Here is a 283154-nt window from a genome sequence, read left to right on the forward strand (position 1 = left end):
AGGCATAAATAATTGAAGGAGCATTATCTGGAGTTAATTCTACTATAAGTTAACTCAAAATCCAGGTCAAGCCATTTTGCCTGGGTTATGAGAAGTGACAATTTATGGCAAGGCTGGGGATGGAGGCATGTGGCAGAATTTCTTAGAAATTATGCCATAGATAAAATGGAATCTTTCTTACACCTTCTAAATTTATTTGTGAAATTGGTAGCAGCAAGATACAATCTGTGCTGCATATATTTAAAACCTTTTTCTGTTATCAGCCACCGTGGGACAAATCCAACACCTTTTAAAGCTACAAGTTAAAAGTTCTTTATCAACTCTGGTGTAGTAACTTAGCTGAAGAGGGAAAACACAATTCTTCCTAAAGGAGGTAAAGGGCTGCCAGATTGCAGCCTGTGGAAAACTCAGGGGGGGACAGGGAACTGCATCTCCTGGGGACACAGTGGCACTACCTGTAACATCAGCTGAGCAGAGAAAGGGGTTTTGCAATAAGAACTAGGAAATTGCCATACAAAATAGAGTGAATAGGGCTTCAAAATTAAGACATGATGAAAACTACATCCTGCAAAAATTGTGCCTTGAAGTCCTGCTAACTCTGTCTCCTGTATGAAAGACCAGTCACGTACCTGGGCTGAAATAGGACCATATGACATCATCCTCATCCTTATCTGGAGTTTCTGCCTTTATATCATACCCTTCTGTGCCAAATTTCCAGCAGGCCTCTAAAAAGAATTGCAAACAAATAGATAATAAATCTTTCTTATCTCTGACTTGGAGAAAATGTGCAGCAAGCAGCTGGCTGGAGCAACACTGCCTGTTGCCTCAGCCAATTCAATTTCCATTCTTCAAGTCTTGTAGAAACCACAGGCCACCAAGTGTGATTTGGGACCTGCTGACATTTCTTGCTCTACCAAAAGATCTCATTTTGCAGCACACTAGGGGGAAAATCTGCACAATTTGCAGCCATTTTGCATTTAAAGGTTTCTTGGTGTCGAAGTCAAGGACATCACTCGGTTCACTTTGCACAAAGAAATGTGGAGCCAACAGGAGTCTGGGAGCACAAGCAGAGAGGGAAAAGCTGCAGGAGTTAACAAAAAAATGGATCAAATGGGAAAGAAAGGAATTAGCATGGCTGGAAGCCCAGGTTCCCTCTAAGAAAAAATGTTTTCGCCTCCCAAATGGTGAAAAATGGCAGGAAAAATTCTGCAGAGCCTCTTCCCACTCCTCAATCCCATGGGAAGGTCTTCACTACTAGGAAAAGATGGCTTTACCTCCTGTCCACAAGCTCTGAGACTGCACCCACATCTCCCTTAAGGCCAAAGTAGTCCTGAGTCTCCCCTGGTCACTGCCTCTGCTCAAGAAAAAGGGAGGGGAGAGGGCAGCTGTGATCCCCCCTTTGCTGCAAGGAAGCCCATGTTCAGCCTCTCAAGGCGACACAGAAATGAAGCTGTCACCTAAATATCCTTAACAAGATCTTGTTCCAACACGGGAAAATGTGGAATGAAGCTGTCACCTAAATATCCTTAACAAGATCTTGATCCAACACAGGAAAATGTGGAGAGAGGGGGCTTGAAATCACAGCCCCGGCAGGAAACACACACAGGATCTGTAGATGCATGGGAGGGCTCAGAGGCACAACACCAGCCGTGGTGTCCCAGCCCTGGAGATGGATCCCACGCACACTCCTCCTGATCCACCCTCTTGCAACAAAACCTAACCAACCTCTTCATGAAAAGATCACTTTGTGACTCATTTTGGTCCAAAAAGATATTTCAAGCATCACTTTTCCCCTCACCTCCCCCCAGCTGAACACGCTGCTGAGGTTCCCGGTAACAACTGGTCTTTCCAAGAGAAAGTATTTTAACAACAAGGACATGGGGCAGACTTGGGTTGGCACACCCTACTGGCAAACATGGGGAAGAGGCTTCTGAAAGACCACGAAGAAACGAAGAAGCGTGTCTTAGCTTGAGAGATCCAAACAAAACCAAAGGATGTCCTGAGAACACGGGTGAGAGATTCTTGGCAGGGCAGAAGAAGAAAGGGAAGATTTTCATGGGGCATAGTGTGTGCAAAAGTGTTCAGGCACGATGCAAACTGTACGAAAAGTGCCTGCTCTGACCAACACGGCTTCAAAAGGACGGAGCTCAGCACTTAACTCGCAGCAACGCGGGGACCACAGCATCTTGCATATCCACCCTTGCCCCTTGGCCTGGTGGCTGGGCCTCCACAACAGCCCTGTTGGCCATGAGTATGGCTTTACCCCATGGCAGCCCTCCGGAGGGGTTGCCTTTGGTTTACCTTTGCTTCCCAAGCATCTCCAGGTTTGTTGTCAAAAGGAGGCGAGATAATTAAATATAATACATGGTTTAAAACATACAACTCCAGCCCCACAGCCACTTATTCTCCTTTTCTGTCTCATTTCTCCGCCCTCTGAGGTGTCTCTTTTTGCACTCAAGCTCACATTTCTGAGTTTTTCCAGTTTCCTAAGATGGGATAATTTCCAAACTGTTCTGGTTCGGAGTGGTACCCTGACCTGCCCCACTTTGAGGCCATGTTTTCTGTTCATGTCAAGATTCCAGTCGCTATCCCTCTCTTCCTGGGGCCTATGCAAAGTTTCCATGTATTATATTGGAATTATGCCACCTTCTTGATGGTTGATGAGGAACCACAGAGTAACAACCCCCTGTAATTATACGTGACCTGAAATCTAAGCCAGGGACAAACACGTGTTCATTCTGTGACTCCTGAACACCTAAAGGTGTCATCACCAATGCCATGGTGTGGCAATTCCCACATAACACTTGTCAGCCACCACTTACTGTGACCTCCAAAAGCCCTGGCTGCGTGGTCTATTCCTGCCCTGCACTTCTGAAGATTCCCAAGAAATGCAAATCATCTACTACCCTGCCCCATGAAATAATTTCACCTTATGATCTTAGAGAGTATGAAAGAAAACTGGATTTCAAAGCTCCAGTTCATTCACCATCATGACCTCTTCCACAAATGCAGGCTCACACCTGCTCATTCACCCCCCAGAGTATGCTGCAAGAAAGTATCCACCAGCTAAGGATGTCCTAGAAGGAGGAAAACCTTAGCTGTCAATCTCCTTGAGAAGTTTCAGACGTGGACAGCTGGAGCAGGCAGCTGCCAGGACATGGCTCGGCAGCTGTGAGAAGGTTTCACTGCCTGGGGGCTGACCAGCCCATGTCACTGAAGGGTCCTTCACCCGTGGCTGACCTGGGAGGAGGACCACAGGGCGTGCAGAGGTCAGAATCGGTGTCTGATTCCCCTTCTGCAATGTAAGGTCTGATTTTGGCCACGGCTGCATAGCAACCGTTGTTAAGGATGTCCAAATTCTCTTTGGACTGGGAGATGCTAAAGCCACTGAAAGAGCGCTCCAGTTCCTCGTGGTCTACTGAGGGGATGGAGATGGACGTGTCGCTGTCTCTCATGGCACTCTCGTGGTGTTTGGTTGTAATGTCTTCATTCCTCAGGTACTCGGCGCTCGCCCGGTGCCCACCGCTGTAGGCAGACAAGGAACGCTCGTGGGAGGGCGGCGGTGGGATGCGCACCAGCGAGCCGGGGTCTCCAACGGGCGAGGAACCGTGGCTTTGCCTCTGGTAGACCTGCTGCTGGCATGACGTTGAGGGCGGGCAGGAGTTGGTCGGGGCTGGTGGGGCAGAGAAGTTCTTCTGACCCATGGAGCTGGTGGACCTGATGATCTTGATGATGCAGCCGTTCTTGTCAATGTGCTCCCTGCTGTCTTCGGGGCTGTGGTAGGGAGGTGCTGGGTCTGGTTCTTTGGACCCAAAATAAGCCTCCGTCTCTGTTGGTGGGATTCCCATCCGCTGCATGTAAATGTTCACCAGGAAGTCCAGTTTCTTCTCCATTGACTGAACCTGCAAAACACCACAGTTCCAGTGATAACACGATGTGTTGGCTGAAGCAAGTTAACATCCTGAGTACAAGGCACTTCCAGCCCATCTAGGGGCAAGTGTGGTCCTGGTCTTCATAGATAATGTCTGTCTACACTGACCAACAGCAAACTGAAACTTTTAGTAAACATTTAATTGTCCTATTCTGAAAAAAAAACAACCCTTGGTTTCCTATCTTTTTTATGGGGTTTAACTTAAGGTCCTGTAGTATTTTTGACATGCATGAAGTTCCAGGAAAGCTGGACCCCTCACATTCTTCCAGTGGTTTCTATCTCCTTACTGCATTTGGCACTTGCCTGGGCTTGGGTGGCCACAGGGGTTCTTGAGTCTTATCCTCTAGGAAGATTTTCACCCTTGGTGAGGCCAGCAGCTACAGTAGCCAGGCTCATGGACTCATTTAAAACATGTCCAGTATGGTGGCAAAGAAACCTATGTGTCATTTCCAAAAATAATGTAGATTTTTGGTAGACTCACCAAAAAAGGAAGTCTTTATGTCACAGACTCCAAAGTGCCTGTTTTGAAAGAAGTACTTGGGCTTCTAAGACACTTAGTAGCCTTTCATAACATCCACCTTGCTTCTTTTTCAAAATAATCTTAGGTTTTACTACTTTTTTTTCTTTCCCAAAGTGGAACTGGGGAAAAATAAGGCAAGAAACCACCCCCCACCCCCAATGTCTGCAACACCTTCTGGTAGGAGCCCCCTTCTGCCCCAATATACCTGTTTTTCAACTTTTCCAAGCCTGCCCATCATGCTGGGGTCTTCAGGCAGCTCCCCCTCTGCCGGCCCTTTGGTTCGATCCTTGTCAGTCATGGAAGATCCTCTCCCAACGATCTGGTCAACTCTACCAGAGTCAGAAAATTCCCCCCCACCCGCCCCCAGAAAAGGACCTGGAGTCAGTTGGAGGCAGCAGGCGAGGAAGGCTCCGCTTGTCGCGCCTCCAGGGGACAAAGCAACAGCCTCTCTCCCAACTAACACTACAAATTACTCACAGACACGCAGTGGCACTGAAGTGTTAATTCAGATGCAAAATTCAGAGCAGGATTAGCAGAGTTTGAAATTATCCATTTCTGTTTACACGGATAAAACCTGGCACATTATGCACAGTAAATTTACCCGCTGCAAAGTATTGTCTTTAACTGGTTTTCTTCCAAATCCATTAACTTGTTATTTGTAGTGAGAAATTATTAATTTGGGGAAGACCAAGTTTTCTGTCTAGCATGTCAGTGGGATTTTTTTCAGTCCTTGCAGCAGTTTCCTCTTTTCGATGCAAACGTAAGTGTGTAATTCTCACGTCCATGAAAAGGAGCCATTTGCCCTAAGATCCAGGCAAACAGTTTTAGTGGAATTCCATCAAGGCTGAATTTGCTCCTAACTCAACCAAACCTTACTAAATTGTCTTTATCTCAATGCTACAGCAATTCACACCTCTGCTATTAGATGGTCTCCAAGGGCTCCAAGCTGGTAACAGCAGAGGACACTCCCGCCAAATCAGCAGCTAAAGCTTCTAGGTGTGTTTGACACAGAGTTTTTTACACAGGTTACATTTGCAACTCCTCCTTCCAAGCCCAGAAACACCTGGGCTGATCCACAGCTCCATCTGCAGAGGGAGGACACAGAGCCAGTTTGGAAGCTTGGAATCAATTGTATTTGAGGCATTAAACTATAAATTTTCTAGAGAGCCAAGTCTGGAGCTTCTTGATCCCTCAAAAGACAAGGGATTCACTCAGTTTTGGAACAGCTTCTTAAAATGGCAGCCCAGTTCATAACCTAATTCTACAGCAGGCAAATTTTACTCTTGCATAATGCACCAAAAGTAAGGGTGGCAGGGGGGAAAGAAGGGTTAATTCATCTGCCTGAAACCAAGTTGAGGTATCTCGAGTGGAAAACTCAAAATGCTTCTTACGCAGTTCTGCCAGGTGGGCCATGGGTCCATGCACCAGGAGGAGGAAAAGGAAGGAGCTGAACACAGACAGACAAGGGAAAATGAACAAAGAAAAACAAAGGAAAGGAATGAGACGTGAGGCTGTTTCCAACACAAGAGCCATCTGTTTTCTCTTTGTTTGACAGGGACTTGATATGTATGTTGACTGCTGACATTCAGGGACAGATATTGGTGGGTATGGATCAGTGTGGCTCCCTTGGCTTATATTAGAGCAACAGCAGCTTGCAGCACCAGAAGATCTGGCTCAAGGAAATGAAGTGGATGAACACATCACACCAAAGACAGAAAATACAAGCCAGCAATTGTTTTGGAGTTTATCTTTGATCCCAGAAGATACTTCATTTGGGCAGGGATGCAACAGAATACCGTTCTGCTTTAAAAGTCATGTTTGATCCTTTGCTTAGAAATACAAGCACAGGAGTACAAGGAGCACCAAGTGCCAGAATTACAAGTGTGAGGAATATGCATGCCTTATTTCTCTCTTGTAATGGGAGAAGCAAATTATTGACATGTACAGGAACTCCCAACAAAGGAAGCAATTACTGACATGACATACAGCACAAGAAATCCTACAACAATGTTGTTACCATGTAAGCAAAGAGGTATGAAATTGGATACCTCGGGCTACCTTGGTTTGGAATCACAAGTCAAGGCGTAGTACAGCCACTGTACGAACTCCTCTCCTGTATGCACAAGCAAGTAGACCAGTAAAATAATGGACATGCAGTTAAGGAGGCCCCAAGTCTAAATGCTACTGAATACTGCAGAAGGCTGAGAACAGTCAGGGTGCTCTGTCCTCATGCCCCATCTAGCACTAACACTGAAATGTGACCACTAATGGAAACGAGACATCCTTCAACAGTTGCTGAGGAGGGCAGGGAGGCAGGACAGACTGTAACACAGGGGAAAACTGAACATCGCCATGCTACAGTGTCACAACAGCAGAGATAGTCTTGTGCAACCCTCCTTCTAATCTTGCAGAAATTGAGGAAGGACTTGTGTGCTCTCTTCCAGGTCCTTAAGAGAAAAGCTATTCATTAAATGAACCTCACATGACCCATGTGAAGCACAGGAGGCCAGCTGGCACTTCACAAGTGCAGTGATCACTAGTAGCATATAGAAAAGCATTGACTTCCTACATCACCTTCAGGCTGGACATGCCTGTAGACCTGCTGTGATTTAAAAGCAGGACTGAATCCCACAAAACATCCAGAAGCCTTTGCCCATATATCATTGACAGCACAGCCCAGGAGAATTCCTGCTTGATTCACTCCCTTTGTTTCTATATTTTAACATAATCCTGACACCTGAGGTGGTCATCTTCCACAGCTCTGAGAAACCAGAGCACCAGACCTCGCCTTGGAGGCAGGGTCTGCACAGAGGATGGTGCAGTGGGCAGCTGTGGCCCACTGACTTCAGGGGAGAGAAGGGAGAAGAAGGTGAACCAAGTCCTTTTCTCTGTATGGGAGAAATCACTCTCGAGGTGTCTCACCTCTGAGCTTCCCAAGGCATAAATCAGATCAAGGGAGAGTGCTTCTCAGCACTGTAAGCACACACTCACACTCTCAGCCTTATCTGAAAAAAGAGAAGAGATGAATTTCCTTAGGAACTTCCAAACCACCTGCACCTAGCTGAGCACCACAAAGAGCAGAAGGTTCTTTTAGCCATGAAAAAAGAATGTGGGGTTTTGTCCAAATTGGGCAGCAAAGTTCAAAAGATGAAGAAGACAGAACATATTCTGTTTGCAAGCAGAGGGAGATAGTATGTGTTCCTACAGCATGACAAGAGACCACAAATCTTCTGAGATGCCCAATCTCTTCTGTACATCCCATGGGGAGCCTTGTGCCTGCACAAGTGCAGAGGGAAGAAATCAGCCAAGGCTATGGAAGAGTCAGCCCCGTGTATTTCCCTTTGTGGCAGAAGAAGATTCAGAGATTTCCAAGGCTGGCTGACAAACTGTGCCATCTGCTGTCCTCCAAAGGCTCTGCTGCAGCTTAGTTTTGGAGGGAGAAAGAAAGGGGGTTGCTCTTTAAAGTGAACTTTGGTATCTTTGCTTCTTTCTAATCATACAAAAATAAAAAAAGAAAAAGAAAAAAAGAAAAAGAAAAAGCAAAGTCTTGCATCAGCCAGTGCAGGTTTTCTCATGCTTCATTATGTTTCATGCTAACAGTGCATGCAAAGAGGTGTAATATGTCACCCTCAGGCCAGAAGCAGACATCAAAAGGTCAAATGGCTCAAATGAGATAAAAATGAAGTGTTTGGGAATATATATTCAATTCTTGGTGGGTTTTTTTTCCTTAAGTCTTAAAATTTTTTGTACACTATCCAGGCACTGAAGCCAAACCCCCTTCATCCTGTAACAGGACTGGCTACTTAACCTCTTCATTTGGAAAAAAAAGTTTGTTCTAGGCATATTTTGACCAATATCTGTTGTCTAAAAGTTACAGCTGAAGTTACACCTGTTCTATGTTAAATCAGGTGACAAGGGGAATTTAATCCAGATTGTCTGTGTGTACAGCAGGGACCAAACACCTTCAGCCAAACCACAGCCATGGACATCCCTGGTCTCTAGCCAACTTTGCTGGACTAGTTTTGGGCCTCATCATTTGACATGAAGGAGAAATGGGGAAAATGCTTTTTCGAGAGCATCTTTTTTTCCAAGCATAAAGCTTGGGGCTTCTGGAAAATTCTCTTATATTTTTTAATCTTTGAGCTAGCTAAGTGGGAAAAGATAAGATTTCAATACTTCTTTTGCTGACATTCCTGTAGTGACGATTAGTCAGACTAGCTTAAATAAAGACCAGAGATTTGTCATGTATTAGCTGTTAGGGAGGGCAAATATATTCAGGAAAAAACAAATAGATCCGAGGCTAAGCTTGCTGCATTTAAAAATCACCTACTATTTGTGCATTGTGCATGGAAAAGTGACTTCTGGCAAATATTTACACCTGCTCTGGGTTCCAGTGGTCTCAATATAAAGTGAAATCAGAGCTCAGCTCATGGCCCTGCTGACTGCCCCTCAGAATGCCCTAAAATGGCACTTCACTGCAAATACATTCCTCATGGCATCAGCTTCATCTACAGTTTTACCTAAAGAGAGAACTTGATAAAAGCAATGAGAAAAAAACCCTTGCTGCATGACTGGGGGCTGGGTTTGATGCCTGCTCTTCCTTTGGCTTGCAAAATCTGGATTTATTTTTTTCATAAGAGTGCCATGGCTGCAATATTTTAATACATTTTTTTCCTCTGTGGTCAGTTAGAGTAGCACCAGCAAGAAAAATAGACCACTGATTTCATTGGGTATGAAACACTTCATTCTTACTTTGCCCAGAGAAGTAAACTCATTTCATAGTGCAAAGAGTTGCAAAATGGCTCCTTCACTTGTGTGTGGAGTGTTTAATCATTTAAAAAGCAGATTCTTCTGTTTACATTGGCTTCATGGGTAAATATTTCACCTTTTACATTTGATGTCAGTCTTACAAAAGATGAGATTTTAAGGAGAAAAAAATGTTGCTTTCTAACACCTCAAAGACTGCAAGTAGAAAACACAGCAGCTGAAGGAACTGATGGGTATTGATGAGTGCATGGACGTCCCTTTTGTGTTCCTTTGGTTTGCCTAGTGTGAAAGCTCATTTCTGCAGGTCAATCAGAGCACACCCAGAGTAGCAAGCCCTCCTGTGCCATGATTTAGCAAGCTGCATTGCTCAGTGATAAATGCTCAGTCATATAACTGGCATGAAAGGGGTTTGACCTTAAGCATATGAAAAATCCAGAGAAAGCAGCATTTTGGTGAGTCCTAACCTAGGCGAGTATTGGGGAGACTCTTTGGAAGAATACATGGGTCCTTTGGTTGGATACTTCTTATGCCGGGGAGTTGAAGGGGGTGGGGGACCCACAATCATATCTATCCTGGCAAAGTAAATAAGAAAAAAAGACACCAGCAAAATGCATAATGAAGCAACACGTAGAGAAAAGTAGGTCAGAAAAAGTTGCAGAAAGAAACAACTGAAAAACAGAACGACAGAGAGAGAGAGAGAATTTGAACATATATTCTGCTGGAAACCAAAGGTGCTTTCCTACCACCTGGCTGTCGGTGAAAACCAGTCTTGCCCACCCTGAGGTAAGACTCGGAAATTTGCACCACTAAACATCATGAGGAGATCCCCCCTGCCCCTTGTATAATAAGCCCCATGCTTTACCCTCTGGAATATACTTTCATAAATGTAGCAATAGCCCACTGAGGTGGTTGGATATGAAAAAAACATGATTATTCTCCTTCCAGTTCCAGTGTTAGATAACACACCCCCAGCTAGCCCAGAAAGCACGAGCTGGAGTCGGCAGGATACGCTGGGGATTGTATAACTGCATGAATGGGAGACATCCGTGGTTGGCAAGGTGTCAGGATGAGACACGAGACAGTGCAAACACAACACTGAAAAGAGCACATTGCAGACACAGTGAGAGAGGCATTAATGATTAAAGAGGAAAGTGCATGTAAACACCCCAGAAATTAGCTGGAATGCCACTTTAATCCACCAAAGCCCTGCCTATGGGGGGTCAAAACCAGCCCTGCTGAGCTGAAGGGAGAGAAAAACGTCTGCTCTCCTCTGAGTGCCCTGTGACAACCTCCCCGGGCCCCACTCTATGGATGCTCTGTGCTTCTAGCCCCCGTTGGTCATGTCCCAACACTGGCCTTGGCCATCCCAGACACGCACCTCATCTCCATGGTGCCCCTTCCAGTTGTACTGGGACAGGGACCAGCCATGGGATTCTTGGTACCCATCTGACTATGATGGTGAGGGCTTCAAAAGACAGCCCCAAGGGGATTTGCTCCTGTCACCATCACTGATCTCCTGCTTGGTAGAGAGAGTGAAAACTCCTGGTCCTCCTGACTTCCCTGCAAGGGGGTGGATGGGAGCCCTAGACTAGTCCAGCCTCAGCAACTTCAGACTCGTGGTCCAATGGCTACAGCTAAAAAGGAAAATTCAGTTTGGTATTTGAACGCTGCAATTCATCACCCCAAACATCCCAAAAAAACCAGTCAACCACACCATATTTTCTTTGCAACACATCACCTTGAGGGACTGGCAATGGAAGACATGGGCAGCTGGTGAGGCAATGGCTGCACCAGCTCAGGCTGTTGAAAACTCCAGTGTCCCACCTGGAGGCAGTGGAGATGACAACCCCAATGGCTCACCACCCACTGTGGGAGGCAGCCTGGAGGCCTCACATTCCAAGTTATTAAAGTTAGGAAGTATAAATCCCCTCCTCCTTCTCTTTTCTCTCCAGATTCAGCTACAATTCTTGGATCTATAATTACTGAATTCGTGCTCAGTGCGGGTGAGAGGCTCAAGGAGAGGAAATTCTCCAGAATATTTTAGTCTCCTTTGCAAAGGAGAATTTCACTTCTGGCTGCATGTCTGGAAATGGGAAACACAGTGTGCAGTAACACTGAGAAAGTTACTTCTACTGCTTGAACATCAAAAATAGCAGAGTTAAAATTGTCTCTGAGAGCTTGATGGGAGAAAAGAGATTCTTCTTCTACCTAAACCAATTTCTTATTCCATTGCTGGGGTTCATATCAGGTGTTTGCACATTCAAGTACCTTCTTTTTTGTACATTTGCTGACTCTACACCTAGATGGGTTTGGAATGTAAGGAAAATTCCTCCAGCAGCTTCCAGAGGAAGCTGGGCTGCCACAGCCATGAAGGCAAATACTTTAATTCTTCAAGTGTAAAAGTAAATGGTAAATTATTTTGTCTGGAGATAGCCTGTGGTCAAGCCCTGCCTCCATTCTGGGTGTCCCATGAGCTCAGCAAAACTGGGGCCACTTCTGCTGAGCTGACACTGCTGAGGGGTGTTGGGGGTCTGGTTTTCAGTGTGGGACATCAGAGCTGAGGGAAGAGGGGTCAGACAAAAAGGTTTCGCTCAGATCCTCTTCTCAGGGGACCAAATTCATCTGGGATGAGCACAGCAGAAAATTAAATTTTAAATGCTCTTCTTGGTTCTAATTGTCCCCTTTTCTTCCCTGATTAAAACTAACTCACCTCCCCCCAGAATTTGAAGAGACTGAAATGCAGCTCAGCTAAATCCACCTCCATGTATTTTTAGCAGACTGTACCACCCAAGGAGAGATTCCTCCTGCACCAGCTCAGCATCCCAACATTGGGATGAAGCAGAAAGCTACCAAGCTGGCCACATTTGCCTTAAGACTGGAGCACCAAACCTTTGCTGTCCTGCCAGGAGAAGCACAGAGACACCTGCCTTACCTATGGGACATAAAATAGTGATAGAAACTCCCAGAGTAAGGCCTGGAGGAGGATGAGCCATGTTTTATGTGTGTATTATGTCCTGGGAGGGGAGCAGTAAGGCAGTTTTAGGGGCATAACCTCACCATTTACAGTCCCTGTCCTGATCATTCCTGTAGGCTCCAGCCATAAGCATTGATGTTTTCCTTGAGGATTTCTCTTAGGAAGAAAAGAATAAGTTGCAGCTGCAAAGGCAAGTGTCTCTCTCCTGGCAATACCTCCATGATGGATAAATAACAGTGAAAAAATGAAGAAAAGAGAGGGGTCTCTTGCCTGGCCTGAAGGTTTTTAATCCGGGAGAGCATGTCCAGGTGCCCAGCAGAATACTGCTCGATGACATCCATCACGTCGTAGGGCCGAAGGCTCTCCTTAAACTTGCGCTTGGAGACAAGGAATCTCATAATGCTGCAGGAGATGGAGAGGAAAGGCAAAGTAGAGCCCCTGGGCTGCAGCCTGACCCGTTTAACAGCAGATAAAAACCACCGCACGGAGATGCTTTGGGAATAAAATGGAATAAATCACAACCCTGCGGGTTTGGGAAAGGATGTGGCAATAGGAGAGGGGAAGGGGGTGGTGGGGGCTGGTGGCTGAAGCCCTGTCTGCAACAGGGGGTCCCCAGTGTCCCTTGGACTATCAGCTGTGCAAGTGTCCTCTCTGCACAGCTCTTAGAAAAGTCAACATTAAATCTCAAAGCTGCTGAGAGTGATCATTTGGCTGCATCCCTGCAGGAGATATTCCTGTTTCTCCATTTATTCCTTCGCTCAGCAGAAATTGCCTTTTCTGGCAGCATTTTCTGTAAAGGAGGGCAGGCCACCCAGGGGAAAACAGCCTGCAGCAAAGACACTTTGGCATTTGCCACCTCTGAATGGATTTTAAATTTCTTTTCTAGTATTTATTTTTCCAGACTGCTTTCTCCCTCCCCCTCTCTTACCACACTGCCCTGATGCTGACTTTCAGTCCCGGCGTCAAATCTTCCGTCACAAACTCGCAGTTGCAGCTTTTGTTATCATCGGGAATGTCTTCTCCAGGGAGGCTTGCTTCTGGGAGTGGGAGAGGGAGGAATAAAGACAACATGTTACTACTTCCCATGCTGGTACCCCCATGAGGAAAGGTGAGTTGAATGGCAAAGAGAAACCCTAGGAAGCACCAGAGGTGTCTTTGCTGAGCTTCCCAATGGAAGCATTTCCCAAGGTGTGTTCAGGTGACATCCAGCAATGCCAACTGCAGCTTGCATCCACCAAGAGATGCCTGCCTCTCCCTCCTTTCCCCATCCCTAGATAGATAAACTATCATCATGGGTGTCAGCAGGGCTTTTCTTCTCTTTGATTGTACTCCTGCATCTGAGCTAAAGCACTGAAAGGGAAAGGAGACCTAGTTGAGTACCCTGGCTTGCAGCTCTGCCCTTGTGAGGCAGGGAGGGAGAGGCCAGCTGAGGATTTGGGGGCAGCCACAGCACCCCAAGCCCTCACCTTCCGAGTTTTGCCGCGAGGCTGCTCCCTTGATGCGAAAAGCTTGGCGGGCTCGGCTGCGGTCTCCGAAGCTCCAGCTCTTGGGCACTTTGCTTGGGCTGTCCTCGATGCTCTGGTCAGCGCTGGGGGACCTCCGGATGCCCTGAGCCTGTGGAGAGCCTTTCCCTTTGGTGCCAGCACCGCGGGGACTGGAGAAGACACGATCTTTCAAACTGACCTTCTGACTGTTCAGAGAAACACGTTGAAACAAAGACAAAAAGGAGACAGCAGGAGGAGTCATTCTGGAAACCACGCAGTCCTTCCCCACCAGCCATTAGAAACCAAGAGCACTTCCAAGCAGCAGTGAGATGTCGTTTTGCTGTTGGCTTTTTTTTTTTTCTTTAAAAAAAATAAAATCGTTTTTTTGGGTTTGTTTTTGTTTTTTAAAGAAAGCATTGTAGGAATGTTTCCACCATGAGTGAAATGGGAATGATTCTTAAGAGAGAGAAAATGAGGACTTAAACAGAAGCCCCTCATGGGATGCCAGGGCTGGTGGGACAGAATGACGGTCAACAATGAGGTTATGATTCCTTAAATCACTGATCAGCTCTGATCATGAGTGAGGAAGCTTTTCTTTCACAACTGCCTTCCAAAACCCTGTATCTGATAAGAAAATACCACTTAAAAAAAAAAAAAAAAAAAAAAAAAAAAGCCTTTATCAGAAACTTTTACCTTTCTTGGAAACACTTCACTTCTGGCACTCAGATCTGTCTTTTCCCCTCATTCAGCTCCCATTTTTCCTCCTTCCTAAAACATGAACTGCCCCTTTTATATCTTCCAAAGTGTTCCTCTTTTTCTACTCACTTATTTATATACTTAAATCCTAACACTTTAAAGTGCAGGACATTGGTATCCTATTAAGATTCAATCTAAAAGCTGGCTAAGCTTTTCCATATAAAAGCTTCTGCAGGTTGGCTCTGGAGATCATGGACACGCGAAGAAGAATTTTACATCTCCAGACTATAGCATTTTATTGCTATTTTCTATTAAAATCCCATTCCTTTAAAATTGTTTAATTACAGTTTGAAAAGATCTCTCCAGAAACGGAGATGATCTCATTGAGAAATAGTCTGATGACCACCTGGCTTGAATTATTTTCCAAATTCTGAAATGTGTAAGTAAAAATGTTCACCCAAATGAAGATGATGGATTTTCACGAGAAAATTGCAAACCAAAAAGATTTTGGGAATCTTTCTGAAAGGGCAAACTAAATAGAGACAGCATTAGGGAAACCAAACTGCAAATAGATTTGGATAATCTGATATTTCCTGAATGGCAACTGATTATTAGAATATGCTAATAAGGGTTAGATGACCAGTGCAAGGCACTTGCACAGGTAGCTAATATTTTATACAAAGGCAAATCAGAACTGAGCAAACCCATGGATCTAATTCCCAATAATCTGTACCACTTATCATCTGGCTGCCAATGCTCTGACTCAGTTTGCAGGGAGAAGATTGCAGGAATTTTGATTTTCATATCAGATTTCCAGGTTACCAACCAAAGACCTGGTTTTTTTTTCTGTCTCTCAGCAACGCCACCTCAAAACTCGGAGCCAAGCAGTCCTCCTTTGCCTTCAAAACTGGCACGAGGTTCTTCAGTCAGGATTTAGCTGCTGGTATTTAAAGCAAAGCAAAACTCAGCTCCCTTTTCCCGGCCGTGCCAGCTGTCCTGTGCCGACGGGCTCAGCCATTCCCGTTTGGCAGTGATGATGTGACTCCAAGACACACAGTGAGCAGATTTGTCGAGTAAGAAGGTGCTATTTTTACAAAGTCACTTTCCATTGCAAGACACTGAACATTTACAGGGAGGGAAAGGTGCTGAGGTGGCATTTCCCACAGCTGCGCAGCATGATCCCAGGAGGCACCACCCTGGAACAGGGAGTGCAGCTCCTGGCTGCTGAGCAGGGTTATCACAGGCCTTGGCTGGGCAGCAGTTTCATACTGAATAATACACTGGAGAGAAAATAAAATTTGTTCCTGATCCAAGTTAGAAAAGGCAGAATTAATCCAACTAAAGATGCATTTTTAATTCAGACAAGTACCGGGGATGCCGCTTCCAATGTGCTGCCCACCCGCAGGGCTTGTCTGAAAACCATGGGATCAACAGATGTTCAGCAGAGCTGAAAATCAGATCAGGGGTACAAATCCAGACATGAACCTAGGAATGAGCATATGCCTAAATACCTTCCTGGATGCAAGCCTTAATCACTAATGCTACCAAAATCATTGTAGATAATGAGCCAAATAGTTAAAAGCAATTCTCATTCTGTGTTTCTTGGATTAGAAACCAGATTTAAATTTTGTCATTTAGCCCCAAACAGGCCAACAGGATTCTTAATTTTTTTTTGTTAACTCTACAAAATAATATTCCTGGAATCAACTGCATTCCAGGAGTACTTATATTTTGAACTACCTGGTCATTTTTAAAAATAAAAATCGATCAGCAACACATCAGTTTTCAGAATTCAAAGCAATCTCTTTGTGCCTCATCCTCTGGAGTGTTGCTCCCATCATCACTCTCAGCAGTGAAAGCAGTTTCCTATCACTGAGTAAAGCAGAGCCCTCTCTTTGGGGTTCCTTTTCTATTCCCACAATATATCTGCTGAAAATGTTTGCAAGAATCACAACAGGAAAAAGAAAAAAAATAAAAAGGAAAGCACTGAACTCAGTGAGGAACGTGAGCTCAAAGTTTCAAGCCTGGCAGGATGAGGTGCAATGCTTTTACACATTAAGAAATCACCCAGAAATCTGATGAATCATTAAGATCTGGGTGGGTTTTTTCCCTGAGTAAAAACACCTGTTGTAACTTCTTTGTTCCAACATAGATGACATGAGACAACATGAACAGTTAATTGCAGTTTCCCTTTTGACATGCAGTTCTCTCATTGGAAATGACACCTGGAATCACATGCAAGTACAATCCCTGCAGAGGAGGATGCTGTTGGGGTCTGCAGGAGCTGGTAGAAGAGTCCAAAAGAAATATAGACACGTACAGAGATACACGTTGTCAGCTAATCCAAGATCATGTTCTCATTCAACCAGAAAGTCATGCAGGGTGATGCTGTCTTGGAGGAGTGGTATTGAGATGTCACTCAAGCAGACGGCAAATGAGCCTCAGGTGGGTGGAAAGTGTCTGTGCTGGTGACATGAAGGTGGTGAAGCAGTGACCCAGCCACACACCATGACAGGAACTGAAGCTCACAACCGTGATAGCTCAGGGCAGTGTGAGCAAGGGGCAGGCACCCTGCTCATGCCAGGGCCAAGGGAAGGGAAAGAAAACTGTGGCTTTGCAAGCAGAGACAAAGACTGTGGGAAGCTGTAACAGCACAATAGGTTGTGCTTTAGTCCCTGGGTCTTCATAACCATCTATTCAATCGGCATCTATTAAAAACATTCAATAAAAAACCTTATGTTTCCAGGCTGCCCTTGGGGAAGGTTTCCCAAACTTTCAGCTTTTGACTTCAATTTAACAAGTGACAGAAACGGAGGTGAACTTTTTCTCTGCTGTCAGTCAAAAAAAAACAAGAGCCCATGTTGGACTAACACTTCAGGACTGATCCAAGGTCTCAGAGCTGACTAATGCTCACAGCATTAGTGGGCTTTGCATTTAGGTTCATTTAAGTCCAAGAGCCCAGAAATCAGCAGCAAAACACATGAAGATTAACCTTTAAATGTGCTGCCATCAGCCTCTTTAGGATGCCAGGGACTGGAGCTCCTGTTTTAAAACCTTTGGTTGAGGTTCATTCCACAGCCCTCTATAGTATTAAATCAGCACTCACAAAAAAATTGGTTCATCACACTAGCAGTAATTTTGGATCAAAAGTATCATCTGTAACTTCCTTTCATTGATTTTTTAACAACTCCTGACCAATTGTTCATTTTCTGCTTTCATTCTGCAGGCAGCAAACCTCAGCCAAGCTGAGCTGGAATCAGATCCAGCTCTGCATACAAACTCAAACAGAGCCAGTGCTCCTTCTTCTGAAAAGCTATGGCCAGGGCAAAGAGGTTCTCTCCTGCTGGGAAATGAGGTTGGTTTTTAATCCAGAGTTTGTACTGAGCTCATGGCACGTCATAACACCTCGTTAAAACCAGACAAGAGTGCCAGGAGTGAACAACAGCCTCTGTGGCTGTCACTGGGCTCCAGTCTGGTTGCAGGTGTGCATGAGGCAGAAACCAGTTCCTGGAGACATGAAAGAAAACACGTCTGTGTGTGCAACACCTGCCATGACTAGGGAGGACCAGGCTCAAGCCTGGTTTGCCTTTAGTGATTTCAGAAAACCCACTGCAAAGGTGAACTCAGCCCAGGGAATGGAGTTTTGGGAAGCACAGCAACCTGAGCACAAGGAAAGCAAAAGGTCAGCCAATGTCAGGGTGAGCAAACCCTCTTCCTTGTCCACAGCTATGGTGTTAGACCTGAGCTGAAGGGAGTCACTGAAATCACCACAGGAAAGGTCAGAGTCACACCATCCCCGCAGCCACCACATTGATCCAGCTGAGCACGGGGCCTCAGGTGAGTGAAGGGAAGTGAAGGGACACTGGAGCCAGACACGTCTTCTTAACCTTGGCCCTTAGGATTCTGCAGCACTGCTGTTGCACCCTCCCCCCTCTCTTCCTAACAGAGCTTTCCACCCTCCCCATACTGATGTCAAGAGCTGTCAAACTCCACATCACACACCCCCTGCATCTTCTAGAAGCCTCTGCTTTTTGCCAGCCCAACTGTTTTGCATTTCAGGAGCAAAGCAGAATAGCTGGATTGCACCTTCAAGCTGGCTCATTACTCCTCAATAAGGCTTATGAGATATTTCACACCCAGACCCACAGACCAGTTAAGAGCTTTGCAAACACCTTTCCCTCACTGGCCTGCCTGCCATTTCTTCTCACTGTCAGGTCTCTGTGGTGCCTTCATTTCTGTGGGGAAATGGCAGGAAAATCTCTTACAAAGCAGAATACGATTGACCTGATAATCTAGCTTGATACAGTTACATTACTGTCTAAAAATGCATGCATTATTACATCTATTGACTAGAGATCATTGGTTTGGTACATTAAGCAACCACGGCTTCCTAAAGAGTTTCCTATTAATTTAACTATATTGAATTTTTAATCATTGCCTCATTGTTCACTGTTTTTTTGCTACATGCATCCTAGATAAAGGCTTTTATCACTCAGCTTTAGATGCATCAAAATGCTGGCATCTGCCCCTAAGAGTTTGTGCAAGGTGGTAATTGCAGGTAGGTAACCCAAGAGTCCAGGAAAACAAGACAGTTGAATTCTTTTTATGTCCCTTCAAGGTTAACCTATAGTTTTACTATAGCACTGTGTTTAAAACACTACATTCAGGATGGATGCAGGTAACAAAGATGCTCTTGTAGCCAATCCAAAGTTCAAGATTGCTTTTTGACTGGAAGAATCACAGTCTGTAATCGTCCTCAGGGTCTCCAATGGATCAGAAGATCTTGAGAGAACTTGTTTCATCTTCCCTTTCCCTTGTAGAACTCAAGATGGAGGAGATGAAATGAGGACCACAGAGGGAAGGAACTCAGATGAAAATAGAAAAAAATTACACTGGTTTTACCAATTAAAAACTCATGCCTAGGAAGACATGCAAGGAAGATGTTAAGATCAGAGTGGCTGATTTTCCGGAAAACAGAACTGGACACGGACAGGTGAGAGGACAGTATTACAGACACCACTGCTTGTGTTAATCTCTGCCAAAACCAAACTCAATGCTGAGAAAGGCGACCTCTAGAGAGGAGTCCCTGTTTGCACTACACCTCCACCTCCAAGGATACAACCACCTCACCTGGCAAATGGGAACACTACAGAAGTCATGATGATGATTTTTTTTCAGCTAGATTAATGACCAAATCTCTGCCATTTGAAAATGTATTGAAATACTGCCTGTGCAACTGATGATCACCCCATATTTAAACCAATCCTCTCAAGAACAAACTACAAGGAAGGCCACCATACCATCAAAACTCAGGCTCAGGCTGTTTTTCCAGGTACAGAGGATTTCCTACCATGGAGAACTTCTTATGAAGCTAGATCGTGCACCCTTCCTTTTTGTTACCCATTCAGAGATGGGATTTACCACGCTACTTCTGAGATTCTGGCACACGCATGTCTCAGGCACCAAGTCCTGGCTTCTAGACTGACAGATAGTAAAAACAGCCAGCGGGGAAAAAAGAATAACAAGAAAAGAAAAGATACAGATTGGAACAACTGATGGAGAAAATTTGAGATACATATACTTTTTAAACTTTGTTTTGTTGGCTTTCTGAGGGAGACAGAGACTGGTGATTTTGAGAATTGAAACGGACTCCAAAAAATGAGCATGCAGAAACCCCAGTTCACAAGCATGCGGCATCGCCAGTGCCCTGCCCCTCCTGGGCTGCCCCTGCCTGCCTGGGGGCACCAAGCTGGGGGGCTTCTCCTGCCAGCATTCACAGCATGCAACCTCTGGGCATTGGTAACTCAAGAAGGTGCAGGTTTGCTGCTGAGAAGCAGCAAGCATCTGGGGAAGAGACTCTTCCAGTGCAGGAGAGGAAGTAGACATAGTTACCCATAACTACAATGAGATGTATCTGTGTACCCTTACAGCCTTGGGTGCACTGAGGGATGCTCACTGGGAATCATCTGAAGCCTCCTAACAATTGTCAACTTGATGAAAAAGATGGAAACACTGCTTGTATAAAACCCTCTGCACTAGCTACCTGTTCCCCACGGGATCCAGAAACAGAACCATTCACAACGCCAACACTAAAGGGGGACCCATATCCCCTCTGTCTGGTGAGACAGGCTGAGATTAGTCCTTCTCTAGCTGCATAGTAGAGGTGCTAGATAGGCAAGCAGTGGCTTCCAAAGGCCACAAGACCAGGAGAGATCAATTTGGAGTGTTCAGAGAGCCAAAGGAAGGGTGATCAAGCAGAGGTAGGAAGCTGGTATTTCTCATGCTACTTACTTGATGTTGCTGTTCAGTGCAATTCAATTTGCAAGAATTCCCTAGACCTTGAGGAGGGGGGGAGCAACAGGTAGGAAGAGGGCTTCTTGTAAAAAATAATTTATTTATTTTTTTAATTTTCCACCATTTGTTAAACTTCAGTTCCCAGCCTCCTTCCTTGCTGAGCAGACACTGGCTTGCTAGCCCAGACCAAATTCCCCATCCTCATCTCTTTGATTCCCGTGTTCTGCACCATCAGCAGACACGGAAGCCTCTAATTTCTGAGCAGGCAATGGGGAGGCTCTTTCACCTTTTCATTTTTTTACTCATCTAGTACCTCTATTAAGCAGAGAAGTGATCAGAACAGGTGGTAGCAGGGCAGAGGGAGAATGAGCCGTGCAGCTTTTGATTAGTTCCGTGCGACGCATTTCCCGTGGTACCTAGAGTTTCCTGAGCAGCATCCACATAGTGACTCTCTGCACGGTTTGCTTTTACTGGAAATGAGGGGAGAGTGAAAATTAGACCTGGAAGCAAACGCCAGACAGGAAACTTTTGATTACTGACTCTAGGTTCAAAAGACAGGTGTTTTGAGGGCCGGGTTCATGACAGGATTTTTCTCTTTGAGCATTAAGTGGAGAAAAAAAACAACAACCCACAAACACTTAAAAAATCAAGAGGGTTTCTGAATTTGTCTCACTGTGGTCAATAACTGTCATTATCAGAAACGACAAGTCCTGCTTTGAGTTGGTGGCATCACTTCATCTAGAACTGGGTCCTTCAGGAATATTTTTTCATCTGCATTGGAAATAAAAAGTAATTTTTTCTTCCTCTAAACAGATAAAGGGGCTTTTTAAAATTTATTTTCTAAGCCATGGAGAGCTAAAAACTTGTTTTCCCAACAACATCCAAAAGGTCAGATTTCTTTTTTTTAAAAAAAAAAAAACAAAAACAAAAAACCAACCCAAACCAACTCTAACCTCATAAAGTGAGCTAGTTAATCTGTGAATGATTTGTACTTTTCTTACAGCAAGCAGCATTATATTAAGCCTGGCATTAAAAAAAAAAAGTGTGGTGCAGTCTCTTAGGGGAAGGGGTCTGAACATCTGTGTTTAAGCATTTGGTTTTTATAACACTTTTTATACAGGCCCTACCACATCTGGGGAGTTCCTGGCTTTGCTCAGGCACCACCACAGCTCCCGTGAGCCCATCCCCAGTTGCTGCCCAGGCTCTGCCCTGCCAGGATGTGGCCACCACGACCAGGGTCCTCCACGCCATGGAGCAGCCCTCGACCTGTGGAAGGGTAATGATGTGGCCCCCTTCATCCCACCAGCGGCCGTCACTTGCCAAGTTCATGGACAGACAGAAAAAGGTTGGTGGGCACAAAAAACCCAACCTCGTTTTACACTCGAACTCGGCAGCTGGAGGAGCTCATGGGCACACAGAGAAGGGAGTTGTAGGAACTTGTAGCATCCTGTGCAAGCTCAGCCAATACCACCCTCTCCATCCCAGGGACTCCTCAGGTACCCACAATGGGATACTTCATCCCCAGGGACTGGTGGTATTACTGGGGCTGTTCTGGAGCTGGGGTTTCAGTATTGCAGCATGGGAGGGGCATGTTCAGCATGCAGGGCCTCAGAGGGACATGGGGGTCACTCTCCTCTGCAGTCCCTACAGAGAGATGCAGTCCCTGCTGTGCAAATAATCTGCTCCCCTAAAGGCAACTGATTATTTCCAGATTACTGTTGGTCTCAGCATGAGTCTCTGACACCAGTTTAGTGGGTGAGAAGCTCAAACGCCAACCTAGGCTCACATGGCCCAGCAGGCTCCTGGCCTGACATTGGGTTCCACGGGCAGTGGCAATTAGTGGTGCCTTGGACAGTCTAAGCTGGATGAGCAGGGGCCCACTGAGTCCACCATAGGCATCCTCCAGTGCATACAAAAGCCTTAATCACACCCTGAGCAGCAGTATTAATGTGGTGTGGAGCTCAGACAGACAGATACATACACGGATATCGAGAGATAGATGCACAGATATACGTACACATTACAAGGAGGCCCAGGTCAGTATTCATTCAAGATATTGGCCAAGGTCTTGTTAACTTCAGTAGGGTCAAGAACAAACCACCACTTCCAAAGTGGTTCCTCTCATTGCCTACAGGACTGAACTCATGCTGGACAAAGCAATCTGAGTTTTAGCTTCCCAGTTCCCTAGAATCATTCAGTTTCTTTTTCTCTGATATTAATGTATTATTATGATTGCTTGGTTTAAAAATATTTCGCTTTTCACCCAATTATATTTTGGAAAATACAAGAGGAAGAAATGTGGTCACGGATGCCTTCAGATGTTGATCAAACCATCTGCAGCACACATTTCATGTAGGAGCCTCCACGGTCCCAGCTAACCATACGTTTGTCTTTTTGACATTACAATCAGAAGACAAAATAAACAGAGATGAGATGCCACAGCAAATTTCCAGCCTGATTAACCAGTAACCAAACCCTGTTGCCACTCTGGTTTGTTGCTTATCTGTAGCAGGAGGGGGGAGAAAAGCCCCAAGACAGAGCAGCCCTCCCCATCTGGGATTAGGAAGCAGAGAAGACCCATATTTGGACCCCTTGTGAGAGCAGCATGGTTTTTGAGGCATCATGGGGGCTAACCAACCAGCCTGGAGAAGGGCAGGTGGCCATTTCTCCTGGCCAAGGCAGATGGCAGGGTGGACAGAGAGCCTAAAGCAATGGACAACAGAGGAGACTCTGGAAGCAGCTTTTTAAAAAAGGAAAGATAATAAAAATAAAAAGGGCAAAGAGGTATGTAGCATGTAGGAAAAGGCCAGCATCTCTTCTGCTTATCACAGCCTGGACTTTATGTCATGGGGAGGTGAGCTCTTGTCCCCCCAAGCAGGCCAGCACACAGCTACTGGCTCTTGGTCAGGGATGGACAGAGACAAGCTTGGGGTGAAAAGCAAAACAGAAGCAACAGAGAAAGGGCACAATCTGTCTCTCAGAACTGCTGTTCCATTTTACACCAAGACCAAAAGCCACCTGAGCAATTCCAGGTGACCCCAAGCCTGAACCACACTAAACCCATCAGCCCCCTATGTTGTCCCACCCCAGGCAGCAGCTCTCCCAGTATCATCTTGGCAGAGATCAGTGCAGCTACAGCAGCACTGGAGCTGGAGGGCAGGATCTGGCAGCCACTGGGATGCTCCCTGCCCCTGCAAGGCTGGGCTGGCACAGCCCCTTCCCACAGGCCCTGCCAGCACCCCTTCTCTAACTTCAAACACATTCAGGTGCAAAACAGTGACAAAGCTGTTTCTGCTTTGTTTGCTGTAAGGACTTAGTGGTGAATGAATTATGGGAAGAGGGATACAGGAAATCAGCCATTCCCTACAGATAAATACAATGGGAGGAAGATCCAGCTGTCCCCAGATGAGGACTGTGCTTCCTTACATCCATGGAAGTGGGAAGTGGTAAATCCTTTGCCAGCTGTAGCAATAAAAGCATGGTGCTGGGGTCTGCTACAAGAGACAATTCATCCTGAGGAGATTCTCACATGAAACAGCAGTGACAGACCACGGCTGGATGATTAACCATTGAGTGGGCTGAGAAACAGGATGAGTTTTCTTTTCTAGGGGCAGGATGACACACTGAGCATCACTGGGAGGCTGCTGGAAATCAAAGTGGGTGGGAGATTTGGGACATGAATGTAAAAGATCTAAAGAGTTATTTGGAAAAAAACAGGTGATTTGGGGCCACCTGAACATAGGGACCATTGTGCAAAATTCCTTCCAGAGGTCTGAGATATTACCAGATGGGCAAGGGCAATGGGAGCAGAGAGAATTGATAGTGCCCTAAATAAACACAGAAGGCAAAAGCTTTGCTTCTGCAATGGCAGCTGAACTAAGCAATGCAGCAAGGACTCTGATGCCATATCCACAGCAGCTCCAGACCCTCAGGTTCAGCACTCCTGGGTTCAGGTTTAGCATCTTAGGGCAACAAACCCACCAGTGTCACAGGAGACAGATCCACTACAAGAGCAGGAAAGCAGCATTTGGAAATCATCTTGATGAAGGAGCTATATATAGTAATAAATACTCTGGAAAAGGGCAGTGAAAGGCTATTTTTCCTTCTTTCTGTGACATAAGATTAAGAAAGCAATAAACAGGGAAAAACCTGCAACATCTATGGAGAAAAACATCCAACCTAGTGTTTTAATTTGTGAAAATGAACCCTGCAAGACAGGACTGAGATTCAAAAGGAAATAACACTTATTCCTCAGAAATAAAATTAGTGCCTCCAATTGCAGGGACGATGGCTGGTGTGACCCTAGAAGAGACTATCAGTCCTCAGATTTCCTCAGCTATGGAGCTGATGGGGTTGAATAGAGATTTCACTTCATTGCACAGTCACATGCTGGTGAGAAACATGTTTTTTTACCCTTTGATGCATCCAAAAGGATGATGCAGGATACAATGTTGACCTGAAGCCACATGCGGGTGGCCAAGACTTCAGCCTTTGTCTGCTCCCAGGGAGCATCTCCCATGTAGTGCTCTCTGCTTTATAAAGCTGGATGGAGGCTGCCTTTGCTCTCACTGTACAGGCTGAGACCTTATGTAGGGAAAAAAAATTCTGGAGAGATGAAACATGATCTTGGTGATTTCTTCATTTGGCAGGAAAATAGATGAAGTGCTACAGAAGTTCTGCTTGCAAAGAAAAGATCAAATGAAAGACAGAAAAAAGAGTAAGGGGAAAAAAAGGAAGGAAGAATGAATTTTTCCTTCCTTTAGTCAGCACCATATCTACCCAGATATCTTTGGTTGGATTTTATGCCAGAGAAAAATTAGTTTATGACCTCTTACGAGCCAGAAGGCACAGCAGAGATTTACATCTGCAAAATGCCAGGCTCTAGTTTTACTTCTGAAATCCATTTTCAGTGTTTAAAATATTTAGGCTGTAAGCTGTGTTTTGAGATAGGAGATGGAAGATCTGAAAGCCAAATAGATGATCTCCACAGATCATCAGTTTTTCATCTTGCCTCCCAAGGGGGGGGGGGGGGGGAAATATATATATATATATATATATATTCAGTCCTAAAACTACTTAACTTCGTAAAAGAACTGGAAAAACATAGGAAAAAACAATCTCAGAATTTAATACTTCTAAGGATATGGAAAGTACGTTAGAAGTATCTCAAATACCAGCCCTGTTGCTTTCCCTGGGAAGTGTGAAGAGAGAAAAGCTGTCCCATAGATTTATGGCTGGCCTTGGAAGGTGCTCACCACGTCTCAGAGGGTACCCAGCCGAGCACGCTCTGCAGGGTGGGCTGGAGGCATCAGGGGAGGACTGAGCAGGGACAGAGCTTCATCCAGAGCTTGTGAGGCCAAGGGGGACAGGGTGGAGAAAGGGTGTCTCTGCCATGCCACGCTGTGCCTGTCAGAGAGCCCTCCTGTGTCCCACGGAGCAGCAGGTCCACGCGGCCCTGGGCAGTGCCCTGCAGCAGGAGGAGCTCAGGAGAAGTTGCTGACTTGGTGACATTCGTGTTTCCATGTCCCCTCTGCCTTGGCACGGCGTTGGGTGATGGAGACGTAGGCAAAGCATCACCTGCCCATCAGCACTCCCTGAGCCTGCCTTAGACTGTTCCAGCTACAACTCCAGCAACAAAAGCAAATAAAGCAGCACAAACCAAAGCCCTTCCATCACCCCAGAGAAGGGTCTGCCAGCTCTGCCCACCACTTTCTATCCCCCTCCCAGCCTCACTAACCTCACAGCTACAGCCCGAGGCAGACTGGAGGATATGATTTAAGGTCCAGCTTTACACGTAGATACATTGGACTGCCACAGCACAGAAAAAGCACGTGAATACCTAGAATGCTTCCCTGGAGGGTGCCACGACATGGTACACACACACACGTACACAGACCTACAGGTAATGCATGGGGATGGCAGGTGGGCGGCGATACAGACCTTGGCGATGGCTCGGGCTGCTGCTCTTTCCTTTAAACAGAAGCAATAGTACATTAGCATGGTGTCAGGTGGCAAGAGATGTTGCTGCTTCACTGTTAAAACAGAACGAAAGGACAATACCAAACAATACAACTAAGTGGAAGTTGTGGACAGAAGAAAGGGAGAGGAGCACTTAATTCCTGGAGTTTCTGGCCCGGACAGAAGATCACTGGAGACTCACACCACCTCAGAGAAGACACACACAATGCACAGGGTTGAAGAGTTTATCCCAACTCATCCTTGTGCCTATGCATGACTGACACACCTGATGGTTGTGTGATTTGTGTGAGCACAGGAGGACTTCTGTGGGCTCAGGGAGCAGCTCCCTTTCTTTGGAAATGCACCACCCCGGGTTGTTTCTGCACATAAGGAAGGATTTGAAGGACTCTCCTGATTCTGGTGTACTTGATTTCCCTTCCTGGCCTATGGGACAGAGCTAATGTCAGACCTCTGCCTCCACACCCCAGTGCTAACACATGGTGCTGGGAGGGGACATGGGTGGGAAGGAGGACAGACCCTGCCTCAACATCCTGACACCCCAGGTGAGGCTTCTGCCTCCAAAGCCTTTGGCAGCTTCTTTGTCAATGGCTGCACAGAGGGAGTGGAAAGCCATAATTTTGGGATGTGGTTTCCTACTGAGATCCCAAACCACTTGATCACCCTGAAAATTCCTTGATTTTGAGGACAAAGTGAATCAAACACCTGCAGAAGGGTAGGTGTAACTCCACAAGCCAAGCTAACGCCACACTGAAGAACTTCTCACCTTCACTGACCAGGCATCTTGGTGGCATTTCACTCTAGCAATGAGGAAAACCAGCTTTCCCTTCAACTAAGGATTCTCAGGCTCTTCCCACTGGGAAGTTGCTTTTACTGGGGGGCCCTGAGGCAGCCTGGCCCCTGCAGCCCCACAAGGCAGGGAGCAGACTGTTCCATAGCAGATGAGGGTCTGCCTCCTGTAACATCAGACAGTCTAAGGGACAAACCAGACTGGGAGAAGACCTGGGCAGGAGGAGCTAGATTTGCTCTGAGCAAGATGCTGCACCAGCCCTGGACCTGCCTCCCCCCAGCAGTGACTGCTGAGATCTACACAGACCCCCACTCCTCTCCCTCAGTCTGAAGAGGGTTAAAAAAAGCCCCTCTGCTCCTCAGACAAGCTCGGAAGCCCAGCCTCAGCCACTAGCTCAAATGCTCACATTGTCAACTTTGCAGATGTGGGGTCTACAGATCTCTGCTCTCTGCAGAGACCCCCTGCCCAGGGCAGGTCCCATCCCATGTCTCCCCAGTTGGTCCCGATGCCCACCAGCACAGCCAGCTTCTCCTCTCCATCCCTCCTGGGGTCTGCACACCTCCCATCCACCAAACAGGGCAGGTTCACCTGCTGAAGAAACCCTGAATGGCCCCTCCCAAGCACACATCTGAGCTGCAGGACTCCTGGTCCTCTGGGCCAAACACATACACCTCACCACAGAAAATTTAGCAACATTTTCTCACTGCTACAACTTTGCCTGCTCTCAGGGGAGGAGAGGGGAGGCTGGAGGGAACAGAGAATGAATTGACACATCCTGGGCCTGGGTCTCCTCTGAGGGTGGTGAAGAGCAGAAAGGTCAGAGGAAAACCAGGAACAATACCTTGATGAGACCCTTTGAAAACACTAGTGCACTTTCAGCCAAGCACTGTAACGTTACTCCAGAGCCAAGTTAGGCTGAAGAAACTCATGTATAGCAAAGGGGAGGGGGATGGGGAGGAGGTCACTGTATGACCCATGGGGAGCCAGCTGCCAAAACCTCTCAAATCTTCAAAGTTGTCCATAATCAAAAGGCAGGCAGGAAAAAAAAAAAAAAAAAAAAAAGGAAAGGAAAAGGTTACAAAGTGTGTGCTTTCCCAGCTCTCTTAACTCTGCTGCTAACCTGAATGTCAGTCCTGATTTGCTCTTCAGGTTCCTCAGGAGCTCCAGCTGGTTCAGAGGAGGGATGAGTCTAGAGGGAGAAAATAAAGAGAATTAATAGTCAGGCAGAGCTGATTTCAGAGCCTCCTGTCTCAGAAACCTCCCCCACTGCCCCATCCTTTCAACTACAACCAGCTTTGTGCCACCAACTGCAACTGGGGGACAGCACAGAAAGGGTGGAGAGGGGTTGGGCTACTTCCAACAGTGTCCTAAGGCAGAGCAGAGGGTGGAGAGAAATAGTGACATCAAAAGAGAGAGAGAAACTTGTCTGCACCACCAGATTTGGAACCTCCCAGAACACAGGTGGCTGCCAGGGTCTCTGAGCAGCACGACAGGGTTTTGGCAGAAGACGCTTCACCACCTGCAGTCTAGCAGTTGGTATTGCTTCCCCTGGAGGTCAATGCTTTGGCTGTGGAGAGAAGCTCCAGTTTCAGAGGCAAATGTGAAAACTCAGCTCTGCTGCTCTTGGGAATGTGGAGGTATTGGAAGGAGCAGCTTATGGGGCAGGGAAAACAAGGACCTAAGGATAGGAGCATCCCAGGAGAAACAGCAGAGCACTCTAGGATCAGGTTTAACAGATTTCCTACTGCCCATGTCAGGTTTTGCCCCTGGCTGAGGCAAAAATCAAGTCTCATTGCCTTCTGGATCAGGAAGGAACCATGAGTTTTCCTTCCTTTCTCAGGAAGAGTGAAAATCTGACATTAGAAATCCTGGTTTATAATTCAAAAACCTCAACAATCCCCCTGTTATGTGCTAAAAGCCACCAAATTAGCTCCCATGTCCACTTTTACTTTCTTCCATCAGCCCCAGAGACTGGGCCTTGCTCCATAAATATTTAACCTTGATATTCAGAGGTTTTCAACTGAGAAAGATGACAGCTGGAGGTGTCAGGAAGGACGGAAAATGCTGAACGTGGTTGGGAAGAGCAGCATCTCCTTAAGAGCACACTTAGGGACCCTGTGTCTGGGGTCAAGGCCAACAGGGCTCAACCCAGGGATTACTGCAACTCCTTTCCAGGCCACCAGTGTGCCCTTGTCAAGCTGTGGAAGTGCCACATGCCATCACTATGCCCCTAGGGCGGGAGGTCAGCACAGCAGGCACCTCTGGTTATGCTTGTCACAAACAAGAGGGACAATGTGTCACTGCAGGGATGAAGGCAAGGACAAGGGCTGCTGGTGGGCTGGGAACAGGCTGCCTGCAGCTGCCTGTGTTGGGAGCCTCAGCAAAAAAAAAAAAAAAAAAAGCCACAACCCCAAGGCAACATCTACTTATTTATGGATTTGCTGGAAAGTGAGCCATGGAGGTTTTAATGAAAGCTAGAAAGACCTTCTCAAACCATCCCAAAACTGTATCTTAGAACTGGAAAGAAAAGGGTGCAAGTGCTTGCAAACTGGTCTTGGCTGAGGTGCTGTAAGAAATGGGGCTGTTGTTAACACTGAAATAAAGGCAGAGCGATTTATGCCCACATTTTTCAGCCATTATGAGACCAATAACTTAACAGTTTTACTCTAACTGAAAAAGCACAAAACTCATCTGCAAAAACACAGTTATTCAGCAGAGCAGATTTCATGTCCACGAGCTGGAGGCAATCAAAATTTTCCAATCCTAAGTATGGAGAAAAGAATTTTAAAAGCCCTGAAAATTTTGGCACAGCTCCCTGGTCCCTCTCTGTCTGCTTCCATCCAGAGATGAGCACCTCCTGATCTGATGAATTAATGCTCCTCTGCACTCGAGGTGGCAGGAAGGAGCTGACCTTGGTGCTTAGGAGCGGCACAAGAGTGCTGGGCTGTCACCTCTCTTCAAACCCGCTGTAGGGTTTTTTGCAGATTCATTCCAAGATGGGAGAAGTTGGTGCATAAAATCAAGCACAAAGCAGACTCAGCAGTTAACGGTGCAAAACCACTCTGTGGGCAGTTATCTTCTCAGGGAAGTCCATACCCAGGAGTACACAAGACAACAGCCCCACTTTCTTCAGTTGGGATCACAACTTCAGAGCTCCCACCGATGCAGATCTTAGGGCTGAAGAGCTCATTAGCTCACTGGACTGAAGGATTCAGGACCCCAAAGGAGCTCCTTCCTTTGTATTAGCCCATAACACCAGGTCTACATCATGCTCCAAGGGGCAACCTCTTGGGCCACCACAGCTGCTGCCATGCAAAGGTCAAGACACCAGCATATCCAGAAATTCACCATTTCTGTGGTAGGGTGATGTGCCCAGCACACATGGCAGAAAAAACCCCATTGCTTTACTGGAACAATAATTATTAAAAATGGGTGTAAAATCATCCTTGTACTTGACCTGAAACTCAGCCTGACCTGAACTCTCAGCCTAACCTGGTATGACAAGAGCAGCTGGAGGAACAGCTACTGCATTACACTGTTTCAACAGAACCTCCAGACTCTGCAGAGCTCTTTAGCTGCGCTTTGCTATAAGATGCTGACTGGAGGGCACCCTGCACCAGTGCATGTGCCCAGGGGACAGGTGCTACAGGTGCCACTGTGTCCTCCAGAGATGTAGAGAAAGGACCTTTGGCTGGGGCATCTCATGATTTCTCTCTCTCCTCCTGGTTCATGTGTCACTGGTTAGCCAGGGAAGCATGTTTTGGTTAAAGGGGAGTTAGGTGAGAAGATCTGCACACCACAGGAACACACAGAGCTCATGCTACCTTCCACAGCAACACTTGATCACCGGCTGGTGCAGGTGACCCAGCAGTACCTACAACTGCTTCCCATCACCCAGGACAGCCAGACACCACAATAACTCCAGTGCCAGCTCTCCCATCCAAAGAGAAGGCAAATTTGCTATTCCTGGTAGCATAGAAAACATTCAAGCATCTGGGGACAGAAGGGATGTCATGCCTCTGGCCAGGACATCATCAAAACCACACAAGATGAGGAGCACACAAGAGGGGTGGGAGCACAGACACACACACCACGATGCACAGAGACCACGATGGATTCTTGAACAGCCCCAGAATGAGAGATTAGGAAGAGGGTGATAAGGAGATGGATGCTGGAATGGGATGAGGACTTAAATGAGTCTCCATGCTGTGTTAGATTTCCCATGAGGAGCCAATTATTACCCTAACCATGACTTTATGTCTCCAGCCTAAGCTATTTTTCATAACTAAGAACATTTATGAAACTAATAAAATGTTTTATTATAAGAAATGGGGTGGAAGTGGCACATTCCTATTTCACTTCCAGCAGTAGAAAAATGTCTGATTCTCAAACCAAACTGTTGTTCAGGACAGCAGGAAAATACATTCATAATTTTATACTTGCAATTCATTGATGTAATTTGCTGTAAATTAAGCATGCTAAGTGCTAAGTGTGATTTACTGAGGCTGTAAAACTTGCATCTGTGAGAACTGGAACCAGGTTTGGAAATTAGGCACTAAATCACATCAGCTCTAACAGCATTAATGTATCTAGTGAGGATTTAAACTGCTCTAAGAACAGAACTTGGCTCACTGGAAATGCAAGCAATTTATTCCCCATCTTAAAATATTGACTTGACTACACCTTCAGATCCCACCTCATATAAAATATGCTTGGGATTTAAGATCTGCTGTTGTCTGCAGAACCTGAGATAATATTATTTATAATAAATCTTAGCCAGCCATGTATAGGTTTTTTCTATTTGAACTGATCCCAAAGGCTAAGGTCCAGACTAAATAACTGGGGTTGATAACTGCTGGGCTCTAGGTCAGTCTTGGAAGAAAAAAAAAAATGAAACTGAAAAGTCCTGCTGAGGATGGATCACTCCTTTTCCAAAAATCAGACTGGGGGAAACCCTGGATCATCATTTCAGAAAATTTGTCAAACGTAGTGTTACCTGGTGGGCACAGCTCCTACAGCATGGAGTGAGAGAAGTGGTACAAGGAAGGATGGGAAAAGAGGGCTGGAGAGAGAAGAACATGCAGAAGTGATGGCAGAGGGAAAATGGAAGCGTGAACAGGGAAGTTTTCTGGTCAAGCATCGTATGAATTGCAGGAGGCTGGTAAGACCATCAAGAAATCATCCTTAAAGAAGCAAGCTTATCAAGCACTCTCCCATTCTCCCTCCTTAAATTGTCATTTTGGCCAAGAGTTTCCCAACACTTGTGAGCACCAATAGCTAAGCTGGACATGGAGGGGCATGGGCTCAGCCTGGGCAGCAGGGTGGGGAGCCTGCTTTGGGCTTTCACTTATGCCTTTGAAAAACCCAACCTTCAGAGGTTTTTGGTGGTGGGGTTTTTGTTGCTTTGTTGTTGTTGTTTTAAATTGAAAGCTTTGTATGTTACAGTCCCAAACGAAGAACAAGGAGTGACAATGACATAGAGTTTCAGAGTCACATGCACTTCATACCTGGAGGCACCGTACGTTTGCGTTTGCGTGCTTTTCAAGTGTTTTCACCAAAGAAAACCAAAGGGATAAGAGAAAGAAAAAAAACAGGGGGAAAGGTGGGGTGGAGGAAAGGGGAAAAGAAACAGAATAAAGAAAATTAGCATGTGAACAAATTGTATCCCCAGGAGCAGATGCTCTGTGACCATGAGCACGGGAGCATGGGCTTAGCTCACTCCCACTGCAGCCGGCTCAGAAACCAGCGTGTGCCCATGTCACCCTTGGGGACAGGCAGCTGGCACCTTGCTCTGAAACAAACTGGCACCAAAGAGCAGGGGAAATGTGGGGGCCTCTGAGACACCTTCCTGAGACATCCACAGCCCTCGGTCCCATCAGCCAGGGGCTCCTCAGACTGAGCATGATGTGCTGATAGCTCTTTTTAAAGACCAAGGCATGAACAGAGATGAGATCATGGTCTTGTTCTAGGGTGACAATAAAGAGAAGACTTTTTTTTTTTCCTGTAAATCCAGTGGCTGATGCATATAACAGATTACAATGTCCAGGCACACTGAGCTAAGCATGCATGACAAGCCCAAACCACACCTGCATGTACAGGAGCCTCATGCAAATTTCAGATTTGGTTCTACCACATTTTTAATTTAAAGATTAAAATCTGAGATTCTCTCAGAGGCCACCACATTTTCTCCCAAACAAGTGAGACAAGCTCTACTGCAGTGATTGCAGTGATGTTCTGGAGACACGTGAACTCCTCCAAGGCACATGTGACCAATTTCTCACACCAAGCAGCCAGTCTTTTTGGAAGTGCCTTGGGAAGCCAGGTGAGCCCAAGTCACGGGGCTATGAGCAATAAGCAGCTCAATGTTGAGCAGAAAGGGTGCCAAGGCCATGGTGACTGCACATCACCCCCAGGCACCCAGGAGGGAGACAGGGATATTGTGTTCCTCCAACCCACTTCCTAACCACTTGTGTGGCTGCACCAGCACAGGGCTGCCAGCATCTGTTAGCTAAGTGGGTAGACAAGGAGAGATGGACAGTGTGAGTAATGGAAGCTGCAGCCAGAACATACAGTTACCCCCTTTTTGTAATATATATATATATTTTTAACCAATTACTGCATCCAAATATATTCAAAAGAGGTTCACTGCTTTCTTGGTGAAAAATTCAGTTTGACTAACAGCTGTACCCCCTAGAGCACCCACAGCACACTGTCCCAGGTGATGCTCACCTGGCCTGTGCACAGCCAGGAGCTGGGATTTAAGGGTGAGGCTGGGAGAGCAGAAAGCCTTGCTCAGGGAAGCCCAGGGTGATGCTACTGCTCAGGGCGGGTGCTGGGAGCAGCACCCACAGCATGAGCCAACAAAACTGCTACGACCCTTTATCCTGCCTTTTTACTCAAGATATCTGGGCTTCTCATTAAACTGCATTTTTTTTCCCCCTTTCTGCTCCCCAAAGTTTACATCAAGCCTCTTCTGGAGATCTTTAGTTTTCTCTGTGCATTAGGTCCATGGGAAACACATGATTCATTAGCAAGTAATTACCCCAGTACATCCTCATGCAAAAGGGTGTCACTGTATGGCTGGCTGGGTGGAAAGTTGAGTCTTTCCAACAGCAGTAAAACCTGACAAAGTCCACTGAAACCAGCCCCCAACTTTCTGCCTTTTGCAGCGGACTTTGGAACAGGCTCTGGTCCTCTTCCTCTCCAGTAGCTGATCTCAGCTGTTGCCACAAATACACAGCCAGAAGGTCAAATACTGGGAGGGGAAGCTCTGATGTGGGGAGGGTTTAATGCTATTGGAAGACAGTTTTGCTTTGTTTTGTTGGGTTGTTGGTTTGGGCTGGTTTTTTTAAACAAAATCTTGAAGTCAGTTCATAAATCTCTAGGGAAAATGCAACAGATCAGACACACGCTGAGAAGAAATTAAAGGAAAACTTACTGGCCACAACAATGTGACTTCCAACAGGTTTTTAAGATGGTTTAACACGCTGGCTGCTGTGTTTCAAATACAGGCTAATGCTTACCCTAGGAAATGTATCCAGATTGTCCTCCCAAGGGCTAAAAGGCACTAACAACAAGGGAAAACACAATGGGATTCACACCTACAGCAGCACAACCTGGTGCTGAACCACAGCCCTGCTTGGGAGCAGGGAGACAGGCACAAGGAGCCCCATAACACCCAAAGCCCCATGAAGCTACAGGAATATCTACCCAACATGTCCAACTCCTGTACAAATCCAGTGAGATCAGGCTGGCCCCAAAGAACACACCAGAAAGGGATGCCCAGCCCTGCCTGTGATGCTGTGCAGTGTAAAATCCACTGCAAGGCTTTGCATTTCAGCTTCCAGGGGAGCCTCCTCCTCAATGCCACCAACCCAGAGAGTGACTCGGGGGATGCAGCCATCCCCCATGTCCCAGAGGGCAGTGAGGCATGGCAGGGGACTTTGTCCCCCTCTCTCCAAGAGGCTCCAAATCCCAAAGGGCTGTGAATTCCCACAGCCCTGCTCTAGCCTGTGTTGTTTCAGCTGAAAAAAAAAGATGCCTGGGTAAAGTAACAAGTTCCCTCTCCTTAAAGCAAGCCAGGTGGAAGCTGCACACACACCACGGTGCTTCATCAGCATCACCCATCATGGCTCCACCAACAGATCATGATGGATAAATGAAATGTAAGAAGTGGGGAAATACTCACTGAATCCTGGTTTGGTTTTCCTCCTCTTAGGAGGAAAAAAAAAAAAAAGAAAAGGAGACCCAAGGCAAACGCACCTGGGGACATGGGAGGGACAGAAATTTGCCAAAAGGCAGAAGGACCATTAGAAACCAGCTGGAGCAGCAGAAGAGCCACAGCAAGGGCACAAGGAGGGTGGCATTTACCTACAGTCCAGGACAGCTTGGGAGGGAGGTCTTCACACCCCGGCACAGCAACTGTCACAACATAATGCAACTACCAGCAGACGTGGAGAAATAAAGGTGAAAAGAGCATGTACACAGACAGACATGAAAAGAAAAAAAAAATAACAGGGAAATTAAAATCAAGCCAAAAAGAAAAATGAAAAAAAATAAACCAAAGAAAAAAACCAACACAACTCCAAAAGAAAAAAAAAAAGCATATACCAGCCCTTAAGAGCTCTTGAAATCAACTTTTTCAACCTAAAAGAAAGTAAATAAATACATAAACTATATATCCAGATAACAAAAATTGATATGGAGACAGTGGCATCATGAAGGTGGCAGTTGAAGAGGGAGGCTGAGAAGGTACCTGTACATGGGGACGGTGACGGTGCGTTCGTAGTACTGCCAGGTGGAGTGCAGGTCTGTCCGGGACAGGTTGGTGGCATAAAACCTCCAGGCAGCCTGTGGAGGAGAGATGGGGAGTGGTGGAGACAGGTACAGGCAGCATTACCCTCAGCTTTATAAACTCACTAATAGAGTGCTCCTCTGTTTCCTGTGGGCTGGATCCAACATTTTGCCTTTTTCTTGGCTTGATACAGGACATTTTGGGTGGTACCATGAGACACTTCTGACCATGACAGCCCAGCTGTGGGTACCAGGGACTCACTGGCAGGGTGAGGTCAGGGATCAAATGGGTGTTGTTGCACATTAGGGAGTTAGAACATTTGCAGAGCAAGGATCAGGGGAATGTCAAATGACTAATTCCAAATCACTAAGGCCAGCCTTCTGCACAGGCTTCTGTTATTGTGAAGAAAATGCCCCCAATTGTAACTTTATATCAGTATAAATATTCTCTTTGGGAGAAACAAAAAAAAAGTTGGGTGAAAAACAGACTGTCCTAATGCATTTGTCTTGCTGGGCTGGATTTCATTCCTTTTCTCCCCCTGATTGCCTACCACATATGCTGTTTTCCCATGGTTGATTTCCTGGCATTTATTCCCAGGCAAGACCAGTCACCAGCTGCTGTCTCACACCTCACACACACAGCCTCATTTTTCACCTGCCTGTCTCCTCCCCTACTTCTAAAAGTCTGTTAAACCCTCCAAAATCAGGGCAATGCAACCCCCAAGGCTCCCTGGACATGGTCCTCACCTGGATCAGACCCGCTGCTGGGTTTCTCCTCTTCTCAAAGTGTTTTTGTCGATGTTGCTCTTGAACCTTCAGAGCAAACCCTGAACCTAAGATGCCCTGGGGAAGAGAACAAAGATTTGCAGTTAGCAAAGTGTTAGTTAAGTTTTCACTAAAAAGTTTCAACAAACATTCCCTCCAGTGGTTTGACTTATTTTTTTTGCTTGAAACAGGGAAAGGAAGGAGAAGCCTCCATCCAAGGCAGCCCTGGCAGCCATGCTCCCAAAGAAAGAGCAGCAGAATTTGCTGGTGCTCACTGGAATTACTGCTTTTACCAAAATCTACCTTTAGCCAGCTGATAAAGTGCAATCTAACCCCTCTGTGCTGACACTCAGCAAATTATCCCATAGGAGAAAATCATATCCATGAAACACTGAAATACACTGCAAAAGGGATGGCGATAATTGCTGAAATGCTGCGATCACCCCTAGGAACAGCCCTTTGCAGGAAAATCATGGTTTCACTTTCACAAACATCTGTACAGAGCCAGATCTGAAGTTTCCATCCATTTGCTCACACACACAGTGCCTGAGCTGTGGATATTTGAACAGGGTTTGCTCTCTCCTCCCTCTTTTTTTGACCCAAGAGCCACAGAGAAGTTGCAGTAGGGTTGTCTCTGTGTGGTCATAGCTGTTGCATTGCCACCAGCTCCAGGAGCTGGGGACAAAGCGTGGCTGAGTTCAGCCCTCCCCAGCATCAGGCTTCAGCCCCCACTTACAGCTGGGAGGGCAAAGAAGGAGACACCAATGAGGGTGAACGTTGCTGCCAGCAGCCGCCCGTTCCAGGTCTGTGGGTACTTGTCCCCGTAGCCGATGGTGGTGAGAGTGATCTGCAGGGAGGAGAATCCACACAGTGCCTGGTCAGACAGCCTGACAACTAAAAGATCACAGCCAAAATTCTCTCAGCACTGGGGGGGTGTATGTGGGACCAGGTTAAGATGCAGCTGGGGTACCCAGGAGAACCTCAGGTACTTGGGATTGAAAGCTCGGTGGGGAGCAGTGATGCCCTGAGGCTGGGACAGGCTCCCTGCTGGGTTTTCACACCAGTTGGGAGCATTTTCATGCCTTGAGCTGACACAGAGAGAGCTGCCATCTGGTGCAGAGGCTTGTGGCAGCTCAGAGCCTCCCCTGGGAGATAGGGTTGTCTCTTCAGCAGGGGAAGCAAACCAGCACAGTCCCCCCAAGCCCCCTTTTGGCATCTCAGGAAGCAGGCAGGGCTGTTGGCATGCATAAAGAGCTGACACTCTGTTTATTGCTGACCCTCCCAGCAGTGCCTATTAGCTGGTCTCCCTTCCTATTTAAAACCAGCATATTATATTAGTCTGACAGGATGAATTATGGCTGCTTCATACAACCTAATTTAGGGATGTTTATTCCCCTCTTCAGTATCATTGCAATGTCCCTAGAGTGCTGGCGAGCTGCTGCCTGCATTCTGGGGAAGGAGTTGAGAGATTTGTTGCAGACAAAGAATCCCCTGAACTCCCAAATAGCTGGAAAAGACATTGTCTCACTTCTGGCCATGCACATCACTAGTGGGAAGCGTTGTGTATCCCCCGAGGCTTCCAAGAGCATTTGGAGAGCCTGGGAGTGGCAGGGTGAGGCAAGGAGAGTTGGTCTGAGTAGGAATTCTGAGATTTCTCCCCGATGGACCCCAACGGTCCATGTGCCGAGTGGAAAGTTGTCCTTGTCCCTCTCTATGGAGGGAGCTGACCCTGGGGACCAGAGCAGACACCATGCTGATGTGGCTTTGGAAACCTCACAAGTTCAACTTGGAATAAAATCACTTTTACACAAATGGAAGAATGATCCCAAAGCATTGTTTAATTGGACCCACTAATAGCCCTATCAATTAGATGCCATTTGGGCAAAGCATTTAGAAAATGCATCCACATGGGTATTCCTTACTGAAACAAAGTCAAAGCAATGCTCTCTCCATAATCACTGCAAAGTTGGTTTACAATTTTTTTCTAATTTATCATCACAATGACAAGAATTGGATCTGCTAAGATCAGACCAAGGGATGAGTTTCTGAACCTGAAATTTGATTTAGTTTGTCCATCTCTTAACATCCACCTGTACTGAATCTGTGAGTTGGACAATGACTAAAATCTGTCTATTTCAATGAAGCTCAGAATTTACTCTGATCTTCTCAGTGGCAAAACAGTCCAGTGCACCTCCACATCCTGACATGGGGAGAGATGATCCTCTGCCAAAGGCTCCCTCAACCCGGGAAGCAGGAGGGATAAATAAATTTGCACATGGTTCTCCCACAACTGAGCTCTCCTCTGGGTCACCACTGCTTCCTCATTGTTTATTTTCTAGTTATGTCAAATTTGGCTTTGTTCTTATTTTTCTGTCCCTGCTTCTTCCCTTTGTTGGAACAGAGGAGCTGCTTGATCAGCTGATTCCTTCCCAAGCCTGTGACTGAGATTTGATCAAATCTGGGATTTTCTTTACATGCTTTGCAATCAAGGCCAAGCAAGTGCTGCAGTGTCGGAGCAGAAGAACAATAATGCAAGAAGATTAGAATGTCATTAATTCGCTTTGTTAATTGAGTAATCCAATAATTCACAAGCACACACACAGCAAACTGAAAGTACTGCCCTTTCCTCCTTTGTCAGCAAAGATGTGAGAGGGGAATACTTTCAGCCCTGAAGTCTTTCTGGCACTTAGACCCTATCAATTTTACAAAATTTATTCCAGCATGTTTAAAAGCACGTTGCCCAAGTATGATTTTAAATAATTAAAAGGCAAAATGCTGATCAAAGCACCCCATAGGGTGGGGTCTTTATCAGACCTGCCTTTAGTGTCACGACAGAGCTAAATCCCATGATTGAGAGCACGTCAGTTCCAATTTTCCCTGCTGTTCCAGCTAAATCAAGAAATGTGATCCCCCAACATTTTCTACGGGACTAATTTAAGAAAAAAGAGCTAAATGGAGCAGCCTGAAGCCTTTTAATAAAAATGTTAACTAAGCACTCCATAAGTCGATTTCTCACATAAGTGATAGAAGATGGAGGGTTGATGGACATTTTATTTTAATAACCAGCAGCTGTTCTAGAATTACTTACCAGACCCCACCAGAGTGCATCTGCGTATGTATCAAAGTGCTCATTTTCTCCTTTCTCGGCCAAGTACACCAGGAAAGAGGCCAGAATGAGGCACAGGAAGCCAATATACCAGGCAGTAATCAGCTCCTGCAAGATCATTAAGGGATGGAAGAGAATAATTGCAGTCCTGGTGCTCATCTCCAAAAGCTGAGTTACTTGCTTGTGGTTGGATCTGAATTTCCTTGCATTTGTTTAGGTTTTGGGGCTTCAGTTGGAGATCAGAAGTGCCACTTTTTGAGGTGGGACCATGTATTGGTGGTGGCACTGCCACACACACAGGGTGATCCCCATCATCTAAACACACACAGCAAAAGGAGGAGCGTTAGTAGCTCTGCTATTTCAAGATGTGGAACTGAGGCTAAAAAAATTATATTTCTCCAGTTCACACATGGAACTGGGGTTAAAACTGATATGGGAATCCCCAGATCTCTGGAGACTCTGCTTAGGACAGGTCCCTTTCCACTAACTAGGGAGAAGCTACAAAGCTGGGGTCTGGATACGATACCCCCCAATATCAGGGAAGTTTTAATTCAAAATTCACAGGAATTTTTTTTTTTTAATTGAAGTTAATTCAAGGGTGGAACAGATTGATCCATGAATTCCCTATGAGTTTTACCTACTTCTGGACAAACCAGCTAAGCTTTTCAGGGGAAAAAGTGCAGAAAACAGGATAAATGTTACATTCAAAAATTCAGTAGCAGGAAACAAACAGTTATCAGCTTTTCCCAGCCAAAGAAAGGCCACGGTGCCTCACACCAGGGATTGGTTCTGCAACTAGTCTGTGAGCTCCCATGGGACAGAGGAACCCAGCACAGTAATCGTGCTCACAGGATGTGCTTCTGGAAGCACATCCACTTTGAAGAGTGAATCCTAGACAGCAAGCTCACAGCAACATCTGTGCTTAATGAGGCTGCTGGCTAATTGCTGACTCTCTGAAACAAGCTGTATCAGTGTGCAGGTGGTCGCTATGTTCAAGATATTCCTTGCAAACTCTTAAACATGCCTCTTTGTTCTCTTCTACTGGTTGGGAAGCTCCATCAGACCTTGTGTCTCTGATATTGCATTGCTACCTGTGTTTTTCTGCGGTGGCTTGTCAACCTCCCCACTTCTGGGAGATGTTTAGAGTGGAGAACTGAACCAGAGCTATGTCTCTGGTGGGGAGAAACATGAGGAGTGACCCAATATTCTTACTTGGAGTTTGCTCACCTTACTGTGTGCATAAACCACAGAGCCCAGGAGCTTCCAGGTGCCACCCCGCCGGTCCATGCGGATCATGCGCAGGATCTGCAGGAACCTCAAACTCCTGAGTGCTGAGGTGGCAAAGACGTTTCCTTGGGACCCCGCTGCCAGCACGGCAATGGATGCGATCAACACCATGATGTCTGCACAGACAGAGGGCATGAAAAGCTGAAGAAACGCTGCTGAACCCCTCCCAAATGGGACAGCACACCTACTGCCACCAGCAGCAGAAGGCTCTGTGAGAAAGGGGTCTTGGATCAGTTGTACCTTCTGCTGGAAGGACATGGCAGAAATCAACCTGGGTGAAAAGAGCCACTACACACCTTCTGGAAACATCCTACTCTCTTTTTCTGTGCTCAGCCTTCCCATAGAAAATGTGTCAAATACTGCAAAGCCTGAGTTCTGATATGATTCGGTGTTAACACAGCTAAACTGGATTAAATCCTTGCAAAATACATGCCCCTTTCTAATCAGCTGCAGCTGCCTGTCACCCAGAGCTCTCCAGAGGTGCAGATGCCCCCATCTGAGTTGGGAATGAACATCTAGAGACCCACCAGAGCAATCCTAGGTTGCTCAGATGTAGAAAAGGCCCAAAAAAAGCACCTTGCTCTACATGTCACAGACTCAAAGATCCCATGAACCTTCCTCTTCCCTGGTTCCTATGCAAACGGTACGAGTGCTTTTCTGCAGAATGAGCTAAAATCCTGCATCCAACCATTGCCAGTGCCTGGACATTCGAAAGCAGGCTCCACAGTGAATGGCCCAGCCCCTGCTCACTCCCTACCCCGTTAAAAATAACTCCTGTGCACAGATGGCCCCTCTCACAAGAGGATCGCCGAGTACTTTGCGAACAAGGATTAATTAAGTCTCATAACTCCCTTGTGAGGCAGCTCAGTAGCACCAGGGAAGACAAAGCAAGACACAGCTTCAATGTGAGCAGTTTAGGGTTGAGGTTGGACACAGGATCTCAGCTCTTATACCCAGCTTTTTCCTGAGCTAAAGGAGCTAAACTTCCTTTCTGTGGCTGTGGGTGGCTGTCACAGTGCACAGGGACTGCTCCCAGGTCTGCAGAGAACAGGGTGGACCTCATGCAGAACAGCAAAAACCACATCCATGAATTAGGACTTCTGCCTTTGCACTCTTCCCCTTCTCAAGGTGACCATGAAGCAGCTGAAGATCATCCCAGAAAATGCATACAAGAAACCACAGCACTGTGCAAGGAAGAGCTTGTGATGGCCACTGTGGGCTGGGACATGCCAGGCAGGAGGGCAGCTCTTACCGATGACACAGAATGGCTTGCGGGCAAATTTCAACCTTCCCCTCCAGCCCCGGTAGCGGCAGCAGCAGCCAGCTGCCCAGATCCTCACAAAGTATTCCACTCCAAACACCACGATGGTGACGATTTCCTGGGAGGGAGACAAAGCAATTAGTCAGGAGAGAAAGGAGATGGAGAGCACGTTCCAAAAGCAACTATAAACCCATGTCCTCAGCTCTGCACACCTCAGAAATGACAGAGTGGTCTGCACTACTCAGTGGAGAGCCCAGGCTGGGAAGATTGTCAGAGCCTCCTTGTGGCTTCTCTCATCCTCCCCTGGGGTGGTGAGAGGTGCTGCACATCATAACTGCAAACTAGAGTCTGACATCTTCTCATACAGTGTTTTTTCCCCCATCGAGGGCTGAGAAGTACCTGCTGATCTCCCCACCACCAGTCTCCAGGACCTGACTAGGTTAACACTGAACAGCTCGGAGAAGAGCAGAGGTGGAAATCACTGGCTGCTCCATCCTAGGACTCCTCAAAGGCAATGAGCTTTTACCCTAGGAAACTGGAGTGGCTGGCTGGGTGCTGGGCTGCCTGGTGGAGTTCCTCTATCCCTTGCTGCCAAGCAAGCCCACCAACGCCACACATGGCAGCTCTTCCCATCACATCCAAACACCCCACTCATTTCCCTCCCAGCTCTTCCCACGTCTCAAACCTGACGAAGCCCTAATCAGCCTGCAGTGCCTTTTGGTGTCGATGTAGGGCAGGGACTGGGACAGAAGCAGAGGGACAAAAGGAAAGGACATGTGTGAATCCAGCAGCCCCGTGATGGGACAGCACCTGCAGGATCTCTGCCAGCTCCCAAAGGGCAGAAGCCACATTGTCAGTGAGAGGGATGCTGGGCTGTTTCAGGACCAAAGCTCTGCAGGTTGATGTCAGATCAGATAGTTCCAGGGATGCTCTAGTGTGAGAGAGGTGGCAGCTACAGAGGCTGCTCCCTGCACAGAGCATCCACAGCTTTGAGTGCTGGGAGCTGCTGGACATCAAACTGCTTTGCTGTTGGGATCAGTCTCACTACTGTGTTTTGCAATTGAAGGTAAATGCAGAAAAAAGTCTAGAAAGAAGGGTTTTAAAGGATCCTTACAAATATTTTTAGTTTATTCTGATACAGATTCCTCCTTTTCCCACTTTCCTTATTCCTTACCTGCAGGTCCCCACAGTCTCTTTTTCATAAGCAACAACTTAAATTCCTGCTTTTGTGTGTTTTTGATTCTGTTGTAACATTTCACTGATAGCCTCATCTGCAATCCCCCACTTACCAGGATGTAAAGGGCCCCTTCTGAGCTGTTCTGGTACTCATCAATGGTTGAAAAGACAGACAGCACCAGGCAGGAGAAAACTAGTAGAAAACTATATAACAAAAATAAAGAATAAAGAGAGGGAATATCAGTCTTCAGAGCAGGAGTTTTTCCCATCTGTGCCAGCCTAAGACATTTTGGGTGGATTTAATGTTCCCTTTTCAGGCAGGTACTCCAGATTAACACTCCACCACCTGAGAAGGCTGACTGCTTCCTGGATTTGTTGTAGCATCACTAGGAGGCTGATGCTTTTCTGTGGTCAGACATGGGACACAGCAGGGGTTTGATCCAGTCCAGGGTTGGATCTAGATCATCTTTAAGGTCCCTTCCAACCCAAACCAGCCTGGGATTCTATAGTCTTGGCACTCTGAGTAGCATAGTACACAGCCAGGGCCACCCTGCCATGGGGGAGGCAGCTGAGCTGGCCTCTTCATCCCAGCCCTGTAAAGACAAGAAGGAGCCCCATCCTGCCCAGAGCTTGGAGGACCCAGCTCTGATATCAGCTCACTAGGCCTCTCATTTATCATGAAAATAAGGGATTCCAAAAGCCCCCTTCCAGGGGGCACCCGGCTCTCACTAAGATCTGCTTCTTTGGGCTGTCCCAAAGGAAGCACCACACCAGCCTGTCCCCATCAGACCTGCCCACTCTGTGCTTTTCGGGAATGCTGGATGCACCAGGACAAACCAAAAGGCACAAAATGAATGACAGGAACTTGACTCTCTTCTGAGCACCCGAGAGCACAGCAACAGTGTCCTGGCACCTGCCCATGGAGGGAGCAGGTTTCCACCAGCCCACGGTGCCCACTGCTTGCTCAAACAAAAGGAGGGGAATTAATTTATTAAAGATCGATTTACTGATACAATAAAGTAGGCCAGGGCAGGGAGAAACTAAAAGCTGCATTCTGTAAAAGCATTAAATAATTCATCTGTCTGGCTTTGTCTCACATTCCTCCAAACAGCATATTGAATATTTATAAGGTTCAGTTCAGCTGGTGGGGGCTGCTTCTTTTCCTTGTATAAATGAAAGGATTTTCACACCACTGGGTCATGCCTGTGGCTTTGCAATGACCATTAATGTCACAGTAACAAGTAAAAATAGGGGAATTTGCAGTATTTATTTGAACCACAGGCTGAAACATCCCTGTCTGCTGGAAGTAAGGGACCTTCAGAGCCATCTCAGCCCAGGCTGAGCTTTGTCAGCAAGATGAATTCAGCTCAGACAAGAAGAGGACAATTACCTGATTTCTAACTGCACATTTCATCTTCTCACACTGGATCTGATAACCAGAGACTCAGAGTAAAAAAAACAACAATCATAACCAACCAAAAAAAAACCCACAAAAAAACCCCAAAAACCCACCCCTTGCAATTCCACTCATGTCCCTGTATGTCTTCCAAGTCTCACTTCAAATTTTCCTTCCCCAAGCTGGTCTCTTAAAATCCTTGCCATAAAAATGCCAACCACAACCTCCCTGCAGCCAAACAGACTCCATCCATCCCTACATCCTTCAGACCCCCTATGGAGACGGGGTGGAAGGAGAAAGCTGAGAGGTCTGTCCACATCAGAGATGATGTGTGTCCCCTGAGCTCCCAAGGAGGGAAGGCAGCAGGGAACCGGAAGGCTGACTCTACTTTAATTCCACCTAATCTACCCAGACAGTGCAGGCAAGGGCTCCAAATAATGGATAACTTGGGAAAGGGAAGTAGGCCAATAAATAGTGTAGAGGTTGGGATGAATCTAATTTTTTTAAGCTACATGGCTAATCAAAGCAAATTATGTCTGCAGCCTGACTCTGGTTAATGTTAATGTGCAATAAGGAACATTAACTATGTCCTGTCTAATGATTTTTACATTAAAGATGCCAATTCTGCTTAGAGCTCTGGAGAAGACAATATCCTCCTCCCGAGCAGACAGAAGCTGTGTCCTACAGGATGCATGGCTGGAGCCAGCACCAGCCTCTCCCAAGCCCAGGATGCAAAGGGCAGAGTGTGGTTTTGAACCATTCCTTGATGGCACAGAGGAAGTTGGAGCCATAGGAGAAGGACACCTTGTGTCACTGCATCTTCTCATCCACCACCCATTCCAACAGGCATCTCCCTGCACATTCTGCCACTTTGGGATCCCTTTAGGCTCAGCCAAGACTCAGCTGTGCAAATCTGACTGCTGCTAATACTACTAAATCCAAAGTCATCCAAAGTCTGGCTTTACATCCAAAGGTTATGTTGACTTAGGGCACCTGTGCAAACTTCTTATTACAATTCATAAATCCCAGCATAAAATCTGCATATCCACATGTCATACCCACTGTGCTTCATGTTAACGACGGGAAGAGCAACACCTGAACTCCTCCTTGAAAAAAAATACTCAAAATTACTTGCAATAGGAAAGATTGTCCTTTTCTTCTCTCTTTGGCTCAACAAAAACACATAATGGAATAATCATAAAGCTTTTCAGGTTAATCATCTAATTTGCCTTCCAAAAGAAATTTCTTTGGAATCTACACAGCCATTTACATAAAAATTTAAAAAGGCCTTTAAATTTATTCCTGAAGTAGTTGTATTAAAACAACACTCACTGACACGTGAAAACATGGGGCTTCCTCTGATTGAGCAACAGTGGAATAGTTAGCAGCTGGATTTCTGGATGCAATGGAGATGGATAAAACCAAAGGAGGTGGCACCAGCTTGTAATGAGCCACTGTGCTTGTCACACACTTCATTGGCTTTCCCTTGAATTGGGAAAGAGAATTAATTATTTGCTTAATTAGAGTAAAGCTGGAACGGAAGGAGTATTTTACTACAGGCATTTGAGCTACACAATGGAAAACAACTTAAAATACTTAAAAATTACTTTGGCAGTGTAAACAAGGTATTGATGTGTGCTAAAATAAAACCAAAATGCCTGTGGATGATCCACCTGTAGTCCCAGCAGCCCCTTTGCTGTTGTCTCTGGAGAACACCAGCTTTCAGGTATCTCAAGCTTCAATGTAAATCAAAGTCATGAAAATGCAGCAGCGACAATAAATCAAGATGCAAGGATATCCAAGGTGGAAAAACATCCATACCCAGGAGATTGGCAAAGGCCTTTTAACACTCAGAGCCTCATAATCAGAACAGAACTATGTGCAGCTCAATTTAAAACTCCAGTGAATCGGAAGCAAAACCGGTAATTCCAGGGGTAAAGACTCAGTCCTATTGCACCTACTCTTAGCCAGGAGCACCCATCATCTTTATTCATGTACACAATCCTGCTGTGATCTGCAACCCAGCTACTCATTCACAAGGCTAAACAGAAGGATAAGTGCCTCACTCTGGGTTTCCACATCCCTCAGTATCAACCGAAACCTTCTCCCAAGGCAACTTCTGTCACTAGTGGATCTGAAAATAGAAGCAGGGAGTCCTGCCTTTCTGTCCTGTGCCTTTACAAATGCTCTCCTTTCCCAGAATAGCTCCTGATGGAGTCTCATTCCCTGCAGGTTTGACCATGCCCAGTGCTGGAATGACACGCTGCAATGACAGCAACAATCAAGTCACCAAACCACCTCCTCTTCGCCTGCGTTTCCTCTATTTGGGCAGCACATTTCTCAGTTAGAAAAAAAAGCAAGCAGGATATGGGCTCACATGTTTTCTCCTTCAACATCCACCATTTTGGAAATAATTTTCCACCCCTTTCCCACTTGCTTATAATGGAGTCAGGGAGCAAAAACAACATCATCTGCCCTGAGTACCCAGGGCCAGAGTCCTGACCTGAACCCAGGAACTGCAACAATTTGAGGAGAAACAGGTTTTGCATGATTGATCTTGCCCCTAGTCTAGCAAAGGATTGTGTATCTCCACACTTACAAGTAAGAGTGAGCTTAAGAGCTTTTCTGTATTGAAGCCTCAAAGAAGAAATACTGTCTGTAAATCACAAGAAACAGAGATGAACATTAGAAGTGGGAAAGGGCAGCAATTTTAGGGAATGGGTGGGTTGTTTGTTTTTTACAGGCTGACTCTACTCATTCAACTTACTCAACTCAGAAGGAAAATCTTAATAATGATCACTGCACACAAAATTCTAGATCAAACGTTCCTCTTTGTCTTCACCTGACGTGAATCCCTGGGAAATGCTTGTCTGCATATTCTCCTGGCCCTGCAAATGCAGCCACAGAGGAGCCAGATGTCTAGAGGAGAACTCAAATTATTAACCCAGCCTGTGCACCTGCCAGAAGAATCTCTTTTCTGCTGCGATTTTAGGACTTCCAGGCTGAGGTTTTTCTTTTAAAAACTTGATGGGGAGAAATATATCCCTGCAGCTGCAGAGAAACAGTTCACAGCAGAGAATCCTAAAGACCACAGTGCAGTTACAGCACATTAGGAGGTAAATTAAGAGTATAAAATATTGGACATTTGAGTAATTCTTAAAACATCTGAGCAGGCATTTACTCAGAGCACATTCATTGATTTTAATGTGAGGGCAAGTTGCTGTCTCATGCAATACCCATACTATTCAGATGGAAATCTGAGCACTGCCTCTGTTCCATCCCACAGGGTATTCCCCCAAAAGAGTCTCTGCTTCCTCCCTACTTCTGAGAAATCATTATTCATGAGTACAGGAATACAAGCCTTCCTAATCTCACCTTTACCTGTATATGAAGATCAAATTATTTATGTTTCTTAAGGGCAATGCCCTGCCTAAAGAAATTAAATTGCAGAAGCCAAGGGCCGTGCTGCACGGTTGGAGGAATAAGAAAATCATCTTGCTGTGATCAAGCTTCTTTGACTGACCCGAGCAAGTCCCTTGACCTAACTTAACTCAGCTCCAAAACTGGGTTAAAAGCAAGATGTCCCTGTAAAATGTAATGCTGCATCTCATCTAAACATTCCTCGAGGGAATGGGATATACAGAAATAGGCTCTGGTCTAATTGCAGATAGGAAGATTGTCTCTGAATGTGCAGGGCTGGTTCCCGCTGCAGACAGGAATAGCAGCTGGTTTTGCAGAGGTCTGTCCCAGAATCAGCAATTCAGCTGGAGCCAGAGGTTTCCTGCCTAAGAAGGACAAGTTGTCCCTCTGAGCTCCTTCAGCTCCACTTCTCCATCTCTGACTTTGCACTCGTTTTACAGCACCAGGAATTACAGACCCCTAAAAGGAGCATCCTCCCTTGAGAGCACCCGCAGGGACCTGCTAACACTGGGCACAACCCAGCTCAGCCCCAGCTCCATGGCTCAAAATCCTTCTGTTGGCTTTAGAAAATCTGACTCCCTGTACCTCAGCCCATGGATTTTACTTCTGTAAAGGCAGGACCCCAGATTTGTGCTCCCAGGCTCCCTCCCAGCTATCAGCAAAGGACATCTAAGAATTGGGTCCATCCCCAGCTTTGTGCCTCCATAATGAGAAGACAAGAACTTGGCTGCCAAGAGCCAGACCCTACAGGATAACACCAAAGCATAAAATGCAAGTGTTACCCAATCCACTGCTGATTTCATTTGCTCATCAGTTTGTGTAATTAACCAAGTCCTAGGGAGGGAAAAAAAAAAAGAAAAAAAAAAAAAGAAGTAGTATTTGCAAAGTGCCCATATAATAAGTCTTTGAGTTGGTAATTTTGCCATCTGTTTAATTTTATTTCTTTTGTCCCAGCTAGACACTAGGAGGGAGCTCAGAGCCAAGAAGCTGGAGAGGTGGTCTACAGCCTTTTAATTTTAGTCTCCTGAAGACAATGACCCCCAAGTTGGGTAAAAAATGCCCATATACCAGGGAGTGCTGCAATCAGCAGGACCACATTCCCTCTCTGCAGCTCTCCCCCACTCACACTGGTGCAAATCAGGAATAATCCACAATAGCTGAGGGGCTGCACTGCCAAAAAAGCAGGTCCACCTCAGCCAGGTCCAGATCTTGTGATGACCAAGAGACACAGAAAAATGCAGGATTAGCTCCAACAACAAGAAATAAAAGGCCAGTGGCCAGTTTTGGAGCTCTGAATCCCTTCCCCACAGCTGTAGGACATCATGCTCCTCCACAGCAAAGGTGGCAGATACTGGCCCTAGTGCTTTTCATGTCCTTGAAGCTGCTCCTGTTGGAATGGGAATGTTTTCACTGGAGCAGCATCATGAGTATGTAGACAAGCAAGTCTGGAGGGGCTGCTCAGGGAGAAGGGATGCAAAACAAGTCCAGACCTCCAGAGAGCTCAGGCTTTAAAAGGCATCACTCTTCAGCCCTAAAAAAATTGCTGAAACAGCCAGTTATGCTACAGGGAGGGGAGAGTACCACTACAGCTGCCAGTCAAGCTCTGTGTAACTTCACCACTAACAACTATTTTGGGTCCTCCAGGAGCTGCAACTCAGCATTCAAAGTCCTTTTCCATCAATCTCCTCTCTACAGCAGTGAAGTTTCCCTGAGCTGCAGCCAGATTTGCCCCAGCCAAGCTGCTCTCCAGGAGTGATGGGGAGACCCTCCTGCCACCACCATGTCAGTGTCTCTCTCATTTACAGCAGAGACCGGCCAGCTCATGACACTTAACCCTGGCAAACTACAGTCTGCCAGGGCCCAGCCTCTCCTTCCACCTGACTGACTAATCCCCAGTGCCAACAGGCAATTAATCACTATTATCTCTTGTTTATTCTCCAGTATAACTCAAACACAAATGAACAGCCAGGTGTGGATGGGGGAAAAGGAGAGGGTAGCTCAGCCCCCAGTACCAGGGAAACAGGGAGCTCCCCATCATCCAGAGCCCTTTCCAGGGGGCTTGGCTGCCCAGAGAGGAGGGGAAAGCAATGCTCCTGCTGGAAGAAATTAAAAGCAACCACAGTTAGGATTGACTCTTAATTTAAAGCCTTCCAGGCAGGGCAGCTTTGGGGTCTCATTGCAATCAGGGCTGAAAGCCAGTGTGTGCAGACCAGGGACTTCTGGCTCAGCTGAGTACTTGGAAAGGAGGCACTGCCTCATCCAGAGCTCCCCAGACACCTCTATCAGTGGAAGAGGGGAGGAATGGTGCATGTCCCCACCAGTCTCTGCAGTGCAGCAGTTTTTGCAGGCCAACACCACAATTTAATCACATTTAAGGCCACCCATCCCAGCCAGTTCCCAAGCCCTATCTCTGACCCTTGCTGCTATGAACTGGCTGGGCATAGGCAGCTGAGGACCAGCCCCAGCATCACTGGAGTGCAGGAATGAACCTCTATAGTTAAGCTGGTTCCTAAGGCAGTGAGCCTCATGCCATCACTGTGTGGCTGCCTCAGTGTCCCTACCTATTATTTGGACCTGATGGCCAATCTGCATCAAATCTGCCTGAGCACAAGGAGCCCGTGATGAGCAGCAACGAGGAGAACACCCTTGCTTTGCCCCTTGGAGGAGGTTGCTGTGTGAGCTCAGTGGGGCCAGCACATATCAGCAAGCCTGGGAGAGCCACGAGCTGGCAGAAACCAACTCCCCCAAGTTCTCCTGCTCAGTAAATGACAGGCTTGTTCTCTCTCTTTATTTCCCTGTGCCAGTAAACACAACAATAAATAGCAAGCTGCAGGAGGCAGATGATTGTGTGGTGAAAGGTAGAAAACATCTAAAAATGATTTAAAGCAGGGAGGAGAATAGGAAGAGAGGGCTGCGGATTATGTTCTGAGGAGGAGGAGCCGTTAGGCTGGTGAGAGGCAGCAGAAGCAGGGAAGGTTTTCCTGCCCACCCTGCAGCTCAATGCTCAGGTCCTTTGTGCAATTCCCTCTTTGCCAAGGTCCCCAGACCCAGCTCTGCCATGGGACCCCACCGGCTCCAGCCCTGGGATGGGACAGGAGCAAGCCCAGCACTGCAGGGGCTGGACCCACAGTCTTTTAAGGCTCCCAAGTAGCAGGGACTCTGGGCACGGACACAGGAAAGCTGAAGCGAGATGATCTAGTTGCCATTTCAACACACCGGTAAATCAAAGCCGATGGAAGCCATATGCTCTGCTGGGAAGCATCCATCTCGTTGCCAGGGAAACATCCTTCCTGTTTAAAATGGCAGGCAAAGACTTGCAAAAACCTGCTTTTAACCCCCTTTTCTCAGGCATGATCCAAGTCCCCCAGCTGTTCCCCCAGCCCTGCGGCATCACACTGTACTGCTTGGAGAGCTGTCACAGCCCAACTCAGGGGTGGGAGAAGGGGACAGTGCCTCTCTCACTGGGTCCAAGGAAATCAGACCCAGGCTGACAGCACTGTGACCCTGCTGCCACAGTTCCCAGCTTTCTTTCAAGCCAGTTTCCATGGTTTATTCCCTGGGAAACACAGGAAATCACCTGCCTGGGTCACCTCAAGCAGCTCTGCTCGGGGATGCTGCATGTGCCCCGCTGTGGGGCAAGACTCTTCTAGAGCAAGAAAATAACCAACAAGCAGGAACATGGTCTGGATTACTGCTGCTCAAATCCAGCCCCTTCAAAGGTATCTCCTGATGTCTTAAAAGCAGTGAGCAAAGAAACTGACCTTGGAAATGATAGCAATCTGCAAGCAGAGCTTCAGGCTCACAGAGACAACAACGCACCCATGGCTGAGCTCAGCAGCTGGCTGGGGTCTGCAGCTGGCCTGGGTCTCCCCCTCCACATCTGCACCTTCTTCTTGCTCCCTCTGACCTGAATGTGCAATCACTGCCCAGAAACGTGGCAAAAGCCTTGGCCAGGTGATGGAGGGGATGGCAATGGGAGGGGTCAGTAAGGGCCTCCCCAGAGCACAGTCTGTAACCCAACACCACAGAACTCACAGCAGCAAACGCCCTCCCAGCCTATTCCTGCTGATGAACTCGCTTGCAATTTTGTTTTGGACAGAAGATACAGACCAGCAGCCACACGGGTACTGGGACAGAAAGCCTGGCATCCTCTTGCAAAGATGTTACTTCTCTTTTTACTCCCAGCTTCAGCATAATTATTTTTCTTTGCCCCTTTTTTTTAACTCTTCTCATTTGTTGTAAATCCCACAAGCAGATGAAGCCAATTGTTAAAGTACAGAAACAGAGTTTTTTCTATTCCGTTAAGTAGCTCTGCTCTACCAACCTTGCAATGGAGATCAGAGCCAATATTTAATAATTCAAAGAGCAGGAAAGCCTGACGGGACAAGGATGTACACTGAAGACTCCTTGTCTGTATAGGAAGTAGTTATTCCTGCTGGAGGAGGGAGAGGCTGGGGTTACAGCACAGAGAGCAGGGGTGCTGGATTATGCCACAGACATCCCTTGTCACAGAATTCCTCCAAACCTCAGCTCCCAGTCTGAAGAACAAGGATAATTATTCCCCCCAGCACACCGAGGCACAGCTGAGGTTAAGCCCATGTATAGCTCAAGATATGCCCATGATCCTCAGCAACCAATAAATCCTTTTACAGTAGAAGAAATCCTGGCACAAAACCACTGCACAGCACACCAGCACCCAGGGCTCGCGTGGACCAGAGCCAATGGCAGCATCTGAAGAGAGAGCACAAAACCACCCAGGAGCAATGTCCTCCAGTATGTGGCAACAGGGCATGCCCAGCACCACAGCCAAGGTGTTACTCCTCCCCTATATGACATCCCAAAGCAGTTTCTACAGTCCTAAAGCCCTTTCCCAGCCGCTCCCTTGGCTCTAAACCCGGGTGGCAGCAGCCGGTGCGGAGCCTGCGAGCAGACGCCGCAGCACGAATTCTCCATCAGAGCATCCTGCTCCTGCCAGAGCTGGGAAGGAGTCACCTTCACTTGGTGGCATCGTAGCAAGATCTCCCCAGTGACTCGTCAGCCGGCTCCAAGATATTCTCAGGCTGCCTGGGAATTATGTCACCAGGCACTGTAAGTATCAAATGGCCCCTTTATGATCCTGCGTGCTCCTTCCTACGTCCTCCTTGGCTCAGAGCCTCACGACTGATCTGTGCTGCGTGTTGAGGACAACGACAGAGAAAAAGCAATGAATGGATAATAGCCAGGTAGTATTTTGAGTGACAGCACCATCAGCCTGCTGCTAGACTGAAGCAGGAGCAGCTCTCCATCCTGGTTGTGTAACCCAGCCTCACAGGATGTTCCCCACAAAGCACAGGCCCTTTCCCTGCAGTCCCATGGGGGCCACATTCTGCATTCATGAAAGGATGCTCAGAGTCCAGCTTCCTCTCCTGCACATTTTTTCAGTCTTTCCTACAAACAACAAGGAGCAAGAGGGAGAAGGAGAGAGGAAGGGGAATAAAGGTTTAATTAATCTTCATTTAATTTCTGCTGTGCTTTTAGCAAATGAAAAATAAGTAAGGCACCCCCTGGGCTGTGTTGCCTCCCTGGGCTGCTCTGCCAGCCCTGGTGTTTCACATCTGGGATGCACATCCCACTGGCAGGAATGTCATGGCAGGGCCAGGCTTGGCTCCAGCCAGTCTTCCCAACTCACATCCCACAGGGATGTGGCTACAGGGTAGATGGGCCTCCCCAGCCACAGACAGGACCAGCAATCCATTAGCTTAATGAATTTCTCTGGGGTTTTAATAGCCATTTGCTCCCATGTGGAGAGGGGCCAGAAGAACAAGGCTAGGTGGGACTGGAACTCATTTTTGAGGATCAGCTCATCTTGCTGCAGGGAGCTGGGGCTTGGGCAGGTGCTCAACACCCTGCATGCCCCAACAGCAGGCTGGTTTGTAAAGAGGGGCAGCAGAAATAGCAAATTTGATGGAGGTGCTCCCCAGGCGCCCAAGTTCTTCATATGGGTGGGTCAAGGCCAGGCAACGTGAAGCCCTGTCCTGCTAGCAGGTCTCCCAGATCTGGCTATTGCAAAACACAGATGGACACTCGAGGTTGGGCTGTCTCACCTACTTGTAGGTGTCTGCATCCCCATCTCCTGGTGCAAGTAGTGGGACAGGCACCTTTAGAGTCCCATTCACTTGTCTCATTCAGGCACTTTCATTACCTTTCCTTGTACTCCCAACATTATTTTCCCCCTACTAAGGCAGTGTAAGGCATCACCAACTTAAAACCAGGCTTCAGACTTACATGGTGCTACTGATTCACAACCTAAGCTTCAGCAGCTCTGTGCCATTTAGCATGACTTGATATGCTCTCACCACCCACCAATATGCATTGAGGGGTGCAGGCTCAGGGCATAGAGGGACAGCCCAGAGAAGGGTTAGAATTATATCTGATTTCTGCTGCAGGAAAGAAAAACATCACCAGCAACAAAAAGTCAGTGTTGAAATTCTTCCTACCCCTCATTAGTTGGCATTGCAAGACAAGCTGATAAATAAGATTAAAAACATCTAGATGTTAAAGGGAAAAACACAGACAAGAAGAAAAATTCAGAGCAAAATTCCATGGCCACACATCATGCCTGACAAAGTACAAAGACCTCAGGAAATCCTCCTTTTCTCTAGGTCTTTTTCCTTCCCTACAGGAATAGTCATAGCTAAGAAAAAGACAACCACAGTGATGTGCACCCAGCAGCCACAAGGACCAAACCACGAGGCGACATTAACAAAGTTCTCTTAGTGCTGATGTGGATTAAGTGCATCAGCCCCTCAGGCTACACAGACAGAGCCCTCATGAAGTGCCAGCAATTTAGTTCAAGCCATAATGACATGAGGACTTGTCCCTCTGGCTCAGGGTGATGTTTAATTGGGTGTGAAGTTGGCTTTTGGATGAACGTTGCCACTAGCATGTTGGCTCCTTTGCAGCTCTCTGGAGAGCTGTCAGGTGAGGGGCTCTCCTTGCACCCCCAAGCTCATACGCAGCGTGGCAGATCCTGCCAGGCCACCAAGCAAGCACAAGATGTGCCTGAAAAGTCACCCCCTGGAGAAATAAGTCAAATTCCTCCAAACTTGGCAGCTGCTGCACTGACAACGTCTCAGAGGAGCTCATATCCATTTGCCCTTGACATCTCCGGACCCTGCTCTGATACCAACAGGGAATTACCACCACTGGGAAATAGCTCATCTCTCCTAAAGAGAAATCCCACCAACCAAAAACCCAACAGCATCAGCAAATCAACCTCAGGGGAGAAAAAGAGACACAAATCACACTCTCTCCTTGGACACGAGCCACCACAGAGCAAGAGTTACTCCTGGATGTGGACCTGCAGTACGTTGTGTCCCAACAAGCTGTCCTAGCAGCCACACAACCCCAAAATGGACAAATGTCCCATGCAAATTCCTACCCGTGCTCTAAGCAGCCATGCTCCTTCAGCCAGGAGAGATGGGATCAGCAGCATGAATCTTCCAAGCCATGGAGCCAGTTTGAGGGTTGGTTTTGCTGCTCATTCAAGCCCAGAGTCTTTATATAGAGTCAGGGCAGGATCCAAAAGCGGAAGAGACACCCACTCCCAGGGAGTGTAACACACACTGAAATAAATAGCTCCTGCCGAAGGAGATGACTCAGGAATCTCACTAGTCCTTACAGTACAAATCATTGCTAATCAACCTCTGGAAACTTGGAGGAAGGCCCAGTGAGAGGTTAACTGGACAAGACACGGCATTTCCAGCCTTGGCAGACAGAGGAAGGATGAATAAACACATTATTAAATGATTATCCGATGTTGAACCAATGGCTACCCCAGCCTGAGCCCTTTGCCCAGCCAACCTGCAAGAGCAGTGAATGGTCCTATTTACTGGGGAGGGGTCTTGTTTTCCACTGCCCCTCCTGGAAGTATTCAGGCTTAACCACCACACAGCTTGAAGTGGTGGGAGGCAACACAGCCTCACTCCCTGCTTGTCCCACTATAACACAGACGTGTATCTCCTTTGGTCTCCTCTTGAGTGCAGGATGGAGTGCCCTGACATCCCTTGTTGCATCCTTCAGATCAGGCAATGAACCTCTGAGCAAGAAGAAACTCAATTAATGGCCACTTCGAGACTCTGAGTTGTGTGAAAGCCTGTAAATACGTGGGGGGAAAAGCCTCCCAGGGCTGTCATTTTGCTGTCACATACAACACTCCAACAGTGAGAAAGCCAATAAGCTCAACTCACAGCCCTCTGCCTGCTGCACTGGCAACAAACAGCAAGATCAAAGTGCCCCAGTACCCATGATCCAAGTCCCAGGAAAGATGTGCCCTCACCCTTCCAGCCCAAAGTTAACCCTCCTGAGCTCCTCAGGCTGCAGGATTTCCCATTAAGATAAACTGGCTCATCTGCTGTAACCAAAACCAACCCCACTTTCAAAAATCCCAGGAGCATGAACAGAAACCAACCCACCAATTCAAATAAGCAGCCAGGCAAACACTCAGAAAGTGGAGCAAAGGAACATTTTCCAGCAGTCCCCTGACAGCTGCTTCACTCCTTTCTGTCTTGTCTGCTCAGCACCATCAGTCCTGACAGCAGGGGCTGGATCTTTTTGGCTGGATGTGGAGAACAGAAGCTTGTAGACTTCTGTTTCCATTTGGGATGCTTGCACAGGGCTGTAATATTAATGGAGGATTGTTTTCCCCTTGGTACTCTTTTTAATTATTATTTATTTAAAGTTTTTCTTTTTCTTTTGCCTTGCACCTAAGTTTTTCCAGCTGTATCAAAGCAAAGTTGCAACAAGCACACACAGCATGTAGCCAGACACAAGCTACTGTGTTCACACAAGAGAAGAGGTGTAGGTGAGTCACCTTTGAGCCAGGGTTTCTTCTGGGTGTCTTTTTTTCCAGGGCATCACAATAACTTCCTAGCAAGTGACAGAGTCTCTGTGGCAGCTGCATGGGGTTGGCCTGCCCTGCTCATCCATCACAGTCATGACACCAGCTCAGATATTGCCCCAGCCATATTTTGCTTTGCCACTGTCACCTCCCTGGGCTGGCAGAGCTCTAAAGGAGACAGGACTTCCCAGCACATCAGGGTTTGTTTGCATATGAGGCATTTGGGAATCCCTAGGAAAGATGCTCCAGAAGGAAAAAATTTCTCTTTCTTACAATCTTGTCCTGGAGAGACCACGTGCCAGTCCCCATGGACTGCTGGGATCCTCAGATGGAGAGCAGCTGCCTCCTAACTCAACCAGAGACAGTTGTTTCCTCTGACCTTGCCTGGTCTCTTATCTGTTTGCCCTGTCCCACTCTCCCAAGGGATGCATTCAAAAAGGAACATCTCTAAATGAAGACTAACCACTGGGCATTTCCCTCCAAAAGCCTAAACAATTGTAGCTGCCTGAGAACTATAATCAGTATTAATAAGGCTTGACCACCTTCTGATTTCCCCTGGGTCTTGGGTTGCAGGTCCATGAGTTGATGAGGGTTTGCTCTAAAAGTTTTTTCTCAAAACTGTTTCTCAGAGGTGGCTGGTTAAATGTGGATCTCAGCCCCTGGTCATCCTGTTTCAACGTGGATCAGCCCCATCTTTCATCTTGACCTTATCTAGCAGGGTGTCCACAGAGTACTTCTGGCTCTGAACATCCCAGTTCCTACAGGCTGTGGCAAGAGGTGGGAGATGCCTCAATTCAGACCACACCACAGCAATCTTGCTCTACAATGTGGTTCCTTTTTGACCCTAAAAGCCATTGCATTATTCTGCAGCAACATCTAAGTGCTGAAGATCTCGTCTCTTCCATGCATCCCCAACAGGAACAGGCTCACGTTTGCCTGAGAAGCACAGCACAGGCACAGTGCAGCCCTTTGTAGGAGCCACTCTCCATCTTTCTCAGCTCTCCTGTGTCTTCTCTACAGGAGATTACAAGGCAGGAAGAGGGGCTGGCACTTCTTCCTGCCACCACAGTTTAAAGAGGGATCTGTCCCTCAAGAACTAAGAAACCAACTATGTATTTGGGCTCCCTTAAAAGGGATTATGCAGGGCCAAGTGTTTGCTGTTTAAAGCCCAGAAGCCAAATACCAAGCTTAGGCTCTTTTATCGTGGTTTAGCCCCACTGATGTCTGACAGGCAAACCTCACCCTGCCTCACCAAACCAATCCCAGAGTCTCACCCTGCTGAGATCCCCTCCCTTCACTGCAATATTGAAAAAAAAAAATAATAGTCAAGAAGTGTGATTTTTGCTAACCACAGCTCTGTAAGCAATGCCCACCCCCCCTTCAGCATGGGATTGGAGGCTTGCTTTGGGGGTTATTCCCTCTGAGGATGAATTAAGCCATAGGAAGACCTATCGGGTTGAGGAGTGCTGCAGCACAAAAAGGAGGTCATCTGGAGGAGCAGCTTGTTTTTCATTCCCTTAATGTCAGTGTGGGGTGAACATGACACATTACAGCGACTGAAATCAGGTTGCTCCCACCAAGCTCTGACTAAGCAGCTGGAAAGGAGCTCGTGAGGCATCACTCCATAGAGATCTCCCCAGTCCCCAGGACAGACACAACCACATGGCTGAGAGCATCACCACTGGAGCTTAAAGCCCAACAACTCCATTAAACTGAACACTTAGAAGAGATCTGTATTGTCCCCTTCATCCCACATACTCCATGGGACGTGGGGAGGAGAACCCAAGATGTGCATGTGTGGATGGGCTGAGTTTGGTGTCATTGTACCTGGCAGCAACATCCCTGACTGCGGGTGAGGGCTTGCCACAAATCATGGGATAGTCAAGGTTGGGAGGGACCTTAAAGATCCTTAGGTTCCAACCTCCCTGCTCTGAGCAGGGACACCTCCCACAGGACCAGGCTGCACAAGCCTCATCCAACCTGCCCTTGAACACCTCCAGGGAGGGGGCAGCCACAGCCTCCCTGGGCAACCTATTCCAGCACCTTCCTGCCCTCATGGTGAAGAATTTCTTCCTAATCTCTAACCTAAATCTACTCTGTTTAAAAGCTCATCTCAGTGCTTGGAGATGGATAAATCTGTCAGACGAAATTCACCCCTAATTAGCAAATACCATAAAACAGGTATAAAAAAGTGGACAACACAAGAGCTGCCTGAAAACCCAACCCAGGCAGCAGAAAAACAGCTGGGAGCTCCCAGAGGTGGTTAACTCAGATGCCAAAAAATTACCTGGAAATGGATCTCTATAAAACAACCATGTTTTCCTCAGTCCCTGAAGAGTGAAAGGAGTCATAAAAGGGGCCACCTCTGCACCAAGAAACTCTGGACCATTGGGGAAGAAACTGCATCAACTCTCCATCCTGCCACCATGGCAGCCGTGGCCATGCCAGGATGCAGGCAGTGCAGAGAGGAGACACCCTGGAGAGAGAGAGAGAGGGGCCTTCTGGCTGGGTTAAAAGGGAAGAACAAATGGGATGGGGATGGCATAAGGAAATTTTAATAGAATTAGACAAGGAGGAAACGTTCTTCCTTATTATAATTTAAGCCTGTGCACTTACTTAATTAACTGAATGCATGGTGCACAGAATGTGGGTAAAAAATGCACCCAAACTATTTTTAACACAGTTAAAAAGATGCATGGAGGTCGTCAGTTCAAAGTAGAAAATGCAAGAATTACGTTGTCCCTGGGCACGTAGCTTTAAAAGTCTCTGAACACAGGCTGCTTTCCTGCTACTGCCCCAATCCAATCCCCACCTCTGCAGCTCAGAGGCCAAATATGAGCAGCTCACCCTGGGAATCAGTAAATGCCTCCAGACATCCCTGGGGGGCCCAGTGCAAGCACCTTGCTTAGGCTGGCACAGAACAGTGAGCCCTCCTGAAATAAGTGGCAGGTAGGGACAAAAATCACTTCCAACTATCACAGCCCCTCAAACTCAGCACCCGTGAGCACAGTTATGATGACCAAGGTAAGAAGACTAGAAGAAAAAAATATTTAAGTTATTGGACAAAATAAAGTGGAAGAATTTTGGGAGGAAGGAAGGAAGACGCCTCCCTGTGCAGAGAACTATCTCCAGATGCTGCTGCATCACTCCAAAAGCCTGGTCTGATATTTAGGCACAGCTCAACTTTTTGAGTTTCAGCCCAACCTTGAATAGAGTGAGGCCACGTGCTGCATTGCTGAGGCTCTGTAAAAAAGGGGAAAAAATAATAATAAAAAAAAAAGGGCAGAAATAGAGAAGATGCTAAGAGAAATACTGGGAGAAGATGAGAGACAGAGGAGTCTCAGGCCTCCAGAAGTCAGAGTCCCCTTCAAACCATCCTAAAAAATGGGTTTCAGAGGCTCAGTTGTGCAAAAGATACATAATATGTATGATCTGTATAGACACACAGCTACTCATCAGCAAGTCAACCAGTTGTGCCAGTGTAGGAAGAGCTATTAAGTATAAAAATGAATCATAACACAGAAATATGAAATAGTGCTTTTGTTCACAGAGGTAATAGTGCTTCTACAGAGGCAACATCTGAGATGAGACCATATTAATGAGTTTGGGGCTGTGGGGTGAGAGTTGCTCTGAATTTCCCTGGTTTCTTATGCATTAAGTGTTGTGAAGTGGAATGAGTGATGACTGGAAGAAGAGGTGGGGAAAGAAATGAGATTGATTTGATCTAGGATGCAGAACTGGAAACAAATGCAACTCGAAGAGGCATCTCAAGGCAGTGCATCCATCACCTGCTGCAACACCAGCCTGGGAGATGGGCCTCTGCAGGTAGGCATTTCTCAGAGATACCTCTCATATTTATTAGAACATGTCCATGCTGGAAGAGTCTCTACAGTTCATGTCTTGGCACTTGGGTGCAGAGAGGCTGCCCGGGCAGCACAGCAGTCCCAGAGCAGCTCCACATCTAGAAACATAGTGAGGATTATAAGCATCTCTACAAGCTAAAAAACCAACCCTGCAGGGTCACAAACTCATTCCCACTGGAAATCATTCCTAAATCTTCATGCAAGAAAGTCCCAGTAAGCAGCAGGAGCAGAGAAATGTGGGGGGTGCTGAGTGGTGCACAGCCTGAGACAGCAGCAGGACAGGGCTCCCCCAGCCACAGTCTCCCTCGGGACTCCCCTTCCTGCAGAACAAGAGCTAAAGGTGTTTTTGTGCTCAAGACTTTGGCACAAGGTAGGGTTTTGGGCATGAGGAAACAGTGTGACCCCAATAGAATGAGCAGGACACTGCACTGACCATCAGGGGTGGCTCCAGCTCTTGCATACAAACTTTATGACCTTGAGCCAGGCTCTTTCTTCTCCCTTATCTTTCAATAAGCATCCACTAAGCTTTTATCTGTGCTGCCTGTCTGGATTAGAGACTTCTAGGTACAGAACCCCAAGACCACCCCCCTCCTTGTCCCATTCAAACACTTACAGACCTGGCCCAGGTCATGCCAGGCTCACCAGGGCAGCAAAGGGAGACAGCTGATACATCCCAGCTTATCCCAGTGACTTTGTGTGATGTTTACCATATTCTTCAGCTCTTTGAATAATACATTAGCAAACTGTCAAGGCTAAACTGATCACACTTATAGTTCAGGAGACTGGAGTCCATATAGCCTTCCAATACACTGTAAAAAAAAATACTTAAATGACTGCAGCTTCACAGACATTGGTGCAATTACCACCTCAGCCCTGAATTCCACTTCCGTTTCCTGACTGGTGAGTGAATGGGGAATCAGAGGATTGTTTTGCAACCCTTCCATCTCCTGGCTGCTTGGGTATCTGCCCCAAGGTGAGCCAGGGAGGCCACCCAGCTCCCAGCACACCCCAGGCTGATGGTTTTTAATTAGAGGGCACGGCTCCACGTGGTGCCTCAGCAGGTACAAATGGAGTCATGAGCCCAGGAGAAGTGCAGCTGCTTGGGCTGGGAGGGAGGCAGCTACATGGGAAGTGCAGAAGGGCATCCCAGCCTGGCATCCAGCACCTGACACTGGGGGGAAAGGGCACACACAAGCTCCCTGCTCCATGAGGATAACTGGTTGCTCAAGGAAATATCACCAAAGAGAGCCAAACAGGTCAGAAGACAGAGCAGCTGAAGAAGCCTAAGATGTTTATAAAGCCCTCACAGCCTTTCCACCGCTGTCACCCCAGTGTCCCCAAGCTGGGGCCTCACCTGCATTTAATAGCATACAGTGCATGTCACACACAACAGCCCCTCATCCCTGGTACAGACACAAGCCAGTACCCAGCTCACTAAAGCCCTCAACATGATTCTGAAGGATTTTGCAAAGCAAACCAACAACAACTCCAGAGGATGCTCAGGAGTCCCAATGCTGGACTTCACACTCATCATCAGCACCACAACTGAGCTCCACAGATGCTTCATCTTCTCATTTCCCTGGGGAAAAGGGCTCCCTGCAAGGATCCCAACTTGCTGCAGTGCACAGCAAAGCTCCCCCTTCCACCCTGACTCCAACTGGACTCAACAGCACCTCTCTGGAAGGCCTCAATGTACAAAATGGCTGAGGACCAGCAAGCCCATCCCAACACCTTATCTGAGAAGAGTGAAACAGCAAAAGGATGGAGAAAACCCTCCCAAAAAATCACAACAAACCAACAAAATACAAAAGGCCCAAACAACCCTCTTGCCAGCACTGCTGGAGGCCCCAGCCATGATGAAAAACCTGCAAACCAAAGAAATAAAACATTGGTGCCATGTGAATGAGCACCCCAGCCTGAACCCAGGCCTGCAGAAGAGCCTGTTGGGACTGTGGAAAGTCCCAGAGGGAAGGGAGTTGCAGTAACACAATAATTTATCTTGACCCTCCCTTTGCAATCCTCTAAACAACGGGAAGTCACCAGCCTTCCCTCTGCAGCAACGCCTTCAGATCTGGGCATCATTCTGCTAAGGAGCAGGTCAGATGTGCCCATTGCTGGCGAAAAATTCGGGGTGGCAGAGGGGAAATGTGCACCCTGGCACTGCTCCTTTGTTTACCGCTCCATCGCTGTGCAGTCAGGAAGCCCCAGACACTGATTAGCATTTCTTTCTAGACACATCTTCAATCCAGCCACTTCCCACAGGGGGACAAGAAATACCTCCAGAAAACCTAATGCAGAGCCACAAAACCCACCCCAGCCCCGAGCCCTCCGTAGCCGATGGGGCGGGGGGAGAAGGAGCGCTGGTGGGGGGGGAGGAGGGAAGGAGAGACAGTGCCTGTGCAGAGCTTTTTTGTTCCTCTCCTCACAGCATTGCTATGGTGATTTCAAGCAAGACGGAGGAGCAGTCCCTACCCATCACTCCCGCTCCCTGCACCGACCGCATGAGCAGCCCCTTCCCCCGCAAGCAGGGGGGGGGACAGGGGAGCCGGTGCATTGCACCTCCCCGGGGGAGCCGCCACCCCCCAGCTCTGCAGGGGCAGCTTCTCCATCCTCCTCACTGCCTTCACCACCGCCCCCCGCCCGGCATCACACACCCCCTCCCGGGCACAGCGTGCCCAGCACCTTGCCCTCTGCACCGGGCACCGGCTGGGGCAGGGCAAGGGATGCAGCTGCAGCCCGGCTGCTCCGGGGGGACATGAGGAGTTGGGGCTCAACACCCCCCCGGGTCTCCCCAGCCAGCCCTGGCACCCGGCATCCCCTCCCTGCACCCGCTCTGCAGCTGGAGCATCCCTCCTCTTCGCCATGCATTTCTTGGGGGAGGGTGGGAGAGGAGGGGGGCAGCTCCAGATCGGGTCGGGAAGGGGGGTCCTCTCCCATCGGCTTTGCCCCCCACCCTTTTACTCACACGTATGCGTGGTAAATGAAAGCCCAGCCCCGCGGTCTCTCCAGCACATTGTAGAGAAAATTCTGCAGCTTGCGGTAAAAAGCATTCCTTTTGGGGGGCTTCCCGCTGCCCGAGACCCCGGAGCGGGGCTTGCTGAGGATGCTGCCCCGTTTGCTGCTCTCAGAGCCGGCGATGAGGAGCGCTCCGTCCCGGCTGGAGTCCGGGGCTCCGGGGTCCAGCCCCACGAAGCCCACCTTGAGCTTCTTCTCAGCGGCGGGTCCCGGGTAAACGCCTCCGTTGCGGGATTTCTGCACCATGGTGGCGGCCGGGGATGGGGGGGGAAGGGGGAGCCGGGGGCGGCGGGGGCTCTGCGGGGGGCTCCGCCCGCGCTCCCCGCCGCTGCTCCGCGCCCGGCGCAGGCGAAGCCGCAGGAGCCGGCAGGGATCGGCTCCGCCAGCACCGCCCGCCGCCCGCCCCCTTAACTCTTGGCCTCCCTCACCGTCCCCCTAGAGTGTCAGGCTCTCGCACTGCTCCCCCCATCCCGCAAAATCCGGGGTTGCCGCTCTCTTCCCAAAACAACACAAAAAAGCAGGCTCTGGGTGCTCTCCCCAGAAGATCGGGATTTGGCATCATAGAATCCCAGAGGGGTTTGGGCTGGAAGGGACCTTAAAGATCATCTAGTTCCAAGCTTTTCTGCATGCCCTCTTCAGGTACTGGAAGGCTGCTGTAAGATCTCTGCCACCACCACCCAAATGAAGGCTCCAGCAACCCCCCCAGGGCAGGCTCCAGCATCCTCCAAAATCAAGGTCTGACTTTTTTCCCCTACCCCCAAGCCAGGGGCCAGTGTCCCCTCCCAAATCCAGGCTCTGGCATTCCCCCACCAAACCACCATGAGACCCCATGAGAAGGGGGATGCCTATCCTTGGTTCCACTGGCCATGGGCACAGACAGTGCCAGAGGCTCACAGGAACAACCCAAGTCCATGTCCAAACTCCACATGCCTACTTGGTCACTAGACCTGCTCAATCTCACCACAAGTCCCCTTGTGGAAGTGCAAACTTCCTCTTTGTCAACACTTCCCCAAGGTCCAACCTGCCCTCCTAAGATTTAGAAGCCCAAATTCTGCTTACTTCACACACTGATACTCCATAATGTGGTAACCAAGCTGAACAGAAACCAAGCTCCAAGCATAGGAAGCCCTTCTCCAGGTGTGCTGACCCAAATCAGCTCTCTAACCTGTTGGTTATGGTCCAGCATTACCATTTTCCCCCATACTAGCTTCTTCCCCAATAAGTATTTCCTCCTGACACACCTTCCCAAGACTCAGAAGACACACAGGATGCAGAAGCCTCAGATAAGGCAAAAGGTACCTGCCCCACACCATTTTCTTCCGTGGAAAAGTCATTGCAGTGCAATGGAAAGATCTGCAACCAAAGAAAATCAAGCCCAGGACCATTGACTGCTACTGCAGCTAATTTTCTATCCCTTAATGCCCCACAGGCCATGGATGGTCTCTGAACTGCACACTTTGGGGTGTGCAGTGTAAGCAAACAAGGCTTTTTGTATGTAAGCAAAGGTGCAAGCTCCCCTGAGCTGTTCCTTCCACCACAAAGTACCTTGCCATGCTTGGTTATTGGGAAGCCATAAAAATGGTTGCCCAAAGCCTCACAGCCAGAAGCCACACAGGGCTGTGTTTCAGTTCCCTCTCCCCTGAGGGGCAGCAACTGGAAAACCAATCCTGCCCCTCAGTATTAGTGAGAGACTTTTCCTGAACTTCATATTTAAATGAGAAAAATCGACACGACCTTCCAGAGAGTGTTTCCCAGATCCTGGCTTTTTAATCCTCTCCTTATGCCTCAGAAGAATCCCAGCAACAGCTACTGGACAAGAGGAGCACTGAAACCAAAACTGCTGCCACTTACTCTCCAAATCCTACCATGTATGTTGAAAGAAGCCCCAGCATGGAGCAGCCCCTAATTTTGATGAGCAGCATGTTTCCTGTGACCCATATTCCCTCCAACACGTGGCTAAAAGAGAAGCCATCTCTGCAAAGCAGGCAGGCAACCAAAGCTGGGTTAAAGAATGGAAAACAGATCTGCAAGTATGTCAGTGAATAAATTACTCAATTCAGCAAGGGGCCATTCTATTCATTATTTGTGAACACTTCTAAGATCGTTAGTGTTCTTTAATAGGGTGGCCAATTACAAATGTGCCTGGAACTAATGGACAAAGTGCATTATTATAGATTCAGCAACACAGTCCAAAAGCAGGAAATATCCCCCCCTCCACCAAAAAGGCAACAAACAGAGGAAGCAATTTTCAATTAACCAATTCAAGAATACTAATAGCCTGTCAGCCCTAACAAGGAATCTAAATTCACGGCACTCCTCTTTCTCTAATTAGTTGGTCATCTGCAGTGTCTCATTGCAGCACAGCTTTGGGTATCTCTGAGACCATCAAAAACCAGGAGAGGGCCAAGGGAGGGGATGGGTTTTCATCCTTCCCAAATCATGGATGGGCTGAAGAAAGAGTGCAATTGTAGCAGCTTATTCTTTTGCTCGGAAGGGAGGTAAAACCTCCGAGACAAGCAAGTCCTTGTGAGCAAGTGGCACCAAGAATGGTCCACTTGTATAAACAGAACAGTCTTGGGGGGTGGAAAAGGCCTGAAGTGTGGATTAAGATCTACTCCAGCCTTGCCCCTTCACTCTTCTCACCATTTCATGGGTTGGCCCTGCAAGCTGTAGTTAAGTGATCAGAAGCAGCTTGGCTGCTGGGAGAAGACTTTGCCTCGGGGGCCAGGAGATCAGGTCTAAGGTCACTTCACCAAATCATGCTGAGCCCCTGAGCACATGACTCCCCACTTTCCTCCCCAGCAGCTCCTAGGAGGGCTCCTTGATGCTCCCTTGATCCTGTTTGCACCGTGCCTGGAAAGCTGCAGCCCTGAGAAGAGAAACCATCTCCTGGGAGCTACTGGAATATAAACACTGCTGGAGCAGTGATGTCCTGCCATGGAGACTGCAGCAGGTAATTTGGAAGATGAAGTCGGTTGTGCTGCTGCTTCTGCTGGGGGATGGAAGGAAAGACAGAACCACTAACACTGCAAATTAATGAGGTATATAAAAGCAGTACTGAGAAGGTGCTTTTATCTGATCCAAGGACATTATGTCTCCACAAACAAACAGAATTACTGAGTCAGTTCTTTGCTTTCAACACTACTGATGGCTTTAAAACATGAATACCATGGCAGAGAGCTGACACCCTGAAGGTAAGATGAAATATACCAAGCTGTGTTAAGATCCATAAAGTCCATGCTCTGTCCCTTGGCAATTTCCAAGACATAGTAAGAAATGACTGGTGTGAAATATGTAGAATGACCCCAGGGGTTTATTTCTGCTTGAAACACTGAACCAGAGCCCTTTCTCCCTGCCCACCAGCTGGTGGTTTCTGTGAACTGTGCTACCCCAAGCTTGGGGTTTGTCACTCACAGCTTTCTTGTAGAGCTATTTTCAAAACCTCAAGCAGATGGCTTCATCTCCCCTTGTACAGAAGGCTACAAAATCCCAGCACAACTAACGTGCCAAGAACAAAGCCATGAACAGCTTGGGCTTACTGTACCCTATGTCCACCCATCTCCCTTCTCTGCTTCAGCTACCCCTCTCCTCTCACCATCCAATCCTCTTCTCTGAGCTGCAAACTGCCCCCAAGAACCCATCTTTCTGGATTAGACAGGAGTCTTTGCTGCTTGGCTAACAGGGACTCCTTCCAACATATGCCAAACGATTTTTGGTTTTGAAACCAGGAGCCCTGACCCAAGAGAGAGCTTGGTTTATAAAAGGAACTCAACCTGGAAGGTGATGTTTCTCCAGCACTAACGTCTGAGCTCACAGGAGAAAGCTGAGCATGACAAGGGATATCTTCTTCTGGCTAGAACATAAGGCAATGCTCACCCAGTGATGGGGAGATGTGGGCACAGCTGCAGAGGATTTGTAGGGTTGTGGAGAAGGAATTGTTTAGAGGAGTGCATGGTTATCTGAAGGGAATTTGCTTTTCAGTGCTGTTATTTGAGTCATAAGAAAATGGGGCTTTGGTGAGAAACAGAAATTGGCTAAACAAGGTTAAATTAGATTGAAGACCCATGCCCTTTTATGGGATCAAGAAAAGGACTAAAAGCACATTTTAAATTTGGAGCTGCTAAGGGCACAGGACTAATGGCAAGTGACGCAGTGTTATCTCATTGATCTGAAAATCCTTCCTGGGGTCTGCAGCCTCCTGCTGCCACCAGAAGGGATGGCCACTCCAGCCCTTGGAGCTGTGGCAACCAAGACCAGATACAAAAACACTGATGTGGAAAGACCACCTTGAGGACAAGAAAGTTTCAAACTGAGCACTGTGCAAAAAGCAAAGGCCTTTATTGGCATCACAGCATCAGAGAATCACCACTGATTTTTTTTTATGAGCTTAAAATGAAGATGCACCAGATGGCTGTCCAGTTTCAATCAAATCTGACAGTCATCAGCCTCAACATTTATTAAGTTTGTGTCAATTTTTAGGAAAACTAGAAGCTTAGAGAGGCAGAGGCTCCCTAATGCCAAAGAGGATCCTGAAGCATAATCTCATCTCTATTAGACACCAGAGAAGCTGCCTATGAGGAGACCACCCCTCCCAGCCATGAAGATGCTTCAATCACAGTTTACTACCAACAAATTGATGATAATTGAAGCTATAGTAGTAGCTAGAAAGGTTGGACCAGATGATTCTTGAGGTCCTTTCCAATCTGACAGAGACATTTTATATTACATATTTACTGGGTGCAAGATTTCCACACCGCCACCCATCTTTCCCTCCTGTTCTTAGACAGCACCAACCTCCTTAGAAGTTGCTGCAGCAAAACTCAGGACAAATCATTTCTTACAAGATTGGGCTGAGCTGGAAGTGTTTGTCTGCATGACCAGAAATCTCCCCAAATTACACCGAATTAACCTGGAGACACACAAACTCCTTTCTCAGCTACAAAGCGTTTCTCCTTTCTAAGAGAGATTAAAAAAGCTGAGGTCTAAATATTCATTTGTGCTGTGGAGTCCTGAGTGTAAAGAAAACTAGTCACTGGAAGGAGCAGTTACTTGACTGGGCACATAGAAGGAGACACAAGAGGGAAAAAACAAAGTTAGGGTGAATTCTGTTGAGTTAAACTGGTTACACTCAGAGCACCCATAGAGCTGAAAACAAGCCTGTTGGTCACACAGAGACCAGCACCCACCCCCATGCCCCTGGCACCTTTGGACCAGTCTGCTTCTGCCCCATTCAGCCTCCTTCCCAGGCAAATTCCTCACCAACCAGGTCTCCTTCCCCATCTCTGCTCTTCACACCCCACTCATCAGTCTCCAGCTCTGGATCTTGCCCTACCCTCCTTTGAGACCACATGCAATTCCTTTTCTTCATTTATACTGTTACCTTGAAGGTATTTTTAGCCTGTGACCACGTTGCCCTAAGCCTGCCTTTCCCAGACTCCATAAATTTAGCTGTCTTAGTCATTCCTTATGTGTCCCAGCACTCATGTCATTCCTCCTGACCTCCTTGGTTTTCTGCCTTCTCCAACATTCACAAGGACCAAAGCCCCACAACTCAAATCGCTGTCACCAGTATCCTCTTAGACCTCCTTCCCCAAGACAAGGCTGCTCCAGAACCTCCTCCCTCTAACCCTAGGGCCACCACAAGCTCCTTGGAAGTGACCCCTCAGAGGTGAGGACCGACTTAGAAGGCTTCCTTCCCATCAGCAGCTCCCTTCCAGTTTCTCCAAACAAGCACTTTGCTTTTCACAACATACAGCTTCATAGCAATAAAACTGACCTGGTTTTGTGTGGGTGCTCTTCCAGTCTTGTCAGGTCTCGGGAGCTTAGGGTCCAGCTCAGGAATGACTCTGCTTCCAGTAAAGCACCTCCCAGCATGATAACTGCAGCCTGGTTGGGACTTGTTCCCACAAAGCCCACTAGGTGCTTTGTTCCCATTCAAGCACCTGTCTCCCACCAACCTCAAAGCTGAATTGAAACCTGCAGGAATATTTAGGGACTGGATATTGTCATCAGAAAGAAAAAGCCCATACTGAAATAGCTACCAACTCTGACACATCTGCCTTAGCCAAGAGAGGAGCTGTGCAGGAGCACACAGGCTTGCTCAGTGCTTTATTCTGCTGTAGGTGGAGTAGTGGGAAGCCAACTAAATATATAGGCTCCAAATGGTCCCAGGTGTCTTGGGTTAGGAGGGGAGGGACCTTCCACAGCTGCATTCCACCCCACCTTGGTAGGCTGCTGTGAGAAAAAAAGTGGGTTTAGGGAATGGGGCAGAAGTTGATGGGGCAAGAGGTGGGGGTTCCAGCTCTTTTGGTGTAACAGCACCTGGGGAGCTGTATATTATTTCCCTAAAATACTGACAAGCTTTAAGGCTAATTATTTTAACTTGTCATTATTGTAAGAGAGATTTAAAAAAATCCCTTCCAGATGTCAAACTCTGCTTTCCCTGTTTTTTTGTGTGTACCTTTTTTTTCTTTCCAAAAACATTCAAGAGGGAAGACAGTTGTTGGTGTTAATCAAGAGAGTTGATTTTTGACCCATATTTTCGGTTAAAAGTTTTCTGTTGGGAAATTGCCAGGCAGACCTGGCTGCCTCCATGGTCCTGCCTCTGTCACAGCACCCAGTGTGTCATACACAAAGAACAACTATGGAAGTAACTATATTCATAGTTTCTCTGCACCATGAGCTTTTGCTGCAGGCTTGCTTCAGTCCTTCAGCCTGGACACCTGGGAAATCAAGAGAGCATGAAGAGGCAAGGGTTTATGATTTATTTATCTTTCACCTGAGGTCCCAAGGAAAGCGTGTGTATGTGCATCTGCCTCTCTCTTCCCTCCTTCAACAACTGCAGAGTTTATGGGCAATTGTTATCTTCATCCACTAAAAGCAAGGGGGACTTTTCAGATTGTTACAAGTGAAAAAACATGATCAGAGGGAGGACAGAAACCCTGAAGTCTCCCCACTGAGGGAGATGGTGTTGCATGCACACAGCTATTGCACATCAGAGAACTCACTCATGAGTTTCCGAAACACAAATCCACAGTAAACTGGACCCCCTGGTTCTTCTCCTTGTGAAACTGCTTCTTGGAGGTTCCTTTTGGATCCCAAGTGGGGATCTCTGGGGAGGCAGCAAGCCTCTGCTGAACATCTCTGTGCCTGAGTATTTGCCAAGGCAGGCAGGACCAAGCCAGGACAGGCTCCCCCGGGCACAGCCCGTGCTGTGTCTGCAGGATGACATTTCCTCCCTTCCAGCCTGATTTTTATGCAGCCCCTGTTTTGTTCTTGCAACTTTGTCTCTCACACAGAGGTCCAAAGGATGTTCCTGTCCTCTGGGCATCTGAGCGCTCTGGCTGTGCCTTCAAAATGTCTCGCTCAGCATCTCTGTGTGCTCTCCTGTGTGGTGGGAAGAGCAGGGGGGGCTGCTGAGAAACCAGCTGTGTTGGCAGCCTGACAGCAAGCAGTCAGCTGGCAGGGGCTCAGCTGCTCAGGCCACCCTGCGAGAGGGACCTCACCTCCACCTGAAGATGTGGTTCAGCCTCAGACACTCCTCCCTGTGCCCTACCCCCCTGCACATTTCCCCTGGTCCCCGTGGAGATCTACGGCCGCAGGTGTCCTGAGGCACCAAAGTGCATTGAGCTGCTGCTGCACGTAACCCTCGCAGCAATCGCTCTGATGGGAGCTGCTCAGAGCATCCAAGAGGCTGGAGCAGCTCCATTAATCACAGCCACTTCCTGCCTGGCACGGGCTGCCCTGGCTTTGTCACCATGGCCCTTGAGGTCTGTGCCAGGGAAAAATATATCCACTCGGTGTCCTTGGAGTTGGTGCACATTGGAGAGGACCTTCCCCTCATGCTGATGTGTGAGCAGCGGCAGGGGTTGGCCCGGGCAACCACCCCCCTGTACGCCCACTCCACACCAAAACATGGGCTCAGAAACCTGCAGCCTTTGCTGGGTAGGATATAACATGATATCACAGACACAATACTTGGGGATCACCCTCCATCCTTTCCCCTTCTGTCACCAGCAGGACCCACTTGTGTGATGTCCCCCGGTGATGCTGGTGTGCAGGGGGCTGGAAGTGCACCTTGGCCTCCCTGGCAGCTGGTGGCATCAGCTTCCAGGGTAGCAGGAACGTGCTGGAAGGTCACTTGGTCTTCTCCCATAGTGGAAAACACATCAGATGTCATGGCTTTTGAGTCAACATGAGACAGGCAGGACCTCACTGCCCACGGTGGGTTAAGGTTCAGCAGAGCATCCTGGGAGACTGGTGGCAGATGAAGGGATCCAGCAGCTTACTGGGAATGTGGTGCCTGTGCTGGGATGCTGCAGGGACCTGTCCAGGCAGAGCAGGGGCTGCAGCTGATACTTTAACTCGCCTCCAAGCACAGAAGGGCAGTGGGTGGCTCAAATTCACCCAGCTCAGCATCTGCAGCAAAGATTCCACTTGCAGTCTTGCAAAAGCCTTATAAATTTTTTAGAGCAGCCCAGAGTGCCTGCTGAGTAGGCCAATCAGCTCCAGTGGACTGAGGAAACTTCATTTAAATTATTAATGGTGCACAGCCAGACACGAGGCCTGTGGGGTAGAGGTGGGAAAAGAGAAGTTACTCATTCCTCCTTCTTCAGTGGGTGCCACGAGCACAGCCAGCACCAGAATGGGGCTGGGCAGAGGTGTCTACTCACACCTTGGAAGATTGTCCCATTCATGGGTCTTCCCTTCTCCATCAGGAAACCCCAAAGAGGCATCAGTGCTGTTCTATGTTCAGGGTATGCTGGGGTCTTGGAGATGACGTCCCTTCAGCAAACTGGACTCTGGTCCACATCCAGCCCCTCGTGCCTCCCTCTCTTTCCCTCTTCCCAGATCCATTGGTTTCTCAAACACCCTCTTGAAGAGCTGATGGACTCTTCAAGAGCAAGCCAGCCCAGGTGCTCTTTGACTTTCCTGTAGCCTCTAGTGATTTCCCCCCCACGAGCTTTAAATTTCAGGTAATGCAATAACATTTGCAAACTCTGGTCTTCACAGAAACAGCAATAAGCACTTTGCAGGTCCCAAGGCTCTACCCTTCACTTCGCTGCGGACACGCTGTCTGCCAGGGCCAGGCTTTGCAGAGGTGGGATGTGGGGCTGGATTTCCTCTCCTTGGCAGCTGATCCAGAAGGACTTTGTCCCTCTTTCCACGAGATGGCATCGCTGAGACTGCTGAGGAGGGGAAGCATCTACACAGCGCCTGCGGGGAGGGCAGTGCTGAAAAACACCTCCAAAAAGACCCAAAAGTTTGCTAGGAAAAAATGTCTCCGAGTTCTTGGCTGTGAGTTCCCAGCACACCTGATCATGATGGGGAGGAACTGGAGGAGGAATCAGGTTTTTAAAGGCCTCTCACCAGCACAGCCCTACATACCACCTGCCACGGGCCACGCAACACCCACCTGTTTTCTCATGGTGTTGATGGCTCTCAAAATGACAAGTTCACTGCAAGGTTTGCTGAAAGCCATCTGTGGCCCACTTCAGGGTGAGGTTAGGTTGCTCATCATTTTGATAGAACCCCAAAATGGGTCACCCACCTCAAACAAAACATTGGCCCCAGTCGTGGGGAACTTGCTTGCCTGCAAGTCCTGTGGGGGTCAAGCAATGATTTGCACAGGGTGGGTCACTGATCCAATCCCAAAACCCAACTCCACAATGAGACTTCAGACCCAAGGCTGGGGTGGAAGCAGGTCATGGCTTCATTGGATTTTGATTTCACATCCCAGAAATTCAGCATACTTGATTTTCTTTTTTGAACCTCGTGCTTTGGAGTGGGTCTAAATGAAAATATTTCTGTTCATTCTGTGTCTCTACTGAGCCTGACCCAAACCTCCCAAAACAGGGGATGCTGCAGCTGCAAACTTCTCACTTCAGGGCCTGCATCTTCTGTCTGATCCTGCAGGTTACCCCGGCTACCAATAGCACTGAAATGAGGCTGAAAATTTGGACCTGCTGTGAGCAGGTTTGAGTCAATTCCTCTGGGTATTATGTTTTTCCTTTTCTGCAGCTTCTCCACTAATTATCACCCCACTTGTGCATCTCTCCCAGAGCATCTTTCACGGCTCCCCTGGTGTATTTCTATGGAAATGTAGCTGTAGTTTTGTTACAGTTGTTTTAAAAATAGCTACAGAGGACCAAGGGCAGACTTTAAGCCTGTTCTTCTCTGCTTCTTACCTGATCCCAAGGTTGTCCTCACTCCTGCTGTGCCAGGGACTGACTTCTGTTGGGAACCAGAGGGCTGGAGGTTCCTGCACAGCGCAGGAGGGATGTTCCCACAGGAGTTCAGTTCCTGATGCTTTTAAGGATGGAGGGAAAACATGCACATGATGATGTTCTCCTGCCTTGCTTAGAAATACCCAGGAAGGGGCACAAGTCTGCTGTGCTGACTCAAGGACAACATGTCTCTGGAAATGCAGGAGCTGGGAAGATGGGATTAAACTGACAGTGGGAAATAAGCCTTTCCCTGCAGCTGAGCTGTGCCTGGAGGGATCCCCACATCCCCTTCCAATTTGTGGCAGGCCAAGGACACGGCATGTCATAGAGCCCAGAAGCTGCAAAGACCTTGGACATCAATTTCTACAGAGGAAGCTGGTGGCTGTGGGGGTGTGAGGAGGGGCAAGGAGCCTGGGTGGCCTGTGCACACCCAGTTTTGGGGAAGGTGGCTCAATGAGTTGGTACGTGTCTGTCTGCTGTCCCACCAGCTCATGCATGAGGACAGCAGTGGGGAGCAGGTGGTGATGGCTTCACACAATGCTCTGTAATTCAGCTCCACTTCAGCTCCTTGAGGCTCTGCCTGGGGACACTAAGGGCTGCAGATTGTCAGATGTTAATTAGGATCATTAAGGGCTTCTGCAAGACAAACAGTAATGATCCTTGTTCCTCTGGAGCTCTCCTGGGAAGGGCTTCCTGTGGTGCTGTCCTTCACAGAGCCCACTCGTGGCATCTGCTCCCAGCACTGTGGCTTCTCCTAAAAGCCAAGTCTTGAGCACAGACAATCTCAGGACGCCTCAGCATTCTCCTAACCCCACCTTCAGGGAGGAAATGTCCCTTGGAAGTATGCCCAGAAGCACTCTTCCACCTCCTCCCTCCACCTCCCTGCCCCACCATACCACCTCCCACTCCTCCCCACGCTCGGTGCTCCCACCGTTCCCCCCTCAGAGTTCCTGGCTGGGGCATTTTGCTCATTCCCAGCCACCAGGCAACCACAACCCTTCAGACGTCCCATCTGACACAGGGCGGAGTGGGGAGAGGCCCACACCTCACCCTAGGCTGCAAGTTTGCAATGGGAGCCAAGACATTACCCTGGGTGAAGACCCTGAGTTTTAGGTCTTCTTGGGAGTCCTGAGTCCTGTCTGGGCTCTAGTATAGGGCTTGGTCAGGGAGAAATGCTCCTGTCATGTTATTTGGAAAGGGCTGGAGGATTTGTTGTGTGTGAGACAAGGATGTGTGAGGAGAGAAGGCAGCCCTGGCCACTTCTCCCAAGATTATGGGGTGTTTTAAGGAATGAAAGCAATGCTGCCAGCCCTCCAAGGAGGCTGGGGGGGTATTTTCCCTCTTGAAATGGTGCAATTTTAGGGGTTGGCTTAGGGTTATTTTGCATGGAAAAAATTGCAATAAAGGTCCTGATAATTGATATTAGAGGGTTAAGCAGCTTAAGGAGAGTATCAAAACTGCTGTTTTGCTGGGGGCATCAGCCCAAGCACCTGCACCAGTCAAGGAGCAAGAGCTGGAGAAGGGCTGGGTGCTGGGTGACACCCTGACTATGGGTGCCAAGCTCTCCTCTCCCTCCAGATTTCCACCCCAGCCCTGCCTGTGCCCATCCCCACCACCTGCTCCAAGTGGGACTACAGGAAATTCACCAAACCCAGCCCCTCAGAGTGACAGACACACACACAGAGCTCCACACCTTTCGGGTTGGTTGGTTTGGGTTGGGTGTTTTGTTTGTTTGTTTGTTTGTTTTGGGTCAGTTTGGTTGGCTGTTGTTTGTTGTTTTTTTTCCCACTGTGGATGTTGTACCAGTTTTATTGGTAAAATTAACATGAAGCCTCACAAACGCTGGAACATGCTTTTCCTTTTAAAGAATTTCCACTGGACCTTAATGGTGAGCATCCAGTCGTTGACATATAAACTCTTACAAGCTGATGTGCACACATGCGCCCGGGGGAGACGGTGGCAGCGTCCTGGTGTCAGGGATGGTTTCTGCGCGATGCACTGGGAGCCCACGATTCATTTTCCAGCCTTCTGGGCCTTCTGGGCAGACTTGGTGACTTTCCCAGCCCCACCACTTTTCTTCTCCACATTCTTGATGACGCCCACGGCCACGGTCTGCCGCATGTCACGGACAGCGAAGCGGCCTGTGGGGAAGAGAGATGGGGATGTGAGGGTAACGTGGCCACCTCGCCCTCCCTGGGATGTGAAATCAAAATCAAATGAAGCCATGACCTGCCTCCACCCCAGCCCTGGGTTTGAAGACTCATTGTGGAGCTCTGTTTTGGGATCAGATCCATCACCCACCCTGTGCATATCATTGCCTGACCCCACAGGGCTTGCAGGCACACTGGGGATGATGCTTCCCGAGGACTGAGATCTTCTGGGTGATGATGGGATCAACACGCACCACATATGGTGCCATGTATTACCCCTGTTCTTGCAGCAGGTTCCTGCAGGAATAACCCCTGAGCCACCAACAACTGTTTGATCACCAAGCTAGCCTGATGCTCCTCTCTGTTCCAATGACTATTTATTAAATTTAAATCCCATCTGCTCTCTGCAAGCTCCCAGCATTGCTAAAGCTTCCAGATGTGTCAGATCATCCAAGGAAAGCATGACATTCCTCTGTATTAAAAGGTGTCCTCTGCTGAGCAAACTTCCCTTTCTTCTCTGACTACTTGTGTTATAGAGCAGGGACGGGGAAGCTGAAAAATATTTCTGCTTTCAGAAACTATCAGGAAGTTGAAGGAAAGACCCTGCTGCTCCCAGAGGGAAAACCCAGCCCTGCCTTTGGAAAGAGCCACCCTGCTCAGCAGAAGGCCTGTCCCACCCCATCAGCCCTAACAAAGTTTGTGCATCAGATTTTGCAGCCCCAGCATGTAGGGGAGCAGCAAAACATGCCCAGCTCCCTCCCCAGTCTAACTGGTGGGGGCTACTGGGAGAGGCTAAGCACGTCTGGTGTGAGCTCTGCACCCTCAGAGCCTTCATGCTCTTCCACAGGAGACCTCCAAAGAGCCCTTCCCTTACCGAGGGGTGGGTACTGGGAGAAGCTCTCCACACACATCGGCTTGCCAGGGATCATCTCCACGATGGCTGCATCACCCGATTTCAGGGACTTGGGGTTGTCCTCCAGCTTCTTGCCGGAGCGCCGGTCGATCTTCTCCTTCAGCTCGGCGAACTTGCAGGCGATGTGTGCGGTGTGGCAGTCGATGACGGGCGAGTAGCCAGCGCTGATCTGGCCGGGGTGGTTCAGGATGATCACCTGGGGGACAGAGCAGTGTCAGGGCAAGGCTGGGAGCCAGAGGATGGTGACAAACCAGGAGTGCTGGCACCACCAGCTCTGCTGACCTGAGATGTGAACTGTGCTGCCTCCTGCGGAGGGTCCGACTTGCTGTCCCCGCAGACGTTCCCGCGGCGGATGTCCTTGACCGAAACGTTCTTCACGTTGAAGCCAACGTTGTCCCCGGGCAGAGCCTCACTCAGGGCCTCATGGTGCATCTCCACGGACTTCACCTCAGTGGTGATGTTCACGGGTGCAAAGGTGACCACCATGCCGGGCCTCAGGATGCCAGTCTCCACCCGGCCCACGGGGACTGTCCCAATCCCTGCCGAGACAAGGACAGAGTAGAACAAAATGTGATCTGCTTGGCATATCCCTGGGCCAGCCTGGCTGCAGAAAAAGATTTCTCCAGTGGTTTTCACCCTTTTTACCCTCCAAAAAACAGGTTTTAGCTGCAAGATCAATATTAGTGTCCTCAAAAATACCAGGAGTTCATCCACTCTACCCAATGTTTTGTAAAACAGGAGTAACAACAGAATCAAAAGGCCCCGAGCAACCCATGTGCCCTAGAAGCTTTTTGCAGCAGCTGTGATACCTCCTTCGTGGAGGACTGGCATGTCACAGTGTGCAACAACAATGTTCCACCTCCCTGGTTGCTACACCATGACACGAAGCCCAGCTGTGCCAGGGAACAAGGGTGGCTAATTAAAGAAGGGGACTTTTTACACCCTGTGTCACAGGAGCCCCCAGGAAAACTCACAATTGGAGTCAGGTGAAGAAGGATTAAGAGAAACAACATTGAAAAGAGGTTGAGGAGGTTGGCTGTACCCATCTGCTCCTCCCTATCCACCCTGTTGCCTCCACCTTCCTCTGTCCCACCATGTCTCTACTCTCTAAGCACCTGCCTCATGGTGAAACCAGATCTTGTAGCTGAGCTAGGGGAGGACACAGACCTGCTCACCACCTTTCATCCCCCTGGCAAAAAAAAGACTGCATTAAAAAGCCTCCTAAACTCCACGTTCAATCCCTGCCTGGTTTCTGCAGCACACACATCTTTGGAAAAGTGTGGAAAAGGGCTGGAAATGGCTGTGCCTGCCTGATCTGGCAGCGGGGGAGTCAGCAGGGCTGCTTGCTGCTGCCAACAGGTCAGAGAGCTCACGGGGTATTTATAGCTCAGAAAAGTGTCCCCGTCACTGCTCCAGAGGAAGGGTGACACAGCGGCTGACGCGCTCCCTACATGGTCCAGCTCGGCAGACAGAGGTGCTGGTGATGGACACCAGCATTTGGGAAGCTTGGGCAGACCATGGCCAAGCCACCACACAGAGCTTCACCAGTGGCCCTCCCCACTGGTCTGGTCCCTCATCTGGGCCCCAGCACGTTTTTGCTGCCTCCACCTTGCCCTGCCAGCCGTGACCTCTGGGACAGCCAAATTTGCAGCTGTTTTGGCATCTGGTGTCCCCTGGGGAGAGCTCACAAACCTGCTGCTCCTCTCCAGGCTGTGGGCACCTTCAGCAATGTCACCCTCCAGCCCCAGACAGCCCAGTCTCCAATGGGGTCTTTGCCCTGGAGATAACACTCTTCTCCCCAACATCTGAGTCTGATCCCTCCAGTTTCCTAGTACCTGGAAATGTCATTCCCTAATTCCCATGGAAGGAAGACTGGTAAAAGCACAGGGCAGAGGGAGAGTGGCAAAGCTTTTGCTCACCTCCAATCTTGTAGACATCCTGGAGGGGCAGGCGCAGGGGTTTATCTGTGGGGCGGGTGGGGGGCAGGATGGTGTCCAGGGCCTCCAAGAGGGACACCCCACTGGCGTTGCCTTCCTTGCGCTCCACCTTCCAGCCTTTGAACCAAGGCATCTGGAAAGAGAGCAGCAACAACATGCACTGAGTGTGCCCGTCCTCAGCACCCAAAGGTGATCCCAGAGAGACATATCACTCGGAAAAACTTCATGGAGTCAGTCCAATCATGTCTTGGCTTTACCTGGGGACTGGGAAGTTATTTTCACTCCACCATCCCTGCAGGCTTATCTGTACCTCTTTGCTCACAATCTGTCCCCTCTCTCCTAGAAATATGATAAACACCCATGAACAGCACAAAAAGGATGGAAGTGGTTAAATTCAGCAAACTCCCAGTCCCCGTTCCCAACACTAACCCATGGACATTGCCTCCCCATGCCAGCTGCCTGGATCCCACCCTCCAGCAATGATGGCACTGGGACCACAGGGTCTCCAGCCAAATCCAAGCTACAAAGCACCAAATCTTCAGTCCTGGGAACCAAGTTTCTTCAAGGTGAACCCCAGATAGACCCTTCTCCCCAGTCCCTCCTTTTATCACTCTTCCAGGGTTTGGTTTTTAAACCCTGGCTTGAGAGGATGGTGGAAACCTGGCACTTGTACTAGGGCAGCATCATTTCTCCCAGATGCTCTGTGCTCCTGCCCTAAATTGAACCTTTGAAGCTAAAATTGGCTGAAAAAGAAGCAGAGGGGTAGGGAAATGTGCTCTGCAGAGGCCACGGTTTGATGCAGGGAACGACAGTGCTCTTGGGGTGATGCTGCACATCTGGAAGTTGTAGCAATGCCTGCGGCTTGTTGGCAAGAAAAATTCAGTCCTGGGTCTGAAACAACCCTGATACAACAAACAGAGATGAGGGTCTGCAAGGTCATTCTCATTCCTCTGCACAGAGAGGTTAAGGCAATATTTTCCCACTCAGATGTGAATCTGTGCCCCAGCTCCACCACACACCTTATGGACATGGTTTTTCCCTTCAGCACCAACATCAGTGGCACCGTGCCTTAGGGCTGGGGGTGAAATGGGACTCCCAAAGTGCCCCTGGTTTCACAGCTAGTCTCGGAGGACACAGCTATGCCAGGCCTGGTTTCCCATCCTGCATCTGCACTGCTTTTGGGAAGGAGCAAGGGAAAGAGCTGGGTCCAGCCAGGGAATTCAGCCTGCACCAAACGCCTGCAGGTCCCCCTCCCTCAGAGGGTCACGTCTGACACTGACAGCTCCCCTTGGTGACAGTGGCAGGAGGAGCTCAGGGATGCTTTTGCAGAGGGATCCTTCCCAGGGCTGTGCAGCTCTGGCCAGGCAGCTGGTCCCAGCGCCAGGATAACAGCTCAGCGGAACGATAAATCCAGCCGGCAAATCCCTCCCTTGGTGATGGGGCTGCATGTGATGAGCAGGATGACTCAGCCCTCCCCTCCACCCATGCCAGCAGCTGCTCCCACTGCCACCTGCCCCCAGCTCTGCCTGCCAGGGCAACAGCCACCACATGCCCCCAGCTCCTGTCCCTCTGCCTCTGCATGGCTTGGGCACATGAAGGAATGGCAACCTCTGCTCCATGGTGCCTGGCTGTAGGAGCCATCCCTTTTCCTTTCCATGCTGACTGCTCCCATCCCAATCAGACAAACTTTGACACCTACTGGGAGCAAATCCACTCTGAGGAACCTCAGCATGGTCCCAGAGGGAGAATCATCCATAAAAACCTTCTCTGTGCTGCCTCCTAGGGCTGCCCAAGTAAAACCTCTCTTATGTATTCCCCAGATCTGTTTCCCAAAGAGCAATTCTTATTCCACCAATCCTGTGGCAAAAGCAGGACCTGACCAGCCCCAATGCCAGACAGGCTGAATTGCAGGCTCAGATCCCCAGAAATGAAAGCTGAGCTCCAACCCTTCTGCACCCCAGGTGCATTTCACAGAGCAGTCACTGTTCCCTGATTTTACTCAGCCTGTGAGCATCCCAACATCCCACCCCACAAACCCCAACCCTGAGGCTGCAGCCTCCACCAGGCCACCACCAGATTGGGTGTGTTTGGGTTGCAGCATCCCATGGGGTGAAAGTCTCCCAGACCACTTCTGGCCCAGTTCTGTCAGCTGCAGCATCAGAAATCTGGCTTCACCTAAAGCCCCATTTGCCAAGAAGCTCTCAAATGTTAAACCTTGATGCAAGCAAAGCCCAGATGTCATTTTCTGTGGTTGGCCTTGGGCTGCTGTGCAACAGGGACGTGGGCTGGAGTCTCCCACGTGGAGCAGGCTCCACCTGATGCGTCACCACATCTCCCTTTGCCCAGAGGTGACAGGAGCTGCAGGGATGTCAGAGCTGTAATGCCCACTTCCTGATGAGTCCCCTGACAGACAGAGGAGTCACTTGAGAGCCTTGTACCTCAGTGAAACCCCGCCAGGAATTACGAGGGATAAAAAGCAGAGCTTTTTCAGGTGAGGCATGAGGAGAGAGGTATCTAAGCTGGCTTCCTGCTTGAGCTGTCCTAGATGGGGTGCAACATCGAAAAGAGGACTCTGTCCCAAACCAATGTCCTGGAAAAGGCAGGATGGGAACCTTCTGGGAGCCACAGCATGGGGAGGACCCTGAAGCAGCTCCAGCAAAGCTCATGCTGATGCAGACCTCTGGCCAGGCTTTCTGGGACAGCTCCTGGGAATCCACCCTGGAGGCAGCTACCTCCTTAAGGCAGAGGGGTGAGTTACTTCAGCCCCTGCTCTCTCTCGGGCATCATGTTGAGAACATGCTCTGAGAGCCATCCAGAGGAAGGAGGCCAGCAAGCTCCATCTTACTCTGGGTCTCCTCCCTGCAGACTATTAATAGGAAAATTGTTTGGGATCATCTTCCCAGCCCAGCAGCTGCTGACATTTGGAGCCTGCCTGATTTGAGACACCCAGGAACTATGTGGCCAGGCTTGGCATGGCCGTGATTGACCTTTTCCCAGCTCTTCTCCACAGGGGACAGGAATCTCCCAAGCACCCCAAAAATTCCTTCCTTCCAAGCTAGACTCAAGCAAGTGGCCTTTCCCATGCAAGGCTGTGAACTGAGATCCATGACAGTGTGAGCACTCCTCTAACTCAGGCTTGCAATCCTTGACCTCCCTCACTTGCTGCTGTACCCATACATTGCCTCCCTCATCTCAGAGCCCTCCCCATAAGCCACAGGTGATGTCCTACAGCCCCCTTAAGCATCAAGTTTCCCATCGGTTTCACAAGAGATTGCAGAGGAGCTTCTGGTCTGAGCAACTTCCTCAAGGTCACCCAGAAGCCAGCAGGAGAGCAGGGACCTTCCTCTGGCCAGAACTTTCCAACTCATCATTTCTTTAGAAGTCTAAAACTGTGACAGCTTTTTTTCCTGAAAAAAACACTGTCAGAGTAACAACTGGTTTGGGCAGACTGCTGGCTAAGAAGCTCCCATCTTTCTTCAATCTCTTCTTTATCCCCTGCTGTCATACAAAATAATGGCAAGGGCTCACACAGAGCACCCTGCCATTGTGTCCCCAACCATCTTCATCACCAACACACAGAAGAAGAGGCATTGTAAACATCAGCTGGGCAAAGAGCAGCCTCAAATGGATGCTCTAGAAAACCATGGTTTTGGCATGGGAATCCTGGTACCTCCTCAAGATAAAGTCACCTTAAGAAATGAGATCCCAGCACTGGAACCAGAGGTGCAACCACCACAGTGGTATCTGGCACTGATGGGGAAGGGTACCCAACACGTGGGACCTGTTCCAAGCCTGCAACCAGATGATGCTATTTGCCTTAGAAAGCAGTGCCCTAAGACACACACATGATGTTCCTGCTGGGAGTGACAATTGCTGCCAATGGCTCTAATGTCATCATGGGTCTGACAATGAGAAACCTTTAAATCACCAGGATCATCTCCTGAAGATGCTCATGTTTAGCTGCTGGGGTGCCTGGCCATGGTACAGCAGCCAGAGTGCCCATCAACAGTGGGCCCATTCATCCTGGCTGGGCACAAGCAGAGCTACGTGACAAACACATTTATGCTGGCAACACAGGCCCTCACGCACAACGGGGCATGGGATGTTTTCCGAGCACAGAGGTCAGCTTTGGCATGGATCACGATAGTCAAGGTGTGGGAGGAAAAGTCTCAGACTTACATTGGGAGAGGGCTCCAGCATGTTGTCTCCATGCCAGCCCGAGATGGGCACGAAGGGGACTGTGGCTGGGTTGTAGCCGATCTTCTTGATGTAGGCGCTGACCTCCTTGACGATCTCATCATAGCGTTTCTCGCTGTAGGGGGGCTCTGTGGAATCCATCTTGTTGATGCCCACAATGAGCTGCTTCACCCCCAGGGTGTAAGCCAGCAGGGCGTGCTCACGAGTCTGCCCATTCTTGGAGATGCCAGCTTCAAATTCACCCACACCAGCCGCAACGATCAGGACGGCGCAGTCAGCCTGGGGGGAGGGAGATCAGGAATGGGTTCTGCTCCCAGAGAGCTCTGCTCCTGGAGACACCCCTGAGAGCTCTGAATAAGTCCAAGGTGAACACTACTCATGCCTTGGGCAAAATTCATGCTATCCATAACCCTGCTGATCTACCTCCAAACTGAGCTAACCAGTTTATTTCAGACTTACCAACTGTGCATTGTTTTTGCCACATGGGTTGGAAACCAGAGCGGGTCCCTCCGTGTTGCATAAGTCTAACCAGGACCTCTTCTTGGTCACCCAGGGACGCTCATCCTAGGTCTTAGCTAAAAACCTACTGAACTCTTGTAAATTCTCTCCCTGGGTGATGGATGAGACTGCAGCCACGCAAACTGTGTTCCTTGGACTACTTCTGTACCCAGAACCCACAGCAGAAGCTGCCTGGGTTTGATGGAAAGCCATGCCCAGCCCAACTGGCATCACCATGGAATCTCACTGGGCATGCAGTGAGGCTCATCTAGCACTCATCAACCACAGTGAGATGCCAGATGTCTCATACTGCTGTGAGGGAAAGCTGCTCTATCCTGGAAGAGACCATGGAGTTCAGCAACGTGATGTGGTTTAAGCAGAAAAGATCCATGGAGTCTCCTTCACCAATAAAACATAAAGGACTGTTGGAAGTTTCTTGAATAACTCAGTTGGCTGAGCCTAAAAGAACGTGGGAGACATTCTCTACCCAAAGGTCTGTAGGTCATAGCATCCCACTTCCCAGAGTGGCCATATTCACTCCCACCTCCTCCAAGTAGGGGAAATGGGGTAGAGAAACCACCTCTCTGTGCCCAAGGAGACCCTTTCTCCTAGACACCCATGGAAGTTCAGGATGGGTCACCTGGTGCTAGGCAGCCTCTTACATGGACTCTGCTCAATGGCACTTGATGTCTGCTGTCTCAATTACTCACCTCCAAAATGACTCCGACAACACTTACATGACCCTGGGTTCATCAGCAAGCCTCAGCCTCCCACCTCTAGCAGACCCCCACCCCCTGGCCACCATTTCTCACCTGGGAGGTCCCAGTGATCATGTTCTTGATGAAGTCCCTGTGTCCAGGTGCATCAATGATGGTGATGTAGTACTTGGTGGTCTCAAACTTCCACAGGGAGATGTCAATGGTGATGCCACGCTCTCGCTCAGCCTTCAGCTTGTCCAGCACCCAGGCGTATTTGAAGGACCCCTTCCCCATCTGGCCAACACAAAGTCAAAAGCTGGTGAGAAACCTAAGATCATGGCAGTGGTGCCAGTAACCCACCCTCCAGGGCAAATCCCAGGCTCAGGTAGGCAGAGGGTTGAGCTGCAAACATGGAAGGCAAGATTCCTTAATTTCAATGGCAATGATCCATTTACTAATAAGTGGAGGTGAAAGGAGATAGAGTTCTCAACAGATTCCTCAACAGGATGGAGGTGATACTGGCAGAAGAGCTGTGAAGTAAATTTTTGAGTGGGGCTGGATGGGCAGAAACTTGAGCTGGTGACCCATGAGGTCTCCTCCATGAAATGCCATGGTCCTGCTTTGTTGTTGGGAAATCCTGGTGCTGCAGAATTACACAGTAACAGTGGAAAGCTGCTTATTTTGCATTTCATTGTGTTAATCAAACTGTGAGACAGCTGGTTAGAGGGAAAGGGTGTTGTCACGTGAGTGAGCCCACAGCTGACAGGGGTGCAGGAGGGGAATGGGTTAAAAGAAAATGAAACACAAGATGGTTGCTATGAGCAGAATAAAAATGTGATCGATTTTTGCCACAGAGTGTGTGAATTCACATGAAGAGCTGCAGCCAGACCAACTGTCGTTGCCAAATGGCCAAAATCTCAGCCAACATCATAATGCATAAAACCAGGCTGGGTGAGATCAGCTGCAGTCAGTCCCTGTCCGGTGATAAAGCACAGTCCTTGGTAAAACCATGATGTCACTTCTGATTCACTTTCTCCTCTGGGTCGGTGGCCTTTGACATCTTGCCACCAAGGAGAGCTGGACTTCCCCCCCAGCCCAGCAGGGAGGTGGTGCACCCAGTCTGAGCTGGGATGCTGGCACCATGGAGATGGGGCAGGACAGACCTCTCCTCGCTGACCACACCACGTGCTGGGCAGGCTGGGGAGCCCAGCCAAGGCAAAGGGTTAATTGGCATCGATCATCAGCTCTTGGCCTCAGATGTGAGGCTTTCTGCCTTTTTTTTTTTTTTTTTTTTAAGATGGAAAATGTAATTTAGGTCATTTACAGATGATTTAATGGGCTCTAACTGCTGTGGAAGAGCAGAGATTTGATACCCACTCACAACTATCCATCCTTCCCAGCGTTCTCTGCAACCACAGTTTCTCCTGGAGTATCAACGCTTAAAATTAATTCTGGGCAATTATAAATCACTTGTCCAGAGGGAAGTGCTTCGTGACAGCAGACAGCAAATGCTTCAGTAATGGTCCTTGCCAAGGAGGCTAATGCAGCATCACTTCTGAACCTGCCCTGCCTGGGGTCTGCTCTGTCAGCCCTGGTCTGGTTTGCACTCCAGCCCTGTGCTGGGGAAGCACAAGGAATGAACAGTGCCAGCCCATTTATGTAAGAGCTGAGGGCTGCGATGACTTTGCAGCTTGCTCTGGAGGATTATGGGCAAAATCCTAAAGCCAGGGGTGAGCCTCCCCCTCCTAGAAGGGGATGCCAGGTCGAGAGGGTGATGCCCCATCCCTGGGAAGCTGTGAGCTCTGGTGCCTGCAGGAAGGGCAGTCAGGGGGTAGAAAAATCCAGAATCAAATATCTGCTCCTAAGCATCCTCCTGGCATTGGGCTTAGTGAGAGGGCAGAGCAGGAGCTTGGAGGTGGACCCTCTCCAACACACACATCAAACCTCTCCTTTTGCCAGGGAAAAAAGGGAGGGGGTCATTAGAGTGTCCTCGTTTACTGCTGGAAATGTAGAAGGTAACCGAGGAAAGGTGCATTTTGTGCAATGAGCAGGTAGTTCTCGGGCAGGAGCTCAATCAGCACATCCCACTGCCTTCCACCAACTGGCAGCCTATTCCTTCACTTCTGGATGGGGAAACTGAGGCACAGAGCAGACCCCCAGCTCTGGCACGGGAGCTGAGCGGGATCAGCACCCACAACCACGTGCACAAACAGCCCAACAGCCCATGTGAAACCCCCCAGGACTCAGCATCGTATGTAACTGGAAGACAAACGAGAGCCTTTATTTAGCAAACCGTTTCCCTCCTTTCACGGGGTATATTCAGTTACCCAGAGCGGTTGTTGAAAAAACCCAGGGTATTATCTAGCTTTGCACAATACCTTCCCTGTTCAGTGCCATAAACAGCCTGATCTGCCTTCATCCAACCCCAGCAGAGGGACAGCTTTCTATTCGGAGACCACAAATACTGATGTTTTTCTTCACAAAAAGAACAGCTCTTTCGGAGATACTGTTACCTCTGCCCGAGTCAAGAAGAAAAAATAATCCCCTCTCTTTTCTTTTATGAAAAATATCAGACCCTGTTTTGGTTTGGATTTTTTTGTTGTTGGCTTTTTTGGGTGCACACAGGCCTCCATTTCCTGAGAATGCCACCTAATGGAAGAAAACCCTTCCCCAGCCCTGCATCAGAAAATGGAGTCTGTAAGCTCAGTCAATAGGCTATTAATAGCAGCTCCCAGTTCTGCGTATTCTGGCAAGGCAGTGAAAGTGTCTGTTCAATTAAATAACTGCAATCACAGCTCTGATAACCTAATCACCTCATATCTGATCTGTAGGGAAAGGGGGGAAATATATGGAGGGGTATCAGTGATCATTTTAGAACAGGAGGAAGAGAGATCATCTTGTGTGAAGGAAGAAGCTCTGTGCTTCCAGGCTGGAAAAGGGGGCTGGGAAAAAGGTGGTTTGGCTCCGACACTATCGGTGAATTCAAAGGGTTAACACAGGCAGGCAGCAAAACACCTAATCAAGAGTGACAGCTCTGTAAACCCTTTTTTTTTTTTTTTTCTCCACCGAAATGTGGGAATTTGTCTGGAAAAAAAATTAAAAAATAATAAATGGAGGGATATCTGCATTAAAGATTCCTGGAACGATGACGACAAGGCATCTTCTGAGAGACCAGATCTGCCCTATCAATCACACAGCCAGGCTTTTCCTGGCTCACCCACCTCTCTAGAATTTACCATCATTAATTTCTGAGAGCTTCTAATTCCCGTTTTTCTACCCCAGACTATATCTTCCTCTTTAATCTCTGGGTTTGGCACGTTACAGGTATTGGCTGGTGCTTTGCTGTGTGACAGCCTGCTAGTTGCATTGCTATTAAATTGCTATAAATGCCAGCGTTATAAGAGTTAAACATAAGATTTTAACTTAAACATTTCATGCCAGCTTTTCTGCATGAAAGGCTGCACATCAGACCACCTGCCTCAGAAAAATGAGAAGGGTTTTCATTAAACAAACTAGATCCAACGAGTGGTGCAGCTCATGCAGCACCTTGCCCCCAACAGGCACTGCAAGTGGATGCTTCAGGGTGAAATTCAGAAAGTCCTGCACAAGGCATTGAGGGATTATCAAGTTTTTTCTCCTCGTGCACAATATTTGGAAGGAATTTCATGCCCTGAAGCACCACGGTTTGTGGCTTTTCCAGAATCCTGGCAATTATTACCAGTTCCCTCACCCGTCTTGCAGACCTCACTGTGCCCCTGCCCTCATTAGCAGCCTGCAGCAGGGAGTCTCCTAGCTCTGGAGAAGAGGGTGGCGAGTGCCCAAATGGCCTATTTTCCCAAGGCCAGACAAGTCGGGAAAACCCAGGGGTGCAGAGGGATAAAATAGGTGGGAACAAAGGGAGAAAGAGAAGGTATGAGAAGGTCAGCACCAGGAAAAGGGGAATATTGCCCTTGGGCCATCAGTGTGGAGCACCCATGTGGGTGGGAGTGTGGGGTAGGGGGCACGCTGAGGGACAGGCTCCTCACCTCGGCAGCCTCCTTCTCAAATTTCTCAATGGTCCTTTTGTCAATGCCCCCGCATTTGTAGATGAGGTGCCCGGTGGTGGTGGATTTCCCAGAGTCCACATGCCCAATGACGACGATGTTGATGTGTGTCTTCTCCTTCCCCATGTTGCTGGGCTACGCAGGGCTGGCCGGGGCGGGCGCGGGAGGGGAGGGCTGTGGGAACGCAGCTGCCTTTGTGGGGAGGCTGAAGAGGGGAAAAGGGCAGGAGTGTCAGAAGAGCCCCCGGGACAGCATCCTCCCAGCCTTCTCCTTCCCTTGCCCCACCATCCTGCTGGAGATACCCCAGCCCTGCTGGGGGTGCCCGGCCTCGTCTGGCAGCTCTGCCCCGGCTGGGATGGAGCCAGCCCGCCCCCGGAGGAGGCCAGCTGGGCTATTTCTGGCCACCACGTACAGCCTCCAAGCCTCAGCAAGACGCCACGTTTCTCAGCGTCTTGCCCTCCACCGCCCTCCTGGAGACCCCCCAGTTCCCAGGGCTACGTCATCGCTGCCTCGAAGGTGCCCTTCCTCCCTGGAAAAACCTGCCTCCAGCCTCAGAGCTTCTACCACCGCCTTCTCGGTCTTTCCAAACCTGAGGGCATCTCCTCCCGTCTGGTGGGAGCTCTGGGAGGAGCCGTGGGTGCCCGACCCCGCAGGCTGCCCTCGGCCCTCCCAAACCCCGCAAGGCTCGGGTGACAACCTGGTGGCCGCAAAACGGGACGGACAAAAATAGCCCCTTCCCGCTGCCCCGAGGGGGGGGGGGGAAAGCTCAGCAGCGCGGGCTGAGCCCGCAGGCTGGGGGGGGTGAGGGGGGTGGGGTGCGTGATTTTTTGCTGCCATGAACCTGGATGAAGCAGAGGGAGGAGGCTAAAAACGCCAACCGATCTGCCCGGGGAGCCGTGCGGGCATCTCCCCGCGTTGCCATGGCTCTGCAGCTGCCGCGCGCCCCCGGCACAGCTAGCAAGGAGCTTCAATCTGACGGCTCATAACATCCAGTTTCACCGACCTGCCCGTAACACCAAAGGAGGTCAGGGGGAGCTTGCCGGGCTGACCGCGGTTCGTTCCTGCGGGCAGGGATATCCCCCCCAAGAGCCTCTCCGGGAGCGGGAGCCCCGGCTGCCCCGTCCCCCCCCTGCCCGTCAGCAGCCCCAGCCCGGCCCTGCTGGCTCCCCCGGTCCCGGGGTGCGGGTCCCTCTGCCCCCTGCGCACCCCCCGCGGGGTCGGGGGGCGGGGGGGGGATGCGCGGTCTCTTAGAAACCGGGCATTTGTTTGATTTTTTGTTATTTTTTTCCCCCCAAGGAGCTAAAGGCCGGCGGGAGGGCGTGGGAGCGGGTTATTCCCACCTGCGGGAAGAGGCACCTGCGGGATGAAGGCACGGCCTGGCCCCATCCTCTCCCTCCCTACCGGGGGGGGGGAACCCCCACCCACAGCAGCACCCTACGCATACAGACTTGAGGGGGGGGGGGGGAAGCACTGAACCCCGCATCCCCTGGGGCAGAACTGCCCCCTCCCCAAAGCCCTGCTCCCGGCCCCCCCTTTCTCCCTGCGGAGGGACCCCGGCCCGGCGCGGGGGGGGTCCCGGAGCTCTTACCGGAGCGGCGGTCGGGGCGGCAGAGGCTGCCAGCTTGGGCTCCGGCGGCTTTATCTCCCCGGGAGGGGCCCACCTATTGACGGCGGCAGCGCAATGCAGCGGCCCCCCCGCACTACGGCAATGCGGTACCGGGCGGGGGAGGAGGAGGAGGCGCCGGGGGGAGGAGGAGGAGGAGGAGGAGAAATGAGAGGCGGGGGGGGGGAGAAAGAGAGACGGGGAACGGGGCTGGGAGGGAGGAAAGGTGGAGGGATGGGAAGGATGGGAGATAAAGGGATGGGAGGAAGATGGAGGGATGGGAGATAAAGGGTTGGAAGATGGAGGGGTGGGAGAAGTGGAAGAGTGGAAGATGGAGGGATAGGAAGGAGGAGGAAGAATGAAAGATAAAGGGATGGGAGGAAGATGGAGGGATGGGAGATAAAGGGCTGGGAGGAAGATGAAGGTATGGGAGAAGTGGAAGATGGAGGGATAGGAAGGAGGAGGAAGAATGAAAGATAAAGGGATGGGAGGAAGATGGAGGGAAGGGAGAAAGAGAGGGATAGGAGAAATGGAGGGGTGGGGGAGAGACCAAGGGGTGGAAGATTGAGGGATGGGAAGATGGAAGGGTGGAAAGTAGAGGCTGGAGGGTGACAGCAGGATGGAAGATCAAAGGATGGGAGGGAAATGGAGGGGTGAAAGATGGAGAGATAGGAGAGATGTAGGGATGGAAGATGAAGGCATGAGAGGTAGATAGAGAAGTAGAGATTGGGGACAGAGGGATGGGAGGAAGATGGAAGGATAGAGGGAAATGGAAGGAAGAGCTTTTTGGAAGAGAGGGGGGATGATGGAAATCCTGGTCCAGGAGGAGTGGAATAGATGGAGATCATGTGGGGGACTTGGACCTACATGTGTCCTCTTTGGCAGCCTGGGGGTGAAGGGACAGGGCTGGCATGGGACAGGGGCCCAGGGCCACTAAGTTCCACAGCCCTTGCTCTGGTCCCAGTGGGGCCAGTGGTGCAGAAGGGCCATTTTCCCACACTGGCAGGAAGGAGAGGGCTTCCTGCATGGAACATGGGGCAAACACATCCTTGGGCAGAGCCCTACAGGCACTGACCCACATTCCTGCCTTAGTGGAAATGCATTAGCCCAGGAGCTAACAGCCAAACAAGGGCCAAATAGAGCAAAACAGATTTCTGCACCTGCAACATGTACATTGGCTGAGGGGAGACCTCACTGCATCCCATCTTCCTTGGGATTGTCTTAGAAATATGACAGGAAAGATATATTTTACTTTTAGGCAGCATTCCTTGTGCAACATATAAGGCACCGAGTGCCAGAAAATATAAAAATAAACTTCCTAGAAGGCTCCAAGACAGCATTTAAAGAGATTGACCCAGCCTTGTTTTGGGGTAGGAGTGGTACTGTTACTCTGGGTCTGGATGTGCTGGGGATGGACACCAAGTGTGATAATGTGTAGGAGGGGTGGATGGGTATACAAATCCCTCACTCTTCCTACTCATATTCTACAGCATAGCCAAGAAAAAAAAATATCCCCCTTTTTTGGAAGGGCTGTGGGAAGCCTGGACAGAGGCTGCTTTTGCTAGTGAAGACTTCAGCCTTTGCAAAGATGGAGTAAATCCCAGTGCTTTCTGCCAGGTGAATGTGTGATGGAGCTTTCAGGCTCCAGTAAAGAGAACTGGAATTTTCACCCCTTTTTCCAGGCAGGAAAAAGAGGAACAGGCAGTGCACTGTGCTTCTACAACAAAACAAGGCCTGATGACCCATCAGACTATAAATAGTAGAGATATAAGTAGGAGACAGGGCTGTCAGACCTGGCTAATCCTGGCTCAGTTAAGCCACCTTCCGCCCAGCCTCCGAGAAGCTTAAAGCCACAGCTGGGTGCCCAGGTCTGGCCAGAGCCCAGAGAAAAGGGCTTCACCAAACATGTGTGGTCCCCGTGGACCATCCAGCTTGACTGTCACTCCTGAGTGGAACTGCTTTCCCTCCTGGAAAACAGTGGCAATCTGTCCTTAAACGTTCAGCTATGCAAAATAATTTTTGCATACTTACCTGAACAGGCAAACTCTGGGGTTGGCTGGAGTTCAATGCCTTGTCTCCATCCATCTGGCTTCAGATTCAGGTCCCAGCTGAAACAATTCCCAAACTCCTATTATAGACTTGATTACCCACCCCTAAAACCAGAACGAAATCATTTGGGATCACTCAGGAAAAGGAGACCCCTCCAAAGGGATGAGCAGGCTGCATGGCAGGGACCTTTTACACCTTCCATCATCACCTCAGCCCCCTCCAGCCCCACAGCCTCCAGGTTAAGATCAGATGCTTTAAGTTGTGCTAAAATTTCCAGTTGCCCTGACACAATAATTGAGATTTCTTTTCTTTCCAAAGTGGCCCCACGCAGGGTGACTGGGAGAGTGAATAATCCACAGTGCTGGTAATTTGTATGTATCTGGGATGTGAACACCCCAGGCTGCCTGCTGGAATCGGCTGTTGTGCTGGGGGTGTTTCTTCCCATGAGTAACGTGTTTGGCTAACTGACAGCTTGTGGTTTTGTCACTATAAAATGCATCAGCTCTCCTTTGAAGGTAGGGGTTTGGGCAGAGCAGACAGCAAACACAAGAGATTCCTGCCCTGATGTTGCTCCAGAAGTCCTGCTGTCACCAGGGAAAAGCTGGGGCTGGACACAGGAACAGCTATAAATCACTATTTTCTTTCTTCTTCCCATGCAAAGCAAGAGAGGTATTTTCCCTGCAAAGCAGAAAAGCAGGGACTCAGGCTGGCCTCATGCAACAGCCATTGGAAAAGCAGATCAGAGGCACAAAGGGAAGTGGTTTTCCTCTAAAGGGCAGTTTTATGGAAGGGGTGAATGCTGTTAGGTTTCCTTCTTCCCATGGTCAGGCTTCCAGCTCCTTCTACACCAGTTTTAGAGGCTTTGCAGCCACATGTTTCAGTATTTACCATCTGGTAAAAGTAGACAAGCTCAAAATACCAAGACATTGGGATCCTCTTCTCCTCTGTACCTCCCACAGAGATCCTGAGTGCTGGTGCACTTAAACCAGGCATTCCCATTTCAGTTAAATCCAGCTTAACTGGGGTTAGGATGGGATGGGATTCCCCTCTGTGTTTCCCAGAGGTTTCTAGAGATGCTTAGATGGAGTTAGCTTTGAGGTCACCCTTTCCAGGCCCCCACGGTGATGTATCATGCCTCTGTGTGTTTGCCTGGCAGCACTCCTGGCACAAGGAACCAAACAGAAGAAGATTTAATGAAAAATGTGAGCAGGTTTTTCAGCTCATGCTGTAGGCCCTGAGAGGGAAGATGAAGAGAGAAATGACGGGACAGAAAGGCAGGAGAAGGAGGAGGAGGGGAATATTTTGAAGTCCTGCACTCAGCACATGCTGCTGATACCTTTAAATTGGAGTCAGAGGTTTAAAAATAAACTGTGGATGTGATAACAAGATGCCCAAGCCCTCTGGCCACCCAGTCAGCTAAGGACAGTGTCTGGTGTCATCCCTGAAGGGACAGCAGTGCACCTTGTGTGGGGTGGGTTGCACCAGGCTGCACCCAAGGACCCACCATTGTGCTCCCACCTCCAGGACCTTCCTAATGGTGTTTCAGTGTAGTCACAGCCATTGGGTCCCCAAGGTGACCCAAGGTAGAAATGCTGAGAGGACAATGCTGAAAGGCCTGTCCCCATCCACCCTGGGGGTGGGTGGTTGCCCATGGCTCCAGGCGTGCCTTGGGGATGCTCCTCCTGAAACCCTTTTTCCACCAAATGGCTGATTTCCAGGGTTGAGACCAGAAAATCCCCCATCCTAAGGCAGCCAAGCCCCAGAATCTGCAGGCACTCACCCCTGAAACTCAGCTCTGCCACGGAAAACCTCTGGGCTGTTCCCATGTTGGCTCCTGGTGCCCACAGCACTACCTTCTCCTTTTAATGACCTTTTAATACTGTCCAGACATCACACCTTCATGGGGTAAAGCCCCTCCTCTGACTCTAACTCCTTGGCCTTAATAACTCTCCATCCTTTATCATATGATTCTATGATTCTATGATTCTTTATGAAATACCACACAGGAGCAGAGGATGTTGCTAAGGACCTGTGTTTAGAGTGGAAAGCAGTGCAGGGATGTCCCCAGAGCAGCACAGGGAGCAGGGGAAGATCTGGCCACCCCTGGCTGCTTTCCCTGATGCAGTTAGTGTCACCTTAAGCTGTGAATCCTGTTGCGAGGCAGCAAAATCTCTGCTGGTTGCACGAAACCCTGGGGAGCTGGCAGCCCAGCCTCAGCAGGTGCAGGGGTAGGGTTCAGCCTGGGCTGATTTTTAAACTCTTCCCTTAAAAAAAACCACAACACACTCAAACCCTAAACCTCTATGTGCCCAGCAAGCACAACTTGCCAGGTTGAGAGAGAGGTGGGGGTGTCAGAGATAAAATTATCAGAAACTCATCCCTCTGGGATGCAGCTCCTCCAACAGCCTCCAATGCTGCTCCCTTGTCCCACCTCTCTGAGCTCAGCAGCAGCCCAGGGGTTACAAGACACCCTTGGGTACACATCCCCAGGTCAAACAGCAGCTCCTCACATAAACTGGGATTTTCTCTGAAGGTTTGAACTCCTGCTCTTCACCTTCCCCACTCTCATGTTAATATCGCTAGTCTATTTCTTCCTGTCCTACAACAAGCAGCAAGGAGGCTGTGGAGGATAAAACTGAGCCTCTGTCTGTCTGGGAAGCAGCCAGGACATTTCCACACTCAAATCTTTTTCAGCTCCAGAGGAGAAAAACACTTCAAATGTGTCTCTTTAGGGCCACCCTGACATTTCTGAGGCCTGGATGTAGCATCTGCGGGGGCTGCGAGAAGCTGATCCTGTAAATTTGCCTGCGTGCCAAGGAGGGGACAGACCCTGATCTAGGTCAAGTCCAACTGAGATAAGACACCTCTGTCCTGTGGTTTAAGGCTGTTTGCAGGATGCTGGGCTGCTCCTGGACCACACTGTTTGGACAGCAAGGGAGCGTGGTGCTGTATCAAGCCACAACAGATCGATGTGTTTGTTTGGCAGCCCTGCATATCTCCAAGTTAGGAAAAGCTGGCATGAGTCCTGGGGATGGCTTTTCTTATTAAACCATGGCCACTGAGCAAAAAGAGCCCTGGCTGCCCGTATCTTCTGATCCCTGTTAACAGAGATACCTGGCTAACAGCTCTGGGTGCAACTGGAGGGAGAAAAAAGGATCAGGGAACTTAATGAGAAAACTTGTTGCTGAACCAAGCACCAAAGCCCAAGGATTGATATCAGCAGGGAATTTGTTGGCATGTGATGGTGGTGAAATCTGCCCTGATCCCATGGAGGAGATGCTGGTCTAAGAGTTTTCTGCAGAGAGATGGATCCTGCTCAGCACCACTGCTGGTTTCTGCAAGATGATTTTCCAGTTTCCCAGAGGAACAGATGGGCCAAAAGTCAGGAACTTGTGGGACCAAGTTCACCTAAAGGCTCTGGATCACAGCAAGCAGCAATAGTCTCTCTTCACCACTTTTTCCAAATTGGAGACATCCCTTTTCCATAGGCAAGTGGGGCAGTTTGGTACTTTCTACCTAATTGTCTTCACAGTGGCATATTTGCAGATCAGACTCAGGATTTTGGGGAGCCCTGATGCCAATTCCTTGAGCCTTTCTGGGAAATCAGCCCTGGATGATCAGCCTCTTGACACAAACTGCAGGTCAGGACAGCAGAGCTGCTCCCATCACTGCAGGGAACTGTGATCTATCTGATTTTGGTTTATTCTCCTGCCAAGGTGGCACTTTGGCCACTTTGCTGAATATATCCCTGGAAAGCAGAGCATGATTTCCAGCCCAAAAGTCACTCCTTGCACATCCAGGACATCCCCTCCTCTGATTTAATCATGTGCAGGCAGGGAAAGATGCCCAGGCATCTGTACCATGCCACACCATGACCATGGGTTTGGCTTCTCAGCTGCTCTTGTTCTGACCTCAGCGTGGCTGCAAAGGCCTCAGCAGAGAGGAGAGGATGGCCCTGGGGTGAACATTTTGGCTAATTTTTATCCATAGGTGGCAGCAGCTCCCTGTGCTGGGCAGCCACTGCCTCAGTCCCAAACCTGGCACTGAGCAACACAGCCAGGAAAATGCAGCCTAGGAGGAGCAGGAGGGCAGAGCCCGAGCACAGATCATGTTTGCTACCTCCTCTGCAGCAACAGGTCCTCAAGAGAGGGAGGATTCAGCAGGCCCTGCAGGATCAGGCCCTGTAGCACTATAGAGAGCTCCAGTCTGCATTTCTGCTGGGCTGGGAGCGAGCCCTGCCTTCCTGCTCCAGGGAAAACCACCCAGGGCTCCAGGGCAGGGTGGTGGGAAGGGGCTGCTGGGCAACTCTCTCACCATTGACCAAATTCCTGAAGCCACAAGGGTGTCACATCCGCAGAGGGAATCTGGCAGCAGAATTAAGGCTCCGTGGGTGGGCACGGGGTGCCCCATCATCCCCAGCAGCAGCAAACACCCGTCCATGATGTCCCATGGGGCAGCAGCTCCTTCAGCTCTGCAGCCTTTCTTGTGCTCCAGATGTTTCTGCCAAGTACAAAATGTGACACCAAGGGCTATTTCCCAACAGTGCACACAACCAGCAGATAACAAAAGCCAGTTGCCAGCTGCAAGGTGGAGCCCAGAGAGCCAGATTAAAGAAAAACAAACAACAAAAACCAGAACACAACAAACACAAAAGGAAAACACAGAAACCTTGTTCAAAAGCAAACTGCGGGGTGAGTCGCAGTCAACTCAGAGGTCCTAATTAGAGGAAAAATCAAAGAGAAAATCTATCCAAATCTTGTCATCTGCTTGCTTTTAAAGCAGCTGATTCTTGATCAATACAAATTAAGTTGATCTTCCTCTCCTCAACACACTCAGGACTGGATGCTCCATGAATTTCCCCAGGCTCCCTCCATCCCGCCCAAGCTGCTCCTGCTGCATCATTAAGGCAGAAGAGATCTGGTTTGGGGATGAAGAGCAGAGCAAGACACATTTTGCTGGAGAGTGTAATTCATCCCTGCAGGGAGACTGATCTACCCCAAACCCACAAAGCCCCAGTACATCCCACATTGCTGTGGGAGCAGCATCATGCCTTGGCTCTATCTGCTTAACAAGATGATCCTTTAAAAAGCAGCCCCAAAGATGGGTGTGAGCAGTGTCACTGCACGGAGGGACTAGGAAGTGTTTGTTCATCTCTGCTCTATCATTAATTAAAGCACTTAACCCACTCAGGCTCAGTGGGGTACAAAACCATCCTGTAACTGCTGGTAAGAATATACTGGGCTAAATAATATAACGTCTATCTCAATATACTCTTATTGCTCTGCACATGGCAGCCATTCTGTTCCTTAACCCAAGCTCACTAAACCTACCCACCCAACTACTCCCAATTATCCTAGCTACAAAAACCCTGCTACTCTCCTCAGCCTTGCTATGGATTCGTGCCTCCTACCTGTGATTTCACTGCGACCAACTCATCCAGCCCCTAGGAAAAAAACTTCCCCCACTGCCCCTAGCCCTGTGCCCCTGCCACACCAGCATGCCAGTCTGCTACACGGGCCTTCCTCCTTACCCAAAGACCCGTGCCTGAATGTAAAGCATCACTATGAAAAAGTGAACACAGAGGGACACCAATCCTCTCATTTCCCAACAATAAACCTTAGAAAAGTAGGAATCAAACCTACACAAAAGAGATCAAAACTCTCCATCCTTCCTTTATATTATTTCCTAGTAGGGTCAGCTAATAAAGGGATTAGGCCTATAGCCTGAAAATGATGGTTTAACTCCTTCCTCTACTAATGAACCCTTATTCCAAACTAATCTTCACCATAAACCTACTCTTAGGGACAACTATCACAATCTCTAGCAGCCGCTATAATAGTCTGAACCAATTAGAAATCAGCACTCCAGCCATCATCCCTCTCATCTCAAAACACCATCCCCCACGAGCCATTGAGGCCACAATCAAATACTTTTTAGCACAGGCAGCTGCTTCAACACTATTACTTTTCTCAAGCATGGTTAACACCTGATTTGCAGGACAATGAGACAACACCCAACTAAATCACCTCATTTCATGTGCCTTACTAACAAAAGAAATTGCAATAAAACTAGGACTAGTCCCATTCTACTTCTGATTCCCAGAGGTCCTTCAAGGCTCTTCACTAACCACCACAATACTCCTGTCAACAGAAATAAAATTCCCCCAATCACCATCCTTTTCCTAACATCCCACTCACTCAACCCAACCTTACTCACCACTATAACAATCCTATCAAGTGCCCTGTGGGGCTGAGTAGGACTGAACCAAACACAAGTCCAAAAAATCCTTTTGGGACAGAAAAATCTCCTGAGCTCAGGCCCTGGGGCTCTATGTACTTTGCAGCCAGTGGGACTGGAAGTGAATGCTCCCAGCAGGGCTGGACTGGAGGGTCCAGGGATCTCAAAATCAAACCATTGATCAGACCTGATCATGAGGGCACAAAAGCAGAGTCTAATGCTGAGCATGAAAACAAGCACGTGGCTTTTTAAACTGCCCATTGGTATTTGTGTATTCAAAGTCCATCACAGCCCTTAGCCAACTCCTTCCTTGGAAAGAGCTGAGTTGGCATCATCAGCAGGGAAACTGAGGCACAGCCAGTGCCACGTGGTCCTGAGCTGGATCGTGCATGCTCTTATTTTGGTCCTTAATTGCCTCTCCAAAATCTGAGGCTTCTGCTGGGAACCAGCAGCAGGGGAGACCCTGTTGCTCCCCTGGAACACCCTGGGGGTGAGAAGAAGCCAAAGGGGTTTGTCAAGGCATGAGAAACCCCTGGAGCAGTGCTTGCTGCTATCAGCCAGTGCCACCCTGCAGCCATTCCCTTTGGATACACACACTTGCATATGGGGGGAGCAGAGATCCTAGGGACAGTGGGGGCAGAGACCCTCTGCCCAAGGACAAGGACTGCTGCCTGGAGACTGAGCTCAGAGCAAAGCTTACACAACACTTTTTCCTACTAGAAACAAGAAATGAAGCTGGAAGTGACCCTGGATGCCTCAGCAACGTGGACAAGAAGCAGAGCGGCTGACACCCCCCCCACCCTGCTCCCCAGCCAGGCAGCTGCCTGCACACAGCTTTGCCCTTTGCCCTGTATGGGATGGTACAAAGTCACCTCTCTGGAGTCCCACAGCTGCCACCAGGGCTGCAGTGCCTGCTGCGTGCAGGGACTGGCCCATGTCTCATGCTGGGACTGAAGCCAAACCAGAGCCAGATTTGGCATCTTTTAAGTCCACATCTGCCAGGGGTTTGTTTGCGTCTAGCAGGCACAGAGACCTTGCCCTCCTTGCATGCAGGTACCTGCACACTCTTTTGTTTTCTGTGCTTTATGTGCAGCACTGCCCAGCCAGCAGGCCAATCACAGATGGGCCAAACAGCCAAGTTGACCAAGGCAAAAAAATCAGCCAAAACACCACTGGGCTGCCCAGCCCAGTGCACCCCATGAGCTGCCATCCACTCCACAAGCTCCTGACTAACAACAGACACACAAAATGCAAGCCCTGAGCAATTGTCCTCTCTCCATTGGGTACAGAGGGCACCCAAATCCACACCCAAATCCTTCCCTCACCCCAACAGACCCATCTCAGGCTCAGACACAAGACTCTCCCCTTTGAGGCACCAATGCCCCAGAGGCAGGGATGTGCCCGGGATAGTTCAGTGCCAGCAGGGACAGGCTGTGCAGCCAAGTTAAGGAGGAAAGGGCGGGGGGAGGTGTTTGCAGCATCCCTGCAGCCCAGCAGGATCCTGCTCACACGCAAACCACACAGGCAGGTACTGGTGAGTCACTACGGAGCCACCCAGCATTACTGGACCCTGCTGTGTCCCCACCGACATGGGCAGCACCCCTCTGCCCTCCCAACTCCCCTGAAGAACACCCCACGGGGTTTTAAAAGGCTGCTCGACTTTATTAATTGCCATTGTACGAGTACAAGGTAAAGAAAACGTGTTACCGAGCCTGCGTGGAAAGGGCGCTGCTGCATTAAGAGTAAAAAGGCTGGTGTGGGAATCACTGGGGGGGGGGGGTCGTGGCACTTTTGTCATTACCAAGCAGCACCTTTGCCTCGGAGCAGCCTGCCTACTCTACGGGGGGTGGGGGGGGGGAAGGGGCCGTGCCCGCCGGGCTGGGGAGCAGCCGCCGACCCGCTCATGCTGAGGGCCCAGAGCTGGGCTCGCTGGCGTGGCGCCTCCGTCCTGCCCCCGGGGCTGGCACCAAGCCACATGCCATCGGTCCTGTGGTCACCCGCAGAGCTCCCAAGCTGCAAGACAGAGCAGAGAAAGGGTCAGAGGGAGAGCAAGGCGATCTTGTGTTCATCCCCCCGCAGCAAAGGAGGCAGGGAGGGCACGGAGGTGTCACCCGTTGGGTCAGGAGGTACCTCAGGGGACACAGCAGGGATGTTCCCCCCCCTAGTCCACCCAAATCACCTCAACCAAGGAAAGCACTCACCTCTCAGGGGACTCTGACACGGTTGTCATGGCTGGGTGAGTCGTCTTCCCAAAGAAGAAGCTGGCCCACCAGTGGCCGGGGTCAGACTTGGGCAGGCCTGGGGAACAGCAAGTGCCAGGGAAAAGTCCAGGTCAGCACGACCCCGGCAGCACCACTACCACCCCATTCTCATCCCACAGGAGAGGCTGGGCCACCTCCAGTGAGACTTGCTGTGGAGGGGCAGGGAGCAGAGTCCCCCTGCCCAGTCCCAATCCAGGACAGGCAGCACTCACCCGGGGGGTGGGGGATGACCTCCCCAGAATACTCCGAGCTGCCGCAGGAGCTGTTGCTGGAGGTGGAACTCAGGCGTCCTGTGGAGAAACCATGGTCATCAGACCCACCACCAAGCCTCAGCTGTGCCATGAAAAGCAGAGCACAGCCTTGGTGTGGCTCTCCCTGGGGTGACCCAGCTCAGGCTCAGCACTACCTTGTTCCTGAACTTGCCCAGCTTTAGTGGCAAATCCATAAAAAAAACAAACCATGAGGAAGGAAATACTGGTGAGATTACAAGCTGGCCAAGAGCAGGCAGCAGAAATGCACCTGAACACCTCTGTAGGAAAACACTTGCAAGCCCGAGGACATTATTTAATGGCTTTGCATCTGTATGCAACACTTGGGAGGCCTTTGCAGATGACTTGAGGCCAAGAGGAGGCAGATTCCTGCATATAATCCATGCAGTTTTAGGCCAACTGCTAGAAGCCTGTTACTGCTTTCAGTTCAAAGGGAACACCTGAATTCCCTCTGGCTGGGGGAATCCATTAAACCAGAAAGTCTCTCCTGTGGAGATGTACCAGTAGCTGCCACGGCCCAGACTAGTTCTGCAACTCATTTCCACAGTGACACTGCAAGGTGCATTTGAAGCTGTCACTTCCTCTCACTTACAACCTTAACAAGTAGTGAAGGAGTCTGCAAGACCCCACCACCAGCTGGTACCGCTGGGCAGGGGCTGTGGTGGCCCAAAGGAGGGCCCAAGCAGCAGGAAGGATGGTTTTCCACCCTTTTTCACCAAGGAGCCTGCCAGCTCTCCCTGGGACTGCAGCTAAAGCCTCACAGCTAGGCTCAGCTTCACCTCTGCTGCAACCACATCCCCTCAAGCCTGGATGAGTGTCCTGCCCACCCCCCCAGACCCATGCCCTTACTTCTGTAGTAGTTGTGTGTCGCCATGAGCGAGCCGCTGGATGGGATGGATGCCATGGTTCTCAAGCTTGGTTCTTGTGCAGATGTAAAACCTGGGAGCAAAGAGGCAGCTGTCATTGCAGAGGGGCCTCAGGGGGGCCCCCGCAGCCCCCACCCACCCAGGGCTCGACCTAAACCCCTGCAAGAGAAAGCTGCAGAAGTCTGAATGGTTCCAGTGTGACTTCTGAAGGGTCTGGAGATGTGAACCTCCACAGTGGGCACAGAGGTTAGAGCTCAAGGTGCTACAACAGGGTTTAAATCCGCAGCTGTAGAGCCAAGAGCTACGTGCAGAGCCCTGGAAAGCAGCTGCTTGCCCAGAGCACAGGCCTGGCAAGTCTGCACAGCACCTTCCCCCAGCCCCCCCCCCGGCCCCCGTGTTTTGTTCCCTTGCAGAATTCTAGCTCCCCTCCCACTTGAAGTTTCGACATCCCGAGCCGAGGTTGCTTAAGGAGTAAGAGGAGAGTTTAGCCCGGGGCACATGCCGAGGGTTTTCCTGCAAAGGGATCCAGCCCCAGCCTGTCGGCAAACCTGGCAGCCCCGCACCCTCACGCACAGCACGGCCCCTCTCCTGCAGCCTCAGCTTCCAGCACGGGCAAGAGAATTACCCTCCCTGGCCCACAACGTGCCCAGTTCTGAGCTGGGGAAACATTCTTCTCCCGATCCAAAGCAACACCCTGCTACGACGCTGACTCTCCCCGGGCCCCACAGGCTGGTCCCTTCTTGTCCGAAAGCTCAAAAAAAAAAAGGCTGAGCCAGCCAAAGCTGCCACTTGCCAGCACAAACCGCAGGTCCCCGGGTCTGCAGGGCTCCGAGACCCCGTTGCCGCCCCACGGACCGGCCCGGGCTGTGAGCCGGGACCCCCCGAGCCCCCAGGTCCTCCCCAGCCCCTGCCCAAAGCCCCCCCCGCTGCTACAAAGCGTCCTCACCTCCCGTCAACACAGAGACCCTCAGCAGAGCAACGGGGACAACGGCGCCGTTTCCCCACCAACCGAAACCCCCAAAGAGACTCCCCGCAGCTTTGCCGCCCCCCCCCCCCCTTTCCAAACCGAACCCCCTCCCCCCTAACCCCCAGCGCCATCCCCGCATCCCTCGCTCGCAGGCGGGGGCTGCTCTCCCGGTCGCATCGCACCTGGGCTGGGCGGCGGGTGGGTCGGGGGGGCGGGCGGGCACTAGGGCCGCTCGGCGGCGGCACCGCCCGGGGGAGGAAGGGAAGGGAAGGAAGGGCCGGAACCGCCCGCTCGCACCGCACGGCCTGGGCCGCGGCGCTGCCCGCCCCGCCGCCGCGCCCCGCCTTATATCCCTTCTGGCCACGCCCCCAAACCACCCCAGCCAATCGAAGGAGGGGGAGAGGCCGGACACGCCCCCTTTCCCCTGCGAGGGGCGGGGCCCGCGCGGGCCACGTGTGCGCGGCGTCGGGCTCTGAGTTCAGCATCGATGGTGGGGGGGGGGGGGGGGGGGGGGGGGCTTTGTAATTATCCTATAAATGAAGAAATAAATAAATAGGGACTTGGAGGGATTCCGAGCTGGCAGGGCTGTATCAGTTCGTGGGGTGCGTCCTGTGTTTTAGAGGAAAAAACTTGCGGCGAGGTCTGAGTACCCCTCACACCACAATGCCTCCATGTTTGAGTATAAGGGACACAGAGGCTGCTGCAGAAACCAGCCGTAGGAGCCCCCGGGGAGCAGAGGTGGTGCTGTACCCACCCCACGGGAAAACAGAAACTTCCCAGAAAACTGCTTCCTGTCTGGAATAGACATGAGGTTGAGAAAAGCAAAGTGTATCCACTCTGTAAGTGTCAACACAGCCCCCTGGGGAGACGCAGGAGCCTCACGGTGTGTCCACAAAGGTGGTTTATTTGCTGCACTATAATGTTAGTCATTTATTGCCTCTACCAAATTAATACTTGAGGGCAGAGTGCTGTGGCTCTCCACTCTGAGGGTTTGCAATAAAAACCTGCAGTTTGGGACCAGCAGTGGGAAACAGTATTTTTGGGAGTGATGCTTTAGGCATTTTAGGGTTTGGAGAGAGCTCATATCCCAGCCTGGCACAAGCTCTTCATGCAGTAGGGCTCATTCCTTCCCCCAGCCTCTGATTTTTGTTATTGAGCTGGAGCTTACTCATTAAGCACCAGGGATGAGCAGCCAGCTGCGGAAGAGGCAGCTCTGGGTTGCTCCAGGACATCGATCTCCACACGCAGCTCCTGTGGCTGCAAAACAGGCCGAGCTGCCCTTGGGGCTGTGTGCCCCCTTGGCATGGGGACATTGGGTGACCCATGTCCCCAGATCCCCCAGCCTGGCCCGTGGCACAGAGGCAATGCTCCTGCCATCACCACCGGGACAGGCACCTTCCCCCTGCACAGCCCCTGTGCTCCCAGGAAACCAGCCCAGGCAGGTTCAGGGAAACCCTTGGCACCACAGGGCTGCAGATTGAAGTGTGGACACACAAAGGTAAAGTCAACATTGCTGTATTTGCTTGTTGGTCTTGTGATTGTGGAGGGTAAAACCCAGCAACTGTCCTCAGGCACCGCGGGGAGGCTGTGGCAGAGCAAAGGCACCAGCTCTGGGTGATCTGCGATGCCACCAGCACATCAATGCTCCTCCATCCCATCTTGGGACACTGCATGGAGATGAAGCTCATTCCCACATTGCTGCAAGGTGGGTTGGGTTTGCAGCAGGGATGGCTTCAGTGAGTGGCTGCCCTGATGCCAGTGGTTGCTGCCCAGCAGGGAAAAACTGCCTGAAAAAGCTCTGCTGAATTAAAGGGAATTTTTCTGAATGCCAGTAAAGTCTGCTACTCTGCTGGGGGGTTAAGGAGCAGGGAGAGCCTGGCCACAGCTCCGTGGCATGGTTGGGGAGCAAAGGCAGCACCTCAGCTGTTTTGGGTGCCTGGGGTTTGTGGGGCCTTTCTTGCCCCGTGGTGGCTCTCGGTCATGTTTAGAAAAAGCATCTGACAGCCCAGCCCGTTTATTTTTGTGCTCTTTCCACCCCCACTGCAGTTTCCAGCTGATTTCCAGTGTGCTGGGGCATTGTGCTGCCCGCTGTGGTGGTCCAGCAAGGGGTTCACTGGGCAACCAAAGGGCTCTTCATATCACCCCCCTCCCTAAGCATCCCCTTTTTCTTTGCTGCACAAGCACCCACCTCCTGAGGGACAGACATCCCCTCCTCTGCTTGACTGCTTGACCAGACACTGTGTTTTGTCTGATGATTAACTCACATATTTGGGGGAAAAAAATGAAAAATAGCTGGTGCTTTCTGCTGGCTCTCGGCCCTTGCAGCAGCCCTTGTGCCACCCCACTGTGCCTGAGCAGCTTTCACAGCAGCCCCAGCATGAGAAATAGTTAAATATTTCCTTTTATTCCCTGCCTCCTGCTGCTTGGGGAATTTTTAATTATTTTTTTTTTAATATTTTGTTATTTTTCCCCTCCAGCAGCTTTGCTTCCCCCTCCCCCTTCACCGACCAATGTGGGACCTTAAAAATAGAAGCAGACTGTGCAGCTGGGACACGTGGCTTCAGCCTGATGCTGTTTTCAAATGCCACTCGGTCAAGTTGAGGCCGCAAATGGGGGCACATGCCAGGCTGAAACCAGAGCAACCAAATGCCTTTAACAACAGTGTTTGCAATGCCCATGTCAGAGGGGTTTGGAAAGGACTGAGGCCCTGGCAGCTCTGCCTTCATGGGATGGATTCTGGGAAGAGCCCACTCCTCATAGTGGCCTCACTTTTGGGGAAGGGAGCTGCAGTGCCCAACCCACGCTGATCCTGGGAGAAGGTGAGAAAATCTGGGCTCCCCCACAATTTCTAGAAAACAGTCTACTTTTAGAAAGCCAGGATTTGCTCAGAGAAATGCCAAAGCCCAGCAGAGTGTGCTGACAGGCAAACTCAAGCACTGGATGGGCTTTGGAGGAGGAAGGGAAAGCTGCTGTGGGCAGCACGAGCTCTGCCCGTGTCCCCACATCCCCCCTCCACAGCACCCATCCTGGCGTGGCTGCAGCAGCATGAGCTGCTCTGGGGCCACCTCTGTGACCAGACCAGTGCAGGCAGGAGGGAGCCCAGCTGCCTGCAGCCCCACTGCCTTCTTGAGGGAACCCCAGCCATGCTCCCACCACCTGTCCCACCACCTCGCTCACCCCAGGCACTCTCTTCTCTTCCTGCTTCATTTTTTTAGCTCCATCTGGTGGCAGCCAGACCTGGACATTTAAGATCTTTATAGGTGCAGCAGCCCTGCCATGCCTGCAGCCAATTGTCCCTGCAGCCCATTGTCCCAGCCCTTTCTCAGTGTGCAATAAATCCATCACCTGCTGGACACAGCTTTGGTCTTTACTTCCTTGTAGGAGAGGACCTGAGCTGTGCACGGGTGTGTTCTCTGCTTGCGTGTTTGCTCAGGCTGCAAAACACTTTGGGTTTCCTCTTGCAACCACGTCCAAACCCAACCTGTTGATTTTTCTAGCTTGGGAAGACTCCAGCCTGGAGCTGCCACCTTCCCAGGGCATGGACGCAGCTCCGCAGGGCTCAGCAACCGCCTTGTCCTTGCTCAAGCTTCAGAGGACGTGTGGCCGGACCAGAATTTATCACACCCCAAAACCACATTCCCACCTCCCCTTGCCAGGCCCCTCCTGCGCACAGACTTGCTCAATTAACAGCCAGACTGGTCGCTGCTGGTTTGCACAGCACGGGCGCTGCTCAGGCCTGGGAGGGGGTGCCTACGCTTTCTTATCTTTAGCTGTCCCAGCCCAGCCGTGGTTTCGGTCCCACCGGTCACCCCCCTCCTGCAGACAGGCACAAAGGGCTTGTCAGGAGGAAACCTAAACCCAGGCAGTCCCAGCTGGGCGAGGTGGCAGTTGAGGTCATGCTCCCATCACCAGTGCCCCGAGCGTGTCAGGGCTGGAGCAGCCCTGCTGGGGCCAGCTCTGGGGACACTGCCTGCCCAGGGCCTTGGCTCTGCTCCTGGTGCTGCTCTTCAATGAGTCCTTCCACCACTGCCAAGGACAGCCTGGCCTTGGGGACTGCTTACTGCGGGGAGGAGAAGGTGCTTGGCCAGAGCAAATGCTCCCGTCAGCTTTAGGGAGACCAGAGGCTCAAGGCCCTCCTGTACTGCTGTACAGGGATGCCCTGCAAGGATTCAGGAGGATGGATGCACACGTTTTATTGATAAATACATTGGACACACACTACAAGAAAAATCAAGCAGAGCCACAACTGAACACAAACTGCAAACCTTCACGTCGGCGTGGGGAGCGGCAGGGACCTCCCACCCTACATGAAGATGTAAACTCTGGGTGCTGCCTTCACTACCACGGGGCTCTTCCAGACTGCTCCACAGCCAAGTGCCAGCAATGAGCTCCCCACCTGTTGCCTTTTCCCTTGGCCACCTTGGCCACCTCCCTGCATCCTGACAGAGGGACCACGGGCTGTTTTCTGGGGGAGGGAGGGGAGGATGTGCATTCTTTGAAGCCCTGTCAGAGGGCAAACCGGAAGGAAGGAGCCACTTGGCAAGAGTTGGCCTGGAGGAGCTTGTGCAGGAAGGATGGTGGGAAGGGGTCCCTCAGGAGAGGGAGCTGAGCAGCCGTCTGTAAATGAAGCCCAGCTTCTCCCGCAGGGCCAGGAAGGTGGGACGCTCCTCTGTGTTGCCATTCCAGCACTCCAGCATGATGCTGTAGATCTCGGGTGGGCAGGAGCTGGGCCGGGGAAGGCGGTAGCCCCTGGTGATTTGCCGTACGGTTTCTTGGTTCGTCATTCCTGTGAGGGAGAAGAAGATGCCCCTCAGTCTGATGCCCTGAAGGTACTGCTGTAAAGGGCCAAAATGTCGACTGCCACTGCTGTGAAATGGTGTCTCTCTGCCATGGGGCTGGTACAGGAGAGGCTGTGGGAGATCATCCAGCTCATACCACCTTCCCACTCCCAGCTCCTGCGCCCTGTCTACAATCACTGAAAATCCCTCTAAGCAATCCTCAAAGTAGACAACAACCTGCTCATGCTCTTGGAGCTCCTTCTAGATCCATTGTGGAAGGGACAATATGACAATCTGTGACATGTTGGCTTTTGGGCACCGTGGGCAAGCTGCCCAGTGTGCGGACAGAGCAGCACTGGAGGGGGTTGGCAGCCCTACCTTCGTATGGGATCTGACCATACGTGAAGACTTCATAGAGCAGAATCCCGTAGGACCAGACATCAGACTTGAGGGAGTAGGTGCGGTAGTTGGCGGCCTCTGGGGCTGTCCACTTCACTGGGATTTTGGTGCTGCTGCTGGTGGAATAAATGTCATCCTGAAAAGTAATGGGAGATGGGCCATGAGGGATGGTCTGATGAGCATAGCTGCTGCTTTGGGGGCTTTGCTGGGGCAACAGGCTGGGAAAGGAGACAGCTGCAGGACAGGGCAGCTTGGTGGCCTGGGGTGATGGGAGGGACCACAGCATCCTGCTGACCAACCTTGAGGAGACGAGCAAGTCCAAAATCAGCAATTTTGCAGGTGAGTTCCTCTCCCACCAGTATGTTTCTGGCTGCCAGGTCCCGGTGGACAATGTGCTTCTCCTCCAGGTACCTCATCCCATCTGCTACTTGGCAGGCAATGTTGAGCAGGTGGGAGGTGCCCAAGGACTTCCCTTCAGGACCTGTTATCCCAAACAATCCAAGTGTTGGAGGCAATCTAGCAATGTTTTTGTGTATTCTGGTTTGGAAGGAAACCTTGTGCTGGCAACATGGAACCAGGGGAATATGAAAAACCTTGAATCGGGTCCTGCCTAACCATCCTGGCTGTGCCACATGAGAAGTTCAGCACAGCCATATGCTTCTCAGGAACAGGACTGAGCTGAACTCTAAAGAGTGCCCTGTGCTGCAGCAAGGACACAGATGTCCGTGGCTCATTTGAAGCTATAGGTGACCTTCTACCATGCACATCTCCTGGCAGGCCTCTTAACCTGTCCTACCTGCAAGCTCCAGCTCCTCTGGCACCAAATGCTGCTGGAGTCCCAGCCATAAATGAGGCCAGTGTAGAGGAGGAGGAGGGGGTATACCTAGTAGAAAAACAGGTCTTGGTGGGAGCTGTTTGTCTTGTTTCCCTTCAGGACTGTTTAATGTGTCAGGAAAGTACAGGCCAAGAAAAATAAACTGACAGCCAGGTGATGAGTGGACCACAGCCTGTTACTAGCTCTGCACATGTCCAGACCCATGCTGGTGGGCCTAGGGGGAGGCTTGGTCATGTCATTCCTATCAAAGGCAGAGCTGCCCAAACACAGCAGCAGGATTTCTGTGTACTGGAGCTGGCAGACTCCCACCGGCAGCTAGTGAGTGAAGAAGGAGGGATGAAGGTCCCTACTGACATGCTTGGGCTCCTAGCCTGAGCTCCAGTCCCTGGGACTGATATGGACCCAATCCACATGGACACCAAAAGAATCACAGCAGACTGTGTCTTTGGGTCTTGAGGTCACCCAGTGGTTATCTCCACCAGGCACCCATTGATTGCTCTGCATTAGCACTGATCTGAAGAGGACCAAAACCAGGCTTCTGCTCTGAGGGTCCCCCCTCAGGCTCGTGGGGCTATTCTGGGACAAAGAAAGCATTCACTGAGCAGCACAGCTCCAGGAACCCACTCCCCACGGTGCCAGCACAGGAACTCACTGTTGAGGTAGCTGTGGAGGTTGCCTTTCCGCATGAGCTCAGTGATGATGTACACAGGCTCGTCCAGCGAGCAGACAGCATGCAGCTGGATCAGCTTCTCATGCCTCAGGCGCTTCAGGTTCTGAATCTCCTTGGTGAAGTCTTCTGCCTTCATGTCAGCTGGGGGAGAAAACCAACATGGCCTTTGTGAGCTGCTTTCTCAAGTGGACATCAAGAGGTTAGTACCTTCAACTGGGATGAGGACCTTTTTCCACCTCACTCCTGTCCTCAAAGTTTGTGCCTGCATGCCCAAACATCCAATAGATGTTTTCCACAGGGCTTTGGATCCCATCAGGACTTTTCAAAAATCCATATGACTTGACTTGGACATGACTTATCACAAACTCACTGGATGCAACCATTTTATAAAGGTGCAGCCAAAGCTTAAATGGGTCCACAGAAGTAGTCCAGTGGCTACTTGCCAGGCCCTAACAGAACTTGGTTAGACAGACACAGCGAACAAGAGGACTAAGAAACAAAAGGGGGTGAACAATGGCAGCGAACATGAGACCCAGCTGGCCACTGTTAACATCTGCTCCTCCACCTACCTTTTATGATCTTGATGGCCACTGGCACCGTGTTCCTCCACAGCCCTTCCCACACCTCTCCGAAGTAGCCCTCTCCCAGCTTCCTCCGCAGGGTGAACTCCCAGCGTGGGCGCTCCCAGCCGTCCCTCTCGGGTGGGGTCTGTGAAATGGGCACCACATGCTTGGACCAGCCAGCTGGGCAGGACCTGCTGGTGGAGCCTGCACCAGCTCTCGGTGCCCAGCAAGGTCTGGTAGCCACAGAGGAGTGAGCAGAACGTGGAGCTCCACCACCCATGTTGTACCAGTGCTGCAGCCTGTGTGTTGCTTCTCCCTTTGCTGAATGTGCACTGGGGACACAAAGCATGTGGAGCATCCCCTGTGTTACCTCTGCTGGGAGCCAACATATGCAGGGGGAGAGATTTTTGGACACTACAGAATTCCCTCCTCTTCAGACCTCAAGGGTGGCTATTCTTCATTTCCACCAATAAATATCAACAAGTAAATTAATATTATTACATATTAGGGCTAATTTAGGCTTCAGCTCAGTATTTCTTTTACCTTAAGCCTTTCAATTTCTCTCTCAAATTATTCACGTTTAATTGCTACTTCTAAGTAATAATCAGTGAATGCAATTTTAATCAGGAAATGAGTTGGCAATTTGGGATTAATACTCTAATGGGATTGATGAGTGCCACACTAATTGGCATGGAAACTATATAGAAGCAATATGGTCTTGTTACACTCTGGAAAAAAAATTGGAAGCACAGGTATTTCCAGCTTCAGTTTTGAAGGGATTTGTAACAGGTTTCTAGTCTTTGAGATGGAGGAGAGAATTTGGAAAAGCCTGGACAAAAATATTTATATATATATAAATGCCATGCCTGGCATTAACATGGCTGATAAAAGGTGATGCTGGGAGCTGTACTAATGGTGTACTTTAAATTTAGTTCCATAAAGCTCAAATCCCAAGTGGATAGACTGAGAATTCCTGTTTTTCCTTAATTTCTCTTGTCACTTTTCCCACCCTGGCCATCCTTGGGAGCTTGGCCGAGCCGTGCCGTTGGGGTACGCACCGCGGGGCTGCAGGGCTGCAGCAAGGGGCTCTGGATGACCTTCCAGTGCTTGGTGTAGAAGGCAAGGAGCTCCTCCATGTCTGGGAAGGGATGTCCCTTCTGTATGTAGAAGCTGCCCCTGGGGCTCTTGCAGATTCGGAAGTGGCTGACCTTGGTGTGGTTGCGCACTGTGAGGAAGCCCAAGGGGAAAACTCAGCTCATGCAATCATCAGATCCTTCCCACCTCCCTGCTTCCCACCTTCCAGGCACCCAGGCTATTAATTCCCCCCCCAAAAGCCACTCAAATTGCCCCTGGGACATAACACCCCACTCCCCATCACCGCCTTTGCTCCCACCTCCCAGTTCAGGCAACTCCTGGCCATGGGTCAGTGGGGCTCGTTTGGACCAGAGAGGTGATGCTTCGTTAGCAGGGATAATTTCCCACACAAATGAACTGCGTGGAGAGTGGCAGAGCTCCTTGCTGCTGGAGGTGAATAAACCAGCAGGAGCAGTAGGTGAGATGCAGCATTTACTATGAATTTCTTGAGGTTGTTTTTAGGTGGATTGAACCAGATCATAACAGCGTTGGTTGGTCCAGAAACCCTGAATTCAGATTTCTGTAGGTGGTACCAGTCCAGGCCCTGGTGATCTGGAGCAGCAGCATATTTTTAGACAACCTCAGATGACAAAAGCCATTGGAATGAAATCCTGGGAGTTAGTGCCACAAAACCATCATTAAGCCACTGTGAATTGTTTATGGCTTTCATACCCTGAACAAGAGCAACATACTTTCCTTTGCCACCATAATTCAGCAATTTGTACCTTCATCTATTAGCTTTCCCCCTGCTTTTAGTAAGTGGTCAATTCACCTTAACAAGATGCTGTAAAGTGCTTTAAACATATTTCCATGTTTTTCACCCTGTGCTAACCAAGCCAGGAGCTGCCCCTAAGGAGCAGCCTGATTCCTTTCCCTCTGCTCATTTTCTCTGGATAATTGCCACAAAAATTACCTGAGAGAGAGTACTCGCCCTTGCTGCTCTCACTGTCACGGATGAGGAAGGAGCCATGTTGGTTGGGAGGTGACAGGAGAAGCTGCTCTGCTTCATTTCTACTGATCTTGCTGAAGTACCAGCTGCGGGGGCAGAGCAGGGGGGTTAGTGCGGGGCAAAAAGATGGTGGATGGATGGGAACGTGTCCAGCCCAGGGAGTGGAGAGCAGCTCCCTCACACCATTTGCTCACCCTGAAGGAGCAGTGTGATGGCCAACTCATGGCTCAGAGCCTCTGAACACGGCTGCCACCACCCCACTGCCAGCCTGCCTCGGGGCTGCTTCATTGCATTGGTTTTGCAGGCACTTGGTGCATTTTATTGCAACTCGCTAACTGTAAATCATTTCTTCCAGCAGTGTCTGGTCACTGCCATATCAACCTGGCCAGATCTCAGCTCCATCCCAAAATCAGGAAGTTCACACCCGTGGCTCAGGGCAGCCAGAGGTAAATAAAACAGCAACCACCCGGTGCTGCCTGGAAGATGCTCTGGGGGATGTTGCACTCACACGTCCTGCCAGGAGAGCAACAGCTACAGGCACAGGATCACTTTACACTTCTTGCCCTGCAGCTGGTTCTTGACACAACCAGCTCTCAGAGCCCACGAGCAAATCACATTGATAAAAATATCCCAGGGGATTGCCCTTTCTTGCTTCTAGACACGGCAGCGCAGCTTGGGGACCTCAGCAGCACCAAGCAGGATGCAGGACCCAGCCCAGCCCTGCTCCCGTGCCTGACCAGCACCAAGATTCGTCACCAGATCTCCAGCAAGAACCGGCAGGTTGGCTGACTGGGGAAGAGGAGGTTTCACCCAGCCTGACACAGCCAGGACGTGTGAAGCTGAAGGTTTCATCATTCACTGGGATTGCCAGCGTCTGAGCAGCCGTGCAGGAAATTACACCTGATGGGGTGACAAGGCTGAACAAATTACCAACCAGCTCCAACCGGCGGCTCCCTGGAGTCTGTGTGCTCCCTGCTTGCTCCAGTGGCCACGCTGGGCACATGTGATACCAAGCACGGCATCGCCCTCACCTCTGTCCTGGGGCTGTGAAGGGGCTGTGCACACGCTGACACACACACTCGGCTGTCACCTGCCCAACTGGTTTGTGCAACAGGACTAAAGCAACAAGCAGACCCCACTGTCCTCACCAGTGTGGTCCCAGCACGGTCCAAAGCAGACTGGATCTGCTTTTCTCCAACGCACACTCAGGGAGGGATTTGGGGATCGCTCCTATCCCACCGGCTGCAATAGCTGCCCCTACACATTAGGGCCCTGCCCAGGCTCCCCCCACTCCTTTCCTTTCCCCCTGTGCCCGGACAGTGCAGGGTGAGCCCCAGAGGTTCTGCCATCCCACCTGCCCCTTCACTTCCCATCACCGCCGTGACTCAGAGCCTGGCACGGAAGGAGCAGCCGTGTCTCCGGGCGCTTTGCCTGGCATGTTGGGACCAGGATGCCTTATGCAAGGGTTTGCCTGGGCTTTCCCCAGCTGAGACGAGGCTGAGGCATCAATCTCCACATCAGATGGGAGAGGCACTGACAGGGAGGGAGCCCCCAGCCCAGGATCAGCAGAAGCCCGATGGCAGCAGCAGAGACACTGCTTGGCCCTACAGAGCTCTGGGCCTCTCAGCAGGTCCCAATCCAAACTGCTTCTTCCCTCACTCCTAGGCTTTTTGGAGCTGGCAGGACTCAGGCAGGAGCTTCCCAGCTCCTTCCCTGCTGCCTCCCGTTTTATGCAGGGAGAGAGTGAGAGGAACAGGAACAAGCTAGAGCCCGTTTACTCAGCACCGTAGCTGCATGCATGTACAGAGTCACACCACATCCCATCCTGGAGCCACCCTGTCCTGTGTGAGGGTGATGCACCTGGAAAGGGGGACCAGCACCTCAGCCCCCTGCCACATCCCCCAACCCTTACTTACTGCGCTGGATACCTCCACCCCACCACTGTGAGCTGCAGGAGCTCCATGGCAGGGATGCCCAGGGGAGGGAAGGTCCTTCCTTGATCCCACCACCACTGATGATAATGGCAAAGGACAAGGAGCTCATGCTCCCCACCATCAGCTCTGCCTTTCCCTGGACGACCCCAGTCCAGCCTCCATCCCCCTGTGGGTCTGGAGCCTGGGATACTTACGGCTGGTGCGTAGAGGTGCCCTGGCTGAGGTTGGCCACATAGGCAGCAGGAACGTAGCCCATGGCTGGCTCCCCCAGCAGCCTCCGGGCAAAGACATACTCCCCTTCTTCTCTGAGGACACGCAGTTTGTCCCCTGCGCTCACGCTCAGTTCCTCGGCGCTCCGGGCTGTGAACGTGTATAAAGCAATGAAGAGAGAGGACTTGGGGAGGAAGGAAACGGAGTTGGGCTCCGAGTGCAGCGAAACGGAATCGGAACCAAGATACCCCAGCGAGCAGCTCTCAGTCACGGAGCGAGGCCGGAGCTTGTTCCAGAAGGATGTCAGGAAGGTCAAACGCTTCCTGACAAACTGCTCCATCCCCAGTGGAGGTGGTGGCCGGGTGGGCTATGCCACCGAGCCCCTGGAGGCCGGGGACAGGAGCTTGGCGGGGCTCATGCCGCCAGCCGGGCCGCTCACGCTGCCTGCCCGCCTCCCTCGCGCGCGTCTGGGCGCTCAGCGGCCCTCCCCGGGGAACTTCCTATTTCTGAAAGTGAAACTGGTTGGTCTGGTGGGACAAGTCTGCAGGTGGGATGAGTCTGCAGGCAGGAGTCCTGCGCTCAGACCCACGGGCACATCTGGGAGACAGGCACAGCTGGAGCCAGGCTCGTCGCTCTCGAAGAAGCAGAACAGCTTTCTTTCCCCCCCCTCCCCTTAATTATTATTTTAGAGTGTGCTCTCCTGCTCCTTGCCAGAGCACCAATAAACACAGCTCTCTGTTCTTCAAGCAGCTCTTCTGACAAGTGGCTGACTCCACTTACTAGTCTTGATCTCTCTTGTGTGGGAGGGTATTTGTTTTTCCATAGGAAAATAATTGCATCCACAAATGTACAAGAGTTGAAACAGAATTAAGGAAAAACCTTAGAAGAGGTCTGAAGTGGTCTGGATATTTGCTGGATGGATATTGGGGGGTTTATAACACAAGATCCTTTTTCCTTTTGGCCTGCAATGACCTCCCAGGGTGACCCTGCCAAAAGCATTTGCCTTCTCCCACTAATTCCCCATTGCAGAGGATCTCTAGGGAATCCACTTCCCAGATCCACCAGGTGAGAAATCCCAACCCCAGCACCCACCTGGGTTTTGTCACTTAACTGTTCTATCTAATTAGTGGAAATTTTGTGCCTGGCAATTCTGCTCTTGGCCACGAGCCTATCATTTCATAGAATGTCTTGGGATGGATGGGATCTCTGAAGGTCATCTAGCCCAAGCCCCCAACAATAAGCAGGGACACCTCCAACTAGAACAGGTTGCTCAGAGTCCCATCAAGCCCCACCTTGAATGTCTCCAGGGATGGGACCTCCACCACCTCTCTAGGCAACATGTTCCAGGGATCCATCACCCTCATTTTAAAGAACTTTTTCCTAATGTCCAGTCTCCTCTCCTTGTGATTGGCTTTGGTAGCTCAGGGTCCAGGCTGCAGACTGAAACCATATGATCTGTGAAGAACAAAATGAACCTGTCCCTGGGACAACAGTTCTGGTCTTGCCCTGTTCTGTATGTCCCAAGAAGTCCAACCTCCAAAACCTGGATTTCAATATCTGGGTCTGGGAGTCAGCTCTTTCTGTGCCCTCTCCCAGGCAGAGAAGCCCAGGGCAGAGAGCAGGAGCATCCAGCTCCGTGAGTGTGCCCTGTGTGTTGTTACACAGATGAGGACTAGAAAAATGGCTGTATTAATAAAATATTCAGATCCCTACTTACCAAAGTAGCACCTGAATATATGGGTAACTCCCTTGAGATCTTCCCCACCTGCCCAGCATACAGCCTAGCTCTTGGTGGCATGGAGGGATGTGTCATTTCTCTGTGTTTTCCCCATTTCAGCATGGGGAAAGGAACAGGACAGAGCACAACAGGGTTTGCAACCTGTGGAGAAGGGACATCCCCTCTGCTGTTCTTCCAACACGTCTGCTCCTCACCTCACAGTCCAGCAGGAGGAGAATGGGCTGCTTGGTTGTGCATCTGGGGATTATCTGGTTAGATCAAGCAGCAAATGTTTATGCTTCAGTGTTTTGAATGGGGACTTGGTAAACTTGTGGTTTGCAGAAAGAGGCTGGAGACTGATTTACCTCTACTGACCTTTGGCAGATGAGATTCTCTAGTGGTACAAGCGATAGACAAGTGCAGCTGATTTCTAACACGCAAGGCTTTGGATCTTGATTTGCACCTAAATGAAAGAGTACTTGCAAATGACAAACATCCCTGAGGACTAAATACTGCCTCTGAGCTGAACGCTCCAGACATGCATAACACACACTCATGGCTGCAAACCTGTGTATGCACAGGACACACACACACAGCTCTGATTCCCACCCCAGGAAACAGCTGATAAATCACAACCTTTTTCTAGGATCTTTTTTATTTTCCTATGAAGTTCCAGGAGCATCCCTGCTGCTTTGAATCCCTTTGGTACTATAACTCATCTAAAAAAAACCCACAACAAACAAAACAAAACAAAAAAATGGGAGAGAAGAAAACAAAAAGCTCATTCACAAAAGCTTCTGGTCCTTGCATTGTGGGAAGGAAGATGGGAGGATGCAGGAAAATTCAGAAAGAAAAAGGAAGGCACAGATATCTGATGGATCAAGTATTTTCTCTTTAGCCCCTGTATCCAGCTTACAAGGATGTACAACAAACCAATCTGTCCACAGATTTGTGGCTCTGGTGGATACACAGGGACTTCAATTCTAGCACCACTAAAAAGCACCTCCAAAGAACAACAAAACCAGAAGACCTGTTCAGTAGAGCTGGTTGCACAGTCCTGGTTTAGCTGCAGAGCACCTGGGAGCAACAAACACAAACAGAACTTTGCATTCATCCCTGTGTCAAATACTGCACATCGTGTTCTCCTGTACTAATTGACAGAAACCAGCAGCTCCCCTCCACTAATGAGAGGGCCCATTACACCTAATTATCTGGGGTTCTGTTCCAGGTCCTGTTACGTTTACACTTGAAATACGTCTTCCAGCAAAGAGCCTTTCTGGGGAAGCAGGGAAAAAAGGAAGAGAAGCATAAATCAGATTAAACTCTTAAAGACGCAGGAAGTTGGAGCATGTGGGTCATGCTGGAGAACATCTTTGTGAGCACTGGGAATGTAGCTGTAGGTCACTCGCAGGGTCGTGTGGGTCAGGATGTGCCACCTGACAAGGCAGAAGTGGCTGATGGTGGCATCATAGACAGCTTCTGTCTGCTAGGTCTGGCATCCTGAAGCACCCAAACAGCCCGGAGACTTCCCCAGGCCTTGGGTTCACCTCCTCACTGCTGGCAGGGACTGCAAGGCCTGCCCAGACTCGGCTTGCCAGGGCCCTGAGGTTCTTCTTGCTCTTCCTGTTGGCATGAGAAGATGGCTGGGGGTTTAGTTTGGGTTTCATGGTTTTTTGGTTTGGGATTTTTGTTTTGTTTGTTGTTGTTTTTTTTTTCACTCCAGATGCTTCCTGGCACCACAGCACACTTGGAACAGGTTTTGCCTCTTGATGAATTGTTTCAGCTGGGTGCCCATGGGGTGCTTCAGACAAGGGGTGGTGGATGATGACAGCATTGCGTGGAAAGGGGAGAAGAGCAGAAGAGTGGCACTAAAACAGCTTCAATTATTCTCCATCTTCTGGGGACTGTGGAAGAAAGTGGCACCTCAGCAGACTGCTGGTCTGTCACCATCAAAGAGGGCAGAGCCCACCCCTGGGAGGCTGATGGGGGTAGGATCAGTCCAGGGGCTCATGGACAGTCAGTGCAGAGGGTTCAAATCAGGCAGGAGTACAGTTGTCCTGGGACAGGGATTGGTGCAGGAGGTGTGAGAGGACGCAGAGGGCTCCTGGCTGCTGTTTCTGAGTCCAATAGGAGCAGGTTGGACTGGCTGGTGGAGAGCAGGAGCGCAGGTCACTGGGCACCTGGAATGGCAGAAGAAGGCAGAAAAACTCTACAGGAGGCAAGAGGGAGCAGTGCCTGGCAGGCCTGGGACATGCATGGCTGCAGCATGGAAACAGAAACAGCCCTTTCAACAGACAGAAAGACTTTTCAGGGACCCCGTAAGCTCCGAGGTGCTCTTCAAGGATCTGAAAGGATGGCAAAGAAAAGCCAACCTGTGTGTCACACTGTAATTTATGTCAAATTTCTAAAGGGGACTCACTCTTAGACTCAAATAACACACCAAATCAGACTGGAAATCAGCGTGGCCAGCCTGAAGGTTTCCCCTTCTGCTTTCTGTTGAGATTATCACCACAGACCAGCCTTTACTTGCCCTGTCCTGGAATCAAATTTCAGAGGATGGTCCTTCTAGTACAGACTGCCTGGCAGAAGGTTTCTGCCTAACCCCTCTGCTGCAGTCCCTACAGTAATCATTTGCAACCCATAAAAATCATTAAACACCTCCTCCAGACTGGCAGGTGCCAGCAAGCTGTTCATCCTCTCTCTCAAGGCTCAGGGATCTCCATGGAAAGCAGCCTAAGGGATCTCAGTCTGTTCCCTCTGTGCCCCTAAACACCAGGGACAAGAGGTCTGGCAGCTTTCTGCCCACACCCTGCCACAGCTGAGCAGCTGCCTGAGTCCCCAGGCTGGCAGGTGCTGACAGTGACTTTAAACATGCACTTGAACTTCCTCACTGGTGCCTTCAGAAGAGAGGTGTGCAATGACTCGGATGTTGAGGGAGAAATCTCTGCCTATGTAAGCAAATGACGGATTGCTCCATCTGCCCAGATAAGTCCTCGTTACCCTGAGGAGGAACCAGTCCATCTGCTCCATCACTCAGCTTTGTGATATCTCTCCCCACGAAGGTCCTTTGGAGGCTGTTGGATTTGGGGTTATGATATTAAGTGTTGTTAGAAGAAACCTACCCAGAGTCCCAGGAGAATAGGCCTGAGAGGCCTCGCCCAGTCCACCTAGTCCATCCTATACTTATGTCTTTCCCCATCTTCGCCAAACAGGTTCTTAAAGACCTCCAGGAATGGATCCGTCACAACGTCCCCAGACAACCCACTCCAGTGAGTCACTAATCATTACTGGTAGGAATGAGTGTCTAACCTGCTGCCTTTAAGCCTATTACCTCTGGTCCCATTCATCACCAGATTGCTCCATCCCTTTCTGCAACAGTCTCTTCTGTAAGTGAAGACTGCTGAGGTGTCCCACCACATGCTCAGCAGCACCACACTCATCCACCTCTTGGACCCCAGCCCAGAACAAACACACTGACCTTATACAAACAGGCAACATGGTCATCTTTTTCTCCATTTGTCTCCAGTCTTCTTCCGCTGTCCATGGATGCTGGTGTTCCTGTGGTGCCACCTCAGCTGGCTCTCTAGTGTGTTCACCTGATGGGGAGACAAAAAAGCAGCAGCTTTGGAAGGAATCTGCACCATTGCACGGTTAATCTTTAACCTATCCCAAATACAAGAAGAAAGTGTCTGCTCAAGTTACCTTCACTGAGGCTCAAACTTGTCTTTTACCCTAAATTTGTGGAGGTCTGAGCTCGCAGAGCTCAGCTTCATCTCTTCTCTCCCTACTCTACCTGTTCTGTACCTGCCACTAGTTCCCTCTGGTTGGATCTTGGGTCTGGAGGACACTGAAATTGCAGAGGTTAAATAGCTAAATCCTGCTCCCAGGGTGATTCCGTGGAAGACAAACATCAAGGCACAAAGTTGTACCTGTTTCTGTAGGGAAGCAACTGTCTTCTCCAGTTCAGCCACAATTGACTCGAGATTCTCTCTGGAGGAAGGTCTTGGAGAAGGTGCCTCATTTCTGGGATCAGGGATGAAAAAAGGAAAAGGATTAAGCAAATGTCAGCTTTCTGGATGAGAGAATCATTCTGTCTTCTGCAATGTCAGCCTCCAAGGAAGCATCAACAGAAGGGCCACATGCATTTGCCAAGAGATGCCAACCAGCCACTCAGCCCAGATATTTAAGTGTTGGAGTCAGGCTCTGCACTAAAGCATTGCAGGACTTTGACCAAGTCCAGCATCTATGTCCTGAAACACCCCTGACCTCCAGACGTCTGCAGAATGCCAGCTTCAAAGCCCTGAATGGCTGAGTTATTGAAAACTTTTCATACCCATCATAAAATGGAGGTAAAAGAAGTGGTGATACTGCACCTGGGGAAGGCAGGGTTGTGCTTGGCAGGGTTTTCCTCTGGGTAGCTGAAGCCAGGAGATCTCTTGCTTCGGAACCGCCGAGAAAGAGCCCTGAATTGTCCACGTGTCTGGCAGTCTTGAGAGGGAAAGTCTGCAGTGAGCACCCATTTTAAAGCAGAACCTCGTGGATTGCAGGCAGCAGAAGGCAGTGCTGCCCTCCTTCACCACCCACCCTTAACACTTCTCTTATACCAGAGGGGTGGAGGCACAAACCCCGTGGCTCAGCTGCAAAGCTGTACCCAGAATACAGCACAAAGGCATGGTGGCAGGATCTGTGGTTTAATGGCTAAGTTTTACAGACTCCCAAATGAGTCTGTGATGGGATACATGGTGGGAATCACCATGCCTCTGTCCTGCTTCAGGCTCTCCCCCAGTCATGAGCTATTGGCTGCTGCCAGGGACAGAAGCCCTCAGCTAGGTGGACCTTTGGCCAGATTCAATGAAGCTAACAGGCTTCCTAGAGAGGTGGTCAATGTCCCAAGCCTGTCAGTGTTTAAGAGGCACTTGGACAATACCCTTAATAACTTGCTTTAACTTTTGGTCAGCCCCGAAGCGGTCAGGCAGTTGGAACAGATGATCACTGGCAGATGATCATTGCATGTCCCTTCCAATGGAAATATTCTCCTCTCCTTATCTATTTGCTGACAAACGGTTTTCATAGCGTAGCATGAAATCAGCTCCTGGCATTTAATATAAGCGTGTGACAAATGCCACTCAGAGCCACCCCCACATCAGTGGGTGTTAGAGCAGCCTCCTTCCTTACCCTCACAACAGTCCTGCCACAGGCGGAGATCCACCGCGGGAATCTCTTCACAGCCCACCATGCCCTGTGGGTACGATGCCACCCGGAAGACATCTCTCTGGAGCTGCTGGATGTGGTCACTGTTGTCACAGATGACACGAGCAAGGGATGTCTGTCTGATCTGAGTCAGCTGCGCCGGCGTGAAGACTCCGGGATTCTCATACCAAAACCTGCAGTGGGTTGTAATCACAGCATGAGTCAGGAGCAGGAAAAGAGATTGGGGAGTGAAGATGGGAGAGGAGGATCCCTAGATCCGTGCAGCAGAACCCACGCTCCTCAAAAGGAACTTTTATTCTGTTGTCAGGTAGCTGCAAACACAAACTGCCCTTCTCTGAACCCGTGAAGCCTCATGAGCTGCTGGCCAGAGCCACGCAGTGCCACCACTGGTGGGTACAGCTCCTTGCAGAGGAGACCCAGGGTTCAGACAGCTCTGCTGGAGCAGGCTGGGACACAAGTGAAGAGATGCTCCTGCATCACCAGGCAAAGACGTGCCTCATTCACACCAGCAGCAAATAGGAATGAGAAGAGAGGTCCCATGGGCATTTTCTAGCTTTTTCAGGAGACATTGGGCACATCCTCAGTGGTGCCCAGTGTCCTGCAGTGAAATGAGAAAAATCAGGAAAGGACACATTGCCAGTAACGGTGGCAAGTCCTTCAAATGCACTGGACAGAGGAGACTCTTCCTCATCAAGAAGTAATAGAAAATTCCAGGTCCTGTTCCTCCCTGTAAGGAGCAAATCCCCCCAAACAGAACAGCAAAGTCTTTGGGCTGACTCTGGTGGCAGTACCTGTCTCCATCCCTCAGCCTTCTGAACTGCGTCGTTAACAGGCACATCAGTGTTGGCCCAACTCTGGTACCTGGGACAACATCCTCCACCATCAGGGCTGGAAACAGGTCAATATTTTTGGCAGTTCCATATAAACTGCAGGATAACAGATGTTTAAAAAAAAAAAGTTAAAATACTATTAAAAAGTGGAGATAATATAAATATGGTCACATCACTGGAATTTTTATGCAAGGAACTCATCTGGACAATATTTATAATGGTCTTATCTAAAAGACAATGGGATAAAGGCCTGGCCTGGGAAGTGCCAGTGCAGATAGGATGCAGTTTAGTCTCACTGGAAAATAGCTCCAAGGCTCAATCTGCTCCCAAACTACACCACAGCCGTGCCTGATGACATTCCACTCAGAACCAGACTGATCACTTGGTGAAACCTCATTTGTCTTACCCCCTTCTTAACCCACAGCTATTATCCTATCTTAACATCTGTGGGCAGCAATATCTGGGAAGATTATTTGATGGGTGTCCTGGGAGGAGCAGAAACTTTTCACTGCCTGGTCTCCAGGGATTTTGTTGCTTCCAACTCCAGGCTACAGTACCTCCTGAGCTTTTCCCTGATCTCCAAATTCTTTATCTCGTTTCTGAGGTCCTCAAACTCCTGTGCAGATGAGAGGTTGCAGAAGACCCTGAAGTCATTGTAAGGTGGGATGCCATGGTCTCGCCCTCTCTGGATGTTGATGGCAGCCAAGTCCAGTGAGACAGAGTGTGCCATGGAGAAGAGTTTCTCTGTCAGCTCCATATTGAGGAGTTCAGAGGGGACCCGCATTTTCCCAGGAACCCCAAACAGCCCACGGAGGAGGGGGTCGATCCCACCCTCCTGCGTGATCCTGAAAGGGGAGAAGAAGGCCTTGTGCAGGGGGACGTGGCCTTGGCGGATGGGCTGGAAGGTTTCGTTCAGCCGGTACAGGATGGGGTTGATCAAGGTGTGCCCGAAGCGGAAGGCGGCGGTGGCGAAGGCGTTGAGAATGCCCGCGTTGACGCTGGGGTTGTAGCCTTTGTACTCACCCAGCATCTTCATCCCAGCTTCCCCAAAGACCTTGGGGAGCCACTGGGCGTAGGTGATATGCTGCATCTGGGCACCCACAATCTTCCGTGCCTCGTGATAGAGGAGGTCTCCATCCCAGTGGGGGTTGAGGGCCGACAGCTGGGTGGCAATGCGGTTGTGCTCCCTGAACCACAGCGTGTGCATGGCCGTGAGACCCAGCTGCTCGTTGGCACGGTGGTCACCTGCCAGGAAGCAAGGCACAGGGCTCTCATTCTCATCCCTCATGCACTCAGTGGGTGGCCCCACAGCAAAGGGAAGGAGATGCTTCCCCGAGCTGGGCACAACTTGCCCTTGCTTCAGCAGCCCATTCTGGCTGCTCAGATCCCGCAGCTCCCGCGATTCCTGCTCCGTGCTGCCGTAAACATTGGAGGCATCGATGTAAGATGTCAAGTGGTTGATCTGCTCCCTGGCGTAGACAGAGTTCATCAGCAGGGAGGTCATCCCACTGCCACACACGGGGCTGGAGCGGACGAAGAACATGCAGCGCCCGTTCCTCACGCGGGGGTCGTTGGCAGGAACCATGATGGAGAAGCAAGGAGGGTCGTTGCTGCACACCTGGCTGCAGGGTGCTCCGTCTGAGAAGCGGGACATGCTGATGGCTGCCACTGTCTGGTCCATGTCATGGTCCAGAAACTGACCCCACTGCATGAGCATGTGTGTGAACTGGTCATCGGGGGTGATGGTCTCAGTCCCAACCATAGCAGTGGAGACAAGGCGGGGTAGAGGAAGAGGCAGGTCCCTGGCATCTTCTGCCAAGGAAAACCCCCGGGGGAGGTTAAATCCATTCTGGTAGGCTGGTTTGAGGAGCCTCTGGAAAGCTGTGAGAGATGCACCCCACATTGGGTGCTGGAGGTTGTTGCAAGACCCATCGTGGGTCCTGTACTTCTTGTGGAAGCAGATGTGGGAGCAGTTGGGCGTGCGGCGGTGGGCAGAGCAGCCCGACAGGTTGGCGATCATGTTCAGGTAGTGAGGGGACACCAAGTCGTTGTACCGGTAGCCTGCAAAGGCAAAGCACCAGGTCAGACCACGGCCATCACAGCCACCTGGCTCCTACCACCCATGCCAGGGCTTAGTGTCCACCTGCTGCTGGGACTGTCAGGATGGGCTCGGGCAGGCCAGGTCTCTGGTGTTGCTATGGAGCTATGGAAGGTTAAATGAAGCACAGCATCGTATCAGGCCCACAGGGAAGAAAAGAAGGGGAGAAGAGTTCAGTATAAACCGCATGGAGGAGGAAACCAGAAATGTTGTGACTGGCAGATCAAACTGTGGAGGAGGTCTTGCTCTACATCCTGGGTTTATTTTTCATCTCTCTGGGTTATTCCTGCAATCTCAAGCACCATCAGCCATGCAAACCCTACGTGAGGAGCAGCAGGGAGGCTACGGGTGACTGCAGGGCCCCACGCCAAAGCACTGAGCACTGCTGGGCTGTGGGGATGCTGACAGGGCAACCAGGAGGAGAGGCTGGCGGTCCAACCAGCCCAGACGAGACCTGCAGCTTGCAGAGAGAGACTCCTCACAGCCTGGAATACATCCAGGCAGGAAAAAATATTTACAAGCCCCAAACATACGTGCCTGCTACATGGTGATTCACACGTATAGGTAGAAACATGCAGCGTATGGGAACTTCTGTCATCTAGAAAGGAAGTCCCAGCTAGCAAGCTTTGGAGTCCAGCTGCTGGATGCTTGGAACTCACTGAGTAGTTCCGGCATTGCATGGCTTTGTTACTTGCTCTCCTGCCAGATTCCTGCAGAACCTGAGTGGCTGGAACACATCTGAGTTTGTAGCTAAGAGGTCAAAGTGGTAGAGAGACAGAGGCAGAAATCAGGAGGGATATCCCCCTTCTCTGTTACAGCACCCAAATGCTCCAGAGTTTTCCTTGTTTTTCTTGTCATTTGGAGGGCAAGAAACATCTCTGTCTATGATGCTGAAGGGTCAAAACTCAAATCCACGAAGGTGAGTTAGATGGCTAAATATTTCTAAAGATTAGGGCTTTCATAGCCAATCAAGACACCTTGACCAAATCAGGAAACTGAACCCCCTTCCTGAGTACCAGGCTGGTACAGTAACCTCAAGCCCATCCCTCTGGCTGTTATGCTAACCATGAGATGTAAGAGAGCATTGCAACCCAGACAGCACATTTCTTGACATGCCCAAACGTTTAAACTTTCTGGATATCTACACTTTGTAGTTTTAATTTAATCCTACCCACCAACTTAAGACAGGAAATAAAATCTCTCCTACCTGTGACATTCATATCCACAATTAGACCTTGTTGCACGTGTTCTTGAATCAGCTGCAAAGTCCTTTCAAAGATCTCTCCTGCCCTGGCTGTTTCAAGGGTGTAGGGGTCCCGGGGGTACCGGAAGAGAGCCAGCAAGTCATTGGGTGTCTTGGGACGCCTGTTGCAAGGAATTAGAAGGGGGTAGGAACATGAACATAAACAGACTGTTCAGAGCAATGAGACTGGGTTTTTTTTTCCTGCTATAGTAATTTATTTTTCTCTTTTCAACAGCTGAAAGCCAGAGGTTTTGGACTTCACACAAATTATCTTTTCAATAAAAACATATATTGGGGTGGAGGAGGAGGAAATTACCATTCACCTGGGAAGTAATTCTTTGTCAAGGAAATTGTTAGAAGTATTATATTACTATTTCTGTTCACCCTGCACAAAGTCAGTTGCATTTATAAAACAACTGTGCTGATTATTTTCTTTTCTATATACTGTCTCTGGAGCCAGCTCTAGCTGACAAAATACACACTGCAGATATAAGTGACATAAGAGGTGATATTCATGTATCAGGTTTTTCCAGAATCCCAAATGCCTGTCAGAAAGCTCTGTCACATCCTTGCACCTACGTGGTCCAGCTTCAATCTCCGATACCCAAACCAACACCAGAGCTTCCATCTGGGGATTGTCAATGATCAGATGAGATTTGAGAAAGCTTCATTTGTTGTCTTTTTCTTTAAACCTCTTTTTATGCTTCAAGTCTCAGCTGGTGGCATTTCAGGCACTTACTTGCTGAACAGCTCAGTGCGTGTGGAGTTGATGGCCTGGTCCACACTGCTGATGGCTTCCCGGAGTGACGTGGCTACAAAGGTGTCACCACTCCGACCAACGTCTGTGGCTTTCCAAAGCAGAAAGAAAGAACAAAACATCCTCAATTTACTCCATTATTAATTTGTCTTCCGAGCTCAAGAAAATCCACGTGTCGGTACAACCCCCGTAGTAACTCCACTGCAGGACAAACTGGTTCCATTTGCAACATAAACATCAGCAAACTGGTTTTGCTTTTTTAAAAAAATAAATGTCCTGAAGGAGCAGTAAACTGCCTGAAAAAGAAGGGGATGTTTTCAGGAGGTGTCTGTGGAACACATAGTCAGAGTTTGCTCCTGTACAGCTTTGCAAAAAAATGCTTGTTCTGGTTGGTGATTAAACTGGAAAAAGAAAATGTAACAATCACAGGGGGTTAACCCAAAATTATGTATCTACTTCCCACAAAGGAAACTTATGCCATGAAATTAGTTTGACTATTTTGCTCAGATATTAATTTTCCCATTTGTGGAACACTTCCAATTCTGTTCAGATTTAGCATTAACACATCAGATACATCACTTGAAAACAAAAGAAGCTATCTGAATACCTTCAGAAGTAAATGTGAGTTCCTAAAAATTACAGCAGAGTTGTATGGCCCTTGTATGAGCCAGGGCCTTTGTCACAGCTGAACAAACCTGTTCCCATTTGGCTACTGGTGTGTGCAATAGCCAGCTGGAAAATGAGGTACTAATCAAGAATAAATCACATAAATTATTTCAGGAATAATCTTAAACAACAAAGCCATTTTGAGATTATTCTCAGCTCTTTGCAGACAATCCCTGTATAGAAAATGATACTAAATTAATCTAATAAACTCCTCACTATCGATGCTGGTTATTCCTGCATACCTGAGGAATAGTCTACTGACATTTTTAACCTTATTGCTTGCCTTTGATTTTTCTTCCCTTGCCAGTTCTTCCTTACCCTCTAAGAAGTACAGCGTCCAGTCTGGACCTCTGGTTTCCCTAGCAGAGCAGCACTGCTCCTCATTATCCATCACAGCTCCCCCAACACATGGAGCTTTAGCTTGAAAACAACCAACTTATTTCTCATCCCCAAGGGACTGAGTGAACATTTAAAACCCCATGTTTGGGGCTACAGTTTTGGCCTCCTTCCCCCTCCCCTGACATGTGAAGTTTATGGTCAAACAATGACTTGTGATCATCTTGGCACGTTTTAATGTTTCTCCCTCCCAGTGGAGGTTTGCCCAGAGAAGTTGTGGGTGCCCCCTTCCTGGAAGTGTTCAAGGCCAGGTTGGGAGCTTAGAGCAACATGGTCTGATGGAAGGTGTCCCTGCCCATTGCAAAGGTTTGGAACCAGATGGTCCCTTCCAACCCAAACCACTCTGTGTCCACAGGAGATGCCCTACCAGTGATGGTGAGCTGCATGGCACTGGAGGTGAAGCCAAAGGGGTTTCTTGCTATGCATTCATATCTGCCCTGGTCAGCCACGCCGAGGTCTTGAATGAAAAGGGTCCCATCTTGGCTTATGTGGAACTTGCCGCTCTCTGTGATCTGGATACCCTCCTGTGGCACCATCAGAAGACAGAAAATGTGTCAGGGTATGGAAATCTTCCCATCATTCCAGCCTTCAGTTTATTTAGCAAACGTGCAGATGGATGTGATGAACTAACGTGGCCACCAGATGTTAGCATTGCTCTTCCAGAGAAACCAGAAAGCAATCCAAGGACACTTGTTCCTGCCTGGACCCACTACAAGGAGGTCCTTGCTCAGCTCCTTCACCCTGGTGCACCCCCAGCTGCTCACTGCAGGGCACAGACACCCCACAAATTTCTCTGTGCCTCTCACACATGGGCTGGCTGGAGCGAGTGCTGGGCCCTGATGTTGTCACACAGGTTTCATGGCACATAAGTAAGTCCAAAAATCTTCAGTTTGTGGGCAAACTGAAACCAATGGACTTTTGCCAGCCTTGAACTGTAGACACCAGCTTCTGCTGGCTCTGGGCAGTGTCACTGACCTAAGTGCTGTGAGCAGCAGCTCGCTCAAACCCCACCTTTCCTCCTGGCTGCTGGCTTCAGGTTCTATTTTTTCATTCTTCTGTTTCTCAACATCTTTCTGCAGCCCTGCCCCAATCTCACACTACCTGTGCTGCCCTCCCAGACTCTTCTCTTCTGTTCACACTGCTGGCTGGAGCCCAAGGCAAGCTGCAAGGTCACCTCCCACCAGACCTCTGCAGGGTAACAGACACTCAAAACATTTTCCCCTCTAATTTGTTCTGTGCTCTACTGTGCTCAAAGGCAGGGCAGGCCCCAGTGAAGGTCACAGGTGTTCCACTAAGGCATGGCAGGAAGAAGTCAGAAGAGCTTTGTCAAATGAACACTTGAGCAGCCAGGTTGCAGGGTGATGGTGAGCGATTTGTGGATTTGCCCCATCAAAGCTGGAGCCAACCAGCATCATCCAGTTCCAACAGAGGGAATCTTGGAAATAAGGACAAACTACTTATAAAAAAAAAAATAAATAGGTTTTGTTGGTTTTTTTTTTCCAGGAAAGTCCAGCACTTCTAACATCCTGGAAGGTCATTAGCTGCAAGATACTCATTTGAAAGGAGCAAGAGGAAACAGGAATGTGTGTTGCAAGGCTTTGAGTTTGAGAAAGAGCAACATGCCTTCAGGAAGAGCAACATGCCTTCAGACCATTAAAAGCCCCAAATGAGTGGAAATGTTGGTCCTTACATCTTTTTACCACACACAATTTCTTCCACATGTGATGCACAAACCGAGCCACCCTGCTTCCCAGGGGCTGTCAGGTACGTGGGATCAGCTCTTACCTTGACCCAGGTTATGGTGGGTTGTGGATCTCCTTGGGCAGTGCAGGTAATGGCAACGTCCTGGCCTGTCTCTGCCACCACGTCTTGGGGAGGGTGCAGGAACACGGGTATCACTGTGCAACACGGGGAAGAAAAGGCAGAAGTGCACAAAATGCAGGAAGGAAAACTGAGAAATCTGTGAACAAAACATCTGAGCGTGGGCAAACAAGAGCTGCTGGGCTCTGTCTGCTGTCCAGGGGCTCTTCCAAGGGCTGCCAGTTGACCTGTCCCTTCTGTCCCTCTTCCAAGTCCTCTGTAATTTACCTGAATTGTTTTCTGCTCCTCTGTGCCTTTACTTGGGGCAATTACAAAAGAATGTGCTGGCTTCTCTGTCATTTAAAATCAGTAATTCAAAGGTTTTCTAGAAAAGATGTCACAGCGAAACAATGAATTGACTCAAGAACTATCAGATGAGGCCCCCTGGCAAATGTTGATCAGGTGAGATTAAATAACTGTATATTGCTGGTCTTAAAATATTCTGTGAACTCTGTGCTTGAAGCATCACTAATTTCATGTTTCTTGAGTTTCCTTTCCTCCAGTCAACCTTTAGTGAAATTCTGCCATGTTTGTGAGCAGGCAGGGATGTTTGCCTATTTAGAATTATTATCTATATAGGAACAAAAAAGAGAATAAAACCACGAAAGCATTCCTGTGTGACTTGTGCTTTACAGAGACTTCATTTTAGAATATGTAAATTTAGGTTAAATCCATGTCCTGTTAGCTAGTGGTTAAGACAAAAGTATCTGGAGCCAGACTTCAATCTTTCTGAGAAGGAATTAGTTTTTTACAGAATATTTCATTTAAAAAAAAAAAAAAAAAGAAAAAAGAATCCTGCCATTCATTCTGTAAGCAAGCCAAAAATTAAAAAGAGTAAAAAAACCCACTACATTATTAAGAATTTAATTAATACATCTTTTTTTAAAATCCTTTGTTTACCAAAATAATGTTCTTAGTAACAATTCTGGCCAGCTATCAGAGCTCATCTGATGGGTGTTAAAGGTCATTGCTGATGACACGACCCTGCCCTGGTGTTGATCCATGCAGATGCAGCCAATACCAGCCCAATTCCCTGGCCACACCAAATGAGTTTCGTTCCCACAGCTGTAATTTTTCTAGGTGATCAGATAAATCTGCAAGGAAAGCTGAAGCAGCTTCTTCCAGTTTACAGATCCTGGCACTCTGTGAGCCTCGTTAACATTTCCCACCCACTGATGGAGCTCTGGGAGCTAGACATCTGCTCCCAGGGAAAAGCAAAATCCCACCCCGTAGGAGCCAGGACAATTCCCTGCCTTGTCAGACAGTGTCTTATTTAGCCCAACGTTACACTAGTGACAGCCACTGGCCAACCCTCCTTGCCCACAGCCTCACCAGCTCACCTCGTGGGGTCACTGAGAGCTGCACCAGCAGGGTCCTCACCCCAATGGCACTGATGGCGTGGCACTCGTACTGCCCTTGGTCATGCAGAGCAACCCTCATCACCCTCAGGGTGCCTGTGGAGAGGACACTGTGCCTCCGGTCACTTGGCAGTGGCCCACCTGGTCAATGAGAAGGGAGATTTGTCAGTTGTCTGGGAGATTTCTCTTCTCATCACTGGAGGTATCCATAGGGACCATTAAAAATTTCATTCCCTTCCCCACATGACATCAGCCACCCCAAAATACCATCTTCATCTTGCTAAGTGAGGAACAGGACAGATGTTTCTCCTCCCAAACCCAGGACCACAACTGAGTTGTCTTGTCCAAGCAGCTGGGTAGGAGCTCATACCTTTTTTCTTTCCTCATGAGCCTTTTCTTAGTGCAAACTGCAGATTCACTGACACCTGATGGATGCAAATCTGTGCTCAATTATCCAAGCTGCCTGGTTCATTGAATCAATGGAAACATTTAGCATTGTCTTTTTAATTTGGTATTTTGAATTTCTTTGGTTTGGAAACTGCATTGTTTCAATATTTCCTCTATTTAAGGAGAAAAAGTCAAAATCCAAATGCTTTCCCAAACCCAAACAAAATCATTAGAACGTCTCAGTTTAGTGACTTTTTTAATATTTCTTTCTCCTCCAAATAAAGGCTCTATTTATTAATCTCAAATACCAAAAGGAACCTGAATCCTCCCCCCACTGTCAAAAGTGGCTTTGAGAGTGAGTGGTGCTCTGTCACTTCTCCTCTTGTTCTGTCCTTAGCACACCTCCTGGGGAAGCACTGCAGAGCCTGGCTGATCTTTGGATTGCTGAGTGACCAGACAAACCTGCTTACAAAGCAGTTATTAACCTTCTTGTCACTGGGCTCCTTTCCACATGTCTAAGAGACATCTAAAATCTGGGCAGTGGAGGAAATCAGGTTGAAAGAGATGGAGAACATGGTGCTGAAGGAGAATTTCAGCTGGTCCTTCCTATCCCTGTGTCAGGGCTATTGCTGTGGGAGATGGAATACAACAGCCATGAATTCTCCACACCACTAAATCATTAATTATGGCTTGTGAAGCATAAGGAAAAGCTGGAGGGCCTCTGGGCCAAGTGTTACTGGCTTCCATCCCAGAAAGTGTTGGATGGGATCGGTTCAGTGGAGCCAGTGCCAACAATCATCTGAGACTTTAAAACTTCACCACCACCTGTTGGCCCAAAGAGCTTTTTCCTGAGCTACAAGAAACCCCAAAAGTGTGTCAGATCTCCTGCAACACGCCCCTTGAGAGGGGCACATCAACATCAATGATGGAGAGCTGATCCATGGGGATGTCCACTGACTGGGAGTGTTCAGACCTGGTCTTTTCAAAGAAGGTAGGAAGCCATGGCAGGAAGAAGTTTGAGGGTTTCCCTGGGTTTCATATTGATGAAAATCAGCACATTCCTTCCTTCTGACATGATGACTTAGTGTTTCAGAGACCTAAGAAGTTCCCTTCTCACTGTTCAACATCATCCTCAGTGATGCATGACATGCCTCCTAGTGTGACTGTGCTGATCACCATCTGTCCCGTGTCACCACTGCCAGTCATTGCCCTGGACTAGCAGCTTGGCTGTTCTCACCCACCCCCCATGGATGGTGGCACAGGAGAGAAAGAAACCCCAAGTCAAGTGAAGCAGTACCTGCCCTTGTCCAGGCAATGACAGGTGGAGGGTGACCCTCAGCAGAGCAGGGGAAGTCCACACTTTGTCCCTCAGTTACTGTCTGATCCGTGGGGGTGAGGAGAAACCTGGGAGAATCTGGAGGGGAAAGCAATGACTGAGCAGCAGGAAAAACTCAGGCAGCAAAACCTTGGGTTGGTTCTCAGTTCCTGGAAGTAGAACCAATCAGAAGTCCTTAATACATCCTGCTGACCAAGAAATGTCATCAGCCTGGGACTCCTCACCTTGCACTATGATCCTTGCTGTGGCTTGGATGGATCCCTCACTGTTGCTGGCGTTGCAGTTGTACTGCCCCTGGTCAGAGAAGGTGACGTTCTGGATGAAGAGTCCTCCAGAGCTGGTGATAGCGAAGCGGGAATCCCGGGGTAAAGCAGAGCCTGTGCCCAGGGTCCAGCTGATGCGAGGCTGGGGGTGCCCAGAGACCCCACACTCCAGGGTGACACTCTCCCCAACCAGCACCTCGGTGTTCTGCGGCTGGATCACAAAAGTGGGCTTGGCTGGAAGGAAATCAGGGCTTCAGAAATCAGGAGCTCTGCTGTCTGCTCAGTCATGGGCAGAAATTGCTTGGACTCCTCATGCAAGCCAGGCAGCAGTCACCTGGCTCTTCCCTGACCTCCAGATCCTCAATGTGAGCAATTACCCCTGAGCTACTTCTTCCTACCACCTCCCGATCCCAGCCATGGAATCATAGAATCGTTTTGGTTGGAAAACACCTTTAAGACCATCCGGTCCAACAGTTAACCCAGCACTGCCAAGTCCATCACTAAACCATGTCCCTCAACACCACACCTACACATCTTTTAAATGCCTCCAGGGATGGTCACTTAATGCTGGAGCATCCCCACCCATGTCCCCTTCAGCCATGCTACCTCTGTGCTGCAGAATTCACCCCAGCCTCTAAACTCCCTCCCCAGCCCCAAATGACCTCCAATTTCTAAAGCCCCAATTTCTGACTCCCATGAATCCACTCCCAGCCTCCCCCATCTTCCCGAGCTGGTCCTTCAAGGGGTGCACAAGGCTCCATTACCTGGGGCTCCAGAATAGCGCAGCACGACTTCTTGTGTCTTGACCTCCCCAGCTATGTTCTTGGCCATGCACTGGTAGACGCCTTTGTCTGACTCCTTGGTGTTCTGGATCATCAAGGTACCATCTTGCAACAGGTTGAGGCGGTTGTCATCTTTCATGTCAATCTTGTTGCTGAAAAACAGCCACAACCAGGCAAAATCTGAAAGGAGTCAAGACTGGTGGTCTTCTCCTGAGCTGCTGGGGCTTTGCATGTGTTGCAGCAAGTTGGTGTTTCTTGGAGGTGTTCTGAGACTTCATTAAATTTATAGCAAGAGTTATGATTTACAGCACTGAACTTCAGCTCCAGCTCTGATTTACTCCCTGGGTGAGCTACTTTTTCCCTCACCACTGATTATATAGGACATTCACAGCCCGTCAGGAGATCACACTGTTCCCATGCAATAAAATTGTTGCTATTGTCAGGGCATCTAGGCCCAGAAAGCTTGTTCTCATTACTAAGTGCAAATATAATAATGAATTAATATTGTAATTGTGTGCAGCCGTTTCTATCCCAACAGGCTCAAAGGCCTCAGGGGAGCAAAACTCTGAGTAAGTCACTGTGGGACCCCACCACAGCTTGGACTCCAACCCAGCCCGAGAGCTGTGAAACATCTTCCTTCTCTCCACAATGACCTGTGACTCCTGGATCCCAGCCCACAGCAGACAGTCCCACTGCTGCATCCCATTTGTCCCAGCACGAAGGAATCTTGGATGGCTGCAGATGACTGAAAAGGGAGAAAGGACCTCGTTCCCCCCTGGACAAAGGCTGAATCCACTATGCAAGTAATATGCTTGCTGGGCATTTGTTTAATTCCCCTGATGTCTCCTCACTCTGGTCTTATCTCGTTTGTGGAACATTTATTATCATTACCCCTCTTACAATGCTATCTTTGGGAGCCTGCCAGCATTTCCCTAACAAAACCTTCTTTCCCGGGGGATTTCACTCAGCCATAAACTTTTGCTCTGTGCTGAAATTCTGCTTGGTGGGGACTTAGCTGGTGAAGCAGACATTGATCATTCTTATTAATAACCCAGCCCTACTCAGGCTCCCACAGACAAGAAGCTCATAAAGCAGCAAAGTAACTTCTCTTCCACCCTGGGCAACTGCTTGAGCACAGAATACTTCCTTGTGTGGCACTTTGGCATCTAGCACAGCTGTGCATTTCTTCAGTGTGGCTGTACAGAGTGATGACCTACATGCTGCTCTGCAAGGTCTGTCTTTCCATGGAGCACAGTGAGTTTTTCCCTTTGGAAAAAGGAAAGGAAAGGAAAGGAAAGGAAAGGAAAAGGGAAAGGGAAAGGGAAAGGGAAAGGGAAAGGGAAAGGGAAAGGGAAAGGGAAAGGGAAAGGGAAAGGGAAAGGGAAAGGAAAAGGAAAAGGAAAAGGAAAAGGAAAGGAAAGGAAAGGAAAGGAGCCATTCTTCCAGACCCTTAGTGAGAAGACCTAGAGACCAGAAACATTTCAGCAGTTAATAAATGGCAAGCCTGGTGGCTTTGAGCAAGGTGAAATACTAATTTAATTTCTTTTTCCTAATCAAAAGACAATTGCTTTCAGCCTGTAGTGAATGTTTCTGGAAAGCTATAAGCTCTTGGAATCCTTTACAAATGCAGATGAAATATTTCAAACACAGCTGAAAACACCACTTGGATTACGTGGTCACCAGAGAATGCAATTAAAAGGAAGGTAAATACAACCCATGGAATATCCATTTCTTTTCTAATTTTGTGTGAAACAGCTTTTTTACAAGCACCATGGAAGAGTTGGGTGCTTGAAAACTTTTGCTGCCCCAGGTCTCATTGTGTGTGACTTACTTGTTGTGCAGCCAAATAATGGCAGGCTTTGGGTTGCCTTCTGCCCTGCAGGTGAAATAAACTGTGTTTCCCAAGAGGACGTCGACGTCGTGGGGCTCCGAGGTGATGCGAGGCCGCTCTGCAAAAGACCATTTTAACATGACCCAGCCCAAACAAACCACCTACAGCCCAACCAGAGCCTGGTGGGTAATGCAAGACCCACCCCTGCAACCCCCAGCAAGGCACCAGAGGAGCCCAGCAACATCCACTCAGAGCCACCCCAAGACTTCTCACCATCAGTGAAACTAATGATATCAGGGAGGGAACAGCATCATCTGAGCCCAATAAGGGCCCTGGAGAATGGAAGTGGCTGTTCCTGTTGCCCTGTGTTGGGCAGGGGATCAGCTCCCTGCAGAGCCCCAGGCAGCACTGGGGAAAAGCAGAGCTGGCTGTACACTAGTTCGCTATTGTGGCCCAAGAGTTGGTCCCTGGCTCCCCCAAAGTAAATGGAGAAGTCAGTGGCATCCTCACATGTGCTGTTTTTCTGCCCCTGGCATCCTGCTGCTCTCAGCAACTGCCCGCTCCATCTGAAGACAGTGCCAGCTCTCTGCAAACCACATCCCTTCCAACAGGATTTCATTCATTATGTCCTTAGTTCACCAGCTGATCCCTATCCAGCCAAGCCCTCCTCTCTGTGCTTTGCCTCCAGGTGCACCCGAGCCCTAAGCGAGGTGAAGATTTACAGGATGTGCTAAAATAGGGGCTGGTCTGAAGTGCTTGATCTGCATTCAGCAGAATAGTTCCCTAATAACCTGTGTGCACACCAGTGATCCAGTACAACCAGCTGGGTTATCCATAAGATTGAGAACCTGCCATCTTTTCCAGTGGGAGACCTGTGCTCTTCCTCCTTAGCCTGTGCATTCAGGGCTCTGCAACCAGGCTCCACGGTGCTGGTGAGGGACCAAACCCACCCCAGCCCCACAGTAGAAAACACTGATTTGCTCCTCTGGTTCACATCTGCTAAAAAGTGGTGGGTTAACTTGATGCCAGCAGGTTTTGGACTGACTCAGATATCAGCTGCCTGCCTTCTAGCTTTGTGCTGAATTATGCATCGTTTGTCTTCCCCAGCTGGCACAACACCAGCATGAAAGCCTAATGCCAGCAAAATCTTCCCACCAGGTGCTCTGGCTAATTTAACAGACATCACACTGTGAGCCCAGACCTAAACCAGAACAAATTGACATGAACAGCTGTCCTGTGGCACCGGGTGCATGTTGGGCACAGCTTCTTGTGTGGCACATCCATCTGCAGCTGGTCCCACCCTGTGTGTCAGCAGCTGTTTTCTCTAGATCTTTCCTGTTCCTCCCTGTCCCCTGAGGTTACAGACCCATTTGTGCCAGTCCTGCTCTCAGCCTGGCCGTGGCCTGAACTGAGCTGTGAAGTGGTCACGAATTGTTTAAAAAAAATATATGTTAAAAAAATAATAGGAGAAGAGGAGAATGCAAGGGAGAGTTCTTCAAAATGCAGCTGGTGTTCTTCAAAATCAAAACACATCTGGCTCACAGCCTGGCCAAGCACAGCTGGACTGGCAGATCCAGGAGGGATATGATAGCTGGCCTGGGTGAATGGGAACATCTCAGACTGACTCTACCAGCAGTGGAGCATCAGGGAACCACAGCTGGTGCTTGTGCCATCCTCCACCCATGCCTGCACTTAGAGTTTTGTCTTTTTCTATACTTAACTGAGTCATTTTTCAGAAGAAACCCTTTCATTTTAAAATGGCATTTTTCAGTGAGAAATCATCTAAATTTAAAGACCAACAGCTTAACAAACACTACACATGACCATAGCCAAACCAAGCACCTGGCTATGTATCTGCTAAGAGCTTGCTTAGGTTTTCAGCTGTTTCCAGCCATTGCAGCTCTCCCAGTGCTCCCCTTCTGTTCAGCCTAACGTGGGACATTCCTTCTGGTTGCTGGTTTAGCCACCAACTGCAGCAGGTCCTTTACTGGCCCTGCTCTATTTAAAAACCAAGATGACACCTGCCAGCCAAAGCAGAGCTGCCTCCAACCCCCACCTCAGTTCTCTCTGCATTATCCTAATAATTCATGTGACCCCACTGGGAGTTTCCCACCCTGGCAGTAAAAGGGTGCCAGGGCGAGAAGGAGGAAAAGAGGTGGAGGAAGCAGTTCACAGAATCATGGAATGATAGAATCACAGACTGGTTTGGGTTGGAAGGGACCTTATAGATAATCTAGTTCCAACTCCCCTGCACGAGCAGGGACACCTCCCACCAGCCCAGGCTGCTCCAAGCCCCATCCAACCTGCCCTTCAACACTGCCAGGGATGGGGCAGCCACAGCTTCCCTGGGCAACCTGGGCCAGGGTCTCACCACCCTCACACTAAAGGATTTCTTCCTCGTGTCCAACCCAGATCTCCCTCTTCCAGTTTTAACCCATTACCCCTTGTCCTCTCACTACCAGCCCTTTTCACAAGGACCTTCCCAGACCAAAGCCCAGCTCCCTGGGATGGAGCTGGCTGGTGAGGGGTTGAGCTGGTGCTCACCACAGTTGAACTCCTGGGCAGTCAAGGTGGCGATGGAGCGGCCGTGCAGGTCCCGAGGGGCCTCGCAGGTGGCTGCTGTCTGGATGCTGCCCTGCTCAGCATACTCCTTCAGCAGCTCTGCCAGCCACAGCAGGTCACAGTCACAGAGCAAGGCGTTGGAGTCCAGCCTCCTGCAAGGCCGAGGAAAACACTGTTCAATTCCCTGCCTCCTGCTCTGGGACACAAGAGGGGAGTAGCCCTCCAGAGGGAAGGGTCACCTGGCTGCCCTTCCCTGCATTGGGTTGTATCCCAGAGGAAAAATTGAGATAGTTCATCCCCACAAGATTTAAATACTGAACCAAGTCAGAAGGATTTCATTGAAAAACTAACATGACCCATCAGCCATTCCTGTTTCAAATGAAAATTATTCTGTTAAACTGGATTATACCTTTTTTGCTTAATTTGAGGCAGAGATGCTGAAATATTGGTATTTTCCCCAGGGTGGAGATTTCGGCCTTTGTTGAATTCTGTCAGACCAGCAGATAATGCTGCCTCTGTCAGAGCTTTCCATGTCTTTTTAGCTCCGAAAAATCCCGCTTGGTTTTACTGAGTCTCAGATCCATCTCTTTCCACCAGCAGCTGCTAGAGGCTGTAGCAGTTTTGCACCACTAGAAGAACTTTCATTACTGCAACATGTGCCTGAGCTGTGCCAAACGGAGCACCAGTGACCTCCCAGTGCACCCACGCTTTTCCCTCCCCTGACCTCATTCCTATGCATAAGGATAAATAAGGACCAGAGCAGGATTAGTGGATGCCTCCTCCTCCCCAGTTGACAGTTTAACAGTGGATGGGTCAGGGCCATTGGAAAAAAACAAAGCCTGGAAGAAAGCTCTAATGTTTCCAGAGACAAACATTTGAGAATGTGAGATTTCACACTAGGAATTTTATGGACACCCCACCTTTTTCTCTGGCACGTACAGACAACATGTCACAAGTTACTCCCTGTTGAAGGAAAGCAAATCACTTTTACCTGCTTGCAGAAATCACAGAGGGCTGCAGTGAGAAGCACATTATTTTATTGCAGTTTAAAATCATGGCAGCACACCAAAATTCTTCAGTTTTTGCTTTTTTTCTCCCCCCCAAAATGTGTAATAGAACTGATTTCCAGAGACCATAAAAGACAAACAAAGCAAAGCTCTGGCAGGGGAGGGGGGGGGAGGGAGGGGAGGCTTAAGCAAGCAAGAAATAAGCTTGAGTGACAGCCAGGTTCCATGGGAATAACACAGCAGGGCATTCCTGCATGGGATGGGAATCCTGCACCTCAGCACCCCTAGGAGTATTTTCAAGGTTTAGAAACAAACAACAAAAAAAGCCTTTTCTTTTACACCTATGATTCTCTTCCATGTTAGATACTGATCCGAAGACACGATCGAGGTCATATCTGTGACCTGGACTTCCTACATTTTTGAAGGATGTTTTATGGGTTCAAACTGCCTAGGGCAGCAGAGTTGTGAGAACTTCCCAGGAACTGTGGCATTATTGAGCTGTAAGAAGATTATAGTTTATTATTATTAAACACTAGCATGAGGAAACCACTAAAGGGTTAAATCAGCTCTCATGTCCAATCAAAACTGTTGTATAAACTTAGCAGTGGCCTTAGAAGTGCAACAACGAAAAGCTTTGCCAACCAGGCACATTTTTCCTCAGGTCCTGGCCAACTGATCAAAGATAAACAGTTGTTCTTTGCAGGCAGTGTTTTCTACTTACAGCCTTTTGAGGGATTCCAGTTGAGAGAATGTCCCTGGATGAATCCTGGAAATCTTGTTGTTGTGCAAGAATCTACAAAGGGAGAACCCGTGCCAAAACATTATTCAGTGTTTGCACTACGAGGATGATAACATCCCAGGTCAAAACTCAGTTTTAAATACTAAGGCTGCTCATCAAAAATGGAACTTAGGTTTTAAATTGATGGTGTTTGATTCCATGAGCTGTAGGGATTTCATTCACTTGCACCAGAGCGGGTGTGGGCTGGAAATGGTGACTCAAGATGTGATGTCACAGGTTTAAACTGGAACCTTAAATTAAATCTGCTTCATCCTCTGCAAAGGGAGGAGAAAGGGCACGAAATCCCCACAGGCTGGACCCACCCTCTGTTTTCTGTGCCTGGGGCAGCTCCAGTTTAGAAGGGACCTTTCCCCTCCTGCAGAAGACAGAAATTTTACAAAGGCAGCCACTGAGGTAAGGCTCCTGCAGAAGGTGCCAGACGACTCCTGCCCTAGACCCAGTGCAGCTATTAACCCAAATCCATCAGTAAATCTAATTCAGACAACAGCAGCCTAGGGTGGACTTATCTCTGAACAAAGCTGAGGCAAATTCTCACTTTCAGAGTCTCAGCACACAGAGAAGACTCCCCAGTTCTTAGAAAAAGTCTGATTGCACCAAGGGACCAGGATGGAATAATGAACTCTGAATTCCCTTCATGGAGGGAGAAATTTAGTTCTGTTGGTTACATGGAAACTTCATAAAAGACCAGTGACAAAAGCTGGGAACCAATTTTAGTAGATGGTGGAACAGGGAAGAAACACAAAAGCATCACAGCTTGTGTGCAGGGCTCTGCACACACCCGTGGACACACCCGCTCAGCCTCGTTGCCCAGCTTGGATGCTGACAAGCCTTCCTCTAAAATGTAAATCCAGAATGTTTGTTGGATGAAACACAGCAGCTGAGATCAGCCGTGGTGGACTGATCCAGGTCTAAATTTTCCTCAGGGTGTTTGGATCCCATGATCCTGTTTTCCTAGCATGTCTGGATATAAGGCACACTTCCATGCAGCACAGAAGGGTCTGTTGGTTTCACCAGGGAGTGGAAACCACCACGTGAACTTTTGTCCTAGTGGCTACTTTTCTACCAGAAGCAATCACGGGAAGCAGAAGACACAGGACTTCTTCTCATAACTGCTTTCAAGAAGGATGAGTGTTTGTTTTGTTAGACTTTCTTCTGGCTTTATTCCTTTTCCAGCCCCTTTTTTTTGTGCACACTGCCCAACGGTGACTTATGGTGACCTTACGGTCAGAGTAAAACTTCAATTGGCTTGGCCAAGTGTAGGGCTTTCTGCAGACTTACCCTTCCTTGGGTGGAAATGTGAACATAACACAACAAGGGCAATACCCTTTATATTCTCAGAAACTCTGCAACTTGGCAAGCTCATAAAATGTCCTTCTTTTTGCATTTCCCTCTGTTTTGAAGATCACATTTTGCTTCATGCTACCCACACTGTTACACAAAAAGAAGGGGTTTTTCCCCCTTCTCCTCACCCCCCTCCTCACAAGAAAGGTCCCATCTTTACTTACAGCCTTTCAAGTTTAGGCAGGTCACTAAAAGTCTCTGGCTCCAGGCTCTCCAAGTTGTTGAAATGCAGGTACCTGTCACATGGAAATCACAAAGGGCAGAGCTGCAGACTGCAATTTAAAAGCCAGAAGATCTTTCCAGATTAATCCACCAACACCCACCAATAGGTCACTACACATCTCAGGGCAGATGTGGGGAAGCCAGTGGTCTCTTTAGTGTCTCCACTTACCATGTGCAAAAATAGGAGCCAACACTGGCTTTTCCCTATTCTGTCAATTATTCACTCTCTTCATAAAAGAAGGACAGATCTGCTCTCCACTGAAGCCTAAGACCACAATCATTGGGAACTCGCTGTTGCAGGGTCAGGATGAAACCACTGGCCATGAAGAGCCAGCAGCAGCTGCTCTCATCTGAGCACTGTATGGGAATTGTCCCTGCCTTTCCCCTTTCTTCAACACATCATTGGACTGTCAGGGAGGAGGAAATAACCTTCCTCTAAGGCCCTTGTTCCCAGCCTAGGAATTGCAACATTTCTGAATGGCTTCATCAGTTTGCTGAGAATTAATTTGTAGAAGATGGCTCTGAAGAATCTGATCCGTGTCTGATGTGGGTCCTGCTTGTTGCTGACCTCAAGTGTGACCTGCAGTTCCAGAGGCCTGGGAGACCTTCTGCACTGCCCAGCTCAACCCTCACCATCAGCAAAGGAAAGCTGGGCTCTGCAGAGCAACACCCTACGATACCCGAGACTCCCTCTTTCCATCAGCTGTGACATTAACTGGCAAAACTGACACGTTCCTGACCTTTACATGCATTTTGGCAGGGTTTCAAAGTTGCCTAAAGCCTTCCCCTTTATTTTACACGGGCATAAATTTCACGTTGGACACCGATTCATCACGGATCTCCAACAAGTCATTCTGCTATTGTAGCTGAGCCACCACATGGCTGTTTGATTTGTAATGGAAGGATTCATGATAAATGGTCCCCTGTCTAAGCACAAACTGAGAGATGGTGACTCAGATTCTGCTGTGGAGGGCAACAGTGGGAAGAGATGGACGTGTCTTAATAGGTCTCAGATGTCTGCTGTCATTGCTCTGGACCTTGAGGAGAGCAGCTGATACTGCCCGTCAAGCGGGTTATACTTTTTCTTGAAAAGCTGGCTTGTGGGGCACAGGGAAACAGGGAAGGATTGGAGCAAAGCTAATTCTTCTGGAACCAAGCCTGCCTGAGACTGAAAACAGATGGGCCTTTCAGAGGTTTGTTGGTTGGTTTTGTTGGTTTTTTGTGTTTGTTTTTTTTTCCTTTTATTTATGACATCCAGTCTAGAATGCTCATTGTTAAAATACCAGCGTGGGCAGCACCATCTCCTCTCCCAGCATAGCTGAGCTGGTATCTGCTTCCTATGCCTTCTCCCAGGCATCCTTGCTGAGCTGGCTGATGAAAAATCCTCTTGTGCACAGGGCTGGCAGCACAACTTAGCATTGAGCTTGCCTGAAATTTCCTGTTATACTCGGTCACTTCTGCTGTCAGCCTGGAGAACAAGCTGGATCCTTATCCCTTTTATAGCAAAACCCATAGTTACATTCCAGCCCTATAAAAGCTGTCATCTGGCACAACCCATGAATCTGAAAGGTTTCACCTTTGATTCCAGCTCTCCAATGATGCAAATAATTCCTTTACTTCAAAGATCCACACTCATGCTCCCTCCATATGTACACACGGATTCACACAGATGCACGTAATCTATCACAACCTCAGCATGAAAAATCCATTTAGAAGAGTCAGACCTCAGTCTTCCCATCTCACCTTGAGCATGGAGTGCCAAGAGTCAAACCCCAAAACTCATTTCAGTGAATAAGCAGCACAGATTTGCAATGCACAGAAGGGGGGCAAACAAGGGCTGCTCGTGCAATGGGCTCCAGCTGCCAGGAAAACACAGGAGGCTCCTTCCATCCCAGATTGCCACACAGCTTGGAGGGAAGGTCATTGCTGCATTTGTTTGCATCCGCTCTCCTCTCACCTGCCACAATTTCCAGGTGCTTTACAGCATTGAGCACCACCACTGCTCCCACAAACACCCCAGTGCCCCAACTCCCAGCCTGCACTTCATCCATTCATTCTCAGCACAGGTTTGGATAAGAGAGGAACTTGACCTGCACCCTCAGCTCCAGAAAAGGGCCAGATCCTACTCTCAGCTCCAGCAGACAAACACAACAGGTCAGCTGCCTTCTGCTTCAAGCCACCCTAAAGGCCCCTGTCATAAAGTCCTTGGACATAAAGGGAATCAAAAACACCGCTGGGCTCTTCCTATGCTCCAGAGGTTTGGGGTCAGGAGAAAACATGGGACATCAGGAGGAAGAGACCTCAGCATTAACCAACCAAAATCAGTGCTGCAACCAGCAGTTTTCAGATGAAACCAGAGCAGTCTTGCAAAGCTGAAGGATAGAACAGTAGAAGCCTCATCCTGCTCCTTGCTAAGGGTCTGGTGCTCTCCTCTGCTGGAAGCACAGCCCTTGGGTTAGAGGAGCCAATAAATCAGCTCTCCCACACATGAGCAGCAATGTTCAGTAACCAACAAGGCAGGTTTGTACTCACAGCTGTTCCAGAGAGCGGAGCCCATGGAAGGCATGTTGCTGGATGCTCTGAATTTCATTTTTATAAAGGTAGCTTTCAAAAGGAGAGAGAGAAAAAAAGCATTAGACTAACAGATCAGCAGTCATGTTTTAAAAAAACAAAGAGTTATGAACCTCAATCCAAAGCAAATCTTGCTAATTGGATTCAAGGGCAATGTTTTATAGCTGTGACATTAACATCCAGAAACTCTGAGCACAGAAAATGCATCCTTGACTGGCAAACTCACAGGTATTTCAGGTTCTCCAGATCTTCAAAGGATCTTCTCACAATTTGTTTTATCTGATTATTGTTCAGCAGCCTGTCCAAATCAAGAAAGGAAAACACAACCAGTGAATTCAGCACGTGTCAGTCTTGTGGTGTTTGTGTTCCTGAACACCCAGTAAAAAATCCTGAAGCTGTTTTGCAGAGCTTGAGACTTCAAGGGGTTAGCAGCTCAAAGCTGGGACACAAACACCAGCAAAGTCAGTGAGGAGGCTTCTTGCCTGGAAGTGCCAAGTGCTTTCAATATGAGGAAAGACTTTTCCTTACCTTTTGCTGCTGTGATTTTCACCCCAAAGTTACAGTTTTGGCCAAGAAAGGGATGAGGGGAAGGGAGACAGGCAGAAGGAAGTGGAGGGAGAAATTAATTCATTGCTGCTGCTCTTGTACAACCACAACAGTTTTTGAAGGCACATGGTTGGGTTCAACAACATGTGAGCAGGGTGTGCAGCTTCGGAGGACAAACATTTTAAAATACCAGTTCACTGTGAAGTTACAGGAGTTATAAAATGCTCACACTTTTTTCTAATCACTTTGTATACAAATAGGTGCAAATGCAAAACAAACAAAGACAGACCTTATTCCCAAGGCTGTTCAGAGGCAGCCTCCTTTGATCCAGAGAGCCTTGTGCCAGGTTTTAACCCAAATCCTAGGGATGAGGTGGCACTGGCAGGCAGTGTCTGACTTGTATGTGCAGTTGCCATGACTGTGCATGCAAAGAGTGGCTGGTGCCAAGGGCCAGAAACATGGTTCAACCTTGTCATACCCACCCTGGGTGCAACTGTGGTAACCAGGCAGCTGAACACCACAAAACCTCCTCTGCAACCACTGCCAAGCCCAACACCAAGCAAATGAAATAAATCACTTATAAACAGCTCTTTAATACACAATGTTTAACTGCTGGTGTGGCTGCCCAACTGCTCTTCTGAGGGGCTCTGGCCATGGTATCCCACTGCTGTTCAGATCTGGTGGAGCTTAGAGCCCAATAGCTCAGAGCAAGGATTTTATGAGCTACACTTATTTTTATAATTCCTAAATGAAGACGTGGATGGAGAGGAGAGCTGTGCCCATGTACTGCAGAGATTTCTTTTTCAAGTGTTGTAGGGAAAAACTGCTATTCCCTCTGCAAATAGCCAGACCTCACAACGTTGAGTCAAGTTCAACACTTGGATGTGCATTTTCTATTTTACAGGCTCCCTTTTGTGATTGCTCAGCTCCTCAGAAACAATCAGCCGCCAGAAAGCAGGTGAGAAGACATTTCAGCACTTTCCCAGCAGTAAAGTTCAATCTTCTGCCCCTCTTTGCTGGAGAAAACAGGGTAGACAGAGCATCAGCCAGCCTCTGGCAATACAGGCAAAGGTCCCTCCTTGGGAAGAAGAGTTTGTGCAGGTAAAGAATGGACAGAAAAGACAAGGAGATGGGGAGAAATGGAAGAAAACATGTGGGAAAATAGGATGATAAAATGAAAGGCCTTGGGGATGCAAAGGTAAAGGGTGTCAGAAACATGGACATGTTATGGCAGCTTCACAAGTTACTGCCAGGCACCTGAGCCACACCAGCTTTCTACCACCTTGCTCTCAGGTGGAACATTACATTAGGGGTCCAAAAAGCACGTGAGAAACTCAAATGCAAAGAAACCTTTGGAACTCAGAACAAATAAGGGTTTGAGAAGAACCTCAGTGTCCTCGATTTGACTATTCTCTCTTAACTAGCTACCCTGCTACCACGGATGTAGGTGCCACCACCAAAGTGCACATTGCCAGGGTTGTGGACAAGCAGCCCAAAGAGGTTAAGGCAGAAAGTTGCTGACAAGTTCCTGCACAGCTGGAAGCAAAGGCTCGATGCTCACAGCTGAGGTTAAACAGCCCAATTTCACGCATAAGGATGCAAAACTGATGTCAAGTCCTTGGAACACACTATTCTGCTTTGACAGCCAGATATGCTGAGTGGAAATTAAGCCTGAAGACCAACCCAAAGGTTTATTTGATGACTGAACACCCAAGGACTGGAAATAACTGCTTTAGAGCAGTGCAGGAGAGGGAGCTTGTCTATGTAGCCACAGGACAAAGCCAACACAGGCACCCACCGTGCGCTTCCTGCCCTGCCCTCCCCAGCAGCCTTTCATCTTCTGCCAGGGAGGAACGAAGGCAGCTTGTTCTCTGTTATCTGACCCTTGGCCTCACTTCTGAGGACACTGGATGGGCTGACAGACGGGTGCCAGCTCCAACATCATTCCCATGGCTCTGAGCACCTGTATCCCCTGCACCGCAACAGGCACCAGCCTCTTGCTCCGCAAGGGACGTGAGACCACGAGCAGGTCCTGGGGGCAGGGTCACACCAACAGCCTGAGCAGCCCCATGCCTACCATGGTCTGCACTCCTTCACTGATCTTCAGTGCAGCCCCTTCAGATGGGGACTGAAATCCAGGGCAGATTTCAAATTGCATTGTGCTGTCTGACTGCATTTTGGAGCTATTTAAAAGCATTAACCTCATCCGTGTTGTTTCTTGGCTATTTAGGACAGTTGAAGGGGGTGTAAGTAGTGATCCAAGCCAGAGAAGACAAATTCTGGCAGTTCAGATGGCAGGCAGCACACAGACCTCTGAGCTCATCGTCTGATACTTAAGGATTTCTTCACTGCCCCATTAGAGGTTAGAAAGCGGATGGAAGAAGCCATCCCTGCTTCCTGTCTCAGGATTCCCCATTGTAACAGAAGGATATGTCCTGGAAAACACTCAAAAGTGAGCTAATTGATGAAGTTCATCGTAGTCCACATATTCCAAAATGCTGCTTTCAGAGAAATCCATAGACAGGACAGCACATCTGGCTCCTAGAAAGCCTTGAGATGGCTTGTGCACAACTGTCTGCTCCTCGACTCCTGTGCAACTCACCCAGGGGGAGGAGAGTGCAAAATCCTGGCAGGGCCTGGGTATTGATCCCAGCTGCAGTGAACAGCAAACTGCCCAAATTCCTGCTCATGTTAAAGAGGATTGAATGCCAAGATCTACTGCTAACCAGATCTGCTGGGAATAAATGCTCTGGCAGACAGAAGCTGGAAAGATCATTACTGATGCAGGTCTTAAGCATGCCCTGTAGCAAAACAAATTACAAGTATCAGAAGTGCAGTTCCTGGAGCTTATCAAAAGAGAGCAAAATGATGTGGCATTCCCCTTTGTGCCAGCTGAGCTCCAAATGAGTAGGTGGACTCAATTATACACGTTTTATTCCTGAAAAAATTCTTCTGGGAGGTATGAGATACACAAGCACCAGGAGATCTGGCCCAGATTCACTACAGGAACATTTTACATTCAGTTTCCTTTAGTTTTTATGTCCTGTCCACCCCTCCCTTCTCTTCTCCACCCTTTCTCTCCCAGTTGCCAAGCACAAGCTTAAGTTGCATGAAACGAGTCGTTTTCTTTTTGAATAATGCATTAAATGATGTGACAGGACAGAATTCAGACTCAAACCATGTACCCTTTCTTCTTTTAATTTAACAAACCTCACGCTACGTTCGTCGTGACATGACACCTATTTTTTTTCCTCACACCATTAATAGAAATCACCACATAGTGTATTTAAAGGGGGAGAAAAAGTGAGTTTAATGTTCAGCCATGCATCCTGCCTTGTTGACAGAGTGATCTGGAATAGCTATTATCCATTTCTGAGGGTGAAAATTTAATCAGAGGTTCACCAGGCTCTAACAGCCCCTCCTTGCTTGCAGGAACAAGTTCTTTCAAGAGCTACTAGAGGATTCTAGCAGACACAACCTTCACGTTACTCCTCTCATTCACCCTGAAACTCTTTACAAGCAGCAGCTGAAGGAGAGCTGCAGAGATCACCAGAAGTGCCTTTTGCTCTCACCTGAGCAGGAAGAGAAACATGATGTGAGCAAGGACACTGGCAGGGCAAAGGCTCAGGCAGAAGCACCATTCCATGATGTGGTCTCCACAGAGACTCTATTTTCTAGGGTGCCCATGCCACAGGCAGAATAAAATACCTGCTGGGTTAAGTTAAGAAATAGTGTTTTGGTCCCCAGGCTGGACATTTCTGGGGGTGATGCTGGAGAAACTCAAGGAGCAGCAATCATTTGGTTTGAAAATATACCAGTTGGGTCAAGACGACAGGGTGCTGACCTCCTGTGGGGACTCATAAGGGGACAGTCATGTGGAAGGGTTGCCATTAATTCCCATCCAAAGATGACCTAAAGAAGGAAAAACTGGAAAGCCATGAGAAGCTGTGCCTCTCCACAGGCTCACCATGTGTTTGCTGTCTTCCACAGCCCAGCACCTGCTGTGAGCTCACGCTGGGCTGAGCCATATGCTTGGGGTTGGCAAGCTCAAGTAAAACATCTGGTGAGGAGCTGTGGGTATTTTGTGGATGGCATTCAAGAGTTTTTTCTCCTCCCTTTCCCAGCTACCCTATTTTTTCTTACTGAGAAGACTTGTTAATAGTTTGGAAATATAGAAGGGAGAACCAGACACCAACATCTGCACAGGAACTGAGAAGAGGCAGTAGGAAGGGATGAGGAAACCTCACAACTCTAAGACCTTTAGCCCAAGAGGACTTCTCCAATGCACACAACATTGCAGACAGCCAACAAGCCAGCTCCCAGTGGTGCAGCATTTAGGATAATTGCTCATTACCTGTGGTGCTGTACCAGGAGTCCCCAGCCAGAAACATTTAATGACTCTATCTCATCCCTCCCACAGACAAACAGGGCTTCTCGTTTGAATTTTGAAGCTGTGCTCTGTGATCTATCAAATTTCCCACACTATGGTGAGAAGAGAGGAGAGACAGGGGAAGGTCTGAACTGCTGTGAAGCCCCACTGGACATTCACAGCAGGCTCCTCTCCTGCCAATCTCACTGCCCACCCCCCCATCCAACACAAGTTACAAAGGTTTCCTTATCAAGGTGGTTTATAGAACTGTCAGATTGGGATATACTACAGCTATCCTGCCCAAAAGGAGATGCAGAACAGAAACCTCACCAGAATCTGCTGCCCTTCCTCTGCTAGGTCGAAGCACAGTAGGAAAAGACTCTTTTCAGAGCATTCATTTGCTTCACGAACATTTTCTCTGAGTCCCATGACAGAAAGCTGCAAGCTCTGAGTTCTGCATATAGAACCTGAGCTACTCTGTCCTCCAGACCTCTTGCTTCAAATATTCTGGCCAAACTTTCTCAGCAAGTCTCTCAGGGATTTAAAAGGATTTATTTATCATTTGAAGACCTATCAGAGTCTTCAGGCAAAAGTTTTACCATCCAAGAGAAATCAGCAAATTCTTCAACTCTCGTCAGTTTTGATGAGGGAACTGGACAAGCCAAAGTTCCTGGAGGGAGATTTGCTTTAGGAGTGCAAGGTCTGAGGTTCCCTCATTCATTCATCAAGCTCCTCATCTGTGGGAGTTCACTACTGTGGGTGTGAGAATCACTGATTTTTCCAGTTTGCTGCCCAAACTCAGAAATACAACTAAACATACTAAGTACTGTGGAAATGGAAGGGTTTCATTTGCAAAAGCAGTTGATTTTTAGAATTAAAATACAAAAATTTAGTTAGAGCAGTGCTCCACCTCGTCCAGTATTCCAGCTCTGACAATGACCACAGGAGACCCCTTAGGGAAAGCAGGAGAGCCTGCCCACCATCCGTGCAGAACATGTTCCTCTTACTGTCCCAATGTCCATAATTATGAGATTAGGGATGTAAAGGGGTACATTCATGTCTATTCCCTGTGTTCATGCACCTGCTGTCCTAGATTTCCTTGCCCAGGAGGGTGTGGAGACAGAAAACAAAAAGAACTGGACAAATTCATGGAGCATAAACAGGTAGAGACTGGCCTTCCCACCTCAGCCAGGTGGGTGTCTGGGTGCAGCACTGAGCAGAGAGGCAGGAGGAAGAAAGCAGAAGATGATGTCAGGAACCTGCCAGGACCGAGGGCAGGAACTGGGAATTCTTACACAGCTCCACAGGTTGGGTGGAGTGTCTCTCCAAGTGCAGGCTGCCAGCATCCTTAGTCTCCCCAGGGCTAGGCTGGAGGTCCTGCCCAGCTGCCTGCCAAACATCTGCCTGCATCACACAGAAACAACGTCATTTGGAACTGTTTTCCTGACTCAGGAGAGGTCCAGGGCTGGAAGGTCCAGGTCCAGAGATCAAAATGCCTCAGCAGACCTTTGAGATAAGTTAAAACCCTGTGGACTTGGACTCTGTGTTACCTCTAGATATTTTAGTCAGCTTTTCTCACCATATCTCTAAAGGGAGAGATCCATCAGTATTAGTCTTCAGGATCTTTTCTATTATTTTTTGTAATTAAGCACTACATGGTGAAGTTTGAGAGGCCAACATGGGCTGTTCTTGTGTTCTGGAGAAACAGCATCATTGGCAAGAAAGTTTTCTACCAGTCTACTAGTTGACCTAGTCATGTGAGCAGGGGCCTGGGCCACAATCAGGGTACTTTGAAACATCCTGCATTCACGGTTTGGTGATTCAGTCCCACCCACACAGTGAAAGAATATTTAACAAATTTTAAGAGAAAGCTACTGAACAGGGCTCCAGGATAAAGTGCTGCTGCATTTCCACTCTTCCTAAAACTTCTTATAATTGACTGAATTCCTTATTGCTCAGGTCTTCCTTCTTTCAGCACTGCCACCTTTACAGGACTTACTCTTGCTATTTGGGACCTGGAAAGAACCAACCTGGGAAACCTGGGCATGTCTGTCGTGCTATTCTAAGGCCATACCTGCTCAAACATCCTCAGTCAGTAACAGGATACATCAGAGTTTTAATTATTTTTTTTTTTTTAAGACAAGTTAATGAAGAAAAATGAAAGGTATTAAATGGCACACTGAATGAAAAGGGATAAGAAACATGATCCAGGGGAGAAGAGAGAGAATTTTAAAGCATGAGCTGGATATGCACAACTTGTGTGGGATAACTCACAGTGCAAAGCCATCTTTAAAGCCTGTGAGGGATGATACTGACAGAAGTAATCAAGAGATATCCTCACTGCAGGGTCACTGAGTAGACTTACAGAGTGTTGAGGTTCTTCAGTCTCCTGAAGGCTCCAGGTTGTATCTCCTTGATGTGGTTGAATCGTAAATCTCTGCAAGCAGAAAATGCAATCATCAGTGCACTGGGGATACCAAGAAGCCACCAGCAACCAGCAGCTCCCACGGGAGGCAGGGAACAGGGAGAGGCTGTTGCTCCAGGCCCACAGGAACTGGAGAAACGGAGACAAAGATCATGGAAGGGAGTGGGGAAGAAGTGGGCAGGGTGGTTGGGATCTACTACTGTCTGCAAAGTCAGCCAACAGCCAGGGCAACCCTACATTTACAAAATTAATTTTAATTTCATAGAAAACCAAAGGCTGAAAGGACTGAAGTGCCCATCTCCAGGGACACCAGCTGAGGTCTGCTGCTCAACACCCCAGGTTCATGTGCAATTACACTTGCATTTCATACTGACGCGTAGAGGAATGCACCTCATCACGTGACCCATTCTTTAGTGCCCTAGCAAAATTATCTTTGCCCTAAAATGGTTAAACCTCATCAAATAACCTCACATAACAAGCATTTCCCATTCTGCTCTGCAGTGCTCCAGGGCTCCGAGCAGCTTATCGCTGCCTGCGCTTCACAGTCGTGCCAACTTCCATTAGAATTAGTGGAGTCCAGGGGATTCTGGCAAATTTCAAGGGCTGTCCATGGAACTACATCGACTTGGAACCCGAAAACATGAGGTTTTGATTGCTAATGAGATAATAAAATAAGAGCTAAGTGGTTTAATCTGGTTCACTGAGTAGTAACCCTTCTATAGGGAACGTGTGCTGGTTTGGCACCTGGCGTGGCCCAGGGTACCATAACAAATTGCTAGTTTTTATGCAAAGCACAACAATAGAGTTGCTTTTTTCCCCCCTGTTACTCTGTCTGATCTATTACATTTAGAGAATATACAAGTTTTTTTCAGTTTTTAAGGCAGCCTTTTAAGGGCATTTGCTTTAAGAGCAAAAAACCCCACGGACACGCAGAACTGCCCGTCATTCTAAGGGACAGAGCAATTGGGGGCAGAGTTTAAAACAAGAATTCCACAAACAACTACAAGTTCTACACTTAGAACAAGCACCAGAAAGAGTTGTATTTTGATAAAATTAAGATTAGAAAGAGGTGCATTTGTTGCAGGTGGCTGCAAACTCCAACAGACAGTGGGTATCTCTCTACAGGGGTTGAAACATCTCTGAACAAGTCCTGGAAAAAACTATACATAAGTAAACTTGATTTTATTTTAAGATGTAATGTTTCTGCAGCTTAACCATTTGCAAATCTAAAGCTGATTATTTTACCATTAATAATTCCCAATTTATTTGTGTATTTATTTTCTTTTTAGGCAGAAATCACACAGCATTTTTACCTAAGTTACACTGGAATATTAAATCTCTGCCTTGTTGCCCTTTTGTTCTCCCTGGCTACAACAGAACCCATCCCAGCTTTGCCTTTTCTGCTGGTTTTCCCTTTCTGTAACTTTTCACCTCCAAACTAAAGAAAGGGAAGACTAAGGGAAGGAGAAATCTCTTCCCTTTCTCAGTGGTAAGTATCACACAGGGAAGTATTTAGAGGGCAGGAAGGAACAGACCTGCAATATTTAAACAAATGTGGGGAACAGCTTTAAAAAGTAAAGGTTGGGATTAGAAGGTAAAAGCACCATTTGGCCACTGCAAAGTGTAGTCCCAAAGGATCAGCCTTTGGAATTGCAGTATTTAACAGGAACCTTCCCTTTGACACTTTGTGATGAGTTTGGCTGTCCTTGCATTGCTTCCACTGTGTGTTTCTTGCTGCTCTTGTTGGAAGGTGTTCCCTCTCCCCCTTCCCTGATGATGTGAATTTGAGGATATCTGTATGGAATTTTCAAGGCAACGGTTGGCACCACAAAGCCAAATACAATTAAATATTGGCAAAGGTGAGAGCACAACCTGCTGCCTGTTCTCCACGGCCTCATTAAAAGGAAATGAGGAAAGACTAGACCATGAAAAAGGGTGAAGAAATGCAAACTTGATTTATACACTGCAATGCACAGACACCAACTCTGCCTGCCCTGGGGGGCTGTAAAGAGCTGAGTAATTAGCTCAGGCAGCTGGCTCCAGGTAATAGGAAACATAACAAATACATGGAAGAAATATACAGGGGTCAGGGCTGAAGCTGTTGATGCTCATGGGAGGCAGGCAGTGAAGTGTAAAACACCACTTTGGGTCCCAGGCTGCAGGTGGGGGCAAAAAAAAGAATCAGACTGTATTAATGAACACAGACAAGAGTGATCCTTCCCAGCCCAGCACTCACACAGCTGCCACAGCTGGAGCAAAAAGCTACACCCAGAACCACAGGTGACTGAAAAAGCCCAGAAAAAGGAAACACAAGCTCCTCTGCTCTCAGGGTTGGTCTCACTGTCAGTCAGTTGCTGAAAACAACTCCTTGGAAATGGTGCTGGGGAAATGGATGGAGAGTTGCCTCCTGACAGTTGCCACTGCTGAGCCAGCAATGGGGATGTGGTTTCATGCAGACATTGGTTTCCCTACACCACCCCCAAGGAACACATAATAAAACGTAACCTATTATTTTAATGAAATCTTTTGATTTTTCTTCTCTTTTCTGTTCCAGATAAGATCTTCAGATAAGTCCCTGAACCCCAGATTCTGAGCTCAGTTGTCGTGCACTCCTTTGGAAAGCTGACTGTCCATCAGGCAAAGGCAACAGCTTTCCCCAGAGACCAAAAGGGAAGCTGAAGCAGTGCATGTCTACTCTGAGCACTTCATTTCAAGAAATAATACAAAATAACTGGAGAGAATCCAGAGGAAAGCAATGGGAATGATCTAGTCTAGAAAAGATGACCCCGAGAAGAACTGAAACAGCTTATTTAGCCATAGATACAATAACTACATCAGAACATCATCACAAATTCAAATGGGCAAATAGTCACCGACTAAAATGGCAGATTCTGGTGGGGTTTTTTTATACATACCTTAAACAGCAATGCTAATTACACACTCAGGTGGGCTGCAGGTGAGGCAGCCTTTAGCCACAACACAGTTTAGGCAGTGCTGATCCTACCCTGGAGGCAGAAGGATGGGCTAGACTATTTTCTTCCCTGTACCCAAGAAAGCAGCAAGAAGACATTAGTGTGGATGTCCCTGCACAACAAAAAAAACCCTGGAGGCACAGAGAAACCCACATCTTCCTCGTGACCAATGCATTAAACCAAAATCAATTTGGCTCATCCCTAGTTCCTCCCTCCAGCCTGAAGCTTCACTGGCAACCAATGCCCCGCAGGGCTGCCCTGGGAAACTCCATGTGCCTTGGAGAGCATTCCTTGCAGAGTTTGTCCCCTCTTACACAGAAATGCTGGTTTCCCTCTATTCCCAGGGCACTCACTCTGGAAGCTTTCCATTTCTTTCCAAGAACAAAATGTGTTTTTCAGGGGGACCCACCACGCAGCTTCTCCCGTGCCAGCCGGGGCTGGCGCCGGGTCCCCAGCAGCTGGGCTCCCTCACCCCCACCTGCTGCTCTCCACCTTGGAATCTGCAAAATGGGGGTGAAAAGAATATTCCCTTGTGATCCAAGTCTCCTCCACGTTTTCAAGGCCCTCGGTTTGGGATTACAAGATACCTTTCCACCAGAAACACAGGGGAGAGCTGCTGCTGAAGGATCTCAGAGCCTTTTCTACCTTCACACACGGTGCCTGGAGGGCAGAAGAGCAGCTGTCCTGCTCCCTAAGGACTATCCCAGCTTCACTGGCTCAGCAGAGAATCTCACCAAATCCTTGTGACAGCAAAATAGGCCAGAATTCATGGATAATCTGGGATCTGATATTGAAATAACTCACCTTTTCTGCCTCTGGGGACCCAAACCTCATGCAGAGGCTCAGCAAGAGCTCCAGAATTTGCAAACGGTTGGGGAAACAGGTCTTTACAGACTGACACTTAAACCTTTCTGATCCTCTCAGCTGCTGTCAGAACAATCATCCCTGAAAGCGTTGTTAAATAATTAACAATGATTAGCATAGAAAGCAATCAGTGGCTTTTACAAGAAACTTCTGTTTCTGTTTGATCTATTTAGTCACTTATCACTGTGTTAACTAAGCAGATAATTAGCTACAAGAGGTATTTTTCTGCAGTTCCATGGAAATTACTGGGTTTGTTTCATTGAGGCATCTTTCATGCTTAAAGCAACAATGCTGGCAATTCTGGACCATTTCACCCAGAACTGGTTGAGTTAGTGGCAGCCAACTAGTCATTATCAACAAAGACACAGAGAGTAAAGGTGATTTTCCAAAGAGAAATAAGACACTGAGGTTCTTTCTAGTGTTTCCCAGGGAAGGGAGGGTGTGAAAGACATCCTAAAGACAACTTTTAAGTCAAGTTTCCCACCTACAAGAAGAGCCAGAACATTTCTCATAAAGATCATGGTTTCTCTTATCTGCAGAACATCAGGGTCTGCTTTGCAGGTCCCCCTGACCTGCCAAACAGCTACAGTCCTGGCAGGAAAGAAAAACAGTCTTGCTGAGATGGAAATGAAGTCTTCCAGACTCACTGTCATCAGCTCACCAGCTCAGGAATGTCCCCCTCACACACGAGTCCCCAGATGGCTTTAATAAATGACAACCTTCATCTCCAAATCCCTACATGGACAGCTGAGCGTTGTCATCTCTGCCAGATGGATGAGGAGACTGCAGGAGGCTCAGGGCTGGGGGCTTTTCCAAGTCCTGGCTATTTTGGGGTGTCCCAGCTTCAGACACCAAGATTTGACAGTTTGAAGAGTGAAGAGGAAGCGAAGTATGTTCAGCATGGAAATACTAGTTAACCAGATTCTACCCTCATGGATGAAGCGCTGAAGAGCAGAGCGGTGCAGAGAGCCTCGTGCTGCACAACAGACTGTTCTTGCTGCACTGTCACTCTGCTGACATTTTACAGTTTAAGGGATAAGCACACCAGATTTTAATTAAGAAATTACCACAGGCATTCCTGAAACCAGCTTTTTAAGATTTCAGCTCCCACAAACAGGGGTCAGGTTTTCAAAAAAGTCATCAGCTGGGGCAAGACAGTCACTCAGCTGTTTTGATCCCACCTTTTCTATGCACATGAACTGGAGTGAATGTTGTACTTCCCAGCCTGGCCCTGAAGGCAGTGCCAGGGCAGGAGGAGTCTGCTGGTGCTTCAGCCCTGGTGGAATCATTTCATCAGCTGCCACAGAACATCCCTGTACCTCTTGACAGCAAAGGCAGGAGCAAGGAACACCTCCAAACCAAGGTTTTGGCCCAGGACACATATTCAAGTAGGGAGATCACACAACAACTGTTGACCTCACCAGTCTGAGATAATTTGAGCTATTTGGTATTAGCAGTGAGGATGGAGATGAGGCTCTGATCCTGATCAAACCAGCTAATTCTATTCTTGTCACCAAGGAGCAGGACTCTCTTGTCCTAACTCGTATTTCCTTTGCACCATCTAGTCAAGATACTGCCCTCATCAAATGCAAACGACTTTCCCTTCTCCTGATGTGTGCTCTCAGCCTGATCTGGAGCAAAAAAAAAATTTCCAAGTGTAAAGATAGATTCACCTTTTTCATGCAGCTCAAGCAGAGCAGCACCCTGCCCTCTTCAGTGAACTTCTGGGGTGTTCTGCAAGATCAAGTCTCGAGTAGCACGGGTGTCAGCTTTTCGCTTTCTAAGAGCATGATCATTTAAGACTTTACCCAGGAGACACACACTCACCAAAAAACACTGACTTGTCCTTAAAGAGCACAGGAAACAATCCTGGTACACCTCCGGGGAGAAGGGTGTGGTGAAGTCAATGAAAATGCAAATACTCAAGTGGCAGCCAGAGGATGAAGCCCTGGGAAGGCAGGATTTCTAAACACTTGAGGTAGCTGCAATCCCCAAGAGTCCAGATGTTTTAATCAAAAGATGCTGGAATCTTTCTAGGAAGGAAAATATTTTAAATACCTTCCCTCCTCATTTTCTTTCCAATGAAGGGACTTGTATAAACAGAGCATGCAGAAGACTTTGGTCACCTCTAAAAGTTTTAATGAGGCTGAAACTCCAGGGAAAGGAATCAGAAAGAGATCACACCTGGCACATCCAGGATGCGTGGGTGGGGGTTTCATGGCTGTGTGTAAGAACATCAGACACAGAGGAAATGAGTAATCCATCCTTCACCCAGAGCACACGACAGAGACCGAAAAGGGAGCCTCATTTCCAAGAACTCATTTACTCAGAAAACCTTTCCCCAACGAAGGTAGAAAGTTCCCTCTCAAGACCTTGATCCTTAAGACAGACAGGGAGCTACACCCTGTCCTACTGCAGAGCCACGACCTGTGGGAGGAAGAAAAGAACTGAGCAGCCACCAAACAAGCAGCACAGCCACGAAGGGAAAAAAAACTTGTCAAGCTGGCCATGCTCACACTGCCCAATTAGCAACCAGGTCTGTGAGCAACTGGGTCACCTTCAGTTCATGCCAGCAAAGCGTTCAGAGCCCTCCTTTGCTTGTGCCCTCAGCTACGCTGAGAGTGCTTCTCTAGGAGCACTCATTCATTATGTGCTCTGCATAATGCAGAAAGGAGAACAACCCATGGATAATTGGGTTGCAATCCATTAGCTGCCAGCCAGAGGGGAACTTCTTTCCACGGATTTCTTCTACTCATGCCCACACGTTTCAAAGTTTATTGTTTTAAATGTCACACTGTAGAACAAATGACTTAGAAGGTTAAAGACCTATTGAAATTTTCTGAGTGTATGTTTCCCAGCTGTTCCCTTCTTTGGGCTGCTGGCTAAAAGAAATGCTTGAATCCCAGTGGTAACCAGCAGATCACATCTGGATAATCATGTTCCAGTTGAGCAAACAGCAGCAAAAATACGTTTGCAGTTATACACCATGAATTTTTACAGCTTACTGATCTGCACACGTGTAGCCCTTCCTGCCATCCTACTCTCTGCTCAGGATAAAACAAGCAGACTTCATTACCCAAGATAAATAGTCTATTGCTAAAACCAGACATGGGGCCAGATCCTCAGCTGCACCCAGCTGGGATTGGGAAGGGGGGAGGGGAATGGCAAGCAAAGAGGAGCCAGCAACAGCTCATCAATCCTGGAACTGGTTCCATGCCAATCCCAGCATGGCTGGGGGAAGGCACTAGGCTGCTCCGAGTTGGGCCAGCTGGCTCCAGCCCCGAGGGGCCATCTGCCAACCGGGCTCGTTGGAGCACGGTGTGTGCCAGCTAGAAGACTTCCCCACTCTTCAAGGATTGCTAGAGAGAGGGTGGCACAGAGTCATGGAGGTCAGAAAGCCCCAAACTCCCAACTTCAAAGCAAACTCCATCTGGAAACTGCAGCTGTTCTGTGAGAGAACTGAGCTGGAGCTTGGGATTGGTGTAACAGACTCAGTCCTGTTCATACCAAAGGGCAAATGTGGAAAATATCACAATTCCACATTTTCTACTCAGAATAACTCCACGATCAAGACTATTCTTGCTGAAATTCTGAATGCTCAACTGACATAACAGTCCTCCAGGAGAAACATTAATATACCAGAAAGCTGGGGTAGTCAGGGCCTTAGTTAAGAAGCATTCTTTGATCTTTCACAATTAAAAAGAGTTTAATTACTCAAATGCCATTTATAACAGATACAGATGTTGGCTGGCAAAGGCACTTACACACATGAGATCTCCAAGATAGCCAGAAAGTCAGGATTTTTACCTGCCACACAGAATTTTTACCATCAGAGAACACTTACCAGGCTCACAAGTCTTTACATCTATGGGCATCTCTGCCCATCAGCCTGGCCTTTGCTGACACTTGCACAGTATTGAAAGACAATGAACCAGATAAATTTTGTTGAAAAATACTGGCCTATAAAGACAGTAATCTCATTTAGTAAAATTATTACTTTTATAGCCACACCTATACCATTTAGTTAGCATTTAAAAACCCAGTTTCCCACTGGAGGCTGTGGTTCTCTTGTTAAACCAAATAAAGCAGCTTTTCAAATGGTTGAGCAGGCAAAACATGGATCATTTCCAAGCAGAGTACCTGCAAACAAGCCAGAGCAGGGCACGGAATTAGGGTGACTGCACTGGAAAACCTGGTCACCCTTCTACACTGGGTGTTACAGAAAACAAAATACCTCTTAAATTACAGTAAAATAAGCCCTGGAATTTTACTGAAGCTGCAAGGACAATCCATGGACCAAAGCTTGATTTTGCCCCCTGGGGCACAGAGAATGAAGTGTGTTGTTGCCAGATGGCATTTAGAAATCCACCATTCCAGTACTGAAAACAAATTGGTGAACACAGTAAATTTTCCTGCCTCTGCACTAAAAGAATCTCCACCAGGAACACACTTAATCTATCCAGTGGGGCAGGAAATGTTATCTCGTTTCAAACAGAGAACAGAAACTAAGCTTTACTGAGCTCAAAAATATCTCAGTTCAGCCAAAAAACCAAACTCTTCCCCCAATAAAAGCTGTGTTTAAACAAGGAGAAACATGTTCTTTCACTAAAACCAAACAGCATTTGGGTATTTTATGAATTTTAGTATTTCAAGATGCAGGGAAATAGGGGGAGAAAAAAGTTTGGTGACAATTTGCAAAGCCAGACTCGGCAAGTAGCTTGAAGAGCAGATAACCACAACCCAGAGAGTTCCAACAAGCTGTGCAGTACTGACCAGTTCCCCGCTGCAGATTAACCACTCTAACCCTAAGCCCAGGGAGAAAGCAAGTCCAGAGTCTGACCCTCAATCAGTTTTTGCTGTAGCAAGTGCAGACATTCTCCTGAGTGCCACTGATGCCAGCAACTCTGTAGTTTCCACCCACCAAAGCAGATCTGGAGGGCAGCAATTAAAATGCCACCATCCTGCCCACATCTGGCTGCCAGCAGAGAAACTGCATTGGCAACAGCAGGGAGATGCTTACAGGAGAAATGCTGATCCAGATGTTCTGGCTGAGACCAGATTTAAGTTGTTACAGGCACAGGGAAAGACTTCTCAAACTAGTGTTGAAAAAGTTATACAATCTGCAGCAGTTTAAGGAAGATGAGCATAAAGATAACTTTTTTGGCAAGTCTTTCCTTCTCAAAAAGTGTCTTTCAAACCAAGGGATCAGGTAAGAGTAGCAGGAAAGGGAGTGTTTTGTCACACACCACTGCCTCTTAAAGCCACCTGAAGGTTTAGGATTAGTTCAGAATGATGGGGAAATGCTCTTCTGGATCCATCAGCAAGAGCTGTCTGGGAGCCTCCAAGAGTTACATGCCCTTTTCCTCCACTTTTTCTGGTCAAATGCACTCAGCCAGCAGCTCCCTCGCCAACAGGTACTTCATTTCTCTAGGAATCTGTGAGTTACCACAATTGTTGCTTTCCAAATAAGGCTTAAGTTTGGCTTGTGTGTTTCAAATAGAAACTGTACTCAAACCAGTACTCAAAAGTTTATAAAATAAATGGTGTTGTATGTAGGACAGAAGTGTTTGTTTTGGTAGAGACAAAAGCCTGAAGTGCTGCATTTCCTCTCTCCCCCAACACCCGCAGACAAAGCCTTCTCAAATGTAAACTGTGTACCTTTCTATAAGCTTAGTTTAACATTTGTGACCTTTGATTCTCCAAAACTGTTTCCCAGTGCTCGCCCTGGCATCGCTCTTATTAAATCTTTCAATTCCCTTGATCGTTCTGTTAACAAGTAACTGGTATCAAAAGCAGCAGTTTCTGTCTGATGATTTAAAAGCCTGAAACGGTCTGTGCTGCAAACTCTGCGGGGGGTGGAAGGGGGGGGGGGAAAGGAGGGGAAAAATCATGCCTTTGGCCTGGAGTTTTACTGTCTTCTTCCTAAAGATCAAGCAGGTAAGGAATGTAGTAAAATGAAGAGGTTACTCACAGGATGTTTGTCTGGGGTGGGATATCAGGGATGGTTTCCAACATCAGATGCATGCATCTTACTGTAGTCCTGAAGCACAGGCAGCGACTAGGACAGGAGCAGGAGAAACCAGGCAAGAGGAGAAAACACAAAAAGCCTCCAAGAGCTGAAGATGGGAGCAGCATGGTGTGTGCTGGAGTGTATTTGCCTCAATTCTGAACTGCAGGGAGCTGACCAAAAAAAAAAAAAAAAAAAAAAAAAAAGGTTTCCCAGCACGGAGGTCCAGGAGGAGGGGACTCATCAGCATGTGTTTGCAATTAAATTAAGGCAGTTTGACAGTCCAGCCGCCCACCCTCCCTGCCATGATGTACAGCCCTGCAGATCAGGCTGTTCCCACCCCTCTCTAATTGTGGTGCTGGGATATAAACTCTTAATTTTGATTTCTTTTTGCCTTGTTACTTACTTTGAACAACAAGTTAACCCCTCACCTTCTCAGGCACCAAAGTGGAAACATGCAGAAGGCACCTCTACGGACAAGGACCAAAAAGTGACCCAGAGCTTCCAGGGATGAGGTGGGATAGAGATGGCCCCAGCTCAAGTTTTTTATGTCAAAATGTTTGCTTTGCAGCAGTCTCTGCAAACAAAGGACAGTATCTTATCCAACAGTCTGTCAAACATATCAGGCAGTGAGACTGTCAGGACAGAGGCTGCCTCTTATCACATGTAGTTATAACAACCAGCAAAACTACATCTCCATCCATGGATGGGTGTTTGGAATGCTCTAGATAAGTGATTTTAGAAGGGACATCATTCACAGAGATAAATAACCTGGAAATAAAGAAAAAACAAACCTTGACTTTATGCTATAAAGTTAAGCAGAGTAAAAGCTGATTAATTTCAAAGACCACTTAGTGTGATTTTTTTTCTACAAGGATGGCATTTGGAGAAATGTCAGGATTTTTAAGAAATGAAAGGCAACCGAGTGATGGAGTGGGAAAGAAAGAGGAGTCTGAGCTCTTGCAGAAAAGGCAGAGCTCTGCTTGTTTGTCCCATCAGATAAAACCTGAAGTGCAAAAGGAAGGAGTTACTTCCAGTTGAATTAAGCACCTTTTACTATCATAAAGCAGCTCAGAGGTCAAACAGCTTGTCTTTGAGTTTACAATTTTTACTGCAGAAGGTCCTAAATGTGTGTGTTTAGCATGAGTGGGAGGCGTGAAGATATGAAGGTACCTGAGGAGTTCCAAACATGGCACCATTCCACATTACCTGGAAGATCAAACTAAGTTTCCCACCAACCTGCACAGCTGCTTTAGACTGAAACTGCAATATAATTGACATGAAAAACCAGTATTTAAGGGTGACATTTAGACCTCCCCAGTCCTCCTTCCAGATTGTCACTTGAGCGTTCGGGGTCAGCGTTGGGTTTTGAGGCTTCACTGCCGAATTTCGTGTCACAGGTGGCAAAAGCTGCATCTTTTCCCAGCTGGGGAGGGGCAGGACGCTGGTCTGCAGCCGGTCCTCGGGCAAGCTGCTGTTTGCCCTGACACCGCTTCGGAACCTCGGCAAGGTCGCTGAACTCCTCCCCGTTCCCCCGTGTGGACACAGAGGATGGTTGTGAGCAGAGTGTCCTCTAGCGGCCACCCAGCCCTTGCTTACAAAACCAGGTTGGAACAGGGTAAGAGGTCTCCCTTCGGCCTTTATGCAGCAACTGAGAGCAGATGGCTCAGGGGAAGGACAGCTTCTGACCCCGGTTATTGGAGGTGCATCCTTCATGTGCAGCAGAAAAGACAAGGCAGGCTGTCACCTAAGCCTGCATAGATCACAGGTTCTCCCAGCCTGATGGCTCCCCTAGCATCTCTCTCCAAAACACGCTGAACTTTGCTAGGACAGGGCAGCACAGCTACTCAGGAGCTGCTCTGTAAAGCATTTCTAGGAAAATAAAACAGAAGTTCTCTCTTCACACCGTGCTTCTGTATTTAGGAAAGTCATCAACATCTTCCCTGGCACTTCTGGCCACTTCACAAATGCAAGGCTTTTGCTTTCTGCCTCCAGTTACATCTTGATACACCAACTCTGACCATCTGCAAAATAAATCCCTTCCAGGTTTATACTGCTCACAGAAGAGCTGGGCATCAGCCCTGTTTCTGTACCTACTATCTTACACCCTCATTGCCGTGCAGTGGGAGGCAGCTCCTGGAAGGATTGATGGGTACTTGCCCCCTGCTTGGTGGGAATGAGATCTTCAGCCAGGTCAGCAGATTTATGTGCCCATGCCCAGGAAAAACCAGAGTGCAAAAAGGCAAGTTTTGCAGCCTATACACTTACGGAGAAGCAGATCTTCACTTGAACTTGAAACACACCTCCTCTGCAGTGCTCATCTTCCCTTTTTGTGACAAAATGGGATGTTTGTGAGGTGTTATGAAACACCAACAACCCCAGTTCCCTTCCTCTTGCATCCATTGATTTTCCTTTCCATCGAGATGACAAATCACTCACAAGGAGAGTGCTGCTCTGAACCAGAACCAGAAGTTAACTCCCAAGCGAGAGGAATGAAAGGCTAGTAGCCCCATTTCCAGCCTTTGCTGGGCAAACTTTTTTACACCAGCAGAAAGCAAGGAAATTTGAGGTATATTTTTAGGTGTGTTTCTCTCCCACCTTCACTTCATAGTTACCTCTGCTCCAGTAGAAAGATTTCACTGGGGCATGTCCCCTGAGGAGCTCATCACCACTCCCAGGGAGCTGAGATGTTGTACCTTTTCTATTAAGTGAACATAATCATGATCTGATTAATTTACCTGATACAATTTGTATGACACATCCATAGCTTTCCAAAGCATCACATGAAGTAAAACAGTAACACTGAACTAGTCTGGTGTTACAGCTGGTGAAAGGACACGTGTCAGACACACAGATGAGAGGAAGAAGCACTGACTACAGGTAATTATCCTGTACAATCAAGGTTAACAGACATTTAAATAGCAACAGCTGTGTTTGCTGTTATGATCAGTTTCCTGTTAGAGCTGAAGCCAAAATATTATTCTCACTACTAGTGAAATGGAAGCTCTCAACATCAGCTCTTAAAACTCTGCGTTAATTAAGCACTGAAACTGAGCACAGGAGACAAAAGGGGAGCAGCAGCTCAGAGGGCATTAAACAAGCTCCTGACATGTTTAGTTTAAGCGAGTCCTTAAGTAGAGAAATAGGCTGAAGAACCTCTTGTATCCCTTGTCCACAGGTCCAACTGCCAGGTGGGTGAGTTCAGTCTTTAACCATTCTGATACATTAAAACCAGACCAGCTCTGTGTGCCAACCCCAAAACATAAAGGATTAGAAATCACCAGCTGGGCAGGTGTCCTTTGAGAGGTTATTTTCTGAGGAGTTCAGCCAAAACTACACACCTGCACCATATTATTAAGGGCTTTTTCTAGTGTTCTAGCATCTTGGCCATCAATTATGGAAACAAGAACTGATCTACAAAGGATTCCAACCACAACATGATACAAAGCCATGTAAGAAGGCTAAAAAGTCTTTACTGAATTTATTGATACAGAAACACTTATTAATAAAGTTTAAACCGTGTAACACTTTGCATGCCTCTGGTCAATTTACCTCTAGTTTCTACACAGGTTTTCAACATACACACTAATGATTAAAGCAGTTCCAAGTTCACTTCATTTTGCAAATTTACTGCAGTACTGGAACCTAGAAGGAGTCACGTACAATGCAAGTGGGGACTACTGAGAAAACAAAAGGAAACAGAGCAGATAAAACTCCTTACAGACTATACAAAACCAGTTTTGCTACAAGTACCCTACTAGAAATGCATACAAAACTACAGTGCAAGTGTTTGTGCACAGGGGAAAGGTATTTTTACAATTCCCCTTCATTTACAGGCCATAAGCAATACTATTTCACAACTATATTACACAGAAAATTTCTATAATTGGTTTGTTTAGATTTGTGGGGTTTGGTTTGGTTGGGGTTTTTTTGATAAGAGGACAATCTGACAACCTAGAACATAAAATTTCCTGTATATATATTTATTTATTTAACCTTATCCAGGAAAAATAGCAGTATTTTATGCATCTTAAGTTACAAAAATCTAGTAAATGTAATAAAAAAGGCAAATCTGGTGAAAAATCTGATAAAATATCTTCACCAACTGGGGGTAAAAACCAAATAGTGGTAACTGAAAGATAATTCTCCCTCAACTGGTCAGCTCTGACAGACCCTCAGCAAGGTTTACTAATACAAACCTGAAGTTTAATATAATTTTTAAGCAATTTCTTGAAAAGAAGTTTGGTAATTAACAAACTGAAGGATGACCTGGTAGCCAAAAACAGGAGGCAACCTGTACTATGTAGGGGCAGGGAAACTGTGCCACAGGAAGGCACATTCCTGGTGTAGCAGCTCTTGAGCAGAACTGCCCAACAAATCCAGAGGTGACAGCCTTTGGGGAAGCCCACAGAGATCCTGTCCAGCCTCTGTTTGCCACCATATTTAGAATTTTCATTTGTAGACAGAAACACATTGTAGTTGCCAGAATTACAAGACGGGCACTTGTATGTTTACAGGAAACCATCAGCTCAGTGGCCACAGAACTACCCCAGTTTAAAATCAAAATTTGAGGAAGCACGATAGCTCGGGGTACCACTTGGACCAGAAGTGGAGACTTAGGAAACCAGAGGCAAAATCCAGCCTGGGACCGTGTGATGTGCCAGTGGCCACATGACACACTGTTATCACATAACATTCTCAAAGATATACAAAAAGCCTGATCAGCAATGAGGAGTTTTCCACCTCAGGCTTAGATGTTACCATAATTATCTGTTTAGTTTCAAAGCTGCATAAAACTTCAAAACACTGTTTATCATTAAGCAAGTTGTGCAGCTCAGTACCACTAACTGAAAACCCAGCCTACTTTTGGCAAGACAGTCTTCATTCCTCCTCAGAAAATGAGGAGACAGCTTTAAAAAAGTAAGATATGCAAATAATCCCAACCTAAGTGCTTCTGATGGGGCAATGCCTTAACACAGCTTCATTACCTGCTGAGAGAGGTTTTCACCCCCCTGATTTAGGAGTATGGGACATCAGCACAAGCCCAAGGTTTTTTTTCCAGCCTTTACCAGCTTAGGCAGATTTTTCTAACAGCTGAACTAAGTAAACTTCTCCTTCTAAATGTATCTCCTTCCATCACTGTTACAGGAAGACTTGGGAATAAAAAAAATTAGAGTTCACATCCACAGAACTGCAGAGTGTAAAGTCTTTCTATATGAGACTCTTAAAACATCTACTTAATTGTTGCAGGAATAACACATCCTACCAAGTTGATCAACTTCCTTCCCCTGTGTGTGGGCTGTGTGTACAGGAGTTGTCTTTTAGCCACTTAGCTACAGTGGGGCACACACAGAGGAACACCTCAGAACTGCACCACTTTGGCTTTCTAGGCTGCTTTTGGGTTCTACATACCCTCCACAAAACTACACTTGGCTGATCTACCAGGACCACAACCCACTCTGCTCTGCACTTCACTGTCCAGCCCAGCAGACAAGTTCTCACACAGCAGCAAAATCCAGATTTTGCTTTCACAAGCAGTTTTCACAAACTCACTGCTACACATCTCTGCCCTCTTCCCCACTCAGAATGACTCTGTAAACATTTCCAGAGCAAACAGCCACAGCCCTGACTACCCTAGCACCCTGCCAAAGCTCAGCAACTGTACAACCCTTCACTCACCTCCCTCGCTTTTTGAAACCACCAAGAAATCCCCCAACTTTGCATCTCTAACAAACTAATTCACTAGGTGTTTTCCATTAAAAAAAAAACAATATTCTGTAAAATATTCTCACCCTTTTACTGAAAAATTATCTATAGCTTATAAGCAAAACTGAGACCAACCAAAGGGGAGCTGATGCTTTCCTTCTCATTCAAAATCTGGATGCCAAAAGGGTCACGTGAAAAATTATTTTCACGTCTGTGAAAGTTGTGCTTTTTCAGATACTGGAAGAAACAAGACTTGCCAGGTCAGTTTTTACTAATAATCTTCATCCTCCATCAAACACACACCACGGTACCAGGGTAAACATGTGGCAGGTGTAGTGGGAGAGAGCACAGGCAGCAAAGGTCTTTGGGGAACTGCTTAAGAGTATTTAAAAACTGCAATTCAGCAGAGCAGCTGTGAGATGTTTAGAATCTCTCTGTGCAGTTTGTCTCAGGGAATTCAATCCTCCTTTCCATCAGCAGCTGAGCATGTCACCAACTTGCTTCCTAAGGAATCCCTGCTGTAGGATAAAACTATAGCACACAACTGAGAAGAAACAACTTAGAAAAAGCTATAATGTTTAAGTATACAGCAGCCACCTTCCCCAGCTAGCCTACTGCTTTGGGTGGTCATATTAGCAGGCAAGCAAGTGGTTTACATTTGTCAAGCCCCTAAGTAGTGCTTTATTTTCTGCCTACTTCCCACTTCCTAGAAGAAGGGAATTACTTTTCCCTGTAATAAAGCAGGTAATATTTCAAGGGATCAGGCAAAGGCAGACTCAAGACCTTTTCTCTCAAAAAGTTTACAGGGGGATCTGGCTTTAGTTCGGAGGGTTTAGCTTCTTCCTCTTCTTCTCTCTCATCCTCCATGTCCTCACTGTTGTTGTTATCATCCGAGGGGTTGGAGATCCGACTGGCAAAGACCTCTTTGTCCAAGAACACAATCGTCTCCATGCGGCGGCGACGCACGCGTCTCCGTTTGAATTTGGGGGGGTTCTTCAGCCCGTTCCCACTTCTGCTCATTGTTTCTTGATGGATAATTTTCTTGATGGTTCCTCGGATGGCGATACGAGCCAGGTCCTGGAGGCTGCGAACGGCCACCGGGGCTACAACCAAAGCAGAACCATGAACAGACACGGATACACTGCACTCCTAGGAAAAGCTGCATTTGCTCACATTAAATCAGGCCACTTGAATCCCCTGCTGTGGTTACAGAAACAAGTCTATTCAGCTCCTGTCAACTCACATAAACTGCACTGCAATTTTTCAAACAAAATGTTAATTATGCATTTCTCCCATGAACTGAAGAATGAGATGGAAAAGTTTCATATTTTGCTATCAAGTCCTCACTATTATTTTAAGATACACCTGCCTTGAAGATATAAGAATGCAGACTTAGTGACAGAAACTGTGACTGTTTAATATGTTAGAAAAGATGTTTTCCTACCATAGATAACTAGACCTAAAAGCTATTTAATTCTTTCATAAAGTGATTTTTCTCTTGTCAAGTTACTTCAGCCTTGCCAAGTTATAAAACACGAGTACTATTTATGCTTTTCAAAAACTGCTTCAGACTTAGTGGGTGAAGACAGGCTGGAAACCATTTGGTAAAAGTAATTATAGAAGCATACAATAAGTTATTGTATTAAAATGCCTCCCACACTAATGGTTTGGAAGACTGTTCTGTCTTCTGCATTTACTTGCTGCCAGCCCATCAGTGCACAACATATAGCATAAAGTAAAAATGTCTTGGTGCACACACATCCAGGTACTAAAATGAATAAAAACTGAAAAAAAAAAACCCACAAAACCAGAAACCAAAGCTCTGTCTTCTGCTGACAAGTAAGCATTCCCATGACCTGAAGGAACCAGAAGAAAATTACATGGAATATATATGCAGGTCTCAATACAAAGCCACAATACAAAGTATGCTGAAATATGCACTTTGTGGACTTTATAGCACTGTAGGGACTGCTTACTGAGCTGCTTTTTGTCATGCAGAGCCACCTTTCCAGAATAAGAACAAAGCCTGACTAATCTCTTTATGGAAGTGTCTCTGTCTTTGTGTGTTCTTAAGGGGCCTCTCTGTACTAAAGTCTTAATCTAAAGATTGAGGCCACTGTGTACAACCTGCATTTCAAACAGCTAACCAAAAATTGCACAACTTCTGTGCCTCGGGCACTCCAGGTTCAGGGTAATTCTGTATTGCTAGGTGGTGACAGCCTGTGAGGAGATACTGTTCCCAGGTGCTGTGTGTTTTCCACCACCATGGCAGAGTGCCCGAGAACCATGAGAACTCCACACTGAAACTGATGGCTGCACGGGCACAAACAAAGATGAAACAGCCCACAAACTAAGTACAATTTCACAAGAAATAATTTGCATTTAGAAGCTATTCTCTGCAATTCTGATTCTTGCACCAGGCCTCTGCAGGTGTACTCAAAGAGAGACTAGGATCCAACACAAGACTTAAAACGAGTGTTCCAGGAAAATGATTCCAACTGCTTCCTTCTTTGAAAGGATTCATGGGGATGTTACATCTCAGGAAGCAAGGTGCAGCTTCCAGCCAAATAGCAGAAGAAACCTCCCCCATGCTCAAGAATGTCTGTACTCACGCAAGTGAACCAGCCTTGATTTTCCTGAGTCTGCCTGGTTGGGCTGAATCAAAGGAGCAAAGGAAACAGCAAGAATCTTCTTGGTCTCCCAGGCAGAAGGACCAGTACGAGTTATCTTGGTCAACTAAAGCAAAACAAGATTATTGTCCACTGGGGGGAACTACAGGAAGATTTTTGAGCAATAAGTCAACAAACAACTTTTCTGCCTGCACAAGTGGTTAAAGCACTAGAAGCTGCAACAGTAAAATATTGAGCGTAACAGACAGAGAAACACGAGTAGAAAGGCACCTAACCTTCTCTTCTAGAGGCATGACAAGAATTCCTCCAACTTTCAACAGGTTCTTCATGTAGTCTTCATGTTCCTTCTGCACTCCAGCCCCACAGTAAACCCGGTCATACTGAGTACAGTCTGGAGAAATCTCCAGACAGTTGCCAGTCACAAACGATGGCTCACAAAACTCAAATCTGAAAAGGACCACACAGGAATGTTACAATGTAGCAAATTATTTATTTTCATCATTCTGAAAAACTGAAACAATGAAAAATACTTAGGGAAAAAAAAAAAGAAGTTTCACAGGATTGCCCCTCTGAAGCCTGCATATTCTAGACATTACTAGAACAGCTAGGAGGCTCAAAACCACAGGACAATGAGCTGAGAATTCATAGATGAAAATCTCCAAGGACAAGGATGCATCATTTCATACTTGAGCTGCACACAACTCTTCAAACCAAGCTATTTTTAGTCACTTGATGCTGACTCCGTTATAATAAGCAAACATAAATATTAGACCTGCAATTCCAAGTGTCAAAGTCTTTTAAGGACTGCACCAGAGGGGGTTGGTGTTTTCAAAAGCTTGTAAATGGTTTTCAGATGTTGTAGGGAACTATAACCTGATGCCTCACAAATATGCTTTGCTGAGGTCAATGGAAGTTTTGCCATGAGCTTCAAAAGGACTGTGATTTCACCCTTCATAAAAATAATTTTTGCCTATAGCATTTCTGATTCAGTTTAGAAGAAAAAAATGAATTATTCTATAATGAGTCTGGTTTTCTTACATGCTGCCAATTATGAAAGCTTTAAGGCCCACATTTAAGGGCTGATTTTGATAGAAGTTGTACAATGTATCCATTCTTCTCCTGCTACCTTGAGAGGCAACTCAATACAGCACCTATTTATTCCTAAGCCCTTCCTGAAGCTGCTTTTGCTGAGCAGCCTAGACATTCAGAGCAGGCAGCTGATGGTTCCTGCACACAGTGTTCTAACAGCACAACCCAGCAGCCATTTGTCTCAGCAATGCCAATTTTCCAGTCAGATTCATTTCTGAATTCAGCTCACTTTTGCTCCACAGCTACATTTATCTGGAGGGAGAAAAAAAGTCTTCCTTAAAACACCTATTCAAACATTAGCAATGTGGCTCTGAAAAAAACACAACAAATCCCAGTCATCTACATGCAAGCACCTTCCATGCTGAAAACTGGCTCTGCTGCCAAGTACCAGAAAATACAGAAAAAACATCAGCACAGCAGCAACAGCACAAGACTGAGGAGTTTAAATTCTAGCATTCAATGGCTTCAATTTCCTTCCTCCCACGAGGGGAGGACGATAAAGTATCCAGAGATGCTTCACTTTTTGTTTGAACAAATTGTGACACGGATCCAAAAATATGACAGCTCCAGCTTTTATTGCTGAGGTTACTGCTGGCAATGGTTATCTTGCTGGAAAGTTATTACTTGTGTCAGCAGCAGAATGGAGGTTCTGAGGAAGAACATAAATCAGATCCCAAGCAGTTTTAGTACCAACTTAATCATCATAAAACTACCTTCATATTTTAAAACACCATTTTTCTACTTCTTAGATAAAACATATTAGGCCATCACAGAAATCAATGCTTATTCTTCTGGTAGCCAGGCTCTCGGATCACAAAGGTAACTGTTACTGTTATTTGCAAGTTTCAAGTTGTTGCCTGCAAGTGCATTTTAAAGCAAGCAACCTTCAGCTTCCAAGCTCTGCAACAGTAGCACTGCTATGAAAAACACTGCAAAAATTCCTGAAACTTCCCCACAAAACAGCTTAGAAACTCACACACTGCAGCTCAGCAAGTCTAAGGAGCCAGAATCCTCGGATTACCCTGAATCCAGAGCTGCCACAGGGGAGCAAGAAGTGCCACGACTACAGCCAGAGGAACAAAATCATCCAAACAGGCATTCCACATTCTTACTTGTCAAAGCTGTCACTTGTTTTAATGAAGAAGTCCAATTTCTGCTTCGCGTATTCGATGACATCGGAATGAAGCTCCACCCCGTGGTTAACACCAAAAGGACCTGCAAGGTTAGAAGACCAGGGTCATGGTAACAGGCAACAACACAAACTCCAGCAGGATTGAATCCAGTTTGGGTTACTTCCTCTAGCAGATTGCTCCTTGAGTGTCAGACAGTGAGTGCCCGTGCAGTGTCAGCTACCTCAGTACTACAGTGGGAACAGCAGCCCTGTACCTGCAACTTCTGGCAGCAAACAAGGCTGTTTTACACAACTGATTTTAAATCATTTGCTCTTTACTATGCAGGAAATTCCTCTGTAGAAAGGAAACACAGACTACTGCTGCAAAATCAAACCCCCTGGAAAAAATTCCAGTGCAGAGCAACAGTCTCCGTGTTTTAATAAATCTCAAAAAATTGTTATGTGATTTTTATAGCCCCTTGTTGATATGGTAAAAGTCTCCTCAAAGGAATCAGGAGCAGTCACCACACACTGTACCACAATTAACAGCAAAAATCAACTGGAAAATACTGAAGTTGTTCAGCACCCACACTTTTTATTCAGAACTGACTCAGTTAACTTACCCAAAAATTCAAAAGAATTCAAAAGCCCCAGGATGGAGCCCGGCAGAAACCCACAAATGTGATTCCATGAAAAGCCATGGAAGATGGGAGCTCCATCCTGACAACAAACATTTTAGCAGTTAAAATTCTTGACAGCCCCACAAAAGGAAAATGCAAACCCTGAAGCCACTTGATGTCTATCCTGGCAGCACAATCACAGACTGAAACTTAAGGGTAAACTGAAATTGTATAATTGCACTTTGATGCTTGGCTTTGTGCCTGTCATGGTCACCACGTCAGTTCTGATACACTAACTGCTTTCCAGAGACTATTCCCACCTGTGCATAGCGAAGGCTCAAACCTAGATCTCAAACATGTTTCATTTCAGACAGGATGGTGTGAAAACAAAGAAGGCACAGAGCAGCTGCAGCCACGGGTTTCTGTGGACATGCTCAGTCCTTGTTTAAACAGGAAACTCCTGCTCCCAACCTGGATTCTTGCTTAATGGGGAACAAACCCAAGTCTGTGTCCAGTCCTGCAGAAGCCCCCTCCAGCCACCTGTGCAACTGCATCACTGCCTGTTCTGAACTGCCTCTGGAATCTGGATCCCAGCCAGCTCCAGAGAGAAGGCTGCAAAAATCCTGATAAACTTGTCAGTCAGATGAAGGCATCCTTTACTTTCCTGTCTTTTAGTTTCATTACTTCAGGAATGCTTCACTCCCAATTTCAAAAAACTTTTTCTCTTTTAATCCAACACAAACAGTTAACGTGATTGAAAAGGTATTTACCCAAGATGAGTCCAACCATAGAACTCAGATAACCAGTGCCACTGCCCAGATTCAAAAATGACAGCCCTGGCTGCAGATCCAAAGCTTCCATCACCTCAGAGTAAATGCATGGTGCTGAGAGATGAATATTTCCATGTTTCCATGCCAAGTCCTTGTAGGCATTGTCTTTGAATTCCTCCAGGTAGTAATCTGCTCGATCAATGGCTCGGAAGGCCTGTTCTACCAGCTCTGTCCGGATGTATTGAGCCTCCTTCAGGTTATCAATTAATTCATCATTATCTTCTCCTGCACTCACTGCACCTCCCATCTTCAGTAGTTTTCTGGAAGCACTACAACTAAAAGAACAATAATAGAAGGTGAGGTATAGAGCATGCATGTGAACACTACATTATGCTGCTGCGTATGAAATACTTGGGAGAGATCTTTAGGTACTTTCAGGAAAACAAGCAGCAGAAAAACATCTCCCCCCCATCCAAACAATGAAAAACACAAAACAGCAGATCCAGCATCTACTACCTGACATGACCAGGGAAAATCACAATGGACAATTTCCATATGCAATGCCTGTCTTCCAACACCACCACCATTTTACTGGCATGTCAGCTCTTTCACTGAACCCTTTTATGGGAAGGATTATTCTAGCTCCTGTGCTTCTAGGTCATTTTTCAATGCAAATCCAACCAACACTGCAAGCCTGGCCTGCCTGCCCCAGCTATTGCCACATACAGGCTTTCTGCCTTTAACAGCACATTAATAGGGAAAGTTAAGAGACAAAGACACAAGCAGCAAGAACCAGGAAAACCTCTAATGGCAAGGGCAAAGAAAGTGTGTCAGGATGCTGAGTGCAGAGGTTAAAAAAGTCCCTTCAGCAAATGCACTTTCACACAGCCCATCTTCACAGACTGAACCATCATCACTAGTAAAGGACATAGCAATAAAGACAGCAACAGCAGAGAGAATTTCCACAAAAGCCTGTGGAATTTCTTAGGTCTTTTTAAGTCCTAGATGATCTAACCCCCAATTTAGAAACTTCACTGACACAGATTTATGATTTACAAACATTTCTCATTTCAACTACAATGATCATTTCCAGCAGCTTATTCAGGCTTGGTGGTGTGGGGGGGAAAGAAAAGAAAGCACCTTCCCTGCCTGTGGTTTACACCAAGCATGACTGTGTTCTTCATGTAGTAAAATATGTATACGTTTTTAAATAAAAAAAGTATAGGAGGATAAGAAGATAGAACTTCTCACTCAGAATTAATCCAGCTTTTCTTCCCCACCCACATCTAAAAAACCCTCCTGTTCAGAAAATATAATATTGCTTATTTTTTAGATGCATTTATTTATAGTGCCCTTCTCTGCTCACAGTAATAACCACAGAAGCAGCAGCTTTAGAGTTTGCTCCTGGGATCAGAAGATCTGCCTACAGCTCAATTGTTTGGGGTTTATTTGTTACATTCAGCAAGAGCAAATTACAGCTTTCAGTTTCAAAGAAAACAAAGAAAAGCTACAGGAGTCTAAGGAAATTTCAGTTACTCAACACACCATCCTGATTACCTGTAGAGAGACACAAAACAGGATATACTTAAGCAGAGAACTCAGCCAGCTTTTAATACATTCATGTCTCAAACACATCAATCCAGTTTCAGACCATTAATAAAAAAAAAAAAAAAAAGCCACTCCTCTCCTTCCTGCACTTACCCCTTCATTTTCTCTAACAAAAAATGATTGTGTTTTATTACTTCACAGTGGAAGCCCATCAAGTTCAAGGCTTAGGTGGGTTTATCTGCAAATTTGATATTTTTTTTTCCCTTTTCTTGCATACACAGCAACTCCCTGCACCTGCACAAATAGGGTATTGATTCCATTGACTTCTGTGTATTTTGCTCTTAGGCTTGCTCCCTTCTCCCACTTAAGTTCTTTTAGCTATTAAAACTCTACATTATTAAAGTATGAATACAAAGCTGTGGCTTTAGCAGTGTTCTACTTTGGATCCCCATTAAATTCTTCCTGATGTATGCAAGCCTCACTGGGACAACTGGTCCAACCTGGTTTGAGCTCAGCCCTGCAATCAACAAAGGTTCTTCCATGTTCTGCAACATGGAAAACATCTTCCTAATGGAGGTCAAGGAACCTTCAAGTTGTGACAGGAACCAGTCACTTCTGAATCTTTACCTAACTTCCAATAAAATGCATGTTGTATATGCGGAACATAGAACTCTGATATTTTAATTTGTCAGATAATTCCACATCTTTGTTTATCCTTGTTTCTCTTCTACCAGAAGCAGGAACCAAGTACACAAGTAGGACTTATTTTTAACACACCTTTTAAACCAAGATCCTCTCCCTCCACAATTAGCACAGCTGCACTTTCCACACTTCTAGGCAAAGCACAGATTTCCACTAATCTGAGCAGGCACTAAATTCACATGCAAAAATGACGATCATTAGATCAGCAGATCACAACCCAGGGATCAAACCAAGCAGCCCTACAAGTGCTGAAACATCCCTTCCAACTGCAAGTTGCCATCTTCCCCTTTAAGAAAAACAAACAAGCCCAACTGTGCCATGAGAAGCTGCATTCAGACCCCTGAAACACAATACTGAAATGAACGCAAGTTCTTACCACACAAACACCAGCAGATGCACAGGAGAAGACTCAGAACAATACACAAGGAACAAACATGCAATTCTTCACCCCAGCACACTCCCAGGGCAATCCCTGCTCTGACGTAACAGGCTCCAGAAGGAAAAACAACGGTGAGAATGTTTACCGACTTCAAAAACAAGACACAAAGTTACGGCTGGCATAGCTTGCAACCCGAACCCTTCGAACCCTCTCAGATAACAAATTACGAAGCCCCACGCCGCACAGCTCCATCACCACCTGCCTGAGCAGGCTGCTGCCGAGGGCACCGCCACGGGAACGCGGGCGGGAGCTCCAGGACAGCCCGGGGTTGATTCCCTCTCCCTCACCCCCGCTTTAAGTCACCCCGGGGCGGCCCCGCTCTCCTCACAGCACCGCCTCCTCCCTCCAGCCGTGCCCAGAGCCCCAGGCCACCCTGGCGGGGAGGGCAGGGCCCGCCGCGGGGCAGAGGCCGCGGCCTGGGGGGGGCTGTGGGGAGGAGGCCTGAGGCAGCGGCGCGGCCCAGGTGCTGGGGGGGGGGGGGGGGCGGCCAAGCAGCGGCCCGGCGCGGTGAGGTGGAGCCGGGAGGGGCCGCACCTCAGCGGAAAGCAGCTCGTGGTGTGTCCCCGGCCGTACCTGCGCGGCAGCCGGGCCAGGCTCGGCCAGGCTCGGCCAGGCTCAGCCCGCCTCCCGCCGGGCCCGCTCCCGCCGCGCTGCCCCCCCAGCCCAGCCGAGCGCGGGGCCCGCGCTGCGCATGCGCGGGGAGCAACCACTGCGGGGCGGGGGGGGGGGGGGGGGGGGGGGGGAGCGGGACCGCACCACTGCGGGGCGGGGGGGGGCTGCGCGGGGCCGGGGGGCTGCTCTGCCCCGCCGGGGGTCTCGGCCTCCCCGGGGCCCCCGGGCAGGCTGGGCCGGGCTGGGGAGCCGGTCGGCAGCTCCTGCTCACAGGGCTTGTGTGCGGCCTTCGTGTGAGGCCTGCAGAGCAGGGCGGGACGCGGAGCAGGCCGAGGCGCCGGGCCCAGGTCAGGTGCAGGTCCAGACCAGCCCTGAGGACATAACGGGATCTAAATATAAGCGTAGCCAACCAGCTGGGCCTAAGTATGGGCTGGGGGGAAAGACTGGGGGTGAACGCAGAGGGGGCCAAGCAGAACTGGCTTCAATACGGCAGGACCAGCAGCTGGGGGATACCGGCCAGGCCTCAGTGCTGACTGGGCTCAAATGCAGACTGGGTCAACAGCCCACATCCACAGCCTGAATATGAGCCAGGGCTAAATACAGGCTAGGACCCTTTTTTTCCCCACCAGTCCCATTGTACAGCCCCTGGGAACATCTCCCCGTCCCAGTGGGGCTCCTTCCCCAGCCCCATAGCCACCACCCTGCCCTGATTTCGGGCTCCCAGCACAAGGCTCCATTTCCACACCTGCTCCTTCAGCTCAGCACCCAGTTCTCCCAGTTCTCCCAGTCCTCATTCCCTGCAGGACACCTCCCACAGCAATCCCTGCTGTGGCAGCCCAGCAGCCTGGCTCCGGCTGGGATCAGGGCTTCCCAGGGTGCCAGCCTGGAGCTGGCAAGGAGCTGGGGAGATGCCAGTCTCCAGCTGGCACACACAGGCCTCGCAGTGTAGCTGAACCTCCTGTGTGGGAAGCGTGGCCAACACCAGATGTTCTGGTATCGTTAGTCAGGCTTGGGGAAAAAATCATGGGAACTTAGAAAAAAAAAAAAACACATTACTCCAGGAGCTCGTTGATACTCTGCGGGTTGTTCCTGTGAACACCCAACTTGAGTCACATGCTTGGATTTTATTTTTTTCTGCAACTATAAATGCCAGAAAGAAATTCACTGAGAAGAAAATAAGTGAGAAGAAAATAATTGAGATGTGTGTTCACCTGACTCCAGGGCCTGAGGCTTGAAGGAAAATCTGGAACGTTGTGAGACTGGCACGATATCTGACTTGCCATTCGTGCAGTGGGGGGATCCCTGTCCCCTGACATGACCTGGCTGAGCTTGAGACATCTGGTTTGGGTTTTGGCCACCCTTATAGAGTCCTGCAGTGGTTTTAACCAACATGGCAGGGCCTGACAAGACATGGGGAAAAGGTGGTTCCATCTCAGAAAGACAGAAATTACCCTCTAAAAGTGTGTCCATCTTTATCTGTAAGTGACTCCCACACAGCACTGGCTGAGGTGACACGATCTGTGTGACCCCTGAAGCTGCACATCAGACAAGATTGTCCAGGCTGGCCTGAGCTCTAGGATCTGATTGTATGGCTAAAGAACCAGAACAACCACCATCTAGACAAGAGGAAGAGGCTTCTTGATTTAAGTTGTTTGGAGATGAATTGTGAAAGAAGAAATAGCCATCCTTCCAGTCACAACAAGCCCGCAGTGGAAAAACACAAGAATTACCCTGGTAAATGAGACTCAAACAGGAGAAAGTGAATCAGCATCTGAGATGTATTTATGCTGTAAGGTGATTATCTCAGCTCCCTTCATTAACATGATAACAGCAGACTCTGCAAACAGGCACGGGGTAATACTGTGGATGTCTGCACTTTCATTCCACAGAAGGCAGCTGCCTGGGAGAGTGGGATTATTGGTGGGGAGCGAGTGCTGAAACTCCTCCTTGCTGACTCAACCAAAGCAGGCCGTGCTGATGGCCCTCGCCTCGTCTTGTTTCATGCAGAAAGCACTCAAGCATAATGGCCATGCTGTTGAAAGCTGCAAACCCTGAACAGACAAACTCCTTACACGTGTGATTCCAGGCCTTCCATGCAGCATCTGCTCCCCTTCGAAAAAGGGAGCAGAAAAAAACTGCTCGAAAAACAGCAGTTGGTTTTGTTGGGTTGTTGGTTTTTTTGCACAAAAATTGTTAAAAGCTGGGTGAGAAAATTCCAATCACTGCTAGAGCAGCTGTGCTGTGGGCAGTGAGGTGGCAGCAGCAGGGCAGAGGGGAGCACTGCTGTGCCACCTTGCAAACTGTCACTGAGGCAAAGAGGAAGATAGGGCAGCAGCAGCTGCTCTCGCAGTAAATCCCCAAGATCACCAGAAAGAGCTCAGGGAATATTTTAGCTATTCCCAAATACCCCAAGTCCGCCCACCAAGGGAGGGCCACCAAGCCAAGGTGTATTAATGGTTCCTTCCAGCCTTTCACTGCCGGGATTGCTGAGTCTTGTGGCCTCTTTCCAGACAGAGAGTTACAGGAATTAGCCAAGAGAACCACTCAGGGGAGACACTTGCCCCCTGCAAGTCTCCCCCTGATTACCTGTACCTGACACATCAGGGGGCACAGCTATGGGGAGGGAATAGCTGAAGGGAGAGTGTCACCTCCAAGGATGCTGATTTGTTGTGCTACACCTGTCCCTGCTCTTTAAAAAGACCTTCCTTTCACCCTCACAGCTCACCGGGGCTTTGTTATCCCCCATTACAGTCAGCAATGGATTAGGAACTCGTGCATCTGCCTTGGCTGCAAACACGTGTGGGCAGCTCTCCTGGCTGGGAGAGGCCCGGCAGGCTCTGAGAGTGGAAAAAACAAAGTGGGATTGGGAAAGCAGGGCCTGCTGGCTCTGGTTAAATCCCAGCATTATTCTATTTCTCTGCCATGTACCACAAGGTGTCTCCAGCAGTACAAGCATCGCTGAGGGGCTCGGAGGTGGCACCTCAGCATCTCCTCCTGGGCTGGGGCACCCTCACAGGCACGAGGGCAGTCCCTGGCCCTGCTCTCAGCAACCCCCAGCTCTACAGTCTTTCCACTTAGAATCAGGAGAGGGTTGCCAAATAAAAATATCAAACCCAAACTTTCCATATTTATGGGGGCTGGGGGGGAATGGAATCAAGTGATTCATGGACTGAAGTGTATAAATAACAAAGATGCAGCAGGACAGCAGCCACACCACGTTGCCGTCTCCTGCTCTGGTGTTGGTAGTCCTACATGTCCTGCCTGCAGACTAACCTGTCAGGCTGCACCAGCCACAAATTTTGTCCATCTCCTCTCAAAACCCACAAGGGCTCAGCCATCCTGCTCAAAAGGCCTTTCCAAAACTTCCCTCCTCCAGCAATAGGAACACATCTTCACATTTCCAATGGAAATATACTGCTGGCCAAGATGGAGCCTTATTTATCTCCTACCCATATTACCCTCTAACTTAAATCATTCCCCTTCCCCCCATCCTGAATGTATTTATGAAAAGTAATCATATCCCCTCTTAACGTTTGTTTTTCTAGGCTAAACAAACCAAGCTCTTTTTATCTCCTCTCCTAAGGTAGGTTCTCCTTTCTGCTAATCACCCTGCAGTCCTTCCCCACACCTGCTTAAGGATAAATTCATCTTTTCTTTTTCCAGAGCGAGATCCCAGAACTACACACAATATCCCACACAAGGTCCTACCAACTCCAGTGCTAGTATTTCTCTGTGTCTCCTAAATAAATGATTTGTCACATGAGCTCTTCTGCACAGCAAATGGACAATAGATACCGATCTATAAACCAATAACCATAACACAATCTTACTCAAGGAGGTCCCTGTTTTACTTGAAAGGACGTTCTGCTCCTTTGCGTATGTGGGTCCTGGTCCTTAGCAGGCCTTAATGAGGGGTTTTCTGTATTTCATTTACCCTGAATGAGCATCAGGACCATGTGTAAAAAGGAGGGACCGAGGGAAATCTGGTCTGTGTTTCACTCAGCCTTTGCTCTAGCAAAACTCTCTTTGAAACCACGGCGGAGGGTTTAAGCTATGAAGATGCAGAGTCCAAGGATGAAAAGCATTTTGCATTCATCTCTTCTCTTTTCAGAATGATTTTCCAGTTTTACTTGGGGTTTAATTAAATTTCCATGACCCAGGCAGGGAGTTCAGCCTTTCTTGATTACTGCTCTTTTAGGTGGCACTGATAAGGCTTCAACATCAACAATTGAGCTAACAAGCCCCAGTGAACAGTTTGTAGCAGGAGACTAATTCTGTTAACACTTTGCAGTGTCAGGACTCCACTTGGAGCTCGCAGCTGAGAGGAGGGATGGGGAAGAGGCAGCAAATGTAAGATCTGGCAACTAAATCACCAAGATTCAGCTTCTTTGTGGGCAGAGATCATCTGGAAACTATTTTAGCTGACAACATCAGAATTTCACCTGTTGTTTTTTTTTTTTTCTTTCTCTCCTGGCTGATGCTGTGCACTTCCTTGGCTCACAGAGATAAGGGCTGGGAATAAGGAGCAGAACTGGATGGGGGTGTTGATAAGAGAAATGAAAGAGCAGTGAGATGACATGAGACTGGGGTAGGGCCTCTGCAGTTAGCCCTGCCTGTGCTGGATGTGTACCAGAGTACAGGATGGTCAGGACACAGATGCTTGTGCTGGCAGTTGAAAATTAGTCTTGTGAGGGAAAAATTGAGGTTAATGCTCTGCAGAAATGTGTGACTCTTTGGTGACAGCAGAAATACCTGGCAGGTTTGTTGTGCTGTTCAGCACTGAAGAAGCCCTGCTTGAGGGCTAAAAGTTACTAAAATCTTACTAAATTTAGTGGATTACTAAATCCACTAAAATCTTACTCTGTCTGTGCTAAAACACAGCCAGATGTCATAAAACCAGAGTTCAAAGTCTTGGCCAAGACATCACAGTTGATCCACATGTCCAGAGCTTCTCATGTCCGGTACCTGGAGACCCAGTTTCATACTCATCTGCTTTGATCTGCCCACAAACCTCACGCAAGCGTCTCCTTCGTGGGAACTTCCAGAACCAGGATATTATTTCAGGGACGTTGCTTTGCTTTCTCCCCTGGGCAGTCATCAAGGATAACTTGAGTCAGCAGTTGACCTGGAGGTTACCTGAAAACAAGGCTACTTGGTGCTCTCTATGTTAGTAGCAGAACTACGGTCCTACCAAATGGCACAAGGTAGAAAGCAGTATCTGTCACTGCAGGTCCCACAGATCCTCACCACTGCTCCTTGCACTAACAGAGAGCCTTTCTCCATCACTGGCCACCATCTCTCTTGTCCATCTCTCCCACTTCGGGCTCTCACTCATTTCTGCTTTGCCCAGGATCCATCCATGTGGCTCTTCTGCCCTCCGAGGCTTTAGGAGGAGCAGGGGTGCCCATGGCCAAAGGGGTTCTTCCAAGGCTGGTGACTGAGCAAGGAGTGTGGGCTCTGCAGGGAAGCTGCAGGTCCATGAGGACAAAGCTCTCCAGGAACCCTTCAGTGCTAAAGATTTGATATAATTATTTAGGCCATTCGATCTCCTCTGTCAGTGCAGTCGTCAGGGAGGATTAGCACTGTCTCAGCCCCTCCTCAGCAGGAGCTGATGGGGGACACACATCCCACATCACCCCCTGCCTCCTGCTCAGCCCCTGCCCCCTGTGCACCTCATTTGGCTGACAACCCGTTGCTGTCCATAGATGAAACCCATGACAAAATACATCAAAGATGCACAGACACCCTCCCTCACCCCCCCACGTGGCTTTTGCTGCAGCATGGCTGCACATTGTAGTTGTCAGCAGGAGAGCAAGCTCATCAGGGGACTCCATCCCTAATCAGTGTAAAGAGGATGCAAGTATCTAAGTCCTGGAAGCTCCCCAATATCAGATCACAGCAGGGACTGAACTAATACCCATGTTCCTTCTTCTGAAAATGTGAAGACCCACTGAGAAACCACAGATGAGGGAAGCTCTGACAATGCTCTGCCCTCTCAGGACAGGAGACAAGCCAGAGCATCAGTCCCCAAAGGTTCCTGCCCTCGTGGTGCTGCTGCGGCTGGGCTACTGTGGCAGCCACAGCATGAGCAAGTGGTGAGCTCCAACAAAGATCCTCCTGCCTTCATCTCTACAGCTGTTGGAAAAGGCCCCCTGCACAAAGGGCAGCGTCCTCATTAAATTTCGTGGAGGGTTGCCATGTGGCCAGCAGAAATGTTGTTTTGTTTTATTTTGGTAAGCAGCACAGTAATATATTCACCACCTCCAAATGTAATGGGGTGACAGATGGGAGCTGGGCTCTGGCTTTCATGGGAAAGGCTCCTCTCAGCAGGGAGGCAGTAAGTTTCCCACCTAATCTTCTGTAACCTTCAGCCTGCTAACAACTGTAAGAAGCAAAGCAATGGGTAGTTATTAAATTAATAACTTCATCCCCAAGCTGGTAATAAATATTTTACAATTTTAACTCTCCACCCTGTAGACTGCTCTAGACAGACTAGACTGTTTATTAATCTAGCTTCTGGATTTATGTTATTTAATTGCTAAACAGCCTCAGTGTGGTTGGGCTGGATTACTAAATGTTGAAGCCCAAGAAGGAGTCTTCTAGCAAATGGCAAAACCTGAGGGGCTGATCCTTGATCTTGAACTTGATGAGCATCAGGCCAAAATCAGCTCCCCTGCAGTGCTAAGGCCAGGTTTGCCCCTGCCCAAGTCCAAAGCATTTGGCCGTTGCCTCTCACTCCATTTGTGTGGACTCTGGGACTCACTAGAAGTAAGGAAGAGGCAAGGAAAAGTCTGGGCATATCCTGGCTTCAATCAGGGCATGCTGGAGTTAACCATGGCAACAATGCTGCGGGGTTGGACATCATATCATAGCATGGACTGGTCCTCTCGGGGTGGTCCAGCCCTTTGTGCTAGTCCTGGACCTCAGGCTGAGCATATGTCCTTGCTATATCCCTTCATGGCTTGTGTTTCTTCAGATCATCACAGATAGTCACTGACATTGAGACAAAAGAGCATTGCAGTTACAGAAAGGAAAGCAGCTTTAATGGCTGTTAGACTTCCGTGTTGACAGGTCGAAAATGTCTCTAAATCTAATACTACCATTTTTACAATTGGTGATTTATTCATCCCACTGAAGGAACAGGAATAAAGGCATCTGGAATAACAAGAGTGATTTGTCTGAGGAATGCATCATCCACTTCTTTCCTACAGCCTCAATCCCATGAGTCCTTCTGCACAAAGAGAAAGGTCGTTTCAGGATATATCTTCTCATAAAAGTGTAGGAGAAGGGATGTGTTAACAAGTGCAAGCCAGAGCCTTTAATCCAGCCAAGCTGTGCTCAGTGCTGGTTGGGAGGGGAGCAGTTTCCAGCCAGGGGCTTCTCTCTTGGCTGCACTGTCATCTCCAGCCCATCTGACTGCTTCCCAGCTTCAGCATCATCTTCCTGAGGCCCAAGAGGGGTGAATTTGATGCCAAACGGCAGCTCTGAAGAGGAAAGTTGCCTACTCTCCACAGAAATCTGATAGAGAACAAAACAATCCCTTCCTGACCACCCAGCTCTGTGATTTTTGAGACACCTTGGTGGCAGGAGCAGGGTGAGATGAACCAAGCCTGGAGACTTCACCCAGAGGTCTGGGGCAGGGGGACCAAAAATCAGAAAAAATGCATGAGGCTGGGAAAGAAACCCCCAAAGGCATTGGTGGAAATCATGGCTCTCCAAGAGAGGGTGGGTAAGTGTCGCCCAGGGAAAAGTACCACTTGAGCAGGAGAATGGAGGGATGGGTTGTTAGCAGCTTTTAACAACTAAAAGCGGCATCGGCGAGGCCACGTGGTGCTCTCATTGGTCAATGATCTGATGATGTGTTCAGAAACAACCCGATGGTGACAAGTCTCTTTTCCCTTGCATCCTTCAAGCACAAGATCCACTCTCCTCTGCCATTCAGCTCTCACCCTACACGTGGCGGAGGAAGCTGAAGAGCTCTCCTTAGCAAACCTCTAAACTGACAGCATACCATCTTAAACCAATTCAATTCCCTTCCCTGCCATAAAGGATGCCAGTTTGGAGAAGATAACATCTCCCCATGATGGCTCCCCAAGCTGCAATTCACTACCAGTCTAACTGCTCCATTATGCAGCACAGCCCATTCGTTAGGAAAGGACAAGTGAGCACATCTATTAGCTCTGCCACTGTAATCAAATATTGGCACAAGGAACTGCTCAGCACTGCAAAGTCTAGCAAAATCCCCCATAAAACAATCCCGTGCCCTTCAGAAAAACAACCTGCCAGCCAGTTTAGAGGAACCATTGCACAAGTCTCTCTGGTTTTTCTCCTTTTAAGACGTGCAGCCCTTTGCAGAGGTGACAAAACCCCAGCAGCTCTAAGTTGTGTCCAACAAAGCTGGCCCTGGAAACCCACCAGCAAAGCAAGAACATCCTACTGCCACCTCTCCAGGAAGGCTGTCCTCTCCTCTACCATCCCCAAAAGCCTGTTCTAAGCTTCTGCCAGTTGTCCTGCCCCAGGACACCTTGCAGACACCCAATGAAGACAGATAAAACTTCCAATGAGCACCCATGGCCATGTACATGCTTCAGGGAAGACTTTAAGAAATCTTTCCACCCAAAACTTTTCTCCAATTTTTTCTGCCTACAGTGCTTACCCTTTTGGCTCCATTTTACTCTCTCTTTCAGCCTTGGGTTTTTGTGGTGCAGCCACCCACTCCTGCTGTGCCTCTGCACATGGACAGCCAGGGAAGTTCAGCTCAGTTAATCAGAGAACTGATTTTCTTGGTGATGGACCTGCCTGAAATTCCCATTTCACCCAACTCACTCAGCTCCAAATGGCCTTAAAATTATTTACCTTGTTTTACCTTGGAAGCTACAGCTCAGCACAGCAAAACTGAAGCTCAGCAACAAGACATCCAACCCAGAAGCCAGTGAGAAATTCTCTTCATGGTCCCTGCTTCAAAATATTAACTGTTGCCAAGGAAAAAGCTCCATTCTTCCAGGAAGGTAACCTGTGAACATCATGGTCAGGCAGATATAAGTTTGTGGACAAACACAAGTCACATCCCAGCATTTTAGCTAAACCTGAGATCGATTTGGTGAGGCTTTTTTGTAAATCCAGGATGGGAAAGAATCCATCTCTGCGTCCCATCCCTGGGCTGGCTTCTCCTGCTCCTCTCCCAGTGGCATCTCCTCTGCTTGTACACTGCCTGTGGGAGAACGTAGCTGAAAAATCCTGGGGATGCCCAACGCTGGGAATGCCTAGAGGAAAGCTGGGAAATCCCAGGGATGCTGTGTGCTGGGGGTGCCCAGGAACTCTACCAGCAGCCTCTGGGAACCAAAGAAATAAACACCTACCTTTGCTTGGACTTCTGATCCTCCCCACTATGGGACTAGTGGGATATTAGACACCCACTTGGCTGGATGGCGACAGCTCCTTATTCTTCAAAGCCTTCAGAGATACAGGTTGTCCAGAGAAGCTGTGGATGCCCCATTCTGGAATCGTTCAAGGCCACGTTGGAGCAACCTGGTCTAATGGGAGATGTCCCTACCCATGGCAGGACGTTGGAAGAAGATGATCTTTAAGGTCCCTTCCAACCCAAACCAGTCTGAGATTCTATGACACCAAACTTAAATCCCCCAAGTCCCCCCACTTAGTGGGCAGGAGGAGGCAGGATTGGGGTGGGCAGCCCCTGGCCACAGCTCCAAGGAGGGCCATGCTCACCCTCCGAGCCACGGTGCAAGAGCAAGGACAAAGCCCATCAGGGACACATCAGGGACATTGACAGGAGCTTGAAGAAAGACCATAGGAACTAAAGTCACAAACAGAACTGGGTTTTATTACGAAATAACCCTGCCAGTACATAAGGAAGTTCTGTCTGCAAAATACATTTCCTGAGGAAAGTAGATCACAGTATTCGTTCTCACAGAATAACATGTAGCCTGCTATAACTTTCATTGTGACTCTTTATTATTTAAATATTAACAGTATTCCTTCACAGAAACAAGTACTCAGTCATCACGGAACCGACACACAAACGACAAAATAAATATACAACAAGAGCACAGATCATTTTTTCCACCCTCCCCCCCTCCCCGACTTAAATATTAAATAAATAATAAATACAGAATTTTCATTTCCTGTTATCAGTGCCTGAAACAATACGAATGAAAAGAAACAACTGAAGAAGTCTCTCTTCCCCCTGGTGCCCCTGCCCCTGAAAAAAAAAAACAACAAAACAAAACCAAAAAACAACCACCAACCAAACAAAAATTATCAAAATGTCTCAGTTATAAAATATCTTTAAAAAAATTCCCATCGTTAAAAGAATAAATAACAAAATATATAAAAAATAACTTGGTTGCATCAAAATTACAAGTAGGAGTTGTAGATAGGGGTGTGTTTCTTTTTTTTTTTTCTTTTTTTTTTTTGGAATATCATTTTTTTATGGTCAAAAGTTTTCATTTTTCACTTATTTTTGCTTCTTTCCTGTGGTGCGGTGTCCAGTTTAAAAGAAGTATAAAATTAATAAATAAAAAAGTTAAATAAATAGCAAAAAGTTAACATAAGGTGTTGTAAATATAAATTACATACATCTTGCCGAAATTAAATAATTTACAGGATAATTAAGCTAACTACTCTTTTTTTTTTTTCCCCCTGCTCTTTCTTCCAGGAAGTGCAATTTCTCTACTTTTAAATACTAACTGAATTGCAGTCACAATCAGTTTGGACTCTATTTACATGTTAAGAACATTGTGTTTTGAACACCTCAAATTATTTCTTTTATTATTATTAATTTATTTATTTTTTTTCCCCCCTTGTATTTTTGCACTTGGAATGGGTTCAAACCCGCCGGCACCAGCTGCCCCGCGGGACTCGGCAGGGAACCAGCTCCAGTCAAGTTGCTCCTGAGCTTTGAGGCCAGATGCAGTGGCTGCTGCAGTCCCTGGGAAGCTTTCCACTGACTGCTCCAAATCATGGATTTCTGCCCTAAGCATCTGAAGGATTGGGTTCAAAACCAGCACCACAACCTTGATGGGTCAGCAAAGTCCTCCCCAGCTCCGCCCGCCCCGCCGACAGGAGGGCAGTGGGATGCGGGATGAGGGGTGCACCCTGCACTGGGACCTCTCAGAGGGATTTGTCCCTCTCTACTCCCAAAGTAGGGAGTGGCAGAGGGACAGTGAGCTCTGGATGGAGCAAACCCACGGGGCACCAGCAACGGAGCAAGAGCTGCAGAGCCATGTCACAAAGACATTCACAGAGTTGTTCTGTAAGTGCACAGTGGGCTGCGTCTGCCGAGCCGCGTACAAAATGCTTCTTTGGAAGAATACCCAGTACCTGAACACTCTTTGTCTTTTCCCCCCCACACACCCCTTTTTCCTTTTTTTTTTTTTCTTAATTTTTTTTTCTGTGATTTTGCTCCAAAAGTAGAAGACCAAACCAAAAAACACCCATTGCCCTGTGGAGAGCTGTCAGAAATCAACTAGCGATTGGCGGTAGGTTGAGCACTTTGCTGGCCGTCAATTAACATCTCTCTTTTTGGTGCTTTTTCTTTCTTTTTTGTTTGTTCATCACCATCTCAAACGTTCTCTGGCATTGATGCATGATCTCTGGACTGGCAGTACTGCGCCACTGGAAGGATGATCACAATAATGAAAAGAACCAGAATTGTCATCAAACAGACTTCCAAAAAACCATATACACCGGACCATGACACATTAAAGAATTCTTCTGTAGGAAATATCTCGTATTGGCCTATTCATAATAGCTATTCTCATCTTTAAGACAGACAAAGGAATACTGTAGTTGCAAACTCCAAAAGCTTCCCTGAGAACCTTTTTCCATTGCGCTTTCCACTGGAGATCCAGAACTGCTCTTCAGATTTCTTTTCAGAAAATAAAAATAAGCTACTTTATAATACTTCAGAGTTCCTGTGCCCAGTGGATATCTGAACACCTCGGGGTTGGGAGGCCCAGCACAGGTTCAGATTTACAGGTAGCTTGCAGCTCCAGCACTTGTAGCAACATAGAACATAACTCTTGTGTGAGTAGGTGATCTGGACATACAACCATAGACAACAGGAGGGTTTAAGCCAGTCATACACTAGTCTTGGATCAGACAAGACCCTGTTGTAATATTTTAACCCTTGGATCAACTCTGCAAGAACATGGCAACTCATGAGAGTTGCCTGCTCTCCACCAGCTACCAAGCCCTGCAAGCCTGCTGGAGAATTTAACCTTCCATCCTGATCTACCTCATGGTCCAGGTAGAAAAATCCTACTTTTCTCAAGAAGGTCCAAAGTTAAGTAAACGAGAACTTTGAGTTTGATCAGTTCCATGTCTCAGAAATGGCCTCTTGGTTACGTTTTGGTCCTTCTTTTTTCTTTTTTTTTTTCCTTTTTTTTTTTTTTTGTTTTGTTTTCATTCATTGAACAAGTTTTCTAAGTTGTAAACCTGAATACTTGGAGGAAAAGTTCCACCTCACAGTCTGTTCGCTCGCTCGTCTCCATCCCATGGCACTAAACCTGGATGCCCTTCACAGCTTGCTTGATGCTCTCCAGCAGGTCCTTGTTCTCCGGGTTCTGGTAGCACTCCTGGTTGGTGTACATGTCAGTCAGCGTGTTCACGTACGCATCAAAGTTCTGCTCACTAATAGGCTCCTGCAGCCAAAAAAGCCAAATAGAAACATTAGTAGCAGAGCAGAAAGAGGTTTCTTTGCAGTTAATCTATGAGGAGACCTAGGAGGGTGATTAAACGACTCGAATATCTCTCCTACGAAGAAAGGCTGAGAGACCTGGGGCTGAGAAGAGAAACCTGAGAAGGGACCTTATTAATGTCTACAAATATCTGAGCGGTGGGTGAGGAAGGGGCCAGTCTCTTTTTGGTGGTGCCCAGTAGTAGAACAAGGAGCAACAGGTATCAGCTAGAACATAGGAAGTTCCACCTCAACATGAGGAGAAAATTCTTTAAAGTGAGGGTGCTGGAGCACTAGGACAGGCTGCCCAGAGAGGTTGTGGAGTTTCCTCTGGAGACTTTCAAAACCTGCATGGATGCATCCTTGTGTGACCTGCCCCAGGTGGTCCTGTTTTGGCAAGGGTTTTGGACTCGATCTCTGGAGGTCCCTTCCAACCCCTAACATTCTATGATTCTAATAATATGTGTATGTACCAGCCAAAGGTCTCCACATTGAAGCCTTGTTGTGCTGGATTGGGTGTATGGAAATCTCATCCTGCAATCTCTGATGCTGTCAGATCTTAACTGGGTCCTTAATTGTATGCATGGGCCTCATGGAACTAGTAACAGCATCAGGTCAAGCACATGCTGGCACTTGATCAGGTTTGAGGCTGAATTAAGCCATGGAAATGAAGGGCTCGAGGAGCAGAGAAGGCAGAGACTGCTGAAGCATCATGGAGGGAATCAAAGGTAAAGTCAGGAAAGGAGCCTGGTCACGTTGGGCTCACATCTGCCCACAGCAACCCGCTGCTGCTGCACAGCCTTTGCTTTTGAGGGACATTGTGGAAACCTTGCAAACATCGAACTTGGAACTAAGGGCGGGGGGAGTGTGGAAAGGCAGATGGAAGAAAAAGAACAGGAATAAAATGAGCATACAAGTCTCGTGGGCATTATTTAATTGGAGTTGCCTGAAACCTTGAAAAAATATTTGCTGAACAGTTTATTTGACCTTTTTGTGTCAAATACTTTACAAAAAAGCACTCAGTGAGTGGTTTTCTGCCAGTTAGGCAGCTGGGTGAATACTATCCAAAAAGTGCTCTGCTGGAGGATGGCTTCTCTCCAGCCAGCCTGAATTTAAATAGAAACCCCAATGAAAAGGGCTCCCAAAAATAATAAAAAGGAAAAAAAAAAAAAAGCAGAAAAAATAAATCAAAAGCTCATTCCTCTGATCATTACGATGGTCTTTATGAGTTGTAAGAGGACATCTTGCCCGACAGCACAAGCCCCCCTTCCCTACACCTGGTTTTGACAACAGTAATTACATTTCTGGGAACAGAGAGAAGGTAATTAATCACCTTTTGTGGTTTTACTATTTTAATGCAGTCTTTTCATTTTGTAACTCTCTGGTAACATGCTGTGGGCTGTTAGACCTTGTTAAATTAAACAAAATACCCTCTCTTTAAGAATGCTATTCTTTGGCTGCCAGCTATTCAAACCTGAATTGAAACTACCTGCATTATAATAGCAGCTGTAAGATCTTTCTGACGTTGAAATCCGATCCCCCCTGATCTCTGCTTGCGCTGTCTTAGCCTAAAAGGCACTGGGTGCCCTTGATAAAGTTTCCTATTTAGTCATAATGCTGCCAGATGTAATGAGACAGAACAATAGATACAAAGGGAGATCAGCAGAAAATTACAACAAAAGGGAGATAGAATGCAAGCTTCAGAGATAAGGCAAGAGTACTGATCTTATCAAGGACACATAGGTGTGTGTAGAGAAATTCTCCCACTCTTCCATTGTGCATAAGCCTTATCATGAATCAGGTCTGGCAGGGCTGCCTGGCTCACACCAGCTGGGGCCAGTGCCCTCCAAGCCTCTTACCATGTGCGGAAGGCGGATATTGGCAAGACTTTGGATTAGAGCCTGGCTCAACCCTGAGAGCTCCAGGAACAGGGCTTCGTTTTGCTCCTCTATGATTTTGTTTTCCTCCTCAATGTTCTTCAGGTTTTTCTCCATGGTGGAGATCTGCAAAGCAAGGAGCACGTTGGGGTTAACAGCCCTCGCTCAATGGCACCCATCACCACTACCACCCGTGCAAGGGGCTTGGTTCTCCATCCCTGGTCTTGGGTGCACATCCCAGGACACAAACCTGCGACTGCAGTTTCACCATGGCTGCTTCCATCTCTGAGTTTGACTCGTTCAGCTCACTGATCTCCTTGTTCAGCTGCTTGATCTCTTCATCGTTCTCCAGAACTGCAGGAGAGAAGGTCACGGGCAGTCAGCAATTGCTCATGGGAAGAGCCACGACGTTGGGCTTTCTGCTGAGCCCATCCTTTGCATAGACATCACCACCCACAGAGCCCTCACCTTTGCTTTTATATCCTCTAAACGGATATGCAGCTCATCTGGTTTTTAATTTTTGAATCTTTTTAGTAACAATTTTAGCATCACAGTTCAATTATCCTTTATAGGACAATATTTAAATACAAAGGCCAACAACAGAGCAGCAGTTGGATTCCAGCACCTCTATGTACCCTGCAAGGTTGATTGCCCTGAAAACTCAGGTAATTCTCACCAGCCCCAAGTTTGAGAAAATGCCCTTAAAAAAATGAATGCATGTCTTGATTAAAAATTACAAGGTTCATAAAATAAAGCAATATATCTAGCAGAGTGCCAGTATTTATAGGTTCCCAACTATATAAGTATTCAAGTAAAATGCCTGAACTTTGTTAAATGCCACAGAAACCTCAGTCATAGCACTGGAAAAGCAAAGTGCCCCAGCCAGCAGAATTCCAGATCCAGACATATCTGCAGGATTAAAACCCCGAATAGATAAAAATTGCTGAATGACTGAAGTGGATTTGTAAAAACCTTGGTGAACATTTAAAGAAATGTATCTCTTGATTTCAGCATTCATTCTTTTTGCCTGGAATTTCACTATGGAAACTCCTCCTTTAGTGTTTCACCTGCTCCCTCCCAGTGTGTCACTCAGGGAGCAGGGCTGGTACCACACCACCCCCAATATCCAAGTGTCCCAAAAATGGGTGATCCTGGCATACAAGAAGCTTGCAGATCTGAGGGCAGATTTCAGTTGTTAAAACCTCCTCAGCCTGCAAAGAGAAAGATGGAGGGGCTCAGCAGCCTGACACACCAAAGGGGAGTGCAGATCCTTACCATCGCTCGTCTTGAACTTTGTGTTGAGAATTTCATCCCCTGAGAGTTTTCCTTTCTTCCCAGCAAAAGTAGCTCTTGGACACCCTGACAAACTGAAAAGCAAGTAAAAATGGGTTTCATAAACTCCCAGTATTTATAGGTGCTTATGTTCCCAACAAGAGCACATACCATTTGGTGGAGTTCATGCTGCGAGACGGTTCTTCTAAAAGCTTTTTATGGTACAGAGGAAATTACTTTATGAATAATGTCACAAAACCCCCCATTTATAGAGCAAGAGCAATTTTCTCTGAACAAAGATTAGAAACCATGTTGTTTCCTAAAAGAAAAGGCATGACAGGTGAGGAAGGTGAGACGAGTCTGTCTGGGTGTCAGAGCCCTGTTTGGTGCCCAAGTCCTGTTCTGGGTTGCTCAAGGAAGGACGCTGTATCATCAGTTTTCATGATTTTGCCCAATCCACATCTCACCATTGCAATATTAAAACTACTACATGTTTTCTTCCATGCTCCAACTTCAGAGCAACCTCACAGGTCAGTGTCCAAAGCACCAGCTATTAAGCCTTCCATGAAGAGCTGAAGGATGCTCACGCAACATCCACAGGCAGGTTGGTCTGTGGCAATTCTATCACGTTCCCAGTAATTTCAACCCTGCGATTTACCTTCTGTGAGTGAGGAAGCTCCCGTTGGCGTGGCCGGAGCCATCACAGCCTGGAGTTGGGCAGGTTGGGCCTTCATTCTTCAATGACTTCCAGGAGAATGAGGAGCCATTTAGTGATCCTTCCTTCTGCCTGCGGGCTGCAAGGGGGCACCCTGAGGCGCTCCGGTGAGACGCGTATTTGCCGCTGATGTGTCCAAGCCCAACGCAGCCTGGAACCGGACACCTGGGCACAGGGAATTCCCAAAAATTACAGCAAGGGGATGAAGAGGGAATCAGGGATAAGCAGGAATGAGGAAGTCTGGGAAGAAAGCATTCACATTTGGGGATCTCATCTGGATTTTACGGGGTAGATGCTTAGTTAATGAAAAAATAGCAGATTCAGAGCTACGATCCCCCCTTCGAAAGAGCCAAGGAGAACCAAGGTGAATCCTGCCAGAGGGAAAGACTGTGAAGGTCACTTCACACTCACACTTGCAGCAAAAGAAGGTCCCAGTGGTGTCCCAACCCATGTGTTTGCTGCTTCATCAAGTGTAAAGATGACAGTTTGGGCTGCCTGACTTTGGATACCAACGTTTCCCCAAGGCTGACACACTCGCACTGAACCACCACATGTTTACAGTGAGCTCTGTGTGGTGTTACTGCTGAGGAACCCGGGGTCATCAGCTTCATCACCCTCCCTTAGCATGGTCAACATGACCTAGAAGGACTGTCTTTGCCCACAGAGACACAACCCTTCCCAGAGAAATAGTCCCTGACCTGGGAGCTGGTCAAGCTGCAACCTGTGCACCAAGAAGCTGCAAACCTGCTTCTGCAAGGAGGGTGACCAAGGAGTTCCTGAGCCCCAGCCTCAGAGGGGACAAATAAACCCCAGGCAAGGCTCAGCCTGCAGCCATGGTGTGGCCTTGCTCACCTGCTGCTCCTCCTGGATCACATTCTGCTGCTACTGAGACATCAACCTGCACTTGCAAGGGGATAAAGTGCGAGTGTTGGCACATGATCCCACCCGCTCCTGTGCTGCCTCTGCCATGCATGGCTGGTTAAAGCACACAGGAGCTGTGAGGGGTGTCCTGGAAGTGCTGACACAAGTTGTATGAATTGCCAAGAGGATGAGTGCCTCTAAAAGGCACCTCTTCCCTCCCCTTCTAATGGCACACTCTGAATCCAGCCATGACAAAGCCCCTGGATGTATTACAGTTTCTGCTGTGCTTTGTGTTTGTTTAAAGATGCAAGTCAATTATAAATACAGTTTAAAGTTTATTACTCAAGGGAGGGTACTCTAAAAAAAAAAAAAAAAAAGGTGGAAGTAGGTAAGAAATGGCAAAAATAACCCCCCTGTCCTCAGTTTGAAAGCAATCAGGGACTTTGAAAATATCCACTGAACTGCTCCTGAAAATCACAAGCTGCGTTCCAGCACAGAAGTGATTACCCTGATTGTTTATATTTCATACAAAAGGGAAATGACAGCGGGGGGGGGGAGGGGGGGGGCCTGCACACACCCAGCCTTTTCCCAAGATAATTTGAAAAATGCTGATCTCAATTTTAATCAGCTGCAAATGCAGCACAATTCACTTATAATATCCCTGCCAGCAGGATCCTCAGTAAATTCATAACATCATTGCCTTTATATGATCATGAGCAAATTACTGAATCCTCAGGAGGAAAAGGAGAAGGGGGGGGGGGAAGTAGCAAGAGAGAAAGAGACAAACCCCAGCATTTTGTGTGCAGCCGTTACAGCCTGTTACATATTTTATGCTGTTAATTTAACTTTTATTACATTTTCATTGTTAAAAAATAAACCAGAGCCTTATTGTGCAAAACATCTGGCTTGGACATTGTTTTAAATCTCTTTTTTTTTAAAAAAAATATTCATATTATTTAACGGAAGCACCAGCAGTGCTTGATCAATGAGGCAGCCGAGGGTGCTTCCGTTTGATGCCAGGGCTGGGCTGAAGGTTGAGGTGATCTGTTCCATCACGCCTGTGGCAAATTACTTGAAGGATGAACAGCAAAAACAACAGGGACTAAATGACTTTCTCCTTGGTGGTGATGTGAAAAGCTGGGCCGGGTTCCAAGCAGTGCTGGGTGAGGACAGAGGATGGATTTAGAGCTAAAGCTCCTTAAGCAAACCCGTGCTGGGCCCACCTTGCAGCAGGAGGCAGAACACTGTGGGCATCAGCTACGGGCCCCAAGCAGCCTTGATTTTAACAAACTACAGCTGTGCCCTTGGCAGTTAGAGAAGAACGTTTGTGAGAAAAGAAGGTATGAGAGAGATAGGGATGCGTGTTGACATTCTTGTAAGAAAGTGTAAGAAACTTGTAGCCTATCACAAAGTAAGATAGAACGTGTGACCAGCAGCTGTTAACCAATGGGAAGGAAGCGTGAGGCGCGTGGACAGGAGGAAAAGGTATCAGAATGCCGTGTAAGCAGTTAATAAAGGCTGTTACTTGTGACCATTGTGGCGTCCTGGTCCCTGGCTCCGCAGCAGAACACGAGCTGCCCTGGGGCCAGGGAAAGGCGACAGCCAAGGGATCATTGTCCTGTGCTGTTTTGCACATCTTAGAGGAGTTTCTGCTCCTCCTGGGTGTACTGGAGGAGCAAGGGTTGCTGGCCGTGCCATGAGGTGTTGGGAAAAGCCTTCCTGTCCTCACAGAATCAAAGAATCATTTTGGTTGGAAGAGACCTTTAAGATCATCAAATCCAACTGTTCCCCCAGCACTGCCAAGGTCACCACTGACCCATGTCCCTCAGCATCACATCTACAGGGCTTTGAAATGCCTCTAGGGACAGTGATTCCACCACTGCCCTGGACAGCCTGTGCAGGGCCTGACAAACCTTTTGAAGTTTTTCCCAATATCTAAACCTCCCCTGGCACAACTTCAGGCCATTTCCCCTTGTTCTGTAATTTGCTCCTTGGGAGAGGAGACTGACTCCCCCTGGCTCCAACCTCCTTCCAGGAGCTGTAGAGAGTGAGAAGGTCTCCCCTAAGCAGCTCCCCCAAGCACTGCCAGCACCTGCCCATGGTCTTGCTGCACCATAACAAATCAGCCCCATAAAAGCCCCTTTCTCCTCGCCCTGGGAAGCAATCTCTCCAAAGAGAAACCACACTGGGGGACCCACCTGGCACATCCCTGAGTGCTCCCAGCCCCAAATGCAGGAAGAGAAGCCACCACGCAACAGCCACAGCTGCACAGCAGTGTTTGCTTCTTGCCCTTCCCTTCACTGTGGCACTGGTTAATGGCACAGCATGACAATGCCACCAACAATTTTGTGGTTTTGAACAAAAAAAAAATAAATTATTTCCCCCACCCCCCCAGGATTCTCAAGTAGCTTGCTTAATTTTTAATAAACTCCACTAACTCCTGCTAATTATCACACAGCTCATTTAACTGGGAGGCTTTCCTTCCTGTAGACTGAGGAGTAAGAACAGAGCAGATGGCTCAAATATCATCTCTTTCTTAAAGGTCTTTCTCCCGGCTCATGCATCCCAGTTTCCAGCAGCCCCTGTGGGGCTCTTCCACACCAGCTCAGCCTTTGCACCAGGGCAAAACCTGGGTACAGGGAGGTGCCCACCTCAAGGGCAAGACCTGCCCTAGGGCTAAAATAGGGGAAAAAAAAAGAGCTGAGCTAAAGGGGTCAGAAATTCCAGCACTCATGGGCATCTGGAAACTCTTGGAAGAGGTTGATAAGTTTTTCCATGTTTCTTTTTAACCCTTTCCACCTGCACTTGCTCCAGAAAGGCTGGGGATGCTCTGGGTTAACACAAAATAGGAGACTGGAGTCAGTGCCGGCCCCAGCTCAGCTGTCAAAACTCTGATGTCCTGTAGCTGTGCGAGGGGTCAAGACACAACCCAAACCTCACATCAGGCCCTGGACAGTGAGCCCATGATGCTAAAAGTCAGGACAAATGGGTTTCACAGCAGATTTAAGTTCCTGAGGCAGACGGAGGGATTTAAAATCTCTGTTCCCAGTACGAACAAACCCCCTGAGACATTTCAAAAAATTCAGCCCGAGGCAGCAGAGAAAGGCTTTTTCTGTTTGCTTTGAATATTCAGCCATGGCAAAGACTCTACAAGATGTCTTATTCAGCTCCTGACCTGGCTCAGAAATAGCTTCTATTTCTACCATGTTCCTGGAGTTAAGCAAGCCCACCAGCACCCCTTGCCTGCCCATGGCTGCCCAAACACCTGCAAGGTTTCCCCTGACTGTGAGTTTTTACCCTCCTTTACAACACTGCTGATTTCTCCAGCACTAGGTAAAGCACAGGTAGGAGAGGAACTGTTCATGCCCCACCAGCCTGTAAAAACAACTGTAAAAATACGCAAGGAAAAAAAAAAATACACCATCACCTCTCCCACCTCCTGATTTTCCAATCAAATTTTGAAATGGCAATGCTGTTTTTTGGATTGGGGAAAAAATTCCTCAGAAGGAAATGGAGAAGCTTTGGCAGTGCCTGCTCCAGCACGGGCAGACAATGCTCCAAGCAGCAGGAGTGAGGGGGGGTGCAGGATGCTGCTGCTCCCCCTCCCAAAGCTGTGCAAAGCAAAAGGGATCGAGCACACGAGTCTGCTCAGGAGGTTTCTCCAGACTTACTTCATCAGCTCTGGGTCTTCTTTATCATCCTTTGTCGGGGTGATCTTGATCCCACTTTTCTTGGCACGAGGGCAGCCTGACAGACTGTGGTTAAAAAGAGAAGAAAGGCCTGTCTCACTGGCAGAATCCCTGCATTTGCTATGTCCCTGCTTCAGTCATCTTTCCCTTGAATTTCCCACAGTGTTTTTGATCTCTCTCGTTTTGCAGCTTCTCATCATGAGGAGAAGTCAGGAGGGAAAAAAAAAAAAATTAAAGAAAAAAAATTGAGAGAGATGGACAGTAATTAACAGTGTCTAGATAAGGAGATATCTGCTAACAGCCTATGATGTTTAATGGAATTGTTGAAACAGAAGGCTCAGATCTCTGCTGTTAATGCTCAAAAGCGATAATAGAAGTCACAAATAGGTAGCATTATTAACAGGAACATTGCATCAGCTAAAATCTGACCCTTTGTCTTTTATTCTGTTGAAGGGAGCTTCTAATCAGATGCTGGAAACATCAAAAAAAAAAAAAAGTCAGATTAAAGAGATGAAAATAGGCTTCAGTTGTCAGTGACATTAATGTTTTATTCAGAACTTTACAACTCTCCCTACTGCAGGGGAAAAAAAAAAAAACAACAACCCACCACAAACAGAAAGAGGCTGCAGAGAAAATAATTTAAGGGAGATCTTACCTTCTATGCGATGCATAATTTCCTGTTATGTGACCAGAGCCATCACAACCAGGAGTAGGGCACCTGCAGAGGGAAGGGATGCTCAGATTAGCCTGGAGATGCAAGTGGGGGATCAAGGTTTTGCCACAGCTCATTTCAAAGAGAAACTGAGGACTGACAACACAGAAGCAGGTTTTTCTTCCTGCCCTTTCTCCCTCCGTAAGAACAAGGTCTGGTCTGTAAAATCCGTGACACCAAAGTTGATGCATCGCTGAGTGATTTCGGCACTGGAGAGGAACAGCAGCAGGGAGAGGTGGGGACACAGCAGGTGGCTGCTCTCCAGAGGAAGGTCATTGGTCCCAGCCTCTGTCCCCACCTGCATGAAGGGGACATCTCAGGAGATGATAATGAAGGAGCTGAAAAAAGACCTCCAGGAAAGTGCCTGTCTTCCTGAGGAAGACACAGGGAGATGGCAGGTCCCATCCAGGGCCATTGGGCTGGATGTGAGCATAGGCAAGAAAGCAGAAGAACAGCCTACAACTCTGAACAACTTGGCCATTGAGCTTTCTCCTCTGAGCCCCCCTGAGACAACACCAAGAGGAAGCCCAACAGAAGGTCACAGCTCAGTTCTAGATGATTTGGCAGGGGCTAATCTCACTGAGGGCAAACAGACACCCCACTCCAGGAGGGTCCTCAAAGTCCAAAAACATTTGATGCCTCAGATGGAAAGTGTTGAAGGAACTGGAGGGAAAAGGTTAGGTTGACTTTTGCTCTTCTCCTTCTATAACACCATGGGCAAGAGACAGGGAGCTCCCAGGTTGACTGCAAGCTTGCAGCATGCCCTTTCTCCTTCAGGGAGGATTTTGCTGTATCCCCGTTTTCTCAATCCCAATTTTTTAAAGCTTCCTGTGCCGGGGTTGGAAGCACTGGTTGGTCCCCGACACAGAGCAGGGATGGATGTGGCTCCAGGACACCCCAGTGAGCTGCTGGGCAGCACACGGAGATGCAGAGGCAGCGTGGCTGTGACATTTCCCTGTTGGATGCTGTTAAAATAGAAAGCAAAACTACTTCTTTGTTGTTTCTAGCTTCAGGGTGGGAGGAAATTATGGAAACACTAACACTGAACCCCTTTTGCCTTTCAGGACTTTTTATAAAGGGAGAGAAGTGATTTGAGTTTTATTTTTAATTATCTGGAGACAAATCATACCGACAGAGACCTTTTATTGCATGTTCCAGCCTAGAGCTATTTTTTTAATATCAGGGATATTAACCCTGAAATAGAATTTCAAACAGAAACACTGACATGGCCTTATCTGAAGTTATGAAAAGCGATGACTGCACTATCTGTAGTATCTTCAGTTCCTCTTCCCTTCCTCCCTCCTCTGCTCCCGTTCTCACCAGGACACAGGAAAAACAAACAAATAAAGCAGTACTTGGGAAATAACATGTAAAAGCCTTTCTTTTTTTTTTTTTTGTGGTGGGGGTGGGGAGCCAGAAGTCTTCTGGCTTATTTAGTATTTGGATAAAAGGCACCAACAGCAGGTGCCCAAGGGGAGCAGGGGGTGCTGCCCAGCCAGGCTCGGTGATGCTGGGGCACTGGGATGACCCCGCCTGCTTTGTCGCTGGGCCCTTACTGGAAATGGGCAGTTCCTGAGAGCTTTTCATATCTTTAACACTAATTGCCTGATCACTGGGCTATTCTTTAAGGCTGTTGGAGAAACACCAGTTCAGCAAAACTCTTTTAAGAGGTTTCTTGAAAATGTATATGGTCTATAATGCATGATGAAGTGTACTTAGCACTCATCATGCGAGTCCTTCCCCACATTCTATTAGTACCAACTAAGCCAGCTCCTTTTTCCACCTCTGTGCTAAGCAGCAGGCAGTTAAGGAACATTTTTCCTGGCACCAACACCTGCATCCATGGTGGAGCGCAGAGCAGGACTCACACTGCCCTCTGGGCCACCAAAAAGGGATTTGGGGCTCTACTGACCACTTTAGTGACCAGAGGGGCTCCCACTTGACTTGACTCTCTTACCATGGCTCCAACCATCACTGGTTAAATACAGGACATATATATATATTTATTTTGTTTTATTATGAGCCTGTGCAAGGTGAAGTCCCCCATGAGGTTTTATTCTCAGTAGAGGCTTTTCAGTAATAGTTACAAATCTCTGAGTCTAAATGATCCTGAAACTGGATCCAGCAAAGCAGGGAGCTCAGTGGAGAATTAGCCTCCAAAGACAGGCTGGCTTCATGGAAGTGATGTTGGAAAAAAATGCACATCTTTTCCCCAAAGATCTATGTGGGATGAAAGAGAACTTGGGTCCTTCCAGTGTCTCCATCTATTTTAAATACTATTTCTATTAAGCCATTCTTTAGGGGAGGCAACCTCAGAGAGAATCTGGGAGACCTTCTGGTGAAGAATAAGCTCCTAGAGAAAGTGAGGAGCTTTGGGAAGACAGCAGCAAAGTTGCCTTTATCGAGGCTTTGGCTTGTTTGAGAGCTGCACAAAAATGTTGAATGAAAAAGGTCATGGCACAAACTCAGGAACATGAGCTTGGGAGAAGATGCCAAACAAGAAAAAGAAAAGAACACATTTTTACAGTGCCCAGAGGAAACCTCCAGGGCTCGGGTTATTTCTGATCACTGCCACGATCCTCCCTCCCCAAAATAAGCCTTGATCCATGATGCCGACTCTTCCCAAAGCAGCAGTTGGAGGCTGGGCTCCACCAGAGCTCCTCTCAGGTCTTGGAAAGAAGAAGGGGGGGTGGGAAAGCAAAAGCAGGGTGAGAGGAAAGGGGGGGGGCAGGGAGAGTGAAGAGAGAAAAAAGGGTGGAAAAAAAAGAAAAAAAAGGAATTCCAAGTTGAGCGCAAACATACTTGAGGTCAGCAGAGTGGGCAGCCATGAGGTTTCTGAGGCTCTTGTCAGCAAGAGGACAACCAGAAAGGCTGAAAGAGAAGAGATGGAATATCTGGATAAGCAAAAAAAAAAAAAAAAAAAAAGGGAAAAAGGAAAAAGAAAAAGGGCCAGGGTGGGGGAGGGAGAGGGGCAACAGAAAGTGGGAAGGAAACAGAACCAAACTATCCACACGGTCAAAACATATACTAAAGGAAATAACAATTTGTCTGTAGAGTCCAAACCATGAAAAAAACCAAACCAAACCAAACAAAGGTCAACCCACCTGCGGTGAGAGGCATAGTTTCCTGTTATGTGTCCACTGCCATCACAGCCTGGGGTTGGACAACTGGGCAACAACAACAAGAAGGAGTGTAAGTGCTGGGAAGGGTTGGATCCACCCAAGAGCCAGGGATCTGCACCGCCTGCCGAGTCCCCCCAGCTGCGTCTGCAGGGGGCCCGGCCAGGCCCCTTCCAGCAGCTCCTTCCATGGGACCTCGGCATCTCTCTATGTCTTTGCATGCAAATAACCCGGCAGTTTCCCTTTCAGCTCCCTTTCCTCCCTTTTGTTTTCCCAAAAGATCACAAAGACCCTGAAAAGAAATTGGAAAAAGAGTCGAGATTTGTGGCAGACGAGAAAGAGGCGTCAAAAACACTTGGGTGCTGGGTCTGCTGGGTGGCACTGGGGGACTTAGAGCAGCCTGGGTGGCACGAGTGAACAGGCATGACCTCCCCTGCCTGGTGCTGCCAGCTTGGATAGATTTTGCAATACTGGAGCTCTGGCTGCAGGAATCAGCTTATTCCCTGAAAGGGTCAGGTTGCAGCTTCCTGAAAGGATTGTTCGGTCTTGTTTATTTTCTTGCTTGCAAGTGCTGCTGGTGCCAGAAAGGGAATGGAAGTAACCTCTGACTTGTGTGCCTGGGGGGTCCTATATTGAGGACGGGCAGAAGCTGCCACATCCTCACTGGGCTGCGTTTCCCTCCCGTCTCTCCCTGCTGCCTCCCCCGGGAACTGCACTTGTGCAGGCGATGGGAAAAGGTGCCCTCCCCTCTCAGTGTCAAGGGAATAAAATCCAGTTTGTGCCTGAGCAGGGAGGCTCTGGCACAGTCATGCCATGCCTGCTGGGGGCATGCAAGAGAGAAGGGATGTCCCAGGACACTGCAGGGATGTCCTGGGACAGTTTGGCCTGCCAGGTTGAGGCTTGGGGATGCAGCTATTGACTGAGTACTTTTCACACCCAACACCCCCACAAACACATGGACCCTCAGAGCCAGCACCGGTATGAAGATGCTTGAGCAGCAGGGATGTATTATTCCTGTGTGTCACCCATTCGTGTGCCAACATCAGGGCAGTGAGAAGGTAAAGGTGAGGAGCACCTTCACAGTGATGACCTGGAGATGGCCCCAGAACTAGCCCCAGGCATGGAGCATCAAACAGACAGTTGGCAAGTCTGCTTCTAAGTTAACTACAGCTGATTCATTCCTTGGGCCAGAAAGGAATAAGGATGCTGAATGGGAAGGGAAGGCTCAGGGCTGCCCACAACACCATTTATTTATTCCAGGGCTGTTTCCATTTAGGAAATTTCTCTACCCTCATAATACAATTAATGCACAGGAGGACCTTGGGGCTCTGCCTCAGAAATTGCTATTCACATCACTGCTGGGTTTTTAAAAAGCCCTTCCAGCTCTGCAGAGGCAGCTACTCTGTGCTTTGCTCTTTTAGGGAAGATGCTGCTGCTGCTGCTCTGCCCCGTGGGTCTCCTGCCCCGGCCTCCCCCCTGCACGGCCAGATAACGAGATGCGCCAGATAATGAGCTGCCTCCGATCAGGTCAGCAAAACGATGCCCACCAGCTCTTCCCTGTTTAACATACAGGAAGGTCAGACACACAGGCCCACAGAACAGATCTGCTGGGACACCCAGGAGGGGAGACCTCCCCATCACAACTTCCCGACTGATCCCCACGTGCCATTAGATCAGAGCCAGGTCCAGCTGCAGTGCTGGAGTCGGACTTTAAACATTAACCCTTAGTTTGGGGATCAGTGGGGATGCAGAGCAATACTCCATCTAGTAGAATAGACTTGGGTCTATCTTTCCACCCACCCAATGCCATGAATACACAGATGTGAGTCTGGACAATGTAAGACTGTGAGATGCACCTTGCTGCAGCCCAAGGTCCTATTTGGTGGCCAGGCAACATCACAGTCATAGGGCACATTGCTTTATATTAGGCAGCCAATAAGTCCTGCCTTCCCAAAGAGGGACCTTAAGGTTCAACACCCCCATCAAGAAGGTAATGAGATCTTGACAACGTCACCCAGTGTCCCAAAAGGAGGCAGGAGATTGGCCAGGTTCTGTCACTGTGCCAGAAACACTCTAACAAAAAAACACCAGAATAAAGGGCCCCTGCAAAGGGCTTTCCATGTTTACATCTGCGAGTCCTGAGAGCACTGAGCTCCCCAGAAAGTTCCCTTCACCACTGCAGAGTTCCAAGGCCACAGGGGAACATATTTGGCTTCAATGATCAGCAGTTGTATGAGGACAGGATTTCTCTCGGAGTTTTTGTTTGAACCTCTTATATGAGGTAAGACCAATCACAGCAAGAAAGAGAACTACACTTCTAATTTTAAAATATATTTGCTAATAAATTTTGTCTCCTACCAACCTGGCTATCATGTGTACCTGTTTTATACATTTGGAGGAAGAGACAAGGCAGGACTTACGTGAGCAGCTCTTTCTTGATGTCCTTAGAGAGGAATTTAAGCTTGAAGTTGGTTAAAGTAACTTCCCCTGGGTATTTTCGTTCTTCAAAGTTCTCCTCCGACACTTCTTGCTCATCAGCTTCCGAGGAAGCAAAAGAGTGGGCAGCAGGCTCTGACTGCAAGAAAACAGCCAGGAAAAGTGCTTGTGGTGGTCATGGCTTCAGAAGCACGGTGGGAAAGGAGCCTAGATTCATTCCAGTTAGTGCAGCATTGCCAGCACTCCTGAACCCTCTGCAAGCACCTCGCAGTACCCACACCAGAGATCCAACAGTCTGTAATTTCCCCTTCTCTAGGAGAAATATGCAAAGCACATCTGTACATCTGGTTCTCCTGTCTCTTGAAGGGATGCAGATTAGTGCAGTCCCCCAGACTGATCCTCAGCAGCCCCTGCCTCCCACAGGCAGAGAGGCAGGGGGCTGCTTCCGGGGTCAGGACACTCACAACAGCCAGGAGGTCATGTCTGGGTTCTCCCATCTGCAAGGATTAATGTCAGTGGCATCTGCTAATGGCAGATAAATCATGCTGGACAACATCACCAGGGGCATCACTGGTGCAAATAACCTGAAAGGATTTATAAGGAAGAAAGGACCCAGGACCACACAAGTGATGGGTTCTTCCTTGGCAAGGAAGAAATAGATCCAAGAGCATCTGTGTCCTGCCTGACTGTCCCCAGTAGATGTCTGGTAGCACTGACGAAGCTAATAATAATTCTCTCTTAGGCTTAAAGGGCAAAATAGAGGGTTTTGGGGGAAATAAGACAACTGTGCAAACAAACATGGCATTCAATCCCCAGTGAGGTGTTATTTCATCAAGAGACACCACTCACCTCTTCTGGCTCCTCTTCCCGCTGACGGTTTGGTTTAGTGTAGTCAATGGGTCCATCCCATTCATCCTGGCGGGAGGTCTGGCTGGACTGGGGGGAGGTCATGGTGCTGCTCGTGGCACTGGTGCTGTTTTGGCGCTGGGACACATCTGGGGACTTCATACTGGGACTACTGCTGCAGCTGCTGCTGCTGGGAAAGGTGCTCTCCCGCTTGCGGTGCTTGTTCATACTCAAGTCCAGAGTCCCATTTTCATCCACCTCAATGTCCATGGACTGAAAGGTTGGAAATATGACCCACGTTAGCAGCTGCCACCAATTCCCTACTGGGATCTTGCCCCCATTTGTGCTTTGCAGCACAGGGGGCAGGTTATTCACATCCCATCCCCTTCACAGCCACTTAGAAGGAACAGAATGGAAAGGGATGCTCTTTCATCAATATTGCAGAACCATGCAGCGCAAACGCACCCCTGTGCTACCAGCAGTGTGGCATTTTGACTCAACTGCTTGAACACAGACATCTAGTGCCATTTAAGGTGCCCCATGGTATCTAAGACATCTGCCCAAGGCTGGAGGTGCAATGTGGGATTTCTGAAAAACATGCGTGCCCCTGAAAACTAGAGGCCAGCCCTGGGGGTTCTCAAATGGCATCAGATACAGACCAGTGAACAACTGAAACCAGTCCTGAGACTCCACTTGGAAATTATACTCATCTCAGATGGGTAATTTGAACCATGATGCATCTCCATAGCACACTAAGAGCCAGGGTGACCTCCTCCAAACTGCCTCACACACAGCAGGGAGCAAAAGGGTGATAAAGAGTTGTTCTGATTGGAAAAGACCTTTAAGATCATCTGGTCCAACCACTAACTCAACTTTACCCAGTCTGGTGCTAACCCATGTCCCTCAGCACCACAGCTACATGGCTTTGAAACACCTCCAGGGATGGTAACTCCACCACCTCCCTGGGCAGCCTGTTCTAGTGTTTGACAGCCCTTTCAGTGAAGAAGTTTCTTTGAATATCTTCTAGATGATTCTCTGCATTCCCTCTACATTTAAACATTAAAATTAAAGGAAGGGTGAAAAACAAGGTATTTCTCCCATCTCACATGTCAAGTCTGAAGCCACTGGGCTGTGTGCTGAAGGGGTGACCCCGGGCTCACTCGGCTCACCTTGCCAGGGGCCTCTTGCTGCTTGGTGCTGAGATTCTCTGGCATTTCCCAGCAGCGGGTGGAGAGGTTGAGGATGGCAGTGGCAGCCATGTGGGCAGCCTCAGCGTCGTGGGAGTAGTCGAAGCCTGTGGAGGAAGATGAAGTGCTCTTCACATAACTGCTGGAGGGGCTGTGGCTGGGGGAAGAGGCCTTTGGAAAAGGTTTGGCTGGAATGAAAAGAAGGAACAACACAAGGGCCAATGTAAAATGGGCACAGTGAGAGGTGAAGTCAGCCTGACACAGGTAACATGTTAGCAGTTCCAGTGGCAACCTGGGCTTATTGTCAAGCCACGGGGTCTTTCATGGCAGAGCTGGCTGCAACTTTGCAATGGTCTCTCAGTGGGAAAACTTCAGTCATCAACTGACTCTGCCATCAAGTCCCCTTAAACATGAGTGCTTTTCTTCATTAAAGCTACTCCTCAGTGGAAGCAGTTAAAGGGGAAAGCTTAGAGAAGCTTCCTGGCTCTTTTGTTATTGTCCTCCATGTGTTGATAACCTATCTGCAGAGCTGACACCAGGGAGATTTCTTGTAGCACATTTGAAAACTTGCAATTTAAACTATTACATTAATAGCAAAACCACGGCCATGAAATACGAGCTTCCTATCATGGCACCAGTGAAATATGGGTTTCCTGACAGCTGACATATCATTTAAATGTGCCTGAACACCAGGTTTTATTACACAGTCCCCCATGGCCACAGCATCTGCACAGCACATAGCAGTGCAATCCTGCAATTTCTCTTTACACCCTGTGAAATGAAAGGAGGCGTTTCCCAGCATTAATCCACAATAAAACCTGCCCTAATCTTGAGCCTGGCCCATTTAGGAGGGTCCTGATGCACAGAGTCCCTCTGAAGTCAGTAGCTTCACTGGGTGCAAACCAGGGATCATCTGATTTTGAACAACTCGGCATCAAATAGCAAAATCTTCAAATGCTTATTTCCCTGGGGGGGAAAAAATTCCACCCCCTCAGTGGGAGTCTCACCAGGGAAGACTCACAAGGTTTGGCCCTGAGGATGGCGAAGCAGCAAGACAACCTCAGCTGATGTGGCTACAGAGCAAAGCGATTTCATTACTCCAGTTACAAACTCCTAAGAGAAGACACTATAAAATGCTAATCTTCCCCAGGACTGTGTTCTCCCTCCTCGCGTGCGTATATAATGCACGTTGACATTAATGGGAGCTCTACACACACATGCAGGGGCATATAAATCCCTCTGGATGAAGATCTCTTTAAAATAAGTTCTCAGTGAAAGGAACAGATTTCCCTGCTATGATTGGCAATCATATTCATCTTGTCGCTTTGATTAACTCATTGGAGGTTTGCCCAAATGGTAATTCTTGTGTATGGCTGCTTGTTTTCCAGTCCAGCTCAATCCATGTCTTTGCAGCGGGGTGCAGGGATTTGTGAGCCCAACCTGACAATATCCAGGATCGTGAGATGCCAATTTCAATTTCACACTGTAGGCTCAGTGATGCTTTTCCATTTCATAAGTATTTCTACCACTAATAGACTCGCAATCAGCAAATTAGTAAAATAAGTGATGAGAAAAAATAGAAAGGATTATCCTAGTGGGTCTGCTGGAATTATTTTTGTCAGTACAATTACCCTGAAAATTCTTTGCTAATATTGCAAATAACACAATCTATTCAGCAAGAGAATCACTTGTGCTGGGAAACAAATTACTTTTCCATCAGCCCTAACCCAGGATGACAGTGGCAGTTGTGCTCTCTGGCCTCCATCCAATTTCATTGTCTGATCCTTTACAGATTTAGTACTGTAATAAAGGGCACTTCCATTGTAGTGCAACAACCAGGATGCTTTCAAGTACAAGCACTTTTTAGAGAGCAGCTGCATCAGGATTAAACAGGATTGTGGAAGTGGGATTAGCCAGACAAAAAGCCCTCTTGAGGCTGCTGACTTCTGCAAACTGGGCTCCTAAATCTTCCCCCCCTCAAAAAAACCCAACAAAACGTGTCTTCAGGGACACATTTGGTGTCAAAGGGAAGGTGGAGGTTTAACACCAGTCTCGCCTTTCCAGCATCCCTCCCACTCCATTCATTTGTATTTCATTTGCAGCCACACTTTGGTTGCACAGTGTTGTAACCAGTGCAGGGTCCTCAATACAGGGCAGAGGTGGGTGGCTATGATAGGGAAAAGCTGGGAGATAGAAGGTGTGTGATGGATGGGTCGCAGAGCTGGAGAGCAGAGCACAGCAGAGAAGACAAATAGGTGGACTGGGTCATATATAAGATGGAAGAGAAGAAAACTATAATCCATTTAGCTAGATGAGGAAAGACAGATCAATAGATATGAACTGCAAAGCAGCAGGGACCAACTGAGGACAACTGTGTAACTTATCCCACCTAGAGACATTGCTCAGATTAATGTTCCTACCACTTGATGCAATTCTTCCCAAAGCTGAAGCCAAAGCGACTCTCCCCCAAGCAAAGCTTTGCTGACACCCACGGGCTCCTTTCTCCACCATGTACATGCCACAGGACTCGTCCCATCCTCCCCCACCCCCATTTCTCCACCTGCTCTACAGCAGCAGAAGGAATCCAGCGACTCAGCCCCGCATCTCCCATCACCCCAAAGCCACCGTCCCAAGAGCCTCAGGACACACAGAGAGGTAGAAAATGCAACCCCCAGCCCATCCCTGCTCCCAACTTACATTTAAAGGCTTTAGGTGAGGTTTCGCTAGTCTGAATCTTTGGGGCAAGCATGCGTTTGCCAAAAACCTGAGCATCAAAACTTGCATAATCGAAGGTGACCTTGGAGTATTTCTCCAGCTCCTTGGCCAGGTTGGCCCGGGGGGTTGCTGGGACCATGTTGGGCCGGTAGCTTCCATACTGAGGGATCTCCAGTTGCTTCACAAAGCACATAGGCCTGAGGATGAAACAATGAGCAACAGTGATTTCTCTTTTCCTCAACAAGATGGTTGTTGGGAAGGGACCAGATGTGATGGGGACCCTTAGCTGTGCCTTGTCCCCAAGTGGTTGCTGGGAAAGAGGAGGCAGTGACAGCTCCCTCAGCAAGTCTGTGTTTGGTTTGGGTCGCTTAGATTCCTTTTTTACTTTTGCCCCTTTTCTTCCTTCATTTCCTTTTACCTTTTTAGGTGCAACACCAAGGTGTCCATCACATGCAAAGCAATATTCTTGCAGGCTGCCCTGGTGAGGCAGCATTTTCCAACAGCAGAAGAAAGCTGGGCATCACTCACTTACGGCACCCATGACACAGGGTGGCACATGAAGGCACGAGGACCCCAGTTTAGCTTCATTTCCCCTTGCAGATTCATTGCAAAAGCTCCAGAGCCTCTCCCCTGCCTGCAGAGTCCCTCGTAAAGACCCACTTCTGCTGGGCTGCCTATCATGAATCAATTTATCTTGCATATAAATTGTATATAAATGGCCTATTGTTATTCTCCTTCCCGTGACCTCTTTCCACCAGTGAGTCCTTGGAGCGGGAGCTCCTTGGAGCATGGACCATGCTCATGATAGGCTCAGAGCACTCTGCACCCAGCGTGGGCCCTGCTGCAGATAAATAAGTAATCACCCTAAATGGCCTTTCCAAAGCACCGAGCACTGGTGCACCAGGGTGCTCAGAGTCCTGGGGAGCAAATAAATAAATTAATCAGCCCTCGATGCCTTTGTGGGAGTGCTGCTCAGGGCTCGCCCTGTGGGCTTTATCCTGCTCTCGTTGCAAAATAACTAACCATATTACAATCCATCTGTAGCCCCATGAATCACATCAGCTACAGCAGCCAGCATCTCTCAGGGACATCCTTAATGGGAGACAGCCCTTTCTCCTGGGAAGGGGTGAAATAACAAAGTAAATGAAACTGGTTTGGAAATGAGTGGCAGGTTTCTCGCCTCTGAGCTGTGCAGACTAAGGAAGAAAAGCAGGTGAACTTACACAAAACTGCCATCAAGTGATTTATATGTAGCCTAAATCTCCTCCTCCCCCTCCCTGAGCCCACCCTACTTATAATGCTAATATAACAGCCATCATTCCCTGGCAGTTCACATCACGGAGCAATCGGCACAAACGCCTTCTGCTGCACTGGTACAACCCTTTGGCCTGTAGCCTCAGCATTAATTGATGCTACAGAAGCAATTCATTGTCCTCAATGCCCTCCCTGGGATCATCAATTAAATATCTCCCCACCTTGGCGAGACCTACGATCATAATAACAGGACTCAGCAGTATCAAGATACAGCTGGAGGGAGCTGTGAGAGCTGCTCCTACAAGCGTGGCATGGCAGGGAGGGCTGGGGCTGTGTGGTCCCGTGAGGATCTTTAAGGTCCCTTCCAACCCAAACCATTCAATGATTCTGTGGTTTACCTGAGTATCCGGTCAGAATTGGAGCTGGTCTTCGAAGGATCACCAGACTGGGTTTGTTGCTTTTCATGTGATTTGGCTAATTTTTCAGCAGCAGCAATGGGGCACCCAGATAAACTGTGGCAGGATTTTTAAATAGAAGAGAAAGGGAAACCAAGTGTGAGAGATAAGCATGAAAAATCTTCATTTTGGGGACCCAGAGCTGCACTGAGCCCACAAGAAAAGTGTTGTATTGAAAGTCTGAGTCTCAGCAAGCAGCAAAGCATCCAGACATCAAGAGCTAAATCTCTCCAGATGAGCCCAAGAGCATCCCTGGGGCCCGGAGGCGGATGAAGGAGGGAACACCCCCAGGCTGAGCACAGCAGGGGCAGGAGGGGACAGGCTGGTTCCTTGAAGTGGTTTTAGTAGTTAAATGGCATTTTTTTTTTGTTTGTATTTATTTGGATCTTTTGCAGGGGCCATACGAAGGGAGCCTTCTGAGGGACACGTAGGGGAAAGCATTTGCACTTCTGATGTGCACGGCTGTGCTGGTGCCCGGGGGAGCTCAGGGGCTGTAATGGCTTTTGCTTACAACATGTGAGCCTGGCTCTGCCTCTTTGGGACACCCTGGCCTTATGGCCATTGCTCTGGTCTAGTGGGAGGTGACCTGGCCCATGGCAGGGGGTTAGACTTAGATGATCTTTAAAGTCCCTTCCAACCTGAACCAGTCTGTGATTCTATGATTATTCATCCCTGCTTCACCCATCTTAGTTGTGTCACCTCCCCATGCAAGAGTAAAGCCACAGCTTCAGGCGGTGGCTGCCCTGCTGCCAGCCCTGCCCTGGGAGGAGAAGGAGAGGGAGAAGGGAGGAGAAGTCAAAGCTGATACCTCCTGTGCGTGTTGCGGTTGCTGTTGACGTGACCCTGTCCTGTGCAGCCTGGAGTGGGACATTTCAACACGTTCTCATGCATCGCCAAGACTTCAGAGCAAGAAGGGGAAGGGGAGAGGGGAAGGGAAGCAAAAACAACTTGATAAAAATCAGAGAGAAAAAAAAATAAAATTAGACAAAATCATCAAGCCTCGTATGCTGGGTTCCTAGAAACCAGGGAACGTGAAATGTTGTAATTAGGATTCATCTGTGTAGAGAAAGATTTACAGGGCAGCAGTGCTCAGGTCAGCACTAGATTAGCATCCCTCCATTGGGCTTGCTCCTCATTTGCTGATTACAATCCCCTTTCCCCCATCCAGCCCCTCCTGCCCACCGCTGTTTTGGAGCCAGAGTTCCCAATTTCAGGTACTTTTAAGTGACTGAAGTGGTATCTCTGCTTTTATCCTTAGGACTAGTCTTTGTCTGATATTATTATTATTATTATTATTATTATTATTATTATTATTATTATTATTATTATTATTATTATTATTATTATTATTATTATAATCTTCAGGATTATTACTTCCTGCAGTACTGACCTTAAAAGTAAAGAAAATAATTTGATTTGCAAGCTTTTCTAAAACATACAGGTTATGTTAGTTATTTATTAATATTTTTTCTTCCATCCAAGCCTGTGTAAAGATAACTGTACATTTCCTCCAGTTCAGTGTTCATGGCAGGTCTGAAACCTTTGAAATCAGGTAAGGAAGGGCTCCTCTTTTTTTTGTCTATTATGCCATTATCTTAATCATACAACATTGATTTTTATGTATCTGCACAGGGAAAGCTATTTAGGAGGCTGGTAGAGAGGTGCAAATAAAATATCTCCATGTGTATATATATAAAAACTGCTATGATGCTGATAAATATTTTCTGTGGAATAGATGAATCTCACTTTGGCACCTCATGAATTTTGCAGTGATGAGAGTGTAAGAGGAGTCTCAGGTATTCCGCACATCCTGAACAACTCCACTCCTTTGCCATACAGCAACATCTTCAGCACAGCTCAACAGCAGGAAGAAAGAGGTTCCCCTTCTCCCCAACATGCTATTCCAAATAGGGAAAAAAATGTCCCTGTCACTGTAAAGATGGGAATGGTGTAACACACCTCTGGGGTGGGCATCATTTTTAAAGCACCTCTTTGATTTTCAGAGAAAGGACCTCATTCTCCACAGGATGGTGCTAAAAATCTTTAAGAAAGGTAGGACTTCCTGGTGATCTCCACAGCATTTCCCAATATGAATGACAACACTTTGGTGGATAAAACCATCTCCAAACAAGTTGGGAAAGCACCATCCCCTGCCAGAAATTCCATTATATGCCAAGGATCAACAGCAGGCATGTGCTAGAGACTTGGTCATCAAATTCACATCATTTGGGGCTATTTGGAGTGCCCATTGGCCTTGAGACAGTTATACCTGTCAGGTGTGAAAATCCCCCTAGAAAATAAAGTGTCAAACCAGTTTAAGCTCTCCTTGTTACCACACCAGGTACTCACTCTCGGGAGGGATCCTGTCTTTGTGCGGACAACCAGAGAGGCTGCGGTGGTGAGGGTAGAGTCCTGTCACGTGGCCAGTCCCATCACAGCCAGGGGTTGGACATTTGATTTCTCTCTTCTCTGGTCTTGAGGGATCTGGGGATTGTGAGGAAAGAACAGTGGGAAGCAGGTTAGAGGATTTGGAGGAAAGATGTGGAAAGGAAAGAAAAATTGAGGTTGCTTCCCACCACTTTTCCAGTCAAACAGGGACAAACCTTTGGGTTTGGAGGTACTTTTCATTTCCCTGGAGGTGGAATTGTAACACTGAAAGTTTTATAAATTAAAATTGGCAAAGCAATTTGAGCAGCTCACCCAGCTCAGAGCATGAAGCTGCTCCCAGCGGCCGAGCAGGCAGCTTGGCTCAGCACCTGGAGGCTTGGCAATCCCTGCCAAGTCCCTCATGTCCCTGTGGCTCCTACCACTACTGTAAAACCCACTTTAGTTTTAAACCAGGCTGAGGTTTTCACGGCCAACTGGCAATTTAGCCAAGCAATTGCTGTGCTGAGATGTAGACACTCTAAGACACTGTATTTGTGCATACACTGCTGACCTCCAGGATGTCTCCACCCCTGTGGGCATCAAGGATTCATGGCTAAATTCCCTCTGTGGGTTGTAACCCCCATCCCCCCCTCCCAGCAGCCAAATTTTCACGGGGTGCTGAGCAGACAAATTCAGCTGGGGACAGGAAGGAAGGAAACACATGAAGGCTGGTCCCTGTACCTTTGCCATAGTAGCTCTTCCGGATGCTGTCCAGTGGTTTGCCCTGTTTCTCATCCACCTGGAAGTGCTTTACGTGCTCGCCCGGCAGCCGGCTGGGCTCCCGCACAATTTTCACCTGCTCAGCTTTCAGCGCGATGGCTTGTTCCAGCAGCCCCAGGTTCCCCCTGGTCATCATGTCATACATTTCTGACTCATCTGTCACCGCCGATTTCTGGGAGCGGGCGTCATCATCTTTGTCATCATCCGACCGGACCTCCACGATGACTGAGTACTCGGGCTTGGGGCTGAACTGCCCTTCACAGTGGCTTTTCTGGGTGTCCTGAGAAGTGTGAGGAGCTTCTTCACAGATCACTTCAGGAGCCATCTCCTCCTCCTCTTCATCCTCCTCTTCTTCTTCCTCATCCTCTTCTTCCTCTTCCTCCTCCTCCTCCTCATCTTCATCCTCATCCTCCTCATCTTCATCCTCCTCTTCTTCTGCCTCAGCCTTTTGCAGTTTGCAGGACTCCTCGCAGGTCGCGTCATCCCGGTGCTCTGGACACAACTCGCTGCTGCGTTCGCTGGTCACCTCGATGACCTCCTCTGCATCCTCCGTCTGGATGATGATCTCCTTGTCGCACTCTTCCTCCACTAACTCCTCTCCTGCATCCTCATGGACCAAGTGCACGACGTTGGATGGTGGCTTGGAGACCTGCAGCTCAGCTTCAGGCAGCTGCCCTTCGATGGCGAGGGTTTCCTCCGCTATTTGGCCTAGGTTTAGGAGAGAGTTGGCGATTATTTCTTGATAGCTGCTATAGTTGGCCTTGCTGGGCCCAGATGTACTTGTTGCTGTGTTTTGTCCATAATGGGTTGATTTTGCTGGGCTTCTCTCTGAGGGGTGGGGGAAGGAGAAGAGGAAGAAGAAAGAAGAGAGGAGGGAAAGAAGAGAGGAGGGAAAGAAGAGAGGAGGGAAAGAAGAGAGGAGGGAAAGAAGAGAGGAGGGAAAGAAGAGAGGAGGGAAAGAAGAGAGGAGGGAAAGAAAGCAATTATATAAGCTTATAAGCATCTTTGTCTTACTTAAACTTAATTGAAACCAGACCTTCACTGTTAGATCCCTGGAGCAGCCTAATTTATTGCATTTGGGAATGGCAGGTAGAAAGGGGATTCCCACATGGAAGCTTTCATGGAACTTGGAAGTGCCTGGTTCCCTAGCTCCCACACCCCAGGGAGCCAGCTGCCCCCTGGCTCCCAGCGCGCCCCAGGCCAGGGCCTCCAGACTAAGTCCACCCTGGTGCCAGACCCCCAGCTGGACACATGGCCCGTTTGCCTGTCCCTCCTCTTGGAGAGAGGGTGAATCCAGGGAAGGCAGCCAAGCTCCTGCAGGCACCAAGGCCAGACCCCAGCTGCCCTCCTCACCACCATCTGAGCCACACAGCAAGCTCCTCCATGCTTTCCATACTTCCTTCTCCAGGGAGCATCCCTGATGGAAAAGCTCTCATTTTTAAGACATGGAAGACAATCTGTGCACATTCCCTCTCAGCTTAACCAGAGCTTTCCCATTGTGATTCCACTGAACGCAATAATTGAAGGACCCATCCTGTACATAATTCAGAGGAGCTATAACTCCTGGTTATTAACACTTCCTGCCCTTTATTCATCTGCAGAACATAGCTCTGCAATTAATAATGATAAAGCACCTTCTGCCTGCTCAGGGCTGTGGGTCTCCTCCTGCTCCACCGCCTCTGCCTCGTCCTCCTCCAGTGTCCCCTCCGACTCCTCAGAGCCAGACTCCTCCTTCACCTCGGCCTCCTCGCTGCCGTCGCTGTCCACATTGTAGCCTTCATCCAAGGCCAGTTTGAGTGGGTGGGACTTTCTCTTCGACACCAGATGTTCTGCCTCCGCATCCTGAAGTTTCCTCTTCTTTGCTAGCGGGCAGCTTTGTAAACTGCAGATGGGATCAAGGAGGAGAGAGGAGGCACAGCACAGTGAGAAAGGCATGGCTACAGCATTCCAACCAGTTAGGCAAAGGCAAGTGGGATAAATACACAAATACTAAAAAATAATCATCATCATCATCATCCAGCAGCCCAGATTTTCAGGTAGATTAATTTTCTGTGGCCAGAAGGTCTGCTCTCAGAGCTTGATTTGTGCAAGGGAGTAGCAGGAGCAAAAGCCCCCAGCAATACTGTTGTTGGTGGCCACCAATACCACCATGAAATCAGGCAGAAGATGCAAAACATGTCCACCAACTGCTCCAATTTCACCATTACAGGGTGGTGAAAGCCATTAGTGAAGGCTGGCCTGCCCACCAAGAGAGCCAGCATGTTCTCCTTTCCCCTCCCTGTCCATAGAGGCATGAGCAGACCAAAATCTCTGCCTGCGACAGTTCCCACCACCCCCAGGCACCTGATCTAGGTACTTCTGTCATGGTTTTCTGGGCTGTGGAAAGGCTGCTGTCAGCAGATCCCCCCTGATGGGTCAAGGACTGCTAAATAAACAGAACATTGGCTCTTCTGCAGGCAGGTTTGGGGCAGGTGGGTTAGGTTTCAGCTCTGAACCAGCCTCTCTCCAGCGTACATCTGTCTTTGGGTTTCTTGCTGGCATTTTCCATCCCCACACCTTCCAACCCAGCCTCACCTTCTGTGTCTTGCATACTTTCCACGGATGTGTCCTGAGCCATTACAGCCCGGGGTTGGACAGCTTGAGAGGGAAACAAGCAATCATCAAGAACAGCAATAGGACTGACAGAATTTTTAATTAGAAGAGTATAAACTATGGCCAGTTAAACAGGTCCTGTGCACGAGGAACAAAATAACAGCAAAAGGGAAGCTATTTCCCTCAAATGGTTCAGCTCATCCCTTTGAATTCCAAGTGAGAAGGGCAGGAGAGCAGCCTTGCCATTTGCTAAAAATTAATGAAATGACTCACCCCATTTAATTAGATGAACAGTTCATTATAGTTTTATGAGTATGTTTAATTAAAGATTTGCATGTGTAAGAGCAAGCTTTTAAAAATCAGACAACTACTGCACTCTGCCTCCCCACTGCCACTCCAGTTTTCTTTTTTGCTGGTGAAGAAGGAAAATATGGGATTTTCACTTATTTGATGGCCCGTGTCCTCAGGGAACTGGGGTTTCTTGCAACAAGGAGTGGGTGGCTGGTTGGAAAGAGCAGGCTGGGAGTGGATCAAGGAGATTTTAGACAGAGCATGTTGAATGGAGATCACCAGGACAAAAATCATCAAAAGCACCTCGGAACCTCACTTTTGGGAAACAGATGAGGTTTAGGTGGCCAGATCTCCCACCTATCCCCACTTGTTCCTGCTGCTCTACAAAAGAGGATGAGTTAAAGACTTCCAGGGAGCTCTTTGCCATGGGCTGCAGCCAGGCAGCCTGCTCACTGCATCCCCCACTGCAGGGAGCTCCCCCACAGGGGTAATTAGTCCCAGCTCCAGGAGCTACAAGGGCTCCAGATAAGAAGTATTAAAGCCCACATTTTCTGGCAAAACCAGATTATGGCATTGATTAGAGGATGCCCAAGTGACTTGCCTGATGTCTGAGGAATTCTGGAGTCATGTAGGATTAATAACCTCATTTAGCACCGTATCACCCTCAGCCTGGGAAGTCGGAAGCACTAATGAAATCTCTTGATGACAGTGCAAAGGGAGAAGGCACTGCCAGCCCGGGGGGGTCTGGCCAGCCTCTCGTTCTTGGAGTAAGAGACACAAAACAACATTAAATAGTGTCAAGAGCCAAGTCAGACTTTAGAGACTCAGAATTTCTGCTCTCAGCAGACAGCTCAGCCCTTGCAGAAAGCAGAGGATAAGGAGGATCTGAGTGCAGTAATGGCTGCAGCAGCTCTGGGGGCACCAGTGGGTTATTAATGGCTCAACTCCCCAGAACACCCTGCACAAGTCAGATCGTTGTGTTCAAAGAATATAATTCAGCCCAAAACCGGGACAGGAAAGGGCTACTGAACTGTCAGGGGAGTAGGAATCCTTCCTTCAGGGGGAGCGGCTTTAGCTTAGCAAGGCTCGTGCTGAGAGAGCAAGTGACGGCAGCACGTCCCCTAAGGGGACACAGCTTTCTGGGTGAGGCAGATGTGTGGCCGCGGGTGTAAGCTGCACCTCCTGGCCCCTTCAAGACAAGGTGCCCCCTTCCTGCTGTGCCCTTTGCTCGTGGGCTGGTTCCAAGCCCAGCTGCTGAGCATCCTCCAGCACCAGCGCCCGGGGAACAGCGCCCGGCTCCTCCGGCGCCCCCGCCTGAGCCCCGAGGCAGCCCCAGCCAACACCCCAGGGCCGCGGAGCAAAAGATCTCGTCCTGCTAATAATACAGGTAACTGCAAGAGGGAGCTCCCCCCTTCCCTGCTCCCTCTGCTGATAATCTGAAAGTCTGTTTAATTTTAGTTGTCCTGAGCTGCTCTGTCCTGGGCAGCCCCAGCCACGCTTACAATGACTGCACAGCAAGGACAGAGCAGTGTTTATGTTACCAGTGACTTGCCTGAGAAAGGTCTCATTCCGTGGGAAACAAAAGCAGCTCTCATTCAGATCTTACAGGATTTGATAAGCTTTCCTGGATTTATTTCCTCTTACCCCATTTTTGTTCTGGTGAAACGAAGCTTGCAGCAAAAAGTAAGTCCAAAAAGGCCAAGTGGTTCAGCATCAAGGTTTCCCAAAGCAGGTGGTGCTTTGGGGTGTCTCTGGCTTCGGGGTGTCAGTTTAATCCCTTTAAAAAGCAGCAGCTCAGAGGTGATGCTTGGCATGCTCTGGGCCAGGCTTTCCCGTCCCTGCTTTCCTCAGGAAGGCTTCACATATTTTAACAGAAGTCCCAAAAAGAAAAAGGGGCTTCGACGTCTATTAAAGCTCCTCTCCCTCCTGCAAGAGCCACCACACCGACCTGCTCTCCCCTCCTCCGCAGCCTTCATCTGCTTGACAAAAGGGCCTCTTATTGTTATGCAGACGATGCCTTGCTTCCAATTAGTCGATTAATCGTCCAGTTAATCAGGCAATTAGGTGACAGCTGCAGAGATGGCTTTGTGGAGCACTCTGTCCTGCCCCTTCTATATGTCACCTGCTCCAATTACCACCTCCACTCAAGTGTTCAGCAATAAAAGTTAGAGAAGTGTCGTGCCTGCCGCTCGCTCCTCCCATCTCTCCAGAGTAACAGGAAGGCAGAGGAGCAGAAATGCTCTGAAATTGGGTTGGTTAAGGTCCAATTACTCTTTGACACACTTAGCTCTCTAACAGAGGCTGCTAGGAAAGGCAGCCCCTGCTATTAGTGCCTGTCCAGGTTAAAGACTCCTACCTCTTGTGTAAGCCCTTGTGAGAGGTTTAAAGGGAGCTTAGAGGTGGGGGAGGCTGTTATTTATAATGAGAAGCTCTGCAGGGCTGCAGAGGTTTGCTCTGGCTCCTTTGGCTGCTGCTGTTGGTGTGCCAGCGCTGCTAAATGAGTGACAACAGGACTTCTGTGACACAACGGGGGCCATAGGGCCAAAGGAGGAGCATGTGGCACCAGAAGTGAGGTGACACCGCATTGGTTAGAGGCAACAAGAGGATACAAAATACATGGAAAAGAAACACTGGTTAGAGGGATGTCCCTAATGATCCTGCAACACAAAATGTGGGCATCAGACTTTGCTGGGGTTTAGATCTAAGATGGGACAGAGGATGGCTGGAAGGTCTTCAGTGTAATGTGACCCCTCCAGAGCTCATTTTTTCATCCCTTTAATTCTTGTGTGTTCTTAAGCAGTGCCCTGCAGACTGGGACACAACAAGGTACCTACCAATATAAGCCCCCCTTAGCAGGGCCTCCACACCATTAGCCCTGTGGCTTTGCTCCTCTCACCCAGGTTCCCAAGCACGTAAAGAGCTGCAGAACTTTGCCCAAGCCAGTCCCAGAAAAAGACCTCCCGTCCCTCCCACCACCAAGGAGGAGCAGGGTCCTTACCTCACCTCCTGGCCGATGAGCTCCGTGGGCACTGGGCAAAGGGGCAGGATGCAGCAATGGAAAGAAGCACAAGGTCAAAACACAACAGGGGTACCCGGCCCCCAAGGCATCCCCCTTCTCTGGGGGACCCTCTGCTGCCTGCTGCTGGGTTTCTATTGCCTCCTTGGGCACCCCATTTGGGAAAGAAAAGGTGAATCTATCCTGCCACCATTTGCTGCATGCCAGCCTGCAGGAAATCATCATCCTGCCTTGCAAATCCTCATGCCTGGCCTTAATTTCAAGCACATGAGTGATGTTTGCAGCACCAGGGACTGACTCTCTCTAAACACATGACAACTTTAAACTCAATGGATCTATATTGATATATACACCAATAAATAAACCACTTTTAAGTAAAGACCATTTTCTCATGCCTTCTTCTCTGTTTGCCTTTAGAATATGCTCCTTAATTACTCTTTACACAGTTTAGTGTTTTGCTGCAATAATCACATTTACCCTTTACCTGTCAACAGGCACAAGAACATTTTCCTCCTCCCCTTGTCACACCAGACTGATGTGGAAGCCCCTGCTTGTGCTCAGACACATGGCAAGGGATGTGCTACTTGGCTTGTAGAGTAAACAATAGTTCATACGTTTTTTAGGGATTATTCCTCACTTGTGAATAGGAGAATGTCCCATCCCTCACACATCACAGCTGAAACCTTACATCCAGCCTGGAATCCAAATAATCAGGAGGCAAAAAACCCACAACACAAGTCTAAATTTGCCTGGGCTAAAAACCATAACACGTTTGCTCAATTTGTTTGAGCTAATTGGGCTTTCTGGGATCCAGCTCCCAGTGGGAAGCTCACAGGCTTCAACAAACTGGAGGCAGTGGCAAGTTGCAGGGTGTACACAATAAATGACCTTTTTCACATCAAGAAACCTAGATTTGAGCGTGAGGAAGGCAGGGTGTGAGAAAATAAATAGAATCAAGGCATTCTCATTAGCAACCCAAGCAAGTACCTTTGTGCGTGCACAACAAAGCAATGAAACCCAAATATCCAAGCTCAATTTAGCACAATTCAGCATTTGGCTTTGGTTTTGTTTTTAAAAAGATGCAGATGCTGAGAAGAACCAGGTGGGTCAGGACGAAAGAAGGTGGCACAGCACAGCTTTGTGGGCAAAGCTGCTGTGCCTGGAGCCATCACCCTTTTTCAGCCAACCCTGTTCATCCCTCCCTTCCAGCCACCTTTGCAATTCATCACAGCCACAAAAAGGAACCAAACCAGAGAGGCTGGTCTGGCACCATCACAGGTGGCCACCCGAGGTAACACCCCGTGCTCGGTGCCAGAGCACCTCACCTTCTGTCAGAGAGCAAGCACGCCAAGGAACACCTGCATGTTTGTTTTTTAAAGTCAGAAAAGAACTGGCAATCAAGCTTTGCATTAACAAGTAGTTTGTCCTCACGTCCCTGTCGAGGACAGCCCTGTTTGCTTCTCCAGCATGAACCACTTCTGCCAGGCGCTCTCAGATGTAAGACTTCAAAGCTACTGGCAGAGTGTGCATGATGAAAGCCCCAGGAGCTGATCTGAAGCTCCAGCAAATGTGAGTCCCCTAAAGCAAAGCATGCAAAGGGGCTGCTTTTTTCTTTTCCTTCTTTCTTTCTTTCTTTTGTCTTTTTTTCCTTTCCTGGATGTAGGGAATGAGGGTTAAATACTCTGAGAACCTGTAAAGGTTTGTGTTTGGGAGTTGCCCAGATTTGTGGACAAATTTGAGTGGGGGTTGGAGGGAGGGCAGTGAGGGTAACTTAAAGAGTTAAGCCTGGACCTGCAAAATCAAAGTGTATTTGATACAAGGGAAGTACAGAGAGCCTGAGTCCACCCATCCCCATGCTGCAGGATAACCAGCTGCTCACCTCTGATAGACTTCGATCGCGTCCGTGCTCTCTTATCATCATTTTCTAAACTCATCTGGAATGGAAAGAAAAGATAGTTGTTGAAAGATAACCAGAAAAACATTGTTAAAGGACAATCTCACATGTGATTGTTGCTCTGTGAACGTACCTGGGCAGCAGGGAAGGCTTTACCCCAGTTCTGAGACAGATGTTTCTTGCATTGTGTTTAGCGCTCAACCCACAGTGCCCAAATTTAGCAAGCTTTAATTTCCACATCCTAGGACACAACAAGGGCTCTGCTGGTTGGTTGCCACAGAGGGACAAACACCCAGATGTGATGGAAAACAGTTGTGTTTTATTACAAGTGACATCACTTGTTAAGGGCAGAACTGATTTCTCTGGTGTAAATGCACCTCAGCAAGTGCTACGAGCACCCAGGTAAGCAGCTGGCACATATTAAAAAAAAAAAAATCTCTGAATATGCAGCTGAGCTGATCTTGTGCCTGGGAAGGGCAACTTCTCAGGTAGTGCCCTAAAGAGCAACCTCTCTTCTACTTAAGTTTGACACAAAGAGGGTTGCATCAAAATAACCCCTGCAACATGGACATCAAACAGGAGGGTCTGTGGAGAATACAGGCATGAATAAGTAACATCGGGGACTTCAAAGTGCCTGATATTAATTAAACATCACGATATGGCACAAGTTAGTGGAAGGCTGAAGTGCAGCCACCTCTGGGCGGGGGGAGCTTTGAAATCAGGCTGTGCTGGAGGTGGGAGCAGTGAAAACACGGGACCCCCATGGCAGGGCAGAAAGGCACAGCTGGAATAAGAGATGTGGTGTTTCAGTGAAGTGGTCAGTGAAGGAGCTGAAGTGACCAGCAAAGAGCTGGTTTTCCTCCTCTCTCTTGACACAAGATACTCCACTGACCAACTCCAGCTGACCCTCTGACACCCCTGACAGATAAGGGACACAAGCTCCCTGGGCTGAGCAGCAGGAAGGGACACACATGGAGCACATGCAGCTCTCCTGGCAGTGGGGACAATGCAGACCTGAAACATCTCACGGCATCCCCACGTGTGCCTTGAAACTCTTGCTTGATGGCTACTGCTTGCAGTCCCCAGCAGAAGGGGCTGGGAGTTCCCAAACCCATCACCCTCGAGGAATGCACTGCTTGGCTGGGGCTTCTCTTATCAACCCCCAGAGGTCTGAGGGGGACAAGGGGGAGGAAGGCAGGGAGAGGGGACAGAGGTTCCCTGCCAAAGGAGCACCACAGCTGAAAACACCTCAAAGGGGAGGGATGAAATTTCCCCGAGTGCCTCTCTCGCTCCCTCTGGCACCCTCCCAAAAAGCAGCATTAACACAAATGATTTATGTGATTTGTTAGAGGGGGAGATTACAGGGAAAAAATAAAAAGGAAAAAAAGCAAGCCAAACCCAGAGCAATTTATGCATTCTGTCAGCGCTCGGCTCGTGGCACCGCGGTGTTGTGCTCCACGTTTATTACAATCTTCCCAATAACACAGCAGACAATTACTATAATTTCTATTTTTAAAGCCCTGGTTCCCCATGGACCAATCGCTCCTGCTTAAAGTGTGGAGAGGAGCAGGTGTCAAAGGGACTTCATTACATTTATGAGCCTTTCAACGTCGGTGCGCGCTGAGCGAGCTCCCTAATGCCGCCGCACGCCGACAATCCCACCAACACGTTTGATTGCTGGGAGCCTGTCTCCAATCAAAAGGAATTTCAGAAAGGGCTTTTTCTTTCTTTTTTTTTTACTTCTTTTTGATAGCTTTCCCAGGGAACTGGCACGTGTTGGGCCGGTGCCTTGGCAATATGGGTTTCCTGCAGATAAATGATTCACCGCAGCAGAGGAGGGAAGGCTGCGGGAAGTGTAATGGGACCACCTGCAACGTGCCAGTGCTGGCCAAAAAAGAGGAAGGGCTGAGACCCCACAGGCACATCAAGGGAAAGCAGAGCAGAACTTCAATGTTCTCAAACTTGCCCTTCAAGGACAGGCAGGGCTGAAGCCGCTTGTCTATGAAGGGGGGAGATCCCATTCCATGTCACGTTTGTCTTCAAAAAAATTAGTTATCATGTCTGAGCTACCATCCAGGCTCCTCACTACACCACAGCAGCTCATAAAGCAACTCCTCCCGTTGCCTTTGACACCACTTCCAAGCCAGCATCAACTGCCCCAGGAAGACAGGAGCACACAGAGGCACCACATGGGCAGAGGGGGCAGGAGCCACCTAAGGCAGGGATAGACCCAACCTCGCTAAGGACCAGAGGGTGGAAAAGCCAAAGAGGCTGTTTCCCTGCCTACTATACAAAGCAGCTTTTTTCTTTTTATAAAAACTAAATTATTGGGTTATTTCCCATAGAGAAGACCTCATTACTTGGTTAGAGAATGTGACACAGCCCCATCACTGTGTTGATAACATTTCACTTACAGCACCAGAGGGATGGAGTGGGCTCTGCACACCTAGACTCTGCTACTATCAGGCACCTTTTCTCAGCTGAAATCAACACCAGCATTGTCCTCAAAAATCTTGATTTCCCACCAAAGTGCCAAAACACTGGGAAAAAGATCCATTTCTGAGCTCAGCCCCTGCTCCTCCCAGGCAACTTAAATTAACTGAGATGGCCATTACTGCTCTTCTGGAGCCTCAGTGGTTATCAGGCTCAGATGCATGAAGGTTACATGAAACCACTGTCCTTTATTGTTTGCTTCCTCAGTGAGAAGCCCTCTAGACAGATCATTTTAACAGGAATTTTCAGGTCACATAGTGCATGTTTGCAGTCCTGGAGACTGACGAGGATTTTCATTTGTTCTCTCTCTTGCTCACATAATAGCCAGGCTGAGAAGCCATCCAGATCTCACCCTTATTACTTTAACTCTAAATGGAAAACAAAGCAATCTGAAAGGAAATGTGCAAATGAATTACTGCTACCAGATGCCAGCTTCAGAGCGTGGTAGTCCAGCAAGAAGATGACAGAGGTTTATACCACACCTCCTCATCTTATCGCTGGGCAACCTCTCACGTTAAACCAAATGAAGTATCTAGCAGGTTTCCTAACCCATCACCATGTGACAACACAGTGGAAGGACCTGTGCTGGGTCTCAGCTGCAGGATTCAGCTCCATGCTCTGCCACTGACAGTCAAGGTAACCTTGAGAACATCACTTCACCTCGGGGTGCCCCTTTTTTGTCCCCTCTTCTCCCAAAGGTATCCTGGTGCAGGGGCTACGTGCTTGCCCCATGCTAAGGAGCTTCCTGACTCGACCATAATACAAGTTATCCTGATGATGCCTGAATGCTAAAAAACTAAACCAATGAGGCTCAGACATATAAACCTGAAAGACAATTTAACCTGAGTCCTATGTGAATTTTCACAGCCTTCTTCTACAGTAATGGACTTACTCTGCTGCCAAGGCTACAGCACAGGAAAAGCAGCACTGATCCAAAGTTTAATTTTATGGAGTACCTACAGAATTGATATTTTCTTCTCCTTTCTTATCTTACTGCCCATTTCTTTGCAGAATGAAGGTTGAGGTGCTAACATAAAACCAGGCACTGATGCCCAGGTGTGCCTGGGCTTTGACAGCTCTATGCAAATACAGCATTCAGGGCCCTGCTGAAATTCCCCGTGGTCAGCGGTAATACTTTATATGTATTCAGGAGCACCACAGAGCTAAGAGAAAATAAACACACTGAAAAAGCCTTCAGCTGGACAAAGGGAGGTGAGGATTCAGCAGGAATATTTATCTTAGGCTGAAAGCAGCAGAGCTTCCATCGGCGCTTATTTGTGGATACAGCAAAATGCCATTTGCAAGAAGCTGTGTCTGAGTTTAGAGGGACAGATGGACAGAGACTCTATTTTTAGTTTAAAAAAACCCAAAAGCTAAATTTGCTTAGCAGCAGGTAAAGCAGGAGGAGGAAAATGCCAGAAGAAATTACATTTTTCCTATAGAAGTGTTGAACTGTGGTTTTCTACTTGATTCTTCCCCTCTTCAAGGTCCAAAGAGCCCCTTTTTTTAGCTTCTCAGACAAAAAGGCAGCATCAAGTGCCCTAACAAGGTAGAACCTCACCACACCTCACTCTTTCCCAGCCATGCAGAGTCAGAGCATGGTCCAGCTCCCACAACCCCATTTCAGGGCTGGGATCAAAGCTGGATCTGGGTCTCCAAATCTGTCCCCTGAACTGTCTTTAAAGTGCCATTGCATCACCAGCCATTGCAGGGAATTAAGGAGGCTTCATTCCCCAGCACTTTCACTAGTTGTTAGTTTAAAAAATAAAAATAAAATTAAAGGGGTGATGGAGAAGGAAATATCCCTTGATCAAGTGTCTCCCTTCAAAAAGCAGCTCCCAGCTGCTATTTTATAACCACACTCTGAATTTAAGGTGGTTTTTTTCCCCCTTCTTACATTAGGGTCTTCCCTGCTGCTTGATTTAAATCCTTCTGACATTCCACCTATTGTGAGTCCCATCCTCAGCTGAATAAACTACTGTCTGCCTTTTGCTCCCTCACTGATTCCAGGGGAGGACACCCTGTGTGATGTTCTCCAGCTTGGAGTCAGGGCCAGGGGGGGACAGGATTTTACCTTGACATCTTCAGATGCAAAACTGCAGCTTGTACCCACCTCAAATTAAAAATCACAGCTGTGTCACAAACATCCTTCTGAAGCCATGCTGTCACTTCTCATTTGCAGAAAGGGTCCAACCCCCCAAGCCCCCCCCCAAATGCAGTGAATGAAATGCTTACCAAGCCCTAATGCTCCGGAGCACCCTCCACACAAGTGAAACGGAGCAGAAACATCTGGATGCTCCTGAGCATCAAGCCTGACACAGCCCCAGCTGGATCCTGTGCCTCTGCAGCGCTGACATTCGAGCATTAGGCTGAGGTGATTTCATATGCAGTAGTTTCAGTTGACATCTACTTTCCTCTTGACTGTTTGAAAGGGCTACAACACGCAATCCAAATGCCATTTCCTGTGCAGAGAGACCTAAGTGGCTCCGTACGTGCAAACAGCTCTTGGGCCAGAAGAGGTAGGCAAGGGAAAAATAAATTGTTCTTCAACCTCATTGTTTTCAAGCTTCATAATAAGCTGCTTTTTCATAAGATTTAGCCTTGAGTGGCACAATGTGTGGTGATTGCTGAAGTGACCTACATGCGCATCTCCAGAGAGGAGGGTGGCAGCTGGTGCTCGTGGCAGGGGATGGGCTCTGGTGGTACCACCAATATCAGCCCTACCTGTCCTAACAGCAGCCAGCAACAGCTATTCACAGAATCATTTTGGTTGGAAAAGACGTTTAAGATCATCAAGCCCAACCATTAACCCAGCACTGCCAAGTCCACCACTAAACCATGTCCCTTCACACCATATATACTTGGCTTTGAAATCTCTCCAGGGATGATGACTCCACCACTGCCCTGGGCAACCTATGCCAGGGTCTGACAAGCCTTTCAGCAAATAAATTATCCCTAATACCCAATTAATATCCAATATTCAGCACTTTCCTCAACTACCTCACCACAACAAGGACACTAGAGAAGACTTGGGACAGAAAGATTCATTTCTCCATCAGCCACCACAGTCCAGGATGAGCCCAAGCAGGAGCATCCATGCGGATGGTCTCAGCTGGCTCCATGTGGAGAGCACCTCACCCCAGCACTCAGCAGAGATCTCATTTCAGACCTGTCAGGGGAAATTTTATCCTGCGCCTGCTTAAGAGGCAAAAATAAATAAGTGAACGTGCCCCACATCCCATTGTCCTTCACCGCCGCGCATCCTGTGGATTACGAGCTGTAACTGGCATGAAAAACTGCATCTAAATACAAAATGTCTTTGTGAGCACACCAGTGCAAGTGTGAGCACACTGTGCAGTCCCAGAGCTCAGAGAGGGGTTGAGACCTCTCGCCCCCTGTGAGACAAGAGGTCTGCACACACACACACAAGGTCCTAAGTTCTACCTGGATCTTGGGAAAACATGGCAAGAAATGAATATGCCAATGCACTTATATGCAGAGAAATATTTTTTAAGTTTGCCTAAATGGGTTCAAACCAGCTCATGGGGAAAACTGCTCTGAGAGCCAGCAACAGCCTTATCAAAGCCAGCTTTTCCTCCTTCCTCCTATTCCAGTTTAATTTGGCTTTTATAAGACAGGATGAGGATTGATCTCTTGCTCACTCACACACCTCGGGCTGACACGCTCAGTCTTGCAGCCTCGTGTAGGGTCAGATCCTGGTGCACCCTCAGCACCCCACAGTGTGACCTTCATGGACCTGGCTTTGCAGGACCAGTGCTGCCACCTCTGAAAGCTGCAGCCCCCCAAATCCTGCTCCTACTTCAGCTGCCCCCTCTCCACCCCCTCCTCCTGCCCCCAGACCAGTCACTCTGATAAAACACAGATAATCAGAGCTCAGGGTTACAAGAAACAGTTAATATCAGCAAGGTGCTTGGCAGAGGCAGAGCACTAGATGAGCACCAGGTCCTAGGAATATTACCTTTGGTAATCATTGCTTTATTAACATACAACAATCTTATTAAATCTAATCTAAGTGCTTATTTGGCAGGTTCAATAGAAAAGCCTTAATTGAGCTTGTTTTAAATATAGCAACAACTGCTTACTCTGCTTTCTAAGAAGGTGTGAGCTTTCCTGGTGACACCTGCTCGCAGCTGACAGCTTGTTAGAGAAAAAGGATGGGATTTAAGGGTGGATTTTTGCTGGTTTGGGGTTTTCCCGGGGCTTGGTTTATTTGGGGATACAGAGAGAGCTGGTAATGTCAGTCACCCAAGAAGGGCTTCCTCCACCACCCAGGTGGATCCATCCCCCTGTCTGAAATGGTGCTTCATTACCAAGAGGCCAGAATGGGACAGGAAGTGCCATTTGCGTAATGAGCTGCCCAGTTCTATGCCTAATTAAAGCTTCCTAATCTGCTGGCAGTGAATCTGCTGGGAGGTTTGACAGCCTTGGCTGTCCCTCTGTCACCAGCCCCAGCTGCAGCAGTAAATGAGTGTCTCTGTTGAGCCTCCAGGAGCTGCCGGGGGTCCCCGGGAGGAGCGGGGGGATGAATGCCTCACTTGTCTCCTCCAAAGGCACCACAGCTTCACCTGGCATACAAGGAGCTTCTTCCGACCAGCCGGCGCCTTGGAGAAAGGCTCTATTTTAACAGGCCTGGGATGACCTAAATATCCCAGATCTGAGCCACCCTTGAAGGATGAGACCAGAGAGGAAGGCAAGGATTTAAATATCTGGACACAAAGCCAGATCCTGGCAGCTGGAAGCCCTCTCTGCCCTGATTCACCAAGCAGGAAGTTCAGCTGTAACAAGGAGACAGAGACTTCCAAATCCTGCCCATCGCTTTGGGCACCAGAAAGGCTCCATCCCCCCCAGACCACCTGGTCCTTAAGGGCTGGAGCAGCCTGTGTCCCTTGTCCTGTGGCCAACACATGGGGCAAGGCCTCACCTTACTGAAAAAGCACACCCTCGTGGAGGACACAGGACTTTCTGCTCACCTTGATGCGTGTGCCGTGCAGGCTGGTGGCTCCCTCACAGCTGCTGATCTTCTCTCCACAGGTCCACCTCTGATTCAGCAGCTCGCCCCGAAATTCATTTTCTGGGGAGGGAAAGAGGAATATGGGGTCAGGACGCAGAGTCAGCCCAGCACCCCATCACCAGCATCAACCAGAGGCAAAATGGCAATATTTAATCCCTGCCTGCTTTTTTTAATGGTTATGAGTCTCCGTGCCCTGAGCAGGACCCCAGGGTGCCACATCAGGGCCAAGAGCCCTAACATTAAGGCATTTGCAGGTGAGGTCAGTGGAGTCTTGGACACCCATGGAGGTTCCCAAACATCAGCCAAGTTGCAGGAGCAGCCTGGGTGCACCCCCAAACACTGCAATGCTGCTCAGCTTGGTCCTCAGCTGGAAAACACAGTATTAACCATGTAGCCCTTCATTCCCTCTGCTGAGCAGGCTCCCATGCTGCCTTCCCTCCCTGTTTCTATTACTGGGGTGATCTCAAAGACAGGAAAAGCAGGAAGAAGACACACATGCTGAAGGAAACCTGTGGAAGGTGGGTGTTCTCACCAATAGATAATTGCTGAGTGTGTGGGACACCAGCCAAGCAGCTTTGGATCTGCTGTGCCACAAGCAGCTTTTAGGAGAACGTGTAGAAAACAGCCAGGGAATTTATTCCTCCCCTGCCTGTGCCTGTTCTCTACCTACAAGACATTAAGGAACAACCAGGGTGTCACACAGTGCTCTTTTAAAAAAAAAAAAAAAAAAAAAAAGTACATTGAAAGACCAGGATAATTTGATCCTATGGTGATGTACAATCCCAATGAGTGCCTATGGCAGCTGACCATGAAAGTCACCTTGGATTATTTGTCCTAAACCAGAGCTGTTCTGAAGACAGGAGGGCAGCTGAGGAAACTTCTCTAGGTTTCATCTATGTTGGAGACTCCACTCCAAGTCCTGTCCAAAGCATTGCTTTCCAGCCTGGACTCACAGGACAGGGGCTTGGAAACCAAATCCAAGTGGTGCTGAAACATCATTCTGCTTTGGAGAAGCTCCAAGGAAAGGGAGCAGGGAGGCACAGTTGGCCAGGCAGATGATGAAAACCAGGACAATTTGGGAAAGAAAGTAGAAAGGGACAGAGGAAATGAGAACAGAGCTGGGGAGGGGTGGGAATCAAATAAGAAGAAATAAAGATGGTTTTATTACACATTCATAGGACAGTACGACCTGCCTGCTTATCTGAACCATCTTGCTGAGCATCCTTCTCCCAAGCAGCACATTTGAAAGCAGGAGCATCCTCTGCATCCTCTCTGGGAGGCAAGAGCAGAGAGGGGGTTAAACTGCAGAAACAATGAATCCTGGATGCCAGATAACCCTAAAGATAGCTTAGAAGTTTTTTTGGAAGTTTAAGACATCGTGAGACTCAATCCCAAGGAGGAGAAAATAGCAAAGAGCCCCCTCACAGAGGCACACTTGTCCTCTTTGGGTCCATTTTGCTCTCAAGTGCCCAAGTCATAGGCTAAGGGTGAGCTCCAGAAGCTGCCGTGGTAAATCTGGCCCAAGATGTCAGCCTGTCCTTGTCATGGGCCCTGTCCCAGCCTCCCTGTGCCTTCATCCTTGAGAGCAAGAGGAGGGCAAAGAGCTGTGTGTTGGGGCAAGGAGTCCTGACCAGGCTGAATGTCTGTTGGTTGCACCAGCCTACCGCCCTCCTGCCCAGCCTGGTTCTGATGGCCAAGGCAGATCCCTCAACACGTGGATCAGATTTCCTCTACTCTGTGCTCCTTAAATGCATCCGGTCTCTGGGGAGGATCAGCTTGCAGTGCTGGCTGTGCCCTTTCCACCTTGCCTCTGGACCCTGGGTTCAGCAGAAACACAGCTCACTGGTTACGTGAAGGACACTTATTTTAACCCCTACCTGGGCCACGCAAGAGGAGATGTGGGATATTGCCTTAAATGCAAGGTCTGGGTTCCCATCCTGTCACAGAGCTGGGACAGCCAAAGCTCACAGCCAGGAGCACTTGCATCCACTTCCCCTTGAAAAACAACCTAGATGCTCAGCTGGCCTGACAGATCACTGCTAGACCTTCACAATCCAAAGGGAGTCACCAGCTTTCCCCCACCTGCTCCATCCTCTGCTCCCAGCACCCAGTCAAGATTGGGTCACACACTGAGGTCCCTCAGCAGACAGGTTGGTTTTCCTCATCAACATTTATGACATTCCACCACCAAAACATCAGTGTGTCCTCTTCTAATTAGGTCCTTGAAACTGTTCCCTCTTCTCCTTCAGAAATAACCACTGAGCAAGGTCAGCTGTGACCCAAAGTGTTGTGAGTTGTGCAAAATCCTGGCATGAAAGAGCAAGATCTCTGAAACCTTTGAATCATTCCAATCTACTCCAAACAAGAAGATCTGGAAACTTGGAAAGGAGACCACACACAATTCAAACTTAATCACATCTAGGTGTGTTTTTTCTACAGAGAGAAGAAAGTATTGATTTGCCAGAACAAAAAAAATAATTAAAAAAATAAACTTAGTAAGAATGGCAGAAAGTTCCTCAAAAGTAAACCAAACAACCACAGGAGGCTTGGGCATGCAGAGGTGAATGGAAACCAAGGCAGGATCCTGCAGGAGGGGACAGCCTGGTTGGCTGCCAGCTCCCACACACGTCCTTACATTTGCAGCTGCCTCCTGGCTGCCAGAGCAGCATCACCCTGTCTGCAAATCTCTGCAGAGGTTACATCTGCTATTGCCAAGTGATGGGGGGAGAGATGGGGTCCTCCGGGAGAAGAGGGGGGGTGAAGGCAGCATCTCCTCATCAGCTGCAGCACTGCACGTTTAAACTGAAAGACTGGAAGGAAAACATATCCATCTTCATTTGCTCCTCCAAGTGTGATAAAAGAAAAAGGAAGAGAGGACGATTTTTCTTCATCTTTGTTCAGGCACATTTTTCACGGGAAAGGTGAACCCTGTGTTAACAAGGCAGCAACATGCTGAGACCAGGCTGGAGCCTTCAGCATCCCACCAGACAACACGGCCTCATTTCTCAGCCCGACTAGAGCAGCAGTGCCAGGGACCAGAGGGTGCCCTTCAGACTTCATTCTTCATATGAATTTAAGAAAATAAAAATCAAATCCAGATTTTACATTTTCTTTAAGCTGCAGAAGCCACCCGAGGACCCCTGGGCTCGCTCTGGGCCACTTGGGGGCAAACACCCCTGTGCTCTGCAGCACATCTCCTGCACACACTGCTCTCCACGGCTGATGGAGGGAACACCTACCACTGACTTTGCTTTCCTGCACGGCCCCAACCCACAGTGCAGCAGGGGCTTCTCTGCCAGCACATGATGTGGCTTTCATGTCTGATTTAAGGTTTCAGTCTCGGATCCAAGCTGCACCACTAGGCACCCTGGCACAGCCCCCCTGCCTGAAACAAGACCAGTTGCCCCATTCCCTGCCCAGCCCCTGTTGAGACAAGACTCAAAATACACCGAGAAGGCAGAACCCAGCTACTTCAGCAGTTCTCCTCCTTTCCCCATTGATGCCAGGAGTGTTGGTTTAGCCCCTCTCAGGGCACAGAAATACCATCTCCTCAGCTCAGTCGTGGCTGTTTACTGCAGACTGGCTCTGTTCACTGCTTCAAATTTAGCTTCCCAAACATGAATTTAATTGAAGATCTAATACCGGATGTTAATTGTATATTGCACAGTAAACGACTGATCATTAAAACATATTAGTTGAGGTTTAACAGCTGTGTAATAGATATTACATCTCATACTTATCAGCATATATGATTTAATAATGAGTTAGGACGGGGTGTATGGATGGAAGGTGCAGCAGGATCAGCTAAATTGTGGGTTGTTCTTTGTTGTTCATTTCATAGAACTGTTTTGGTTGGAAAAGACATTTAAGATCATCAAGTCCAACTGTTAAAGGAATTGCTGAGCTACAGAACCTAAAGATGCATTTCCTTAGCACATTTGGAAAGAAGCTTGGCAATCACCAAGCAACTGCTGAGCTTTGATGGCCTCAGCTGAGGAGCTTAGCTGGACAAGCCCCAAAGAGTTTATAGTCTCTGTAAAAGGAGAAATGGTGCAGGGGGACACGGGCAGTTTCCTCCCATAAAGCTGGGGCTGAGCTGCAGGGACTTAGCCCCAGGAGTGTGTTTGCACCAACAGCAGCCTTGGCCTCACATCTCCTTGTCCCCACATCACTCCCAGCCATGTCCCCTCCCACTGAAGCACAGAGCCAGACAGTGCCCAAAGCCATTTGGAGACCTAACAACTCATCCCACCAGTGAGTTGAATTTTTGATCCCATGGCTCTGACAAACACACAGCGCTGGCTTAACCCACCATGCTACTGAACCACAGGCTGCCACATCAAAGGTTATAAAATCTGTGATGTGCACTCTGATCTTTTGTTTTCCCCTTGCCCAAAGGACAGGAAGGGGTTTGATTTCAGCAGGATCAGACCTTTGCAGTGTTTTCATCACCAAGCAGGTGTTTGCAGCACACCATATGTTGCTGACACACCAAGCAACCAGCTCAGCACCAGCAGGGCTTGCAGGTGCCCACTGCTGACAGCAAACCCTGCTCAGCTCCATGGGTCCTGGGACACAGAGGAGAGGAGGGGAGGGGAGCACCAGGCTTTCCACATCCCTGGAAGTGTTCATGGGCAGGTTGGATGGGGCTTGGAGCAACCTGGGCTAGGAGAAGGTGTCCCTGCTCATGGCCAGGGGGTTGGAACTAGATGGTCTTTAAGGTCCCTTCCAACCCAAGCCATTCTGTGATGCTATGACCTGGATATGCCAAGGGGAAGAAGACATCACCACTAACACAATGCCACTATTCCTTCTTCTCCAGGAATCTGCCATCCTCCTTCCAACAATTCCTGCTGTAGCTCCTAGGGAGCATCCTCTGCCTCGCTCTCTCCTCCAGCACTGCACCAAGCACAAGTGACTCATGTCCTCCTCCCCAGCCTCATACCACCTCATATCTTGGCTCATCCTGCTTGTGATGCCACCAGCTGCCACCTCTGCCCAGGTGGCTGCGTCAGCCCCTGGGGTCACCTCATGCCAGCTGTTGCTTTGCTCTGTGATACCTGGCAGCTCAGGATGCTTTTGAGCTGTCTTGGCCAGGTCTCTTATGGGAAAAAGAGAATCATCCCTTTCCCATGGCTGTGAGATAGGACATGGAGAAACTGGCTTAATCGCAAGAAGACTTAGATTTCCTAAATATGAAGACATTGCAGAAGGAACCTGCTCCTTGGAGAGGGAGCAAAGTTCTCAGCAGTGGGTTAAAGATCCGTCAGGAGCAGGGGACAGACATCACCTTGCCATGGGACCTGGCACCCCAGGCCCTTGCCATGGCTGCACTGCCTCCTTCCCCAGGGTCCCTCTCTCCTTCCCTGCACACCCAGCCACAAAGTGTTCCAGAGAGGGACCAACAATTCACCCCATTTTTGTGTCTCACTCAGCACTACAGGAGCTGAACCCTCCGTGCACCTACGGTGTGAAGGAAGCAAATGAGGCTATGATCTCTCCTCATTAAGAGCAATATTCATGCTCCAGTGTTCACAGTCCGTTAATAAGACCTTTTATTAGAGTCTTTTTTCTTTTCCTACAAAGTGGCAGCAGCAGACTGCACGGCACTGCAGGGGACAGAAAAGAAGGTGGTTTTCACCTTCCATCCTTGTATCACTCGTGCACTCTTCAAGAAAAGAGTAACTGCTGCATGCCCACAGCAGCACTGCTGCCTGCACATTGTTCTTAAGTATATCAATCAAAAAGAATAAAGAGGGAACATCAGTTGACAGCCCATCTTCCCCCAGCTCCTTGGGAGAGCTGTCAAAATGCAAAGCCTGGCAAGCAGGGCCACCAACAAGAGTGAAAACAAAGTGATGAAGTTTCCTACTGGAGAACCCCTTTGAGTTTTCAACAGCAGCCAGAGCAGGGCCTGGAAAAACTCTCAATTGATGCTGCCCTTCTCCAAGATGAGAGCAAGACCGGAGCCATGGGCATCTGTTCCTCCTGCCTTCACCCTGCCAAGCACTGAGAGCTGCCCCAAGTGTGCCTCTTCCTACTGCAATCGCAGGAACTCTGAAGAAGCCTCCTGATCAACTCCTCACCAAGCACACCCAGCCTGAACAAACAAGCAAAATTAAAAAATATTAAATTAAATAAAATACCAAGCAAGGCCCGGCTTATCACTTCCAAATGACAAGTGCCAGCATCCCTCTGCTTCTGCCAGGCTTCTCCACAGCACAGCCAGTTCCTTCCACCTCCTTCCTCTCCCACGTCCACCCCTTTGTGGCTGCAGAGGAGCCTGGCTCAGCAGTGCTCATCTGCTCGTGCCCAGCGCGTGTGCAAGCAGGCGCGTGACACGCCAGGCACGCAGGAGAGCACCTCCGAGAGACAGGATGTTGCTTCTTTCTTCTTGCGCAATTCCCTCATTATTTTGTTCTAATTTGGCTTTCCTGGTACCTTCTCTATTCAAGGCAAACCACATGCAAACTGCATCCCTTAATCTCCACACCAGCAGCTCACTGCTGAGAAAATAATATAGATGTAACTTCCAGCATCACACACTTTCTTTTCCATTTATATGCAAATGCTGACCTTTCACCCAAGCTGTCTCAAAGAAGTATTTCCTTAAAAATGCAAATAGCATGTTGCAGGCAGTTACCCTGGCTGAGCTTTTCTTATATTATTATTATTATTTCTTTTAACCTTACCAGCACTGCAAAACACAACAGCTAAACTGCACCCTGGTAATAATTACTTTTCATACCAAATCGAAAGCCTCTGTGGAGCTGATGTGTGGAAACACCAGCAGGAGAATTCAGTGCAGATGGATTTTTGAGAGTTTTGGTTAAGCGTGTCTTGGGCCAGGGGGAAGGAAGCAGCTCCAAGATATGTTGCTGCTGAAGGGAAGGAGATGACAGCTCAGGGTGATGCATCTTCTGCTTCGTAAAACCCTCTCCATGGTGCTGCTGACACAGAAGCCCTTAGGAAAGGGAAAACAACCTGTGTAAGCTGTTGAAGTCTGTGTGGGGTGAGCACAGCTGGCACAAGGAGTAAGTCCACCAGCACTGCTGGCCGGCACCAATATCCTTTCCCATCTGAGATGGTCTGGGAAGACCTTCAGGGTTGTGTACGTGTGTGCACAGAGTATCTGTGCTGTACAGAGGGACCCTGGGGCAGCATTAGGGCTCCAGGGGCTGAAGATGGATAGCAAGGAGAGTGGCTCAGAAAGGGGCTGGTGGGGACATGGCCACAATGAGATGATGGTCACAGGGGAACAAAGCAGATACAGGGATTTCAGCTCCAAGACCCCACTAGTTCACCCCTCTCTCTCCCAGCCACCAAGAGAAGAGTTAACCTCCACTGAGAGCAGTGTGGTGATGCTTCCACTTTCACCATGGTAGCTGTCCTAGCAGCTGCACACCAGACCACCCTCAGCTCACATTTCCTCAACCATGGGGATGGGAACAGGGCTGTCCCCCCACCCCAGGAGCAGGTGCTCAGCCCAGAAAGTTGAGGGGTGAGAAAAGGCATCAGTGATTGCTGCAACCAGAGCATGCCCTTTCTCACTGTACACCTGCACAGGAAGGTACTCCCAGCACAGGGGATGACAATCAGACCAAGTTGGATGCATCAACCCAGTCCAGGTGTTGACCACCCAGTGTACCAGCTGCTCCATCAGCGGTTTGGAAACCACACAAGAAGCAGCAGAGCCAGCCTGAGCTCAGTGCTTGCCCAGGGGACACGAAGCTGCGCGCTGGGGGAGCCAAGTGTATAAAGCAAAGACAATAAATGAGGTTCCTCACGTACAGAAACAGCAAGTGAGAAAATCCAGAGAGCTTTGGTGGGACAGGGCAATACATTGTTCAGCTCAGCACCCCTTTCACAACAGCAAATACAGATTTGTCCAGTGTACACGGAAAGAGTAAAAGGAACAGATGAGATGTGACCTGATCCTCTATCATTTTAGTCATCTATAGATTCAGTTTTCAATGACTGCCTAGTTCCTTCTGGACTCCAAGCCTCCAGAGATGCCTCCTTGTTGACTGTCACAGCCCAAGCGAATTTGAATTTGCTCTGGGATCTTACCCTCAGCCCTATAGGTTCTGGCCAAAAAACACAGGGCTGCAAAAAAGCACAAAATCTTAAAAACCCCACATTTCTTCAGCCCAGATTTTCCCCAAGCTGGGCACACTGAGTTGTCTGAGAGACACAAACCCTTTTGTCCTCAGCACAGGACTGGGCTTCACCCACAGTATTTGCTCAAGCAGGTGGTTTCTGGATGGGGATTTCTATCACATGTGGACACCAGATCAGACAGAGGAGGGACAAACTGCCCAGAGGAGCAGGGGCAGGGGCTGGCAGTGCCTCTGACATGAAGTTAGATCACTAAAAGGGCTACTTCCCAGCCGCCAGCTTGTCTTTACAATATTAAGCCTTTCCTCTCTGCTGCCATATAAGAAGTGAAAAGTTGACACGTAAGCGTGTGTCACAGGGAGTCAGAGAGACAGAAGCAATAAGGCATAAAAGGAGGTGAGATCATCGTGCAGCAACAGCTCCCCTGGGGTCAGAGACAGGGCTGCACAGTGCCCGCTGGCTCTCAGCCCCCCCCTGGCCCTCCTGGGAACCCTTCAACATCCTCAAACTGATGCCCATTTCCATGGCAAACGTCCTGGACCAGGGGCACAGGGTGCCACACTGCCTGGCACAGAAGGAGGTGATTAAGCTGACCCTTCAAATGACTTTTTTTAAAAGGAGCCTCCACCACCACGCACAGCTCTGCCAGCTGTAATGTTGTGGCCCCCAGGATTGTCACCACTGAAAGTGGCGGCCATTGTGCACCACTTGCTCAAAAAGAAGGAGAAACATCAATTCTGTTAAGTTTATAGCCCTGCTGGCACCACTCTTAGCTCCTGCAGACCCTGTGGAATCGAAATTAAGTAGAGGTGAGCAATACCTTGAAGTTCTTCCCACAGCAGCCTGTGCTTGCTTGTGATGACAAAGTGGGGACAGCAGGGAGGAGGGAGAGGGCAGCAGCTGGGTGCTCAGGGCAGTTTCGACCCCTTTTCCAACCATTTGCATGGGCTGAGTCCAATACACTGACTGGTTTTACCCTGATGCTGAGCCAGGAAGACTCCAGACCCCAGCACTCACTCCCCAGAGCCCCACTGCCAAGGATTAACCCATATTCCAGAACTGGGAAGTTTTTCTCTCCTCCCAACCCTTTTTTCCCAATCCTCCCCTTTCCAACCGGGTGTCCTTGCTCTCCTCAGCAATGCTTCCTGCTTGGCAGGGAAGCAGCCAACCTGCCAGAGCTGCTTTGCTGGCCCAGCAGCAACTGGCCCCCCCAGCAGCCAGGAAAACCATCCGTGACAGGAGGGAGCCCAAAGTTTCCAGGGGATGTGCAAGAGGAGCTGACAACTCTGTGCTCCTGCGAGACACTGCAGGCAAAGTTAACTGTTTAGTCTGTCATATTCTTTTTTTTAAAGCAACAACATGGCTCCCAGGTCCTTTTTTTTTTTTTTTTAAATAAAAAAGCAGAGCAGCTCCCTGCAGAAGGCTATTAATCCTCTCCTGTCATGTGTGTTCTTGGAGAGAATGTTTCTCTGGGCAAAAGCAGCTAGTTGCTCACTGACTAATTGTATGAAAACATTGAAGGCAACAAACAAACCTTGAACTCCACTTGCCAGCAGACTAGACCCATCCCTACCCCAAGAGTTTCAGTGAAAAGGGTCGGGGCTTTGACTTTGTTTCCATCCCATCACCCTGCTTTGTCCATACAGCTGGAATGGGAAAAGGCAGCAGCAAAACAGGAAAGGCCAATTCTGCATTGAGGTCCTAAACCTGATCTTCTTCCAAGGGGCCTGGATGTCCAAGTGCAAAACCAGATGACTTGGATGCAAGGTTTGGCCCTAAAGCCATGGCTACCAGCCAGACACTCCCCTCCACCCCCCAGAGCTGCCTCTTCCCATCCAAGGGGCACCAGAAAAGAGGAAAAGGGACAAACTCCATCTCTGAAATATGGGTTAACCAAAGGCAGGTGCTGGAGAGGTTTCTCAGCACCACGTGGGTGTTTCTGCACACGGATAATTGGGTTCTCCCCACTGAACCTAACAAGCCAGGCCCAGGGAGCCCAGCAACAAGCACTAGGCAGTTATTTAACATCAAATTGTTGGTTTTGAGGGATTGTTTAAAAAAAGAAATTCACAAGCGCTCAGAGTGTCACCCACAGATTTTGCCAGCAATACCTTAGGTTTTAAATACCATGTGCATGAAAGCTTCCTCAGAGCCATCTCCTGTACCTTATAATAATGTTCCCCAGGGGATTCTCCTAATGCAGGGTTTGAATCCCTGGCTGTTGAATCCACCCAGCTCCTTGGCTCTCAGGTGAGCACACCCAGCAGCTGCTGCTCACAGACACCACCCCGGTCCTCGGCATCAATCAGAAACATCTGATCACACCCGTGAGGGGCAAAAAGGCTTCCCCAAAACGGGCAGACCTGGCTTGCAGATGCTGTCCTGAGAAGAGCCATGTGTTTGCCAAAGCACAGGAACGAAGGAACCAGAGTGTCTAGAGCAGTTTAGATTTAATTAGAGGAAAGGCAGCTTACGCAGCACTTTCGGAAACATTGTCTCCCAGCATATTGGATATTTGTATCTTAACAGCTCGACATCGATTTCTTTTATGTAAAGGAAGAGGAGGGAAGAGAACTGCCTGCCCTGAGTCGTGTTAGCTCCAAAGAGACGCCTGCACCGCTTGGACTAATGTTTAGAGTAATCAAAGGCGTGAACTCATGTATTATGTATGGAGCGAGAGTTTTCAGGCTTCTGCAAAAAGGAATCTCCAGCGTTTGGTATTTTGTTTGCAGCCTGGCACCATATGGCTCTCCCCTGCTGATATTCTTTCACACCAGAACTTTATGTTCAGATGCTTTAGTTAATATTTTACCCAGCAAGCATAAACAAGATGCAAAGATTGCAGTCGACAGCCACCTTCTCTTAAACCATCTACCCAATAGCAAAGGCTGCTTTCAGCAAGTAGTTCACTGAACACATGCCTGAATATTTTTTTTTTTTCCATAAGGGTCCAAGCTGGGCCATTTTCTTTAACTGTTTAAGCATCAAACAAAACACAAGCAACAAATGCAAGAAGGACATTTTCACTCCCCCCCCTCCCCTCTGTTTCTGGCTGGTCCAAGGCAGCACTGGACACATGCAGGTGGCACCCGTGTATGAATTGTATTTGTGTGCAATTTAAAGCTCCATCTCTGCTTGGTTTTTGTTTCAGACTAGATTTTAACTCCAGAAGGTAGAGTTACCTCTTCTCCACTACTGAAGCAGGGACAGAGCACCAGGGAGAGCTCAGAGCCTGCAGGGAAGCCTCATCCAAGCTCCAACAGCCTAAACTGCTCCAACAAGACCAACAACACGAATCATTCAACTTCCAGGTTTTATCAAGACTTGTGTTTTCCCCCACTCTGCCCAAGTCAGACACAGAATCACTTTGGAAAACTGCAACTTAGAGCTTTGGCTTTCAATATTTCATTTAGATTTCTTCCACCCCCTCACCCTCCAATATTCTTACTATTCTTTAATATTCTTAAAACAAATAGGACCTAACAGATGTCTTTCAGCCTTCACTCTTATTAATGAGAATATTGTAAGAATGGAAATCAGGTCACAAATGTTTAATACTTTGTTTAAAAAGTCTTCAGCTTCTTTAAAGAGTTCCACTAATCCCAACATGACAGATGTACAAGGCAGTTTTGCTTGGGGCAGATTAAAATTCTCGCTCTGATTTGCTCTTTCATTTGGTCTGATTAAAATAACATGGCAATTTTATTTTTTTTTTAATGTGCTGACTTCAAAATAAGAAAGGAAAGAATAAAGAGTGACCAGTAAAGGCCAGCACAATCACAATAAAAGCAAATTTATTGTTGTTAAGATAAAAAAAAGCGAGACAAAGGGAATCAAGGGACAGCCAGCCCATACCCAGGCTAGCATTAAAGCTCTGTGGGAAAGATAAAAGGGGGACCTTTCCAAACGATGTTTTTCCATTTGAAAGTGTTTATTAATCTATTCTCTCTGAAGCAAAAAGTTCAATGAAAGACAAAGATCAAAAGTATTTTAATTCAGGTGAAAATGATATTTTTTTTTAATCTTTAAAAAAGGAAAATAGTGAAAAGCAGAGTGTTACAGATTGTGTCATTTCATGAATCTGCTGTAAAACTGATACTTGCTGGGAACAGCCTGGCTGGTAGGATGGGTAGGATGGAGCTTGGACCCTGCTCACAGCCTGTCTCCTCTCCCCACGCTCATCCATAAACAAGACAGAGACACACAAGCCCTTGCCCTTGGGCCTGCCCAAAAGCAGCCCCAGCTCCCAGTGCCAGGTCCCTTCAGGACACCACTGGCCCAGTTTCACACAGCCACTGGACAGAAGTGTTCTTCACACCTTCAACCAGCCACTGGTTGAACAGCAACCATTGGTGTTCAAAATACAGTTCCCCAAAGGGCAAACTCCTGCTTAAAGGCACCAAGATTTCACACCAAGATCCCAGGTTAGTCTGGACCTTTCCAGCCCAAAAACATTCTCTGTCTCCCCTTCTCCACCGGCAAAACCACAGCAAGGCCTCACAGAACTGCTGTAGGGACAAAAATAAGCTGAACAACAGAAAAAGACTAATTTGACATTGTGTATTTAGCCATTTTTCCTCAAAACTCCAGCTTGTGCCTTCACCAAAAGAGTCCACAGAAAATCTGCGAAACATTTCAAGTATTCCAGGAGCTGCTCCACCTGAGTGATGCATCCTTTCCATGTAAGTGTTTAACACACGTTCATGCCTTTGCAGTGTCCTCATCTCCATGCCCACCTCTAGCTATTCCCAGGGCAGAAACAACCTCCCCCCTCAGCAAGATGCTGCAGCAAAGCAGCTCTGAGAAGCCAAGGGATGCCCTCCTGCATTGCTCTCTCAGAGAGGAAAGCCCAGAGAACCTGCATGGGGAGGAGACACTGGGAAAGTGCTCTTCACCTTCTGGGGCTCTATCCTGTCCCAAAGTCACCACGAAGCTGCTCCCAGCAAAGCAGCTCCCGAGCTCTTTGCTCCAGGGCGAATGCAGCACTTGCAGAAATTCCCTTCCACAGATTAACTTGCCAAGAGGAGAAACTTTCTTCTTCCAATACACAAACACACACTCAAAACCCTTTTCTCCTTAGCAAAAATATTTGGGAGGAGTGGAAAGTGACAGATGGGATGCCCCAGCCCTGCTCTTTGCCATCCCTCATGACCCAGCTCCCTGATCCCACGGCAGCAATCTCAGGAAAATTCATTTTGCTCCATGAACAGGGCATTTCTCCCACCTCAGAAACTTTTCACAGCATGTGCTCATCACCCCACTTCTCTATTCATACCACGATCTGCTCTCTAAGGACTGGGTAGTGGGTCAAGTTTCTACTTTGCAAAGATAAACAGCCTCAGAAGCAATACAGAATATTCAGGAATGAGAGGTTTCCTGCCTTGCCAAAACTTTAGAAATCCCTGTGAACTGAGAAGATGGGCAGGAGTTAATCCCAGCCTGCTAGTCCCTGTCCTACAGCCCCTGTAGGGCTATTTCCCTATAAAACAAATAAACCAGGTCTGGGTCACCTCAGCTCCCTCCTGGGTGTCAGCATCCCTGTCTACACAGCCAGGAAGCAAACAGCATTTGCACAGGGAATCACTTAAAGTGGGGCATGTCTTGGGGAGGGTGGGGGGAAGTAACACACGGTGACGTATTCCCAGCTCTGAAAATTTAGTGTGGCTTCTCCCCGCTCAGCGCCCACGGAGGAGAAAGAGGAACAGCAATAAAGTGATGACAGGAGATGTTCTTTGTCATTCAGGAAAGAACTCTACCAGCCAAGCGGGACAGCTCACGGCTGTTAAGCGAAGTCCTTCCCATTTACAGCCTGAGACACACACACACACACAAAGCAAAGGGGAGACCCGGTCTGGCCACCCCCCCCCTCCACACACACACACACTTGGCCATTAAACTCTCACGTCTGACTTCCCAGCGGCAACGCGATGCTTTCCCCGGGTCCCTCCCCTGCCTACGGTTGATTTCGTGTCTTCTGGGAAGCCCAGCCCAGCCGTGGCGATTTCCCCCACACGCTTCGGCCTTTCCTGTAATCCTGCCGCTTCCCCCCTCGGCGCTCGGGGGGCAAAGGATCCCCCCGAACTTTCCAGCGGGGTGGCTGCCAGCACCCCTTGCAGAGCAAGCAGCCCCAGATTGCAAAAGGAGGGCGCCGTCCCTCCCCGGAGAGGGAGCTGAGGGCTGTTTGGCATCGCACAGGCTGATTTTTGGGTCTCTGGAGTATAAATCCACCTGCCCTCCTGACGCTCTGATGCTGAACCACAGCGGTATTTGGGGAACAGAGAAGAGTTTCTATTCCTGAGCACCAGAAGCTGGGTACCTCAGCCTGCTTAGGGTGTATTGCTGACTGAGGGTGCAATGTTGCCCCCCCCAAAAAAAAAAAGCCCAAGATGAGCAGCATGCCCCAGCAAGAAGCCAAGTTTGGTGGCAGCACCGCAAAGCCGAGGCTTCCGAGGGGTGGCGGGGGGAGTTTAGCACTGTTTGCTAAAATGGCAGCTGCTCTGACGCCGAGCTACGTCTCGCAAAGTCAGCCCTGCCCTCGTCATCTGACTGCCAGGAACGGGGACCGCTGCTGCCGGCCCCCCGGGGCTCGGCGGGACGGGGGGAGCCGGAGTTTGTCCTGCCCGTGCTCACCCCCGGCCCGCGGGGCAAGTCCTGGCCCGGCTGGGTTAGTCGCTGGCCTAATGAGTTCCCCTCGCCCCCCGGCTGGAAGGCACCTGGGCTCGCTACGTGCCCCCTTTTCCCCCCCGAACTCCAGCCCGGGGCTATTAAACAGACACAACCCGGCTCTACCAAACAAAAGCAGCGGGGAGGTGGGGGGGCCGCCGTCCCGGCCCACCGGGTTGTTCTGCCCCTGCTCCCTAGACACCCCCCCCTGCTTTGGAGACAAGGATGAGGCAGGGGGCAAAAGGACCTGGCACCGAAAACATGGACCGGGAAGGGAGAGAGGGAGCTTTGGGCTCTTCAGAGGAGGGGGCTGGCGTCCCGCTTCCAGCCCCGGGTTTACCCAAAGGGGAGGTGACACCCCGTCCCACACCCACCCTTGACAACGTCCCCCAGAGGGACGCCCCCTCAGCCGGACCATGTCCTGGGGACCTCTCCTTGCAGGGGCTCCCAGGAGGGGGGGCTGCATTTCTGCTTCTCGCAGAGTGCAAGATGCCCCCTCTCCCCGCGAGGGCCGACGGCGACCCTGGGGCGCTGGAGATTCCCGGACCTGTGCTCGGAGCCTGCGCTGGGGACGAGCGGCTCTGCCTGGGACCCCCAAGAAGTTGCCACCCCCTGGGTACGGGGTTCCCCGCCGTAACGGCACCCCAGGACAGACCAGGACCCGCCGCTCCTGGATACCCGAGCCCAAACTCCGCCGGGACACAAGGGGCATCGCCCTTCTGCTTTCTGGGAAGGGGCAAACCAAACTTTCGGGACTTCTCCTACTCGTCTCTCCTTTGGGATCTCACAGATCTCCACACCAATTACGGAGGGGGGGAAAGTTATCCTTGGTAGTCGCGAGGCAGGAGAAAGGGAAGAGGAGGAGGAGGGAAGGGGAGAGGGCAGGAGGCAGCTTTAAGAAATAAAGAGCCGAGCGGGACGAGCGGTGCCCGGGCGGCTCGGGCCGCAGCAGCAGGAGATGTTTTGCGCTTTGCAACGTGCGCCTGCTCCGATCTGCGCCGCTCGGGAACAATAAACAGGATCATACAAAGAAGTGGAAAGGCGGCATCTTTGCTTCTCGTTTCTATGACAGCATCAGAGACAAACCAGCTATAAACTCCAATTCCTGGATTCCTCCTCCCTCCACTCCCCCAAACCCCCTTTTGTCTGCCATTAATTAAAGTGGCCATATGGAAAAGGCTGATAATAACAGCAGATGAGCCAACGAGAGAGAGGCAAAGGGAAAGAAAAAAAAAAACACAACAAACAACAACACAAAACTAAAAGTAGCGGCAGGGCGATGGCGAGGATTTCGCCTGGGCTTTTTGCACTTGTTTTCAGCGGCTGCTCGAAGCGAGGGGGCTCAACAATAGCGGGAGGAGAGCGGGTGTGCGGCTGCCCCCCCCGCTGCCCGGCCGGCTCGGGGGAGGATGGGGAGAGGGCAGCCAGCCCCCTTCCCTGCCCCAGCAGCCTGGATTGGGGGGCAGCTGATCCCCACGACCTTGTCCCTTTGTGCGAGGGAACCTTGGAGGGTGCTGAACCCCCCTTTTGCGGTGCCCTCCCTGCGGAGGGTCGGTCCTACCCGCCGGCAAACTGCGCCCCAAACTCAGCCTAACTCAGCGGGGTCGTTCCCAGTCCAAGTGCATCCTCGGGCATCAGCCCCCTTCCCTTCGCCCTCCTCTCAAATTATCCACAAAACAACCACCACAGCAACAAAAACTTTGCTAAAATTGATAAAGAGATTAGCCAAGCAAAGCCTCTTCCGAGCTAGCTAAAAATAAGAACCCGCAGGTTTCTGCTGTGGCCAACGTGCAGGGAGAGATCCACCAACATGGCCCGCGCTTCCCTTGTTCCTCGTTGCTATAAATAGAGAACTCCAAAGTACTCATTGCTGGGGAACAGAAGAGGGGGGGAAATTAAAAAAAAAAAAAAGGAAGCCTGCCAGTGGCAAGAGCGAGCACCCGGCGGGAGAGCGGAGCGGCCGAACCCAGCCCTGCGCACCCGCGGCCATCCCCGCCGGAGCGCAGAGCTCCCTCAAGACCGAGAAGTAAAAAACTGAAGACTTGGGCTCGAGTTTTTGTAGTGAGGGGACTGTGTGGGGGGAGGAGGGTTGGGGAAGGGGAGGTAGAGCCCGGAGAGGGACGCGCGGAGCCCCGCTCCCCGCACCGCGGGCGCGCAGCGCTGTCAGCACCTCCGAGAGCTCCGCGGCCGCGGAGGCCGCCGCCGCCGCCAGCGCAAACTCCTCCCGGGAGCGTCTTCTGCTAACCCCGCGCACGCTTCCCTCCGGATAAGCATCCACCGATCTCGCGGTCCACAAACCCGGCAAGCGTCATCCTCTTCCAGAAATATTCAGAAAGTTTCCCGGTGAATGCGATGTTGTGCTTTTTTGCGGTTTTTTAATAAATCTCCTCCTTTCTCGTCTTATTCGACCTCTTTTCAGTCAAAACCATAACATGTCCACTAGCGTCTCGCAGGCAGCGAGAGAGCGAGCGAGCAAAGATGGACCTAGGAGCATGATGATGATCAGAAAAATCCCCTCGGTTCTCCAGTGCAATTTTCAAAACAACAACCCAGCCTTCGTGCTCGAAAGGCGAAACGCCTGCGTCTGTTTACATCAACTGTGCGCTCCGAAAGCCTTTCCCCTCTGCCTCAATCCAAGGGAGGGGAGGAAGAAAAAAAAAAAAAAAAAAAAAAAAAGAAAGAAAAAAAAAAGCCCGGGTTATCTGCCTTTGTCAGCGAAAGAACATAATATTGACTTACCTTTCCCCACAGCTATTGTCTGCCCCTTTGCAAAATGACATCACGGAAACCAATCATGAAATTTGCATGGGGGAGGTTGTGGGGGGAGAGTTCTTGGAGGGCAGCCCACTTCCCTACACCAGTAACACGCGTGTAAGACGGGTTGTTGGTTTCAATTAAATACCTGATACTCCTTAGTGTGTGAACTCTTAAGCCTGCTAAAGGCAATGTCTCATTTACTTAATGACCGCTCTCATTAATGGAAATGGCACAGAGGGGGCTTGCTGCGCCTTCCCTTTGTAAATACACTACCCATGAACCCTTGGGGTTGCAATATATCTGTTTACTCTCTGAGGTGAAATAAATTTACAGTATAGCATCAAAAAGAGAGAGAGAGAGAGAGAGAGAGAGATGGAGCTGCTGACTTGAGTGCACGGAGAGTTGGGGCTCTCCCGGCCCCGCCAGCCCCTCTCGCCTCGCTCCCCCCCTTCCCCGACACCCAGCAGAAGGTGAGTGATTTTACCCGAGCTGATTCATAATTAATATGCACGAGGCTCGGGGCTCCTTTGATAGCAGCAACACAAAAGGCTGGCGAGCGCGACGAGCGCCGTGCCGAGTGTCCCCCCCGCGCATCCCAACGCGTGGTACGGCCCAATAATTCCTAATAGCAGCAAGCAGCGAGTGACAGATGCCCTGGGTTAGCACAGCTCCAGCGAAAGTGCTTTACAATATTTATTGGTGGTTAGGAAGATGACCTATCACCATAAAGAACAGACTGGGAAATTTATCGTCTCTATCAACCTGGAAGCACTGCACATTAGCTGATATACATATTCAAAAGCGAGCGGTTAAAAGTTGTATAAATATTATTTTTTTTTTCCTCCCTTAAAAATAATAATAATAATAAAAAAATGAGACGAGGTATTCCCAGCAGACATCACCTCACCCCGGGAAGGACGGATCGCGGCTCAGACGGTCGCATTTTGGGCTTGGTGATAGGAAGGAGAATAATAGACGGATAAATCCTAAAAGAACACGGTGGCTAAGATACTTTGGGGATTGTTTCCAAGTGAGAAAAGTACGCGTTCTTCCGTTTCCACCCAGAAAGAGCCGCACTTTCCAGAAGCTAGCACCATCTTTGCTTGCAAATGTCTCTGTTCCGTGGAGTTGTGGTCACCCCGGGAGGAAAAAGCCCTCCCCGAGCCGGAGGGAGGGATGCTCTAGGGAGAGAACCTCCGGCACCTGCGGCAGGAAGGACATTAGCACATCCCTCGCCAGACGAGAGCATTAGCACTTGGATTGAAACTTTTGGGAAATAGCAGGGAAAAACCCAGGCGTGCTGCAGCCCCATAGAGTAGGGGGGGGAGTGGAGAGGGGGGCATTAGCTTTCTGCCCGGCGCTTTTTCCTGCACCCTCTCTCTGTCCCCAGCATCACCGAGACGATTAAGACTTTTCTGTCATCGTAATGAAGACTTCCGAAAACACAAGGGAGCTCACAAATGGACGGAAACCCCAGGAGCCTTTAGAGAGCTGAGAGAGCAGAGACAGATCCTGACAGGGAGAACTGACTCCTAGTGGGGAGGCACTTCCCTGCGGGAAACTCCGGCTCCAGAGCTGAGGGAGCCCCAGCCGCCCCTCTCCAGCTCCCCACCACCTTGGGCAGGTTCGGGACATGCAAAAGGGGGTAAAAACCATCTCAAGCTGCCTGAGGTTTCAGGCCGTGCCCATTGTTAGCTCTGCCGGGCACCTGCCTGGCCCCGTGGGCTTGAGCGAGTGCTGGATGCAACCCCACTTCACCCACGGACCATCAAAGGGCACACAGCTGGGAAGAGTGCTTCGATATCACATCTCGGGCGTTTTACCGAGGACAGGGTGACAGAAATGCTGATTTTAAACTGTTGAATTCGCTTTGGGGATTCCTATAATGCCTGTTTCCCCGGCTAGCAAGCCTAGTGTGCTCCTAAACCATTAACATAAAGGAGTTATTCGGCAGAGAGTACTCCTGAAAAGCCGTTTTCTATCTCCTTTGGACACACCACGAAGACGGGGATATTTTACATCCTAAACCTTTGGCTTTCAGAAATTCTATTAAACCCTTATCTGCAGGCAGCAGGCCCGGTGCTACACGGCATCTCCATTGTTCTTCACCCGAGATAGAATCAAAGGGAGGGACGGGAGGACTCAGCTCACAATGCTGCCTGGTCCTCTCCACCGCTAGTTCATTTAGAGACGCGATGCTAAAACTTGAGAAACAAAAGCACAATAGACAGCCTGGAAGGCAGGAGGGGAGCGTGTTCACTTGCACTTATTTCCACAGAAAATTGTGTCCAGGCCCACTGCACGTACACCAAGATACACACATGTACAAACATACCCGTGCCTCAGTGTTAGCACAGATTAATTTTATTATTGCTGCTGTATTTATTAGCACGAGACGCACCTAGGAGCGGCCAACAGCTTTGATACCACGCTACTAAGCTCCGGGTTGCGAGAGGGTGTTTGGCTTTTCTTTGTTCCTAAAATCCCCAGCCCTCCCCTCCCGCCTCCCCAAACGCTGCAAATACGCAACTCCGGAGCTTCCTACTTCACCAACTTCAGCAACCGGCAGGAATTCCCATCTCACCTCCCCCAAATCTTTCCTCAACCCCTGAAGATCTCGGGCTCAGGTGGGCCACCAGCCCACCCTGGAGGAGCCTGCGGGGGCGAGCGGGGCCACGCGTGGGCTCCGGCTCGGCGGCGATCAGCACCACGGCGCTGGACAGCTCCCCCGCTCCCGCGTTTTCAGCATTCCCGACCCTTCTTCCAGCATTCCCGAAACTCACCCACCCTCCCCAGCCCAGCTCCACGGAGTCACTTTACAGCTGTTTTCAAGGAGGAGATAATTACTGCGTGTTCCCAGCCCTGGAAGAGCTGCCGCTCCCCCAAAGGGAGAGGTATACAAGAAATATTCCGCTATTTTCGCCCCCCCCGGAGCGTGGGTTGGGGCGGGTGTCTCGAGGGTCCCCAGCGTGTCACCAGCAGGACCGAAAGCCAGAAGGATTTAAGAAGTAGATTCCCCCTCGCGCCCCCCACCCTCGGCGCAATTTATTGTGTTTTTACTGTTAGTTTGGGGTGGTTTTTTTAATATCTTACTATGCTCCTGGTTTAGATCAAGCGTTTTGACATTTTTAATAAAACTGCTTATGCTTCTGTAAATACAGACATAAAACCGCCGCTCTGCATTTCCTCAGCTTCTCCCAGTCTGGTTCAAAGTAAATTAGATCTCAAACTTTATGCATTTGTAATTGGCACCAACTTCTCCGGTTACCAGCTGGGGGTGAAAGATTTTCTTTTTTTTTTTTTTTTTTTCCTCCTTGTTTCTTTCTGAAAGCTTCTATGCAGATGGGCTGGCTGCCTTGATGCCTCACACTACAATTAGTGCTGTTGTATGCCGAATAGAAATGGCCAGCATTAATATTGTATATGGAACAGCTGAAGGGCTGCGAAGAAACCTGCCCGCTACAGGCCCCTGGCAGATGGAACAACATGCACAGGCACAAAAACCCCACAACTTTTAATAGCCCTTTGCTCGCCCTCCGGCGCGCCCCTTCTCCTCGATTTGGGCGGTTCCTTCCCGAAGAGGCAACGTCTTTGTCTAACCCAAATCTAGAGCTCTTTTCTCTCCAAGAACAATCGGAGCAATCACCATCGTTTGCAAAAAGCATCTCTCGCATTATCCCCGAACTTTCCCCTTTGTGCCTTGGTTAATACAGGCTCTGGAACACACAGCCGGCTGACCAGGCACCAATAAACTTCATATTTAATAACACTCCCTCGTCCTTTCATTATCGAGCAGCGCGCAAGAGGGGAAAACAAGCACAAAAACAAACCAAACACGCCCCCCACCCCCCGAGCAGAACTGTGACCAGAAGCGGCAGAAAACAGGATTTTCTCCTCCTTCTCCTCCTCGTCCTTTGTAATTAGACGAAACCAGAAGCAGCGGGGACAGAGCCCCAGCGGTGCCTCGGAGCAGCAGCCCCGGGGGCCGCACAACCCACCCCCCAATAACTCTTCTCAGCTGAGCCCGGAGAGAAGAGGAGGGAGAGTAAAGGAAAACAGGACCTCGCTTCCTAAACGCAAACACGGGAAACCTGATCCCTGAACCAGCCTCGGGGAACCTCTTTCCACCGTGCTGTTGGGGAGGAGAAAAACACCCTAAAAGAACGGGGTAGTTTGTGGGGCCGCGACTCCCCTCCCTCTCTCGGTCGACCGAGCCCCTTTGCCAAGGCGTGGTTTAGGCAGAGTTCAGCTGCTCCAGAGCTTTGGAGGAGAAACGGGGCGGGGGACGCACTCAGGAAACACCCCCCCACACACACTCACACCGCCCCCCTCTTCCCCCCCATTTGCCAGCGAACGGCTACGAACCGAGGAAAGTCCCGCAGAGCTTCATCCTTGCCGGGTGGCGGGGGCTGCCTTCTCCCGGGGAGCGGGGGAAAGCCGGGAGGGAGGAGGAAGGGAGCGGAACCTCCGCGGGGTTTACTCCATCATCCCTGGGAAAAGTTCCCGTCCGGAGCAAAAACTTATGCGCGGCAGCGGCCAATGGGACCTCGCCGCAAAATCACCGCTGCGCACTCGGCGGCCAATCCGCGGGGGCTCCGCACAAAGGCTCTGCTGTGCCCCCCCTCCCCCCCGCTCCCTGGGATGCTGTGTGTCCGTCCCTCCTTTCTGGCTGGGCGGGGGGTGGCTGGGGAAGGGGACCTGTCCTCCCCAGGCCGGGGGCTCAGCGCCCCATTTCTGCCTTAGCTAGATGGGGTCAGTCTCCTACCCCAAGGAACAAGTGGGAGAACAAGAGGAAACGGCCTCAAGTTGTGCCGGAGGAGGTTTGGATTGGATATTGGGAACAATTTCTTCCCCTAAATGGTTGTAAGGCCCTGGCCCAGGCTGCCCAGGGCAGGGGTGGAGTCCCCATCCCTGGAGGGATTTAAAAGCCCTGTCGATGTGGTGCTGAGGGACAGGGTTGGACTTGATGATCTTAAAGGTCTTTTCCAACCAAAACAACTCTGTGATTCTATGGTTTTAATTAGGAGAGAAATGAAGTGACAACACACACATCCCAATAGAAGGGTGGGGGGCAGACTCCCTCCCCCTGCTCCAGGCCAAGCATCCCCAGGGAGCCCCATCCACCTCCACTGTGTCAAGGAGACCCCAGAAAAACACCATATCTGCTTGTGGAGTGAGAGCCCCCCCAGCTGAGCCCTGGGCTGGGCAGGGGGTTATGCCCACAGACACTGGGCAGCCTGTGAGCTCTCAGGTCAGGTCACCAGACCTCTTGCATGCCTGAGTTTGGTTAGAAATACACGAGTCTAACGATGGCCACACACAGCTCACTGGGTACTTTGGTCAAGTCCAGGGTGGATGGGGGAATCAGGGAATTGCTTGTGGGAGAAATCCTAAATGGAAGAGGATGTCCCTCTGCCTCGAAGGACAGATGGCAAAGTTGGACTGAACTGATCCCAGCTGGAGAAAACTGGCTACAGGCCAGTGAGGAACACTCTCACTGGCCTCCCAGATGGAAAAGCAGGGCAATAGTTATCAGGAAATAATAATAATAATAATAATAATAATAATAATAATAATAATAATAATAATAATAATAATAATAATAATAATGCTGGATTGTGATTAATATGTATGATAGCACTGAACTGTGTTACCCTTTTGGCGCAGGAGGGCAAAGTGCCTTCTCTAGGCTGCGTGACTCACCACACTCTGCTCATCACCCCTGCCAGAAAAGAGGCCAGCTCTGTCTGTGGGTCAGCCCCGGCCTGCAGAGAAGGAAAAAAGCCATTTCTGAAAATGGGAGAGAGGAAGGACTCAGCACCTTGTCTCTGTGTGTAAATAGGTACATTTGTAGAGAGAGGGGGAGCCCCCCCAGGCCTCAGCTCGGACAGTTTGGGAAAGGGAAAAGGGAAAAGCCTGCACTGGGAGGGACAGGTGGCACCAGTAATAAGGAGCCTGGGACAAAGCTGATAATAACTGAAGGAGAGTTGAATGCAATTTATCCCAGCAGGGCATGCCTGGGTATTTGGGTAATTTTTTATTTTATAAACATAAGGGTGGACATCATCACAATAAAGATCAGCAAAGGATGTAGAACAAGAGGCTAATTCACCCTTTGGTACAAGATCCTGGGCTGAACTCTTTGTTGAATACATCTAACTGCTTAATCCAGGTTTCTTTGAAGGCAGAGAGCTGGAAGGGGGAGCAGGGAGGAACAGCTTGGCTGGCTCAGGGCAGGAGGTGTGTGAATATCAAAGGGCACCTTTTCTTCTGCACCTCCATCTTTTTTCTGGTCTCAGGGAGGCCTAAGAAAATAATAATAGTCATAATCATCAGATTGAATTGGAAGTCAGGAGTTTGAGTCAAATTAAAAATATAACTGTTGAATAAGGTTGGCTTTGGCTTTTGTTTTTTGAGCTTCTTACTCTTAGATAAGCCAGGCTTGGTGCAGCCAGATCACTCATCCAGGCTGGATACAGCTCATGAAAGGAACTGGAACTGGGCCCCCTGCACAGCTACATCTGACTGCACAGATCTCCCAGCAGAAGGGGGTGTGAGACAGCCCATTTGGGGACTGGCACCTCTTCTGTCTTTGAATTAGCAGCTCTGTCATGGCAGAATATTCTGTGTTTTATTGTCCCTCCAATCCCCACCTTGGAAGATGAGAGGTGACACTGCAGAGAGCTCTGCACTTGGAAAATGACTTTCAGAATTACGTGCTGGCAATTTGAAACTTTCTCTCTCTCATCTTTAACCTCTTGGGGCCTTAATGGGAGACAGCAAAGTGCCTCTTCCTCCTTCCCTCTCTTCTTTTCCTTTCCTGTTCTTCTGCAGCTGCAGCAGCCAGGATTCAGCAAGGTCACTTAATTCCATTGCTTCCTGCACGCAGAAGATCTCAAATTAAGGGGTGTTGGGAGCAGCCTGTTGAGATGAAACAGCCTTTACTCAGCTCCAGCAAGCAAGGAAATGAAACCCATTCACAGTGGCTCTAGACTGGCCCACCCTCCCTGTGCATTAGCTGGAGAAAAGGCAAAGACATGGAGGAGTGAGAAGGACAGTAACATCAGTTCCTCCTTGAGCTGGAAGCTGCTGTCTTTGGTCTAGCAGAGGAAGCCCCAAAATGTGCAGGAGCTGTGGCTGCAGCTCCCTTTTCCACTCCTTGGTGTTTCCATGAGCATCTCACACTGATTCTTGCTTTCTCTCAAATTCCTGATGCCAGCTTCACTTTTCCCCTTTTCACCAGTGAGGCAGAGCTGGCCCCTTCATCCTCTGGTCTCAGAGCACAGTGCAAAGACCTGAGAGCTCGATGCCTTTGGGCTCTGGGCTTGCCAGCAGTGTCATCCTGTTCCCAGGTGCCACTGGTCTTACTCCTGCACAAATGTTAAGGGCAGCAGATTCAGCCCCAGAGCTGAAGAGAGCACAAATGAGAGTGGAGGGAAGTCACAGAAACTCCACTGATCCCTGGATCAGTGGTCATGGTCCTGGAAAGCCATCTAGATCTCATGGAAAAGACTGAAGGAAATACTGTCCTTTTGTTGGAGGTGATTTCTGTCAAAGCACTGCCAGACTGGGGGAGTTTATTCCATGTGTCCACAGATGCAGTTTCAGATGCAGTTTTGCATCTGAAAAAAAATAAATAAAATCCACCAGGATGCTTCCCCATGCACCCACCACCACCTGACCACCAGCCTGTGTTACACAGCCCTCTGCTTAAGCAGCTTCCCCAGCCCTGGCTTTTTCACCAAGAAGGGGATAATTCCAATTATCTGTTGCCTGTTTGCTTCTGTCTTCACTCTGCTCCTGCAGCCTCTCTCACTGAGCGAAGCCAGAGCAGCAGGATGCAGACATTGTCAAGCTCAACTTGATAGGTACTGTCAAAACTGCCAGAGCGTGGTGACAATAAACATTTTAGCTGGCTAACAATTTGCTGCAAAAAGGGTTGACCCTGAAATCAAGTTCTGCTGTAATGAACGCTTTGTCTCCAAATATTTGCATTTTTGCTGACAAGGTTCACTCTCCAGGAGATTTCCTCCTCCCGGCAGCAATCTGCCTCCAGACGAGACGGAGCAGGGATGTGGCTTCCTGCACCAGTTCCTTGTCTGGTGTGCAGGAGGGACATGCAGGTGCCCAAAACCAGCGGAGGGATGGAGGGGGGATGCCCAGCCAGGGGAGCTGCTGAGGTCCAGGGTGCTGCTCTCCCTCACTGAGAGGCCCTTTTCCTTTAGGTCCTGCCTGGCAGTGCGTGCTGACTGCGCCCAACTGGAAGTGATGATTAACCTCATTTAACAGATGGGGAAGTTGAGGCACGGGGTAATCTGGCACCATTTTTTTACTGTCTTTGCTGAGCTGGAGTAGCCAAGACAGTGATAGTCAGAGCAGACTGCCAGTTACCCAGGGCTGCCCCAGCCAGCAGCAAGAAGAGGCTGAAGCCAGGCTGGCAGCTCTGCTTGGAGCTGCAGCTCCTGCCCTCCTCCAGACACACACTGGAGCTGCCCACCCTCAGGAGCTGCTGCAACGAATTTTCTTCCACCCCATTCAAAGTGTCAAGTGATTTGACCAAGGTTACATAGAGAGTTGGTAGCAGAGCAAAGAGCAGAGTATTCTCTTCCATAGCCCAGAGTCCAAAGCCCAGCTGGTTCCACTGAATCAGAGAGGTTCTCACAGTTCCCTTGCTGCAAAGATGCAACACTTACGTGTTCAAGGATTAAGTTTCTCAGGACAACCACATTTGCGGGGGTGATGACCACCTTTGTGGGCATATTTTTCTCTGCTCCCACTAACGATGGGCAAATGAGCTCTGCCTGATTCCCCAGGGACTGGTTTTCCAGCCTGGATTGGGTGGGGATTTACTTGCACAGTGCTTCTGTGGTGTCCTCCAAGGCTCACGCACACTGGAGTATCAAAGTTGAGCACCTCCTATGCTCTGCACTAGCACAGGGAAAAGCTGCAGAGTTCAATCCCACAACTTCCAAGCTGCTGGCAGTGGGAATGTCCATCAGCAGCCAGTGGGTGGGTGCACACCCACACTCCCCACGTTGGGCATGGGGCAGAGCAGCAGCAAGGGCAGGATGCTGCTTTCTAGCTTAGGACTTCAGCAGCCCTGCTCCATTGCCGTAAATAATTTTGATATTGGGATAAAAAAAAGCTCCAAGTGGCCAGGTTTTCACAAGGGCCTAGGAGGGAGGACATCAGGATTTCATTTCTACTCTTGCCACTGACAATTTTTGAGAATGGCCATGGGAAAGTGTCTTCATCCATTTTCCCTCTGACACTCAGCTTATCTATTTTGAGTAAGAGGTGCTCAGAGCAGACCTTGCCTTTTCCCACAGCTCTTAGCAGTGCTTGCCATGCTGGGGCTGTCATCTGCTTGAGATTCCTGAATTCCTAGACAAACACAATAAATGGTAATAAAACTTCTCAATGCTGCAGGAAACTGGGGGAGGAAGACAGAAAGAATACTTACAGGTTTGCAAAAAGCATATAAAGGGAAGGAAAGCACAGCTTACTTCATTTTTATCTCCCTTTCCCCTCCCTGCTGTAATGAAAGGCAATTTTCACTAGCAGAGTGTGGTCACTTTGCTGAAGAAAAATACACTGTTTTGGCCAGAGAGGAGTATTTGACTTTGTTTTTCTCACCTTATTCAGGACAGAGACTTGTCACATTTCTGGCAGCAGCCTTGGAAGGGCTCCCACCTTGATGTTCTCTGGCTCTGCCATCCAGCTCTGGGCCTCCTGGCTGGGGTCCCCATGGCCATTTCCTCCCAAGGCAGGTCCCACCAGCTGGTGATGGGCATCTTGGAGCAGCAGCCCTGGCTGGCTTGTCCCTCTGTGATTTTGGCCTAGGAACACAAGGTGCTACAGAAGCACTTTGCTGGTGTGAGGGGGCAGAGGTAAATACAGAGGTAAATAAAGAGTTAAATACAGAGGCTGTCATTTAAAATGCTCAGTGAAATGCAGTGCACTAAATAAATATGAATTATTTTGGACAGACCTTGTAAACTGGGCGTTAACATGGTAGTTTATACCAGTGAGATAACTAAACGTGCCCAGTCGTGCCCTGCCTGCCCACACCAGCCCAGCAAGGACACATGAGCCATCCCCTACCACAAGCAGAGCCCTCCATCATTGCCCCATACAAACATCCCCATAGGAACATGCAGGTGGAACCAATTCCTTGAAATCTGCTCCCTGTGACCCCTCTATACATCTCTATGGGATTTTTTTTCTCATGACTCTTGTGATGAGGGAGTTTCTCAGCACCAGCAAACATCCTTCTCATCCTCTCAGCCCTCCTGGGCTTCTCCAGGTGAATGTCCTACAGTTACTCCTATTTTTCTTCTGCATTATAAACTCTGAGAGCCACTGGGACAAAACCATCCTGATTAAAGGCTACAAGCTGAGTCCTTCAATTCACCATTGACTCCAAAGAGACCATTTTGTCCTTTTCCTTCTTCTTCCCCTTGTTCCCTCCTCTCTGGCACAGGACAATTACCACGGCTCCAAGACACATGCCACAAGCCACTTGCCAGCTGAGCCATTTCACCCTGTCCTCACTGCAAGCCTGTAAAGCCCAAGAGAGAGATAATTACTAGTCCCAGCACTGCAATGATAATTAATACTCTGCTAAAAGGAACACTTGTCAGGTCAGGGAGCAGAAGGAGGGATGGGAAAACAAACAGGGAAAAAGAAAACCTGAGCAAAGGTTTGCTGTGAAGAAGGGGCTGGGAACAGTGCGGCAGGAGGAGCTGGGGGGTGCAGATGTCCAGGGTGATGGGGTCTGTGCTCATCCACAGGCTGCTGGAGAGGAAAGGGGGTGTTTCACCCCCATCGATGGGCTGTCAGGGAGCCCTAATATGCATCATATGCCAGGATGCCTCCTCCCATCCATCCTCCCTTCATTGCTAACAGGCAGAGAGCCAAAAAAGCCCTGCAGCCAGCAACACGCTAAGCCAACCTGGCCCAGAGGGTATTTGCCCCCCCCCCCCCAGGAGGTGAGAAGGGTGGGGGGAAGATGCCCCAGCTCAGTTGCATGGGGAGGCTGAACAATGTCACCAGCCTGGAGGCTCCCTGCCAGCCCTCATGGAAGGCTGCAGCTCTCCCTGTCACCTTCTCCTGGCCTTCTCAACCAGTGAGGGACAAGCACTTTGCTGGCCAGGGCCCGGGGTCTGCCAGCCAGGCTCCTGCCCCAGCAGGGTTGGGCAGGAAGGGCCATTGGTGCTTCTCCCTGTTCCGATACCTGCAGCTCCTCCCTGGCAAGTTGGGCTCCCTCAGGTGCAGGTGCTCACCCAGGAACCTGCTGCTCACTGCCTGCCTGTCACAGGGACTGGAGGTGACTGTTGCTCTCCTATTGCTCACTTTTAACATAAAGTTCTCTTAGGGAAAAAAAAAAAAAAAAAAGCCACCTGAATTCCACTTTCCTTCTAAAAAAATGTCCATCATTTAGCAGACAATTTTGATTCCTCAGCCAAACCAGCTCTGTCTCTGAGCCAGCATCCCAGGGACCTCCCATCAGAGACACAGGAGGTTCAAACAAGTCAGAGCATCTGCTCATCCCCTTGGTGCCCACAGAGAGGCCCTCATCCTCTGAGTTATGGCTCCCCCCTCTTCACAAGCTTGCTGAATTTAAGCCTGACTTCACCATTTCTAACTGAGTTTGTAGACAGAAATGTAGAAGAAACAGAATTCCATGGTAGCAATTGGGATCTTGAAACTTCAACTTCATAAATCTAAACTCAATAAATCTGAGCAAGGTGAAGTGTGAGAGAAAGGAAGAAGATGTTAGCCACTGAACTGGGGCTTGGGGCTTCCCTCCAGCAGAGGTTTGTGGACAGCCTTGGGCAAATGGGTTTGTTCTTCTCTCCCTTCATCTCATCACCTAAATGAGCAGAAAAATGCCACCATATCAGCCTGCCTGCAACAACCGACTCAGTTAAAGCAAAAAAGGCAACTCAGAACTCGTGGTAAAGGGTGAGAGAAACAGAGAAGCGTTGGCAAGGGAGAACAATATGTTTTCAGACAAGAATTTAAAAGAAATGTTATGTTAGTACTCGGTTGGCGTCATACTGACATAACGCCATCAAAATGACATGCTGTCACCACTAATATGACTGTTTAGGGAATGTGCCACATGAACAAAAAAGCAAATCACTTAGAAACAAACTGGGATGAGTCAATATAGTAAGAAAACAGAAATGTGATGCAATCCAAGGGAGGACCAGGCAAATGCTCTGTGGTTTCTGATGGCAGTCCTGCAGACGGGGACCAGAAGCTCTGAACAGAGATTGTTACTTGATTTCTGTGGCCTCTCGGCCTTTGCTGGGATAATCTGCTCATAAGAGAGAAACAGTTTAAGGACAGCTGTTCTGGCATTAATTAAAAAGCCCTACAGTCCTTTACTAATAAAACCACTTTTCTCCTAAGATCTTCTTCCTCGATTTGTTTTAATGCCTGTCCCTAATTAAGTCCAGTGAGAGGAATTCACTCCTTCAAATGAGTTAAAAATGGATGTTCTCAAGGCACCTGCATCTGAAGAAACGTACTTTTTAAGTCCATGAATTAAATTAAGAGGGGACATTTTCAAGCTGATCACTCCCTTTTGATTAACACAAACGAGCTGCTCTAGCGGCGCGGCACCAAAATTCCTCACTCTTGTTTTCCCCATTAATTTGGAGTGAGTTCAGCTGTTAGGATGCTAAATAGGCACATGAAAGGCTACAGATCTGGGAGTGCATTTAGGTTGAGCCCTTCAGAAAGGAGATCCCATCACCTGAAGATGCCCCTCTCCCCAGATAGCTATGGAAACACGCTGCCCAACCGTGCTGACAGTGTTGACCAACAAAATTCTGGCAGGAGCCCCAAGGCTCAGCCATGGCAACGGGGCTGGCGGCACAGCCATGGCAGCTGCTACACATGGAGAAGCACTCTTAAAAATATCACTGCTGAAAGCCATTAAAGGAAATAAAAATAGAAAATACGCAAGAAAACGAGGCTGCGTATGATATTGATCCCGGGAAGTATGTTAGGTACATTTATAACTCCAGTTATATATTTTCCTGGACTTGTAACCCGACACTTCTGCACTCAATCCAAACGTGAGGGTTGGTTGTTTGGGGTTTTTTAGTCAGAAATGTTACATTTCCTGTTTGTTGGGGGTTTTTTTAACTCTTTCTAGTGTGATCAAAATTAAGAGCTTGGGCTGCATCAGACTCAAGCCAAATCACTGGTACCTGCTGATCTCCTGGGCTTGCCCAGACCTCATTCACAGCACAGGTTTTCCTCCCTGCCATCCCTCCAGTCCCAGCCAGTTCCATCAGCTGCAGAATTATACTGGGAAAATGCTAGTTGCTCCAGTCCTACCAGTATAGTGTATTTTCTGATCAGAAAAGAGCTTAGAGCCTTTCTGATGGTCATCTTTGATGATAATTTCATACCTCTTGTCAGAGTTGGCAGAGAAGGGGATCAATCAATGAAGGCTGATGTGTTGGGACAGGGTGTAAGCTCCTCAAAAGTCACCCCATCTCCAGCTGAGCCTCAGGTGGGATGAAGTCATGCCCAGTGTCACTCCAGTGAAGCACACAATTGAGCAGGGAAGATTTTGGTCTGTGCTGTCTGGTTACGTTTGGCACCAGGAGCCCAAGAGATTGCAGCCAAGGGTTTACTTATGGAAGAAGCTGCCCTGTTCAATCTCTTCCTTCCCACCTGCTGGGCTTTATCTCTTAAAACCTGAAAAATAAGGCACAAAGATTTGCTCTGAGAGCTTTGACCCATGAGTTGGCTTTCTCTTGGCACTAACAGCTGAGGTTTTAAAAAAAACCAAAACAACAAAGCCAGCCTGTGCCACCCGGGGTGAATTACATGTAGTAGGCTGGTTTCTGCTGGAGATGGGCACTTGCCATGCTTTCCTGGAAAAGCTCTCCACCACTCTCCTTGCAGCATTAATTCTGAACAACAGAGATGGAATGACATGTACATCTGAAAGGGAACCATGAGGCAGAGAGCAATATTTAGCTTTCCTCTCCCAGAGGTCTCACCTGTGTTGGCACTGGTTTAAAGATGTTAGAATGGGATTAAGGGGCTAAAGCAGATATTTTATTAGTTGCAGAAGCCCATTTTCCTTGCTAAATAATTGAATGCATGTGCTTAAGGCAAGAGTCTAGGCTGGCTGGTGAAAGGAGCTCCACGAAACTTAGGGCTGAGATTTCCCAGGGGATCAGATAGAGTTTGTGGCATCAGTCTGTCTGCAAAGACACTGGGTTTACTTTCATCTGGAGTGGACACTCCATGTTACTCTGAATATCAATTCCTGGGACACTTCTGACAAGGATTTACATGAGGAGGTAAAAAGGTCTGAAATTTCTTTAAATTATTTTTTTAAATAAAATACATTTAAAAAAACCCCAACAACACTGAACTTCTGTCTTCATAGGGGTTTGTTTATTTGTTTATTGCCCAGATCTGTCTTCTGCCTAGGATGAGAACTCAAAGGCCTGGCTGGGCTCAGATCTTAATGTGATGTTAAACCAGGCCAGGAAAAGGAAAAAAGCCAAAAAACTTGCAGCAAAATCATTTTTATGAATTTTTCAATTATCCGGAAGATTTAATGAATTAAAATACTTCTGGAAAGACTTTGAAGCTTATTCATCTCTGATAACAGTTCATACCTTATCATTTCTAACTGAGCTACAGCTAAAAACACATTATTATGGATTTTGTGGTAGATCCTCTGATTTATCAGCCTAAAAAGGTTTCAAAGCAATAGAGGCTTTCTGTGTAAGTTAATGTGTCACATGCTATTTATCACCCAGGGTTTGCTGAGTCTGCATTCCCAATCAATGGCTTGAGGTAGGAACACTTAAAGATTACATCCATGCAAAGTAAGGGATGTGACCAAAGCAGTTCCAGCCTCCAGGAGGAGACACTGGACACCTTCATCACCCAGGATGTCTTGAGCATGTGTGGCTGTATTGCCCAGAGTTGAGCACCAACGGTAACCATGATTTCCTCACCTGAGCAAACACTGCTCTTGGAAAAATTGACAGAAGCAGACGCTGAAATACCCCAGGACTTCATCGATGGTGGAAAACCTCCAAGACGTATAATTCTACTCTGCCTCCTTCAGCTCTCCCCAGGGCCAGAGCAGAGATGTCCATCCTCCCGGCATCCATCACGTCCCCACCTCAGCGGTGCTGCGGTGGCTTTTCCGGCCATCTGCCACTCTGTGGCTGCCTCCCCTGCCAGTGAATGATGAAGGCACATAGAGACTGTTATGAGCACTGGGAGGCTTAACATCACTGAATAAATGTAATGAATATATATGATTTCATTTCCCCCTCCCCCAGATGCATTGCTACACTTCCATCTCATCTCCTTGATGTACTGCAGCTTCACTCCGTGCAATCCACACGAACTCCACGTGCCACGGAGCGGAGCTGGGAAACTTGGCAGGTAGGAGCTTCAGGGGAAAAAGCCCCTGGCACTGCACTAGGAGGGAGAAGGGAGCTGGCACTGTCCCACATTCCACTGCATTCCTGCCCTGAAAACCGACAGGGTGGCCACTTCCCACCCCATCACAGCCTCCACACCCCCCTGCATGTACAGGTGTGCTGGCGCTCTGGGATGCACTGGAGACCACTCATCTCAACAAGCTGTTCTGGGTCCCCATCCCAAACCCTGGCTTGGGAGCCCCTAAACAGGTGGCAGCACATGCAAATCTCCTGAGCCCCGCAGAGCAAGGACTGAATCTTCTTCCCCCCAACCCCTCCCATTTGCTTTCCAACATGCCCCCAGCTACGAGGAGGGAGCATGCTTAGGGACAGGCTATTTTATTTTATCCATTGATGACAAGGACAGTGCACCATCACTCAGAAAGCAGGGCAAGAAATGAATTAGCTGGGTTAGTTTTCTTCACCACTTAATTGTTCCAGAGAGGCCAAGTTCTGGGGAGGGTGATGAATCATTGTTTATGAAATATTTCTTCCAAGAAGATGATTTGAAAAATGCATTTATAATTTATTGCAACCTCTTGCTTTCTTGGGGAATGGCAGCCAAAGGAGGAAAGTTCCTCCCTCCCCCATTCTCCTTCCCTCGGTTCATTATCGCTCTAATCTTATCTCCCGTACCCTCTCCTCACCCTTTGAATATTACACCTCCTCCCGCTCGTGCGCGGAGGTGTAGCCACGCGCGGAGCCAGGGGGAGGGGGGGGACTGGGAAAAATCGTCACATATTTCAGGCTGGCTCTATTTAAATGAGTTTGGGATTGTGCTTCTCTGGAGCAGATGGCCCTGGAGATAATGATGCCTGAGCAGCGGAGGCTGGAGCCCCTCTCTCCTGTTGCCATGGCAGGCCACGGGGCTGAAATGGATTCTGCTTATTAAATTTGCGAGCTCTTGTGTACTCAGGATGAATGGCGTTCAGTCATAAAGAGGCCCAACCTCCTCATGTCGCTGGATAGTTTTATCTTAGAAAGCCAGGCACTCTAACTCCGCCAGACGAGGCTCTCATTAACCTATTAACAGCAGCGGGGGAGGAGTTCAACCCACGGGGGCTTTGAACAGGGGGTTTCCAGGAACGTGCCGAACACCAGAGGTCTCAGCGGCTTGAAACAGCCCTGGGAGGGGGGTTGGTTGGCTCAAGAAGAGGAGGACTTCACTCAGCACACTGAGACTCGTGTGCTTCCCACATGTCTTTGTATGGAACATCACACGGCTGAGCCCCTCAGAGCCTCCAACTCAGTTGAGCAGGCTGAAAAGCTTTACCTGAAAACATTCTCTCTTTCCACAGAACACTGTGGGTTTGATTCAAGTAAACATTTATGTTGGCTCCAGACATGACAGACAAATCTGGCTTTCTCCAGAGCATTGGAAATGGGTGTTTCATCCTTCTAGTCCTTCCACTCAGTTTCATGTGGTGAAACTTAATAAAGAATTAAAACTTTTACTGGTATAAAAGCAAGTTTACTGATGATTCAAGGTGCAGCATGACTGGGATTTTGTTTTCTTCTGTACTTGGATGTAGAGCCACCTTTCAGAAACATGCCAATGGTTTGCAAGAATTGGAATCTGCTATGCGGTGAGACATCGCATGTTACATTATCATGCAGTGAACTTTGATTAGCCAGAGGTTGGTAAAATAGCACTGCACTGTATTTAGTTTCACCTCACAATTTTTTACAAGTTACTATGCAAATGTTTGCACAAGCCTTATTGCAATTGCAACCCAACTCTGTTTTCTTCCCCTCTTGAGGGGATTCTGCATTCCTGCCTGGCCAACTAAAGCCCACCTGCCCATGTTGTTTCCCTGCTCTGTCAGGATCCACCTGCCCAGCCAACCTTCTGATCTGAAATAATCACACCAAAGATTATCACCACTGGGCTACCTTCCCCAGGACTAACATGGAGGTGAGGACTGCTCGCTTTGGTGCAAGTCTTCCAAGAGGAGAGCTCAGAGACCAAACACCTGCAAATACCTCCATGACCCAGTGATGGACTTGGTGGGGTCCGTAGCTGTCGAGATGGCAGGAGATGTTCAAATGGAAGCATTTTCCCCCATCACTGGATATTGTTGATTTGTTGCAAAGGGAAGTAAAGATGGAGCAGGGATTGGGGTTGCAGGTTTTCCTTCTTCCATGCGAACTGAGCAGGGAACTTGGCCTCTTTGAGTCCTGGGATGGGTTTTTTTTTGCCGGTAACTGCAGTCACACAGGAAGGGCTGGAAATGGTTTAAAAATTTCTCATCATCTTCAAATTCCATGTCACAACTGTGTAAAAGAGTCATTGCACAGGGATGGTGCAAATAATCACCCAGACTTTGGAAAGAGGATCCTAGACCCCATAAAGGAAGCACAAAAGTCCAAACAAGCCAAATTTCTTGGCATTCCATTCTCCCAGCTTCTTCATCTTGATGTTAATATTCTTAATGAAATCGTGGTAAAAGGGATGTTCTCAAGAATTTTGTTCCCTTGGCAAAGCCAACTGAGGATTTAGAGCTAACAACCCTTTTCATTTTGGTGAGTGCTGAGTATCTACATCCTGCAGCTGGCTTTGAAAATCATGGTCTCATCAAGGGATTCTGGACATCTCCCCTGTCAGCTGCTGGCCTCACAGCAACTTCAGCAGTACTTGCATCTTTAAGCTGAGAGAAGATTAAATCTGATCTTTGCTCAGTATCAGCTCTTTAGAAGGCTCTGAAGACCAGAGGTGCAGGAACACATGCCCAGTTTTTCACAGAGCTTTCAAGATACAGCCCCAGTAGATGCAATTCAAATTTTAAAAGATGGTTGGAAGCACTGGTAAGGTGCTCGTGCACCTACATGCTTCCAGCTGTATCCCCCAGCAGGTCTCCTGACCTGGGCTGGCCACCAGAGCTGGAGTTGGGCTGGAGGCCAGCTTCATGGCTGGCCTGGGTGTTAGCATCCTAAGCCTGCTCTGACGCCTGCGTAGATGCAGCCTGTGAGGACTATCCAGGGTCACCTTGGGAGGCTGAGTGAGAACAGAGGACTGGAGCCAGGTCTCTTGTGTGTCCGGATGGTTTTCCCAGCCCTGACCCATGGCCTCTTTGTTCCGAGATCCCCCATCAATTGTGAGGCTGAAGGAGAGGAGAGGACAGGCAAAACGTTCTGAGGGCAGCTGCCTACGAGTGCTGACCATAGAAAAGGGATTAACTCTGTCTTCAAAATGCAAATCCCCTCGACACACGCCAAGCTCTCAGGCACTCCTGGAGCCATTTGCCCAGCCCTGACTTACAGCTTTTACACAGGCACAAGCTTGCCAACTTGATCTCGGGGTACGAGCACCGGAGAATTAAAACGGAGCCTACAAATGAAAAGCCGATTAGGGGATATTAGAAGGACATTGAGATGAAGAGGCCACAGCAATGGAGAAAGGCTCTTGGCCCCTACCCTGGTTTGTAGCACAACCTCCTCCTTGACCTCTGCAGCTCCTGTGCTGTGTCCTAATCCCCTTGCACACATCCTGCTCAGATGGTGGGGAAAGCTACACAGCACAGTACAACTGCTACAGCATCAGTGTTGCTCTTCCAGCTCGGGTCCTCACAATCCCACCCTGCAACCAGAATTTACATACATTTCCCTACACAGAACACTCATGAAACTGGGAGACTTGGATTGCAAAATCATCATTGTCTCTCAAGACCTGACTGCCTATCAGATAGACTAAGCTGCTACAAACAACAGTTCACCCAAAACCATGAGAGAGTAAAAAAATCTCTTTTCACAATCCCCAGAACAGGCTGAAATTCAGATGGTCCAAAAGGGCATCATGTCTTGTGGGAAGGGAAAGACCTAATGACTTCACATCAGCTTCATTTATTCTGTATTTTTCTGCGTTGTCCCTCGAAGAAGCATTGCTCAAGAGTCCTTGTGCTCATGGGCTGGTGTCAGTACAGGGACCCCAAGGAACAAGCAGGAGATGCTGAGGCTGGTCATCAAAGATTGCTGAGACAGTCAGTTTCATGCCTTAGGATTTATGGAGCAAATAGGGAAAAGCCCCTTTAGAAACACTATCAAGGCAAGTTTAAAACACAGGATGAAGATTGGTCTTTTCCCTCCCTTTGTTTCTAAACAACCAGTTTGGAAGCTGAGATTTTCTTGTCTGTGAATGCCTCTTGTGTCTTCCCAAAGTGGGACATACCCACAAGCAATTTCATAAATTGAAGACAAACACTTCAGTCAGAAGCCAGCTTAACTTCACAGGGAAAACAAGAACGACATTAACCCAGCATTCCTCAAGTAATGCTTTAGTTTTTCTGTTAAAAAATAGATTACTGACTACGGAAGGAAGAAAGGAATCATTTTGCTGTGATAATTGCAAAGCACACAAAAAAAGGCAACTTTTTGCATTACTTACATTTAGAGTATGTCTCAGCTTTTCCCAAACAGCATTGGCTACCAACAGAAAGCAAGCACTGAAATATGCAAATATTTAAAAACCAGCAAGCAAATCCCTGGAGGAGGAACAAAAAAGAAGCAGGGATGGGTTGCCAGCACATTCAGAGGCACTGCAAGCTGGGAACTGCTTTTCTGAAACCTGTTGGAAGTTTTAGCCAGGGACAGCCCAGGAAAGCAGTGGCACAAGGCCATCCTCCCAGGTCCAGCTCTCAAGCCACCCTCTGCCCACTTGAACCTCACAAGCAAATTGTGGCCACGCAGGCTGAGATGCTCACAGCAGCCCCAGCTGCTCTCACACACCCTCCAAGCAGGATATTGAAATGTTCTTTAGGCTTCGGTAGCAACGCTGCAAAGAAGGGACAGTTCACACCTCTCAGCTCTTTCCCAGCCTGGATGGAGACCGGGCAGATATTCCAGCTCTTATTGACACCTGGCTGACATTGAAGTTTATGCTGCAAATCATAAGATCTGCAGATTTCTTCTTCTTAATCAAATTAACCCTATATTCCAAAGCTTTCATTCTAGCAACTTTACTCACCCCCAGTGACAGGGTCTATGTCAAGTGCTCTCCAAGGAAGGAGGTGCCTTGCTCAGGGAAAGCAGCTGGGTTGGTGGTTTTTTTTCCCCTTGCTCTTTGCTTGCATATTGCTAATAGTCTGGAGAAACATGTGCTACCAGCTACACCAAGAGTGTTTCCACTTCTACAATGCTTTACAGGCACTTAAGGTTTTATTCTGTTGGACAGCGACTCCCGAACCCGGGCAGGCTGCAAGTTCAGAGGAAGCAGAAGGAAGTAATTCCTTTGGGAATTATTTGTAGAGCGGGGAAGGAAGCTCCTTGAGCAAGGAAAAAAAAAAAAAAAAAAAGAAGAAGAAGATGCACATTCAGGAAACAACTAGAGAAATTCACAGAAGAAACTATCCCTCAAAAGCAGCTTTGTGGCTAATGCAGGAATCTCTGGAGCCCCAAATCGCTATGGTTTGGGAAAGGATTTTGCAGAAAGCTTTCTGCTCTCCTTCCCACTGCTCTTCTGCCCGAACAGCCTGTTCCTATAGGGAGCAGTTCCTATGGATCTGCAAATCCCACGCGCATCCCTCTCTCCCCGTCCCACGGCCCGTGTCCTTCGTGCGGGTGAGGCCGGGGAGCCCCGGCCGAGGTGGGTGGCAGAGGTGGGTGCCCGTGTGCGTGCGAACCCGTGAAGCTGGGTCCTTCTCCTCCCCGCACGCCGACACGGCTTCGCTTTTGTTTCCCGAGTAAATAGAAAAGCCACGGTGGCAGGAAGGAGAAAGGCGAGGCAGGGCTCGGCGAGCAGCGCCTGTTTACAATGACAAAGGGCTCTGCCACACTTCGGGGAGGAAATTTTCCTTCCAGACTTCAGGCCTCATTAAGTGAGTGGGCACAGCTAATAGGCTTTGTGTGCGAGCGGCCCCAGCCTCGCAAGGTCCAGCTGTCACTGGGGCGAATGTCAAAAATAACAGCGGGCTCAGCCATTCTCCACCCCGCTCCGGCTTTAAAATTTATCTTTAAAAGGGGGAGGAGCAGTCAGTGAAAAGTAGCAAGCAATTAATAGGAGACAAAAGCAAATGGACCCGTCGGGGCTGATTGCAGGAAGGGGGGAAAAGTCCCCCGGAGCTGAGCTGGAGGGTTGGTGGGGAAGAAACAGAAAAGCTGCCAAGTTCTGCTGCCAAAAAAAGAAACTGATAAATGCACGGGGAGGGCTGGGCGAATGCTCAGGAATTGAGGGTCCCGGCGATGCCTTTCCTGGCCGGGCTGGTGCAGCCGTCTCCCTGCCACGTGTCCTGGCTCCCCGAAACCTCCCGCACAGATGGTGACTCCGAAACAGCCAGCACATGTCTTCCCTCGGATAATCCGGGGTCAGGCTCCTCCGAAGTTTAGTCTCTCGCTGCCAGCAGAAAGCTGACGAAATTATGCAGAAATAAATATGCTTCTATGTTTAACTTTTCTCTTTCACCCCATCCAATCTCAGCCTGCCCTGAAATAATATTTGCGTGCGCTTGGTTTATCCCCCTGTCAGCTCCGCCTGGAGGGAGATGCACAAATGGCTCGTTTGAGGGTATTTGTGATTCATGTGATACATCAATGGAAGAAAGGATTTTAAATCTCCACAACTTCTAATGGCTTATTGGGTCTTGGCATCTGCAGCCCTGCAGAACGTGCCTGCTGTATTTTTAGCTAACCTCGAGCTGACTTTGATTTCAGGCGGCAGCAGCACGCACCCCAGAGCTTGCCACCGTTTCTTTGTTTTGAGGGATGTGCCCTTACTCCACACTCAAAGTTACCGATGTTTTTAAAATGCATGGGGACACCCCTTCACTTGTCCTGCCGGAGACTATTTTTCCATGAATCTTTCAGCCATTGGATTTCTGCATCAAGGTGAGATTGTGCCTGAGCAGCCTGAACTCATAACATTTACACAGTGCTTTGCTACTTCTTGGTAGGATACATGAGCCATAAGCACTGGGTTCTGTCTATCAGGCACTTTAGGGGCCAAACTATGGTTTTCAAATGGAGAAGTGCTCTCTTTGTGAAAACCCTCCAGTTCCAGTGGCTGAAAAATCAGGTTCCTGAAGCAAAGGGATCAGTCCTTACAAGGGTTTAACCAGAGGGTTCTCATTTGGCCAATTAGAAGCTGAAACATCCTAGTACAGGTTGGTGCTTTCCCGTCTCTAAGTCCAAGCAGAGCTCCAAGCTGCCAGAAGGAGATGCTCAGTGCTGCGAGTTCAAGGCAAAGGATGTCCATGGTAGACACAATCCCAGAGGACTTCAGTGCACCTTCTCCAGAGCCAAGCAGCCTGAAAGAGGAGATGCTGCCACATCCAATTTAATTTTGGTTGCACACTTCTCCCGTGCCCTGTTGCATTCCCTGTTTCCTTCTGCATGGATATGCCATGATAAAATATAATCACACCTCTTAGGTGGAAGTTTTGGGTCAGTTTGAGGCTCAAAATATGGCTACAGAAAGGGTAAATCATTCCTGGAAGCCCTTGAGGATCCCTGAAAACAGCAGAGAAGTTTTGCTGGAATGAGTCACACTGGTGAGAGCTTGAGCTCTCAAAAGACACGACAATACACCTTGATGGGAAGGAAGCGAAGAGAGAGAGAGTCTACTCCAAATACATCTGCTCAGCTCCAGGGTTCAGCTTGTTGCACTTGTACAGGGAAATCTGTGCAAACAAACAGTTATTGAACAGGTCAACTGAGCAGAGCGGCTGAAGGAGCCGAACAATGGGGCGGTTTATTCACTTAATGTATGCCAAGGCCATTCACCAGCAAGCACCTCTTCAGGAGCCACGTGACAAACAGACTCAATTTGCCGTTGGCCAAGGTCACGCGTTTGGGCTGCTGGGGATGATATTTGATAACGGGAGCTACAAGGATGGCGAGGAAACCATCTCATTTCCAGCTTCTCCACGTTGTTGGGTTTTTGTTCTCATTAATCGCTCGTCGGTAGGAGAGGGGGTTGCTGAGCTCCTCGTGGGGATGCAGTGTTTGTGGCTCCAGTGTTTTACCTCCTCCCAGCCCTTTGATAAACTTGGAAGGCCAACCTGTGCTGCCCCACGTTGCCACATGTCCCTCCATCCATCACCAACCCCACAAGTGGGGTTTAGAGTCCAGCAGCAAAGGGAACAAGGAGCCATAAGCATCCAGGGAAGGGCACACAAAAAGTGGGAGATGAATCCAGTGTTTCATTCACATGCAGCCTCAGCTTTCTTGGCGCCGCAAAGAGCCCAGGGATCCAGCTGTACAAACAGCAGGTCTGACAAATCCATCCTCTCCTTCTGCCCAAGGACTCTCTACAGCAGCTCACAGCTTCCCTGCTTTTATGTGCTATTCAAACAGATTTGATGGATAACTTTTCTTTAAAATAAAGCAAACAGACTGTTTATGGGCCACGGCAGTCTCCAGTTGGAGATCCTCTGCTGAGTATGGGTGACGGGACCACAGGTTTTCATTTTTCTCCTGTTTTTACCCTCTTCAGCCTCTCAAATCCCCTTCTTCTGGTGAATTCCCATCTTTGGCATGGGATGGGGACTCAGAATGTGAGGGTAGTGGGGACAGTGTTTTACACAGACAAGTGAGATAGTCCAGAGCTGTCAGACAGCAAATTAGCAGGATCCAAACATAATTTTAAAGTACATCGTGCTCTTCCAGGCTTGTTGGACTGGAGGCTGCTCCTGATCCCACTGCACACTGGGTGGCCCCGGGGACGAAACTGAGATTTTAGGGGCTGCACATTGGCTGCCCTCACCTCTTTTGCCTACCCCATGGTCTCCTTCCCCCTCGACGCCGGGATTTCCTACGCATCTGTATGCAAATGGGGGCTGGCGGCTCCAGGAGAGCCACTTTGTTCCAAGCATCCCGGGCACAGCTGCTCCGCTTCCCGGGGCCGGGCTGGCAGGAGCCCCTCTGGCCACGCTGTGCCGCTTGAGACATGGGAACCCCAAGGAAAGCATTGCATGAGTTTAGAAAAGGACACCAAGTGCTGCCCATCCCACAGCCAGGGTCTGCTGGGAGCACACAAAGTGCTGACATCTCGGACAGCGGCAGGGAAAAAGAAAACCTGCTTTATAAAGCACCAGGGCAGGTCGTGCGGGAAGCAAGAGGCAGCAAAAGACAGAGCCAAGTTCGGGAGACCAGCCTAGAGCATTTTCTGTTTTGATGGGGCTTTTCATGTCCAGCTCAGTGCCTGGCTGGAAAACAACCTGCTACTAGGCTGGAAGACAAATTTTTGCAGCCCAGACTTGGTTGTAGCACTTCAGTTCCCCTCCTGCCCAAGAGACACAAAGCACAGCCCCCCACCCACTCCCAAATACAACAGCTTTGGTTTTCTCCAGTATCTCAGCCAAAACTTTCCTCCTGCCTCCTTCTTGAGTTACTTTTTTTTTCCCCATCACATTCCGCGGGGAAAAAAACCCACACAAAAACAACCAAACAACTCATTGTCTCAAAAACATATTTCCTTCCAGCAAGAAATGTTTACAGGGTCCCAGTGAGTTCGCAACTGCCTCTGCAAACAGAGAAACCCGAAACACACCCTGGGAAGTCATTTTTTCTGTCTACCAAGACAGAAGCACTATAAGTCTCTGCTGATGCTAAAACGAGCCTTTGCTCCCCAAAACAGAGGATAACGTTGGAGGTGCTGGCCCTGAGGAGCTGCACAGGATGCTTGCCTGATGGGGGATGGAGAAGCCACTGCAGCCCCACGGGTCCCCTGAGCCCTCCTGCACCTGGACAGCCCCCACCTCCCCTTCTCACCATCAGAAATCATGGCAGGTATTGGGGGAGCAAGAAGGACCTCCCCCTGAGATGCACGGACATGCCAAAACCATCACAAGGTGATTTTTACCAGCGTCAGACTGATGATACAGCCCCATGCCGAGGGGTGTGGGGGGGAGGAAACTTGGGTGCAACCCCCCCACACCCCTCTCTGATACCCTCTTCCAACCCAGTTGTCATTTGCAACTCAAACAGCAACTGCCTCAGGGGATCTGTTTGTTTTCTTCCCTCTGCTGGACGAGATTCTCTGGCTCAACACTTTATAAAAGCAGATTTTATTTTTCCTTTCATCCCATGTGACACAGATGCAAATGGGGAACAGTAGGATGCCAGCTTATCTTTTATTTGTGCTTTTAGGTTATAATTGCAGTCTGAATCACTGACTTTTAAGTTATGCTCCGTTCTGCCTCGGCGGAGAAAGGGAGAGGAGCGGAAACAGGGAACCATCCCTTGAAGTTCAGTAACACCAAGCAGCTTTCCCTTCAGACAAAAAGGCATTTGGAAGTGTTCCCCCCGTTCGTTAAAGGCACAAACTATTTCCGTGATGAAATAATAAACACAGATAATTGAGATGGAAGGGGGAAAAAAAAAAAAAATCGAACAAGAAAGGCTGCTTCCTGTGTGCCCTTTGTGCTCCTGGTGGTGGTATGTTTTGTAGCTCTGATCTGAGGACTCCAGAGTGCTTCATCTCACCCCCAAAATCATCATTCTGGTGGACTGCAAAACCAAGCTCTCCAGCCCCATCGCTCCCACCTCCCGCACAGCCCTGCCTGGTGCTCTGAGCTGCCTGCTCTGCCTGCTGCCCCTGCCTGCTCTGCCTGCTGCCCCTGCCTGCTCCAGCCCTTCCACCTCCTGCATTAACACATCCCGCAGGAGCCAGGGCCCCCGGGCCCCGCAGCCGCAGGCGCGGGTAGGAGGCAGGAGAGCAATCCCAATCCCAATCCCAATCCCAGCCCCGCCGGCTGCTCTGGCAGCCTGCGAGACGCCGGGACAGCCCGGCTGCTCTCTCCTTCCTGCCCGTCCCCCCCGCAGGGACGAAGAGTGGGATGTTGCTGTAAAACCCTAAACAACATTATCTCAGCCGTGGAAAGGGCTTTTCACTCAATACTGAGCCCCCACTTCCTTTGGAAGGATGTACATGTTTGATTAGCCAACCTCAGCACTGCCATAGCATCAGGTCAGGGTAATTAGAGACCTCGTGTTAACGAGTAAACAATGGCTCAAGAGCCTGACACTTCCAAGCCCATGCATGTGCTAATTGCCAGAGGTGGAACCACAGCCCTGGAGTTAACCCACATTAAAACTTCCTTAAGAATAAAAGTTATTCCCTCTATTCCCAGCACCAGGAAATCTCCAGGAGCAGGACAGGAGACAAAACGCAAGGGGCTGGGATGGGTATGGTGAAAGGCAAGGGATGTGTGCTGTGAAAGGGGAGGTGTTGAGATGGGTGCTAAGAGCCCTTCTCCCCTGTTAAAGCCCGTCCTGAGGTCTCTGAGCAGACAATGCCACAGCACTGCCCTGCGTGCCCCTGGCCGTGACCCTGGGGGACCACCCTCCTTGGAGGTGAAGGCTCCATCAGCCCTCTCAATCTTCCCCAGACAAAGCCTGTCTCAGGGGAGCAGGTCCTGGGGAGGGGGCCAGGACAGAGCTGTCTGGTGGGAAGCAGTAAGGCTGGGTCTCCTGGCAGAGCGTTTTGGAGGAGAAAAAGGACAGCAGAGGTGAAAGGGCAGTCCTCCCTTCCCACCTCCCAGCCTCCCCACCACCCTGCCTTGCTCCTCCTGGCCTTTTTTCCTCCAGTTTACTGCTCCCACCCTCCGGTCTGGCCTTGGAAAGAGGGAAACCCCAGAGCAATTCATGGAGTATTTCACTGCCAGATAATTTACAGAAGCAGCATCTGCTGGACATGGGGGACACTGTACTTAATCTCAGCTCTCATGTTCTCTAGCCTCTTTCACAACGACTTTGGGTATTAATCAGGCAATTGGAGTAGGTGGTCTTCCAACTGAAATATTCTTCTTTTTTTTCCTAAAAGAACCCCAAAATGCACAAAAAGTGCCTCTTTGTCTGATCCCAGTCATAAGTCTAGTGCAGTTCAGCCAGGCAAACTGCACCGGGAAACTCAGCCTAAGGATCATGGCTCATCCCAAAGGAACTCAGCCTTGGGCAGGGTGTGATGGAAACACCAAACCAACCTTCATTTCTTTCCTCTGCACACAGGAGGGGCTGAAACCTGTCTCATCAAGTAAAGCCTTCCTTAAATTAGGTTGATATTACAGGCTCCTGGTGACGGGATCAACACACACAGGCTAAAGCAGACACCTGAGCTGAAACAGGTGAATGTGAAGGAGAGCAAATAAGAAGAGCTTTGAAATGCTCTGTAACACACAGCTTGGGTATCCCAGCCAGAGACAACCCTGCCCTTCTGCCTTTATCCAAAGCACCATCACAGCATGGAAGTGAGAAATGGATGTTCCTTCATGTCAAAGAGAAACCCCCCCTTTCCCCAACAGGATCACCCTCCCCCAGTTACATTTGCCAACCAAAAGCTGCTCCACCCCAGCTCATTTCCCACCCGCACAGAGCCCGTGTCTAATTGTGAAAATTAATTGTGAAGTGCACTGGTTATTGACACATCCCGATGCCTGGGGGAGCGCAGCATCGCTTTGGGCTGCACCCCCTTCCCCCTGCAAGCAGAGCCAGCCCTGGGCTCTGCGTGTCCCTGTCCCCAGGCTCCACGTGTCCCCCAGCAGCATCCGGGCTCTGGGGAGCTCCAGGGCCAGGCTGGGCACACAGCAGATGCATATTTTCAGAGGAGACTCACTAATGGCCTTTCAGGTACAACATTATTATTTCCCCCTAATGGCGTGATGTTCTCTTTCTTCCTCACTGGCTCATAAAAGGCACATCATAACTACAGAGGGAGGGGGGAGGGAAAAAAAAAATAAAAAGGCAAAATCTTTGCAAATTACAGCAATCAGAGAGCCTGAACCATTAGGAGCATCTGGGACTGCGTTTTACATAACAGTGGACACTTTCTTTGAAACAATTACAGCTAATAATGAATTAGGATTGACTGGGCTGTAAACGTTTCAAATTGCAATTCAGAGACTGTCACTTCTCCCCATTCACTTCTCGCTGGAAAAAGCCCTCTTAGTGTTCAGGGAAAGAAGTGTGGAGGGGATCTTGCAAGGAGAGGAGCTTCTCCATGGCCACAAGATCCAGGTCTCACAGCCTCAGCTCTGTTGGGTTTGGGATCTTGCCTCCAAATGTGGCTCATGGCAGATGTTTCAGGGAAGTTTACAGAGTAAATGGATGTATCAGGGCACTTTGTCCTGGCCTGTTTTCACTAATCCCAGTTTAGGGATGGATCAGCAGGCTCCCCTTTTCTTCTAAAGAACTGCTTTCCAAAGGGACAAGGGGATGTCCTTAAGCCACAGTTGAGGAGTCACTGTGTTTTGGCCCATGTGGTGTCCTGTCTCCACCTGCTCCAACCCCTGTGAGCCCTCCTGACATTTCCAGTTCAGTCCCAGGTTTCTGTCCCACACCACAGAACCTGCTCTGCCCTGGGGCCTGCGTCTCACTTGTACCCACAGCTGAGACCATCCCCAGTGGTGGCTCAGCATCCATCCCAGGCTCTGGCTGTTTCTGCCTGGCTGGGGGCAATGACACCCTCAGCTGCAGAGAATTTAAGCACAAGTTTAATAAATTCTAGAAGTGTTACTGCTCTTCCCACCTTGCCTTTGGTGGTGGCACTGGCTCTGCAATGCCATTGCCTGGGAACCCACCATACCCACATGGACAAGGAGTTATCCCCCAGCTGAGAAGTCCCCAAGACATCCCCTCCCCCCAGACTTCCCAGTCAAACAAAGGACAATGCTGGGGAGTCCCCACGGCTCAACCCTCACCACAGCCACACAAACCCCTCCAGCTGGGCAGCAGGTCCACATGCTCAAACTCCCACCACAGCTGCCTGGACAGCACAGGTACCCGAAACATCACTTGAGAAAGAGACATCAATCCCTTCACTTTTGCCAGAATAAAAACCTTCCTTTAAAAGGCAGCGAATATAGAAGGGGAGATTGAGAGGGGGGAACACTTGCAGCCCCTCTGCTGGGAGTGCAGATGTGGTATAAATGGGGCAATCTCTACCCTCTCAAAGCCCCCTTCTCTCCCAAGTTGGCAGGTCCTAAAAGGCCACTTGTTTTCAAGTTGGCTGCTGTGTTGCCCATGGTCTCCCAAGGAGGCAGTGTCACCTCAGGTCTCAAAGATGATTCGCACTGGCCCTGTCCCCATCTCATTCTTGCCTCCTGTTCCCAGGAGAGTCACCAAGCACAGACTGAAGCAGAGGGGACATGAAGAGGCAGCAATGACCCCAAATCCTCCCAACTCCAGCCTTTTATGAGGGGAAAAGCAGCATATTCAGAGATGAAAGGACGCAAATGCAAACGTAAGCAAAATAAAGCCCCTAGTCCTGTGTCACATACACAAACACACCCAGGAACTTTTTTTCATCTATTCCTTAGGGATATTTAAGTTTTGAAATGCCCAGCGAAGTGCTCCCCTGCCATCAATCCCCAGAGCGTGGCTGCCACCTCTTGCACCCTGGGCCCACCTTTCCTTCCACTTGAACCTGCCAGGTTTCCAATAACCACATCTCTTTCCCACCTTTGGGAAGCCTGAAGCCTTGCAATAAGCCTGCATGGCAAATGGCTGCCTATTTTATAGAGACAGCTCACACCAGCCTTAAAACCCTAATTATAGAAGAATAACAAGGCTCTAAAGCTCAGGAGCACTTAGATATTATTTCAAGCCAACCAACGAGGAAGATACAGCTGCTGTAATTAAACATGACACAGAGAAGTCAAGCATTAAAAGCAGGTTCATTAAGACAGTGCAGGGACTCGGTGATCCATAAAGGCAGGACCTTGCAGTTGTGGGGCAGCTGAGGAGAAACACAGAGAGAGAAATTCTAGCTCATCTACCTCAAAAAGGCATCAACAAATCTAACAACTGCATTTGCACCAATGCTTAATGAGCTACTGGCAGGTCTTTTTGGAGCACAGCTCAGTCACTGGCTGGGGGGTTGTTCCTAGGGCATCATCCCGGGCCAGGCACTGCTCAGGGCCAGCACCCACCACTTTGCTCTTCACCTCTGTCTTTACTACAAGAACAAACTCTAAGCCCAAGAAAACAGTTTAGGTGCTGCCCCAGCAGCTGCTGCCTCAAGCTCCCCAAGATGTGTGTGGGGCAGGATTTGGGCCACTGGTGCTGGAGCCTGGACAATCAGGAGGCTGCTGGCACAGGGCAGGGCTGCTCTCTCCAGGTTTAGGCAAACCCAAGGCTTTTTTCCACATGGCAATCACAGTCTGAAGAGGAGACACAGTGGGACCCACACCCCCAACATCCCAAGGGAGAAGAACCCCCTGGAGAGGGTCTCCAGACACAACCCCCCCCCTCCATGCCACAAAATCAGACAACTAACCCCAAACCTGGAAAAAAAAAAAAAATCCACCAGGATGCAGAAGAGGGGATGAAGAATAGAAGAAAGGAGGGCTGAAGAGCACACTCCCCCCTGACCCGGAGCGTGCAGCCCTGCAGCCCCTGCTTTGTGTGAGCCCCTCTCCCCCCCCTGCCTGTCCCTACGAGCAGGGCAGCTGCCTGGAACGGGGCCGGCTGCCGCGGAGGAGAGGGCAAGGGGCCAGAGAGTAATTTATTTACTCCTTACAATGTGCTGTTTGAACAGACTCCTAAAGAAAACGGAGGAGGAAGCAACACTCTGCCAGGCGGGAGGAGGGGGGGGGGGGGGGGATGGTCCTAAATGGATTAGAAATTTACCCTGCAACTGTGGGGCTTTAATTGATACACGGGGAGGGTGGAGAGGGAGTGGTAAAATTTCCCTCTAATTGTATTAAAGATACACTAATTAGGTTGATTAAAAACAGAGAGGCTGTTTCTTTCTTTCCCCAGAAGGCCTAAGGGATGGCAACGGGGAGGGGGGGAGAAGTGCAAACAGATTGGAGTTGAAAAAAAATAAATACGTTGAGAAAAGAGAAGTGCTCAGCTCTTGTGAGAGGTGCAGCCACATCAGCCACCCAGGGCAGAGGGAAGAGTGGGAGCAGCATCCTAGACTCCTTAGGGTGGCCAAAACTGCACCTGCCCACTAGGAATGGGGTGCCAAGGCAGCAGAGTCCCCCTTTCAAGCTCTACTACCCTAAAATCTCAGGCTTTGCTGTGATGCCCTAAAATTGTTGGGGTTTTTTGTTTGTTTGTTTGTTTCAGTTATTTTGCCCCTTCTTCAGTCTTGTCCAAACAAACATCTGTAAACCCTCATGGATATATGGGCATGCACACATAATCTACAATTTTAAAACAGAGACCTTACTTTAGCCCTAGAGAAAAATAAGCCTGAAGCAGCTGGTTTAGTTGCTTAGTCCTGTCCCAAGTGATTCTAAGTATTAGAAGATGAGCACAGCTAAAGGGAGAGGATGGGCACTTTCATCTCCATCAATAAAACCTCCCATTGCAAGAGCTGAAGCCTCTGCTTGTGGCTGTGATCAGGAGCAAGTTTGGTGTGTCCCCAGCCCATGAACCTGCTGGCTTTTCCCAAAACAACCTAATTTCTACTTAGTGATGCCAACCCTCAGCACCAGCTCAGCACAGCCTGAAAGCCTGTGTCATCTTTCAACATGGGAATTCCTGGTTTGAGGAACCACCTGGCCTTTCCTCTCTCAGTAAGGAGGACAGAAAAGTACTTTTCAGCCTGCAGAAAAGTTTCCCCATGAAAGGTTTTATTGCTCATATACGAGGCAGTCACTAATTGATCTTTCAAATGGCCAAGCTGTAAAATGGGAATGGCAAATAAAAAGCCATGACTTTAAGGGAGAGAAACAATATTGTGTTTTTCTTCCCCCTTCCTCTTCCAAATGACCATTTTCTCCTCTGCCTGAAACCACGGGATGAAGGGCAAACCCAAATTGAGGAAGGAAGCTTGATGATTCCTGATGCTTCCATTACTGCTTAATCAGGGACTGAAGCTGCAATCAACGGAACTGCCTTTGCAAACCAGCAGCTTTCAAATAAAATTCCAGTGAAAGGAAGATAATTTTCTTCGTGGGACTTTATGCTCCTGAACCACCACCTCCCTTCCGTTCTTTTTTTCTTAATGGTTGTTTAGAAACAAGTTCAGAGGGCCCCAAGGAGACATGGGGGCTCTGGATGGGCACAGCCATGGGCTAGCTTTGCCAGGAAGATCTGGGGCTGAGTGCTGCAGGACAAAAGCATCACAGTCCTGACACCTAAGTCACCAAAGACTGACTGTATTTGTTCAATATAAATTCAATCACCCAAAGAATGAGGAGACCAGAGGCAGTTTCCTCCCTTTTTCCCTTGAATGAACCCATCTTTCAGGCTGTCCCAGCCTGGATCTGTCCCCACACCTGAGTTCAGCCTGGTAAAACCTGTTGGTGTCTCATCTCTGGGAGGGTTTCATCTGGACACCACTGCTGTCACCTGGTCAGCTTGGTACAAAAATACATTTGTTCTTGCTGGGAAACTTCAGCCTTGAGCATGACTGCACCCCTCGAAGCTGCAGTGGGGTGTTAGGATCTAGATCTGCTCCCAGCACGTGAGAAATACACATGTAGCTACAGAAGAGGAAAACAAAGTTAAAAAGTAAAAAAAGAGGGGTTTTCCCCTTTTCTTAGATCTAGTCACAAGTAGCCAGCGTTGAAAGGAGGTCCTTGGTGGGAGCTCTGCTTGCCCAGCCTGCCTGGGGGATGCCAAAACAGGAGCTGAAAGATGGGAGCAACAGTCCTCAAGTGAGCCAGAGCAGCAGCAGCTTTCCCAGCAAGCACAAACAGGAGCTTTTTTACATGAAGATAACTGGCTGATCAGGATTTAAAAAAAAAAAAAGAAACACACTGGATCTTTCTTTAGCAGATTAGGATTATTGTCAATATTTCATACTGCTGAGGCAGCTTCTGGCTCTTCCTGAAGCCCTGGGAAAGCCTCCAAATAGACATTTGTAAGGGTACAGGATATTATTTCCAGGAAACAAATGTTCACAAATGGAACCTGCTCAGCCTAGTGTGGCTCATCCAAACCCTTGAAATGGCACCAAACTAAGCAGGGACTGGCAAAGCTGGAGCTCTGGGCAGCCCCACCACACTCCTTCCTGCAGAAGCTGCAGCAGGCAGGCAGGATCCAGCCTGCCTTCAAGTTTCAGCAGCAAAACTGCCTTATTCCATGTAGAATTGTTGTTTGTTGGTTTCAGCCTCTCCTCTGACTGGACCATTTGGTGGGAGTGCTGGTTTGTCTGCCAGCAGATAACCCAGAGGTGCAGTGATGAGAGGGTCCATGGTGTGTGAACTCAATTTCTCTCTTCTCCAGCAACACCAGCCAAGCAAGCTGGATTGTTTTGAGCCTGTATTGGCTATGAACACCAAGACATGAGCTCCTGGAGTCAGGTGGTTCAAAAGCAAATATAAAGCCTCCATGTTCTCTTACATTTTTCATTTTCATGCAGGCAGTGCTCAGGCTTTGGCAGGGGAAGGGTGTGTGGCTGCTGCATGCTGGGGCTGTGCAACAAGCACACAACACAGCAGAGCCTCTCATCCTTTCATCTCCCAGTGGTGGGGCACGGGCTGCAGCCTGTGCACACTTGCTCTCCTCTTGAAAGCATCTCTTGGCTTCAGAGGCTTCCCTGCCACCTCTGACAAACACCTCAGGCCTTGTAGAGCATTATCACACCCTGCCACAAGCGACACGCCCCGCCAGCTATTCCCTTCGCTGCACAAAAAGCATCACTTTAAAGGCAGATTTTGATTGCATTGGAGTCAGTATTTGAACAGCCTCCCATCAGCTCTTTGCTCGGGCTGGAGGGGAGCCCCACGACATGCCCAGGGCGCACCAGGAGGGACTGCAGCCTGCTGGCAGGCAAGAAACACCCAGCACCTTGCAGGCACCTCACCCCTCTTCATCACAGGGCTTCCCCCAGCCCCTCCAAGCATTCCTGACCAGGCAATTCCTGCAGCCCTTGGGGTGCTTGGGTGCAGCCAGCGTTGGAACCAGGGGTGCAGTGAGGGACGGAAAGGGAGGCACAAAGGGATATCAGCACCACCACCCTGCTCCCAACCTGCTCCAGAATTCCTCTCTGCCACAGGGTCAAGTTTTTGCATTTGAAGAACTCTTGCCACTATGTTTCCAGGTGAATGAAAAGGGACTGAGGCTCTTGCTACAAAATTACATGATTGCACATTCCTTTTGTGCCGGGGAAATGACAACTGAGGTTGTAAGGCAGTGGCGACCTCAGCTGCCCAGGTTTCCCATTGCTCATAGCTTTCAAAATACACAAGGCACCAATTTATTAACTACTGCTGCAGCTGCTGGAGAATTAAGTTTCAGAAGGACTAAAAATATTAACAAATTTAAGTTGAGAAAACAGGAGGGGGAGGAGGAGGAGAGTGGATTTAAAAAATGTCAAAACACTCAGATGCAGCATTTTTAATGAAATGTTTCACTTCAGAAATGCCAAAACATTTTGTTTTGACATTTTCTAAATGAAACCTAATGATATTTTTTTTTCCTCCAAACAACATGGATCACTGTGTAATAACTTGAGTTAAAGAAAGAGGAAAGAGGAGGAAAATGCAAAGGCTTGATGTACACCACAACAAACTAAACTTTCACCATCCTTCCAGCCATGCCCTGACATGGAAAGAGCATTTCCTTACCTCCAGTTTTTACCTCCTTGTTTTGCCAACACATTTAAGCCTTTTCTGTTTCCCTCACACTGCACTAACAAGTTCCCCTGCTTTTCTGTACCTCTAAAATACTCCTGGAAAGACCCTTCCCAGGCTGGGTCTTGCTGAAGGATTGAGGCTTCCAAAGAAAATCCCTGTGCCCATGGAAGAGCCCACTGCAACTCTCCTACCCAAGGGAGGCTTTGGGACAAACAACAATTGCTTTCTACTCCTTGGGAGAGGAGCTGCCTCCTTGGCTGCTCATGTGCTGAGCACCCTGAGGAACGAAACCTCTCTCTGTGGAATCCCCTGTGGCAGAAATCACCCCTTTCCTTGGTCTCCTGCCACACTTTGGGGCAGAGCTGTTCCCCCAGCCCAGAGGAACCAGAGCACAGCCCAGGCAAGCATGTGGGTCAGGATCACACCCCAACCTCAGGTAGAGCTGGGGGCTGAGCACTGGTCCACAGCCAACCAGCAGCATCCTGACCCCTCTTCCTTTCCATACTCAGTGATAAAATAGACCATGAAAGTTTATCAGCCATGAAGAAATGGTTGTTTACATGTGTTTATCATGCAGTTATTTGTGATCTGCAGCCCTTCTTGTAACACCTCCTTCCTGGTAGTTACTCTCCTGCCCTGAGCCCCTGCAGCCTGACACAGAGTGTGATGGGCCCAGGGAGGTGGGGATGCATTTCTGGAAGCAGCCCTCATGAAAAGACAAGAAGGAAGCTGAATAACCCAAGGTCAGGACCATGGGTCATTAGACCCCTTAGACATGTTTTCAGCTGTGGGGTGGGACTCCTCAGCCTGCCGTGGGGCAAGGGTGTAAACCCAGGCTGAAGCACAGGTGCCAAGAGCCTCTCTGGTAAAAATAGCCCTTGCAAAAGGAGAAACACAAACCAGAGGAGTCGTAAGCTGGGAGAAGCACCACTGAAAGCTCAAATCCCCAAAGCAGAACAAGTCAGGTACCTTTTGCAGCCTCCTCTGGTTGCTCCCAGCTCTGGGATGAGTGGCTGCAGCTGGGACAGCTCCTGGCTCCTGGGAAAAGAGGATGGATGGTTTCTTTCTCCTGGGTAAAAACGCAGACTCCTTGCAGAGCTGATGCAGTTGTGAGCAAACGTGTAAACCCAAAACGTGCCAAGAAGCAGCAAACCTGTGTAAGGAAAATAAATAAATTCTTAAAAATGCAGACTTGGTCACTTTTGTCACTTCTTATTGAAAAACACACACCCAAAGGGGTAGTGGGGGCAGCTGGTGGCATCACTCCATGGGAAGCCAAAGCCAACAAGTTCTGGCAAGTTGTCCCAGAGGGAAGAGATATCAGAGCCCCGTGTAACCCTGGGCCAGCCCTGAACCTTGCTGTGCTAGGCTGGGGCAGGGTCCAAGCTTAGGAGAAGGCAATCCGAGCCCTGAGCAGCCTTTTCTTTTTGAGGCTTAGACACCCATGTTTCACCATGGGATATTTCCCTTTGCTCAGGGCACAAGAGATCAAAAATAATTAATTGCCTGCACACCCCCTGCACATGCAGACTTGTATTTACATATGGAAATTAAATCCTCGGGTATGCAAAGCCAAGCACATCCAATGGATTTACATCAGGCTCCTTACCCAGACGTGCTTGGAAGCGTCTCTGCAGTGCCAAGACCCAGGGGCTGAGCCACAGTGTGTTCTTGGGTGGCTGATGACAGAGGGACCAGGAAGCCTTTGAGGATACCCTTGGCACAGGGGTTACCCCTGCAGCAAGGAAGGGCACACTGTGCCTGGCCAGCTCCATGCACCCCAGTGAACAAGATTGGACCCAACACCCTCCATTTGCTAATGAGAGATCTGCATCCTATTTAAAGGCCAGTGCTGCCTGTTAACCAATTTACTCTTTCCTAATTGAAATTACCCAGTATACCAGGTCCTGTGCTTGCAGCTGGGTGCTCCCAACTGGCCCCAGCCTCAG

The 283154-nt window shown here is 48.7% G+C and overlaps 7 protein-coding genes and 1 pseudogene across 22 annotated transcripts; 1 reads left to right on the forward strand and 7 right to left on the reverse strand.

The window, feature by feature from the left end:
- Positions 1-543: 543 nt before the first annotated feature.
- On the reverse strand, positions 544-64638 carry KCNQ2 (potassium voltage-gated channel subfamily Q member 2). 7 transcript variants are annotated; one of them, XM_051632936.1, is made up of 17 exons: positions 64343-64638; positions 43934-44024; positions 42636-42762; positions 41324-41499; positions 40079-40204; positions 37727-37837; positions 36973-37068; positions 36188-36282; positions 32940-32969; positions 28553-28621; positions 26607-26636; positions 13659-13882; positions 13121-13229; positions 12463-12594; positions 9683-9790; positions 4657-4780; positions 544-3902 (listed from the first exon to the last, which is right to left on the reverse strand). In XM_051632936.1, exons 1-17 carry the CDS (start codon positions 64636-64638, stop codon positions 3183-3185), a joined length of 2664 nt encoding a protein of 887 aa, XP_051488896.1. In that variant the 3' UTR covers positions 544-3182. The 7 variants fall into 7 exon arrangements, with proteins under 7 accessions (XP_051488896.1, XP_051488897.1, XP_051488899.1 ...); XM_051632937.1 differs by lacking the exon at positions 9683-9790 and adding an exon at positions 21083-21136; XM_051632939.1 differs by lacking the exon at positions 32940-32969.
- An 11773-nt stretch (positions 64639-76411) lies between these two features.
- On the reverse strand, positions 76412-90979 carry EEF1A2 (eukaryotic translation elongation factor 1 alpha 2). 3 transcript variants are annotated; one of them, XM_051632941.1, is made up of 8 exons: positions 90643-90979; positions 89037-89259; positions 85126-85305; positions 83798-84094; positions 79601-79751; positions 77964-78220; positions 77643-77877; positions 76412-76759 (listed from the first exon to the last, which is right to left on the reverse strand). In XM_051632941.1, the coding sequence occupies exons 2-8, from the start codon at positions 89178-89180 to the stop codon at positions 76632-76634; spliced, it is 1392 nt and encodes a 463-aa protein (XP_051488901.1). In that variant the 5' UTR covers positions 89181-89259; positions 90643-90979; the 3' UTR covers positions 76412-76631. The 3 variants fall into 3 exon arrangements, with proteins under 3 accessions (XP_051488901.1, XP_051488903.1, XP_051488902.1); XM_051632943.1 differs by lacking the exon at positions 90643-90979 and adding an exon at positions 89896-89915; XM_051632942.1 differs by lacking the exon at positions 90643-90979 and adding an exon at positions 89598-89618.
- Positions 90980-98462: 7483 nt separating this feature from the next.
- Positions 98463-99124, forward strand: LOC127391115 (NADH-ubiquinone oxidoreductase chain 2-like; annotated as a pseudogene).
- Positions 99125-100584: 1460 nt separating this feature from the next.
- Positions 100585-103644, reverse strand: PPDPF (pancreatic progenitor cell differentiation and proliferation factor). Its single transcript, XM_051633043.1, has 5 exons — positions 103489-103644; positions 102323-102412; positions 101417-101494; positions 101145-101241; positions 100585-100956 (listed from the first exon to the last, which is right to left on the reverse strand). Exons 2-5 carry the CDS (start codon positions 102375-102377, stop codon positions 100845-100847), a joined length of 342 nt encoding a protein of 113 aa, XP_051489003.1. The 5' UTR covers positions 102378-102412; positions 103489-103644; the 3' UTR covers positions 100585-100844.
- A 3838-nt stretch (positions 103645-107482) lies between these two features.
- Positions 107483-115139, reverse strand: SRMS (src-related kinase lacking C-terminal regulatory tyrosine and N-terminal myristylation sites). The gene is made up of 8 exons (XM_051633042.1): positions 114763-115139; positions 112599-112720; positions 111610-111776; positions 110558-110696; positions 109971-110129; positions 108783-108964; positions 108463-108619; positions 107483-108092 (listed from the first exon to the last, which is right to left on the reverse strand). The coding sequence occupies exons 1-8, from the start codon at positions 115116-115118 to the stop codon at positions 107899-107901; spliced, it is 1476 nt and encodes a 491-aa protein (XP_051489002.1). The 5' UTR covers positions 115119-115139; the 3' UTR covers positions 107483-107898.
- A 4856-nt stretch (positions 115140-119995) lies between these two features.
- LOC127390902 (peroxidasin homolog) lies at positions 119996-161326 on the reverse strand. The gene is made up of 22 exons (XM_051633041.1): positions 161163-161326; positions 151296-151367; positions 144242-144313; positions 143977-144048; positions 141387-141458; positions 139804-139875; positions 138058-138227; positions 135514-135631; positions 133665-133834; positions 132862-133134; positions 132599-132715; positions 130897-131055; positions 129482-129594; positions 128064-128220; positions 126617-126725; positions 125842-125999; positions 123094-124597; positions 122498-122632; positions 121671-121879; positions 120869-120983; positions 120425-120518; positions 119996-120091 (listed from the first exon to the last, which is right to left on the reverse strand). The coding sequence occupies exons 1-22, from the start codon at positions 161324-161326 to the stop codon at positions 119996-119998; spliced, it is 4221 nt and encodes a 1406-aa protein (XP_051489001.1).
- Positions 161327-164651: 3325 nt separating this feature from the next.
- PCMTD2 (protein-L-isoaspartate (D-aspartate) O-methyltransferase domain containing 2) lies at positions 164652-176484 on the reverse strand. Of its 3 annotated transcripts, none has more exons than XM_051633085.1 (6): positions 176387-176484; positions 173125-173459; positions 171736-171838; positions 169810-169981; positions 169517-169640; positions 164652-168007 (listed from the first exon to the last, which is right to left on the reverse strand). In XM_051633085.1, exons 2-6 carry the CDS (start codon positions 173429-173431, stop codon positions 167625-167627), a joined length of 1089 nt encoding a protein of 362 aa, XP_051489045.1. In that variant the 5' UTR covers positions 173432-173459; positions 176387-176484; the 3' UTR covers positions 164652-167624. The 3 variants fall into 3 exon arrangements, with proteins under 3 accessions (XP_051489045.1, XP_051489046.1, XP_051489047.1); XM_051633086.1 differs by lacking the exon at positions 176387-176484 and adding an exon at positions 175751-176149; XM_051633087.1 differs by lacking the exons at positions 171736-171838; positions 173125-173459; positions 176387-176484 and adding an exon at positions 171600-171709.
- Positions 176485-187071: 10587 nt separating this feature from the next.
- On the reverse strand, positions 187072-221240 carry MYT1 (myelin transcription factor 1). 6 transcript variants are annotated; one of them, XM_051633200.1, is made up of 21 exons: positions 221186-221240; positions 219289-219319; positions 215982-216044; positions 215042-215289; positions 213369-214235; positions 212610-212744; positions 211069-211159; positions 210204-210317; positions 208534-208748; positions 205819-205943; positions 204653-204922; positions 203788-203942; positions 201353-201415; positions 201051-201119; positions 198192-198254; positions 197519-197602; positions 192930-193151; positions 192275-192366; positions 191250-191353; positions 190982-191125; positions 187072-189087 (listed from the first exon to the last, which is right to left on the reverse strand). In XM_051633200.1, the coding sequence occupies exons 1-21, from the start codon at positions 221238-221240 to the stop codon at positions 188947-188949; spliced, it is 3351 nt and encodes a 1116-aa protein (XP_051489160.1). In that variant the 3' UTR covers positions 187072-188946. The 6 variants fall into 6 exon arrangements, with proteins under 6 accessions (XP_051489160.1, XP_051489157.1, XP_051489158.1 ...); XM_051633197.1 differs by having other exon boundaries at positions 205819-206024; XM_051633198.1 differs by lacking the exon at positions 215982-216044 and having other exon boundaries at positions 205819-206024.
- Positions 221241-283154: the final 61914 nt, after the last annotated feature.

This window comes from Apus apus, chromosome 15 (assembly GCF_020740795.1).
Source record: "Apus apus isolate bApuApu2 chromosome 15, bApuApu2.pri.cur, whole genome shotgun sequence".
NCBI lineage: Eukaryota > Metazoa > Chordata > Aves > Apodiformes > Apodidae > Apus > Apus apus.

What these genes read in the sequence shown, in the direction of transcription:
- KCNQ2 (XM_051632936.1), bottom strand. Translation starts at nt 64,638, where the DNA reads ATGGTGCAGAAATCCCGCAACGGAGGCGTTTACCCGGGACCCGCCGCT. An exon ending in CCTTCTTTGCCCTCCCAGCT is followed by an intron (nt 37,069 to 37,726) that starts GTAAGTGGGGGC and finishes TCTCTTCCCCAG; the next exon opens with GGCATCTTAGGTTCAGGGTT. An exon ending in CAGCAGCGGGTCTGATCCAG is followed by an intron (nt 36,283 to 36,972) that starts GTGAGGACCATG and finishes TCTCCTCCACAG; the next exon opens with GCTGCCTGGAGGTTTTATGC.
- EEF1A2 (XM_051632941.1), bottom strand. Translation starts at nt 89,180, where the DNA reads ATGGGGAAGGAGAAGACACACATCAACATCGTCGTCATTGGGCATGTG. An exon ending in GGATGTCTACAAGATTGGAG is followed by an intron (nt 78,221 to 79,600) that starts GTGAGCAAAAGC and finishes TTGTCTCGGCAG; the next exon opens with GGATTGGGACAGTCCCCGTG. An exon ending in CTCCCAGTACCCACCCCTCG is followed by an intron (nt 76,760 to 77,642) that starts GTAAGGGAAGGG and finishes TCTTCCCCACAG; the next exon opens with GCCGCTTCGCTGTCCGTGAC.
- PPDPF (XM_051633043.1), bottom strand. Translation starts at nt 102,377, where the DNA reads ATGGCATCCATCCCATCCAGCGGCTCGCTCATGGCGACACACAACTAC. An exon ending in GACACACAACTACTACAGAA is followed by an intron (nt 101,495 to 102,322) that starts GTAAGGGCATGG and finishes GTTTCTCCACAG; the next exon opens with GACGCCTGAGTTCCACCTCC. An exon ending in GGTCATCCCCCACCCCCCGG is followed by an intron (nt 101,242 to 101,416) that starts GTGAGTGCTGCC and finishes GCTGTTCCCCAG; the next exon opens with GCCTGCCCAAGTCTGACCCC.
- SRMS (XM_051633042.1), bottom strand. Translation starts at nt 115,118, where the DNA reads ATGGAGCAGTTTGTCAGGAAGCGTTTGACCTTCCTGACATCCTTCTGG. An exon ending in GGCCATCAAGATCATAAAAG is followed by an intron (nt 110,130 to 110,557) that starts GTAGGTGGAGGA and finishes TTTCTCCCCCAG; the next exon opens with CTGACATGAAGGCAGAAGAC. An exon ending in TGGTCAGATCCCATACGAAG is followed by an intron (nt 108,093 to 108,462) that starts GTAGGGCTGCCA and finishes TCTCCCTCACAG; the next exon opens with GAATGACGAACCAAGAAACC.
- LOC127390902 (XM_051633041.1), bottom strand. Translation starts at nt 161,326, where the DNA reads ATGCTGCTCCCATCTTCAGCTCTTGGAGGCTTTTTGTGTTTTCTCCTC. An exon ending in CTCCGCTCTCTGGAACAGCT is followed by an intron (nt 141,459 to 143,976) that starts GTGAGTACAAAC and finishes TCCATGTGACAG; the next exon opens with GTACCTGCATTTCAACAACT. An exon ending in GCTCTCAGTGACCCCACGAG is followed by an intron (nt 129,595 to 130,896) that starts GTGAGCTGGTGA and finishes CGTGTTGCACAG; the next exon opens with TGATACCCGTGTTCCTGCAC.
- PCMTD2 (XM_051633085.1), bottom strand. Translation starts at nt 173,431, where the DNA reads ATGGGAGGTGCAGTGAGTGCAGGAGAAGATAATGATGAATTAATTGAT. An exon ending in TCATGCCTCTAGAAGAGAAG is followed by an intron (nt 169,641 to 169,809) that starts GTTAGGTGCCTT and finishes GTTTTGCTTTAG; the next exon opens with TTGACCAAGATAACTCGTAC. An exon ending in ATCAAGGCTGGTTCACTTGC is followed by an intron (nt 168,008 to 169,516) that starts GTGAGTACAGAC and finishes CTTTGGTTGTAG; the next exon opens with CCCCGGTGGCCGTTCGCAGC.
- MYT1 (XM_051633197.1), bottom strand. Translation starts at nt 221,240, where the DNA reads ATGAGTTTAGAAAATGATGATAAGAGAGCACGGACGCGATCGAAGTCT. An exon ending in AAGTATGCAAGACACAGAAG is followed by an intron (nt 215,290 to 215,981) that starts GTGAGGCTGGGT and finishes TCCCATCTGCAG; the next exon opens with TTTACAAAGCTGCCCGCTAG. An exon ending in TGGTGAAACTGCAGTCGCAG is followed by an intron (nt 191,126 to 191,249) that starts GTTTGTGTCCTG and finishes CTTGCTTTGCAG; the next exon opens with ATCTCCACCATGGAGAAAAA.